This window comes from Lepeophtheirus salmonis, chromosome 1 (genome assembly GCF_016086655.4).
Source record: "Lepeophtheirus salmonis chromosome 1, UVic_Lsal_1.4, whole genome shotgun sequence".
Taxonomy (NCBI): domain Eukaryota; kingdom Metazoa; phylum Arthropoda; class Copepoda; order Siphonostomatoida; family Caligidae; genus Lepeophtheirus; species Lepeophtheirus salmonis.
In genome coordinates, this window is record NC_052131.2 from 1601356 (window position 1) to 1889713 (window position 288358).

The window sequence follows — 288358 nt, forward strand, 5'->3', positions numbered from 1 at the left end:
GGAGTTCACATTGAACAAACATTGACTACTTTAGTGTATATCTTTTAGAAGTTCTCATTGTCAGCTGATTTGTCCTTGTGCGGGATCCTATTCGAAAATAATAAATGTTTAATAAATAATTAAATGAAAACACGACTTTTTTCGTTGAAAATTACATGTTTTTTTTTATTTTTTTTTCACTTTATGGAGCAGTGGCCTCATAACCCTTTTCAAACCTTTGCTTAGCTTGAACGGTATTTTTACCATCAAGAAACACTACCAAAATACAGCACAAAATTATTTTGGATTAATAGTTTTGGAAGTAACAAAAGTATCGTCACACTTAGTAAAATAACTCACAAACTAAGCAGCTGATTGTCATGAAATTTTGAGAGCTATCTTTTGAAAGATGGTACTAACTGAAAATTAGGGAAACTACAAACTTTTTCGCCCTCTATGAGTGAAGCCTGATACTTTTTAGTCTATGTATTATATTCTGAATTATCATTATCACTCATTTTTTACTACCCAGGCACAGGGCCTGCTTTTTGAAATTTTGTAGCCCGATCCAACCTGCAATAAAAATAATTAAATATGAAGTGATGAAGAAAGAGTATTCTGGTAAATTATATATATATAAATATTAGGGCAGGCCGAAAACCAAAAATATAATAAATCGAATATATCTAGTTTAATTTCAATTGTATGTATAAAGACAAGCATACATACCAAATTTCAGAAGGGTAGGAAAAGGTTTTTAGCTGACAAAAAGGGATTGAAATATCAATACCTCAAATTATTTTATAATATCTCTTTTTTTTTTAGCATACATTGTATTGTAATTCAAAAAATTCAAGTTTAATAGTAAATAAAGTATTATATCATTCATTGGTATGTGACTTGAAATAATTTCAAAAGTATAAAACAATGGCTCTCAAACTTTTTTAATTGACTTATCCCCTTCGAAATAGATTTTCAGCCACACATTCTCTACCCAGCGCAAACTTTTTGATGTAGTAAATATATATATTTTTTTTTTTTCGTAAATCTCACCAGCATACTAGAGATTCTCTAGTATTACCGTTTGATAATCTTTGGACTATAGAATCTTAAAATGTGTTCTTCATATTAGTATAGCATCAACAATAAATAAAGAAAAAATCGTATTGTGAAAATGAGATAATTCTGACTTCACTTTTTTATTATTGATTATTTTGTTTAAAAAAATATTTGATATAGAAATATCGTCTATCTATATACCTCTTCAAGTATACCCAGGTTAAGACAAATATGTGTGAAGATATTATTAAAGTGTCAGAAGAAAGTACAAAATGTTATATAAAAAATAACTTAACAATTTTATATTATTTAAATTCCATCGCATATTCAACAAATCCTTATAATAAACTTATCAAACCAGTTTTTATCCTTTGTAAAAAGAGATTATGATTTGAACAATGAACATGCTATTAATTATCAATATTATGCATTATATCTTCTGAATAAAGGGTGAAACAATACAATTATGCATTTTAATAATCAATTACTTTTTTTTTTAATGACTATCAAGGAATAATTTTTTTAAAGATTTGTATTGGAATAAAATGGCTTTAACAACTCGTGCAAAATGCAATTTTTCTTCTTTTTGAAAGTGTTTGTGACTTTAACGAAACTCAAAACTGCTAAGATATGATCAAGGTCGTTCTATGGTATAAGGTGGAATCTAAATCCTTAACTTAAAAATAAACCTACTGTGAAAGGAATAAGTAAAATTTCAGCTATGAAATTCATAGATAGTATCTACAAAACACCTTCAATCACTAATGTCTCTGCAAAAAAATGTGACAAAACAGATTGTATTATGTCATGAAAAATATAGAAATTTGATAAAATATTTTACCAAGAGGTTACCAAGAAAATATTGGTTCCTTTATGGATGATTCACATTCTTTATTTGATATTTCATCTTGTAAATGTTTAATTTTTTCATCATGTCAACGTCAATTAAAAACTTCCAGTCTGATTGAAAATTTTTAGAAAAATGCCTCTTGGTGTCGTGAACAAGAAAGCAACAGTTGCCATAAAAGTAAAAAAAAAGTAGAACAATTAATTTCCCAAGCATTCCAAAAAATGCCTAGAACTTATAAACCAAATCCAGATTATCTATTTTGTATCATAAGTATTAGCAGTGACGATGACTTTTTAACCCAAAACGACTTATTAGCTTTTTAAGCTAATAATTCTAACTCTAATTGTGATTCTTTATTATGGCAAAAAGGTAGGGGAAAAAAAGTTAACTTTGATTGATTCTTATGAAAATAGGCTCCTATATTTTACGTAAAAGCGCGAGGCCTAGGGCAAGTACCACCTTAAAACAAGAACTTGCTGATGTAATTGTTGTTTTAAAAAAACAATAAAATAATGCTTGTCAGGACAAATATACGGGTATTAGTATATAAAGTCCCAAAAATATTGGTTTTTGGATAAATTAGGGCTTTAAGCCTTTATTTTTACCGATTCCATTTTTTACTCAAATAAATGTTATTTAGTAATAATCTACTTATGAATATAATTAGCAATAACCCATAAAAATAATACTAATCTTTTTATATTAAATATTTATTGATATAATAAAAGTCAGCATTTTAGCAAAATTAAAACGTAGTAAATTTCAATCGAGTGTCGGCAGCTATTTTTTTTTTTTTTTTTTTTTTTTTTTTTTTTTTTAGAGCTGAAATTTCATATATTGTTTTTGAACAGTATGTATCAACTTTCTATCACCAGCATTTAATATATATACCAAGTCGTCTATTAAAATCTGAACACTTTTAATTTTAAACTTCAACTAGATATAATTGATTTATCAACAATAGCATTTCAACAAAATTAATACTATAAATATATATATTTATCTAAGCAGTCATAATTATTAATGTAGAGGCAATGATGGCTTCCAAGTGGTAGTGGAAGGCTTTTCACTTGTTGCCGATGTAGTCCTCTGTCATGGTGCCCCAGTGCTGACTGACATCCAAACATTGAGGCCCTCAAAGTAACTGACAGACAAAGCAGGCCTTCGCCTCAACATAAAAGTTTTGTCAGAGGGGGGGCCGACATCATGGCTGTAGGGGGTCTAATTGTCAAAATTAGTTCAAAATAAATAAAAAGACTCATTCAAAAGAGTCTTGAAATAGGTGTTCTTAATTAGTGGTGTCAAAAGTGGCTTTTCCACTTCATAAGGCTCTGTTCACCCACTTTTTTGATAGTTCTCTGAATAGCTTGGTGTGAAACCCCTAGATCTCTTGGACGGCCCCTCATGGACTAGAGAGGATTGCCCTGTTTTTTTCTTTAACTCATTCATATCAAGTTTGGCCTTTTTGACAGATCCCTTCTCCCACTTTTCATACTTGCTGACGCCGTATACGGTGGTCCAGCGGACACCCCTCTCCTTGGAGTGCGCGAATGTAAATTTGTCAATCCTGTTCATGTGTCATTTTTATCGACTTGTACATATGTTCAAGAGATCAGGTTTCTTTTGTTTTGTGATTTATTATTTAAGCTTTAATATATCAAAATATGAATTAACGTCAATCACTCAACCTTCATTAATCATTGAATTAGTAATTGTTCAGATTTTAATGTACCACCCGGTACGTGGATTAAACTTATATCGTGTATAATTCACTACAGTATTTACCGGTAATTTTCTGTACTTGTAAAATCCCAAAAATCCCTGGGAAAGGGGTTCTTGGGAGAGAAACCATTGTCTTGGTTATATTAGTATCTTCTTTTTAAAAACGTATTTTATGTTTACGAGTATTTGACATTATTTATTAATGTTTCAAAAATTTAAAAGTATGAATGAAGAGAAAACAAAGAAGTTGTATGATGGAATGAACGTTATAAACATGATATTCTCCTTAAAAATAATTTATTCATTCATGAATAGCAGGAAACAATAATTAATTATTTTTTTAAATGTGCAAGAGTAATAACAAACTAAAGTAATATTCACAAGATAGCGCAGAGAGTCTGAATTACGAGTATAATAAACAAACTACGATCACAACTCGCTTTCTGAAATAAATAAATATCTTTTGCATAAGGTGACTGTTGTATTATTTGGAACGGAGGACACGTCGTTACCTTTATTGTATCACGCAACCTTGCCTTCAAAAGAAAGGCGGGAAAATGCTCGAAATCATCTGGTATTTAGCCAAATAAATAAGTCAACCCATATCTCTTAAGTACTCCAAGACTTTCATTGTTATATTATTTCTCGACAATCCGATACTATAAAATAATATTCAATCGTAATTTTTTTTTAAGCGTAGCTACATATTTGTATTTACATATGATAGCCAAAATGTCTTCACATAAATAATAAAATGGCCAAATATTTATAAATATACAACGACTACGAGGGATGAAAAGCAATTGTATTCTTACTAATTCGTTTATTTATAAAAAGAATAAATTATGAAATAGCCATGACGTATCAAGTGAGACGAGATAATGGACAGTTGACCACAAAAAACATTCCGGTTTTTTTGTTAATGAGGTATAGACGTGATGACTCGACGTATTATGAACTCAAAAAGGGTTTATGATTTTTATTAATATATATTTATTTAACGAAAATCCAGTACTTTTGTTTTGTAAAGATCAATCTAAGGTATATAATAATTAATAACTTCCCATATACAGAAGGCTACAACATGTTTTTTTTTTCCAAATGTTTTCTTTCACTTTTTGTAGAGTTTTAAGTTCTAAGCATTTTTGGTTTATAACAAAAAACAACACAAAAATCAAGATGATAACTTTGACAAAATCAAGAAACATCTTGGTACTTATGAACCAAGATGTTTCTTTAACCACGTGGTTCTTATTTCAGCAGCATGTCTAGATAAAATGAGTATTTGTAATCTATGAAGGAGAGCAGATTAGCTGTCATTATCTCGTTGTATCTCCATCAAACGAATTAGATAATTAAGTGAAAAGAAGGAAAAAGATATCAATATCATTAATCAAACATTGATTAATGAACATTATAGCCATCCCTGTTCTTCTTTGATTTTGAATTGTTTACATTGAGTCCATCCATAATTTTTTGGGATTACAAATATTATCCCAAAGTTGAAGAGTTGCTTAAAATAATAAGTGGTGTTGATCTACAGGTTGCTTGATTGGAGCGTGTGCTCCTCCTGATAGTATTAGAACTCATTTACGATTCATTTATTATTATTATTTAAATATTATTACGTCATTATTTCTCTTTTTCAACCAACTATATCATTCATTTGAGCGAGATAAGACAGTAAAGTTGGAACCGATAATTTAAAATATCAAAAGAAGGCGAATATGTCAAGCGGCAAAATCTCCTTGAGCCAAAATTACTGGCGGTGAAAATGTTTGAGGCAATAATACCGATCACAGTCAGAATTTGAAACACTAAGCACGTTTGCCATAGACAGGAACAGGTGGTAGTCACTTGGTCAGACTGTAGGGTGGATGCATAAGAAGTTCCCATCCGAGCTATTGGAGTTTCTGGCGCGTCATTAAAGATGTGTGTGGCATGTTTTTTTCTTGATGATGTCGTCTCCTATTCATGCATCCTGCCCCCTCTGTTCGATTATCAGCTTCAAACGGTCGATTTGTTCACAGTAGAGGACAGAGTTGAGCAAAAAATAATCCTTCGAACCATTGTTGTGCGACACGTAAATCGCAAATTTACTTGGTTACTTTCGATGCGTTTTTCCCATTCAGGTTGTAAAAATGTAAAATAAGGAGAATTTCCTCCTTTAATATCTCCATCCTCGACGCACAATAATTCACAGCTAAACCAACTATGCACAATATTATCTGGAAAGCGTTTGTAGTTTACACTCACACTTTTACAACTCCTTATCATATGATCTAATGTGACAATAATGAACAATATATACTTAGTTTAAAAAAATGGTGTGGGAAATACAGAATTACTTTTTCCCCACCTAATATATCATATAGTTATTTTTCAAAATATATCATAGTGATTTTGTCTTTAGTATAAAACTTAGAAAATAATATGAAGGAAAAGAGACAATCCTCGCTATATGCTGTAATACAATATTTTTTCCCTAGGAAATAGAGAGATTGATTTTTCATGCAATTTCTTTAGCCTATTAGTACCATTTTGACATCTTAATACACGACAGTAGTTCAACATTTTGACAGAATGTACGTCGTTTTATTTAAAAGACAAAGTTCGAAAAATAACCTTTTTTTTTTTTAGCTAGAACAAAATTTGACAAGTACCTTTTTTTTGAAAAGTTTTGTGAACAGCAGTAGATTTTTGAATTTTTTTCTAGAAAGTTTAATTTCACTAGTTTTTTTCCATACAATTTTAATTTTTGGATTTTTTTTTAAATGCAAAAACCAACCCAATCAAGGTTATAATTTAAATAAACAAGTATATTATGTAAATATATTTTGTAGTAAAAATCTATCAATAACAACTAAGCTAAAGAACTTTTAAATAACTTTTGAATCTCAGAGCGAAGGAGTTTTCCCATTGCATTTCGTGGTAAAGGTTCCTTTGTTAATAGTAGTTGTCCTTCGATTCTTTTATATTCATCGACTTTCTTATTTAATTCTTTTCGAATGGTCTCGACATTGATTTTCTTATCATTTTTTACAACGATTATTGCTCCCAATACGGTTTGTTTCTTCTCAACAACTGGAACAACGCCAACTTCAATAATATCATCATGCATTGCTTTTAATAGACCTGAAATCATGGAAATAATATCTTTATTAAATGTTACGTTGTGCTTAATATATTTGGAACTCTTTACAAGTCTCAGAAATATTTTTCATTTAAGATTTCATGCAACTTGCGAAATGAACTAACATCTAAATAAAAGGGCGTCCACAGGGTTATATTTGGAGGGGGGGGGGCTGTTATAATAAAAAAATAAAAAATTAGAAAAATTATATTCCTTCTTAAAAATTAAATTTTTTCTAAAAAATTTCAAAAATTAATTTCAAATTGAAATTATTTTGAAATTTTTTTTTCCAAAATCACACCAATTTACAAAAAATTATTTTTTTCGAAAAATATTTCACAAATTATTTTTTTGAAAAAAGATATCAAAAATTCACAGTTGTTCAGAAAAATCAAATTTGTTCGAAAAATACTTCAAAATTCATAGTTATTCTCAAAAATTATCGAAAATTCTTATTTTTAACAAAAAATTATTCAAACTTTTCAACGAAATAACTAGTGCTCTGTTAAATCAAACAATTATTATCTTGGTTGGACATGAGTTAATGACTTTTCGACTCAACTTAAGTTGATACAACACTAGATAATACAAAATTTTTTACCACATCTTTAAAAATTTAATTTCAAATATAACAATTTCAAAAAAAAATAATTTTTTTACAAAAATAATTTAAGATATTAAATTTTTCATGGAAAGAATTAAAAATATTACTTTTTTGGAAATAAATTTCAAAAATCTATTGTATTCTCAAAAACTTAATTTTTTGGGAAAAAAAATCAAAAATTCAAGATTCACCAGAATAATATTTTTCATATATAAATTTCAAATATAAAATTTATCAAAGAAAAATCGATTTTAAAAATTATATTGAATCTAATATTTGAAAAAATTTCAATTATTAAATTTTTGAAAAAAATCAAATATTAATTTTTTTAGTAAAAAGCAAAAGATCCTTTACTTAGAGGGAGCTAAAACTCCTCTAGCTCGTCCCCACGCGGACGCCCCTGATAATTAACCCTGGATTGATAAAATCCAGAATAAACTGTATTACGCTATATTTTGTTAATATCCACCTTAAAATATTCCGTGGATCATTCAATGTCATTTTGACATAACTCCTAAAAAATCTAAACATTAGTTCTGTCAAAATGACTTAACCGTACATTCTAGATGAAAAGGAAACTGTAATTTATAACCCTGTGTACTTTCTATATAGTAAAATTTCAAGTAATTGAGTAAATAAGAAAAGTCCTAAAATTACAACTCAATGTTAAATGCATTTATGATATTACTGTGAGATTTAAAAACCATTCTGAATATTAGTTGTAATAACTTATTATTAGACTAAATCTTCTAAACTTTGAAGGGTTATATTTTATATTGTTAAAATTAGGTTTAAGATCGATTTTTTTTCTTTATTTAGATCGGATACTTTTGTTACAACCCAAATTATAATATTCTCAATACGATCAAAGACTTCCAGATCGAACCCAAAACTATTTATTTTGTTTCTATCCCATCTTAAAAAAACTATACTTCCCAAAAAGAAACATAAAATGTTCTAAGCCCAAAAGCTATGACTCCTTACCTTCGAGTTCAATGGGGTATACGTGACTTCCTTGACACTTGATCATCTCATTGATTCTACTATGAAAAAAGAATTCCCCTTGCTCAGTATAATGAAAAAAATCCCCTGTATGAGTCCATCCATCTTTTTCAAACATTTTTTCGTTTTCTTCTGGCCTATTGAGATATCCTGTGGATGTTGCATTTGCTTTTCGAAACATGAGTTCACCTATTTTATTGGGGCCCAGATGTTGCCCCGTAGTCAAATCACGAATATATGTTTCCGTTCTAGCAACCACACCTCCATTGCTATGCTGGTTTGTTGAAACGAGAAAGCCACCTCCAGACTCTGTTGAACCATAAAAGTTCGGCACACACTAAGTAAGTAGAATATTATTTATCGAGAGATATACAATTGTGTAAATTTTTTTTTATCCTTACTATTAAATTTTTGAATAAAATACCAAGGTCCTCTTCAATACCAGCATATGTATGTGCTCCAACTGGTGAAAAGAAATAAACTTTGTCAAAATTTGGAGAGGATTCTATTTCACCGTTTTTTATCATTTTGGCCATATCAACCAAAAAGTTAGCGGAAATCAGTGCTGAGTACATCGGTACCTAAATTGATATTTTACAATCTTAGAAACAAACATATGTAATTGTATTCGTATATAATTATGATATATAAATGGGATTTTCCACGCAGAACTGCGTTATTATACTTGGATGTATGTCTATAATCGAGATTGAGATTCAGCGGACAATGTGTACCGATCATGCTTTACAGGGGCATCTGCAGGAGGTGGGCTAGAGGGGCTGTACCCCCCCCCAAAAAAAATGGAGGAATTTTTGCCCTTTTACAAGAAATTATATTGTCATTCGGGTAAATTATACAACAACGGAAAAAAAAAATATTAGAAATTTAATTTTTGGAATTTATTTGCAAAAAATTGAATTTTTTGTCAATAGCTGTGAATTTTGTTTACGTTTACTGTTAAGGTCTGAGCGGGGGGGAAAAATTCTTCGAAAGACATATATATAGTAGATCCTTTCCTTGCTCATTTTTATTGATCTCCAAAGTGGCGAAACAATATCACATGATTAATTTTTATTGAAATTGAATTACCTACAAGAACTACAATTACTTTATAACTAACTACACAACCTTTACGAATTATACGCCAATGAATTCAAAGGGTAAATTTTCTTAAGGCAAGAAAAAAAAATCATTTGTGCATGATAAAGTGACGTCATCTGTAAATAATTTAAAAAGGGACATCTTGCTAGAAAAAAAGTTTTTCCTTAGTCAACCAAATATATACAAAAATTGATCAGTATGTTTACGAGGTTTGTTTAAAAAGGTCACGGAGATAAATTTTCAATGAGCGACTCAATGAAAAAATTTAAAAAAAGAACGGATGAACGGAAAAATTCTGAATGTTTATAATAATTCGAACAAACGAAAAATTATCAAGTTGATACGTCGTTTATCCCAGGATAGATTGTAACATAGTTATTTTCCCATACATATTTGATATCGTAATATTATCAGGGGCGTCTCCAGATGGTGGGTTGGAGGGGTTGTAGCCTCCCTACCCCCCCCAAAAAAAAAAAAAAAAATTTGGACTAGAAAAAAATATCGGGCTGAAGGAAAAAATATAATGAGAAAAGAGAGGTTACATTTTTTATATGAATAAGGAGGACCCAAAAAAAGATTAATTCATTATTTACTTTTTTTTACCTTTTTTAGAACTTCAAATAGTTTGACAACGCCAAAATGTTTCACATCATCTGAAGAAATGTAATAAAACGTAGAGGTACTAAAATGGAACGTCCAAAATAAAGAAGATATAAATCCAGATATATGTCCAAAATTTGCAGACAAAAGCATGTTTCCCTTTACTTTTGGGGTGGCGAACATGGAATCGACGAAGGATACAACTGTCATTTGCACACCTTTTGGTTGACCTGTGGTTCCGGAAGACCATAAGATGACAAAAACATCTTTTAGACTAAAAACATCTTGTTTTGGAACAATTACTTTCGATGTGCATCCATTTGCAATCATTTCTTCAATATCTGTATCCATGTTAATGATTGTACAACCACAATTTTTTACTTTTTTGAAGGTTTTGTTGGTGCAGAAAACAATTTCAGCCTGTGTATCATTCAACTCAGTCATAAGTGTGTCATGACTGATTGAATCAACAGATATACTAATAACTCCTTGACATAGAATTGTTGCAAATACGGGAAGGTAGATATCAGCACGATTGCCAATAATTAAATGGACTACATCAGATTTTCTTAGTCCTTTTTCGTATAATGACTTTGCTAACGCGGGTACCTAAGAATAATTCAACAATTAAGCACAGGTGTAATTCATCCAATTTGTAAAAAAATTATCAACAACTAATCAATGATATCATACGTAGGTACGATTAATTTATAACTACATAGTTCTGACAAAGACTTTCAAAATAGTTCATTATATAGAGATTAATAGAAGCCTACTATCAAGTTTATAAATTTATGACCTTATTTTTGTTCAGGAAATTTACCTCTGAGCACTTTTGTTTTCAAATACTGCGAGCAAGGTACATTTGGTGTGCTCAATTTTTGTATGTTAGTACACTCGCCACTAACATTTATTTAATATTTCAGGTAAATCATTTTTTTAATTTTTTTGTGAGAGGCATAACGATTAGAAGTATTTTGGGTGTTCGGCGTTTAATTGTTATCTCCCTTGGGACGACTGGGCTTTGGATTCGATATCATAACCATATACCCATGATTCGTCGTCACAAGTTATGACCAGTATGAGTAAATCAGGATCATCATTAACGTGTGTCAAAATTAAGCAGTTTCAGAACAAACTTCATCACATACCCAAAACATTCGAAAAAAAATTATGCCACGAGCCAATCAATATGTCAATATCCTCATCAACGTCTCTGATGGTAATTTTCTTCACTGGTTTAAAGTTTTCATCTGTTGTTGACGTGATTAGGGGATCAAAGCGAGGATTGTCATTGGCATCTTCCTAGTCATCTTGGAAGAGTTTATACTAACGTTATTATTTTATTTTTTTTACTCAGTAGATCATTTTCTCAATAGTCTTAATTCAGTAATACCATATGTCACGCTCTTGTCTTCTCCTTTCACTCTTAAAACAATCCCATTTCTAAATATACAACATACCTATAGAGATGTCCTGATCCGATATTGATAACAGTCTAATATCTATCGAACAAGAAATTATCGGGTTTTATCTTGAACGAGTGGACAATATATTATTGAAATGAACAATAATTACACAGTTATTTCTCGAAATGGTTGCCCTCTTCTGCATAATGGCCTGAAGGCTGTGCACAACATGACGACAGGGCTGTCGATGAAAGTCTTTAGCGCATAGACGCTGCGATGGAAGACAGCACAAGATCTACTTTCGAAATAGCCATTGTCATGAGGGGTTCATGTCGGGCGAGGAGGGAGGCTACAAATCGTGTTTCCAGAAATCGGAAAAATTCTTCTGGAGCCATTACTGTGTACTCCTGGATTTTTGCCCGGGGCAGAGTCCTGCTCAAACACATAATTTACTCTGGGTAGTTGGACTTTACCTAGAGCGAGACCACCTCCTTGAGGATATCCTGTTCATATTTTTAGGCTTTTGGGGAACCAATATGGGAGCCTCCTCTTCTCTCTGATGGCACGATTCCCAGCACCATCGAGGAGGCTCGGAACTTGGTCTGGTTAAACAGTGGAACCTCATCGCGAGGAAATGTACCGGTCGTTCCTTGAGTTTATCGACTAGTCCATGGTCCAGTTTTTCTTGTTTTGTTACTGTCCCAGATAGTGAATCAAATTGCTGTACTTCGCCTTTTGGCCTCCATCTCGACAATGAGTGAACCGATTTTAGTCAGTAGTACCTCCTTTGAACACTAATAGTCACTAAATTATTGCGTTAAAAAATCTTGAAATCTCATACTCAAATAAGGACTCCCTGAAACTATCATAGTGGAAGTCCCGATTTGCTGTCTTAAAGTGTATACGGCACTACCTTATGATTGGAACACTGAACGTTGAACGAGAAAAAAAATAACTGAACGGAACAGAACACCGAAATAAGGGAACTGTAAATTATATTATATGCTCCTCCAAGACATCCCTAATATATTTTCAATATTTTAAGTTTTTGTCTTTAAATAGATAATAACATTTTAAAAATAATTGGTTTTATTACTTTATGTAGAAAATCCTTCAGAGTATGTGCAACAGGTCCATCTGAAACAGTTTCATCAGGGAAAAATCTTTTCCCACAATTTACAAGTAGTTCTTTGTCCTCATTAACCTCAAGATACTTAGTTATTTTATCAAGAAAACACTCCGCAAGGTTTTGATTATATTCGGCCTGTAGGGTACGATTATCATCACTCTTAGTCGTGAGAACATAATCCTCACTGATTTTTGAATGTTGTATGTTTCCCATGTCAAAAATTAACTGATAATATAATAATATTGATCTCGAATTAAGACTTTTATTAATGGCTTATCTATTAGTTGCGTACACAAACATTATTTAAATTAAATACGTGTTCTAAGTTATTTGATCATTTCATTGCTAATCTTCGAGTATTATTTGTTCATCAAATAGTCCTCTACCTATCCCTTATATTTATCAAAGCCTTGGAAAAGGAAAGAACTCCCATTTATCAGAAAAAGAAATTTAACATTTTTTGTTTCAAAATGGATTTCAAATGGGAGCAAATTTATTTAATCATAATCTCGAAATTCAAATGAAATAATGATTATCAGAATGTATTGTTAGTAGATTATTGAATACAACAAAGTTTAATGGTTTGATTAAAATCGGAATCCATGTACATTGTACAGTACATCTAATCAAGGATTTCTCTACATCATCTTATTATTTTAAAATGAAAGGTTTTGTTGAAAAAAATGGAAGAAACTTCCGGAAAAATGAATTAGTCATCTTTGTAGGCTAAATAGATATTAAACTTGAATATTATTGATCATTTCTCAAAAAGACAGAATAATATAAACTTTGAGTAAATAGATTTCTAGTTATTTAGTGTATAGCCATTACAGTTAATTGATTTTTTATTAAACATATCATCTATGTATTGATATTATCTGTATTGTATATTAAATAATGTAATATAATAGTAGTTTGGGCATCAATTTCAGAAATCCACAATATTCGATGACGTATTGTTTTGATGACGTCATATAATTTAAGTACTTCTTCATTTTTGTTTTGTGGCTATTTCTTTATTATTGAGTGAATTTCTTTATTTTTAGTCAATATTTTATATTACCTATATAATATTAGGAATTAGGTACATGAATTCTTTGTAAGTTCATTGTTTCTATATAGTCTTCATTTTAATAATAATAGCCAGGAATTCGTGAGTTTGTATTTGAATACGTACTAGTATTCCGTGTTTAATGAAATATAGTTACCTTTCAATCCTTTGATTATCTATTTACAGTAAACATAATAGTATATTTGTATCAAATAAGCATTAAATAAATAATACATAATGATAACAGTAATAACATGCCCTTATTAATGAAATCTGTTCCATTAAAGAAGGAGAGAGGAAAAAATTAGGTGTACTTCCTTAGATTAGATCATAATTCATAATTAATGCACAGTTTTCTTATGCTCAACTAGACGAGTATTTATTGTAAAATGAAAATGAAGGATGTTGTTTTATAATTAGATTACACTGACATCATTTACTCCTACACATTAGATTCGTTACTTTAGGAGACAATCTGAATGCTAAAAATAGATTTTATTGTGCGTATGATTTCATAACGTTTCATGATGGATATATTATGTACTGGAACGGACTCAACAAGACATTTTACGAACCGAGAGTTTTTTTATATCAAAATATGATAAACTTGAATGTTTAATTTGTAATCATTTTCTAATGATCTATTTCCGCTAACGGAGGTACCTACTATGTATGTATATGCGGAAGTTCACTTATCTCATACTAATAAGTTATTGCCTATTATGTTTGTATCATTAATCTACGTATTAAAAAGCAAACAAAAACTCATAAATAGTATTTGTCTACGGATAAGTATAATAATATGAGCATTAAGCACGTTTGACTTTCCTCCCTCTCAACTCCCTCAATCAGTGTTACATTTGGGCTAAGTTCATGATGACATAACGTCATCGTTTTTCCAATATTATGATGCATTTGTACAAAGTGTCCATTTTACATATGTACACATTCTTTTTATTCCTCTCATATCTATATATGTGCTCGTTAACACAAAAACAAGCTAGAATGATTTTTCATAAAATTTGTATTCTTTGTCGAATTATCATCGATTTCTATCAACAAATTATTCTTACTTACCCTTTAGGTATGTTGCAAATTCCACTTATAGTGCTCAAATTTATGATTACAATAAAAGCATGTCAAATTAGTATATTTTATATGGAAAGCCATATCGGAGCCTACATAAGTCTTCTAAATCAAATAAAAGTTCTAAACTGTAGCTAAGGGGATATTAACTCATCTCACAAATTTGAATACACATTTACTTAAATGGAATATTGGCTGTATGAATACATGAAGTAAAAAAATACAATAGGGGGGTTTCCTCCTTTTCTTGATGACTTTAAATGCTGCCGCCCCACATATATGTGCGTGTAGCGTGTGGAAATCCCAAATTGGGAGTCTACCTGGGTTTTTTTTTATATAATACAAGTTATCATGAAATTACCTTACAATTTCCTTGTTAAAGCAACAACAGCAAAAATGTGCTGCTGCGGTTGTTTTATGGAATTAATCAGTGCTCATTCTAACCTTGAAATTAGTAGTGGACATTCCTTCCCATACTAAGATTATGCCCCCCTCTTCTTAAATTTTATGGGGATGCCCCAAATTATTTAAGAAAGGAATAAGCAGCAAAGAAATCTACATAGAACTACATAAAAGAAGAAAATATGCGGCTCGTAAACGAACGGCTATGAAAGTTTTCTGACAAGAAGCTCCCTTCATAATAGTGTCTCACCTCAGTTTATAAGGATATGAAGTTTTTAAAGTGACGAGTGTTTTTTTTGTAGCAACACAGCATCATGAATTTTGAAAATCAAACGGATCACAAATTACGGATACGATCACTCTATGTGATCCACGTTTCCATGCTTGTTTTTTCGTTGGGATTTTCGATTAATCTAACAGGTGTATTTCCCTACATGAAACAAGTAATTAAAAAATAATACTCGTGTGATAACTTTAATTTTCCTAATATTTCATTTATTTCCAGTTGTTACCAAATATTTCTTCCGATGTCATATTGAATAGGTATGGATGGGTCATAGCTATGAATCCCTTGGGCCAAATGATTGCCTCTCCCCTCTTGGGTTATATATTTAATAAAACAAACAATTTAAGAATGATAAGTATAGCTATGTCGCTATGCTACGTATTGGGAAATGTTTTATATGCTATATTGACTATGATTCCAACTGAAAATGGTAGACTAGTCGGACTTCTAGCGTCAAGATTCATTTCAGGCTTCGCTTTTGGTATTGCAGCACCAATGCGGGCATATATTTCATCATCTACTTATATTGAAGAAAAAACGAAGCATCTATCGTTGGCATCCCTCTTTCAAACAATGGGATTCATAATTGGCCCTGGTATTCAAGCAACTCTAACGCCATTACAATGTGGTAATCCTCCTGGAAATGGAGCTTATTTTGCTTTGGATATGTATACTGTTGCAGGATGGCTCAGTGCCTTTATGGGGATTTTACTACTCATATTATTTCTCCCCATTTTTTTTCGTCCATTCGATGTTACTTTAAATGAAAAAACTGCATATGCTGCCCATAACCGATTAAATCCAAGGGATATGATTTTACAAAAACCAGATTATTTGGCTGCATTCATATGCTTGTTTGACTTTTTTGTTTTTCAAGCTACCTTTGTTCTTCTTGAAACGTAATTATGACTTTTTATTACAAATTATATTTTTCTTTAATTTCTTGATATCAATCTTACATAAGACTTTGTATTCATTTTTCAAATTATTGAAGTGCATTATGTACACATATAATTATTGACTCACACTTATTTAATATTACTTTTCTAGACTAGCAACACCACTATGTATGGATCAATTTGCGTGGTCAGAAGAGAAAACTGTGTTATATTTAGGAATCATTATGTCTGTCGGAGGAATAATTTCCCTAATATGTTTCTTTACAATAGCACCCTTATCCAAAAGGTAATGAATTATAGTAGTTGGAAAAATTATTTAACCTTATCAAACTTATTTTCTTTATTAGAATCGATGAAAGATATTTGTATCATGTTTTGGGTATTGTGATGATGAATGTAGGAAGATTTTTTCTATTCTCTTTTGGATCAGACCTACCACCACGCCCTGTTTCACCTCTTTCTGGCACCTTCAATTCTTCTACTCTTAGTAAGTGTACATTTTACATACCCATGTGTTTAATCGATTTATCATATATTTAATCTAATAAATTCTCATTGTTTACTTATCTCAGATACATTCTATTTTAATGATACAGTCGCACACAATGTTTCGTCCATTTCTTTCGTGGAAAATCAGGACTGCAGTAGAAGTAACGCGTTAATTCCTGGATGCTCATATGACTGGTGTGATTACGTTCCAGCTCTTAAGCTGTGGCAAGTTCTCCTGAGTTATGCGATTTGCTCTATATCTTTTCCTTATTGTATAACTCTTTGCGCTGTGATATTTTCCAAAATAATTGGCCCTCGACCGCAAGTATGTTGATATGTGATAACCAGATTAATGCTATGATACTTAACGTTTACTTAATATTTCTAGGGACTATGGATGGGAGCTTTAGCCTCTTCTGGTTCGTTAGCTCGAGTGAGTGGGCCTATTCTTGTCAGCTACGCTTATAAATTGTTTGGAATTAATGTAACCTCAGCTCTTATTACTATATTAACTTTAATTTCACTTATTATAACTTTGATTGGACATAATAGAATGGTTCCTTTGATGGATTCGAATTTGAAAAATTCTGATCAGGATTCAGAAGAAGCTGAGCCCTGTCGATTGTGATAAATTGTTTGATATTAAATACACAAATAGAAAGTTTTATGTTTTTCGAAACAAGTTTTATACCAATGAATAATTTGTTTTATGATCTATTTTTCTAAAGATATATCCCAAATCAATAAAGCTTAATGTTATTTCACTATAGTATTCACACTGATAATAATTTGTAACTCATTTAGGCGCTATTTCACCTTTTATTTACATATTATTATACAAAAATATAAAATCATGCATTCAATTATTAATGTGCTTTTAAAACTACCTTAATTTTAAAATATAAAGTGTTTGAAATATAACGTTGGCAAATAATATAAATGAATAATATACATACACATATATATGAGAGTCATTATATTTTATCTAAGAGTTCGATATGTATATACAAATAAACGTTTCAGATAAACGAAATATAAGAGTAATTATTAATATTTATAGATAGCACACCCATTTGACAAATTAAACAGATCAGTGAGGACATTCAAAAATGAACGAAAATCCGGAGCAACGGAAAAGGCGCTTAAGATCAATATATGTGGTACATACTTCCATGTTTGTATTCTCCTTGGGATTCTCAATCAATTTGACGGGAGTCTTTCCATACATGAAACAGGTTTGTTAAAGGTGTTTAAATTCACGATTAATCATTCTGATTTATTAATTATTTGGTGTTTAAATGAAATCAATGGTTCATGCAAAGTTTCAATATCCCTGTGGATCATCATTGTTTTGAAACCACTTAAGAAGTAAAATAATTATTCCACTTTCAATGTTTTCATCCAAAAATTTAGCTCCTTACCAATAATTCATCAGATGACATTTTGAACCGGTATGGCTGGGTTGTAGCTATGAACCCTCTTGGGCAAATGATAGCGTCTCCTTTACTCGGATACATATTCAATAAAACAAATGATCTAAGAAGCATTTCGATGGCGATGGCTGTGGTGTATATTTTAGGCAATTCTTTATATTCAATTCTCTCTCTATTTCCTGAAGGAGAGAGTAGGTACATTGGTCTTCTATCATCGAGATTTATAGTCGGCTTTGCATCAGGAATATCAGCCCCCTTGAGGGCCTATATCTCTTCATCAACTTTTTTCAATGAAAAAACAAAGCATTTGTCTATAGTTGCACTCTTTCAAACTCTAGGATTTATCGTTGGTCCAGGGATTCAAGCTTCCTTAACCCCTCTTAAATGTGGTCAACCACCTATTTCTGGACCTTATTTTACTTTGGATATGTACACAGTTGCTGGATGGTTGAGTGTTTTTATGGGTGTATGTATGATGATTTTATTCTCCCCATACTTTTTCCAACCATTTGATGTGACAGTCCAAGAGAGATCCCTACATAATAGAAACAAAACTGAAGCAGACACAAAGTCTATATCTCTAGAAAAGCCAGACTATCTTGCGGCTCTGATTTCCCTTCTGAATTTTTTTGTCTTTCAAGCCGTTTTTGTTCTTCTTGAAACGTAAATTAAAAAAATATCCAAATACAATTTCAATGTAGAGACTAACTAAATAATATGTAGTTTAGGAACTCCATTGTGCATGGACAACTTTGCATGGTCTGAAGAAACTACAGTTTTTTATTTGGGAATTATAATGTCCTCAGGTGGTGTAATGTCCTTTATTTGCTTTTTAACAATACCTCCTTTGTCAAAAAAGTAGGTGACGTTACCAATATTTTAAGAATTAAATTAATCATTGATTCCATTTTTTACTGTGATAGATTTGATGAAAGATATTTGTATTATATTTTGGGTATAATTCCCTTGAATATTGCGAGAATTTTTTTATTTTCCTTTGGAGATGAGCTACCTCCTACCCCTACTAACATCAATGAAGGTGAGAAAGATTAAGGAAATCATATATTTTATAAATGCTACTAATTGATTTTTTAATCATCAGGCAATGTATCCTCTATAATTGGACTCAGAAATTCTATACCCTTTGTAAATAACGACGATTGTTCTTTATCTAGCTCAACTGGTACTGGATGTGATTATGATTGGTGTAACTATGTCCCTGTATTACAACTGTGGCAAATGCTTGTCTCTTATGCCGTAGGAAGTACTTCTATCCCCTTTTGTGTAACTATATGTTCCATCATTTTCACAAAATTGCTTGGACCCAGACCACAAGTAGGTCCTTCTTTCTTTTCATCTTGAAGATACGTATAGTATCTTATTAGTTATGATCACTTATGACCTTTATTTTTAAAGGGAGTTTGGATGGGAGCACTAGCATCCTCGGGATCATTTGCTAGAGTGATTGGGCCGATCATTGTGAGTTATATTTATAGGATATATGGTACAAACGTTACATCAGGTCTCATGCTGGTACTGACACTTTTTTCACTCTTTGTATCCATCATTTTTCACAAACGAATGGTACCTCTACATGAGAAAATGAAATCAGATGACATAGAAATCACAAAACTATGATTGAACAACAACACATTGATTAAGAAATGCTAATAGTGGAAATAAGCTGATATATTATTAGATGAACTTCAAATTTGAGTAATTCAGTTTACTTAGTGCATATTTATGGACGTTATGTCAGTTTGATAATGGGATCATTTTATCTTTATTTTATTACGAATAAAAGATAAAAAATACATCAATTTATTGAATTTTGTACCATCATAACTTTTCCATAAATTTACTCAATAACTGTGCATGAAATTGCTATGTATACAGAAAATACTTTGGTTGCTATACTGCATATATGATTTAGATTGGTAGGTACTATTCCCCATTTAGCATGAATTTACTTTTTTAAATCATTTTAATTTATTAGCACTATTTTTGTAAGTGTTGTATTCAATTAATTATTATTATTTACTTTTTTCATTTTATATAAAAGTTGGGAACTGTTTATATTTTATTTTGAATGCACACGAAAGATACTGTAAGATAAAACTTTTTATGTAGAATACGTACAATACTTAAGAAGAATACTCGAGACAAATTTAATGAATTAATAAACATTCTGATAAATCATAAAAAATTTGCATTCATAATGCACTTATTGTTAAAAGCGATTTCGAAGTTGTTCAGGAGTCACCTTTTTGATTTGTGCCACTGTAATCACATCAGCCACTCTAAGAATTCTTGGGTCGTTTTTTTCAATTTGTTTTTTTGAAAGCTTTGTAAAATGAATCGGTATTTCTTCATCAATTTCATGAGTATCGATAAAGTTTTTGTACGCATCATTTCCAACTTCCTTTCGATCCACTATTTCACTAACCATAGTCGTTCTTATTTTTGTTTCAATTCTTGGAGGAATAGTTTCTTTTTTTTTGAAAAATATACTAAGGTTAGTCAGAGGATTTGGAAAAACCTTTTCAAACCCAGTAAAATATTTTGAACTTTCACATTCGGTGATTGGATTTTCAACGGTTCTATAGCGTTTTATTACAGCATTTGGCTTACAAAATTTATTTGGAGAAACTTCAGGAACATAAGTTAATTGTTTTTCAACATTTAGAATACGGTAAATTTTTCCTTCGTCACCAGGTCTACGAAATTCACTTGATCTTGCTGGTGTCATTCCAGCATCATTTTTCTTATTAAGTACATCTCCTTCTTCATATCCATATCTGGAATCCATCGAATAATGATTATAATTTGGTTCCATCCCTTTTGAATAAGGATTGTATGTATACAGAGATTTTCCTTTTGGAGCTGAATAAAATTAATGTTAATGTATTAATACAAGTGAATACATCTACATAATATTATAATCATTGAAATCAGATTGACGCATATATTTTTACTCTTAAAAAACGCAAAAAATTAGAGAATACCTCTGTCTTTTGAGAAACATTCCGACTGTTCATTCTTTGAAATACTTATAGGACCGTATGACAAGTCTTTGTCACAACTACAAGTAGATGATAATTTTGAATCAATAATACTCATCGGGAGACTTCGATTCAATCGGTATTGGGCTTTTTGTTTTTTTCTAACACTCGGAGTATTTCGGTATAACAATGACAAACGGCTACCAGAACTTGAATTTTGGATAAAGCTCCTGCAATGGGTCGTTTCTACGTCGGAATCTAAGTTTTCATTATCCTTATGTCTCTTGTGTACTAAAACATTATCGATCGAAACTTCTGAATTGGGACTGTATACTGGAGTTGTAGGATAAGATGTTTTTGAATCTTCTAGATAGTTGGATTCTGTGCATTTTCCAAGCGATTGTTGATAGTCTTCACACTTTTCGCTTTCCAATTTAAGTTGAATTCCCTTTTTAGCCTCTTCAGGGTTAACTAATGCACTCCATGATCTAGTAACTCTAAATGATGGATGGCATGCATGATAATCCTCATCTTCCTGGTTTTTTTTGTATCGAACTTGTGTTTTCGTCGAAACTGTTGTGACTCGAACTTTGCCAACCACATCCTTTGGCAACGGTACATTTAAATTAATTACTGGTCGATCGTCTTGTTTTGCAAGGGTTTTACTACTATAACTCGAATACGACATTTTACACTTAAAATGATTAGAAAATACTTCTTAGACAAAAACGCAATATAATTGACAATTTGAAAACATTTTAACAAAATTATTTTTCAATTAGTAATTCATATAAAGAATAGTTGTTTATTTATTTGGCAAAATATTTTATTCTAAATTTTATTAAATGGGAGCGGATAACTTATTCTGTGCGCTAGTTACTATTGCCTTAAACCACTTCGCCTCAATGCCATTTTGCCTGAAAGATATTTCGATTTAATATATAAATAAATGAAAAACATTAACTGGTTGTTTTTCATTGGAATAATGATAGGATTATGCCCCAAAATTACCATTCATACTATCAAAATTCCACTGTGTATTGTGTTTAAGGCAGAAATAAATTATGTGGAATATAATTAATAATAATAAGAAAAATAAACAAAGACAACTGTTCGAATGAAAGTAGTGTTAGTCACTACTCCGTTATTAATTATCATTAGACAATTTGGATTATTCATAATGGGAAAGACTCATACTCATCTAATGATAATTGATAATGGAGTAGTGACAAGAACTTCTTCAGTTGTCATCTTACTTTGTTTATTTTTCTTATTATATTACTTTATTTTGTTTCCGGTTCGAATTCATTAAATTGGGATATTTTTAGAGTAATAAACATTACATATTTAATATTTTGATTAAAAAATTAAGATCAAAGAAATTGAACATCAGTTTCAACTAAAAATAAACAATAACGACGTATGAACCTCATTTATTTATATAATAAGGTAAAATCGCTTTTATGTGAAATGTCCTACGGCGAAGTGGTTTAAGGCAAAATGTATTTATACAAAATAGTTAAGGCAAAAGTACCGGTCACGCTAAATTCAATATCGAAGTTCTTATATAATTTAGAGTCAAAAAATACAATTTCGAATGACTGAATTTAGTAAAAATGACTAAGATATGCTTAAATTACATATCTTATTTTAATTCATTGCTGATGTGGATAGTATCATAATTCATAACTTTGATAATATACATATATTTTATGAACATCGTAAATTTTGAATGTTTATGTATTTTTGTGGAGTGAAGACTTTCATGGTGCATAATTAAATATGAAATGTGAAGTTAGTAATTAGCATATTTGTAAAAGTGAATATTTGGAATCCCAAAATTATAAGTGACTCAATGATTACTGATAAGTAGTGTACAGTGTTATTTGAGGTCTTTAAAACGAGGTTTTTATTCCTCATAGGATTTCTACTATCGGTAATCCTTTTGACATATTGTCTAGTAAAGATCGTCGCCATCTTTTTATGCATCTACTCTTCATTTCTCTTCGCTCATCACGGCGTTATCTCGCTAACACAAAAATACCCTATGTATTTTGTTGTCAGCTATCGATTCCCTCTTTTCCCTTGATACGTCATGGCTATTTCTCATAGTTTATTCTTTTTCATAAATACACTAAATAATATTTAATAACTAATAAGTTAAGTTATTCTATACATATACTCTGTTTCTAAAAGAATAGGAACATAATTTCTTGTTGGTCCCTTGTCGTTTATTATGATATATATATTGGCCATTTTATTATTTCTATAAATAATTTTGGCCATTTCTACTAAAGAAATAATATAATAAGTTATCATAACTACTCTTAATCAAATATTACTAAGTAATCTTATAATACAGTATCAAATAAAATAATAAGTAGATTTTAATAAAATGTAATTTTTATCCCTTAGCTAGGGATGTATTAGGCCTTAATTTAATGGAGGTAAGATCTGTCACATGTGAGACACCGCATAGAACTACAATAATTTTGAAGAAGCCTCAACAACTAAATTCACAGGGGGAAAGAATCAAATTTCCTTTGGTTATTGATCTGAAGGATAAGAAAAATAATTCTTTCAAAGCAAGAGTTACATGTCGGGAATTCTCGGACAGTTTGAGTAGAGATAGAACATTCAATATACGACTAAAAAATGCGTGGGTGTCAGTGACCTATGATGGGGTGGCTGACCATCTATCCCAATTCATAAGAGTAGAAGGCATTAAAGTGGCGCAACCGAAGCCCATGGATTCCCAGGACATGAAAAAATCCTTGTTATTTCAACAATTTCCCCATCTTTTAAAGCAGCGCAGTTCTTCCTTAAAAATTCTGTCAAGAGGAACCCCCAAAAATATCAACTAGAGTTTGATAGGGCGACCAAGCAATGTTCTATATGCTTTGAATTTAGAAATGGCAGGATTAAATGCAAGTAATTGACTAAGGGACTAAAGACGTATTCGCAGTGGATCAAAAGTAGGGTCCACTTCCAGCCAAACGGACATATAATCATCTTCACGGAAAACGTCAATTCCAAAATCTCTCCCAAGTCTTCACGAATAAGATAATGTTAATGAAACACCTGAGGAATCTACACAAGGAGATTGAAACTAAAAGGGAAGTTACGAGCCAACGAGTTAAAATAAATAAATCTATAAACGACTTAGAAACACTCAATATTTTATGAACATTGTAAATTTTTTGATAACGTCAACAAACTTATAGTATATTCATTAAATAAACATTTAAATGGTGTGGATACGAATAATTTTTATTAAAGTATTTACAAAAATACATAAAATTTTATGAGATATTATAGGGGTAAAGTAACATTTAATACTAATCTATTCAGTTGTTTGCTCTTTAAATAAGTCTTCAGGATCAACTTTTTTTCATTTGAGCTACCGTAATAACATCAGCAATTCTACGAATATTAGGATCATCCCTTCCTACCTGATCATCTGCCAACTTAATAAAACAATCGGAAATGTCTTCATCGATATTGTGTCTTCCGATAAATGATTTAATGTCGTTAGGAAAATTATCACAATCAGAATCCCTTTCAATAATAATTGTTGTCCTTAGCCTTGTTTCAATTCGACAAAGATTATATCTTTCAACACCAAATATTGCAATATCTTTCAAAGTATCTTGAGCGACTCTACCTATTCCAGTGAAGTAGCAATGATGTCTACAAGCAGGATCAAGACATTCAAAGGTTTTAAATTTTCGTGTTAAAATTTTAGGAGAAATGATATTATCAGGTTCATTAGCCATAATATACTGTAATTTCTTCTCAGCTATAACAGTACGGCAAATTTTATCACACGTGTCTGGTACTTGAAATTTTTCAAGAGATGTACCAGTACTTGTAGGTCCACAAGGAAAGCTTTTGGAATATGAACTTTTAACATAAGTTTTGTAAGCATGATGACTTTTGGCAGTAGATATATTTAAAGAAGAATACATCAGAGGTGAGGGACAACCATTTGGAGGAGTCACACAACTACGTCCAGTTCTTTTTGTTACATCTACATTTTGAGAAGTATTATTCAATATTTTCCCTTTGTAAGGAGTAACAGAGTGTTTCATTATCATTTGCTCATCTATTTCACTATCCTTTTCAGACGAAGAATCTTTACTTGACAAAGAATCGTAAGAATCGAAAGAGGGCGTTGATTTAGTTCGAGGAAATTTCACTGATGAATTACCATCAATGTCTGAAACAAGCACCTACAATTAATTACAAAATTTGACGTAAAATAAATCAACTTACAATCATCTTCCTCCTCATTTGAGTCACAAGACGAAGAAAATAATGCATTTTCATATAAACTTATTGAAGAGTATGAACTTAACGACAAACGAGACAATTTTTTTTTCAAAACTCATTTTGCATTTTTCCGAATCCATATCCTTAGATTTTTCATAGCTCTCATATTGAATACTATTTGATTTATTGGGTGATGAGGTATCTTCTAAAGGATATGTTTTACTGACTGTTGCATTCCATAGCCTTGTAATTTTGTATTGAGGTTCGCATACCTTGTATTCTTCAGGATCTCCTTTGGATCTATACCGAACTTGAGTTTTGGTGGAAATGGTTTTAACCTTTACTTTACCAACAACATCTTTTGGAAATGGAACGTTTAGACTAACTAGTGGACGATCTTGTTCTAATGATTCAATTTCTTTACTGTCTTTATTCTGAGTTTCTTTTGAAGTATCCATGTTGTATTCGAGCTAAACCAATCTTAATAATGTCCATCAAATTTTTACGAATTATAAAATGAAATACGAATTTAAGTCGGCTTGAGAAATTATATTTACATTTTTTTTAAATAGAAAATATAACCATAATTATCATTAATCATATTTAGTAAAAACACAATTATAATTCAGTTAATTTGTTATATTGATATCTAATTCTAACTAATTAAGAATTATCTTACAAATTGTAAGATTAATCTTAATCTTAAGAAACAAATAGTAACTTAACCAATCTTCAGCCTTAAGTCCTTAGAAGAAAGTTGTTGAGACTTTATTTAGTGGACTGTAATTTTCCTATCCTTCGAATGCGATTTTTTCATACACATTTATTGAAAAATATACTATTAAACATACAAAAAACCTTATAAATTTTCTAGAATTTTTGTTGTTGCCCATTTGCACTCCTTTATTCATGATAAATTGATCAATTTTAAATACATTCTGAGATTAACTTTATTCATAGTAGAGATCGATGAAGCAAAAATAATTAAACAATTTTCATCTTTAAATAAAAATTTAAAACTCTTTATTCTTCAAAAATGACTATAGTAGGTTTGCCAGCGTTCCCTGGGACATTAACAAATTAAAATTAATTAAGAACTCTACTGTTTAATATAAAACAACAAATAAAGACCGTAAAATTTTAAGAATTATTTTCGTGTTGATTTTATAAGTATGACTTATGTGTGTATTAAATATAAAGGGAATATATATATATATATCTTCTTTCACGTAATGATGAAGTAATTGCTTTATTCTGGGTCAGACCCCAAAGTTACGCATAAATTAAATTGATCTGGTGTCCCTGCCCTGAGAACCAAGAAACCACCAAATGTCCCTATATACACCCAGCTCTCAGGTTTTACAGGTGAAGTAATATTCTAAAATACAACCTTGCCCACGGCTTGTGTATTTGAGCTGCCGATGGAGGCAGGTTAAACTATTCTACCACCGTTTCCCTGGCGATCAAGAAACTCTCCTAATATCTCCAATACACCCTAGCTTTCAGGCTGTACAGGTGAAGTACTGGGCCAAAATACAGTTTAAACTCTACCGGCGACGTAGGCAAAAAAGAACCGTTCTAATATTCTATAATACACCCAGTTTACGGATTATACAGGTGAATTGCTGGGCTTGAGGCATCAAGGAACCTTCCTAATATCCTAAAATACACCCCGGTGCTCATGTTGTACATGTGAAGTACTAGATCTCATGGCAGTTTAAACTACACCGATGATGCATTTCTAAGCACCAAGAATATATTATAATATGCTAGAATACACCCCGATCCAAAGGCTTGTGTATATGAGATGCTGGTCCCTGATGCAGGTTAAATTCCTTCACCACCGCTTTCCTGAGCCTCAAAGAACCCTTCTAGTATTCAAAATACCCCCCCCTCAGGGTTGTGAAGGAGAAGTGCTAAAAGATGCTATTTAAAGCCTCCATGGGCTTGTAGGCCAAAAAGTTGTTATTAGAACCGTTTCTTGAGCCATAAGAAGCTACATAAAAAAATTGAGGAAAATCTATTCATTGGTTTGGACATGATTGAACGACAAACATACACACAGAGACATTCCCATTTAACATATAGATACTTATTTAAAAAAAAAATTACTACCTCAAAAAAATTTCAAATGCGAAGGATTATCCTATCTAATTAATATATAAAACTTAAATTTTTGCAACAACCAGCTCCGACAAGATGGGTTCAAGTAGGCGTTATTCAGAAGGATTTATTTTCCCTTGCATTTATTTAGATTATTCTGCAGCCCACACATTTTAAAATATTTTAAGGAGTGCTATACATTAGTTGTCATAAAATTCACTTGTTCTTTTCTATAGAGCTGAATAATAATAATATACTTAGTCATTGAATTATTGAGAATATAATTAAAATGAGTGTCAAAAATTTCTTGCCTTAATCCATAGAAAATATGTTTTTTTATCTCTCTATGATTTACTCCGACGTCAGTTGTTGTTGGGGGAATTATGCTATAGAACGTTTCGACTGACGTCATAAATTAGATCATAATTAAAGGAGACGCCATCTTTGCTCAATGTAACTAGAACAAGGTTAGCTCTATGGACTATGATGTATGAGTTGTGCAAAAATGATTGTTACGCTAAATTTAACTACAAACACACTTGATCTTATCTTGTTGGTACACATCTCCTTTTTTTCTATAGTAAAATTTAAACTACAGGTTTTGTGAGGACATTTATTTAACATAATCATCTGGAAATATTCCTCAGTAAAACTTTTATTCAATGTGTGAGTCCTCAGCTCTAATAACTGCCTCAAACCGAGGCCCAAATCCCTTGAAATCCATGAACATGTCTCGCTGAAGCTGAGACATGTTCTGGATGTTCGGTTGAGATGTTGCAGCTATTCTGCTTATTCATATTGGCATCAATGCTGAAAAAATTTCCTCAGAAAATAGCAAAACTTTGCACGAATTTTTGTTGGCCTTGAGAAAATTTATAATCTTCTTGCTCTTTCCAGGAGTCTCAGCTTGCTCAGTTCTAAGAAAAGATGTCTTGTTGTCCTCATCCGTGATTTTGCACAAATGTCATTCCGGGATTAAAATATATACCATTAGATAGGATCAAACCTGTATTACGTTATTAAGGGCCTCAGACCGATTAAGTATTTTCAGTGCGAACCCCAAGACTGGTATGTAGTAATTGATATTTTTATTAACTTTCCGATATAAAAGGAATGACAACAATAAAATTGCAAATTGAATAGGACGATAGATTTTTCTAATACATATTTTACAGAGAGACAGAGAAAGATATATTACTACAAATTATAAGAAATTATTTGAATATATTTGGAGTACGTACATATATTTTTTCCTTATTTTTCACCAACTGAAAAAAAATAATAACAATAAAAGTTAGTTTATAGTAATAGAAAGGACATTAAGAAGAATACAAGCAAAACCGGTGCTAGGATTTTTTTTTTTTTTTTTTTTTTTGAGTAGCGAGAATTTTATTTTTTTGCAAATTTTTTTTGACTGACATTCCATTTGATAGGACTCTAGTATTTTTCAGTAAGAAAAAATGTGTGCCCTTTCTTTTTGGTAGAAAAAAAATAATATTTTAAAATATCAAACCTTCTATTGCCTTTTATTAATAAATTATATTTTTCATTTATTGAATTTTTTTAAAAGTAATGTTTCTTTCTATTTCTAAATTGGCCTTAAAAAAAAAAAATAATAATGTTATTTTTGAAAGACCTATTCATTTATTTCCCGACTCTAATAATCCCTTTGGGCAACGGCATTGCTCAATATAAAATTTAGGATGTCTCACTATTAAAGCAAATGGTAGATGGATCATTTTCTTGCTTTGGAATATTTCCAGTACAAAATTCTTTTTGTTTGATGTCTCCAATACAACGTTTTCCTCCATGTTTTGGTCTGGGATTGTTGCAGAACCTTCGTCTTACTCTATCTCCCCTATCTCCCAAACACTTGGCAGTGCATGGAGACCAAATTGTCCATTCAGAGAGACCGCCATCTTTAATGGAACAACAGGTACAAAGTTATTATTTTGGGTTGAAAGTTGAGAGGGTGCAAGTAAATTTAGGAGTTTAAATATTTTAAAATAAATCAGAGGATAATAATAGTGCTTCAGATTCTGTGCACCAATTTTTGAAAGTGAGATAGTGAAAGTGTGATAGTGAATGTTTTAGAATTGCATTTGCTTTTGTGGTAAATTTGAAAACCCACAAACAGAGTTTAAAAATATGTATTGTTTCTTTCTTTGCTCCTTACAAGTCCTATTGGAAATAATCTAATATTTTTTTAGAATCATACTCTAACCGTAAAAATTGACCTTACATCAATTGCATTCAAAAGAATATAGAAAGGTAGTTGCAATCCTTTTAAAACTAATTAATGGATGTTCTAACTAGAATTATTATCCAAAGTGAATAACTTTTGTTAAATGACGTGCAATTTTCCTATAATTGTATAAATACATATCTGCTATATTACCAATTGCACAGTATGATTGTAAGCAAGTGTGAGTTTCAACATCTCGTCCTTGACACGAAGATCCGCCTCCAGAAGGTTGAGGATTGTTGCAGTCCCTTCAATTAACATGATATATGATACTACTTATAGATATAGCAAAAATGTAATAACCCTAACCTGCTCCTTGTTTGTGTCCCATTGCCACATGTTCTGGAACAACTACTCCACGTTCCCCAGAAACCCCAACTACCATTAACAACTAAAAAAGGAAGAATAATTGATAGCATTTCGATTATAAATGAAACCATTTACGTACCAATCGAGCAAGGCTCTTTTTCACATACTCCATTCTCCCAATGAGCTCCATTACAATGATTTCCACCATGCTGAGGAGCTGGAGAATCACATTTTCTTTAAAAATAAAAACAAGATTCTTTAACATTTTGACTTTATTGAAAAACATTATTCGTTACCTTTCTCGCATACGGGCACCGATTCCACACGTTACACTGCACAATCCCCATGTGTTCCAATGTCCCCACTGTCCATCTAATTGAAAATATAACTTTAGTCCTTAACAGAGAGGTAAATAAACTTTCTGAACTTACCTACACCACATGGTCTATCATTACAATTATTCGTCTCAAATAATTCACCATCACACGCTTGACCAAAGGCTAATGAATCACAAGATCTAAAAAAAATTAAATTTATTACTTGAACCATGTCATCAGGGCCGGTTTTGTGCGTGAGCTGGGCTTAGGAATAAGATAAATATGCAGGAGCCTTTCCTTTTTAGACAAATATTTTGACAATTTTAGAAAATAAAATGCAAGGCCGACCTATTATTGAAAAAAAACAAAAAAAACAATTTCTTTCTATTTTTAAAGTAGCATTTTTCAATAAAAATATCTATAGTTTTATATGGTCTTTTATAAAAAAAAATTCTTAGTGAGTAAATTTTAGCTATAAAAAAAACTATCCATCGTATAGTCCCCAATCAAGAGCGGGGCTTGGGTTAAGTGTTTCCCTAAAACCGGATCTGTCAGTCCTATGAAGGTACCTTTGACGATTCCTGATTCCGTCACCGCAGGATGAGGAACAGCTGGACCAAAAGCTCCATTCCGACCAAAGTCCACCGACTAAGTCAATTGATAAAATACATACATAGATTTGCTCCATTAATGTGACTATTCAAAAAGAAACTCACCAGGAAAGCAATCTCCGTCATTACAATGAGACTCTTCAGTTGCCAGACCCCCGTCACATTGATTGGTACTGCATGATCTGCGATGAAATAATTAAGTGGAATAATTTAGTACTCAAGACGAATATGCCGCAAACCTATGTCTTGATCTTGATCCATCACCACATGTGACTGAGCATGAACTCCAGTAGAACCATTGAGACCACTCTCCGACTTGAAGAAAAGATAATCCCCGAATTAAAAAAAAACAAGTATATATAATATGAACTTACAACTAAAACATGGTTGTTGATTGCAGCTATGACTTTCTAGAGATTGACCTGAACAGAATATACCACCGAATCGAGGTGTTTTACAAATTCTTTCACGATGTTGTGTTCCTCCACCACAGGTAACTGAGCAAGAACTCCAATACCCCCATTGTGCCCATTGACCATCTACTCAACAAAGTTTAAAATCAATTTCAATTTAAAATTATAGATACTTACCAATTGGACATTGCACGTCGACATTACAAGGATGGGTTTCCTCATTATTTCCTTCACAGGGTAATCCATTGAAATGAACTATATCACAAGCTCTTGATCGTGTTCTGACTCCCCCATTGCAAGACACTGAGCATAGTGACCAGTAACTCCATTGACTCCATCTACTAGCTAAATAAAAACGTCATTTCTAACCATAGTTAACCAGCTCTGTAACTTACGACCATGACAACTAATGTGTTGATTACATGAGTTTGTCTCTGATTTAACGCCTACACATGGTCTATCTCCTGGTGAACGAAGATGACACTCTCTGTCTCTTGTATGAAATCCACCACTACATGTTACACTACATGTAGACCACTCTCTCCAATTGGACCATTCAGCATCTACAAGATAACATTACACGATATCAATGATATATAATATTTCTGCTATGTTTGTGTATTTGCTTACTAGAAGGACAAGGAATATTAATATTGCAAGCCTGACTTTCTTCTCGATTTCCATGACATGGAAATCCGCCATTTTGAGGATGATCGCATTCTCTTTGCCTTGTTTGACTTCCTCCTGTACATGATGAGCTACAAGATGACCAGAATCCCCATTGAGTCCATTTTCCATCTATGAAAGAAAAATTAATACTCATATTCAATAACTATTTTTGAACAAAATGTACATACAATACAAAGAATGAGTGTAGTCTATGTTAGACTTTCTTACGTAAGTGTTTTACTGAACATACGGGGGTGTGTTTAAAAAGTATGATGACTTTTTAAACTTCGCGGGCAACGTACATTTGGTATGCTCCACTTTTTTTATAATGTTAGTACACTTGCCACGAACATATATGTTTTTTTTCGGCTATTTAAAATGTTTAGTTTGTTTGTGAGAGGCATCACTGTTGGAAGTATTTTGTGTGATCTAAGATTTTTTGATATCTCTATTGGGACGATTGGGCATTAAACTAAACTCTTTTCAATGCAAAGGGGTATATCACAAAGTGCCTTACTGATAAGGAACACATATCTACAGGATACATATAAGGTATGAAGTGTTTGACATCAAAATCCGGAGATCGATTGTTATGGATTTTGTGCGCTACAAGTCAAACAGATTCATTTAGTTTCTAAAAACTCTGAAGCATATTGACAAAGTATTCAATACAAACGGAATTAATTAGCAAAAATATTGAAATTTTTGATTATTTTATGTTTTTGTCTTGGCTAGGAAGTCTGACTTTTAACTCAAATGTGTATTTATGTTATTATAACGCCATTTCCTCTAGCTATTCAACATATTTTAATTTGAGTTTTTGTATTTTCCCACATAATATACAATATGAATAAAGATAGTTAAATGATAATTCCTACTAGAATACACTCTAAAATTTGAAATGTTTTTCAAGGGATGATAATAGGAGTGGGATTGGAAAATACAGGACCGATTTTAAGTCTTATATTAAGGACAGATACAACCCTAGTTATAGGTAATTAAAAATATATGTGAACAATAAAGATGGATACCTACCAACAGTACAAGGAATGTGAATATTACACGCCTGACTTTCTGCTCGATTTCCATGACAGGGATGTCCACCATTTTGAGGATGATCACATTCTCTATGCCTTGTTTGATTTCCTCCAGTACACGATGAGCTACATGATGACCAGAATCCCCATTGAGCCCAGCTTCCATCTATGGAAGGAAAATGTATAGTCATATAAGCACTTAATTTAAGTATTAAGTAACTAATCCCTTTCAGAGACTTGAAAAAATTAGTTTAATTCTATTACTTTAAATGGGGTATTTAGGCTGTGCTAACAATATAACTTATATTCTAAACATATATTATAAATGTATAGCAAAATTTTATGGAAACTCCATATAAATCAAATTTATATTTTTTTTATAAATATAAATTAAAGACCATTCGAAAAATTAATTCATAAAAATGGGAATTAAAGTGTGCATGAAATAATTAGTGTAAGTATAATAAATATTAAGAAATAAACGGATTATGTTCATGCCTCATAAAAAAGGACACTCCTTTAATAGTTATTTGTTTTTATATTGTATTTAAAATATATATTCTTGGTATTTTTTTGGAGAATAGTTTGATCGTGTAATGTGTTTATTTATATTTTAGTGTGCTTTCGTTAATGTTTTACAAATTTCGGAAGAAGAGAGAAATCAGTTATGTATTCTTTAATTGAAAAAAAGAAGAAAATAAAAAAATAAATGTTAATATTATACAGTTTAACACTTAAAATTTTTATGATCCGACAAAATCCTATGTTTGTATTAATCTTGAAAAAAGTTAAGAGACTCTGTCAATTCGCAAAGTATAATTGTGGTTTAGTTTTAAAAACTTCTTGACAAAAATTTAAATAAGAGTGGAACATTGAACTTCTGGCTGGACAAATAATTAGTCTCAAATTAATATATCATAAAAAACTATTGGTGAGCAAATATCCTAGGAAACTGTAACTTAAAATTGAATTGATTTCACTACATACAATTACAGCAAATGCAATTGAATCGAAACAAAAGGATATTATTAAGAAAGTTCCATTTTAGTTAATGATGTATTTGATTACCTTTAAAGACTTTCACTGAAAAAAAAATGTAGGTAAGAGATCACAAAAAAGGATCAAGAAGGACTAATTTTCACCCACTTTGATGGAATTACATATGAGTAGATATTTATATACTCATGGTTTTAATTAAATCAACGCCTTGACAACCAAAACCCTGCTATCTATTAGAATAAATATATATATTTGCTTAGGTAGCCAAAATAAATAGTGGGAAGAATATATAATTAAATTGAGTTGTTGTGATAAATGTAAGTAGAGATTGTAAAGATATAAACCTACCAACAGAACAGGAAACAAAAGTATTGCACGCTTGGATTTCCTCCCGATTTCCATGACAAGGAAGTCCCCCATTTTCAGGATGATCACAGTTTCTCTGTCTTGATTGAGTTCCACCTGTACATGATGAACTACAGGATGACCAGAATCCCCATTGAGCCCATGCTCCATCTATGAAAGAAAAATTAATGATTATATTGAATAATTATTTTTGAACAAAATTCAGGTCTTGCAGCCACATATGATATTGTTATTTAGGCTGTAGAACACGAAAATGAACATTAAACCTTCAACCGACTTCGATCCAGAGCCATGTTTTGACATGAAAAATATATATGTATATATATCTGGGTGATTCCATGATAAAAATTCCACGAGGAAACACACTTTACTAAAATTTAGTATGTCGGTTGAATATTAGTAATGGTTATTTTCGTATGCTACTATTTAAATAGCAATAATAAATATTGCTGTTAGCCGGCAGGCGACAATCATGTTGTATTGTGATATTTATGAACAAAGCGTACCAACAGAACAGGAAACGAAAGTATTGCACGCTTGGATTTCCTCCCGATTTCCATTACAAGGAAGTCCGCCATTTTCAGGATGATCACAGTCTCTCTGTCTTGATTGAGTTCCACCTGTACATGATGAGCTACAAGATGACCAAAATCCCCATTGAGCCCAGTTACCATCTATGAAAGGAAATTGATTAGGGCTATAAGCACTGAATATAAGTATTGTTTCTGATTGACAATTAATTTTTTGTGTGGAATATTTAATGAATAAGCAATGCAAGGCTGCGTGAGAAAATTTCCGAAATTAATGCGATTATTTGACTAATTCTAATAATTATTTATATTTTAGAGGTAAAGAAATTAACCTTACCTTAAATATATTTCATATCAAATGTATTTGATTAGTATTCATAACCTAATTAGTCCTCTAATCAAATTAATTATATTTAATTAAGGAACTTTCTACCTTACGATCTAGCACCGTTTATTTATTCAATATTCCTTTAGAAAATTAAAAATTAAACTCGAAACATCAATCAAAATCGACATTTTTTTTGACGGCAAAATTTTTTAAGTTGTAATATAAGACTTATTCCTTAATTTCAGCTAATATATAAAGCATTTCAAAAAAACTTTATAAAAATATTAACTTCTAAATAAGATTTTTGATTTGTGTATGATTAAATTCATATTTCAGGAATTATAAAGAAGATAGCATAATAAATCACTATTTTATTCAATGGTTTGTGTCTTGGTTGTTTATAAAGAAAAAATATATTTTATGCTTATGTACTTCAAAGATAATTTTCTAGGTCAGATGGATTAATTGTAATACTATAATATTTACTAATACTTAATCACTGTAACTATATCTGACCAATTAAAGGAACAATAACAGCAAAAAAAAAAAACTTTAACGTGCTGCTATGTTTTAATCACTTAATTAAATTTTTTATTTAAGTCTATATTGTTGTTTTACGTCGAATTATGTCTCTAATTTGAAATTTTACTCTAAAAGCATGATTATTATGAAAGGCTCAAAGAGTAAAAAAAAAGTCAGTTGGTTATTTTCGTGTTATTGTTAAAAAACAATGAAAAATGTGGATTTTAGCTGAAATTCAAAAATAATGTTGAATAGTGGAATTTATGAACAAACGTACCAACAGCACAGGAAACGAACGTATTGCAAGGCTGGCTTTCCTCCCGATTTCCATTACAAGGAAGTCCCCCATTTTCAGGATGATCACAGTTTCTTTGCCTTGTTTGACTTCCTCCTGTACATGATGAGCTACAGGATGACCAGAATCCCCATTGAGCCCATGCTCCATCTATGAAAGAAAAATAAATGGTGATATTGAATAATTATTTATGAACAAAACATACCAACAGCACAAGGAATGAATGCATTACACGCCTGACTTTCTTCCCGGTTTCCTCGACAAGGAAAACCTCCATTTAATGGACTCTCACATTCTCTTTGTCTTGAGTGAGTTCCTCCTGTACATGATGAGCTACAAGATGACCATAGCCCCCATTGAGCCCATCTTCCATCTATGATAGAAAAATCATAGATTTCAACGTAACTGAGTTTTTTTTTTTTTTTTTATAGTTTAAAATATATTTTGCGACATACCCACTGCACAAGAAATATTGGAATTGCATATTTTAATATCTTCATTTTGTCCACTACAAGGGATACCTCCGTTCTGTGGTTGAATACAATCTCTTTTTCTTGAATGGCTTCCTCCAATGCAAGACGATGTACAAGATGACCATATTCCCCATTCGGCCCATTTTCCATCTGAAATTATTTAAAATTTAAAATTAATTTTATCGATTGAAATTTTAGAAAAAGTTACTGATTGCGCATGGAACATTGCCATTGCATGCACGATCTTCTTCATTGAGCCCGTTACAAGGAAGTCCACCATGTTGTGGATCGATGCAAGGCCTCCTTCTCTTTTCTGTCCCACCTTGGCATGTAGAAGAACAGGATGACCAGAATCCCCATTGTCCCCATTCACCATCTGTTGGAAAATGAAGAAAGTTCCTCTATAACTTTGAACAGTAAAAATAAATCAATATAAATACTTACGAATTGGACATTTTATGTCATTATTACAGTGCTCTGATTGATCATTTGATCCAAGGCAAGGTGCTCCATTAAATTGTGGTTGGTTGCACTTTCTTTTACGATTTCTAAATCCACCATTACATGTAGAGGAGCATGAAGACCAGAATCCCCATTGAGCCCAAAATCCCTCTTTAATTATATATTAAAGTATCAATATGAATGAAAATAATAAGAATTTAATTACCAATCGGACAATTGATGTCTTCGTTACATGACTTGGCGTCCACTGATGGCCCATCACATGGATTTCCACCAAATTTGGGCTGAATACATTTACGATCTCTTGATTGAACTCCTCCGCCGCATGAAGCCGAGCATTGACTCCATTGGCCCCATAAATTCCATTTACCATCTACAATGTATGTTCAGTTATGTTTTATCAAATCATGTAAAATGATTGTTTTTTGGTTATTACCTACTGCGCAACTTATTTGTATATTGCAACCTTGGGTTTCAGTGGCTGTACCATTGCAGGGCCTACCACCAAATTGAGGTTTATCACATGCTCTTTCTCGTTTTTGTGTACCACCTCTACAAGATTTTGTACAGGATGACCACTGTCTCCAGGCATTCCACTTACCATCTAAAAAAAATATTTAATAAATTAATTATCTAAGAGTATAATTCATGCCATGTTAATACCTATTGCACAAGATCTTTCATTGCAAGATTTATTATCAACTCCATTTCCTGTACATGGCTGACCACCAAATTTAGGATCGGTGCAAACTCTTTTTCGAGATTGATTTCCTCCATTGCATGATGCAGAACATTTACTCCATTGTCCCCATAGTTCCCATTTTCCATCTTTCAAAAAATAATTGTTATAACAAAAATCTCATAATCATTTCAAAACAATACTCACCAAGTGGGCACCTATGCTGATTACAATTTCGATTGTCTATTGACAGACCAGTGCATGCCTTTCCACCAAATCTAGGATTATTACATACTCGTTCTCTTTTCTGCGAGCCCGAACCACATGTTTTTGAACATTGAGACCATTGTCGCCACTGAGACCATCTCCCATCTAAAAATATAAATAAAGTACATAGTACATAATTTTTATTGTTAATATGAGTCTAATAAGAGTACATTTCTAAACCCTCGCACCCTGACTCTTCACATAAAGTTTATAGACTCATGATGATGGTCACAATTACTACTTTTTAAAGAAAAATAACGTACCGATGGGACAAGAATCAGTCTCACAGTTTTGTGTATCAAATTCACTTCCTAAGCATCGTTGGCCTCCAAATTTAGGGGCAGGATTATCGCAATTCCTTCTTCTTTGTCTTGTTCCACCACCACAAGTGACTGTACAACTTGACCACTCAAGCCAATTAGACCATTTACCATCTTTAAAATGAAAAAAAGAGAAGAAGGCAATTTTATGGTATGAATCGAGAAAATTAATGTCGTTCCAAAAGTGATATTACCTACAGTACAAACTTGTCGTACCCAACAGTCGATTACATCCTTCTCAATGGTTATATTTCCAGGACAGCTTTGTCCACCAAATAAGGGCTCACCACAATGGCGCATTCTTGATTTTTGACCTCTGTCGCAGGACTTGCTACAAGCAGTCCAACGGCTCCACAGAGACCATTCGGCATCTAGTTCAAAGTAGACAAGTATAAATGTATATACAAGACTTAAACTAATTTGGTATTATATAAAATATATAATAAGGAACTCGCTCTACATTTCGAATTGTGTTTTTGTAGACTCATCTCCAGTCAAATCAAATCATAGCTCAAGGCTTAGTAAATTAAAGAACCCCGACATAAAATCTAAATTTCTCACCTACAGGACATTCTTTTATGAAGAGAGTATTTGTTTGACTAGATTCTCCAATACAAGAAGCTCCTCTGTGTGCAGGAGCTGGCGAATCGCATCTCCTTTGTCTCTGTCTTGTTCCCTCTCCACATGAAACGCTTAATTGTCCCCATTGCTGCCACGAAGACCAACGTCCAGCTATATGCAGCAATCTTTAGATTTGATGTTCTATTTTAACCTTTTAAACAAAATTACCTATGGGACAGAAAGTTGAAAAACATTTAACAGTTTCTGTTGGACTTCCAGAACACTTATTTCCTCCATATCTAGGAATGGGATCAGAGCAAGCTCTTGACCGACTTCTAAATCCAGTTCCACATGAAGTACTACATGGTGACCACCTAGTCCATCTTGCCCACTCCCCATCTTTTATAGTAATATGGTTAATACGAATATTATATAATGAAAATGCATATACTATATATAAAAGAACGTACCAATTTTACAATTTGCTATAACACAACTTTGCCCTTGAGAACTTTGTCCGACACAGTTCTGTTGTGATCGTTCGCCATTTCCACAAGTTCTAAGGTACATAAAAATGATATGAACAATAGATATTTTTATATGAAGTATTTTGCAGTAAATACCTATCACGCCTTTGTTCTCCGTCTCCACATGACTTACTGCATGAGCTCCATGTAGACCATAAACTCCACTGACCTGCAGATATTAAAATTCAAGTCAATATGTGTTATTTATTGGAACCAAATATGTATTTATAACCTGGCTTAGCTTCATTATCTGTTCCTAAATCTGTGCAAGTCCATGGTACATTGTTAACACAGGTTCCATTACAATCAGGATATGGGACACACTCTGTACAATCTCTTCCACTCCAGCCGTGTTTGCATATACATTCGCCAGGGCGTTGACAATATCCATTCTCTGGATGGCATGTATCTCGACATATAGGTTCGGCACATCCATTTCCCTTCCATCCTGGATTACAAACACATTCGAATGGTTTTTTAAAACACTTTCCATTGATACAATTAGAAAGAGTCTCACACTCAGTACAGTTTATTCCTTGCCATCCTGGATCACATCTATAAATATTTAAATTTTCTATGTATCTTAATTTATATTAATTGAAAGGGAGTGCCTACATGCATTTATTTGGTTCATGACAGCAACCATTTACACAGTCATTACACTTTGGCTTTTCACATTGTCCCCCTGTCCACCCAGGCTCACAATTACACTCCAAAGCTCCTTTACAGGACCCATGTTGACAACCAGCTAATGGAATGCACTCAGCACAACTTGGACCATCCCATCCAATTTCGCAGGAACACACATTTGGAAAGATACACTCTCCATTCACACAGGATCTTCCTTCAATGCTACACACCGGGGTTTCACATAAGTGCTCTGGTTGTGACCACCCCGGCAAACATATCACGTTTCCAATCGAGTCGCATGTATATTTATTACTTAACTAAAATGGTGAACGTAATAATTACCTTATAGCTTAGGAATGTTCCTCTATAATTTGCTCATCTTAATTAATTGTGTTTATTTAACTTTAAAGGACTGGGAATTGGTCATATGATTGATCTTAAGAGCCACATGGGTAGTAGCTTTAAAAACTAAAACTTAAATAAAACATACAAATTATTTATTGTACTCTGAGAAGACAAGGCATTCTTCAACTTAATTTGCAGCACCGGCATAATTTTTATAAGGATCGGACTTTACCAAATATGTTCCTTGAATTGTAAAGTGCGAGAAAAATAATTTAATTGATTTATAAACTGTGACGGAAAGGGAAAGAAGAAACTGCAAAGAAATTTAATCCTGGGACAGCTCCAACCCTAATATTTAGTACATATATTTGATCAATTCTCCGTTAGCTCCTTTTAAATCATAGAAGTTGGAGTAGTTAAATATTAAGAACACACAAACAAATATATATATTTGAAACTTCAATAATTAATCGCAGGATGTGTTAAACTAATGAAATCTTTTCTGAGTAAAATTGGATTGGAAAATAAATGACCAATTAAAAATTTATAATGAATGGGGACAAAAAATATGATTCCCACATTCAGTCTCTGGGTTTGATAAATAACCTAGGGAAGTAACAGAGGGTTAAAATGAAATGAAGGTCTTACTCGAAGATTTTCTGCAATACAGGCAGAACCATTATGGTGAACTTTGGCTGTTAACGGTGTAATTCTTCCTGTGGCCGAACACTCATGGAGTATGAAAGTCAGAAAGACTAAAACACTCCGACCAAATATTTTAATCCTCGTTGTCATTATACCTCCGTCAACAAGTAAATTTCACTTGATTTTTGCATTGAGCTTATATAACTTTAAAACATTGGAAATAATAAATAATTTTTTTTAAATTTGTACATACATAAACGACGAAGGTTATTAATCAAGAAATAGAAAAAAAAATTCGAAATTATATAACTCGTAAATAACCCTCTTTAAAATTTTTGACTACTCTTTGTTTGTATTTCACATGGAGGAAAAATATCCTGAGTCAACATTAATTAAGTTTAAATAATTTGCATAAATCATAATGGATTTAACTATGGTAACAATAAATTTGGACTTTGACTTTGTTGATTTTGCATTTTCTGGGACTTAATTAAGGTAAAGTAGGGTAAATTTATTAGTAATAACAACAAAAAATAGGAAATCCTAATAATTGTTGGTTATTTATGGACTTGCTATTCGAGAATCAGTTTAATCCATGATTGTTTAATTAATATAAATATGTGTAAGTCTTTCAAATTCCTCACAGTCTTCAATTTAATGTACGCAATCAAATTAGATAACGTTTTCTTGGTGTATGTTGCTACTTCAAACTCTGGATATCAAAATGGATATCCCGAGTTCCAAAATATTTTATAAATAAGCGTTTAACAAAAATGGGGCTATGGTTATTAGTCTAAACACTAAAAGCTACCTAGATAGTATATAAACTGAATAGTAGCACCCCTAAATATCATTATTGAATAGTTACATCAGTTAATCGATTCATTTAGTAGCTATAATTTATATAATTAAAAAATAAACTAAATATATAACATATCGTTCACAAAAATTTAATTACATCTGTGGAAAAGTTGTAGCAAAGCATACTATAATAACAATTACCGAGTGTTTCATTGAAATCTAAGCACTAACTAATTCAATGATTAATTAATGTTGAGTGATGGAAATTAATTCATATTTCAGAGTATCAAAGTATAAATAATTAGTTACGAAAAAGAAAAAAAAACTTAACTCTCTATCTACGTATAAGTACAGAAAATAACACCTGAGCGTAATCCACTAATTTCCATTTGGACACTCCAAGCCATTGGCCGTCTCCAGGACCATTGTCTACTCCGTCAACAAGTCAAAAATGTTGGAGAGGAAGAAAGGTTCTATCAAAGGGCCACACTACACCCAGAGGAGTTTAAAAAAAAAACCTCAAGTCAATCCCCTCAAGTCTATGAGGGCCCTTGAAAGAGATATCGGGATTTCACACCAGACTGTGGTTGGAAAGAACCCTGTGAGGGTGGAGAAGCCACTTTACTAGCAATGAAAGAACCCCATCTCCTTTATTACAAGACACTTTTGAATGAGTATTTTGAGCTATTTTGAACTCTTTTTTGACTTAATTGGCTCCCTATAGCCCAGATGCTAACACCCTCGACTACAATTTTTGGGTGCATGTTGAGAGGAAGGCCTTCAGTGTTCTTCATTCAAACACAAAATAAATACTTATTTAAAAAAATCTTAACATCATGAGCTTGGTTTTTGAACAAAATTTAATTTGTTTTTCTAATGGCAAAAACATTTAAGTTTTTTTTTATAAAGAATTTTATGAATTTTGTAGGTAGCTTGTTACATCTCAGTCCTCATATTGAAAAAACGAAGAATCCCAGGAATCAAGAGAAAAAATAAAGGAACGCCATGTGTGTAGGTTCAGTAAATTCAATTAACTAAACCTCGATTAAAATTGATAAATAAACGAATAAGTCATAAACAAATGAATATCAGGATAAATAAAGAACTACCTATAACCTGACTTAAATGTTACAGAAGCATACTCAAAAGTTGCGATAAAATGTAAATTTAAAAGAATTAGAAGCTTTTTATTAGTTAACAGGGTTTATGACATGTTCAGTAATACAGGATTTAAAAAAGATACAGTTTTTAGTAATACTAATTCTTGCATATTAAGAAAAAAAGAATAAAATTAATAATATAATTCCTTTAAAACGTTTTAAAATAAAATTTGCCTTTAAAAAAATCATATTGCATGCAATATTTTAATTACACATAACTCAAATATCCATGATTCGGTCCTTCAATACTATTAGTCATTTAAAAATAAAAAAATATAATATAATTAAGATAGTCCTACAGGTAGGAATTAGTTGAATAAATATGTCAAGAGCATGGAGAAAAATATGTGTGGTCAAGAGGATCAATGATTTTCTAAACGTAAAAAGGAAATTACCTCACTACAATGTGACCAAAGGTCAATTATAGCAAGAGTTGAGTAGGTTTTAATGAAAAAAAACTACCTTTAAAAATTAGAAAAGGAAAAACGAGTTTTGCTTGTGTTTTTTTTTTTTCTGTTTTCTTCATTATTACAACTTCTACTTTGAAGTAACCATTATTGCTTCTTTTAAATTGTTTTAAAATTGTATCATCAAATAAATATTTGACAGATGGGCCAGGAGCAGTTTTGGATAGATTGGGGGGGGGGGTCCTAAGGAGCCTCACTATATGTTTTGGTATAGGCTCAAACACACTCACCTTAGAGCAAGCTCAAGTTATACGACATGTATTCACATACAAGGGCACGTGTTGGTACACATTATATATGAAATATATACCTGAAATCATGAAAAGTGATTTATGTTTGTTACATTGAACATGTACCCAATAGAAGTGGGGTTAGGAATTGTTGAATATATCACATTATCCATACTTTAACAAAATACCAATAATATAGTTTTATAACATAATTATCATGATTAAAATTGCTTTCTAAAACATCAATTTCTGAAACGATTGAAAAAAACACAAACACTTTTTAGGCTTTCGATCTACACTAGAAGACTGAAGAACATTTAAACTTTATTCATGAGAGCAAATGCGTTTCTTACCTTTGTGTCGACGCGTGGAATGAACTCATTTACCAAATTTTAATTGTCAATCAAGTCTACCCTATCCTTGCACATAATGAGAATGAACAGTGAGTTCAACCTAGACTGTGAAACTGTCCCTTTCAGGGAGAAATTGAGGCTTCTGAGTGCACTGAAAGTGTGTTCTGCCGTCGGTGTTGTAGCCTGATGCACAATATAGAGTCTAGAGTGTTTAACAATCTCAGAGGTCATGCTCGTCATGTTGGTCTCTGAGAACGAATCAATTATGTGCTTCACTGTTATTTTTTAGCCCGGAGTATGTATACCGGTGATATCCATAATATTCTGAAGAACTCGTAGCTGACTTTCAAGCCGAGATTCATTCAGATCGAGTCCAAAGTGGTAGACTACACGCTCGAGTGACTTAGATAGGACCTCATTCATTGACCATGCGGGTAGCAAAGGATCTTCTATTTTACTATTTATTATCTCTGCAGAGACTCGATCAAAATAACCCAAAATCACGTTGTCTACTGCATCAAACCAAACTGAATTTTACTTATCCTTGGAGGTCTTTAAAACGTGAGGTTCACTTTTCTGAAAGCACTGTAGTGTCCTAGGCTCTTTCGGTTGTTTGGTTCTTCTTGACCTTGTTTTTGTGTGTAGTTCAATGATTGTTACCAAACATCATCCAAAAATTCATACCTACACATGTTCTCCAGTTGTCTAAGAGCTACTTGGGTAGATTTAACTCCTTGCCCAGCTGATACGTCTGTTGACTGAAGTGATTTTCTGTGCCTGTCACTTACTTCGAAAACGGTAATACTCATGAAAAGACAGATGGTGAATTCAATGATGGTAGAAACTACTAAAATCGACTTGCTCTAGATTGTGCGTCTCTGTCTATAACGATGTCTTCTTTCACAGACGGCAGCTGATCTTTGATGTTGCTCAGAGACTTCTATTTCATAGGGAAACGTGTGGGCCAGAGAGGCCTTAATATGAGTCTACAGACAGCCAAGAGCTTCTGCCACAGTCTTAACTATGGAAACTCTCTTTGGGGAATCTCTAGAGAAGTTTTTCTTTCCGTCATTGTTGTGACGAAGTTTCTAAGGTTGGGAACATACTTGATCATGTCTTGCACAACAAGATTGACTCCATGCATGTGGGAGTGCATTGGTGTGATTCTTGGTTCATCTTCCTGCTTTCTAGTTGCAACACCAGTGTACTTGATTGTAACGAAGCAGCTCCGTCAAAACATGCTGCGCGACAAAGTCTCAGTGAAATATTGTACCTCGTCAAGGTATCCTTTAGTTTCTTGAAAATAGATTTCGTATTGCATTCGTCCAGGGAGTATAGTCCTAGTAAGTTTTCCTCAATTACCAAGTTTTCCGATGCGGTCAGAACACCGATGAAGAGCTGCTCTATTCTTGAGACATTACCAGTTTAATCTGCCAGTGTAGTGGATGGGTTGGCATATATTTCTCCAGCTAGCTGACGTATTACTATTAAATATATTTTGTTAATAATTTCTTCTTCTATTTGATTTGATTTGATCTCTTAGAGGTCTTCATTTTGAACCATCTATCCTAGATTGGGACGCCTGCACAGCGAACTTAAAGTAATGACCTGAAATTACTCTTCTGTATCGGTGTCCACTGATAGGTTGTCCTTTCTTCGCCAAGTACTTCAATGTAATTATTATTGTTAGTAGATACAAGGTGTTTTTTTTACATTCTTCTTGCCCATTGGTGTCTTGTCTTCTTGCAAAATTTTTATCCTGCTAGAGTTTGATCATCTTGTAGCTCAAGAGTTGATGGCCTTCACTCTTTTCGTGTTTAAGGAATTTATTGGTAGCTTTTTTCCAGCTTCTGAAAAAAAAATTGCTGAAGCTTTTATACATTTGGCACATTCGAAACATTTAAACAAAGTATACCAGAATAAAGTGCAATTTCCGTTATTAGTATCTCAGTCCTATTCGAGCCATGGGAAGGTATTATATTATTCTTTTCGAAATTGGCACCAGTTTTAATTTTTTTTAATTCACAAGTTGGTTGATTATATTTTCATGTATTTAACTCATTATATAAATTTCGCTTGTTCCATGTATTTAGTGTTAAATCAACACCTTTAATTATGTTTGTTTTGTATTATCTAATATTTGGTTTGAATAAATAAAATAAATTGAATTGTCATAGAACGTAATTGTGTTGACAAAACACAACCTTGTGGCTTATCATGTCTGTACTGATAGGCCATAAAATCTAAAAAAGTAATCACTTTAACATTTCGAATGTTGGTACCATAGAGAAATAAATACATACATAGAGGTAACAAATTGCGCAAAAGAGTGGTTAATATACTCCAGCTGACAGTGAGGGTACGTTCGAAGAAATGACGCCACATATGTTTTTTAATAGTATATATAGCTTAGTATTATATAGCAGGGCTGCCGAGTCGTAGTCGGAGTCAGGAGTCGGAAAATTTGTACTGACTCCGGCTACAAAAATTAGTATTATTTTATGTAAATAAAAACCACCAGTCATGTTACTTCATTACTTAGCCTTGTGAATAATCAATGTCATCAGAGAAAAGTTCAACCCTACAGTGAGATGTTGTGCGTATTGTTGTTCCTTGGTTACGAGTACATAAATTATTTTTAGAAACTTATTAATGTATTAGCAATCGATAGATTTTGATTTATTTTATCTGTTAATTGTTGTTCATCTTGTAAAATATTATATATTCCAAATATTTTTTATTATACCTGACGCAATTATTTATTACTAATAAGTTATTAGTAATATCTACCTTTAAGTATAAATTAAATTTATATTTATAGTCTATGGACTCAAATGACTCAATAGTAATTATATAGGGTATAAAATATATTTATATTATTATATTATCATTATATCAAAAGTTTTGTCGTGTGTTTCCAAAAATTTTGCTGTCACTAGAACGTCCACAATTTCGAATCCCGATATTAAATTATCATGAGCTCACTTTAATGACCTGGCAACTGAATATGACATTAACTGGACGGCGAGTTTTACGTGCATATTGCGGTTGTGAAAATAAATATGAGATCTAGTCAATTTATTCCCTAGTCTGAGGTCATGTCTGGTTTGGAGAAGATGAAGATTATACAGGTATGGCCATCTTATAATTCATTTAGTGGGCCAAACAATATTTTTGTATATAGCAAACAAATTCCTTACATTTTTAGGTGGAATTTGTGCAAATATTGTTGTCATGTCTTTAATATTCTAAAAATATCATAAAAATTTCGATAAACATTTGCGGGTTAAATTTTTAAACAATTTACCTTTGGTTGAAGATTGTAGCCAAGTGTGTTGAATGCTGATTTATTATTTCTAGCACCATCCATGCAGACAAACCTTATCATAACACCTGATTAAAAGATAAAGATTATTGCTTCACTTATAATACCCACAAGAATTTCTGATTGGATTCCCTTCATAAGGAAGTATGCAACAGGTATTTTCCAAAAGCTTTTTAAACCGACAAGCATGACCACTAAGCATTTCTTCCACACAATTTACTGCTTTGTCCTCCATAATCAACGTAACCGAAAACCTTCCCTAGTTTGCCGTCGAATTCAATCATTTCCTTTATGGACATCCTGTCCAAACATATACTAGCTTCTACCAGACATACGTCCGTACAAATTGCTTATTTTTTAACAAAACTTTGCCCTCATTTCGTCACTCCTATCCTTCGCGTAACTCCGAGAGCTATCCACAGAAGATTTCACCCCATAAGGTACAGAAGCTTTGACTCCCTGACATTACTTATGTCACCTAGAACATTCAATTTTTTTTAGTCAGCCTGACTGCCCTTGCTATGTCTGGCCTCCAGACCCCCCCTGAAAAAAGCCTCTGGGCGGGTTTTCTTAACCATAAGGCTCATTGCCAAAACTTGCATCAATGTATAGAACTAGGTCAGGACATCATAAAAAACCCAGACTGACATAAAAATTACATCGGAAAAGTGGGGTAAGACCCTCCCTCCCAAAGTCGCCCCCAAAGTACTAGAGATTGACATCGTTCCTTTGAGAAGGAGTGAAGGATGGAATATAATGTGAGACTTATAGTTACATAACTAATTGACTGTGAAGGGGTTTGTTCGGTATGTTAAATTTAATCAAGTAAATCATATATAAAGAAGGTACAGTACTTGAAGTTAACAAATAAATCCAACAGTAAGATGTAGAAGTTGAGTAAAAACAAGTGAGGCATTACTCTTTTATAAATGATTCCAATAGACTACAGAAAACTTAAATTATCAAAGTTGAATTCCAATGAACAAGAAATTATTGTTATAATTTACAAAAGCATTTAAAGGATTTATATAAATTGTAGGGAGAGAATGTTTTAATATATATTGTCATGTTGTCGTAGCTTATGTAATATATTATGAAGAATTAAGAAAATTTCCAAAAGAATCTTCATAACTCATCAATGAAACCAATATTGGATCTTGACTATTAATTGAGCTATGTTTATAGCTTTTTTCGTTGTTTCGAGCTGTTTTCAATTATTGGACTGTCATGCAAGGACCTCATGCCACTTTTATTCATTTCCTACAGGCTGAAACAATCTAAAAATAAGAGAGATAAAACAGATACGTAATTTCAAAGTGAACACACTTCCTGGTATTATGAACATATACATGTTACGAACGAATCCAAGGAGGGGGGATTCCTAAGGGGTAACCTCCTTGTTGAGTGGAGATTGTGATGATTCTTTATTCCACCAAGTTTAATAGAATGACTGAATGTTTAGATTATTTGAATTCTTGATTCAAAGTTGTTATTACTTATTTCAATGTAACCTTCTAATGACAGGATTTTTATTAGATTAAGTTCGAATTACTCTTCACATAATACCAGAACAATATCAAGAAAATACAAAAAGTAAAAGTAGGGCGAAACTTTCAGAAGAAGTAGAGCTCGCGCCTTCACATATTCTAATGAAGTATACTTCATTTCTTTCTATTATCTTTCACTTCATTTTACTGCATAGAAGTTGAAAGGTTGCGTTAAATACAGATAAAAATCGGTCAAAGATAAACTGTACATAACCAAAAGAGTTCGGTTTGAGTCTTAGAATTTATTTGGCCATTCTAAGGATAACATCATTAGAATTAAAAGTAAAGCTAAGCCATGACAGGAGTAACTAAGTTTGACATTGATCTACGGAAAAAAATGTTTAGAAAAGGTTGGAGACTTGGACATGAGAATATAAATTGAAGATGTACGATTCGTATTGATAACACAAACAAATACTCGAGACGTGACTTGGACTCCGAAACTAAGACTCACAAACCGACTTGAACTATAAATTAATTGAAACTTTTTCACTTGACTATTTATAATATAATTTATTCTCAGATAACTTCAACTGGACAGATGAAAATATTGAATGATTTAACCTGTGGGAAAGACATAAAATTCGACTTGGACTCGTAGTATAAGGAATTATATCCAGTTTTGAGTTCTACAGTAGAAAGAATTTATACCGAAATTGGATGAAGGGTTTTTTTTTTTTTTTGAAATTGGAAATTTAAGGCGATGATCATTTCAAAATAAAATAAAGTATTATTTCATTAATCACTATATTGAATATATTTAATTTGATTTTAAGATAACATCCAAAGATTTGATGGGCAAACCAATCTTTCTGAGGTGAATGATACTCTTGCAAAATATGTAACAACTATCACATATGTACAAGTTTACATGAGTTATGTAAAAATTTGTATTTGCATGGTAGATGTCGTCTCAATTTAGTAATATACAAATAAAAATAATAAAATTAACTATTCTACTTCACATATTTATTATTATGAAGCATTGATTTCTTAACTAAACGCTGAATAATGAATAACTAACTTTGATTAGAATGTTATTATTCCCATAGATTTGTATGTTAGCTAATGAGTATAATAATGGGTATAATTAACATTTAACTACATTTCCATTGCATTAATTACTCATTCTAGGCAACTGAATTTACATATAAGACTTACTTGGACTCTAAAGATTTGAAAAGACAAGCATGTAACAAAATGGGGAAAATAATTAAAATTAAAAGTAGGACAGTTCTAAGGTTTTTTCTTTGAGGAGTGGGGCGTTGAAAATTGGAGTTCAAGTTATTTTAATATATCAATAACCTCCTTCCCCCTCCCTTGGATTGAAAATTTGTATTTTAAACTTTGACTAGATGATACAGAGTTAGAAATAAATTCAATAGCGATATTGTTATCCGTTCAAGACATATAACTTATAAAACTTTTGTTATAGGGAATTTTGTACTTTAAATGTGTACTGATTAATGAAGCTGTTACACATTTTTGTAGAAGTTATTATCAATCAAACTTACATAGATGGAACAATCAATATAATAAACCAAAAATTAAGGTGTATTTTGGATAATATATTCGTATCTAACTGTATTCATAATTCATTAATTATTCTGCAACTTAACTATAGATCCTCTTTATTTTCCATATATAATTAAAAGAGTCAAATCCAAGTGCTCCAGGCTCATGGAAAAATAAATAATGAACGGACTTTAGTCAGTATTCACTTTTGCCTTTACAGAATTAAACTATCATGGAATATTCTGAAGATCAATGTAATAATTAGTAATAACTTTTATTCGTTAATAATATTTTCAATACTAATGATGTTATCATTATTGGTGCCAAATGAACTACTAGATCCGAACCAAACCAATTGAAGCTTAATCGTTAAACTAATTTCTTATTAAGCACCATACTGAACAAACCACTTTGAAGTCAATTAGTTAAATTAGGGTGAGGAAAAAGTAATTTCGTATTTCCTGCGAAATTTTTTTAAACTTAGTATATCTATTTCATTATTGATCATATCAGATCCTACGATAAGACGTTGTAAAGGCATGAGTATATACTACAAACACTTTTTTGACTCTTGGCTGGTACAGTTGTGAATTATCGTTAGTCGAGTATGTAGATCTCAAAGGACGAAATTCGCCATTTTTTACATTTTTACCACCTGAAAAAAAGGGTTGAAAACGACCAAGAAATTTTTTGATGTATACGGGCCGATATTCTTTCGATTTGTGTTGCACAACAGTGGTTCGAGCGATTTTTTTTTCCTGCTCAATTCTGATCTCTACTGTAAATAACTCGATGGTTTGAACCTAGTGATAGAATAAAAGTGGCCAGCATTGGTGAATAGGACACAACAAGACATAATCGAGACTAGTCAGGCCACAAACATCTTTACGCTCTGATCCTCCCTACATCACCAGTTCCTGTTTAAGGCCAAGCGCTTGAGGTGTACAAATTTGGCCTCAATAGTCAGATGTGAAAATGGGTTGGCCGAAAAGGTAGAAGGGCTTCTACAAACAGGGCATTATCAAGTTAGATTCTCGTTTCCAACAGGTTATTTAACAGAACGGGGCTTACTAAGATTAAATTGGATGATTATAACACTTCTTATAAAGCATTGAGATATAGAAATCATTATTAAGTTACTTTTCCCCCAACCAATCTACGAGTCTCTCCTTCTATTCCATAATTAACTCCTTCATCAGAGAAAAGATGACGAGTTCTAGGCAAAAGGGTAGTTATGAATGATCAAATCAACCATCTTTTGTCTTGATGTGTTTGCATCGACATTTTTACACTTATTGGACCATCATTTGAAAGCTGAGGGCTTTAGAAATGCAGTGATAACAGTAACTTTAAGAAATTCCCATAATTAAGGGTTTAATTTACACTTAAAAAAGCGACAATAAATATGGTCCCCCACTGTATACTTAATTTTCAATAGGTGTCAAAAATGACACCTACGTTGCAATTGCAATTATGAAGATTGTGTTTACTAGGGTTTCTTAACGAATAGCTCGAATGTAAAGTTTCTACAATAAATCTTCATAAAATCTTTATTGTCGTGGTGTTCATTTCTACCTATCTTTAGTGTAAATTGTTTTAAAATGCAATATAAATTAAGTATATATGAATTTAAATATAATTACAATATTTCCCCTGCCCTAATGCTATTTTATATGTAGAAGGTTATTCTCTTTAGGAATAATCATTTTTCTCCTGCAAAATTGTATTACAGGCAGCTGATATTAACAAGGCTGCTAGGTCAGTAGTTCCATATGTCTCACTCCCGCCTTCTCCTCGTGCTCTTTTTGCCTTATAAAAATGTCAAATCTAGGTATATGTAGTGGGACCACTAGTAAGAACAGAGAAGTATCTTTGATCCATTTAGTTACATGAGCCATATTATCTAAGATGAAAATCCAGTTAGGAATGGGTATGTTTAAAAAAAGAAACCAAAAATCAATATGGTAGTCCTTACAATTTAAAGAATGTTTTGGATGAGGGAAAGAATCATGCTCATGACGTATCATTAGATGAGCTACCTCAACTGGGACCAGAGATCAAGGAAAAAAGGATATAATCAAGGGCATTTGCTAGAATTACTCCGAATTCAATCCCCCAATTCTACTCTAAGTACAACAAGAACTTACAATTATAACTCCACAAAAAATCCTCATGGGTAAGCTCCATCTTTTATGAGCACACATGAACGTTCAAACCGGTTTTGAAAATAATTGATTATATTTAGGAAAGGGTTTGCACTACTCAGGAATTAAATAATAATGACAACTGCTAAGGAAAATAAAATTCCTTCTTTAGACTACCAATTACAAATTAACGGGCCAGCAAAAAACATACATGATTTATATAATGGATATTGTTATGTATTTTATTTAAAGTATTAAGTAGACTTACTTTACCAGTTTATCCGTCACAGTATTTTATATCTTAAACAGAACTCTGTATTTTAGAAGCGTATGTGCCTCTCTTTTAACTAGACGTATAATTAATTAATAGAAAATCCCAACAGGTCTGGCATATTAATTAGAGTTACTCATAGGTAGTTATACACAACATCTTGGCAGACAGGATAGTTCGATTACTCCCACGCCTGAGCTTAGCCGATCTCAAATCCGAATGAGAGCTTGTCGAGGGTTAGAAGAAGGCAGATCTGGAACTAACAATTCTCGTTGAGACCTACGTCGGGGTGATGTACAATTTTCGAAGAACCCTGTAATTTTTGTGGGCACTCACATGTGCACCGCCGTGCAAGTTGTCCTGCAATTGGCAAGAAGTGCTGCAAGTGCAAGGGCATTGATCACTTTGCTTCCTGCTGCAAGTCCGAGGTGAGCAACAATGTTACAGGGTGGACATACCACATCTCCCTTTCAGAACCCTCCAAAAGCCTATGTCGACCAGATCATGAATGGAGATTTAGTTACCCTTTTGATCGATTTGGGTACCAATGTGAGCATTCTCCTGACGAGTAGAGCCCCTACGTCCTCAAGCTCTAAAGTCACTTGTCATACCACGACATATGGAGGGAATAAAATTTATGGCCGTATTGCCTTTCCGAATGTGATGAATGGGTCTGATCAAGGACCATTTGAATTCCTTATTACGGATGTGCACCCACCAATTTTGGGCTCTCAAGCTTGAAGTTATTCTCCTTACACTCACCTAGTTTCATGCGTCATCCTGTTGAGGATTGTAATGGAAAAATGGAATCATTTAACTACGATTTTGAAGAAATTTTCATGGACTCCCCTGGTCATATTGCTATACACTCAAAGGCTGTAGTTCACATTGAAAATGATGATAAGGCAAGGTATATACAAGCACGTCCAGTACCCCTGGCTCTCTGCAGTCAAGTAATTGATGAATTGCAAGCAATGATCAAGCGTCGAACTTTTACAATGGTTGAGACATGATAATGGGCATCTCCAATTGTAACCGTGCTCAACCCGGATGGAAAGGTCAGTGTCTGTAGGGATTTCACACAGACCCTCTCAACTATTATTAATACGCAAATCTACCCTTTACCTCACCCTGAACAACTATTTGCCTGTTTGGCTGGAGCCCGTTTTTTCTCTAAGTTGGATTTTCCAAATTGTTATGAATAATACGAGTTGTATGAACGCTCCAAAGAACTCCTGACAGACAAAACCCCTATTGGGTTGTTGATGTACAATGGACTGCCTTAGGGTTTACCTTCAGCTCCAGCTATAGTACAAGCAGCCCAAGAAAAACTGATGGCATACCTTATGTGAAAGTTTATATCGATGATCCTCTTGTTTATTCAAAGACCCAATCCGAGCATTTATCGACACTATGTAAAGTGTATGAAAGTATTCGTGTAGCTGGTGCACGGCTTAATAAGAACAAATGTGTGTTTGCAGGGCCTGAATTAACATACCTTGAATTCAAAGTCATGGAACAAGGCTGCTCACTCGAACCTGAGCTCGTTCGTCCACTTATTGATCTTCCTACCACAAACTCTGCTGTAGAAGTGAGATCGTTTTTGTGGTCGAATTTAATTTTATAGCTACTTCTTGAATTAATGTGGTTGAGGAGAGTTTTATTTCCATCAAGAAAGCTGTGAGAAGCCAGGGGTCTTATGCATTACGACCCGTCTCGTGAGCTAATTTTAACAAAAGTTACATCACCTCTTGGACTTGGTGTGGTACTGTCCCAATTAGACCAAAATAAAGTATATCCTGTCGCACTTGGATCTCTTAAGCTGTCTCAGGCTAAGGAAAATTAGTCTCAGATCGATCAAAAAGCAACAGCCATGATTTTTGGTATTTCAGAGTTCGAGAGATATCTACTAGACTGACCACAAGCCCTGAGAATACATCGCGTGTCCGAAGAGAGAACTTAACTGCAAGACTAGCTCATTTTGCTGTCAAGTTATCTATGTTCAACTTCAAAATCAAACAGCTCAAAGGATCGGAGATCTCTCACACTGATGTGTTCTCTCATGGTTCATTTGATGAGCCTCCATCCATTGAGGACAGAGTTGTCATGGTGATGTATAACATCTTAACAGCCTCAGGCTCTTGTGAAGAGGGCATTTTGAAGGCGTAAGATGACGACGACAAAATACATCAAGCCACCAATACTGCAAAGTTTGGGGATTGGTCCTAAGTATACTCAAAAGCTTACCTCAGGAAGAGGAATTGTTTCTCTATCAAGAATGAGTTGTTGTGGTGGGGTATTCGGCTCGTAGTCCCCAAGTCTCTCAGAAATAAGTTTTTGGAGGAACTGCTTCTGACACCCCGTGGTATTATGAAAATCAAGGCCATAGTGCGGCAGAAATTGTGGTGGCCCAGTATCAATGAATACATCAGCGACTACGTCGCAGCCTACAAAACTAAACGGCAAAGATGTTCTGGTCCTGATGGACTTGGGATCCAAATAGATTGAGGCCACGACTATGCCAAGTACTTCCACAGAAGTGACACTGAAGCAATTATTCTCGTGGTTCACACGGTTTGGATTTCCTCGAATTGTCCACTCAAATAAAGGAACTCAGTTGAGTGCTTCATTCTTCAAATCAAAGTTCAGCGAATGGGAAGCAAAGCACAGCTCTTGCCTCCATATCACCCTGAATAGAATGGTCAGGCAGAAAGAGCAGTTAGAATTGGGAAGGGAATGGTAAAAAAGAAACCCAAACTCACTAGATGAACTGCTTTTCTCATATCACTCTACACCGCTTAATGGTGGACGAACTCCGGCTGAACTTCTATTAACTCATCCAATACGAACCCGCCTCGATGGTTTCATTGCATCCCATGCACCACCTCTACTGAAACCTGCATCAAGTTCTCCTATTGTAAAGGATAGAGGCTACAGTAAAGGAATGAATGTCTGGCGTAAAAGTTACCGTAAACGCGATGACAAATGGGTCCCGGGGATCCTAGTGAGCAAGATTGTTGAACCAATCTCAACTATGAGAATCTGGGACCAGATCAAGACAAGGCACATTAATCAACTTCGTCACCGGCTCAATTGATGGGGTGGGGGATGATGTTATGTATTTTATTTATAGTGTTAAGTAGACTTACTTTATCCTCTATATCTTCACAGTATTATATATCTTAAAAAGAACTATGTATTTTAGTAGCGTGTGTGCCTCTCTTTTAACTAGACGTATAATTAATAAATAAAAAATGGCGACATGTCTGAGATATTAATTATTGTTTTACTCGTAGTGTTTTACTCATAGCCCATAGGTAATTATACACAACACATATTATTGTATATGAAGCATAAGTACGCTCCAGAAATTCTGAGCACGCTCTCGCTCAATTAAAAATGAGAGGAGCTCATTTTTTTTTTATAGGAGTTATGATAATTCTTCATTATTCCAATTAAACCCCTGAAATTTATATATATTATTTGTTACAATGAATGTAAAGAAATAAGTTATAATAATAAATCAAACTTAAAGATCTAAAATTATATTTAAAATAAATAAAAAATCCATAAAATGATTTATCCAACGTTTTAAGTATTAAATATTTGATTCTTTGACTAGAGATTTTTTTTTCTTCAAAGTTTATAACTATGACATCTATGCTTAAATAATTCACCTCCCTTGAAAAATAATCTCTCAGCGGTAGCAGAGGAAAGCAGCGTATAAATCAGAAGGTAACATTTGTGTTTGATAAGATTTAAATGCAAGTTTGCCAAATATTCCCATTACTCTTAATAACAATGATTAAATTAATATAATTCACATTACTTATGCAAATCAGATAATATTAAGTGCTAATGGGTAGTGGTTTTTTAGGCAACTTCAATAGTTCCGTACGGTTTGTCATCACCATACATCATTTGCAATAACTTATAAGTATCCAAATAATTCGTTTAATTAAAATAAGTATGTCAAGAAATTTGTCTTTTGGTTGCCTGGTGCACAAAAAGCTTGGACACCACAGTCTTAGGGGATTTTTAATTACAAAGTTGCGTGCACCATCATTCACTTAGACCTCATAATGAGGTTTGAATTTATGTTTGCTTGAGATTTTGAAGTCTTATGCCAATTTACTCCATAAAAATATAAGATAATCGAATTTCAGTCGGAAAAATATCCTTTACAAAAAAGAAAGATTTAACTTCCAACGTCATTTCCACACAAGAAAAAGATGGCAGTGTCTTTGAGGGAACTGATGTCTCAGAGCTCTTAGAGTGACTAGCTACATGAGAGGCAAATTCATCAACCGAAGACAGAAGAGAGCCACAGATACAGTACAGAAAAAAAAATCCTAGCATAACGTGAGACATAACTTCAACTGTCTTTTCTTGCAATCTTTAAAATTATGCTTTAACTCTCTAATTTTTTGGTTTTATCTCATAAAAGGTAGAAACAGAAAAAGTAATGGAAATTTAAATATATGAGGGAAAATTCGAATGATTTTATAGCTCTTCTAAAATGGCGAACGCCTTCCTCCTAGTTATTCAAACGATAATTGCACAATAATTTTGAGCGCTGCTAACTAACCCATGTAAAACCTGTAAGCGAAGGCTCAAGTACGCCCTCTACAAATGGAGTACAACAATTGAAAAATGACAATAATGACATAACATAAGTTCAAAAAGGTATTTATTAGATTTAAATAGTCAAACATATACCTATTTAAAAAAAAATAATGCCCATTAAATTCATAAATCACAGTTTTTGTGAAATTACTTAAATTTAATATCAAGCCTATAAGAGGCCTCATTTTTTAAGTACAGGTGTACTTACTACTATTTCAATCTAATCAATGTGTGTTTTTTTCATAAAAATATGACAAATGGTTGACAAATTACTTTATAAATTTATATTATATGTCATTGTAGTAATTTTTTAGTTCTTGTACCCTATTTTCAAACTTAGATATTGAACGGAAAAACGAACGCTTTTTGTTCATTTTTTGAGGGAATGAACGACGAACGAAAAAAAGATAAACGATGAAGAGGGGGAATATTATTGGCCTTCATTTTGACGAGTTAATTCATGAAAATGAGCAAATGGAATTTTACCCCAACTTTTTGGATGCCAGAGCATCTTTTAAGCACTCTGGGAAAAAAATATTTTTACCAGTATATTGGAGCCTTGTACATTTTAGGACCCCTGGGATTGCCTGTTTTGCTTTTAGCAAGCTGAACACTTGAGGCTCATTTTTATGTATTGAGAAACAAAAAGGGCTTTATATTTTAATGAGTATTTTGTAGGTTGGTCTTTTATAGTAGATAAATATTAAATGAATTAATCAATAATCAACTATTGAACGGGGAAAAATGAATAAATGAACGGCGAACGGAATTTTTTTTACAAAATGAAAGATTGGATGGTTAAAGGGTGAACGGATACAAGCTTGCCCATTTATAACGGGCGCGCTTGAGCCTTCGCTTACAGGTTTCTAGTGTTATAGGCATGAGCAGTGATGAAAAAAAAGATAAAAGAAGAGTTTGTGGTTACAAAATAAGAAAGTTTTTTTTATTTTCGAAAGGTGTTATTATGACGATTTTCTTCTTGGAAACAATAAGTATAATGAAGTCACTAGTACGTGAAAGACAAAGAGTTAGACTAAGGATTTGTTGTTGAATTATAAGTGTAAATCCTTTCTGGACTCAAAATAGAATTGAGGATCGGACATTAGAGTAATTGCTAGATACAGGGAGAAGTTTTGTGTTTCTTTCCTTCATCTCATAGCTGATCGGCTGAAACGTCATGACAACTAAGCTGATCTTATCCCATTCATTCTTCAAATTATCAAGGTGACCACGCTAAATTTTACGTTCCTTTATTGTTTAAACCCTACCGTCAGATCATATTATTTTTTATATACTGTTTTATTAGAGACAGATATCTTGACTATTGAAACCATGGGAACCATTTTTGGAGTATTTACAACGGATTTGAACTATATACATGATCAAATAAATGAGTTGAAACAATGAATTATTAAACTAGATATTATTGCTTTGATATTACTAGTTGAAGTGATTTCCCTAAATCGTAGGATTGCTCTACTGATGGAGCAATGAAGTCATTCACTTTCAAATGTAGACTGCAGACTCCTGAAATCACTGTTGGTATCTAATTCGTTATATCTTTTCGTATGGGCATTGGCCAATTTACCACCTTATTAAGATATTTCATTGGAAACATGTGACAACTCTATTCATTTTCATTGCATGGCAGCACCCAGGGGTAGCACTGCATACTGTAGTAGTCCAAGAAGACTACCTAATATGTATTACATAAAGCAAAAGACCGGGGGAAGAGCTTTTAAATGATACTATTATATTGGGGATACAATCATACACTGAATAATATAATTATCAGGGATTAACTTTACATAATAATAAAATAGAAGAGTAATAATTTATTTAAATGTAGGATAAGCTTACCTAAGCCCTCACTGGTACATTGGAAAAATATTTACTACAACATAAATAACCTATTTGTCATTTACCTTCTCCCAAGGTTAATAGAAATACAAGGTACGACCATCATGTAATCGGGCTTACTATAATTTTCAATCTGATGTCAATCGTAGGATTGATCTACCGGCAAGACGAACATTTTCATTGATTGTACCGGCAAGACGAACATATTTTGGCAAAACAGGCAACCACTTATAGTCTATGACATCACTATTGCTATAATTTTAGATTTAACGTATGGTACCGAATGCTAGGCAAGAAAAACAGATTTTGACACTACACTCAACCACTCATTTACTATGACATCAATATTAAAAGTGTGTTGGAAGTCAAACATTGTATTTCTATTAACCTTGCCTTCTCCTGCATTATTATAATGAATTTGAAATCTCATTAGAAAAATAAGTAGAAAGGTTGTGTGATCCATTTATGAACTAAAAGTTACGTTATTTGAAAGAATTTTTTCAAGTGTTTCACCATTCATTTGATTTATTGATTTACCTTGCTAACACCAAAAAAGTATTCCTTATTCAGGGAAGTTAACAAGGGGTGGGTTGTAGGGGCTGCAGCCTCTCCAAATATATTTTTATTGTCAAAATTATAAAAAATTATTTCTGTTCAGAAAACATTTTTCATGTAAAAAGGTATGCGAAAGTTTGTAAAAAAAAGTTTTTTGTCTCTTCTAAAAAAAAGTCCACCCCAAAATAAAATCCTGCGGATGCTTCTGTTATTTCATTGTCTCGGTTGCCGATGCCGATGTTTCTCCTAAGCAGTGTTACAAACATTTATTGGTTGAATTAGAATTTTCTCTTTTTAACAATATTCAACTACAGAAGAGTAGTATAGATATATATTGCCAACTAACAATGCAATGAATTAATATTTCTTTCAATTTGAAAAATTCTTAAAAATCTATATAAAAAAAAAACAATTCCCAAGTATGCCAATCAAAAATGATCTTTAAAAAGACATTTATTTATTTGGTTTTTACTGAATGATATTGACTAGATCAATTATACCAGTTATAAATAGTATTTCACTGGACTCCTAATTTCCAGAAATAATATTTTTGATGCATCATAAACAAATAATAGATATATATGAATATGACACTTGGCATAAGTAATTATGTTTAATACTCGAGATTAACCCTTCGCCCTGCCTCACTCTCCTTCTCAGTTGGATGATGACAAATAAATTAAATAACTTTCTGTAAGTGATTATTCCGATGATAATGATATTATTTTTTTATTTATAATTTCGTGACTAAGAAGAACTTATTTGAAATAGGGATGTAACGATCCCCTTAAATTGCGATACCGGTGTAGTATGGAACATAAAAAGTACTTACCCGTACAAATCTCATATGGGATAACTACTCCCACAGTACTTATCCCATATGGGAATTGTACTCCCCCTACGAAATAAGTACTCCCTTTTTAATGAAATAACTACATCCATTTTCCTTTATTTAACCAGTAAACATCCTGGAATAAATGGCTACTCCCTTGCAAATTATGGTTTATATTATATACATATCAGTTATCTTAAATTGTATATTTTTATTCTTCAGATTATCAATAGTTTTCAATGACAGCTTAATGATATACAAAACTCCTTTGACATAATCGAAATGGTTGCTGTTGGTATGTCGTAGATATATAGCAACTTTTTCATAAGTATTTGAATCACTTGGACCAATTGAACGATTCAGGATGTGTTTCCCAAACAAGGCCCAATCATCTGATTGCAACCACAGTATTGTTAAGAAAAGAAGCGGCTGCAAAAAGCTTAACATCTGTTGACCATTCATTGGGTAATGCCATTCTACCCTAGATGTTCTTCAACGTTCTCTACATGGTTCCTTAATTGTTCTGTTTTTGTCATGGTATGGCTAACAATAGCCTGTCTAATTTCTATATGCGATGACTCCTCCCTAGTTATAGCGAAAGGTATGCTGCTGTAAAAAATAAAGAAATGTTTTTTTAGGTTTCATTCACTACACAAGTTCAGCTTTCATTGCCCCATCTGTCCCTGAATGAGCTTGTGTAAAATACGTACCGAAAGAAACAATTGGCATCACCATTCTTATCTTTCAAGGGCTCTCCTTCAGTCTTTTTTATAAAGTAATCAATGGCCAGTATAAAGTAACGATCTCCGACACATTCAGAAAATGATGTTAAATTTACTCCAATCTTTTCCATTACTGCTTTTGGATCAGGAACATTCTGTAATGGAGGTTTCTCTTACCTCCACTTATTATTAACTTTCTGACATATGAACTTGGAATATTCTTTAATGTCAGAGTCCATTGTGCGCCAATGAAAGTTTTTGTTTAAAATATTTGTCATAGCCGTTACTCTCGATGCCCACTCGTACTTTGACTTTCAATGCTATTCCCCAGACCTTCGCGAATAAAACGAATTACTCTTTTCTGTTCAGCTTTTGTAAAGAGAACTCGTAACAAAACTTAGGGTGATGTGGGGTTGATTAAGAAACGGTGTTATGATGAAAAAATTTCGTTTAACTTACTTCAACTTTCTTTCCAGTTTCGTCATAATTATCTTTCTTTTAGAAAAGTTCTTGGTCGATAAGAACAAGATATTGATCAATAAATTCAAATGACAAATGCGGCATTATCAACACTTATGGATTGTGACTGAATTTGTAAATATAATTTCAATCATATACATATAGAAGAGAGTACTTATTGCACAGGGGGAGTATTTTTCCCATATGGGGTTTGTACAGGGTAGTACTTTTCCCATATGGGATTTATACGGGGGAATACTTATCCAATATGGGATTTGTACGGAGGAGCACTTATTTTTAGGAAGTCATTATCCCATATGACACCGGGTTCTATGCGGTTATTTGCTCTAACGGCTCCCAGTTCTTAACCGATCATCATCTAAATTTTAACATTTCTGATCTGGTTCCAACCTGGTTCCTCAAGTAGGCTAGAAATCCAGTTTTTGTAAGTATATTTTGTACAAAAAACAGTACTTATGCAGTATTCAGAGTCAGTGCACCATTTTTCAACGTAAAGGCGCTAATGGGCCAATAAGTGAATTTAATTAGATAATTTTTTTTTTCTGATATGATCATTATAAATTCCATCAATGTGGTGGGGAGGACGGTAGCACTGAATCATTATTATTTAATAAAGGAACAAAAACAAAGCAGTACAGAAACCCGCCCAATTTTTAAAAAAAATATATAAGAAAAATTAGAAAAAAAAATTAGAAAAAAAGAAAGATAAATATCGACAACTGACCTTTTAATTTTTGATATAGCTGGATAACACCTTGGTCCTTACAAACATTTATAACTCAATAACACATTTTTTTCACATAAAGATGGAGTTTTTGTCCTTGCGAAGTTAATACTTATTTTTTAAATTTTTAATATGAATATTGTGGTTTATTTTAGAGCCCATGAAAGCTTCAATTTGAATACATCAGTTCTTGCTTTTAGAATTCCTGGTTTTATCAATACAACTTTAATGATGAGATAAAATTTAGATGATTGTGGTATCAAAATGGATTTAATTGACTTGCATAAATTAAAATGAAGTTATTAAATTTAAATGCAATTTAAGTTTTATGTGTCATTTGAAAACTCATTGTTATATGATTATAAAAAGGATAATAGTAATAATAAAAAGGAAAAAGAAATGCGTGCTAAATTGTGCGTAAGCACTTCAATGAACTCACTGTATATCTTTTGATTAGTAGTAGTACTTGGTTGGAGCTAAATATGTATACAATATACTTTATTGTTGATACTTTTATAATAAATTAAGTTTAATTATTTTTCACTGAGCCCATGGGCCCTTTATTATCCTTTCTCCACCCAGTTTTTGGATTGTTCATTGATCAAGTTAATTCAGTGGTGATAACTTCATCTAGGTGGGCCAATAAAATAAAGAAATAACCTTGCTCTATGTTCTCAAGTAGGTCAGAAAATACTATTTAAGACTCAAGTTCCAAACAAGGATATTTTAATTATCCATGGATATATACATTATTTTTCTGTTTTAGTACAATCTAAATATAGAATATTTATACTATACAACAAATGTCATGCTGTGAACCTCTGTCAGCTCTACATGGCATGTCTTAGAAAACATAAAACTTTTTTGAAATAAAAAGATTTTTGTAAAAAATCAATTATTCAGTTTATATACAAAATTTGCCTATTACTACAACTGGAATTTGTTTAGGATTATGATTAACATTTGCAGCTGCAAAAAAAAAAAATAATAATGGCTCCGTTTTCGTTTTTGAGTTTCGTCAATGTCATAGTATAATCTTTATCATACATCGTCATTGTTTCTTCGTAGTGATCTTTTATTTGGTCTTCGTCGGAGTTTCGTCTTTGACATGATTTTTGTCGGATTTTAGTCTTCGTCTCATCTTCGTCATGAAAAAAGGTTTCCTTAACGAAATGATTTCGTCCTGTCAGGCTTGACGAAGTTAACACTCCTGCGGACGCTACTACAATTGATTCATTTTTTTGTTATTAGAGGTACATATGATATATTATTATTTACAAAGTATATTATTGAAGCCCATAGTTTGGAATCGTAAATACATAATATGTACTTGGAATATATTTTCTACGAGTAATACATTCTTTTCAATGGATATAAAGTACTCTTGAAAGTATTTTTTTAAGTTAAGATTGATTATATAATCAAAAAAACTTATTTCCCATTTAAAACATTTCAAAGCTTCTAATCCAATGTATTATTGTCGTTATCATAAATGTTTAAGGTATTGTTTCTATATAACTAATTAGATAATAAAAAAATCGGTCAAATAATGTTTGTACTTTGCCATAAATTAGTACAAAGAATACAAGAGCTAAATAATTGGCTTTGTTCATATTTCAGTAGGACATGATCAAACTAACAAAACATTCATATCTGTAAAATGGCGTAGAGATACTGAACGTCATAGTAAACAAACTAAACACTAAGTAAACAACATTTATACTGCTTTATTTGATTTGAAGGCTATATTAAGGGTTCAATGGTGTCTTAGGGATCAATCCTTTGTAATAAATACAGTTCATTTGGCTATTTTTTTAGGGTATTAAGGACAAAATAAATTATAGTTAATAGGTTAGTTTTTTTCAATGATGAATTTGGTTTAAAATAAAATAGTTCTACTCTGTTGGTCTATATATTACAGGATATGAATAATTATAGTTGAGGTATTTACCCTATTTTGTCAAAAATGAGGACATTTTTCTGACACATAAATACACACAAATATTGAATTATGTGGACTCAAATATAAAATAGAATTATTATACAAAACTTAATTAGAACCAATCATAGTTCAACAAATCAACGTTCAGACCACTGATAAGGGGAAAGAAATCAAAAAAATCTCTAGTTCACAACAAATAAAGAAAATTATCATCTTAGTAAGATGACTCCTATGAAAATTGGTGGATAATCTTGAATAATACCTTCTATGGTATAAAATATCCTTGATTTTAATAAATAGTTTTTGGATTAAACAGTTGTGTCATGATTCGATCTAACATTTATCAAGTGCACACAACGTTTGTATATGTATTATTTTCTACAAATTACTTTTTGAAACTTTTACAAGATAAAAAAAGCATAAAAGTAGATAGATATACACTGGCAAGAAAAAGTTTGGGGAAAAAAATGAATTTCACTTATTTTTTTGACTACATATAACTTTATCATCAGATAACACAGTAATTAGGCTATTAAAATGAAGAGAAGTTTAGGTTGAATATGGGTTCAATACTAACATTTATTAGAAAAAAAATTTAATTATTTTTGTTTAAATTTTAGCTTCATCAAAAAATCCTTCCTTTGCAACTATAACTGCTTTAAAGTCTGTTAGCTTTCTAGCGGTTAGTTTTTCAATATAAGCATGTGTCATAGGATTTCATGCATTCTTCAAAATGTTCCACAACTTGTTTTTCAACAAAACATTCATCCAAGCTCTGCAAAAACTTCATGTAAAAGAAAGAAGCCTCTCATATATTATCTATGAAACAATGGCCAGCTCAATCTCCTGATTTGAACTCAATAGAACTATTTTGGGAACACCTACACAGAAAAGTGCCCCACAAATAAGAACGAGTGATGTTTAAAAATAAGTGAAATTCCAAACTTATTCTTGTGTATAATGAATATATTAAAAGTGAAGCCAATCAACTACAAAGCATTAAAAAAATTCATTCCAAAGTATGTATTATCATAATTACAAATAATAACTGACTGTATTTTTTGTGTTTCCTTGATTAAATTTGCAACTGATAAAAGTACTTTCAAATTAGTTACCTCCACAAAACTAACACATCAAATATTACTCTTGAAAAATACAAAGAAAGGGGGGAGAGAGCAATGAGTGACATATATGGCATTGCCCTAAATTCGCAATAAATAAGATAAGCAAAAATACTTCTTCTTTTCTACTCATCTAAAATTAGCATTTGAGGCATAATAAATATGATTTATTTTAAGTGTATAAATTTATAATCCATATTTGAATAAACGTCACATCATAAAAGAAGTATATTGCATTCAATTCACAGCCAATTTTGAAAACTAGGAAAAAATTTTCAACTTCGGTCATTTATTGTCATCTATTTTTTTTTTTTTTTTACAATATTACATAATTTTGCTGCTAGATTATAAAGTGAATCCTCTAACAACTATACACAAATGTGATACTTAAGGACTCTCGAGTCATTAATAGATAGGCAACAGTGGAACAATATCAAATTTGAGTTATAAATATTAAAATAATTAGACAAATTTGGAAAAACTATATTTTTGACGAATGAACAATTAGATTTTTCATGAGTGATGTATTAAATTTCAATGTATTTTAGTGGATTAAGATATAATCAGATTTATATTATTGATCAGAGAAATTACTCGTAACGCTATAAAAAGTTTTCAGGATCCGTCCCGGCTAAAAACATAATTGATATAAAGTCTACTTTTGTAAGAAAATGATGAAGAATAACCAATGTAAAGAAAATTGCAGAACGTTTTGCAAATTTATATAGAGCGGTAGAATATCTTAATTTTCTCCTCCCTGAGTGAGTTTTGAAGTTTGATAAAATTATTTCAACCAGTAGCAAAATAATAATTAGTTCAAGTGAAAAACCGGAAAAATTCCTCCTACTAAAAATTAGTTTATCTTTCAAAATAAGTTTTTATCCGATATATCAAAGAAAATTTGACAAAAAATATTGGCGTTTCCCCCACAATCATTTGCATTATATTATATAATTATAATTTAAATGTTATGGCGATTATTTTTTTTTTATAACTTGATATCCGTGAAAAGGGGCTGTTGCAACTGTCCTCAGTCTCCTTTACTATGACAAGACCTCTTTCTCACTAAGATAAAACAAGGAAGTAAGGACTATATGGATTTATATATAGAGAAATATATTTTAAATTTTGTATTTTTGTAAATAAATAGAGGATTGAGGATATTTTTTGATCGTTTTGAAGGAGGAACCGCCATGTTGTAGTAAGAGTTCAAGAGTGTCCGCAAGATTATATTTGGGGGGAGGGAGGCTTGGTTTATAGATTTTTTTTGAAGAAAATAAATACAAACTTTTCAATTTTTTGAAAAAAAATAATAAAATCCGGATATTCACAAGAAATTTCATAAGTTGAAACAATTAGAAAAAAAATGAAATTTCAAATTACTTTATTCCAGAAATTAAATTTTTTGGAAAAAATTTCAAACATTAAATTTTCTCAAAAAAAAATTCAAAAATCTACAGCTATTCCCAAAAAATTTCAAAGATTAAACATCAGATATGAAGTTTTTTTGCTCTAATGCATAATTTGCCCAAATGAACTTTTTTTAAGGAAATAAATCTTTAAAAAAATTTCCCCCCATTTTCGCGTAAATTTTTTTCATACTTTTTCACATTTTATAAATTTTTAGAGTCATCAACTTTTCGCAATATAGTTTGTAATTAAAAGCAAGGACCAAGCGTTTTTTAAGACGCCAAGGGATTTCCAACTTTTAGGTATTATAATAAGCATATATAAAAATGGTTGTGATTTGTAGTAGTAGTAATAAGAAGTATGTCACAAAACAACCAATGAACAAAGCAGTCGTGTATGTAGGAAACAACATAAAAACAAACTTGACGAAGATCAAGTCATGATACGACAAAAAATTCAAAAAACAAACTATTTAGACTAATATATATATTTATGTAATAGTTATTTATATATTTTTTCGTTCGTTTTGACAAATTTAAAAAAAATTAAAAAAAATTAAATAATCAAAACTCAAATGGAATAAAATAAAGATGACTTCTTTAACATACAAAAAAATACAAAGTAAAATAATGGAATAGTCGATTGGTTTTTTCAAAAAAAAAAAGAAATATGTTTCATTTGTGGATTTGGTTGTTGGTTTTTAGAAAAATAAAAAAAAAGGCTTCTTGAGAAGGAATGAATCAATGTGAAATGAATAATAATAATTAATTAATTAGCAACAATTTCAGATTATTACAATTATTATTTATACTTATATATACAAAAGCCCATTAAATGAAATGTAATTACATTGCTGGCTTGATTGAGAGACACTTGGAGTGTGTATGTATTTAAAATAACAAAAAAATTATTCAATAAACGAGAGAGAGAGATAAAAATTAGATGCAACCGTTATTAATTATATATAAAAAATAAGAATTTGTTAATGAAATGATTATTATTTAATTTACATTATAAATTTACTTTAAAAAAGATTTGGAACTTAACATCAAGTTGTATTTTTTTTTTTTTTTTATGTTTCGTAGTGGTTTTTTTTTGTTTTGTTTAAATATAAAAATATATATATAAATGTACCATATTGGTTTTTTCCCTATCTTTCTTTCTGTAACGAGATAAAGCTATTAATAAATATTATATTATTTATACCTTAAAACACAATTAAGAAGTAGGTAAAAAGGATAAAATAATAATCATACTCATTTAATATATATAATAATAAAAAATACACCTTTAAAAAGTATTAAATGATGGTGGAACCAACGTGTATTGTTAATTTACTTATAATAGCGGGTGGTAGCATCAATTCATTATCATAATAATATTAATAATCTTATAAATACAATGATCATAATTATAGTTATAATACGTATTAAAACTAAACAAAAAGCTAAAAAGGAGACAACATAGTAGGTATTTTTGCTATTGTTGATGTTATTGACGAGTTCGACGATCTTGCAGTTAAGGTGGATTTGCTACAAATCCACCCCAATTCTACTTCTTCCCTACTCCAATCCCTCCTCCCCCACCACTCTCAAACGCCAAAGATTCTCCTGCCCCCGTCTTGGGGGATTTGACTCCAGGCTTCTTAGATGATCTACTTGTATTCCTCATTCCATGAGTTGCAACGATAGGAGTGGAATATTGATAGCGTCTCCCCACAGCCGTGCTTGACTTTGAATCGAACAGCCGAATTGTCTCTTTAACTCGGGACTTTCTAGAACTCCTCGCTGGGGATTTCTTGGTGGTGGTATTGTGTTGTGTATCGTCCCTCATGGGAGATGAGGGGGACATGGGAGCTGATTTGTTGCCCATGGTTTTCTTTAATTGCTGCTCTTGTTGTTTTAATTGTTGATTACCCAATTTAGCCTCAAGACGTTTAGGAAGGGATATGGGTCTTGGAATACGAGATTTGGATGACTTTGTGGAAGAACCAGCACTTGAGTTTCGTCCTCCAGAGTACTCTCCATTAGATCTTCTTCTTCTACAGCATAGGTGAGCCTTGTCACAGCTCCGTTTACCTGAACTATTACTCTCTCCAAGTCGGGAACTGTGGGATGAAGACGAAGGGGTCTGAATATGACTTAGATCAAATCGAAATGGAATAGCGTATAAACGTTGTAAGCAGAAGTTAAGTTCGTCGAATAACAATTTAGTCTCCTTATGCAGAGCGCAGATATAAGCGTGCCTCTCGTAAAATCTTAAAAGGATATCCATACTCCATTTTAGTTTTGAGAACCAGATGTGTAATATGGACATACTGCAAGACAATTAATTGATAAATTATCCTAAGATAATATATGGGCACTTACTTGAGTAGTCCCATGATAAAACCAGCAAATTTCTTATCATCGGCACCATTTGCTTCATATTTAGTATTTAAAAGCATGACTAAATCGCAGGTGGCCGTTGCAGCTGAGGGACCTTGACGCGTTACAGCCTCAACGACTCTCCAAACCGTGGAGCTCATTCGACCAAAGGGAGTTATCACTTCAGGTTTGAGTCCGTCCTTCATAATGAAATGAAGAGCAGGACAAAATTCGTGAAGGAGAATACATCGTGTTTCCGCCTCACTTGAATCTGATGACATAAGAAGTCGCTCCACGGAGGAATATAGAGTCACGAAGAGTTCTATAATAATAATAAATAAAGAAAAATATTAACAATGACAATAGATATTTAATATCAAATCCATTCAAGAAATTACCGCTCTTCATATTGATGAAAATCGGGGGGAAAAAAAGAGTACTGCTTATATGCACCATGAACAAATTTATCTACAAATAACTTTTTTCGTCCCTAATTATATACACTCTCTCTCTCCCTTCTCTTTCATCACATAAGGAGAACAAAGTCCAGACTGAATTTTCATTTAATGTCACACAAAGCGCAAAAATTTGACGCACTAGTAAATTAAATAATTATTATAAAACTTTGTTTACACTCGCATCAGCCCGATTTATCATTTCATGTCTAATAACATGTACAATTATATATGAATATACATAGAGTCAATGGATACAGTGTTAAGAAGTGAAATGCAAATCTATTTATTTAAAGATGAGTAAGTACAAGATAAAATAGGAGAGAGAGGTAGGTGTTTAGTGAGTCATGCCCTGGTTAAGTAACCAGGGCATGTAACGTCAGAAACAAGTATGAAGCAATGAGGTATATGAATATAAATATAGTCAGAAAAAATGGCAATCCCTTCATTCATGATTCGTTAGTAAAAATGACTTTAAACATATATTATTTTGTGTCAAATTCTGAAAATAATATATACTAAAGTAATATAATCATAGTGAATGTTTCACGTGATTCTAAAAGAACAAAGCGTCATAAATAAATTTCTTTGTCTTGGGGGAATCAGTAATAATTACTTATATATGTACATTGAATGTTTTTGTACCATTCTCGTAACATTTCAACATAGTATTTTTTAATTTAAGGCTCTAATATGATTTATTATATGAACAGAGGGTTCTTTTAATTTTGACACACTTTTTTAAAAAAAAGAAAAGAGGATTGATCAATCAATCCAAAAGTTCAAGAAATATTTAATAATCATTTAGTCGGTATTGTTCTGCATTTACTAAAAAAAAAGTTTTCACATCTCTAAACGCATTTTTGAGAGGCTAAACGATATCTGCAATCATATCTCAGGTTAATGGCAAAATCCTATAAATTTCTAAGGAATTGAACATCAACTCACAGTACATAAAATACAACGACTTCCTATGGGAGATGAGTGTCTGGTCCTCTGTCCATACTGCCCAAATCACTCATAAAATTTTGGATGAAAATGTTTCTTACTGTCCAAAGCTCTTGTGACATCCATCCTCATCCTTGAAACAAAAATTTCAAGGCTGTTTGTACAAAATATCCCTTACTGTAAGCCCCTTGATTATAACATATGGGTATTGAGGTAAGGATCTGTGATAAACCTGGACCGAATTGGACAAAAATTGAGCCAGGCTGTATTATGAAGGTCTACTTGTCACTTCTAGACCTGTTGAAGTGCGGTATTGAGGCCAAAGGGACTCATACTAAATCAAATAATACGTGTTTTATTTTCTTTGTTGGATATGCCAAAGCCAAAAATTTAAATTGTCTAGTCTATATAAATAAAGGAAATTTTGTTAGCATCTATTGGCGTAAACAATTATAAACTTATAGCAACAAAAATTGGTATAAATATATATCCAGGAATGGTTTTTTCTTTTTTTAATTTTTAAGTCCCTAGGTGCCCAAAATGGTTCCAAAAGTTTCATAACTTAAGAAAAATATATCTATTTTTTTTTGTTTTTAAATAAAATATAAGTTACCAGAAATTATCACGGGTTACTACAACTATAATTGACCTTTGGGTTCGTTATACGATGCAATTAGTAATTTCCATTTTTATGGTTATATTTAGGGATATAAAAGTTGTTTAAATCCTTGGGAATCCATTACAGAAATAAAAGTATAAGGTTGAAGAACAGGTAATTTCGTATTTCCCACCCTTTGTTTAAACTAAGTATATCTTGAAATACAAGAAACGCTTTTTGCACTTGGCCGTTTCAGTCGTTTCAATCAAAAAAATTCAGTAGTGCAGTCGAAGAGAATGATATACCACTCACTGACAGTTCTGTCGTCTAAAATGTCGATAAAATCATGAAAAATATCGAGATAAGTCGCGATATTAACAGTCGATCATAAGAAGTTTTAAACCAATTGCATAAGGCTGGATACAATGAAGCAAAAAAATCTCATTTACCGAATTTCGATCTGCCAATCGCTACTGAATCGAAACAAAATCGATCCATTTCGGAAGTGCATTGGGATTGACGATAAAAAATGGATCACTTACATCAACATCAAGCCGCCCAGACCATGGTCAAGTCAGGATTGACTCCCATGAGGGTGTTGCTGTGTGTTTGGTGGGATTGGGAGGGAATAATCTACTATGAGCTGCTCCCCTATAGCCTAAGGCTCAATTCTACCCTCTACTGTGAACATTTTGAGCGAGTGAAGCTGGCGATCGAAGAGAAGTGTCCAGCATTGGTGAATAGGATACAACAAGACACCATCAAGACAACGCCAGGCCCGACACATCTTTGATGACGCGCTAGAAGCTTCGGGAGCTTTGATAGGAAGTTCTTATGCATCCACAATACGGTTCGGACATGATACAAAGTGACTACCACTAGTTTCTGTCTATGGCCAACGCGCTTGGGGGTACAAATTTGGCAACAATAGATACCTGTGAAAATTGGATGTCCAAGTTTTTGACAATAAGGGCAAGGGCTTCAAACGAAAAGGGTATAATGAAGTTGGATTCTCGTTTGGCAACAATTTATTAAACAGAACGTGGCCATACTCTACTTAAATCGGACGATTGTCACTTTTCTTATTATTTTTTCGTCAAGCTATTACAAGTTGGCAACTTTTATAGACGACATATTGTTGGTTTAAATCCAAATGGTGCTAAATCATATTTGAAAAAGTTGAGATAAGAATAGTTTTATTCTTAACCCTAATTATCAAATCAGGTTTAGCTCTTGATTAGATGAAAATAGCAATTTATAGGAGGATCTCTAAGTATTTTTTGGCATTTTAGTGATATTTTTATATTAAATAATTTTTTTAGACGTCTTCTAAAAATTTATAAATCTTATTATCTCCTTTTAAAAAAAGTATAGATGGCAACATAAAGTGAGAAAAATTCTTAAAATTTTAGGGTTTATATTTTTTGTTTTATATGAAGTAGTCGTTTCTAAGTCAAATTATTGGTTCTAAAAAAATGCTATTTTAATGCCACCATGCCCTAGAAGGCCAAAAAAATTGTTATCAAAACCATTTATTGAGCTTTAAATTTTTTGAAAAATTTCAGCATAATCCATTTATTAGTTTGCTGCCCACGATTCTCGGACAAACGCCCACAGAGACATTAGCATTTAATAATAGGTTGGGGAAAAAGTAATTTCGTATTGATTGCTTTATTTCAATGATTTATAAGATGTGTTACAATCATCCAACTTAAGACAAGTATGTCTCGTTCTGTTTGATAACTTGTTGCCAACGAGAATCCAACTTTATAATGCCCTTTTCGTAGAAGCCCTTATCCCTAGTATCAAACCTTGGACAACCAATTTTTACAGGCCTCTATTGCGGCCTATTTTGTATCCCATGCATAAGAACTTCCCATCCAAGCTTCCGACGCGTCTTCAAAGATGTGTACGGCCTGACATTGTCTTGATGATGTCTTGTTGTCTCCTATTCACCAATGCTTGCAGCTTCTATTCGATCGCCAGCTTCAAAGTTGTTCACAATAGAGGGTAGAATTGAGCGAGGGGAAAAATCGCTCGAACCATTGTTTTGCAACCCAAACTGAAAGAATATCTACCCCATATAAATCAAAAAAATTTCTTGGTCACTTTCGTCGGGGTTTTCCCTTTCATATTGTATAAATGTAAAATATGGATTATTTTTTCCTTCGATACCTCCATACGTGCAAGAGCAACCCAGGTGTAATACGGTCTGAAAAGCATTTGTAGTATAAACTCACACCTTTACAATGTGTTTTTGTATGATCCAATTTGACTAATAATGAACAAGATATACTTATTTAAAAAAAAGGAACGGGAAATACGAAATTACTTTTTTCCCAACCTAAAATGTAGATATCTTTTTTGTTAATTTTAAAATCCCGGACAACGCCGGATATCTTCAATCTTAAATAAATATATCTTTATGAGATAAGAAAAAGAAAAAAATAGTTTCATTCCCTTAAAGTGAGTCCGAATTAAATTAACACCCGGTGTATACATTTAAGACTAAAGAACATTTCCAGCCTACACGCTTTGTTTCAATATGCATTTAAGCAAACATGCATAGGGTGGTGATCCAATGATAAAAGTGTACTTACCTCTCTTATAGGTGAGATCAAAATTGAAGCCCTGTTGGTGTGTAAACATGTTATTTTGAAATGGATATTCTGCGCTGCTTCCATTACGAATGGATCCTGTTCGTCGAAATAAACCTCCAAGGCTAGAAGGTGTTGTTACTTGTGGAGGAGAATCAGAAGAGTTTTCTTCATCTGCCCAGGAATCGCAAAGATCATTTTGACTACCGGACTAATCATTATAATAAAGAGAAAAGATGGAAGTTAATATGGGACGCATCTCTGACATAAGATTTTAATATATTATGTAAAGCCAAAGAAATGTATTATACATATTAGTGTTGATAATTTTTTTCCAGTTCAGTTTTAAGTGATTTTTTATAGACCGATCTGGATCGATATTTCGGTACGGACCCTGGACCGAAATTTCTTTTTCCTACGGAAGCGTAGTTTATTTTTTCAAATTTATTTTCCAAAAAAAACATTCTGCTTTACTTTTCTAGGGCCGAATCAAGGCAGTTTTTTCCCCATGAGACCGGTTTATACCGAATGAACTAAAAATATGTCAATCTCAGACAGTTCTTGTATTTCCAGACCGAAACCAACACTAATAAATATGATTTCAAAAAGAAAGGTTTTTGCGTCAAGCAATCACCGTGTAACTCAACGGGTTGTCAACATTCTTTTAATGGATGATTAAATTAGTTATTTGGAGAAGAACAAAAAACAATTTAACTGCTTCATTCAAAATAAAAAATTAATGAAAGATCAACCCATTTAAGTATGTATAAACTAGTATTGAGACTCGATTTGAGACCGAATTTCCCTCTAGTTGAGATATAAGTGATTTTTCTATACCAATCTGGACCAATATTTTGGCCAAGATCCGAAATTCAAACCTTAGACCGTAATCCCCTTGTCTAAATAAAATTCGGTAGGACCAGATCATGACCAGTTTGTTTTTATCTTATTAAACTGAATTTTACTTCGAGACCGGTTTAGACTGATTCAGTTAAAGGGTCATTGGCCCCCACTTTTATAGAATAAGTGATTTAGTTATATAATACAATTCTAAAGTTGCGTTACTATAACCACGACATTAGATAATTTGACACACCCTCTTGCAAATACACTACGGTGCCACTGGTTATGACTACGAATTTTATTTGCATCTATCTGAAAGTGATTTAATTTAAATAAATATTTCCGTGCAGACCGCAGTTTTACCCCGTGGACCAAAATTTACCTATCGTAAAAAAAATGTCCAACATATTTTTCTTTTTATAAATAGGGATGTCTTTTTTTTGTAGGCCGATCCAGGCCGATGTTGACTGAATGAGTTAAAATTATAACGGTATCAGAATGGTCTACGATTTTCAGACAAAAAACCCAACACTAGTTGATACAAACGACAAATCTGTAAATTACATTATCGTATTTTAAAAATAAAAATGTTTATATATATATTGCGTGACCATAGACAGAAACAAAAGAAAATATGTAGGTACATACCAGGTGGAAACTTGAAACTTACATTCTTGTAGTATATTTATTTGAGAGGTTCTTTGTGGGGAAATTAGAACTGTGATAATTGTATAAGTAGCCATGTATCTCAAGTACCTGCATAAGTAGCCATGTATCTCAACTACCTGCTGCCTTTTGATTTTTTAATTAGATGATAAGTGTCATCACAGCGAAATTCAAGACTTAGGTCATCAACTCTTCTTTGTCCGGGCTATACTCCAAAAGAGGTTGACTAGAATGGCTCGTAAGACGATTTACCATGTTAAGAAGAGCCCAGGCCACAACGAGATCATAGAAAGGACGGATGGCTCTAAAAAAACCATTGTTGCCTCCAGCAGTATTGTGACGCCCTGATCTGGTTCCCGGAAGGTTGCATGCTCACAGCAGCCATGTACATCTGCGTTTTCAAAGCTAACCCACTCCCCTGGGTCTAGGCAAATTTACTTGATGCTAACCTCGTTTTTCAGCAGGATATCCCACTTGCCATCTGTGAGGCCAATGGTGGCCGAACATAATAAATCAATGTAAAATTGGCTATCTATCAGAAAATGATTAATAAAGATTTTTATTAAACGTATGATTAAAAAATGTCAGGCTGTTTTCTTTTTCTTTCCAAGTGTGTAAGTTTCAAGTTTCAACGCCGTATATTATGAATATTTAAATATATAATTATTTATAGATATTAATTTTATCAGAATAAAAAATTGGCATTAAAATACTCGAATCATAGGACATTTCATTTCTCAAGTAATTAGTTAGTTAGTTGACGCATTTTATCTACAAATATCACGCTATAACTTTATTGTATCTCGCAACCTTTCATTCTTAAGAAAGAAGAAAGAAAAAAAAGGCCCACAGTCAGTTGGTAACAGTAAGGCAATTATTTCCAACTATATAGTTATTGTAAGAAATTGTTCTAATCCCCCTAACAACAGCTAATTATAATTCAACCAATCATCAACTTTCAGAGCGCTGATTATGAGAAAAGAAGCTGAAATATCGCCAGCTGACATCAAAAGACACTTTATAATTCTCCATTAGTGAGATAACGCCGTCATAAATAGCATTGTAGAAAATATGACATGTCAGTATGCTAAAAAAACAAACGAAAAGTGACCCAGTAATAAGAATGTATATTCCAATATTGTTATATTATTTCAATTCTTGTAGATATAACATCTAAAATCATCTGTGTATGTACTAGTACATGTACTCATAAAAAACAGACAGTAAGACTGAAACTTTGTTAAGCAGTGATAATTATATGTGCCTGTTGGACTCAGAGTAGAATTGAAAATTGACATCAGAAAAACTCCTGCAAATGATACGGAGTGGGATTCTAGCTGTTTGCAGCTAATTTAAAGAAACATCATGATAGCTAAGATGCTTTCTACATCTAGCTTTTTTGTCCACTCGCAACCTCGATGGACAAAAGGGAAACGAAACATTTGAAAAGAACTAAAAACAAATGGTAATTCAGGGGCGTCAGCAGGATTTTATTTTGGGAGGGGCTTGGTTTTTTAAATACTTTTTCCCAAAAAAAAAAAAAAAAAAAAAAAAAAATTTAAATTCACAGCTGCTTACAAAAAATTAAATTACAAATATTATATTTTTTGGTTTTTTTTTTTACAAAAATCTATAGCTATTCACAAAGAATTAGATTTTTTGGAAAATATTTCAAAAATCCAAAGCTATTCTCAAAGAATTATTTTTTTTTTTTCGAAAAAAAAATTAAAAATCCACAGCTCTTCACAAAAATTAATTTTTTTGAAATAAAAAATTGAATTTCAAATTTTATATTTTTTTTTGTAGAAATTTTTAAAAATCCATAGCTATTCACAGAAAATAATTTTTTTGGAAAAAAATTGAAAATTAAAATTTTAAGATTTTTTTTCGGAAAAATTAACATAAATTTCAAATATTATATGTTGTAGTAAAAAGCATAAATTACTTTTGGGGGTGGGGATCTCTTACCCCCTCAGTTAACCCCCAGCGTACGTTCTTGTAGTTAGCCTTCTGTATTTATCTTGTTTCCAACTGATTATTATTATTTAAATAATAGTCATTTTATTATTATACACTTATAAAATAATCTGCATCTTTGTTTCTATCAAAAAGCTAGTCAAACATTCCTTCAAATTTTCAGGATTGCCAGTTATTTTTTATGTTTTTGTTTTTTTTAGCATACCGGCAGATCATACTTTCTACAAATCTAATGATACATTACATTTTCTACAAAGATATTTATTTTTGATGAGTGATTGTGAGTGAAATGTCCAGTCGCTAAATAAAGATAAAAATTTGGGAAGAAAAATGGGGGAAAAAAAATAATACATATGATTAATTCTTTGTTCTTAAAAGTACACTTGATGAGTAGAATTTTGTTCTAAAAGAACTAACAAAACATATTTTGTACAAAATATATTTTTAAATAATAAATTATCTACTTAGTTAGATTTACAAATGAGAAAACCTGCTTTTGACTTGTTTAAATTTTCAGAATTGTGGAGTGAAGAGATTGTGGTTGTGACTAGTGTTGTGAGGGTCCTTATTCGGGAATAAGAACTGCATCTTGTCCAGTCCCACAATAATTCCTTAAAGAAGGTAAAATCGATCCCTTGTAAAGGCATTTGGGAAGTTTTCCCCCTTTTTAATTATTCATTTAAATATAATAACAATTATATGACTAAGTAAAAATATATGCTAGAATTATATTCCATTTTAATGAAAATATGAATATTTCTTGCAATATATGTTATTTGTCTCGATAAACCATCGACATATTAAGAACTATCAAAGACTGATCCAGACTAGACTGAATAAAGTAGGACCGACACAACCCTAGTCGTGACTTGGATTTTTCTTTGAGGGAAAAGGTTTGATTTAACTGACTTATTTTACGATCGAGATGCAGTTACATCTACTTTCTAGATGATAAAATGTAACATAATGCATGGTCGTCGTTAACTATTACTCGGACCTATACGACACAGATTGTACAGGATCCAAATCCATATCTGGTTAGGGGTAAAGATAGTAACAGAGACCAGGGCCAGTCTTAGCGTGATAGGTGCCTGGGGTAAAGAAAAATGAGCGGAGCTCTGTTCTTTCTTTAATTTTCTAGAAAAATTGAACTTAATTTTCTAGAATATAAAATGCAGGGCCCTTTGGAGCTTCATTATTTTGTAAGTAAATACATTTATCATTTTTCCCTCAAATCCCCTTCTTTTAAAGGAAACCTCCTTTTTTTTTCAATCAACCGCAGGGTTTTGTGGCCGCATAGTGTGCAATTTCATGCGGCCGGCTCTGTTATTACGCCATGTATTTCGAAATAAAATACATATTGGATGAAAAGTCCAGTGCTTCAAACATATATGACTTTTCTTTTTAAATTCACCTAAATTTCAGTTAATACCAACCAAAATTTCATGACAATCTGTCTTTTAGCTTGTTAGTTATTGTGCTAAGTTTGACACAACTTTTGTTATTTCTAAAATAATTTATCAAAAACAATTTTGTGTTTTAATTTTACACTGCTTTTTGATGGGGATAAAATAGCTTTGTTATGTATTTGGAATAAAAAGTGTTATGAGGACTCCGCTCTATAAAACAAACAAATAATAATAATTTAAAAACACCCATTTTGTACGCCCCCCACGTATTTAGCTGAACTGCTAGATCTTACAGATTTTGACAACATAATATCCCTTTTTATTACAAATTTATTATAAACTTACATAAAATATTTTGAAATTTGACTACAACTTTTTATTTATGGATCTGGAAGAGATAGATTACACGCCAACCAATAAAAGTTAATTCAAAATCAAGGAAAGGTGATTATAAATTGATAATAGCTATTACAATGAGACTATTAATATTATAGGCTAGGTATTTTAAGATTCGATTAAAATCTTTTAATCTAGTGCAAGGTTTCTTTTATCAACTCTTAAGCCTCTCTAACTAAATTTAATTGACCTCTATGCATGTATCATAGGGGTTGAGTCATCCCATTAAAATTGTGTCAAGTTAATAACTGGATTTGAATGGAAATGATATGCAGTAATAAAGTCAAAAATTAATCTACTAAGTTAGTTAGGCTATGATTAATTCAAAATTTATAAAAAATGATATACTTTAATTCTATAGTTAATTGCAAATATTAAGTAATAGTTTCCTATTCGACGATTATTTATTTAAATATAAGGAAGAAAAGCTTTCATTAGATAAATTTAAAGAAATAATTATATGAATTGATATCCAATGAAATCGATGCTCAATGGCTGGACAAAAAAACAACCATGAGTTCAATCAAATCCAAGAATTTTATTATTGATTAGGCGTTACATTTATTAGTAAAATTCAAGGATTGAATTGAGGTGAGGTGTGTACCATCTAAGATAGACAAAGTTATTTGATGTGAATTTTTTAGGAACTTAGCTCAAACATTCAAATGCTGTATATTATATGAATAATTAATTATGTATATTGCAAGGAAAACCAAACAAGACAAAAAAATTGACACTCACATTACTACTTATGGAATCATTATGAACTCGCTGAAAAAGAAAGAGATATAATTGTGTTTGAGAGTTATTTTATGTTGTGTGATGATATTGTATTATTTTAAAATAGTGTAGCTAACTCTGATCTTCTACTAATATGAATATGGAATGAATTGTATATCTCTCGGGGTTATCTCATAATTTAATTAAAGTTGAAAAGAGGAAGGAGAAAAAATAGTCAAACAATAACAGTTTCTGCCTACCTTTGGAAATCCGTCTGGATGAGGCCTTCTCTTTGCAGATGATGATCTCCGTGGTCGATCCATTAGAACCTTGGATAAAAAGTCTGTGGGAACATAGCTTCTTCTCTTGCAAGAACTGTCCTCTGAATTGTTATTATTATTAATTAAATTGAGATTTTGCGTCTTTCTGGATCGCATAACAACGTCCTCCGGCACGGGTGCCCATGCTTCCTTGATTTTAACAACTTTGACTGGATCTGAGGAGGTTGCAACTGAGATTTTATCATCTTCCTCTTCATCCAAGGTGCCGTTATTATCCCTTCTCTTTCTAATAGATCTTTCTGCAGTCGATAAACGAGACAAGGAGCGACACACTTCTTGGACTGGATGATGATTATTCTTTGAGTCCTCTTCCCTAACAGTTTTCAATAAGCAATGTTTTTGGGCCGCAGGAGGAAGGAGAAGTCTTAAAGATGCTGCATCCACGACTGGGGCCTTTTTGTTACCCCATCGCTTCTTGAAAATGTCTTCATAAACAGGAGAGTTGAGACATGGACTGTTTTTGGAATCATCTACAGATTTGAGTATTGAGGGAAATTTGGATGAATTCCGACCTCTTAAAAAAAAGGCATCCCAGAGATTGACATCATTTTCTAGGAATCCTAGATCTGGGAGAGTTCTCCTTCCAGAAGAACTTGTATTATACACACTGCTAGGAGTCGTTGTTTCACCCGCGCTATTTAAACGTATATCCCCCCCTGGCGGCTCTTGCGACTCTTCCTTGATGTTGACTCTGTTATTCTGACTATTAGAACCACTGCTGACCTCAGGATTGTTATTGGAACTGCTATTGTTGTTATTGTTGCTATTCCGTACAAAAAAACGATTAATGAGCTTTGCAGAGGAGGAGGAGGCCGCACTACTGTCGGGATCCACAAGTCCTCTTTCAGACTCGACAGTCGGATCGCCTTCTTCTGTGTGCCCTCCTCCAATAGAGGTGTTCCTTGTTGTAGTTTCTCGATTGTTGTTTTCCTCGTTTATAATGTACTTAGTGACTAAATTACCCCCACTACTTCCATTGGACTCCACACTCTTTTTACAGACATTCGACCAAGTTGTGAACTTTGAGGGTGTGGATTCACTATTGTGTGTCCTTGTTGTTACATCCGCTAAAAGTAAGAAATGAAATTTTCTTATCAATATAATGACTTATATAGTTCTAATGAAAAACTTCACAATATACACTATGCATATATGTCAATCAGTCTCACAAATACTAAAAATACAACTGCGGCAAAAGAAATGAGTCTTAAGTTAATGAAAATAATGTTTTAATGTCTCTTTTACACGACAAAAAGTTAATATTGATGATACTGATCCACAAAAAGAAAAAAACAAATTTTCTGTAATGGAAGTTAAGAATAGTTAATTAACTAATTCAAATCTGATCTTATATTTTATCTATCACATCAAGTGAACAAAGATTTGTTTCATCCATTTTTGGAAGCTCAATAAATGTTGGTATTAGTATTTCTTCAGTATGGGCAATAGGTCGAAAAAATTAAGAAATGTCTTTGAAATGATGTATCAGTTTCAATAACTTGCCTCTGATACGCTACAGAATAAACACATAGGTGGAAAGCGACGATTTATGTCACTATACTTATCGTTCTTTTGGAAACATAGATGCGGAATTATCATAAAAAAATATATAAATTTGTTGATAGAAATTTTTTATATCTAAATTTGTTACTTCTCCCAAAAAAAAAGTTGTAATGTGTACTAAGAAGATGAAATAAAAAAACACATTTTTTTTTTCTAAAAAAAGTGAAAAATTCAAAACTTTAGGGCCGTTGAACTACCTCTAAATATATATATTTTATTTTTTAAATTGCAAAGTTAACAAATTGTATCTATAGACTAAAAGGAACCTTTTGCTACAATAAGGACCTCATATTTCGAACATTTGAAAAATTAGCTCCACCTTAACGTACAATGATCCTAATTGGTTGCATTTTTTGGTGAACGGTAATTTTACTTTAAACTATTTTGCCTCAGGAAATTTTGCTTTAAATACATTTTGCCTCAAGGATATTTGGACTTAATATATAAATAAATGAGGTTTATACGTCGTTATTGTTTATTTTTGGTTGGAATTGATGTTCTTTTTGAATTTTTAAAATCAAAATATGTAATATTTATTACTATCAAATGCATTAAATGCTTGTTTTCCGTTGGAATAATAATGTAATGAAGTTCTTGTCTCATATTATGTATGTATGCCAATCCATGGATTTTTTTTTTTAGTATGAATAGTCTATTATGTTTAATGATAACTACTAACGGAGAATGGATTATCAATTCTTTTGTTGAAATCATTGCCGTGTTTATTCATTTTTTTTAAAATTATTATACTAATTGTATTATCTACTTTGTCTCTGGTTCGAATTCATTACATAGCATGATTCTGTTGGTGTATGCATAGAAATTTTGGGGCATGATGCCATCATCTTTCCAACTGAAAACAACCATTTATTTCGTTTTATAATAATACACATATCATATTTTGATTAAAAAATTCCAAAGGAACACCAATTTTAACAAAAAATTATATATAAATTTCATTTATTTTAATATTAGGGAAATAGTCTTGAGGCAAAATAGTTTAAGACAAAGTTACATAGCACGAAATATTTTTTTCTTGAAGAGTGAATTTTCTTTTCCTAAGCAGCTATCATTATTTTTTTATTTCAAGGATTGAACTTCCTTTTCTATTACATACAAGCTATCATTGATATATAAGAAACCGGATTGGAAATTTACGTGTACTCTTAAAGTTAGCCAGCATCTCTCAAGATTTTTTGTGGATGTATGATTTTTAGTCCGTTTTGGACGCAGTCGAAATTTTAGCTAATCTCCAAGACAGGATAATCGGAAAAGAAAACGAATATTTTCCAGAGGGAGACTAGTTTAAAAAAAAGTACTCCAAATAAAACATATAATCCGGCCACTTTGCTACAATACTAAATAAAGGATGCATCTTTCTTGAAATTCATGAACTTGATCTGATAGAGAAAATAAAGATCTTTTTTTTTTTAAATAGAAAAATGACTACAGTTTTTACCTCCTCTATGGTTACCTCTAGGGACTTCATTCCCCCCTCCAACAAACATCATTTTGGGAGTTGCTGAGACAATCATGGACCCATCCACACGAGAATATGTAAGGGTATAATGATTCTTATTCGCTTTGAGTTGTTCAGAGTAATTAAATTCCGCATCCGTAAGAGAGTCTTGAATAAGACAAGAGTCGGATTGACCCTCAACGAGTGTTGCAAGATAATTGGGTTGATTTGTAGAAGAGAATAACACTTCGGAACGACATATGGACATGTCTGTGCTCGAACTTCCAGATTCTTCCTCCTATTAGAATATTAAAAAAATATTTAGTTAAATTATATCAAATAAAATGGATACATATATATATATATATATAGTATAATTATTTGATGCGGTTAAAAAAGATTCACTTTCTAAGTTTGTGTTTAAATGTGTATGTAAATTATGGAAGTTATAAAAATTCTTAATATATTTCTAACAATATCTAGCTAACAACAAAGATAGGCCTATGAGAACAGAAATTATCTCTCTTTTTTCATAAGAGTCAAAATTAATATTACAACCCTACTCATTGGTGGAACACTCAAATAAGTAGAGTTGCCATTTTTGTGAGGAAAAAATAAGTTTAGAAATGGAAAAACGGTTGCTGCGTAGGATTTTTATTTTGTTCATTATTTAATAGGTGGTCCTCGTGTTGTAAACTGTTGGCTCTAAAATAAGCATTCTCGCCTATCCATGGTGTATTTTTTTTAATGCATAATAAATTAAATATTTGAATATCATAACAATATTTTCTCTGTACTATGCTATTTTAAATGTAGAAAGTTATAGCAGTAATTCATTTTCTGCCACATAACAGGCAGCTGATATTAACAAAGATCTTATTTCAGTAGTACCATATGTTTTACCCCACGTTCTCCTCTGGCTTTTTTTTCATACAAAAATGTCAACCCAACAAATAAGTTACGAATACAATCAATATTGTACAATCTAATTAGTTTTCTAAGCATTGTACAATCCTCTAATATATTTGGACTCGATTTATATGCAATGTAATATGTCCAAACATCCTTAAATGACATTGTGTACATACATGATCGTCATATTTTGATGTATTACAATTTGAAAATTCAAATTTATATCATCTAACAGATGTCAAACTCAACACACTTGTAAATACCTTTGAGTTTATATGTATTGTATATTTTGTACAAGTAGTCCCAACCAAAAAATGAGATATATAATATTAACTTTATAACGCTATACAGATATCATATTTGATTTATGAGTTTTGGAATCCTCGATTTGAGTAGTTTGATAATGATTTTTTCCTCAATCACTTTATGGATACAATGGCATATATAACATAAATGGATCATTAAACAGAAGGCCATGCAAATTTCTTGAATTTGACCTTGCAAAGTTATGAAAGTAGTGCCTTGTAGCGAAAAATTCCTAAAACTGGGTGTTTAAAAAAAATAATCTTAGAAATGTTTTATGAATAAAATAATTCATTTTATTATTAACATCAGAAAGAACAGTCGGTTATTTTGAATATTAAAAAAAAATATATAAGCTCTAAAATCCTAATTATATGAAAAATCAACGATCCTACAAAATTGAAATTCACTAAAAAAATACATTAGAATTTACAAAAACGGAAACATATGACAAAGCATGAACCTAGTGGGCGTTCTAGGACCAGGGCTGTAGACTCGACTCGTGAACTCGTACGTTTGCAATGTTTTCTCAGGACTCTTACTAGGACAAGTACTCATCTAAATTTAGTACGTGTCTCGAGTCTTTTTTCTGTTTTGTATTGTTCATAAAGGTAGGTTTACTAGGGCCCCTAATTCTGAATGCAATCGTTTTCATAAGAGGAAACTGGGAGATGTAAATACGTATTGCTGTTTTTTCGCATATACAGGGTCGTTCAGATAAATCTAGACCACAATTAACTGCATTCTGATCAATAAAGGTCTGAAATTTTATTAACAATTTCTAATAATACAAAAGAAAAAATCATTCAATGTGTCCACCCCCTTCGCCAATCATTCGCTCGATACGAGGTCTAAAGGATTTACAGGCCTTTAACACGTCCGCCTGAGATACTTTGTTCCAGTACTTGTTCATGGAGGCCTTAAAAGAGTTGATGCTGTTGTGTTAATTGGCAGAGACCTTCATTTCTAACTACCCCTAAAAGAAATAACCTATAGGATTCACGTTGGGGGAGTTAAGAGGTCCAGGTCTGGGGGTCCTAAAATTGCACCTTCTCTTCTTACCATGGGACTTCAAATCGTTCAGCAATTGTCTTAACGAAGGGTAGCCCGCGTGGCCTTCATTTTATTGGTTAGGATATGTCCTCTGTAGAGGCGTATAACTTCATCCCAGGTTATGGTTTATGGGCCTGGAGACTGTTGCACGACTTAATTGGGGCTTTTTGGCAAGAACGTTAATCGGAGTCCCAGGATATCCCCTTACGGACCCTTTCAGGGCTACAACGAATCTGGAAGTGTTTTTTTATGACTCTGGGACTTGTGGAGTTTTCTATTATATGCTAATTCTCCTTCCAGTGAGTGTAGACGTTGAAGACTGTACTCTTTGGATACCCGAACATCTTCCTGATGTACGCTTGTCTGTGTCTCACGCGTGCCAATTAGATGATGGTGTTTCTCCGGGTCTTCTCCATCGTAAATACTTATTTTAAATTAAAAATAGCGTAACTAACTTAAAGCTAAGGCTCAACCTCACATTTTAAAATGGAAATAACAGAATTGAATGATTTCTTTATTGTTCAGGATGTCCGGATTTACATAAACGACCCTGTATTATTTGTAAATATACATAATCGAACCGAAAATGTTTAGTTTTGAAGATAATACTTAACTTATCTTTTTACGAAAATAAAAGCTATATTACTTAAGTTTCTACTGCTCATATACTTTAGTATGGGAGCTACTTTGCAGGGTATGAACGAGTGTTTTTACATTCATTTTTTGTCGTAGTGTTCATAAAGATTGATAAACAGATTACGATATACGTATACATACATTCTATCCAAGCGTCTGAATTGAAATTCTAGTTACACTCGGGACTGGATTTTGAAGTTCAAGTCGGACTCAGGAATTGGACTCGCCTTGAAATTTCAGCGCGTCCACAGCCCTGTCTAGGACTAAATTTACAATAATTATGATCAGGATAATACAATATCCGAATATTCTTTAGATGATGAATAAATTGATGCTGTAATTTTGTACTATTTCGATTAAAAATACAAACTCATTGATAAGTATTATTATGAAACAAATTATAAAATTCAAAAGCCCACACAGTTATATAACTCGTAAATACATACATACATAATAACTGAGTAATTTCAATCAATCAAAATCAAAAGATAGCTTCAATTATTAGTTGAAAATAATTAAAATAACCAATTTTATAATTGAATTGAATTCTGTTTTTACAAGTGGCAACTTGTATATTAGGGTAATCACTTTTCGACTTTAAAAAAAACAGATTTCCTGTAGTGCTTATAGATGACCAAAACCCCCTTTATTTGATTTTTTTGTTTTAGAAGTATCATAGGTTGGTCATAGAGAGTTGATCAAAGAAGTAAATATAATATCCCTGTGGTGAATATTTGAAGGTGTTGAATCAATACAAGATTTATTCGGATCTTGTAAAACATCCTCAGAGTTACTCTTTGTTTTTTGTGAGCACAATCACACGTAATCAATTATGTCAATTCATATGACGTGTTTTCGCCTCAAGAATGAAAGAATAATTGAAAGAGTTTGAGGGGGAAAAAAGAAGCTGAAAGGTTAATGTACACTTTAAAAAAAAGTTCATTTACAGTGTTGTGTTTGGTGAAGGCAGTTGTGTATTAGAGCATTCCAAAATGGAAGTAAAACAAGAGAAAATTCGAAACATTCTTCAGCATCACTACAACCAAGGTGAAAAAGTGGAGGGGGCGGCAAAATATTTTTGTGCTGTTTATGGACGCAATACAGAATCGAATATAACCGCACAGTGGTGGTTCCAACAATTCCGCTCTAGTAATATGGACGTCGAAGATGTCAAAAAATAATGGAAATCGTCAAGTTGTATGGGCATGTGAGCACTTATTCAATTGCCAAGGAACTGAAAATTAGCCAGAAATCCTAATTATGTTAATTTTATCGTCAAAATAAAGTAAAAAACGCTCGTAACTTTTGACTCTGCCTATTATAATGGCATGACTGATGAGTACTTTAGTCTCTAGAGTGCTCACTAACACAAACAAACAAATACATTTTTACAAAATAACGTTTATATTTGATTCAAATCCAAACATATACTGTAAATATATCTATACATAAAAGAGAAAAAACAAACAAGCACAGTCCTACATATTCGAAGCACAGACTTGCAATATTTCATTAATTAGGTTTTCATTCATTGTTATTTCTTAGATCAGCATTTGAAATATATCAGGGATCACTATATACAATGAACCATGTATACCCGCTTGATGGTATATGCACAATCCTCCAATGTTTCATTCATAAGACTACATTATTATTTCTTATATCAAAATATATATGATATACATCCGAGTGTACTATGTATAATGCACTCAGTATACACAATGAATTATACATGCATGCTAAGCAGCTGTGAGCTTAAATTGATTACATTATTATTTCTTAAATAGATACTTTCATTTAATTAAAAGATTCGTACATACTGGAGGAAGTGAAGCCCCTAAATTAAAGAATTTTTGCTTTTTACCAGAATTTTTTTTTTTGTCAACCCGGCAAATTATGCACCAGAGCAAACAATTTTAAACTTTAATTTTTTTTTCCCCAAAAAATTAATTTTTTGGGAATAGCTATGGATTTTTTATATCAAATATTTTCAAAAAAATTAAATTGTTTTGAGTAGCTGTAAATATTTGAATTTTTTTTATAGAAAATTTCAAAAATAATTAAAAAATTTCAATTATTTTTTCTGTACATATCTATGGATTTTTAAAATTTCCATTTCAAAAAATCTAATTTTGCAAATCTCCTAAAAAAAACTAATTATTGTTAACTTTTAACAAAAAATTTAATATTTTAATTCCTTTTCAAAAAAAAAATGTATATTCTCTTAATAACTATGATTTTTAGAATTTTTTTCAAAAAAAAATAATTTTTCAATCTTTTTTTTTTAATAATAACTTCTTGTAAAATTATGTTGACTTATTAAATATTTTCCAAATAATTTAATTTTTGGATTTTTTCCAAAAAATTCCATAAACCAAAGCCACACTCCCAAATAAAAATATTTCTCTAATCCTGTTATTCATTATTTTTACTCGCTAGATGGCTTATAAGTTTACTCAAGGTTTCTTTTTAAAGTCCTTATTACTGTTTTACATAGAGACATACTTTGCTTTATTTGCTAATAACATACATTTGAAATTATTTTATGCGAGACGCTTTTTACCCTAATCACTAAAAAAAATCCAATATTATTTTAATCTACATATGTATGTACAACATTGAAATGTATTCACTGTCTTGTAACAACACGTAAATTATGATGCTTCAAAAAATATTTTAGAATATTTAACGCAGTTTGTTTTATTAATTCTAAAACATATATACATTATATATATTTATGACAGATCATCGTACACAATTCGAAATTTCCATCCCTGTTACACCACCATTCATATTATATACATTCAGTCACCTACAATATGTATGTATATTATATATTATTCCACAGCAGACACTCATGTCATGTACTGTATCATTTGATTTACGAAATTCATTTCACAATTATTTATTAGATCCTATTACAAATGTTTGAAATACGACTCCAGTCACTTGTTCTTACTTTTCATTTATATTTTGTAAGAAATATAATTATTTTATATGAGCGAGTACATATATATTAAAATAAAGAATGATTGAACAAATACGATTCATTGTTTCATGCCTACATAACTAAGCATGTACCTTGGAGCGCATTGTTGTGGGTTGAGGTTCTTTAAGCTTTAATGAGTTAGAAAAAGAAGATTAACTGACCATGTGGGAATCAAAAACAGTTAAAATGTAATTAAGAAATCTAAATTATAATTTATTTATAACTTTAGAAAGAACCGTGAATCCAAATTATCATGATCTAAAATATGTTCTTTTTTTTTCTTTTATTATTGTGGGACCGTATCAAGACCAAAAATTACAACGGGACTATTTCAAACCCAACTTAGACTGAATTAGTTACATTTATAAAGGTCTCAGAATTTCCATACCAAAACCCTACACTAGGCTTTACATATTATTTTCAAATTGAGCTCTTCTCTGATTAGCTGATCTGCAAAGCTCTACAACATGTAGGTGAAACGTGCCTGTTAGCCCGAGTATATTCTTTGTTTGATCTTTTTTCACGGGAAAAATGTCATTTTTTTGCATAACACAATCATCACTCAAGACGTATGCAATTTTTCATTCCTTTCACTGAATACATCTTATTAATTCAGATAAAAGGGTGAATTCATAAAGATTGAATAGTTACCACGAGCTTAATATTCCAATATATTTGGAAAAATATTTATCACATGGACTTCATTCTGACACATGGTTTGTAGCTTTGTGTAGGAATATTGGTATGATATATAAATATATATCTATATATATATATATACTATTATTATTAATTTATTTTATTTTTTGGAGGGCGAGGCTTGCTTTTTGGATTTCAAAAATCCACACCGGGTTACAAAAATATAATTTGTTCGAAATTTTTTAATTTAAGTTTAATTATAAATATCAAATTTTTTGAAAAAAAAGTCAAACAACTATTCATAGAAAATTAATTTTTTGGTAAAAAATTTGAATATATTTTTTTTTTTTTTTGAAATTTGGAAATGGGGGGCACCCCTTGCGGACAACCGTACATACATTTTCAAAATATCAAATGAATGCAGAGAAAACAAAGAGTCAACTCAAAGTGCCTTTTATATCCCGACATGGTCAATTACTTAAATACTTACATATGTACAAATATTTGCCTTAAAATATACTTCGATAAATAAAATAATAAAAAAAAAATAATGTGTCTATGCGGTTATTGCACAAGGAAGGATTGTTATTATGAAGGTAATAAATTAGCATTGGAAGACACAGGTAAGATATTACGAATTTGTATGTATGAAATGAGAGATGTGAATTTTTACTTTTTATGTTTTTTTGCAAAAAAAAACTAAATCTTGGAGCTAGGTGACATGAGTATTATTGATGTCAGCCATCTTGGGGGCCCTCCTAACCAATCAAATTTGATAAGAATAAAAACTAGTGTTTCATTAATAAGATTTAAAAAATGATGTTGAACTATTGCCTAGTATTTATTTGAATGTTAAAATACGACCATCAAATAAAAGCTTTACTGTTTATCAAAAATATATATCTATGAGCATGATCATACGTAGTTACTGAACCCTCAGATGTTCTTTCCTCCAGAACCAAATAATAATAAGAACGGTAAGAGAAAATTTAAAAAAAAAAACTGGTTTTTTTTTTTTGGAAAACAATTTTAAAAATCTATAGCTATTCACAAAAAAAAAAAAAAATTTTTTTTTTGTAAAATTTCAGAAATCCACAGCCGTTTACAAAAATAAAAACATTTTAGAAAAAAAATTGAAATATTAAAGTTTTGTAAAATTTGTAAATATAATATTTTTGGAGCATAATTTTCTTTCACGAATAACACTTTTTTTTTTTTTAATAAGATAAGAAATCTTTCAAAAAAATTAACCCCTATTTCCGTGTTTGGACTTTTTGATATTGACCAAGAAAAATTAGCTATAGCCCTCCCCTGTGGACGCCTTAGGTAGAGTAAGCAGATACACGTACATAATCACCTGATATTACTATCTGTAAATCCAATCAGATTTAACTTAATCTTATAATAAATGCAACATAATATGAATATGTATGTACAACACAGAGGGGAAAGAACAAAGGAGCAATATATGAAGAAGTAATATGAGAAAAAATGGCAAAAAAGATTTGTATTCCATCCCAGGAGGACAAATTTAATTTATAAATACATTAGGGATTAAATAAAGGAGCGTTTCTTTGCACTACTTATGTAGGTGACTCTAAGGAATGACATGATACTGTCAAATGTTGCACCTATATGTATAAGGAAGAATTCAATTATAGATAAACGCACAACGTTATCCAATTAGGTCTAAATACCATAAGCAACGGTTAATTAACACTTGGCACCAATTATAGACATTTTAACATAAAGCCTTTGATCTTAAAAATTTGGAAAATGAATCAACTTTAGGATTTAATCCATGATCGTCTATTAAAACAAAGCTTCAAATCTACAGCATTCAGTAGGACGTTACCTATATTGTATCACGCAGCCTTTCTTCTAATAAGAAACATAAAAATCCCCGAAATCATTTGATAGTTGGTCAATAATGTCAACTGTTATTAGTATCCTAAGTACTCCCAGACTATCACTGTCATATAATTTATCCACAATTTAAAAAAAAAAATGAAATATACATAGCTTTGTGTTACCATAACGCTTTTCCTACAAATGTTTGACTTCCACCGCGCTTTTTAATAGCGACGTCAAAGAGTATAACTGTTACCAAGAGTAGCTATATATCCCCTTCCTTGACTGTTACTGCATGACTACCTCTGTTATACTCTATGACATCATATCTGTCTGTCTTGCTGAGGAGTCGATATGGGACATCATATTGAAAATTCTAGCAAGCCCGATTACATGATAGCATAACTTTGATATATTTCATAAAATTAAAATCCTACATAGTATTTTATTCGATACTCTATTATAATAATGTCTTATTAAAGGCGTAGCTATACATTAGTATTTGTGTATGAGAGCCAAAATTTAATAATAGAAGTAATTGAATGACCAATATACATATTTTGTGTTGTACATGTTGCGATGTCTGTACAATTTAAGACTTCTATAAGAAAGTTGTACAAGTTGCAATTTATTCGCCTTAAAATGCAGTATTTAATTATAACAGTGTTCATTCTAATTACCAACTATTCATTTTGATTTATTAAAACTACATGGATACTATGGATTTATAAGTAATACAACTCTGAGCATTTGAAATTTATTATGTACCACAGAATATTTACATTTTAGTCATTCTTATTAAATGATATATAAATATATTGATCATCCATGGAACATTCAATTATTGTATTATCCTTATCTCAAGTACTGTAAATCCTTTCTTTAAAATTATTACTCCAACTTTTTGGCTGCTACTTATAAAATAGCAGAAAGATAGACATGTCACATCAAAATACTTGTATATTTTTTTTGTTAGTGAGTGAGGTAATGCCATGTTGAATGAACCTGATAAAAGGGCTATGCTCAAGAGATGACGTCATATTTTTTATATAACACAATTGTAGTTATTTCAATTTGAAAGTAATTGATTACATGGATATATCGTAATGTTTAAATCCAAACTCTTCAAGAGCGAGTTAAGATGATTCTGACTCCCATATTTTACTTTCTTGAACAAATTTTATTATCTTCAATTTTTAATAATAAATTATCCTGATTATTTCCTTCAAGGCGCCACAAATTGCATTTAAAAGGCTGCAAAAAGTTCCTGATCGCAAGTTATAAAATAATATGATATTTGAAAGGTCATGTCGGAGTCAAATAAAATATAAATCAAATGAAGGTTATAATGTATCTATCACAAAATCTGCTATATTGATTATGAGGTGTTGTATAAATACATGATGCTACAAAAATTAATTTGGATTTTCTCATTTCAAGATTACCTTAGTGTTGACCCATCACATATCTTCCACAACTCTTAAAAATATACATCACGTACAAGACACGTTTCTACCTTCTTTCATCGTCGGTTTGTACTTTTTTTTCTAACTTTATAAATTTTAATATCAGTTCCATACAATTATGTCCTCAAAAAGGTCACAAACAATAGCAACATCATGCTTAAATAGGTGGAAACGAGCCTTAGCATGAGTAATGAAACTCCAAAAAAACTCTAGTTATTCATACATATACACAGTATCGGAGTAGCAGGGATTCGTATGACCTTCCTGATAGAAATATTCTATGGGGCGTCAAATGGTATTAAAAAAAAAACTAAGCACAAGAAAGATTCAAAATTTATTGTCTAATAAAATTCAAGAATTAAAGTAATAACAAATAATAAAAATTTAAAATTAGTTTCGTCAAAATATATTCTGAAATGGGTGTCATAATATAGAAAGGCCCTCATCCAAAGATCTTAAATCTATTTTCTAAAAAAGATACAAGATCCGAAATTCATTTTGATATTTTTTTCCTTATAATATACTTTTGTAAATATGGAGCGTAGGATTGCTAAAATTTAGCCTTGACCTCCAGATTGAAAGTACCCCCCCCTCTGCCACACCATACATAGGTAAGTATACCCAAGCCCAAAGATAACTCAAGCTGCGTTTGCCAAATGGATTAATGACATATTGTACATGTATACAGAGTGGTCCATTAAAATCTGAACACTTTGAATTTTAAACTTCAACAAGATATATTTTATTGATTAACAATAAAATTAATACTATAAATAGATGTGTGCAATCATTAATATAGGAACCCTTAGGGGCAATCATGGCTTCCAGGAGGCGGTGGAAGGTATGGCAGCCGCTGTGGATGTTGTCCTCTGCCATGGCATCCGAGTACTTAGTTCTCATTGAGGCTTTGGATGATGGACACTGCAGGCCTCCCTCAACATTCACATGAAAAGTCTAACCGGGGGAGGGGCATCAGGGCTCAAAAAAGAGTTCACAAGGACTCAGAAGACTCATTTGAAAGAGTCTTGCAAAGGAAAAGATGGCTTTTTACCCTCACAAGACTCTTTCCATCCATTTTTTTAAAAGCTCTCTGGATAGTCTGGTGTGAAATCCCGAGATCTCTTGCATGGGCCCTCATAGACTTGAGGGGATTAGCCTCGTCTGTTTTCTTCAATACCTAAAGGGTTCAAGTTTGGTCTTTTTGAAAGAACCAGTCTTCATTTTCAACCTTCAGGACTTGCAGATGGGGTACACGGTGGTCCTGGAGACACCCAAATGCTTGGAGTACGGGAATAGAAATTCGCCGATCATATCCAAGTGTAATTTTCTCGACTTATATGTACGCCAGAGAACTCAGATTTGTTTTGTTTAGTAACTATTTTTTTTATAATTTAATATATCGAAATATGAGTTAATTTAAATTACTCAACTTTCATGAATTATTGAATTAGTAAGCTTTCAGATTTCAATGGACAAACATTTAAGTGGTAATTTTTATAATTTTTACCTGCCCCCTCTCTTATACCACAAGACCACTTGGATTAAAGTGCTTTATTTTTTTGAGGTTCATAATGATTAATTAAAGTAGCTACTGACCTCATCACTAACATGATTTATATAATTTTAAAGCATTGTTCTTTAAAATGGCCTTAATAAAACACACTACTATAATGACTTTAATGTGATAAAAAAATGCACCAATGTGTGTACTCATTTTGTTTCACATTAAATATATATACATATACATGTTGGTGTTTCACATTTCCCGGAAAATATTTTTTTTTTTTCAAATTACGAAATCAAATAAATCTTAAAATATATATATGTTAAATTTTCTAGCAAAAAGCAAAGATTCATTCTTCTTTTTATAGAGAGGGGCTACAGCCAAGCCCTGCGGACGCCCTACGCTTATAGTCAACGTACTCTCAGATAAAAAAAATTAATATATATAATACTTTGCATAGAAGAAACATGAAGTAAAAAATAGTCGCCTTTTTCTTTACTTATTTAACTTTAACTTCATAGGAATTCATGAGTCTGGTGGAAAAAATAGGAACTAAGAATCCCGAAGAGGATTTTTCCTTTTTGAATGGGTACAAGTTTGATTCTCAATTTTTCTTTCAATCATTTGAATTCTGAAATATCTAGAATTATAGTTATTTAGGATTCCTAATCGTTAAGAGTCATTTTTTACCCTTAAAGCAATCTCCAAATCTAAAAGTAGAATTAATAAAACTTATGTATAAGTGTTTTTTATGACCAAAAGGTGTTGTTATTGATTCTGTGCCTCTTGTTCTTAACTCGATATATTTCCATTTTTAGGCTGAAAAATGATGAAACACGACGCTCTTCTTTAGACCCTTATAACTTATTCATAGTACATAGTGATGCGAAATATCATAGCTTATTTAATAGAAAAATATTCAATACAAACTCTTAAAAAAAAGGATCTATAAAAAAATATGCATCTCCAAGGATTTTTGTTCCATTTTGTATTTTTTAAGTGATATCATTCTGAAATAAGAAAATTATCTACTTATCGTGAAGGGGTGCTTTATTTTTTCGATCCTGGTATCTCATTCCCAAGGAAAGGAGTCACCTCTACGCCATTATGAGGTCTGATAGTTTCGTGCAGGGCGGATTAGTTATATTAGGACCCACGGGTCCCACTTTGTTGGACACCCACTTATAAAAAATTGATATGAGTGATGTTATTTTTGATTTAATATATATTGAACGTTTAACGCAATTGAGTATTTATAATTTAATGAAGCTTTTATTAGAAAATATTTAAATAAATTGACTTCCTGGGAAAATGAGATCCCGCAAGAAAACCCCAAATGTATATATTATTTGCACATGCCTCACTCCTTCGAGGCGACATGTTAATAACCAATAATGGGGAATAAATAATTTTATATTATATAAAAAGTTTCCGTGGGATTTTAAAAAGAAGATTAAACAAACTAAAAACAAATCATAATAAAAACTTTTGCAGCAATTAATCATCGATAAACAAAGGCAAAAAAAAAAAATCCTATTAGTTAGATTGAACATGTACAGTTTTTTGAAGTGAATGCATTTCGTCAGTGTTTCCTTTTCCGCTCTTTTTACCTTCTTAATTTGCTATAACCCGAATAATTATACGTACATAATGTAACTCTGGGTTTTTTAGTAGGTATACAACATATATTCATTACTAATCTTTTTTAAAGATATTTTCTCCGGTCGACTCTTGTGAAAATAAAAATATCAGGAATGATGTCAAGGGAGAAAGTGAACATAATATTGAAATGGAGAATAATAAAAACATTATTAATACATAATGGTAGTATATAGTTATAGAAGACATCCAAAAACCACATGTGAATGACTCATTCGAAAAATATTTATTTATCTTCGTTGTATTTTATGTTTCCATTTGGATAGTTCCTAGAAGACAATATCATACCACTATATATTAGTGTTGGGTTTCTATCTGGAAGCCTTATACCGGTATGAGACTCAAAATAATTATGTCCCACTACAATCCTTGTGCAACACCGATTTTTTTACTGTTCCGTTCTGAAATATTTTTTACTTGATCACAAACGGCCTTGCATCACTAAAATATAAATTTACATTGAATATTATTGTGAGCTGTTGATTTTTATGCTTCTTTTCCACTATCCAATGTTTTAAATGTTGATTGGTTAAACTAGAATCAGCTCTTCATAAACTGGGAACAATTGGCTAACTATCAACTGATTTTGTACTTTTTATGTTTTTTAATGAAAATGATTACGTGATAAAATAAAGGTAACAACAAGCAAAAAAGGACATAAATATTTGCTTCTTGAAATAAAGTAGCACGTACAAAATTATGTCATTTTTCCCACATAAATTTATTTTTTAAGAAAATAACGTGGGACCGAATCATGACCGAATTTTACTACGAAACCGGTTTAGACCGAAGTTGGATCAAATCAGTCCAAAATAGACTTTTTTGTCTGTGTGTAGACCCTATTTTAGAACAAGGTCCGGACCGAACTTGGATCATAGGCGTCTACAGGAGGTGGGCTGTAGCCCCCCCCCCCACGAACTTATGTTTTTTACGAAATAAATTAAACATTTGAAATTTAATTTAATATTTTTTAATTTAAAAAAAAATTATTTCATCTTTGAAAATTTCTAAAAAAATAAACTTTTTGGAGAATAGCAATAGATTTTTTTTTCCAAAAAATTTAGATATTTGGGCATGCCAATGGATTTCTAAAAAAATTATTTAAATTAAAATATTTGAAATTTTTTCTAAATAATTTAATTTTTCGATTCTTTTTCTAATTTTTTTTTCTTTATCTTTTTAATAATAAAATCAAAGACCAAAAAAAAAAAAAAAAGTATATATATATAATTCTACGGACGCTCCTGTGGATCAAGTTAGTTCGGTATTACAAAAATTATACTGGTACCAAACTGGTATAGGATTTCCAGGCTAAACCCCAAAACTGCAGTCTACAAAAAATGACGTTTTACAAAAGAATAAATTTGCAAAGCAAGGACAAACTAATTTGAATTCAACCAATCAATGTTAAGAGCACACATTAGGGGGAAATAGACAGCTGACAAGAAAATGCTGTTTACATTTTTGTGTTAGTGAGGTACACAAATAACAGTTTAGTAAAACCATTTCAGACTGAACTGAAAGAATCATTCGGTTTTGGACCAAGTCACATCACCACAGTATTTAATTATATTTTTAATATTGAATAAATTAAAAACTTCTTGCAAATATTTATGAAGAGGGCCCTTTTAAGGAATGAGGGTGATTCATGTGTCATCGGCAGGAAGAATATTTCAAGAAGGTATTCATAGAAATGTGACTTATTCTATACTTTGTTTCTTGCCATAATAATAAATAGATTAATCAATCTTTCTTTCTTAAGCACACACGAACACAAACAAAGAAAGAACAAAACATAAATGCTATCTATCTATTCAACTTGACGAAACTTGTAATCAGATAAAAATACAATAAATATAATCATAACCCTTTATCTACATATGTATATCATAAATATAAATTGATTTTGCCCTCCTCAATAGTTGTTTTTTTGGAAGCTTCATGGGCACTTTAATGTTCGCTTCAAAGAAGGCATAAAACTTGTTTGTATAGGCTCTTATCATAATTTATTTATATCCATCCAAATTTCTATGCAATTATGAGCAGGACCGAAGAAAAATCCTAGTTGTATTCTGGAGTTGCTAAAAATATGACCTCGAAACTGTTTGTATTTGCAACCTGAACAGTGTATTATTTTTATTTTCCACAGCTGTCATCATTAATCTTTCATTCATTTTTCTAAGTATAAGGTGGATGTGCTCATACTCTCAGGCTCATCTGGTAGAGAATAACACTGAGAGTTTATTGGGGGGGTTATAACTTGTTGGGCTCGGAGTAGAACTGAGGATTTACTTTAAGAGTCATTCCTGTCCATATATATTTAGTAGATAATGAGTGGGATTTATATTTTTTCTTCCTTCCCGTATCATAGCTGCTCGCAGCTAATCTAATGAAATGTTTTAAAAGCTAAGCTGCTCTTCTGGACGGATACAACGTTAATTTTTGGGTTTTGTTTTAACATAATGACAGGTCATAATTTTTTCAACTCTATTCCATGTTTCTACATGAACGAACCAACTTGCAGCGTAAAATAATGCCCTTTTTTATTATAAATAACTTATTGGCACATCTAAGTATATAATACTTTGGGGAAAAAGTAATTTCGTATTTTTCGCTTTATTTCAATGCTTTATAAAAAGCGTTACAATCATCTGATTTAAGCCAAATATGCACCGTTCCGTTTGATAACTTATTTCCAACAGGAATCCAACTTCTCGTAGAACCCCTTAACAACCAACTTTTACAGGTCTTTACTGAGGTCAAATCTATAACCCCAAGCGCGTTGGTCATAGAGAGGAACAGGTAATAGTTACTTGGTTCCAGGTCTGGACTGTAGAGTGGATGCATAAGAAATTCCGATCTGATCTGGAGCTTCTGGTGTGTCATCAAAGATATGTGCAGCCTGGCGGCGTCTTTTTTGAAACACACTTCCTCTCCCATTCGCAAACGTGGACCCCTGCCGTTTGATTGCCATCTTCAAACGGTCGATTTGTACACAGTAGAGGGGAAAATTGAGCATCTTGTAGAAGATTATTCTTCGCCCATGACACCAAACACACCTATATGTCAGTCAATCCTAGCTTGGCCAAGGTCTGGGCCGCTTTGTTGGCTTTCGACTACAATTTATGTTTCTTGACATTGAATTAAGTGATCCATTATTCATCACCGGTTACAATCCGCTAGAGAAACAAGGCATTTTCCCCTTTCAGATGGTAAAAATGTAAAATATGGTGAATTTCTTCCTTTGAGACCTCCATACGCAACGCACAGTAATTAACGGCTGAACCGGCCAAGCACAATACTCTCCAAAAAGGGTTTGTAGTATAGACTCACACATTTACAACACCTTATCGTATGATCCGATGTAACCAATAATGAACAAGATATACTTAGCTAAAAAAAGGGCCCAAAAAATGAATACAAAATTACTTTTTCCCTCAACCTAATGTATGCACAATAAATAATGTCCGTCAACACAAAATCAAGTTAGCTTGATTTTTCTAAAAAGTTGGTATTCTCAATGAAATGATCCTACATTTTTATTTATAATTTATTTTGATGAATCCTTGAGAAGCCCCACAAATTGCACTTCTTTTTAAGGTCATAAAAATTCCCTTAACAGTTATAGAAAAAGAATATGACAGAATATATTTGAAAGGTCATATAGGAGCTAAACAAAGTCTTTTGTATAGTAAATGAAGGCTCTAAAATATAACTAACATCGATTGAAGTCTCAATTAAACCCAGGAATTAGAATATGAATCCATATGTGACTGCAATAAGTAAACTAAATGTGTTAATATTTAAGTTGTAGAACAGTAGATTCGTAATTTCTCACTTTTTTGATTTCTTTTAATATTACTTTTGTATAGACACCGCACAAATGTACATATTTTTGATGTCCTTACATGTAAGAAACAAACATACAAAATTCTTTACAAAATTCCACCTCAAATATTTCCTTTCTGTTTTGCACATTCTTCCATTAACCTTTTCTAGACTCAACCGATTGTGGTTATCATTTATCATGAAAATATCCCAATATTTACAAATTGAAAAATTGATTAATCCTCACATTTAAAGGCAAATTGCACAACTTGGCAATGCATTAAAATACTAAGTAAGAGATTCAAAATATAGTATAAACTTTTATTTATTATTATCCTAGGGCTTTTTATGAAATTCTATCCTGTTCTGTTTTTTCATCAAGTAATTTTTTATACTTTTGTTCTTCCCGGGATGTGTGTCCCGTCAGCACAAAAGAAAGCCAGAATAATTTTTTCCCTAAATTGAGTATGGATTAAATTTCGTGGGGGTTTCGTCCAAATTGCTATAACTCATATATTTAATTTATAAAATTAAGCTTGGAAACTCCATTATTTCATTATGAATAATGGAGTTTTCCTATTTTTATAATAAAATTGATATGAGAAAGTCTGAATTTCTTTGTTTTTGACTATTAATATTAAATGAAGGCTATATTTGTCTCTAAAAGGCTCCTCTGACCAAGGGCAGTATATTTTCTGGGTACCATAAAACAATCTAAAAGTAATCCTTCAGCAAGAAGGATCAGTCATAACTTCAATATCACTGATAACCATTTACTTTTACACCTAAATCAAAATTTGTTATTTCGTCATATACAGGGTACAGACTTCTAATGTTCGCCTGACGGAAACGCTCATAACTCAAATACAACATTCGATATCAGCCTTGCCAATATACTAATAGAAAGATCTGGAAATCATCTGCTCGTTAGTATCATACAATTAACATGGAAGGAACATACGAGAATCTGTGTCACATTGAATTCAATGAACAGGAAAAGAAGTGTACAGGCATCATGGCATTGGTGCACAACAGTGGTAAAGCAAGAAATCGTGAGATTGCCGATATTCTCAGAGTCAATATAAAAACTATACAGATCTTGAAAAGAGGCTAGAGGAGAAGAAGGATCCCAGAGCCATCATTCAGAGGCCCCAAGGCCTTGGAGGACAGGAGAAAGTCCTTTTTTTGTCAAGCTGGAGCAGATGATCAAAGAGGATCCTGGCATGTCAATGAGGGTGAATACTTTGTCAATATATAGGTTTCAACCAGAACCTGTGGTTTGCAAAATAACAAAAAAATCGAACATAGATCCTAGGCAAAAATAATAATAACATACCTAGATAAATAGCATGACTATATCATAAAATATTTCTTACCCCACATGAAAAGGCATAGACAAGATCCTCATTTCGAAAATCCTCAAAATCAATTTCCGCTAAGTTGGTATCAGTGATGATGGGATCATGCCGTGGTTCGAGCCAAGCGTACTCCATTTTGCCTCCCCCGCAGGATGAGCTATTCAGAGAATTTGCCGCTTCGGTGAATGATTTTGTCAATTCCCGATGAGGGCGTTCATCGGGGGATAAATCTGTAATAAAAAGAGTAAATTAATGTTAATGACCTCACGTTAAAATAATTTGTAAATAATTATACTATCTGCTGCAAAGGGAAATGAATATCGTTGATCGTAAGTCACCCACATCATTTCAATATGTGACGAATCAACTCTGTATTTCTAATATTATGTGTAACACAATCTTCAGAAAAATTATAAATGTGTCAACTGTTCTTATTTCAATAAGAGCAAAAAGATAAAACATCTAAAACTTTGTGACTCATTTGTTATTTATTTATTTGAAAAAAAACAACAACCCTTAATTGCTTTCTCTATACATTTATTATACCAAATTACCCCCTCATTTCTGATATAGAGTTCGTGACAAAACCCTGTATATATTTTCTAGTGTTGTGTCGACTCAAACAATTATTTTTCAACTCGACTTGCGATTACATTTTCAAAGTCAGAAAAGCCCAGAGTCAACTTCATATTGTATTATTAAGTAGCCTTAGTGATTTATATCACTAAACCTCTTTAAATATTTCGAGTTTTGTTACGGTGCTGTCGTTCCTAAGTGATTTTCTAATCAATATACCGGGTACACCGTTATTATTTACTCATCTCCAGTATGCAAATTTTATGAGGTTAAGAGTCATTTTTTTACAATTTTCCTATGAGAAATAGTGTATAACACATGATTATTAGCTGTCAATTGCTAAGAAAAACATTGTCATAGTCGCCACTATGAGCACACAGTACGAGAAGAGGATTAAGATGGCAGCGAGCATGCATGGAAGATATTGTAAATCATCTTCTTCGAGGCCCCAGTATGCTTTCTGATGGCCTTCAGGGGCTATCCCACACGGATGAGCGCTGCTATCGCAATACTCTTCTTGTACTGTGTGCTCATGATGGCAGTCAGGATAATGTCTTTCTTAAGCAATCAACAGCTAATTATGTGATGCACATCATTGTTCATAGGAAAATTATAAAAATATGAATTTTAACCTCACAAAATTTGCATACTAGAGATGAGTAAATAAAAAGGGTTGGCCCGCTATATAAAGGAACCTTATTTGTGAACTTTACCTCAATTGGCGTCAATGACGGCATCCAAGAGGGGCCGGATATCCACGTACGCATGTGAGATGTAGCTGAAGCTCATCATATTCCAATCCTTATTCACGGAAGATATAAGGTCAGCAATGATCATGTGACGAACTCGGCAGGCGTTGGAATAAACTTGCCACCAGATACTTTAGTCTACCAGATTCAGCCTTTGAGGTGGGCAAGATTTCATACTTTCATACATCTAGGTCAGCAGATTTTTTTTTTAAATTCCAAAAACCAACCTGCGGACGCCCCTTGACATCTTTGGGGGTTAGCTAAGCAGCTAATATCTTACCCATTACACCAAATAATTTATTTCATTTTTATAGAAAATGAAACCATTCAACTTCAATAATATCGACTATATACATATAATATACATAACTGAACAAATTCTTAATAATGAAACATACACTATGTATAATAAACACTATTACACAATATGTATCCAAGTCAATTTCTGGAAATGAGCGAGAGCAAATCAATTTCTTATCAAACTAACATGGTTTTAAACAATGTAATGCAGTAATAGCCACCTACACAACACTTTTTTTAAATCAAATTGCATCAAAATTCTTCAATATCTAAGCTAAAAATTGGTTATGGAAGCAAATAACCATTTTGATGCAAATAAAGAGAAGAAAAAGTGTTTCAAAAAATTCCTCACATTATATTTTCCCCCAAAAAAAATTTGATTTTGATTGTTAGTTAGCTCCATTTTATCTGCAGTCTTAATGTGTATTTCCAATGATGAAAATCGGGCATATTTAAAAAAAGGAAACCGAAAATCAATATGGTAACCCTGACAATTCGAAGAATGCTTTGGATGAGAGAAAGAATAATGCTCCTGATGTTCCATTAGATCAGCTACAATCAGTTGTGATAAGAGATGTAGGGAAAAAGGGTATTATAATCAAGGACATTTGCTAGAATTACTCCGAGTTCGATCCCCAATTCTACACTGAGTCCAACAAGGACTTACAATTATAACTCCGCAACATGTCCTCATGATAATGCTCCGGCTTTTATTACACACACAAATTTTCAATCAAGTTATGAATATAATTGAATCTATTTAGGAAAGGATATTCACTACTCAGGAATTAAATAATAATGAATGAGGAAAAACAAATTCATTCTTCAGACTACCAATTAAAAACTAACGGGCCAGCTAAAAAAACACACCGGATTTACATCATTGTGTATTTTGTAAATAATATAAGCCATTTATTATAAAATTGGGTTAAATTAAAAATACAGCAATGGTGGAACATGGCATTGCTCCGAGTTATTAAGGGTAGGAAAACAGACAACTAAGCTTTAATAATAATATAGATTTTCTTTATTATTGAAGCAAATCCTCAGTGTTACTTAGTTATGCCTCACAAGCAGAACTCATAAATTGGTCCTCGAGTTTGATGAAGGTAACAAAACACAAATCCGGTCGTTTGTCTGAAATGCAAGTATTTACTCGTGACTCCTACTCGTCAAAAATTATGTTCCTCACCTTTTTCTATTTTGAGGATATTCATCAAGCATGTAAATCCTCAATAATTAAAAAATATTCGGATTAACGTCCACAAGAGGAAGAAACGCAGCTACATCCGAGCTGATTAATTCATGTGAATCTTATTATAACTAACTAAAAGAACGGAATAACAATTTTTAAAGGACAAATTTCCAACAATCCTATATAAAATATAATTTTTTGACTAAAAAATTTGTTACCACTCAAAGATTGTTAGGAAGTGTCAGGGGCATCTGCAGGGGGGTCAACTGGAGGGGCTGCAGTCCCCCCTAAATCAATGAATTTGTACCTTTATCAACACAAAATTATCAGTTAGGCAAAAATTGTAAGTTTCATACCCATCAGAGTAACGAGTATTCAAATAAGTATCCCCAGATAATCAAACTAACTTTGCTTTTTTAATAAAGAGAAGTACAAACCGATTGGTCCATTAAAATCTGAACACTTTGAATTTTAAACTTCAACAAGATATAATTTACAATAGAATTTCAACAAATTTTATTCTATAAATATACGTGTGCCTGAGCTCTCTTAATCATTAATGTAACCGCCCTTTGCGGCAATGATAGCTTACATGCAGTGGTGGAAGGCCTAGCTCCCACTGTGGAGGAATTCATCTACCATAGCGTCCAAGTGCTGGATGACAGTAGCTTTGAGACCCTCAGTGTTTGGATGATGGACACTGCAGGCATTCTCCTCGACATGCACCCAAAAGGTGTAATCAAGGGGTTGGTATTAGGGCTGTCAGGGGCCACAAGTGTAAAAAAAGAGTTCAAAGAACTCAAAAAGCTTATTCAAAAGAGTCTTGCAATGGAGTAAATGGGTTTCTTGTCAATGCCGGTGTCAAAAGTGGTATCTCCACCGTCACAAGGCTTTTTCCACCTACTTTGTTTTATAGCTCTATGGATAGTATGTTGTGAAAACTCGAAAATCTCTTGCATGGGCCCTAATGGAATTGAGGGGCTTGGTCATGGTTTTGTTTACTCTTTCAGGTCCAGTTTGGCCTTTTTTGACAGAGCCCGGTGGTCCTACAGTGCACGAATGGAAATTCTTCCATGACGTTCAAGTGTCATTTTCTCGACTTTTACGTAAGCTGAATAGCTCAGGTATGTTATCTTTTGTAACTTATTGTTCATGCTATAATATATTGATTCAGCCTTCATTGATTATTGAATTAGTAAGTATTCAGATTTCAATAGAACACCTAATATTCTATATAATTGAAAGGATAAATGTTTTATTATTACATTTTCTACTATTATTTTTTTAAATGGGTAAAATATGAGCTGTTTTAATTACTGCATTTACTTTGTTAATCAGAGAAAATTATTTTGCAAATAAGATATCTTTCCATATTCATTTCGAGAGTTGTATAAAATATGACGGTGAATTTTTTTTTAATTGGCAATCTGAAGAGTGTTTTTAGGTAATTCCCTAAACTGTAAGCATTATTTTTGTAATTCTTGTAGAGAGAACATCAATGTAATCACTAAAGCCTTTACTCATTAAAGACAAATTCATTTGTGTTGGAAGTTTAGCCCCTTTGCATAGGACCCAACTTAGTCCCAAATGGTGGTACTGTGAGCTTATCTCGGAGCCTGCTCATACCCACCAGTGTTGGGCAAGTTACTTCTAAAATGTAATCTATTTCATATTACTAGTTACTTGCATTTGAAATTAATACGGTTTTTTTACAATATTACCTTCTGTGTAGATTAATAAGTAATAAGTCACTTATCACAAGGCTTCCCACCACCTCATTAAGTGCACCTTACTGTGAGGTTTTTGTCTAATTCTCTGATAAATTGAAAATAATGTGCGTATAACCACTTAGAAAATGTTAAATTATCCTTCGTTTGAAGAAACGTATTGACAGCTAAACTGCTCTTATCCCAAACATTCTCCAAATTGTCAGGGTGACCATGTCATTTTCCGTTTTCTCATATTTTTACATACTGGCAAGTTATAATTTTTTATTAAACTCAAATTCATTTCAGTGTTCCCTGTATAATAATGTCATTTTTCTGATATACTGAAAGAAGCAGGATTCATAAACTTCATAATAATTGAGGAAGTTGACAGTAATAAAGTCTTTTCAAGTTGCAAAAAAACAAAACAAAACTACTCATGATAATCCCTGTTACACTCCTCTAGGTATTAGTGACTATTGTGTGCCTCTATGACATGACAAAACATTGCAGAATAATGCAGAAAAAACAAACTAATAAAAGCAAATAATTAAATTTTAAAAGATATTCCTTGTTTTTTTTGTTTTTACAAAAGTCAATATTGAATTGTGCAAAAAAAAACTCAAATCAAATGTTTAAAAAAAAGTGTAAACACGGTTAAGTAATATTTTATAATTTATAATATGTAGACTGCGTACAACTTTGTAGAGCATGAAAAGATATATCTATTTGTAACATGGAGTGAGTCCATGCGTAAGGTTGATGTCCCATCAACACAAGAGCATACTGGAATAATCTTTCTCAAAAATAAGTCAGGATTATTATTTTATTCTTAACCGAATTATCGTACTTTAATATCAACAAGGATTATTCTGATAAATCCTTTGGAGGCAACGCAAATTACACTTAAGTACCAAAGGTTAATTGCCATAATGAAAGAATTGGGAATTGCCAAATTAAGTATGTTACCTCAAATTTAAAAAAAATATATCATTTTAAAACTTTTCATCTGATTTCCTTTCGAAATCAGTCCGGCGTGAGTTTTTTCCCTACTACGTGACGTCAACCGTGTTATGACGTCATGAAATCGTGCTATCAAGTTTTCAGATAAGTACCATATAGTAAATGAAGAACAATGCATGCAAAACAAAATAATAATATGTATTGACTTCAAATTAAACAGATCTTATGGCTCTTTTTAATGTATTTAAGGCAGGAAGGTAAAACTTTGTGGTTCTTTATCAGAAATCATAAAATGTTTTGATTGATTATGCGTGAGAAATATCTGAAAAACGTAAGATAAATTAGAAATAAAAGGCCCCTTTACTTTATGGTTGGAATGCGTACGATTTGCATAAAATAAAAGTACAAGTTACAACTTGCACACAACAAATCCTACATAATATCTACGAGGTTGATCTTGAAAGAGTCCTACTTATAAAAGATGAAAGACATTTTTTTTTTTTCAGCATAGTCTCCCTGTAATTCGACACACTTCTCCCAGTGATGCTCCCATCTTTACGTTGAGGTCGGAAACCTTTCAGATCCCCCTTGTACATGGCAATAATAATATAGTATATGTAATAAATCGTTTAGTCTTTGTATACGTTATTCCATTCCCTTAAATATCTATTAATATATAATCACAATCAATTTGCATGCATGAGCTATTTTTCTTCACTCAGTCTTCGTGTAAACTGAATACATACTACAAGCGCAAAAAAAGGAAATTATGTAATCCTTTCAATCAAGATATATATACATAGAGTAGGAAACCCTACATAGTAAGGAGCATTCCTCCTTGAACAAGAAAGTGCTCCTCTTCAAAATGCTAAATAAGTTTGGTCAAATACTATATATGTATTATGAAGATATGCATAGACATACTTAATAGACCTTTTCAACCTTGCATATCATCTTATATACATATATGTAGTGTTGTGTGAGTCCTTATTTATTCGATCCAGTCCAATCCAGTCTTAGGACCGGTCCTATCTAGAGCTATAATTAATTTTGTAGCTCATGGGTTCACTTAGTCTCTCTAATATTCTTAGTAGCAGGGATTATGTACTCTTTTTTCAGGAACTCGACACAATATTTTGAATAAAGGCATAGTCAGTTTTGGGGACAGGTCCTTAAGACCGTCGGCCCTTGGGATCGGTCCTTAACTGTCGGTCCTTGGAATTTTTCATACAACTATCGATGGTATATTAAGCCAAATTATTGCATATATCTTACAAAAAATATTATTTTCTCATTATAATACGAACATATTATATTGTTACTCAGTTATTTAACTTATTCTATTATATAACATAATAATTAAATGAAGGGGAAAAGCCATCATTGACGTCACGAGGGATCGATTTTACCTTCTTTAAGGAACGACAAGTGGGACTGGATTGGACCGGACTGCGTTCCTAAAAAAGCACCCAAACAACACTGCATATATGTATATAGTATTGGGTTTCGTTCTGAAAATCCTAGATCAGTCTGAGACAGTAACAGTTTTGTTGGACCAAACTAATTTGGTCGTTTAATGAAGTTCGGTCTGGATCAGTCACATAAAAATATTTCGGACTAGATTAGTCATATAAAGGAATTCGATCTAGATCGGGGAATATTGTCATGTAGATTGGTAGTTACAAACTCCATATTGAAAAAAGTAGGTCCGTCTAGGCCCTATAACATAAAATATAATTTAAGTTATTGATGGAAGATGACGTCATTTAGCATAGATAGTTTTATGGAACGGCTTTTGCTTTAAGAACCCCTAAATCCTTTGTATATAATAGTTTGGGGAAAAGTAATTTCGTATTTTTCGCTTTATTCCAATGCTTTATAAGAAGTGTTACATCCGATTTAAGCCAAGTATGCCCAGTTCCCTTTGATGACAACAAAAATTTAACTTCATAATGCCCTTCTCATAGAAACCCTTATCCCTATTGTCAAAAACTCGGCATTTTATTTTTCATATGCCTCTTTTGAACCCAAATTTGTACCCACAATCGCGTTGGCCACAGACTAGAAAGGTAGTACTGACTTTGTGCCAGGTCCAAGCTATATGGTGGATGCATAAGAACTTCCCATACGAGCTCCAGAGCTTCTGGCGCGTCAGCAAGGATGTGTGCAGTTTGGCATTGTCTTGATCAAGTCTTGTTGTCTCCTATTCACCAATCCTGGCCGTTTCTGTTCAATCACCATCTTCAAACATTCGAGCTGTTCACAGTAGAAGGCAAAATTGAGCGAGGGAAAAATTGCTGGAACCTATTAAGTATCAGCCCCACATACATCTCAAATTTTCTTGGTCGCTTTCCACGCGTTTTTCTCTTCCAGGTAGTTAAAATGTAAAATATGGCAAATCTTTTTTTGAGACTTCCATACTCGACACAGGGTAATTCACGACTGAACCGACCAAGTTCAAAACTGTCCAATCCGATGTGACCAATAAAGAATAAGATTTACTTAGTTTAAAAAAGGGGCGGGAAATACGAAATTACGTTTCCCAGACGGATCTTTTTCCAGTTCAGTTGATTTTCTTGGTCTAAATGGACTGATTTCTTTCAGTCTGACTCTATGATGCGATTTTTTCCCCTGCCTTGATTTAGAAGTTGTAAACATTTGAAACACTTAATATGACATCATTCGTATATTATATGAGACCGATTTTTCCTTAGGACTGGTCTAGACCCAAATTCTTTAAAAAAAAAAAATCAAAATGATCTCGGACCGGTTTAGGACTTTTTAGATCAAAACCCAACACTAATGATTATTTTGATTCCTGCATGAAAAATGCTTGTTTACGTTCTTACAAACGAGTATATTGTGTACAAGTATCACTAGCTCATTACCGTATGGATAGATCAATATTTTCATTTATTCTTATATCAATGTAATAATGATAAAGAAAATGTACAATATACAAAGCTAACGTATTATATTTCTCAATCGACCAAATGTGTATTTATGTGTATATATATGGGAAGAAAAACAACGTAGGATATTTATACATTAATAACAATACATTTGATCCTTCAAGGATATGTTAATAATAAAGTATTACTTTAAAATATCACATAAAGATCTAATTTATTTTCTATTATTGAAACTTTATCAAACTTCAATTTTAGCTAAATCAGAAGTTACTATAATATAATAAAATATGAACCCTGGAGTGATCACTATTTTTAAAAGGAAATAGTTTGAAGGCACCCATTTAAAGTATGAATATGGCATATGCCAAAAGATTACAAAAATAGTGGAGTGAAGCCTTTGCAATACAAATCAGGGCAATTTTAAAGATTTGGTACGGATTTTAGTAGAAGGTTGCGATACAATATACTTTTAGATATGTTGCGAACATATTATCTTTGCAAAACAATAATAATCAGTCAACACAACAAATAAAGATAAAATACAGTGATGATGTGGAAAAAAAAAATAGTTGACCAAACATTGGAATTGTGATAGTTAGGTATGTTAAAAACATAAAGGGCACTTTGAATATTTCTATATTTTTTTATATAGTGTGTATGGTAATATAATAGATTAATACCTAATTATATCAATTTAGAGATGTCAATAGGTTAATAGAGTATTTTTAAATAGATCATTTTATGAAGTATATTAATATTCATTCCAATTTTTAAATTTAAATAGAATTATATTTCGTCTTTCAAAATATGAATGAGGGATTTGAGAGATTATTTTAACAATAATTCAATAGTTATTGATTCCTAAATTGAATAAGATTTGTGATTATTCTACAAACTCTGTTCCCTTTCAATCATCGCACTTTCACGTTTTCCCAAATGATATACTTTTATGTTTACATAACATTTTGCAATATATTTAATTAGTGTGAATATATGGTTTGATTCAGATGAATCAAGTTATTTGAGAGATTGAAAGACCTATCTAATTCTTCTTAGAACCGATATTTTTTTTCAAACGACTATACTGAATTGTTGGAGCTTATAGTCGGAAATACTATGTTTTCGATTCTTTTGGTCAACTATATTTTATTTCTAGTCAACTGCCGGGACTGTCGGGAAGAATTTCCCTTGCTATTGATCAGTATCATAACTTTATGTATTTTATCTCTATGCAAATAGTAGACATAAACTAAGTTTACTGAACTGTCATATTTAATTAAAAGCGTTGAAATGCATAGCTACGCTATGACATAAAATCGATAACTTATACATTATCAAAAATTCAACCATAAACTTTGTAAATATCTCAAGAAAAAAATCCCTTTCGCGTGGTTCAAATCAAGTTGAAACAAGATTATTGAGCTGCCAAAACTTTCAGATATCGTTAGTTTTTTGGTGACTATTTCACTTCTCACTAGGTGTTGTGTCACTCTTTATTTATCTGATTCAGTCCAGCCTTTGGAACTGTCCTTAAGAAGACGAAAAAATAATGTTGAGTGACATCATCAAGAACGGAACCTTATAAGTTTTCCAACTGATATTCCGTACGGAACTGGACCGGAACGAGACTTAACTTATTTCGAACTGCAGTTTTTAGTGATAAATAAGTACGCCTTTTCATATTAACGATTTGTTTTGTTGGCTATTTGTTATTGTTCTGCAAAGGGAATTTGTTCGGACCATATCTAGAGTCACTATGTTCTTGCAATCAGTCTTATGAACACAAAGATAAATAAATAAATAGATGAACTGTTGAAATCTTACGAAAAATATATCTAAACAACAATTTGTCTTCCAATACATAATATATATGTATAATGAGACATATATAGAAGGGAGTAAAACATCTGTATTTCCACAAGGAAGTAATGAATAACGTTTTCTCGCAACAAATGTTATATTATGGAATCGTTTATAACATTCAACAAAACATGTTTTCACAATAATATAGGTAGAAGGAGTGTTTGGAACATACCCCCATCCATTCATGACCTCTTGAGGATTAATATTGTTTACATTTTTGATCAGTTATAATTATTCAAAAATTGTACTTCATAGTATTTTGTTTATCTACAGAAAATTTGTTCACCTTGTTTTTAATAATAATTGAAGGCGTCTTAGAATGATTTGAGGTTTCCCTATTTTATCACAGATAAGGAGAGAAGTAATTGAGGAAAATTTAACTCTCGTTGAATTGATAGCTATAGAACAAAATTGAGGATAAAACGCGGAAGCCATAAGTTATTTAGCACATATTTTACCCCTTGAATGAAGAAAAACAAGGAGCAGGATATCATTTTGACTGATGAATTAATACAAAAAGTACAATTTTTGACTCATAGCTTTATATTTGGGATGGTTCAAGTGTCAATTCCAACTCGAAAATCCTTTTATTCTTCAAACTAAAATGTCTTTTGAGGCCTCAAATTTTGACAAAGTCATTTTTAGATTATTTCTAGCAGAAAAGGCCTAGTTGTGATTATTAATAAGTTCATATTGGAAGAACTTCTTCCATATATTTTTTAAATAATCGTTTTATTCAAGGATAATGTCTATTATAAATAAATATTTTTGGTAGTACATGTGATGATGATATTACATCAGAAGTGTCTTTCGTAATAAACATAACTACATATATTTGAACGTATCTATATACTTTTACAGATGGACTGTGTGAAAATAAAAGTTATATATGTACTAACGAGGTCCAAATACACAATAATATTAATCATGATCCTTATTTGAAGAAATGTGCACATGTTTGAGGAACAATCATGAACGGAATTATGAAGAAATAAGGAAAAATATAGACAAATTGATTTTAATACCTTTTTTATTTATGTTTTATCTTCATAAAAAAACAAATCAGAAATATAATTTCATAAAAACCCCTTGGCTAATAATGATCAAAATTTATATTACTTTTGGAATTCCAAACTGAATATTTTATTACACTGTATCTATAGTCGTACCTTTAAATGTGAGGAGATGAATCAATTTATCAACTCCTAATTATTGAGTTATTTAAAAAAAAAAAAAAAAAATCAATGATTAATGTCCCTCACTGATGTAAGGATTCTAAGAATAGATTATAATGTGCCGCTTGTTATAAAAAAAGGGACATTATTTTACAATGAACATAGGTCAGTTCCGGGATAAATTAACTATGCAAAAAAATGGATTTGTTTATATTTTTAATGACCCATTACAGCTCAATGAGGCATGTCTGGATTATTACGGATATTTGTTGGATTTGATGATAATTTGTAGTAGCTAATAAATAACTGATTCCTTCTACTTTTTGGGGGATATAAAACCCGCTTCCTTTTTCATTAGTATAAATAAATAGGCACCTAGATAGAACTTTAGATAGGAGAGTGAATTAATGAGTGATGTATTGATCACAGCAACAATGACGTCATAGAATAATTGAAAGGCAAAATAACAAAACAAAAAAAAGAGGAAAAGGTCAACCAATTACTAAATACTTTGGAAATAACAAATAGCAACGAGAAGAAGGATTATTCTAATAACTATTACCATGCATTTTGAAGGATGTTGCTTCCAAATCTACTAATAACAGTCTGGGTTAAGTACTATTATTATCATAGATAATAATTAATAGAGAAGCTGTGTGTAGTAGTTGACTTAAAGTTGAACAAATCACTTGATTTTATTATGTTTTATATTTTAGTAATATACAACAATGGAGTCACACTTCATGATGTTTTTCTTTATCAAGTAATAACACACTTATTTCATGAAGAAACACATATTAAAACTGACAATCACATACGCAACCCTCAAAATCAGCTGCTCTACTGACTTAGTATAAAATAAATAATGTCTTGTATGTCGTGTGTTTGCAGAGGGAAGAGAAGAATAGCGGGCAAGTCTGAGAGAGAATTGGCAGATTGGCCAGGCTGTATATATCACTCCTACTATTCTCTTTTTTCCCTCCTGTCTCTCTTTCTATCTCTCAACTTTACTTAAATCAGAGCGCTCCTTTTTTCCCTTCCCAACTCCTCTCGCTCATCAAGAGGAGAAGGAAGAAACGAATTATAAGCTAAGAAAAATGTCGCCCCTTGAAAATGAATTTAAAAACACACTCAATGAGGAATTTGCCCCTAACGAATTCATTTAAAATGAGGGGGGATTGTACTACTATGTTGAAAACACATATATTCGGCCGGATTAATAGTAGTAGTAAAGTAATGAATGACTCATCCCCGGAGAGTTCCCATTTTTTTCCCTTCTCCCTAGTAGTAGTCAACACTGTATATTGGTAATAGATTTACTACTTATATAGTTGTTTTTGTACTTTATGCCCATCATTTTAAAGTCCAATAGAATATCAACCATTTAAAGGGAGAGGTCAAAACAATATTTTGAGAGAACGTTTTGTTATCTTTTTGTCAAGAGGTGAGAGTTCAGCCACAGAGTATGTACATTGTACATTATGAAATTATAATAACTAAGAGAGCTAGCTTCTTCATTCAATGCGTAACTGTATAATAAATACTATACAGACAATCATACTTGATAGGCTGTGCCTATCAAGATTAAATCATAATTTTTATAGTATAAACTATCATCTTGGCGCCTGCTTTTTCGATTAATTTAGTTGTTGTAAATATACACTGTATGTCCATGTGTAATATGGTCTATATTTTGTATGCTTTTAAATCCATTCCTATCAACAATACATTGAGTACTGATCGTAATAGTCAGGAGATGTTGTTCTTAAAGCAAGTTGTATATTTATATCTTTTGTCAGTATAATATTAATAAATAATATATAATCCCTAAGTTAGTAGCAAGACCTTGAACATATTATATATATTTTTGCATCTTCCCAAGAATGAAAACATACTTTTGTTTTTTATACATAGTTATTCACTAAAGAAGCCCCAAGTTGGTGTTTTTATTTTATTAATATTGAGTATAAAATTAATTTCAATCAATTACTATTCTATAATCATCCTGTACTAGATCAAACTACGTGTTTCACATAATATACGATATTAATTTGATAAATCCATAATCTATATACACTTTCAGGGACGTCCGCGCGTGGAGGGGGACTGGAGGAGCTTTTGCCCCCCATCCCAATCAAGGAATTAAACAAAATCTTTTTATGGATTTTTTTGTAAAAAACGAGTCATTCGATCAAAATAAACTTTGCAGTAGAGAAAAAATTTTAATTCGCATTTTTTTTTTTTTAATTCCAAAGAGTAACCCCCCCCCCCTGTGAAAAAAAAATTATATAATCCTACAGACGCCCCTGCCTTTTTATTTTTATGTTTCGTGTACATGTTGTAACTTGTATAAGGGTATTGTAACCTAAAAATGAATTGAGTTATTCACAGTAGACTTTTGATGTGTCTAATGCAATTATTGACTATTACATGGATGGCCCAGATTAATTTTGGACTATTTTGATGAAAATTACTAATTACAGGAGCGTCCACAGGTTATATATATATCTTTTTTTTTTTTTTTTTTTTTGGGGATTTGGTTATTTGATTTTTTAGAAAAAAATTTCAAAGGTTAAATTTTTTGAAAAATAAATCCAAAATCTCAAAGCTATTTTCAAAAAATTAAATATTTTGAATTTTTTTTTTCAAAAATTGACATCTGTTTACCAAAAATTAAACTTTTTGAAAAATTAAATTTTCTAGTAATAAGAACAAAATCCTTAATTTTTATTTTTTGTTGGGGGAGAGGGGCTAGAGCCTTTTCAGCCTCCCTTGCGGTCACCCCTAAATTGATAATAAAAAAATATTCTGTGGCACATTGTAAAGTTCAAATGCACACAGTTATATTACACGCAAATGCATAATAAATACGTAATTTTATTAGATCAAAATGAAGGTATATAATTAGCTAACAGTGACTAGTGTTGCAATTAAATAAAGATGTACAACTTTTAACATCTCTTTATACATGTTACAACTTGTACACAACATGTGTATTTATAGGTGCATAGGTGATGCAAATACCTCCATGTAATATCAATTTTTGAAGAAAAACAAAATCCCAAAAAATATATATTTACCCTTATCTCTTGTGATCATGAAAGCTCGTAGTTCAGGGACAGTATTTAAAAATAGAATTTGTATTCAGTTCATCGTCTCTTTTTAAAAAAAAATCACATAAATATAGACTCGTATAGGATATACTCATATTTATAAATATTATAATACCTAAATACGATGATGGTCAATGGTCAGTTTCTTATTTCTTTTTTCAATGCAAGAGAGGAGTTAACTCTCACCTCTTTTAACCATATTATACCATTAATGGAACAAATCTCAGGTAGTGTTTGTATATACATGTATAGTATAAATGTACACGAATGAAATATCCATGTCAAACTTGTGAAAAGTAATTTACCTTCAGCTCGTCTCTTCCCCTCAAAAATATATTTATCTGATCTGTGATGTTTCTTTATATGTATTTCATATTATATTGTTAAGTTATTTAAGTGTGTACATCAATAAATAGAAACCCGTTTTTATGAGGGAGGAATTATTTAGTATAATGTTATGCATGTAAATATTTGTAGGCTTCCTCAATTCCATCTAAAAAAATTAAATCATTTACCAAATAATGACTCATACTTGTTCTTTAGTTTTGAATCTAAAGGGGATCGCCAGTCACTCTATACAGAAATATATCGAGGCGGCAAGTTGAGAAATATCTTGATCTAAATTTCAACTGTTACCTGGGATGACCAAAATAAATATATAATCAAAGAACTAACTCGAAAAGTCTCTTAAGTCTACTGAATGAAAAGTTTTAAATTGTAAAGTGTTGAAATTTATGTATTCAACTTCTTTTATTTCGTTATAATTTAAGCGATGCCATTTTCTGTTGCTGTGTTTACAAACTAATATAATTACACAACGTTCATGCCCCACTATTGTCGTTTAAAATTATATTGCGTTAGGGAATGTTGAACATCCGGCACGACTTGCATGCAGATGCACGGCAAAAATCAATAGAATTTAAATAATAATTATGAGTGACTGAAAGCATAATGAAATGCAAAATTTTTGAGATGCATCCTGGAAGGTTCATGTGAAAGATTGATTTTGAAATTAATAAAACATATGGATGATGTATTATGATAAATTTAAAAAATACTTATATCAATTAATTTGTTTCTTTATAAAATTTCTTTAGTCTATATTGAAAGATTGGTAACTACAGAAGTACTGAAAGAATTATGGTGAAGTAAATATTTCCAATTTCTTTAATACAATCCGAACATACTGTTAATCAAATAAGAAATAAATTGTTGGTAGTAGACATAAAGATGTGTAGTTTTTGCACTAAAAACTAATACTTAATTAGATTTATGTGTGTTAAGGATTTATCTTTGTAATATTTTAATGATTACTTTTAATGTAAGGTTTTTAAATCTCAAAGAAAACTTCTTGAATATTGAATAGATGGTTAGTTGCAATCAGTCTTTCTATTTTGTTGAAGATTTGAGATCATAACCTGGTCAAATTATGGCAGATAATCTATTGATAATTACTTAAATTTATACTAGGTACACGTTTGTTAACAATTCCTCAAATAGAGATTTAAAGTCAATAATAAATTTTTTTATCTAACTTTTTCTCTTGATTTCAGATATGCTAATATTTTTTATATTTATTACCAGTGACGGAGTAACTTGAATTTATCGACTTCCTCTCCGTACTTAAAATGTCTATATTTATTCCCAGTGACGGAGTAATTTGAATTTATCGACTTTCTCATAGTACTTAAAATTTGAGGTCCTATGAAGAACTTCAAAATTTTTGCATAGAGGGCACCTTAATTGCCATTTTTGTGCAGGATACAACCCTTACCATCCCAAATTATTTTGTAATGAATTTTATGTGCTAGCGTCCCCTCCAAAATTATTTTGTAATCAATTTTATGGGCCCGCCTCCCCTCCAAATTTGCAATTTTATAAAAGAATATCTGAGCTAGACCCCATCCCACTCCACTCTTTAAAAAGTCCAGCAGACACCCCTGAGGTATACATGTTCTGTTATTGCAAAGAGGATCTTTGTAATACCTCCTCTTCAGTCTTCAATCTGTCCAGTGTATCTCACAGAATTCTTATTTATTATTACTTTGGCTCTAATTTTCCTTTTAAATACTAAATGTATTTATTTTATATCCGAATCCTTAAAAAAGTATTAATAAAGCGTATTAGTTGGAACTGAAATTTTTGATAAAACTAGTTATTAGTGAGGTCATTTTAAAATCGCCATACTTTATATATATATTGTATTTTGTAGATAAAAGAAGTATTGTAACCGTTAATTGTTAGTCACATTCGGTGTCATTTAATTATTATTAATCTATGTAGATTGATAATAGTGAAATAAACTTGTATTTTACTTGGTCTAAATATATATTTAGATAAAAAACCCTCATAATTTTTCTAAGAGGCATTTAATAAGCAATTTTCTTTTTTATAAAGCCAAAGTAAATGTTTTTTTTTAATATTTTTAAGTCAAAACAAGTATATATATATTATAAATAATCTTATTCTTATAAAAGTAAGTTGATATTAAGAAGCAATCTAATTACAAGAGGTTACGTCTTGTTCGAACTGGACTTGGTTAATATATTCAAGGACTGGACGACAATATTCAAAGACTTATACTTTTTCCCACCTCTGCTAGTTACACTAGCTGAATAACCATTTTTAAATAGCAAAAGGTACGCTGTAAACTTATGCCATTAAACGCCCAAAAAGCTATTACATCCATTCATTCTACACAAATTAAATTGACGTAACTATTGAAATACAAAATTGTATAAAAGTTATTTTTTTTTGCCAAATTAAACATTTTAAAGTTTACTCTGTATGGTTGTTGCTACTAAAAATACAGTTATTTTGCTTTGAAAATCATTCTAACCACATAATCAAAATTATTTATATTAGCTTCAACCATACATATGACTCTTAGAATAATATGCAAATACATAACTATTTGGCATGCCTGTCTTTTTTGATTATTTATTATATTGAGGACCTTGAAATGGAAGATGAGTAGTTAAGTCCTGCATATATATTTAAACAAATTGACAGTGAATTCACTTAATAAGAAATTTAACTAACGGAATAGTCTAATATTAGCATTATTCAAGACTCGTGTAAATAAGATATTATTTATGCAAATTTAGTTATGACTCAGTTTCTATTTAAATAACATTTTATATTTAGCAGTCTTAGACACTATGTTTTCCCGTAGAACATTTAAATTTTCACAAAAGTTGTTAGGATATTAGTGATTTATGTACACGTATATATATGTAGGGACCTACATTTTAGGGTGCTTTTGACTATAAAACGTGGATATATTTCTATGAATAACAAAACATTTAAAATTAAAACATGTATAAAAATATCAAATCGATTTAACTATATAAGTAGTATGCTTAATATGAAATTATATTTCAAATAAATCTTTAAAATTATACTTTTCAGTGCAGAATAATTGAAGTGTTTTTGAAGAACTTTATGTTGAGTAAAAGTTGAACATCAGCGACAATTAAAATCAAATAGTTTTACGAATACACCATATCACTCAAACATATGTTTCTTTATTTAAGATAGAGTGTCCGTGCGATTGAATCATTCATAACTATGAAACTAAACACGACTTCTGATTAGAAGTGGTGGATGACGTCGTCTGGCGTGGTGCATTATCCTCCCTGGAAAGGGCTAGTGCCAATAAGTGATCCTGTTCAATCTGCGCTTGGGTTTGGGAGCGTGGAGCTTTACTCCCCGAATTAGTAGTACTATTAGCTGAGCCACATATGTGATCCTGGGGATGTCTGTGGGTAAGACACACGGTCTGGCGGCATGACTCACATCTGAATGGAATGGGCTCTTTGTTTTTACACTTTCGGACGGAACAGGCACCAGGATGCGTTTTTTTCTTTTTGGCTCCACAACTATCAGACTCCATATGAGCTAACACTTGAGAGTCGGGAGAGGATCCTCGAGGAGTAGGTACTGGATTGTTGCATAGAGGACAGACGGGGACTTGAACGTCCTTTGTATATAACTGAGGACAGGTATGAGACTCGTAGAAAAGATGATCAGAGCAAAACAGTTTGGAGCAGGCGTCACATTTCATGGGTAAAAAATCCAATTGACGGCAACTTTTCTCGCCACAATGTGCACCTAACTCTGAAAACTCCATATTTTGATCACACGTTAAGCTAAGCTTCAAATGAAGAATGGAACAAGGATCCCAGAGTTATTAAATATAAAATGAGTGAACCAAGGAAGAGTATACAATATATACAAAGCACTCTTTTCCAGTAGATTCTGGAGAGATGACGTCACATATTTCCTTATGACGCAATAAAAGTAATGACAAGGAAATTTTTGTTCACTTTTTTTTTTAAAAAGCTTCTCTCCTCCAACTCTATAAAGATACGAAGCGTAGCATGTAGCCTGTAGTGACTGAACGTACGCGTTACGCCTTAAGGAACAAAGGAAGGAGAGGTTATAACTTGTATGTAAATAATAGTAAATACTAATATTTAAAACCATGGGATCTTCCGTCTTCGTATTCCGCCACAAATTTGATGGAATCCTTGAATTGGATGTAGTGGTTGACTTCTGCGTATATTTACAATTGTAAAATGTTGCCCACCTAGTTGTGGAACTCTTCTTTGTTACTGTAATTCCCCATTATATGGCTTTCTCCTATATATATAATAGAGCCTTTCTACTTCAACCGAAAAACATTCATATGTACATAACAATATGTGTGGATATAAGACATAAAGAAAGAAATGAAAGTCAGACTGCTTCCAATGCCTTCACACAGAGAAAAGAAGAGGGGGTATAATATTGAGCTTTTCACAATCATATTATTAAATATTCAAGAGGGATTTTTCATTTATTTTATTGGGCATATCATTATTATTCTATGGAATCCTGTTAAAAAACGGTTATTGCATAAACGAATAGTAATAAAAATGGACGTTTTTATTTTTACCTAGAATTTAGCTAGTAAACAAGAAAATACATTAGATGAGTAAAGTATATGAAGAATTTGAAAAACAAGCTCATATATTATTCAATAGATGTAGAGATCAAAAGTTACTCATAAGAAATTATGAGCCATGTTTCTCAGAAAAGAAAAGAAAATGAAACATATCCCATAGCAATACTACCCTAACTAGAAATTCAATTTTGGTCATGACATTATTGAAGTAAAGGCAAGATATAAGGCTTATTTCGCTATAATGGGGATTCCATGATAATAATGATTAATTTTCTATAAATTTTTCAAGCATCATATAGGTTCTGTCAATCCCAATCAATTAATAGTTAATAATATAATAATTAGGACTAGAGTGATGACAACAGTCATTCAACATGATCCATGAAAGATTATATGTAATTAGTACACTCGACACTAATTATGAATGAGCAAAGGTATAGTTAAACAAGTTTAAAAATATACGTAGGTCCGGAAATTATGGGAATTAAAACAAATAATCAATAAGGTTTTAACAAATAAAAATCCATTTGTTGGATCGGTCCTAGGATTAATTGCCTAGTCATTCTTATTTTTTTATCAGTCCGATCTTTGTTGGAATTCAATGGTCCTTCAGTCATACTGTGCTAGATTTTTTTTTATTTTCTTCAATCATAGCTGGGATTGAAGAATCTAAGAAAATGATAAATGATAGCTAGAACGTATGGTAATAGGTTCTAGCCACAGACCTCCTACTTTAAACTTCAACTTTCTTTTCTCTTGAAAGTGGTTATGTTGAACAGGTGAAAGAACATAGTTAGTAACTACGTCATTTTAGGTGCTTTAGAAAAAATCGATGATGACCGGTCCTAGGAGTTGGGACTAACCAAAGTTAATAAAAATACAAGGTTAGACCTTCATATAATCCACCTTGCTAAAATTTTCAATTCGATGTATCGTACCGACTGCTAGTCAAGACATACAGATTTTGACGTCATAGAGTATAACAACGGTACTCTAACAGTAATAGTCACAGAAGATGATATATAGCTACTCTTGGTAACAGTTATACTCTATGACGTCACTATTACAAAGTGTGGTGGAAATCAAAAATCAATTTCGGAAAAGCGTTCACGTATAAACTTGTAATTCTATTAATCTTGGGACTGACAAATTTGATTATGACTGGGCTTATAGTACTATCGTCTTTTTAGCTTTTTTCAAGACCTATCCAACACTACAACAAGGTTATGTGACATTCTGTAGATTGTTGTTAACTAATTGTGTTTAAGAAATGGCGCACGCTGATGATATTTTTAACTGGGCCCTCTGAGTAACATACAATTGTATTTTTTTATTAAATAATATTATTATTCTGGGAGTTGCATTATTTTGCCACACTTTGCCGTTTTGTTTTCAAACTCATATTAGTAAACAACACTTATGTCCCATTTGATGACGTTTCTTCACCTTCTCAGGCTTGGTTTTAAAATCTAAATACAACTTGTCAGTTGGGTACTGAGAAGTCATAAATCACAAACCAAAAAATCTCCTTTTATAGTTTATTTTATATGTAAATTCTAAAAAAGTGGGGTCATGGCTCCGATTGTGGTACCCCTGAGGACTATAAATCTTCTTTTCATGTTCCATAAATAAACTATTTCCATGCTATAGAAACGATTAGTGTTAACTGTTCAGGTATCAAACTTGAGACTATTGCAAAAATACATAGAAATGTCTTTTTTTGTGAGTACAATTCATTTGACCGCGTTACTTTTATTGTATACTGCAAGTTCTTCTAGTTAGGCAATTCCTCCCAACTATACAACTAATTAATTGTTGGAAATATCTCACAACTTAACAAGAACTAGTTCGAATTCAACCCATCAAACAACTGACAACAAAAGATTGTGTAAATTTTTATGTCATTTTTGTTAGATAAATATGTGTTTTGTCTCTCTTGGGCTATCGTCTCGAAGAATTATGTCACATTTGGAAATTAATTTGTAGACAATGATACACTTATCCTAGGCTATATCTCAAAAAGTTTAATTATCTTCTATGTACTTTGAGTCAAAAATCAAACAGATCGCGTCACATAGATGATGAATTCTCTTGATTTATGACTCTCAAATGGTATAATTATAATCCGTGTACAATCTACATACATACAATATATGTATATTCAAATACCCTACGATGCATACATAAAATATCTACTTTTGTATGATGATAGAATTTATAATAATCAAAGGATGATATGACAATGCTTTACGCCTGATGAATTAATATTATTATCTGAAAGTCTCTCTTTTCTATTTATCGTAATCCTTGGGCTTTGATCCTAGGTTTGTAACTTTCTGATACATCTTTATATGCATATATGAGGCTTGGATATTGAGTGGGATTTTCATTAATGCTTAAGGTTCATTTGTGAACGCCTGAACAGAAAGAAATTGAAATGAAAGGGAAAAATATTTTAATGGCGTTCATTTACCTCAGTAATTTCCAGATGGGCTACTGTTTAGAGCTCCGTTAGGTTATGATGGGAATCGATAAACAGTGGTGAAAATCCAGAGTATTTTTTAGCTGCCCTGTTTGATTGGAATTGGTAATCTGAAGAATACATTTTCTTTTCCTTAGCAGTTGTCATTATTATTTAATTCCCGAGTAGTGAACATCTTTTCCTAAATAGATTAAACTATTTCCAAGCTTGATGGAAAATTTGTTTGTACTCATAAAATACCCTTAGGGTTTGTTGCTAAGTTATAATTGTAAGTCCTTTTTGGAGTCAGAGAAGAATGGGGATCGACATCGGCGTAATTCAAGCAAATGTCCTAATTTATATCCTTTTCTCCTTCCTCTATGTCACATCTGATTGTACCTGATCCAATGAAACGTCATGAGCATTATTATTTCTCTCCTCTAAAACATTCTTCAAATTGTCAGTGTTACCATGTTGATTTTCGGATTCTTTTTTTTAACATGTCCATTCTACATTGGATTTCATTATTATCGATGAATCCCTCTTGTAATTATAAGTAGCTCATAAAAAAGTTTGAAATACAAAAATGATAGTCACAAATATTCGGAACAATATTATGCTCGCTCCATCACAAAAAAAATGTATAGGGCTGCACAGTATTGAAAAGTTTGGGGAATTACTGAATCAACCATTCATTTATCCGCTCCTTTTTGATTGTTCTTCTAGGATGTATTTTACATCAAGAATAAATTAAATAAACGAAACGGTGATCACGTGATCAAATTTTGCTGCATGCTTGGGCACTGAGTGTAGCGTATACGAACCATGCCATCTCCTTGAATTTACCATAGATCAATTCTGCTCAAAGATGAAAAAAATACGTACGTCAAATGATTCAGTAACATCATTTTTGGTACTTTAAAATGGACATCACACGAGGAAAAAGTTTTTTGTTACTAAATAAATTTGGACAAGATGGAACGATGTAGCTCAATGGAGAATGCACTCGGATAAATTATTTTCTTGAACTCAATGTGCTCCCGGTCGTTCCTAGAGAATAATTTATAATACAATATGATCAAGGAAGATTCCTAGGTGAGATGGAGTAAATGCAATACTATAATGTTTACTTATACGCTAATTAGCGCAACTCCATTTGATCAATGAAAGCAGGGGTTTCCAAAAAAAATTCAGTCTGGCACCCCCCACCATAAATACATATAAGTTTTTCTTCCAAAAAGAAAATAATGGGATGGATGTATTTGGTGTAGGGATAGTAATATTAGTTCCTCCATATCAGGTTTAAACTTACTAGAAAGAAGACGTAGATCCTCGTGTTTGGTAATTCTAAGCTTGTTAATTTGAGGTGGAGATAATATATCTAACTTAGAAATGATTGGTATAATTTGCTTGTAAATTAATTTCAATGAATTTTGTGAATATATCGGACAATTAGCAATGTCATCCTTGATGTTTCTTGGATCATCGCAAAGCCCAGATTTGGATTCGAAAAAATAATAATTAAGTTTCTGGAAGTTTCCCTTTGGTAGCCATGTAACTTTTGTGTGTAGTAATAAACGTTAAAACTCTTCATGATTATCAATGCCAAGCTATCGAAACACTCTGGAATTGAGGGAATGCGCTTGGATCCTATTTACTGTTGTGATACCAATCTTAATTGATTTGTGAAGTCGCCTCTAAGATTTTTATGCTACTAGATGCTGTCTGTGGATTGTACAAAGCACTGCAAGTACACCAGGTACGGCTTTTCAAGAAACTTATGAAGCAAACATGACGTCCTATCATGGATGGTACACCATGTATTACACTGCAAGAATATTAACAATTGGGTTGTTTTTCTCTTGAAAAAAAAAAGAAAAAAATGATATCCAATTCCGACTTTCCTTTAGTATTTATTATAAGATTTCTTACAAATAACATTTCTTGAACCAACTTTTATCTTAAAAAAAAAACATAAGCGAGAAGCACATATTCATTTCCTAGTAAAATGGACTCATGTGACCGCAAAGATGCTGCATAATTTATCTTTAATGTTTTCAGCCGTTAAATCTATTCTTTCCAGCTCTGAGTTATTAGTCAGAGTTATAAACTTCATAATTTGGCCTGGTGACTTATGTATAACTGTGTGCATAATCTTTGTTATTGCCCAATTGTTTAAGCCTTAACAGATCTATCAATCAGCAAAGAAATGTTGTAGAAAGCACGCAAACTGGTAGTTGATAGTTGTAAACTGATTAAAACCATTTCCAATAGTTCTTCCACCCTTGAACTTTTCTCGAAGTAACAGACAAATAGGCTTCATGTCTCTTAGGGACTTAGGGTTTAAATAGTTAAAGAAATACGATATTAATGATGCAAAAAATATCTTAATACAGTTTCATAATTACTGGACGTCCTTTAAGTACTCTCTTGATGTTTTAGTGTACAAAATTTGCGTTTTAGTTTATAGATCTTACTTTTTTGTAATCCCATGTTTTTAACTAAAGTATAAGTATTTATTCTAAGTAGTCTGCTTGAATTTGAGAGTAATAGTAAACTAAGTATAGAGTAAAATATAAAGGCATCAATAATGAAGTGCAATAATACGATCTAGATATTACGTCCTTATATCCTATTGACCAGAAAATATTCGACATACTCATTGCTGCTACCGTGTAATCACATTTTTTTAATTTTGTAGATCAATTTGTTTGTTTTATGTAATCACAACTTTTTTGATCTACCGCCTCCAATCGCCCCTTTTTGCATTACCGCCCAGTTCGAGAAACGCTGAATTAAAGGAACATAAAAAAGGACAACAATAGATCACAAGGTTAGCGTTTCGTAATAAATAAATGAACGAATGATTGGAAATCAATTAACGAATGAGCACCTGCACGGTCTATTTACAAGAAATGAAAATATGAATGGGTCCTGGTATAGTATATATGTAACATAAAAAAATTATGTGATTTTTCAAACTGTTAATTATTGTGCTTCTTCCTTAGGTTCAAATGTTGCAAAAAAAAACAAGAAAAAAAAACCTAACAAAAAAAAAGAAAAACAGATTCACACAAATGCTATTTAACTGATTAATGTAGGGCGTATATATAAAAATGTATGTGTGTTTATCAAATAATAACGATGAGTCACAAACATATTTTTAATCATTCAACATATAGGTAGTAATATATATATATATGAACTGATGTCGTCTCCATGTTCCAGTCTATGAACTCACTATATGTGCAGATGAAACTGATGTCATACATTTAATTCTTTCACATGAGAAGGTAGGTGTGTAACTACTAGTGTTGAAACTCAGTTCGGGACCGATTCGGTTCGATCTAGGGTGTTTTTTTTAACTGTTTTGGACAGATATATCGATTGAGACCGTGGACCGTAATTTAATCCTTTTCAAATATTGGAATCATTTTTTTGGTCCTCACTCTATGTATAGAAAGGGGCGTCAGCAAGATTATATTTTTTTTTGCGAGGGGCTTGGTTTTTGAATTTTGTAAAAAATAAATTCCATAAAAAATTTTTTTTACAAAAAAATTGAAAAATTTTTTTTTTTGATATATTAAACTTCAAGTATTAAGTTTAAGAATTTTTTTTTCGAAAATTTACACTTATTCACAAAAAATTTAAAATTTAAATTAAATTTCAAATGTTAAGTTGTTATTTAAAATTTCAAATATTAAATTTTCTAGTAAAAAAACAAAAATCTTAATTGGAGGGGGTGGGTGGGGGTCTACAGCCTACAGCCCACGCCCTACAGACGCCCCTGATAGATCAAATTTATTTCCATCTACATTATACGAGTTTTGCAGATGTGAAATTGTTTTAAGACTTTGATTTTCATATGATGCCATGGAATCAATGGTCACAAATTTGGAAACACCCATTGCAACATTTAATCAAGTTCTTTTATAACATAAATTATTATGATTTAAAAAAATACAAAAGATAGTAGAACATTTTTTTTTTTTTTTTTTTTTTAAATGTTCATTTAATTAGTCAGATGGAGTTGGACTGACTTAGCATAAGTAAATAGAATATAAATTCATTTTCTCTATCTGACCATTTAATACTGGAAACATAGTTTCAAGTATTATATGAAATAACTTAGGAATCTTCTTTGAAGCCTATATACATATTTTATTCCTTCTCTAGGAAAAACCGAGGTGCGAACCTACTCACATTGAGTTCAAGATAATTTTTTTCCCCGATTGCATTGTTTATTGAGCTACGTTGTACCATCATCTTCTTTTTACATAGATGCCGTTTTATACAAAACCTCAATCCCCCTTCATAACATTCTCAGTTCAGAACCGAATATTATATTCGGTTAAGTAAAAAGTTCTGAAAGTTTTTTGTCTTTAGTGACTTATATCTCACGATTAATACATTGCATTAAAAAAAACTTAAATTAGGATTAAATGTTAAGCGTACAATTTAAAAAAAATCATATATAGATTTGTGTTTGGTGATGCCAAATGGGTGTTACAGCGTTCCAAAATGGAAGTAAAAGAACAGTAAATTCGATATTTTCTTGATTATTACTTCCTCTAAGGCGAAAAGGAGGAGCAAGTGGGCAAAAAATTTGTGCTGTTTATGGATCCAATACAGTATCAAATGCTACAGCAAAGCGTTGGTTACAAAAGATTCTGTTGTGGTAATATGGACGTCAAAAATGTTGATAAAATAATGGAAATCATCGAGTTGGACCAGTATTTGAGCTCTTATTCAATTTCCCAGGAACTGAGCATCAGCCAGAAAACCGTTTGGAACCATTTAACTATGTTAATTTTATTGTCAAAATAGAGCGAAAAAAGGCTCAGAACATTTTTCTTCACCTATTATGAGTAGGCTGTAAATATTTATATCATTAAGTGGATCCAATCTACAGTGATTTTTTTTTTTCAAGATTAATCTAGATTGAATTTTCTATGTGACAGATTCGGACCAAGCTTCTTTAAAGGGTGGATTATTTTTATATTTGTCTAGTATTTCTAGACCCCAACCCAACTCTTGTAGGTACATACTTAATCCTGGTGAAAAAAACAATCTCCTTACTTAAAATAGATTAAATATGTCCATTTAGCAGGTACATAGATATAATTGGTTTAAAAACGTTTACTCGTGGTGACATAGAAAATATTTTTGAGAATATATCTATGTTTGTAAAATTATTGTATTGTTGTTTGTTGGAAAATGTGGACTCCATTTCTTAATTTGCTTCTTCTCAGATGAGTTATGTATTTACTAAGATCAAACGTCAAGTTTTCTCTGTTTAGAAAAGAAATTCGTCTGTGCATTGGTATTGGCACTTACTCTATCTCATGAGTTTTACATAAACCTCTTAGATAACGATTTATTAATAATAAATCCTCATTAAATTCATAGATTATTTTAGATATAAACTGAGCCATTAATGTGTACTATTATTGATCACTTGAAGTTTCAACTATTTCTTAATATTTGTAAAGATATTCACATTGCTGGTGTATATTTCAGGACCTTAATATTTAGAGCCATTATTTTTAAAGAAGTTAAAAATTATGCTGTTTTTATGACTTACTATATCATCATGGGAATTTGCAGGGATTTAAAAATTGTGTTCTTTGTAAAAGATCTAAATCCTATTATAAATATCTATAATTAATTTGTATGTGCGAATAGAATTGAGAAGATCAACTTTTAAAATACTTTTTATGTATATAAAACTCTTCATGATGTAGGGCTTGTTATAACCATATTCCGATTTATATAGAGTCACTAAATATTAACTCATTTAATTTGTATTTTTAATGTCAGTATAAAACAGAAAAAGAGTATCCTCATAACATCAACAACTCTTATGTATTTTGTTAATCAGCTGTCCATATTTCTGCCCGCCACTTATGCACCTTATTACTGTTGTTAACGTTGATTGGTTGAACTCAAATTTTAATATTCCAAAAATCTTATAAATTCCATAAACACATATTTGAATCAACATCAAATCTATAAAAGGGGTTAAAAAATATTTCAAAACTCGAATCAAAAGCACGCAGAATACTTCTAACTTTTATGCCTCTCATAAATAAAGTAAATATATTATATAGCTGAAACAGTATATATATGTTCCTGGTGAGTGTACAAATATAAAAAAATTGAGGATATCAAATGTTCCTTGCTCCCGAAATTTGAAAAGTCATCTTACTTTTTGAATACACCTTCTACACACTACTCTGACAACAAAGAAACCGTTATTTTCTAATTTTGAATTCAATTCTCAATTTTTTAATTATTTTGTTGGAACACATGTCCGAAACGTATTTTGACAATGTCAGTTTTACAGAGCTAGTCTGTTTTTGTCGGATAAAAAAGTCAAACGTGTTTTAGGGTGCTCACCAATTTTCTATTATTGAAAAAAAAATGGAAAGAAAAAATCGATATAGGGGGAAATTCTTTAAAAACTATGGATAATTGTTTATTCTTTTAATATAGTTATTTTATTCAAAAAAGCTAAATTTTTAAAAATAAACAATCTTTAAAAAGTTTTTAAAGAATTTATCCTTTAATTGATTTTTCTTTCCTTTTTTTCAATAGTAGAAAATAGAAGAGCACAACGAAAGATGTCCAACCTTTCGACCTGTCAAAAATAAACTAAAATAGACATGTGTGCCAACACAGTAACATAATAAATTTATGAATCAAATGAGCATTGAATTCGAAATGAGAAAAATAGCAGTTTCTTTATTATCGGATTTCGTATAACCTTATTTAACAAATGATTTTTTAAAATATTTATTCACGTGATAAATACTAATATTTTACACATCTCTTAACATTTGGTTCTATGAACCTTTTTTACTAGAGTTTGTCAAGAAAACGTCATGGTTTTCTTTCAGTTTAATGTGGCTGTATGTATGTTAAAAAAAGGGTGTTTTTATTTATTTAGCATTTATAGCTAGGATCATCCATTATTTTGTATATATATGAGTTAAAGAATTGTTGCAAAACTTTATCTAGAGATACATAATAATATGTTGGTTGTATTTTTATAATGATTAATGAAACAAAGAAATTCTTTAAAACAATATAATACATAATATCTAGAAAAACGTGTTTGTGGATGGAAAAAACACAGGATTCCAATTTGTACGTACTTTACAGTCTGTATGGACATTTTTATGGTTTTTATGGATTTACCTATATATATATATAAACATGAACCTTGAAAACATAGCATACATCTTTTATCTTTCATCTCTGAGGCATTAATTAATTAGTCACTTTATTCTATAAAATAAAAACAGTAGAAGACAAATTACAATAAAGAAACATTATTCCATTAGTAAATTAGATTATCCATTAAGTAGTCCAAGGAACTAACAGTTAACCATTTTAATTAAGAATATTGCTACTAAATATTGACGGAGTTATTGTATTAAGTATTTATAAAATGGTCAAGTTTCAACCCTGTTCAGTCTGTGTGGTTTTCAAGGCCTCAAACCTTCATTATTAAGCTTGGACACGCTCACAATTTTTTGACTCAGTTGTATATTTCTAAAACATTTCCGTTCAAGCGTTCATTCATTGAGTGCTTTCCATGCATTTTTTTTTAACAAAACGACGATTTATCTAAATTTAGTTAGATACACACATCCCATGGTTGTCTTTTCGATGAAACTACGGATCGCCAATAAATCAGTAATCAGCCAAATGGACCACTTAGTGAATTAATTAGTCGGCAAATGATGCCGAGTAATAGTTTTTGCGGTTTACTTAGTATTGGCCCAGGAACTTTGCTTCAACACCTATTATGTATTAAGATAATTAAAAATATTGTGAATAATTTTTCTTGAATTCAAATGTAGGTTAAGCAACAGAGCGATTCAACATACATTTATTTTTTTATTTCCTTCAAATATCAAAAAATCCCCTATCTTCTACTACACAATATAGCTATAGATCAACTTTTAGATTGAGTATCATTGATATCCCAATAGCTCCTTTTTTTCAATTACTTATAATTCTAGTGATTAATACTCAAATAGGTATATAAAAACATGAGTAAGCGTTAATTTATAAGAGAGTGAAAAACAACATTAATCATAGATGTTTTCAAAGGAATAGAACAAGTGACATTTACCCTCCTCTTCCAACAGCTAGAAAATTACAAAGTGAGAGACTGTTCAGGTTGTGGCAGTCAGCTGCCAGTGAGATTTTACAATGTTATCAGTATTACTACAATTTACTGGGTTTTCCACCACTGTATTTAGTATTTATTAGAAAATGAGTAAATTAATCGGTAATCGGCCGAATAACTTATCGGAGCATCTCTAGATGAATAACATTTATATTCAGAATTCACTCCGTGAATTCATGAAATTTGCTAGGTTAATTATAGAGTAATTCAAGATAGCCTTAGGACCCTACAAAATGGGTACTTGGAGTAGCATTTAGTTATGATTTTATCCCCGTTATTTTTAAGTTAAGAGGGTTTAAGAAGGCAACTAAACGACTGCTGAAACACAAATTCTGAAGTGTTTTTTTTATCTCCTGTCTCTATGTTTAAAAAGTTGGTGTAACAAAAAAAAAAAAGTCACGCGTATGTGATCCTCTCCATACCGGTGTTAGTTCCAAGGAGGCTTCAGAGAACTTCAGCATCCACGTAGGGACTGTGTACAACATCAAGAACAGCCGAAGAAAACTTCTGCAGCAACAATTTGACTGACTTTTGGCCTGTCTTCATGAGGGCCTAATCTAACTTGACATCACCTTTTGAACTTTGCAGTTTGTGGTGCCTTGGGAAAAAAAATCTATGGTATTCAAATTTAAATTCGATCTGATGTACCATCGTGAAGGTGTGGTACACTATGGACACTACCTTCTTCGCCAAGGGCTACCAAACTGTTCGTTGGTGTGTCTATGGTATAATTGCTTGTGAAGGAGGACATTTTGAATACAAATTGATAGCTAAATATAATATTTAAACCAGGGGTGTCCGCAAGGGATGGGCTGGAGGGGCTGTAGCTCCCCCCCCCCCAATTAAAGGAATTTTTGCTTTTTTCCAAAAAATATAATTTTCTGTGAATAGCAGTAAATTTTTTCGAAATTTTTCTCCAAAAACTGTAGTCTTTGAAATTTTTTTCCAAAAAATTAATTATTTTGTAAACAGCATTGAATTATTGAAATTTATTGTGGAAAAAATTGAATTTTTTGAGAAAAGCTGGGATTATTTGAGTTTTTATACACAAAATTTAATATTCGATTTTTTTTGCAAAAAAATTAATTTTTAAATTTTTTTTCTAAAAGATTACAAAAACCAAGACCCCTTCTCCCCCAAATATAATCCTACAGACGACCTTGTAAACATATCACAATCTGGTTTTGAGTTGTCTTTTCATAATTCCATAAAAATCACTTTTTTTGTAATTTATTCATGTTACTGAAAGTTCTATTGTAAAATAAGTCTTTGGAGAACAAAATTTTTTTCGGCAAATCGTCAACTTTTTCCCCATTCAGGTACTCCAGCACTCAAAAATGAACATAAATCCTATTTAGCGCTCAATATTAAAGCCGATTATTAAAGAACAATGTTTTCAAGGTAGATCAACTCCATGTTTCATAAAATTATAATTCAGTTACTTGCAGGGATTTTAATCCTACAGTAAATTGTAATAATGTTCATATCTACTGTCTTGCAGAATCCAATGCATCGTTCAATTTAATGTACATATTTTATACAATAACTGACAGAGGCAATAACAATCTCTGTCACTTGAGTAAATACCTACTCTACTACGTTAAATAGTCTTATAAGAAACTTTAAATCAGTAAAAGTATTGCACTTTGAGGAATAGGAATTCAAATATTTTTTGTTTGTTTAAAAAAAAAATAGTTTTTCAAACATGATATTTATTTATGTAGTGATTTTTGGTAGTTCAACTTTCTTTTATTACAAAATTACTTTGAAAAAAAAAGAAGATTATTAGCTTTTTTTTTCCAAATACTAAAAAAGTCAGCGTCCTTTTATGTATAGAAAGGGGGGGGGGGTAGAAGGTCATTTGTTAACTTAATGAATAATGTACATACAACGAGAATTGAATAACAACATGTTATTATTTGTATAGAAATGCATTGGCTTCCTTATCTAGATACGTATTGTCTTTTAATGATCTTTACCCATAATATATTCCTAAATTCAAAAAAGATCATTGGACATTTTCTTGATTTTACTTTTTTTTTCTTTGCATAATTTAATTAAATTCATATTTCTGTGGCGTACCATTTCAGATTTAACAGATTGTTATACAAGGATATGATACAAGTTACAACCAAATAATTGGATAAAATATTTTAAATTAAGTATTAAATTTACTTATTATTGTTAAAGACAAGTTCGGTTTTATCGTAAGCGAGGCCTGGGTGAAGATGCAGGGCGCTTCTATTTGATTAATTATAAAAAAAAAATAGTTTTTCTCTATTTTAAAAATTCAATTGAGGGGCCTTTTCTGTTCTTTTTTCAAATTACCTTTATTTTGAAAGAAAAAAACCTATTTTTAAGGGGTCTTTTTTAATGAAAAAAAAATATTATTTTGACTTTTTTTTTTAAGTAAAGTTTTATTATAAAATGACGAATAGTAAAAAAAAAAATCATTTATTTTTATGGTCATTTTGTGTAAATGAAATGTCTTCTTTGGGGGGCATGTCCAAAGTATGTAAGGAAGTTATTGGAACCCTCCTATTCTTGGATTTGATTCACTAAATGTGCGTACTTTGTTATACATAGGTTATGCTCGCAATTTCAAAACCCCTCCCCTACCTGCCTAAATAATTTACACATAGCCCCTAAGTACACAGGGTAGGGCAAAAAAATGTGAACACGAGAGAGGGATTTAGAAATATATCAATAACTTTATATTTGCAATAATAGGCAAAAAAAAACAATGTTCATAATACATGTAGACAAGGTTTTTGCAAAACTTTTTTCACTCAATATGGCCACCTTCATTATCCATCACAGCCTTTACATGTCGCCTAAAGGCTATGCTGGAGTTAATGACAAACTTCTCTGACAAGCAGCCCATGCAGCCATTATGGAGGACTTCAGTAAGTCCACATTTGGGTATGAGATCCTGTTGTTTCCCTCTCTAAAGTACCCCATATAGAAAAGTCCGGTGGGTTCAAATCTGGTGAAGAAGGGGGGCCATATCTCATTGAACCAGAATCGAAGCCATGTTATATGCGCAGAACTTTTGCACTTGGTGGACCAGTGAGAGCAGGCGCCGTCTTGAGTCCACACTTAGTTAACCTCCGGATAGTTGGTCTTCAGCCATGGCAAGATGATATACCTAAGCAACTTATAGTAGCCTTCTTGGCCGATTTTCTATCCAGCCTTGAAAAATAACGGAGGCATCTTCTCTCCATCAGAGGCCACAACGCCGAGGACCATTGTTTGGGCCTAATATTTGGGATGGTAAATCCCTTAGACCACTTCTTTTGTTTCTGCAGTCATTCGGTGGTCGTGGAATTGATCAACTGTGAACCACCTTATTGTCATGATTGCAAATCCCTTGACCTTGCCAAAGAAGACTGCTTTCCCAAGAGTTCCGTTACTGTCGTTCCAAGAGTAAGCAGGAGTCACCTTATTATAGCTGCAGAGGCTACATTGGATGATATATCACAATAAAGCATATCTCTAATAGGGCTTTTAACAGGCTTAAGACTAATATCTCTGCAAAAGGAAGCCATACGGAGTAAATTCCAAACATTTTGAATGCGTATATTTTATAGGGATATATCTATTTTAATACAATTTTTTATATAATTCATGTTCCAGAAAATGCATGAGCCAATTCTGATGGGACGGAATTTTATAACAACCCTGTATAATCAATAATATTCAGAAAATGTCAAATCAACTGCCTCATCATAACCTTTTGTAGTGTTTCTTATCTACCAACATCAATTAGTTACAACTTATAAAGTGAACATCTGTTTATATCTTTTTCCAAATAGATTAATAAAAAAAACAACAATTTTCTCCAAACTGGAATTGGAAAATTAATGATACTTTTAATAATTAAAAATCACCCAGTAGAAAGTCAATCTCCTTCATGATGATTCATTGAGGTCCTGTAGTTTGGAGGCAGGATACTATGTAATTATACATATATAGCTTTAAGAGTAGATTTGTGAAGGGTGTTACCGGGGAGATTAAAGCCTTTAATTAAAAACCCAGATGTAGCAAGTCCATATTTGTATGCACGTATGATTGTGTGTGAAATAACAAGCAACTTATTCTTTACACAATAAGTACTTCTCTTTCTTCCATCCCATCGAATGATGTATTCTTGAAAGAAAAAAAATGACCTTCACATCCTACTACATAGAAGGATAGGTAGACTGATCCGTTTTCATGTTATGATTTAATAATCTAATTAGATGAAAAAGTACTATAGTATACCTTGTTTTGAATCATTTAAGATGTGCTCAATGATTTGCAGTTTTCCTCTTTTATAAAACATAGGATAGGAATATTTAAGTGAAGTTGAGGTGTGATATCAGTTGAACAAAAAGGAGCAACCTTATCATTGATATAACAGGGAATCCCCAAATAATTGAGCACATTTCTAATATCTCTTAAATTATTTTATAAAATAAGGTGCCTGTTATTTTTTTTTTTTTACGATTAAAGGAAATACACAAAATATATATAGCACAATTTTGTTGAAATAGGTGGTGTTGTGTTGGTCCTTAATTATTCAGTTTAGTAAGTCCGGTCTTTTCAGTCCTTGGGACCGTTTCTTAAGACCATCGGGTTGTAGGACTATCGGTACTAGAACGGATTAAAAAAAAAAGAAAAAAGTTAAGTTACTTTATCAATGATTGATCTTTATTAGTTTCTAGGACTGATATGCATCACTGAACTGGACCGGACCGATACTGAACTAGACGGGAATGTAGTCTTCAGTTCTAAAAAAACCCTGATACAACACTACTCATACCATCATATTTGGGATGGTAGAAGATGGCTAAACATTTTCAGCCAAAAGTCCAATTTACAAAAGATAGTCTGTATTACGCCAATAATTATATCTCAGTGGCCTAAACATCAGTTTTGTTTAATTATAGCTAGTCTAATGCATATATAGTATGCTTTAGTACATATTATTTGATTATTATAGCTTTAGCATTTTAGTTATGACGAATATACACATGTAACACCCTTAAAATAAGTTTAATAAATTGTGCCTTGACACGACTACAACAGTATATTTAGAGAGAAGAGTCAATATTGACTTATTGAAATAAAATAAGATTCCATGTGAGGTCCATTATTTATAGAATATTTAAAAAAACAAAAACAAAACAGATGTCATTTTTTAATCCATTAGAATAAAAATATTGGAAAAGATTTGACCTTTTTTGTTTGTTTTTTCAACTACGAAGAAAAAAAATACACATCATTAATAGGGTGAGGAAAAGTCATCAAAGACACATATTCTGGGATAGGACTCAAAAATTTGAAACTTTTAAAAGTCGTTTTCACTTCAACATATTTTTATTTTGTGCCATTTTTATGGAAAACACTTTGGAACCAAAAGTTGATTATTCAACAATTTTCTACACTTTTTATTCACTATGTCCCCTCCATTTTGAATGGATGTGTGTGCCGGGGTGACATCTTGGGTAAATACATAGTTGTCAATGGGGAACGTGCTCTTAGACATGGCAAGAAATGGTAATTGAGGACATTGTAGTAACCGTCAGTGTGGACTTTCTTTTTGGCCTTGAAGAAGTAGGTAGGCATCTTGCTGCCGTCGGACGCCACGACACCGTGGTCCATGAACTGATCTGGATGTTTGGTCCTGAAGGTACCCTCGCCATGAGCTCTTGATTCAACCAAGAAGTCATCATTTCTCCTGTACATTTTTGATCGCACAAAAACAAATCAAACATAAAATTGTAGTTTTTTGTCAGCTCTTTTGAATGGCGCCAAGTATGTGCCTTGACTTTTGTGGAATAACCACCTATTACACTATGCAACACAATTTATGTCTTGGAATCCTCAGCGGCTAAATCCCCCTTTTTTATTGATATTTAGGCCGTAAAACACAGAAATGACCATTAAATCCATCAACTACAATAGATTTGGTTTTAAAATTTCTTGTTTAAAAAAATATATATATTCATAACAACTTCAAAAGATTTTAAGTCAAGAGAGGTCGATTTTGATTGATTTTTTCAGTTAATCTTTTAATTTTCTAAGCCAATATTTAATAAATAAGCAGTACAATAGCCTTCATGAAAAGTCTCGAAATTATATATAAATATGTCAATTAGATGATTTAATCTGTAATAAATACAAAGAAAGTACATACGATATGAAACATTTGTTAATTGGAATTGATTTTCCTGTTTAATTATTTCTTACAATTCATCAAATAATTAGCTTAATCATATTTAATTTCGAAACATTTTCAAGCAATCGTACATAAATATTTTATTAGAAAACTAAAAGTTAAATTAAAAAGGATCGTTTAAAATCGAACATTTTGTAGGAACTTAACTTTAGATGATACAAAATAATTTATCTTTAGAATGCAGGAGTTTGTTTCATCAATTATTACATTTAGTTTTCATATATATATAGTTATTTCACTTCAAAGTATTACTCTAAATCGAAATTAAACTCTAAAAATATGATTTAAATCATTGTTTAAATGTCATCATTGTTTAATTCCTGATTTCTAAATAGATTAAATAATATTCAAAACCTGATTGAACATTCGTGTTTGCTCATAAAAGACGGAGACTTACTCAGAGGATTTGTTGCAAAGTTATAATTTAAAGTCCTTGTTGGACTCAAAGTAGAATTGGAGATCGATATCGAAGTAATTCGTGCCAATGTCTTTATTTATTTCCTTCTTCCCTTCCTCCCTTATCACAGCTGATCTTAGAATTCCTCAAATTGAACGGGTTACCATGTTGACTACCATGTACATAGGATTTTCATCACTGGTGATGAGTTTTGATCAATCCCAAATTATTAAATTTTGCTTGAATGATTTAAGAGTTGAATTGAACAATTTTGTTGATATTTATTGAGATAATATAATTACTTAAGGGTAAGTTAGCCCACGTTAGTTGGGAGCCCCAAATAAGGGCAACAACAAAACAAAGAAAAAAGAGAGAAAAACCTAAAAGCCTCCAAAGAAAATTAAAATATTTCCGTAATCTTAAATACAAATTTTTGATATCATATTAATTATGTTAATAAAGTGTATATTCAATTTAGTATTAATTTTAATAGAGATATTTTTTACTTAAAAATTATCATATATTTACAAAATAAGGGTTTTCCCCCATTTCTTCCTATGTATGTATACCTGAGTGGCGCAATTGTCTGTTCAAAGTTTCCTGAATCGAACAGTTATTGCTTAATCGTTTGTATAACTTTTTTTATTCCAGAAAAAAATGTATTTTTGCCGAGTATCAAAGACATGAACTCCTATTGATGGTTCATAATGATTAATTATTATCATTATTAATCCATGAGTTGAAGAAACTAAAATACATAGTATTCTATATTGTACATACATTACAAACTTGAAAATGCTCGTTAAACCCTTCAAGATACCACATTTCTTCAATCAGAGAATATTAATCTCAACCAAGTCTCAAAGTTTGTAATTCTATGTGAATTTACCAGATCCCAGGCCAACCTTTATTATTAACCCAAATCTATTAGACAAATTTTGAGAGGTTAAGAGTGATTTTTCTACATTTTCTTATGAGCAATGTTGTAGAATACATAATTAGGTGTTGATTGCTAAGAAAAACGTTGTTGTCATGGGGATTGAGGAATCAGCACTCCTCCGTGTGGAATTGTTCCTCGAAGAAGACGATTTACAATGTATTCTATGCCTGGAGACAATGTAAATCGTCTTCCTCAAGGTCCCAATATGCTCCCCGACGGCCTTCTGGAACATATCTGCGCAGAGGAGCGCTGCTATCTCAATCCTCTTCTCGTACTGTGTACTCATGGTGGTGACTACGATAATTTTTTTCTTAGAAATCGACAGCTAATTATGCGTTACAAAATATTGATCAAAGGAAAATTGTAGAAAAGTGACTCTTAACCATTTTGCATAATTGCGATGAATGAATAATAACGGTTGACGGGGTAGGTTGTCAGCATAAAGAGACTGTAAGGAAAGAGGCAAAGAGTATATACATGCGGAAAAATCAATCACTTTTAGTCCTATTATGTTTAAAATAGTTTATTCCGCCATGTTCAGCTTTTGTCTTACGTCATTACATTTTTAATCTCTTCAGCAAAAGTCCAATTCATATTAATTGTTATTATTTTTGTATCGAGGTTTGATGAATGAGTAAACATAATTTAGATACCTTTAATTTTTTTGTTTCATTATTATTCCAACTGTTAAAATCAGATCTTTCCTTAGAGTACTTTTAGTTGAAGCTGTTTCTTACAGATTGTATTTAATTTTACCCCAATTTTTAGGTAATAGTTATCTTTTCCCCGGACATCTTTAAACACCCTGTGTTTTATATAACAAATATCCCGTTTAATGAAGGCAGCAACATATAAATTAGCATAAATAGAAAATGAATTTCAATTAAGAAAGACAAAAATCTGAAATATCTATGTAAAAAAGTAAGATACAAAATTATCGTGACCGGAAGTTACGCCCTGTACAGTTTTGCCCGGGGAAGTTTTGCACTCATACATAAATTATGACATAAATGTATCTACCACATATAATTTAAGGTCTTCCTTTAGTTAAACTTGAAGTCCTTTGTAGTTAATTATGAAATTATGGCATTTGAGTAATTAATAAGAAATAATTGTTGTTTCTTATTCCAATGTATTCGAACCTTTTTATATGTTCTATTTTAAAATATATTAAAATTGAATTAAATGCACTCATTTTACAATACTGAATGCAAAAATGTATTACAAATGACTTTTAATTAGGATATACGTATGAGGATGAAACTTCTGCAGGGCAGAACTTCCGAGGGCGAAACTGCCTGGGGGTAACATCCCAGAACGAAAGTATATAAGTGTTGAAATATCTATACTAATTTTGATAGTGGAGCAAGTATCAAAATATTGGTATCCTGACAACACTAATCGCATTGAAGTATAGTATTCAAAGTAGGTATGTAAAGCATTTTCTCTTTGAATCACTTTTAAGAAACGATACTTTTTTTTTAAATCTTCTTTTTTCTGGATGCAGAAAAAGTCTTATTTTATATTTTACATATGTGTATATTGTTATAAAGAGAGACTCTTTTAAATATGTATATTATATATATAGAGAGTCCATATAAACATTAACCTGGATTTAATGATTACAAACTAGACGGATGGAAAATATTAATCATATAGTGAGTGTAGATAAATATATATAAATATACAGAAACTGGTTTAAAACGACGATATATGTTGAGTATTCCTTTCTTGTACCACTTCTTATGTAGGTATATGTATGTACTAGAGTTGGGACTCGGTCCAAGACACATTCATTTATCCCAGTTCGGTCTTAAGGTATTTTTTCTTGAGCAATCTGAACCAAAAAGGTGATTTCATGTTTAATAACCTCATTTTTATATTGTGGAACCGGACAAGGCCGGTTTATTTTTTGTATGGACCGAACTTGAATTTCTTTTCAACTACTGTACTTACCAGTGCTGAGTTGTGGTGATCTATAAGTCTTAGATTCGTCTGAGACCATTCTAAGTTTTGTTGAACCAAACTAGAGGGTTGATCTTAATTTGTGGTATACGTAATTTAAAATTTCATTAATCAGAAATTTATTCGTCGATTGTTTTCAAACTCCCTTAAAGATAGGTTTTGTGACTCAAGATTCATTATGCTAAGTTTCTACTCAAACAAAAACAAACGAGAACGAGTAAAATGGAGCAAAAATGGAGTTAAATTGTGAAGCTTCTCTCAGGCGGTATGTCCCCACGTGGTCATATCCAAGGAGCTCAAATAGAGCCATACCACTATTTATCTTGCCAGGGACTTATTCATCGTGACCATAATATTGAGTGTTGTGACCATCACAGGCGAAGTCTGTCCTCTTAGTTTTGTGGAGACGAGAGAATGGCTCAATTCAGATGCTTAGATCGAACTTTTGGGAAAGAAAGTGCTACCTTAGGTCAGAGAAAAGTTTGGAGACAACTTTGTTTCCACTCAAGAAAAAGTTCCTTATCATCACGCGCTAAGACCCAAGTCTTCCCCATACTTTTTGGGACCTCATCATGTGGCCTCCCTCCTTTCTAGACGCAAACCCCTTAGACTACTCCATCTTGGCGCATCTGGAGGACAGGATGTTTTATACTCCTCACAGGAGTGCCCAGTCTCTAGAGGCTTCCATCAAGAAGGAGTTGACCAAACTCGAGTCTGACTACATAGCCAATGCCAGCAAGGGATTTAGGCCTCATATTGGGGTAACTATTAGAGGTGAGGAATCATATATTGAATAAAAATTGTGCCGAGCACTATTTTCAAATGATTTTGTTACATAAATACCCTCACAAAGCCTCTTTTTGAAATTTTTATCTTGAAAAATTGAAAATAATAAAAGGTGTAACGCTAGATAAGATCAGTCCTGTACAACAGAAAACTTTTATTTAGATGGGTGCCACAAAATTAATTGGTTTCAGTCTGAAAATCCTAGACTCTGAAACAGTTATAACTTTTGTAAGATCGGACCAGACTGGATTGCTTGTGCAGTGAAATTGGTCTAGAGAGAAAAATCAGTCTCGTTACGACGAAAATGAATTTAATATTTCGTAGTTTAAGTTTCAGGTCAATGTTAACATGATAAACATTAGTTAAGACAAAATCAATTAAGACCAAAATGAAAAAAAGAACGGGTTCGGACCGAGTCACAACACAAATACTTATCCATAAATGTAAGACACCTGCTTATATAAGAGAGTTAAGCCCTTTTTTTTGTCATTTTCTTTTTATAACACATATTTATACGTAAAAAACATCAAAGAATAAAATTTAATATCATAGTAAATTTGTAAAATTAATAATTTAATAAAGAAAAGAAAAAGATTTCTCATGTTGTATGTACAACATTTTTGCTATTTACAATAAATATGTCTGCCTAAGATGGATTCGAAATCCTTAAAGTTATGCATAAGTAAAGATATATTTATGTTGTCTACAAGTTTCGATTTCGTACAAATTGTACTACCGCATTGTACATGTTGCAATTTTTTCGTCTTAAAATCCCGTATTAATAATTATACACTAACCATTTTAATAATTAAAAGTATGAATTGATGCTCTCATTTCAATTTGATCTATTAAAATTACTTGTTCATTTTGTATTAACGAGTAATATAAAAGTTTGACATTTGAACTTTATAATATGCCAACGAATATAAACGTATCAATTAGCAGATGCGTCCACAGGATTTTTTTTGTTTCCAAAATCTGCAACTTTCACAAAAAAGTCAATTTTTTTGATTTTTTTTTTTCCAAAAATCCATCTTATTAACCAAAAATTTCAAAAATCCATTGTTGTTCGCAAAAAATTACAAAAATTAAATTTTTTTAAATAAATTTTTCGGAAAAATAATTCAAAAATCCAATCCATTTCACAAAACATTTCAAATATTAAATGTCTTAGAATTTTTTTTTTTTTGTAAATATTACATTGTTGGGAAAAAAAATTCAAAAATCCAAAGCAATTAACAAAAAATTATTTTTTTTGGAAAAAAATTTCAAATATAAAATTTCACTCTTAATTTTCCCAAAAAAAATTTCATCCGGACCAAATTTTTATTTATTAAAAAGCTAAAAATCCTTAATTTGGGGGAAAGGCTACAGCCTTGCAGACGCACTTGATTTGTAATTTTTGTCAAAATAGTAAGAAATTGTATAATTAAAATATTGACGCTCCATAGAATATTCACTTTTTGCATTATCCTGATCACAAGTCCTACTATAAATTCTTCTTTTCATTTTTAGGTTCTAACTTGTACGCGACATAAATTATGTGTGTATGTACAAAGAACAAAACAAGGAAGAGTTCTTTTATAAATTTTATTTAGCAAACGACAAATTTTTGATTGATCGACATACGAGTGGAAGACTGAGAGATAGATTCAAATATTTCTGCAAAGAATCTATTAGCTCCACTCTCTTTCCAATCTACATAGTGTGTCTGGACTCTCATAATAATATGAACATTGAAGGGAAATCAATACATTTCCCAAGGCCTATCATTCAAGCTACAGCAATATATGTATGTACGCATGTATTCATAAATAAGGTTTCGTCCACTCTCCCTTACTCCTTACTTTTATGTATTTATGTAGCTAGGTATAGAAAATATTCATTATATAACACATGAATACTCACCTAACACAAATCAATAGAAAGGCCTCTCATTTCATTACTGTATAATACAATAGAATAAAGGCTTATGTAAAGCAATGTTTGTTGTTAGACATATTGATCCATGTTCTCACGTATTCAGTAACTACGTAAATATACAGTCTATATTCAACTCATTAATCTTTTTCTGATTACCCTCTTACAAAGGCTATAAATTGCTGCCCGTGTATACAGGGTGAGAACTCAAAAATTAGAATCCTCTTCGAGGCCGTCTGGCCTCAGTTCTAAAAGTTTGACAATTTTGGCACTATTCAAAAGAATGACAAAAAGCTACAATTTAATGTTTTTTTTGTTTTTGTGCGATCAAAGTGGACTGAGGAACAAGCAAAACGGCAGAGGGCATGCGATATACTCTGCGTAAAAATTGAGAAGTGGACACTGTTCTCAAGATCTGAAATCAAGACCTCAGTTCGAGGGAAGTTTCAGGACCAAACATCCAGCTCAGGTAATGGTCCTCGGACGTCCGCCGGCAGCAAAAGGCCTCCCTATTTCTTCAAGGCCAACGAAAAAGTCAACACGGACGTCTAATACAGGAACCTCAGATACCATGTCTTCCCATGGTTAAAGACCACGTTCCCTAGGGACAACTATATTTTTATCCAATATGGTGCACCGGCACACATGTCCAAGAAGGCGCAGCATTTCTGTTAGGAGAACATGGCTGCCTTCTGGCCGGCAAACTTCTGGCTTTCGTCCTCGCTCGACGTGAACCTCCTGGACTTTTGGGTCTGGGAGGCGAGACGAACAAGAATTCTCACTCGAATGTCAATGCCCTGAAGTCCATGATCACGGAGGAGATGTCAACTTGTCCTCAGATTCATCAAGGAGAGCTGTGCTTCTGTTCGTCTCCGTATTGAAGCCACATTTCCCAAATTTTGCTTCAAAAGTTTTTCCATAAAAATGGCACAAAATAAAATTATGGAGTAGGGAAAATGGCTTTTAAAATTTTCTAATCTTTGTGTCCTAACCCTGTAAAATAACCCATCTGGTTTAATTTTAAAAATTGAGTACTATGAACTCTTATATTGACTCTTCTCTTCTTATACCTGATCATGTTTAGCTTATTTTTCAACTGTTTGAAAAAGATTATTTTCAATACTCTATTTTTTGGCGTTTTTATAAATGTAATCCTGATCTTTTTGGGTTATTCATGTCAATTTAACCGAAAAAATAAAATGTAACCCGACCTTCTCAGATTTGGATGATTTTTGGTAGACAGCTGAGATCAGGGGCGTCAACAAGGGGTGGGCTGGAGGGCTGGTGTCCCTCGAAATAAAGGATTTTTTCCTTTTTACTATAAAAATTAATATTTGAAAATTTAAATTAAATTTTCAAATATTTTTTCATAATAATTTAATTTTCTCTGAATAGCTGCGGATTTTTAAAATTTTTCTACAATAAAATTAATATTTAACCTTGTTTTTTTTTTCAAAAACTTATATTTTAAATTTAAGTTTCGAAGTGTTTTCCTAAAAATTTAATTTTTTAAATATTTATCCCAAAAAAAATTATTTTTTTGAATTTTTATTCAGAAAAATTCCAAAAACAAAGCAACACCTCAAAAAAACAAAAACAAAAAACGACCCTGAAGATTCATAAGTAAATAAAGTGTGTCAAATTTCACGACATACATTCTAGTCGTACATGAGATTGTAATCCTTTTTTGGCCCAAAGTTATATTACTTTTGATTTAAGACAGCTTACCTTTTGAAATGTGATACTTGACTAGTTTAGAGTGTAACTATTCCAAAAAGGTAGTCAAAAGTAGAATATTTAAATGTCTTAACACCTCAATTTAGGTTTAAAAATAATATTCATCCTGAAATAAACTTGCAAGAGTTTTATGAAAATATGAAACTTTAGCAACGTGTTTTACATATGTAGAGGTATCACTGAGCCAAAGAACTAGTTGGCTTTTTAATCATATCTCTCAGGGTGGGATCTCAAAGTTAAGTTTCTTTCTCAGGAATCTTTGAAAATTTTACGTATATGTTTATATCTGAGACTTATCTAATGACTGAAAGACATACAAAAGAAAACGGCACAACAGTCATTCATAATATTGATTAGAGGTTGACAAATTAAAAAAATAATATGAGTAGGCTAAAGTCAATCCCTTGTTTATAAAGCTTAACATAATTTAGAAATAGTTTGTTCTTCATTTTTAAGACTTGGTACCATCACTGTTGTTGGTACTGTTATCAGACAAATATCAGGGGTATTGCGAACCCAATAAACATCATATCTAGGAGGCCAATGATAAGAAGGAGATAGAAAAGGAGGATGGAGAAACTTGATATGTACATCTTTATTTTCGTTGTTTTCATCGGTAACCACACCAATTCATACCCTGTCCAAATTTGAAAGATCAGGTTACATGCTCTGGTTGGTTTGATATGGAATTATCTTTTTAGAAAAATAATCATTTACTAGTTATATCATACATTTTAAAAAGAATAACATTTAATTTTAGTACAGATAGTATACTTTTATGCTAAGGCAGCATAATGTAGGCAAAGAAAAAAGTATGCATGTTAAAATCAACGAATTAAATGTCGTGGGTGTAGGTACAAAGGTCCTTTGAAAGGATGGAAACCCATTAATTATATATTTTGAGCCTTCTAAGGAAAAAAATCCCAAAAATGAGTCATTTCATTTTTATTTAACCTAAAATACCACTCCAGGGTCGGGTTTAAACAATGGCTGAGTGTATGGCAATAATAAATATCTAGGGGGTTTTCCTTGTCCTTTTTTAAAGATAAAAATTTCAAATATTGTTTTCTTAAAGAAAATAATTCCATTGAAGGTCCACATTTTTTACGTTTAAGTGAGAACTGATGGGCGTAAAACAAGTGCCCCTAATGTCCCCGCTTAAAATTCTTCACTTTGACCAGAATTGTAACTATAGAACGAAATTTGAGGGTCATTGTACTTATTTTAAAATTTGTGACTATTAAAATTAATGTTGAACATAATTTCAAAATATTTAGTCGAATCATTTGTGAAAAAGACAAAGTATATAAAAGTTTTTTTTTTTTTTGCACATCAATAAAACAATAGGGAATGAACGTTGGTTACTCATGTTTGTTTATAAACAAAGCAACAGAGAGTGGTGCCGCTCTGCGACAAAATAATACAACTCTTTGAATGATAATATAATTAAAATAATAAAATTTAAGTTCAAATTAAACCAATCAAAACACTGATAAGAGGCATAAAAATGGATATCCAGCAAAATTTAGTGAGCTAACCCCGTGGAATATGTAATAGACAAAATAACACCCTGTTTTGGAGAAACAATAGTAGTCTATAGTATTATTGGATAATTGGTACATAAATAAATTCCTACATTTTGTACAAAATAAAACAACAAAAAGTTTATGACGTCAAATAAATCTACCGATAATTTACATAGAAATATGATATTAAGTCTATTTTCGACTCTTATTTTCCATATAGAATATACAACCATATATTTAACAAAATTAGAATTCTATGGATCCCTTTGAATATACACATATTTCAAATATATAGGTACACATTAAAATATTTGTTACATAAAAACACTTGGCTGGGAAGAAGCAGTTCATAGTAACTATGTAAATAGGCAATATACATGGCAGTAGGGCCTTGAGGAGTCTTCCTGTATACTTTTTTAAGTTCATTATTATTTAATTAAGAAATTGATAATACATATATGGAAGACAAGAACTTGCGGAGTTGCAAAATGATATAACATTATAAATTGCAAGAAGAAGATATATTAATGTATGTATAGTGGTAGAGTATAAAGTAACAATTTTATATCATTAGCTCTGTAAAAAAACAAAAGCAATTCACAAAGGGCACTCAAAAAGACCTACAAACAATTTCTCTTCTTTATTTTCTCCGTTTCTTAAAGTACTCTTGAGAGGATTTCAAGGGGGGGATTATAATGCAAAGAAGGTGTTACATTATACATAATATATAAAGTAAATAATATGACGAAAAAGTTGGCCTGAGACTAAGGTTCTTACGATCCTAGATATATATAGTAATTTGACGATAGTTGTTTTAATTTCTTGCCTATCTATGTAGAGTTATTGAATACATAATATGGTAGTCATACTTTTTAGTGAAATGACGGTATTAACTCTTTGATGTAACCCAGATATAAAAAATAATTAAATGATATTAATTTCCTCTTGTAAATACAAATGTGTTCAGAAAGTAAGATGACTTTTCAAAGTTCGCGTGCAACGTTTTTCAGGTTAATACACTTGCCAAAAACATACTATATTTTCTACTGTTTCAGCTATATAATATATTTAGTTTGTTTGTCGGAGGCATAACAATTGAAAGTATTTTGCGTGTTCAGCATTTTTTTTCCTATCGAAAAATATTGATAAAATTTTTTTATCAGATTTGTGTAAAAAATGAAATTAAGTGTTCCAAAACACTTAAAATATTGACAATGACATACGGTGAAGCTGTTCTGAGTAACAAAGCAAGTTTACAATCGGTATAAACTCTTCCAAGATGGATGGGAAAATGCCAACGACGAGCCTCGCTCTGGACACCCAAGCACATCAACAACAGATGAACACGTTGAACCATAGAAGAAAATTACTATCAGAGAAGTTGCTGAGGATATTGACATATATGTAGGTTGGCTCCTCCTATAAATTATTTTTTTTCGAACGTTTTGGGCATGAGACGAGTGCCAACGAAGTTTGTTCTGAAACTGCTTAATTTTGACACCCGTCAATGATTATCCTGATTTTGTCAAAATGGTCCTAACTGGTGACGACGAATCATGGGTATAGGCTAACGATATCGAAACCAAATCCCAATCACCCCAATGAAAGATCCTAATGGAGATAGCAAAAAATCGGCAAACATGCAAAATACTTCTAACTGTTATGATTTTCACAAACAAACTAAACACATTATATGTATAGGTGAAAACAGGTACAGTGGCGAGTGTACAATCTTAAAAAAATCAAAAAATCCAGTATACCAAATGTAATTTTTATTTAGGACTTCGAATTAATGTTTTTGTAAGGAAAAAAATAGTTTAAGGAGAAGGCAGGACATAACAAACCACTGTATGTATTACAGAATGAAAGCCCTTGTTAATATTTACTACCTCTTATAGGATTTTTGTGAGTGAAAAAATGAATTACTGTTATAAAGAGGAGACCCATAACACATTTTTTTAAACTTTACTATGCATTTTACAAACAATTTACACCAAAGAAAGGCAATAATGCTTACTTCAAAGGGAGAAGAAACCACCACGACGAGTTATTAAATAATGAAAAAAAAAAGCAAACGACACAATTGCTTATCCTTTTTTAATTTTTAAAAGTAGTTTTTTATCAAAAACATATATTTATGACAAACTAGCTAAATATATTATCTGAGATCCTCCCATTCTATCACAAAGTAATAAGAAAATTAAATAAAAATAGGAGTAAAGTTCTTTATTTTTTAAAGGGTCGCATTCAGAAAATCACATTTTTTAAAGTTTTATTAATTTATAGATTTAATATGCCATAAATCAAAAATAAAATATTTATAAGAAAAAAACTATTGCCTTTTCATAATGGTCTTATTTCCAAGTTATAAACAAATCGAACGTTTGGTTTTCCAACTGTCACTTTTCTCTCTTGTCTGTATTTTGAATATTGATGGATTAAACTTGAAGTAGCTATTCTGAAGCTGCTATGAACAGTTCCTTTTTAATAATTGAAGAATATTCTCACAATTGAGGATGATTGGATAAGATATAATATAATTTACAATGTCCTTTATTAGTTTACATTCAAAGTATTTAAATACGGAAACTTCATCTAAATCACATATGAAGCTTTTTGGTGATCTACAAAAAAGTATTTGATGGTGCACATGAATATCTGGATGGTGTGTATATTACAGTTAAACTGCAAGTCGATTATATCGGTCGATTTTAGATAGTTATAAAATTGATAATCAGCCAAACGAGTCGATTATTACAGATATTTTATGTGTTTAAATAACAAAATCTATTTTTTTTAAAATTATTTAACTAATGAAAACCTTAGTGTAGCCAATTTGGAAAATTATTTGGCGTGTAGTTAATCTTTTTGCCTCTTTTATAATCGTTGTAATTTTTGACTGTTGACGAAATAGCCTTGTTTTGGTTTTTCTGATTTAATTTTTATAGGGATTTCAAAAGTTAAATACATAAAATAAATATTCGATCGATTAATTGCTACTCATATTTTTTATATATAAAGCAATATTCGTCAAAAGAAATGTATAGCGGTCGAACTCTATTAAATTTACGTAGAACTGTAAAATATATGATGTGGATCCTGTGCAAGATTTTTAGTAGTTGACAAAAAATGAAGGTTATATTTTCCTAAGCTTTTATCACTATAATTTAATTTTTGAGTAGATAAATATAATGATTATAGCTGTAAATTTTAACCCTGTCAGTGTATAAAAAAAAACAAGAAATTAAAAATTAACCCTGACCATGTTAATAGTGTTTGGGAGGAGAACAGTTAAAATGTCATTACTTTTTTAAGACTAGCTGCAAATAACAATGAGTGGAAGGAAATAAATATTAATCCTACTCGGCAAAGAACAAATGCACGGAGTAATTACTCCAATATCGATTCCCAACTCTACTCCGAGTACAACAAGGTTTGATATTTATGTTAATTTCATTCTTCCTTCCCTCAATCATAGATGTTTGTAGTTAATGTAGTCAATGACAAATATGTAAAAATTGTCGAAATACTGCGTGAGCATATATTTACTAAAAAAGTTTATGTTAAAATCTGCAAGATATTAGTACTCTTATTAATGACTCTTCTCTATCTTGAAAATGCAAAATCAAATCTTTAAATCAAAGTGGCGAAACACACATGTTGGTTTGAGTAAATTCCTTATCTTATTAGTATCCTGTTATTCTAACAAGAAGTGTCCCTCACTTAGTAAAGATTACGTCCATTTACGTTTTTTAATCCTTTCCTTTATGACGCATGTAATTTTTTCTTACTTTCGCAGAATTTACCTATTTAATGAAGTAAAAAGTGAATCTACTGAGGTTATATAGTTAGTTATGGAATAATCAAGTATACTCGACGCCCCTAGCGAAAAAACAACAACAAAAAGCTATTGCAATGTCAACATACTTGCACAAATATTGATCAAGGGGTTTTCGTTTCTCCACTTGGTTTCTAGATTTGATGCAAATGTATTAGCAAGCAAGGAGTACTATTAAATATAATTTTTTATTATAAATTATATCATGAGGTTTTCGACAATTTTTCATCTCTAGTCTTGAAAGCTATGCTACTCTTCATCCAAAAACTATTCAAATGGTCAGGGGTTAACAAGTCAGTTTTCTTACATCTCGATATATACGCTGGATTTCACTTTCTTAATTAGATGCATACTTTCCAAATCTGACACCCATATACATAGATTAAAAATGAGCATTGCATAGATTCCTCTTTGTTAATTGGACTTACCTATGATAAAAGAAAATAAATAAATTATGAGCCAAGCATTAAGTGAGATATTATGAGACAAACTTAATTAAAAGCCACCATAATGATTCATGTGGGTAGATGAATGTGTATATACCGATAGTTGCATAAATACGCAGACTAATTTTTAAACGCTTATATCTCGAGGTTCCGTGGCCAGAAATAAAAAATTCCAGCACAAGTAACTCGGTCAATCTTTTGGCTTTGTTTTTGTTTTTCTTACTCGCATCAAACAAAGTCGTTTATGATGAATGACGAGGCCAAACGTCATTCATCACTCTCCTCCGCCCCGGTAGGTCTGTCAAGGAGATAATCAAGGACACTGGACTATCCAGGACTACTGTGTTCAAGGCTCAGAAGCTTGCCAAGGAGGGGAAAGATCTGAAGGAGGATGTTCAGACCGGCGGACCACGGAAAATCAATGTGGATAAGGTGAAGGAGGCCTTCACAAAAACATTTGGCCACCTCAATCACCTGAGTTGAATCCCCTTGACTACATTGTGTGGTGGCAAATTGAGAAGAAGGCCTGTTCTATCCGCCACCCGTTGAAGGCCAGCGTCAATGAGCAATGGGCAGCCATGGAAGACCATTACATCATCAATGTGTGCAAGGCCGTCTGCGGGCGCTTGGAGGGTGCCATAGCAGCTGATGGCGGTTATATTCAGTAATTATATTAAATTTTATACCAGAATAAATTCTCTATTACATAATTCTCAAAAAAAATACGTCATACGAATTTTATTAAACATTTAATTATTTGCCACAAATAGTCCGCGTATTTATGCAGCTACCGGTATACCTATATATATTAAAAAGAAAAGGCAGTATGAAATGACTTTTGCTTATACAGGCATTGTTTAAGAGAGAGAGATAGAGGCCTTAATACATAATTAAAATAAGTGCATAAATTGATGGATAAGAGAAAACCATTGCAAGATAGGGATATTTTTTAATCCAATATATTGCAAGCACAAAGTTTTGTGGCTTTATATATTTATGAATGGTCAAGCCTATCGAGAGTACAATGGGATTTGGATTGGCAGTTCGGCATAGTTAATCTTCAGTTTTGTTAAAGCTGATGTAAACAGAGATACGTCAATTCTTTATTCATGCAACGATTGTCCCAACATAAGAGTTTAAACTGAGATACAAATAGATCCATAGTTTCTCTTCGGATAAATTGCTTTGACTTGAAAACTCCGGCCCAGGAACGAATCAAACTTGTATCTGAAGGTATTGCTGGTACTGTATATGATTTGACCCCTGTGCATAAATGTAATAGATAAGTATAGAAGGCGCTAGTGACGTTTAAGATCACGTCTAATGTAGTATACATATCTATCAAATACTTATAATTATATATCCCATCTTATTTATTTTCTTTCTGTCAATCATTTGCACATCTTGTCACCTCTATGGTGGGGTCCCAAATAGGCTAATGACGTGTTTACATATTTACATACGCTTGTGTGTACTTACTTTCTATGCCTTATGACATCACGAATAGTAACTCTTTTATTATTTCCATTTATGGTGAAAATAACTTTTTTTTTGTCGCATTGAAAGAGGCCTTTTATATACATATGTATGTCTATATAATTAAATTTATAAGAACAATAACATGAAAAAAGGCTACACTTTTATGAACAAAGGATGTAGTCAATCGCTTTACAAAGAATAATGGATTGTAACATATGAATGTGTAACACCACTTGAGTAGTTATATTATTTAATGGAGATAAAAATAAAAAATAAGAACTCACTTTTACTGGATTAAAAAAAAATGTAATTTCCCAAGAAATAGGGGGGGAAATTATCATAAGAAAAGATTCATTCGTCTAAAAATTCAATAAATATATTCGGTGTACCAACAATTATGCACAAATTCTATTAATAAGGATTGTAATTTAAATTAATATAAAATATATTATTCGTGACATTATTTCGTCAAGCTAAGAAACGATTTGTCTTAGCCTGACAAAAAATTCAAATAAATTGTCTTGTTTCATCTTTGTTTCCTAATTGTCTTGCAAACAACATTCCTTTCCAAATATATTTACAAGGGCATCCACAGGATTATACATATATATTTATATTGGTTTTTGGAAGTTTTTTGAAATTCGCTCAAAATAATTTTTTTTGGAAAAGCATTTCAAAAATTCAAAGTTGTTCACAAAAAATAAACATTTTTAGAAAGAAATTTCAAAAATTAAATTTTTTGGAGAAAAATTTCAAAAATCTGTTGCTGTTCAAAAAAAATCCACTGCTATTCAAAGAAAATTATTTTTTTGGGAATATTAAAATTTCTGGTAAAAAGCACCAGCCCTCCAGCCACCCCCTGCGGACGCCACTGATTTAGTGCAGTGATAGACGACAAAATTAATACTGAATAAGTTGTAATATATAGCTAAATATTGCAACTGTTCCAGGTCTCCCTACACCAATATTTTTGATATGAATAAAATAATCTACAATTGCTATTAATTGCAGTTTGAGCAGAATTCCCTTTTTCAAAATTGTTGGCACAGCGAATGGAGTTTGGTTTGTATTATGTATGTAGTATCCCATTTCATCACTATTTCAAAACCATGCGTTGTTATTATTCAAAATTTCACAAAGGAGAAACATCCTAATTATCCTCATCAACTACCCACACACAAACTTCCCCATTATATGGGGACTTATAATCATGGACATGACATGGTAAAGTAGACGCCAAAAGGTTAATTATCATTTTTTATATTTCTAATATAAATGCAAATGCTGTAGAATGATGTATTATTAAATTATTTTTCATGTTATCAATTTCATGTATTCTACCGTGAAAACATATAGGATATTTGTACATACATTGATACCTTAGATTACGAGCAATTTCCATGTAAGGGTGCAAGGTAATTTCATTCTATGTAAAATTCATCCCCAGATATTTCATACCATCAATGAAATGGGATATTTAGTGAGATCATGATGTTTATGTTTCCTCTTTTCTCTTTCCTTCTTCTTTTCATATTTCAAATCTAGTTAAACCATATGCAAATTACTCGAGCCCTTCTCCAGGATCCCTTAATCTCCCCTGCTTTAAGTTAAGCTCTGAATCTTCAAAGCGGGAATGAAAAGTACTGACATTAACTTTACAGGGAATGAAATTACTGGTCACATCATAGAAGAAAAGTGCTCGCAATCCAAATTTGATAATCATTGAAGGAATACTAAATAGTTCTCGTTATTTGTAATGAGCGTTGGATCGTTACTTATATAGGAATGAAGACTACATTCCCATCCAGCTCAGTCTCCGTTCGGTATTGTTCAGTACTGCATATCTGTCTTAAAAACTTTTAAAGTTCAGTCCTTGATAACCTCACTCAACTTTATTTCTTTAAAAAAAGATCACTGTTAGGGATAGACGGTCGTAAGGATCGGTCCTAAGACTGGACTAGATCGAATATTTAAGGACTGACAAAGTACTAGTGCTCACTGAATGCCCTTGTCTAAGGTGTAATAGGCTACCCATAGTTTACATTTGGAGGACTGAAAAAGGAAAAAAAAAAAACTTTCCCTCCAATTCCTTGTGGTGGCTTCAGAATAGGACACTGTATTCAAGTGTCTGGGATACGCAATCTTAGGGGTTATTAGAACATATGCTTATATAAAATCTTATTTTTTCATAAGATCAAGGGGGCATGAGCTAAACTGAAATTGATGCCATTAAAATTAGCTTTGGCAATAAACAAATGTCTTATCTGCAAAATGACGTCACTGTTCTAGGCTATGAAAACAAACTCCTATTAAGTAACAATTCTTCCATTGAGTCTTTTCAAAAAATACTTGTTATTACAATTGGCTTAAGCATTGTTTACTTGGCTCAATATCTCTGCCCCATTTTTCAGCTATAAATGTTTAGTTGACTAATTCATTGTCTATATGGGTGTGAGTGTTATTTGTTTACTAGACTCAAGATATCTGCACCATCTCGCAGCAAGAATGTTTAGTTAGTTTGTTTCGTCCAAATCTGCCTAAATTATGAGTGTGTGAACAATATTAAACCTACTAGAATAGTTTTTCATTCAGAATATTAAAAGCTCTTAATTGAATTGAATCAAGTTCTTTCTTTTACTTTACATCTCACTTTATTTTAAAACCAGTTTCACCAAGCATGACGTCATTAATGGTTATCCAAATTGAAAACGGGCATATTTATAACCTAAAACACTAATCACTTCTTATTGTAAAATAAAAAATCATTGTTAGTTTGTGAGGTTTCATTAATAAGAGATTAAATCCATTTCGAAGTTATTTTCAGCGAATTCGTTAAAAATGTATTTTGCTTTTACCTTTTTTATTAGTCAAAAACAAGCAAATCTTTAAATTGTATGTACGTACATGTTTTGCGTTTTTCCTTCAATCAGAAAATTACATTATGTCAATCAAGCTCACTTTATTTTTCAATGTATGCATATGTTTCTCTAAAGATATAAAAATAGTTTTTTATAACAACATTTTGTATATATCTATTTATATATAATATATATGTATGGATGGTGAATGAGGATCAATCATTGGTAAAAATACTGAAAATGAGGATTATAGCTATACAAACAGAAGAGCTATACGTGACTTAACGATTACCCGTCTTTATTTATTAAAGAAGAAATGACCATTATAACCATTCATCACTCAGTCAAGAAGATATGTTTTTCATCGTATATATAAAATCGTTTATTTCTAAATAATGTGTATATTTGATAATTAATTAATGTATGTATTAAAACAACCTTTGATCCATGAATTGCTGATTGATTTTAATATATGTAAATGTTTTTGTTAATAGAATAAATATGATAATTTATTGATAAATTTACAAATTAGATTATTTAAGGATAAATAAAATACTGTATTTAACTGTATTTGGTGTACTACGAGTTTTTGTATTCGTTCTATAATAGTAATTATCCCATTTCGCTTTTAATATGTTGTAATCAAATTCATATATGTAGAGTTTTAAAAAATATCACTTAAAATGAGGGCAAGTCTTTTTTTGCTTGCAACCAGTGTTTTTTTTTATTTTCTAAAGCTGTTATCCTAATTTTTTTTTGTGGAGAATGCAACATCTAAGTATATAGTGCCCATGAATGATGAAGAGTTACACTGAGGATTGGTCGGGGTTTTATAATTGTAAGTCAGATCATATTTTTACAAATCTACTAATAGGTATGGTATTTAATATATGAGTTTTCAAATCCTCAATTTGAAACTTTTTGCCTCAAAAACTTCATGGATAGATTTGCAAAAAAAAAAAAAATAATCAATGAGTCACGAAACAAAACAAAAAATGAATAAAACTGCTAAAAACAAGTGTTTTTTGGATAATTACATATTTTAGAGAGGTTATACGGAGAAAATCATTCCCTTTTCTTCATCAACATCATCATAATTACTTTGACAAAAAAAAATCTTATTTCAATTTCAATTTAATTCATATAAAAAAAATAATCCTGGGCATACATTAACAAAGTTGGCGTTAATTACTATTACTGTAATCAACGGATTAGTTACTTATTCTACAAAAAAATGTCTTTTACTTCTATTTTGGATGTAATGAGAGTAGATGCTTTAAGTCAGGGAAATAAACATAATGCCACAAGTTTGGGGTAAATTAATTTAACGCCAAGTTATTTTGGGGTAATCCTAAAAAAAGTTACTCGACTCTTTTTCTAGATTAATAACGAACAAAGACGTGATTAAGCCACAAAGAAAGAATTCCATTTTACTCTTATATAATGGTATACCTACTGAAGATTTGAATTTATCAAAAATAAATAAGCAATACCTCAATTCTTTGAATTGACTGAGTTACTGAATCGGTCTCAACAAAAATGGCGGTGTCTGTGGGGAAACCTTGACAACATTTTATCTCTAAAACAGTTGCCATGCTTTTTAAATCTTCAAAAATGATATTAGCAATGCCGTTTAAAAGAAGAACTCTAATTGGACTTTACTTATACATTTTTTGGAAGCAATCGAGTAACAACTTTCAAAATACAAGCCTAATAGACAGTTCAAAACACATCGAGAATTTCATTAAAATAATCGCAATTCATGCTCATATGAAACCCTTACAAAATTTATTTTTTGCCCTTATCATATATTTTCCTCGGAATTGAGTGATTACATATTTTATTAACTTTTTTTTGTATAAAAGTATATTTTCATGAGCGTTTTCCTGTATGTTTTTCTTCCTCAACAATTGCCTCAAATTTATGAAAAGAATAAAACATAACGAAAATATTCCAATCGGAAAGGCTCAAAAACTGGATTTCATACGAAAAAAATACGAAAATTGCAAATTTTGCAAGAATTGCAAGTACTATTAAATAAGAACCCTAAAACCCCTTTAAATTAGTAACATTTATTTATATATATATATAAAATTAATATATGTAGTAAGATGCAGAAGACAATCTTGGACAAAAATCAATAAAAAGATAAATGTTCAATTATTATTTTTTTTCATTTATATATAATTGATATACTCCATATTTCATTGACATATTTCCGTCCATTATAGTCTACCTATTCAAATTTATGGAGTGAATTGAGATATTTAAGAATATACTTATGAGACTTGTCTGACAAAAACTGATAAAGATCCATCCTTGATGACGTCACCCAAATTTATTTCATCTTTTTTAATCAGTTCTATTACTGACAACCCGATGGACTGGTCTCAAATACCTGTCCCAAGGACAGATAAGACCGCAAAGGCGGCCGCAGGATTATATATATATATATTTTTTTTTTTTTTTAGGGGGATCTTGATTTTTGAATTGTTTTTGAAAAAATTGAAAATTACATTTTTTGGAAAAAAAATGTAAAGATTAAATTTAAGTTATTTTCTTAGATTTTTTTTCCGAAAAACCACAATTTTTCTGAAAAATTAAATGTTTTGAAAAAACAATTTGAAAAATTATAATATATTTCAGATATTAAATTTTTGAAAAAATAAGCAAATATTAAATTATACCGGATTAAACTGAAGAAATAAGAAGTAGCATAAAAGTACTCATATGTCTTTTATATAAACCATATAAGTTTTTAACTTTTGAACTGTTAAGATGCTTTTTGTTACTTTAAGTTTAATGTGACGCCCTTCCAATAGATTAATGAGATAAAAATCGATAATAATTACTCTTCGAAGAATACAAATGTCATTTGACTCAATTATGAAAAATGTTTTTTCAGCTTGTTTTTGTGTTGACGGGCTATAAATGTACGATAAAAAAATTTAGTAGTTATACAAAATCAAGCAAAGTTTGCATCATAATGTTGGTTTTTGTTTACTTTTAATAATAAAGTAAGTGCTTGAGGGATTAAGTCTTGGGATCTGGAAGTGAGTTCTTTTTATGATATAATATGTTAAATTGTAATTTCCGCATTAGATTCATGTCTCCTTTCTTATATGCACGTAAGATGCAAATATTTGTTAAAGGGGCATAACCAAGCCTCAATAGCAAATGCACGCGTATACCTATTCTACTTCAAACATTTCCCTATCATTGAATGAATATCTTTTCATCTTATGATTTCCTTCCGATTCATTCTTTATAGTATACATATACATACAATACTGGATCCTTTGTGAACATCACAGAGGGCGTAACAAATATTTATTTAGAGAGAAGAATCAAGTTTTGTCTATACATTTCAATATTGAAATATTACCGGGTGCTCCATCGAAATCTGAACTAATTCAATAATTAATGCAGTTTATCTGATTCAAATTAATTTATATTTCGATATATTAAAGCATACCCAATTAGTTACAGAACCAATAAACTTGAGCTCTCTAACTTACGTACAAGTCTAGAAACGGACAGTAGTACATGATTGACAAATTTCCATTTGCGCACTCCAAGTAGTTTGGCGTCTCCTGGACCGTCGTCTACGCGGTCAGCAAGCCCGAAATACTGGAGAGGAAGAATGGCTCTGTCAAAAAGGAGAAACTAGATCTGGAGGAGTTAAGGAAAATAGTCCATGCCAATCCCGTCAAGTCAATGAGGGCTCATACAATAGATCTCGGTGTTTCACGCCAGACTGTCTAAAAAACTTTAAAAAAATTGGGTAAGAAGAGCCTTGTGAAGGCGGAAAGGCCAATTTTTGGCACCAGTAATGAAAGAAATCCATCCTTCCGTTGCAAAACTCTTTTGCATGAGTTTTTTGAATTCTTTTTTGTCCCTTTTGCCCTTCTTAAAGCCCTGATGCCGACCCCCTCGACCAAATCTTTTAGGCGCATGTTGATGGGAAGGCCCCCAGTGTCTGTTATTCAAAACACCGAGGCCTAAAAGCTACAGTCAGCCATGACTGGGACGTTATTACTGAGGGCTAAATCTGCAGGAGGTGGTTGTCCATCCAACTCCGCATGGAAGCCATAATTGCCGCTTAGGGGCTATATTAATGATTAAGAAAGCTCAGACCCACATCTATTTATAGAATTAATTTTGTTGAATTTATATTGTTCATTAATAAATTATATCTTGTTGAAGTTTAAAATTCAAAGTGTTCAGATTTTAATGGACCACTCGGTAATGTGTATAAGTATCTATCACTTTTCCTACCGTCAACGAAGTTGAACGAAATTTATGTTTTTGCCTCTGTTTGTTTGTCTGTTACAAAAGTTAGATTTCGATTTTTATCTAACTCTGTTGGAAGATAGAGATATGGTCACAGTAAATTTTGAGAGGTCAATGTCAAAGTAGTATAAAACGTTAAAAGTGCATTCGGCCATAACTTTGGAACATATTGAGGCATATTCACCAAATTGGTGTGTTTATGTAGATATAATAAAAATGCGTCATATAGCAAAAATCCAATATGGTAAAAATGAACATTGACGGAGTTTTGTGCTCTACCAACCGCAAAATTTTGAGCTTGAAGTATTTTATTTCGCAAAAGTTATCCATTTATTAACATTTCATCACAAATCAACCATTTATGTGGTATTGTATTCCAACAAATCCTACTATATAATCAAAGAAACGGGGAAAATACGTTGGAATTTTTATTCAAAAATTCAAATTACTCTGTCGTTGTTCGATTAATTTAGGTAATATTGATATTACTGAAATCAAAAGAAAAAACAAGATGATATATATATTTTTTTTGCCCATGGGGGTTTGGTTTTTTATTTTAGAAAAATATCTAAAATTAATTTTTTTGTAAAAAAAAAATCAAAAATTAAATTTTTCGAAAATTTCTTTCAAAAATCTATTGTTATTCACAATAAATTAAATATTTTTGGAATTGCTTAAGCCATAACAATATACAAAAAATGTCAAAAATTCACTGCTGCTTAGATAAAATTTTATATTTTGGAAAAAAATCAAAAATCCACAGTTGTTGAAGAAAAATTTAAGTTCTTGGAAAAAAATTTCAAATAATTAAATTTTTTGAAAAAAAAAAAAAATCAAAAAATCTAAAGTTATTTACATATAATTTTTTTTTGGGAATTTTTTTTTCATAAATGAAATTTAAAATATTAAATTTTATCAAAAAAAAAATCAGCTATTCACAAAAAGTTAAATGTTTTTGGAAATTTATTTTTTCCAAAAATCAAATCCAAAGCTGTTGTTAAAAATTTTAATTTTAATAATTAGCTTTTAATTTGGATTTAGGGGGGGGGTTACATACCCTCCAGCCACTCCCTGCGGACACCCCTGAAAAGTTACATCAAATGTTTTAAATTACTCCTTTCAAATTTAACATGTCTAGTTTTCACATGTTTGTATATAAATACAGATATCTCATTCTGCTCAATCAATTAATTATTTGTACTACGTCCATAGACGAGGTTCTGCTTTATGATACTTGGAAGATACAATATCATAAATAGATTTATTTTCAGTATATGAATGTATAAAAAGAAGAAGTACAACTTACATAGTACGTATATAAACAAATACCTAAGGAGCTTACCGTCTATGTATGTAAAGGATAAGGAGGATGACTCATTTTACCTTGAAAAGTTTTTTATACATATATTTTTGGGCGAGCAATCATTTGTGTAGTTATAATAATATGTTTCTTTAGATCTATCTGACTTCCCTCTCCTCAATTTTGTAGGATACAAATACATGACAAGATATTGTACTCGTAAATAGGTATCTCTTAGCACATTATAATATTATGTGGTATGTGATATTATAAACCATGGTTTAAACATCATGCGTAATAATATCTACTCCCAACAAACAATCTTTGGAATTAGTTCTCAAATGAATACTTAATTATCGTTATTCATTTATGGTATGGGCTGATGATTGATGAATGGACTTATAGTCTAAAAATGAGTCTGGACATTGCAACCAGCAGGCTCTTAATCATACAAAGAACCTGTGGGAAATCTTTCAGGAGTTGAATAATGTATATTTTATGAAAAAAAAAAAAACATTTGATATTTTTAATAGACAAATTCAACAGTTTATTCATTTCTACTTAAAAAATTATTTGCAGATTTTACTGAGCATAGTCCGGTAACTAACGGATAGCGGATACTTTAGTTTTGGGAGTAGTAGAGGTGAGGACTTGAGTACATATTATGAAAGCTTGCGACTCGACTTGATCTCATAATCAAAGACTCGTTCGTAACTTGACATTGAATCAATAACAAAGACTCACGACTTGGCTTGGAGAGGAAAGCTATCCATACTGAAAGAAAAACCAAAGTACTGTGGGTCTTATATTATAATCAAGGATTTGAAATCAAGAAATTGGAGGACTTGGAGTGTACTGGATGAAAATATTCAAGGACTTGTGAGCTAAGACTTGGGATTTGTAGAATAAGAACTCTGATAGTTACAAATATGGATATTAGAATATCGGTATAATATCTATATTGAATTAAGAATCTCAGTAGTAGATGAAAATTTTTAGACGGGTAACTCTATTATAAAAAACTGAAGAATGGCCGAATATAACAAATTAATTTCCCTCATATTATTAGGTATATTTGCAGCTGTAACATTGTAAGGAGGGCGATTGCAATTTCTGTAACGCACTTTTGATCAATAAAATATACAACCTTTATCCCCCCCCCCATTTTCACAATTATTGAAGTACATGAGATATTTGAATGGCAAAATTTATCTTTTACGGATAATGCATACATTATGAGTATCCATAAAAAGAATCTTGAGCAAAAATCATTAAAAGTAATAATTTCTATTTTTTTTTAACATTAATGAATTATAATAAAATACTTTTTTCATTTTAGTTGATGACTACTTTATAATCAACGCCAATAATCCTTTCTCTTTTAATAATTGATCTTAACAAATTGCCGTATTGGATTCAAAAATCCTTTCAGTTTGTTATTTATTTGACAAAGAGTATTTTTCTTAAATGTTCAGACGAATCTTTCAACTTCCCCTGTAATATTTCTCTCTGCCAAAAAAAAACACACAACTCTCGGAAGACTATGTATGTGAGTCGGAAGGGATTTTAACCAGCGTTCCACTTATTAAATTATACATATTACAGGTAATTTGATAATTAATTATTCGTAATAATGGATAATCAATCAAAGTTACAGATTATTGCCGATATCCCCCTACGTAAAAGACATTTTATCAATAAAAAAACAGAGTCAAAATTTAATTCACGAAAAAAAAAAAAATTTTTTTTTTTAAAGTCTTTAAAATAATGTAACCATTGACAGGAGGAAAAAGATGATTTAATTGCATTTCTTTTTTCACTTCATCAATCTCTTTGTTCCTGATGATTATAAACCCCATTTATGACAGTGTTGCGACCCAAAGCTCATAGATGTGTAAAAATATTAATAACGGCCGATACAAATGAAAGACTATCACAACCTTAATGAAAGAGAATACATACTGAAGACATTATGATTTCAAATCATAATAATTAAGCAAACCCTGTTAGTAAATGAAATTTGATACCTATAGCCGTAAAGATGATGAAGAGTTCACTTCCCCTTCCTGATAAAATAATTTTTGTCAAATCTATAGATATCAAAATATCAAAAAGACAAAGTTCTTTGTGAACTTGTTCAACTTCATTAATAAATTTGTCTTTCAATATAAACAAGATTAGATCAGTAGACAACTGCATATTTAAGACACAGAAAAAACAACATTTTTATATTATTTATTGGTATTTAATTCTTCTGAGATTAAAAATTTCCATAAAATTGCAGGGATAGCATACAACCCGTCATCGATAAAATAAAATCCCTACATATGAAATAATGAATCCACAGGGAAAAAATTATTTGTACAAAAAATATTCTAACCATGGCAGGGACGAATCACCAAGGAGGGGGGGGGGTTTCATGTTAACCCAATAATTCAATAATTTATTCAGCAATCAGGTTAGATCATCATGTAGTCGGACATGCTAGAATTTTCAATCTGATGTATTGTACCGACTGCTGGGCAAGACAGGCGGATTTTGACAAAACACGCAACCACTCATCTACTATGACGTCAATATTAAAAGCGTGGTGGAAGTCAAACATCAGTTGTATACGCGTTATGGTATAACCTTGTATTTCTATTAAGCTTGGGCAATGCAAAAATTCCTTGATCCTTCAGACTCCCTTGGACCCCCAAATAATAAAACAGTGATTATGGCATGGTACGCTAACGAATAAAATTATACAATGCCATGCTCTAACTTTTGTAGAATAATATTGTTAGATGTATGTTATCAGCGGTCGATATTTTGTTTTTTATCTCTTAATTTTATCAGTGTTATGAACGTTGTTGATTGATTGATTAGCTGTACACAATTATCTAAAATGATCGTATAATTATTATATAGTTGTGAAGAGTTGGCTTGCTACCAACGGATTTTTGAGTTTTTCTGTTTATTTTTGGGGAAGAGGTTGCGAGATACTACGAATATAATGGATTGAATTCTTATTTTTTTGGGTGACATGTCGATTAGCTACTTTTCTTACTCTTTATTTGTGTTTTAAACACGTTAATTATTTTGTCCTGAATCAGCTGTTATGAAGCAATGAATAATTTGTTGCAATTAAATGTACAATAACTCCATAGTTGGGGCGTAATAGACTAACTAACAGTTAGCCATTTCAGACTGTTCTACTTTCTCTGATCTGGTACTAGAACCTTAGGGGCCACTGGTCCCCACTTCTTTAGACAAAGTTTAATATTTCTATAATAAAATTTTAAGATTGTGCGACTATGAACGTCATCATTTATATGGTTTGCCTCCCCCCACTTCAAAATTCATTCTGGCTTAACTGTTTCTCTTTTTTATATATTTATTACTAAAGTATGATTTATTGAATATTTTTATAAATAATAAAAGAAAATCTGTGTTACTTAAAGTAGCCAACACCATTATATTTTAATTATCCTTTTAAGACTTCATAAACAATTATAGGTTAATACTACCAACTAATTTTTAAAATCCCACAAAGTTTTAAAAGTTCATCAACTTTAAAATAAACACAGAAAAAATAAAGCAATTCATAGATCAATGATAGCATATATATATATATTTATTCTTCTTTTGGTATTTTCGGTATTGATTAAGTACAACATTAGTATTCTTCACATGTCTTATAAACATAATCTTGACCCATAAAGCTGTACGATATCAATTACGATAAATCAAAAAGAAATGATAGAGTCAGGAATTTTCAAAGCTTTAGAGAGTGTCTCGCAGCGTCAGAGACAATACAACTTCAACAATCATCTGTTAGAACGAATTTCTCCTTAGTCAGTTTCAGAAGCAGAAAGGACTTTAGTCCACCCATCGCAGTTCTCAGGGCACTCATAATTTTTCTGAGGAAAAGTCGCAAGATACAACAATGATTAGGAATTGTGCAGGGTTAATTTGAAGAAGACAAAAATGGGGTGATTACACTATTCAACAGCATTTTCGCCCACTGGCTAAAACTCACATTTATTACTGTTATTTAAGCTATAGAATACAAAAACGACCATACAAAATTTCAATTGCTGTAGGTTTGGCCTTTAAATCCTTATTTTTCCAAAATGTAATTTCGATTCAGAGCCATATTTTGAAAGGAAAAAAATATATAAATGAAAATTTAAGATAACAATTGATAAAAAACTTTCCTGCATTCAAAAAATAAAATTATCTCGAATATCAAAAATCCAGTAAAATTAAGGACCATATAAGGAAGTACCTTATCTGGAGATCGACAAGCCCCTACATCTACTGATGCGACTGTGGACCGGGGCGACCTGCTTTCAGTACGAATTTCCTACAACAGCGTTGTATTACTCAAAGGAGGGATAGCAACGTGGAAAGAAACGGCTTTTGATCCACTGTGAGATTCAAGAAAAGTTTTTCCCCCGTGTTAGATTACAAATATTTAGCTGCGTAGTAAAAATGTGTCACACAAAACACATGCAGTCTATTCGTGTTATTTGTGACGTTCCGTTCCGTTTGTTAATCGTTGGCTGAAGTTGATCAGGCCAAATTGCAAAGATTTAATATCTGTGCCTCAGGGAACTTGGTGCGCACAGTGGTAAAACTTGTGGCTCTGTTGCAAAACGATATCAGAATGAAGCCACGCTATTCTGAACTTGTGTCTGAAAGGCAACAGCAAAAGACAGATTGATTGTTCACTTGTGCATGGTTTATTTTGTGCATGAAGAAATCATTATAATTTTCCTTTTCGATGGAAGCTCTAATGAAGCTTGGAGGGTTCAGTACCTCCAATAAGGTTAAGAACCACTGATTTATATAGTTATTTCATTTCAAAATGATGTTTTGAATCGAAATTATACACTAAAAATGGGATTTATGAAAAAAAGGGTTAAAATGCCAAACCTACAGGAATTGAAAATCTTATAGATTATTTTTGCATAATTTAGCTTAACTGGTAATACTAAATGTGAGTTTTAACCGGCAGGCGTTCCTATATCGGAATTTTGTTGGATGGTGTAAAAGGTCACTTCCCTCCTCTAAATTACCATCAGTATCATAGTTTTAATTTAACCCATTTCTAAATATATAATTTTTCTCAAATACATAGTTGTTAGAAGGTCCTATAATAATATATGGCATTTTTACAACTGCTTTGCTAGAACAAACCATTTAAAAGGTTTGTAATATATGTACAAGCAAACATTTTCATTTCCTTATTTTGTGTCTACAATGCACACATCAAAATGAAAAAAATAATATTAATGCAGTCAACCCTACTTTACCAACAATGCAATATACAAACATAATATATTTACCTACTACATTAGAGTTCGTGTAACTTTTTTTAGTGGTACACCAAAGAATTTGCACTAAAAGTAATTTATCCCAAACTAGTTTGCAGGATTATATATCTGATTTTTTTAATCCACAGCTAGGTACAAAATATTAGATTTAAAAAAAAAATTATAACAATTAACTTTCATATTTTAAATTTTTTCGAAAAAAATTTCAAAAATCCACCGTTGTTTACAAAAAATATATTTTTTAGAAGAAAAATCATTAAATAAATATTATGTATATTTTTTTTTAATCATAAAATAAATCCAAAATATAAAATTTTTTTGAAAAAAAAATCATAAAATAAATATTAAACCTAAAATTTTTTTTAAAAAAAATCATAAAATAAATATGAAATCTAAAATTTTTTGGAATTTTTTTTCGGAAATCTATAAGCTCTATCCGCTAAAACTCAAGTTGTTTTGGGAAAGAATTTCAAAATATCCATAACTGTTTAAAATAAAACTTAATTTTTTGGAAAAAATTTTAAGAAAAAAATTTTAAATATAAACTTTTTTCAAGAAAATTTCAAATATTAAATTTTTCGGAGAAAAATTTCAGGAATCTATTGTTATTCATAGAAAAAAATTGGAAAATTACATTAAATTTCCAAATATTGTATTTTTTTGCAAATAGCAACAATTTCTTAATTGGGAGGGGGGCTACACTCCCTCCAGCCTACCCTTTATGTCACATATTTGATATTGTCCTAAATTGCATCTAGTTTTTGGATACACTATTTTCTATTTAATGTAAAAATATTTGAGTACCCTATATATTATAGCAAATTTCTTTTCCAATTTTCAAAGCCTTGACTACGCATTGAAACAAGAAGAGACGCTAGAACGATTATTGTTGATTATATCGTTGTTGCATATTTCCAATTCATATTTATTCTTTAAAAAGATATACCTATACTTGATTATAATTTACAAGCACAGTTTTATCTCCTCGGCCAGATGTGATATGTACGCCTAGCCATTTAAAGTGCCTAAATGTCACGAATGTAACACCACATCCAAAACCATAGACATAAATATTTGGTAATTGTTTTTAAGGTAATAGATGACTATGAATAAGATCCTTTCGATGTCTTTATTATTTCCAACATATAGTTAAAGGGATTAGATAGTTTAAAAAATAGAAAATAAACAAACTGGATAAACCATGGGTTTTTAAAATTAAAACGCCTTGAAATTTTTTGCATCCCCCACGATATTACGTAGTTAAGAGGAAAATCCAAATGATTTTATAGATTTTTATGTCTTATATTTGTTAACCAATTATTGAAATTTCAAATTGTTTTACTCTTATTGCCTTACTATTTATTTAAATTAGCTTAAATAAACCTAAAATGATGTCATATATTAAAAATAAATTTTGCTTTTCTTCCGACTTTTTAAATAAATACATACATTTACAATACACTCACTCCTATGCAGTAAAATCATGACTTGTTTACGAACAAGACAGAAATTCAATGGCTAAAAGTGGACACTACAATGTATAATAAATGTTACTTTTTATAGACAAAGAATAAAACAAATATTATTATGTAAAACCCTTCAAGCAACTCTTTGCGGGGTTGTTCCCATTAATTGTTAATATTATGTATATATATTATTTAAGGGAGATCGGGGAAAGTTGGAACAAGTTTTTTTCTCGAACAAGCAAAGCCGTATCCACAAAATTTAGATTGCAATTCTATAATATGATGTAAATTTTTGAGGAAAAAAAAATCGGCAATTGGATAAAAAATCATTTTGTAATATACTAGTAATTTCTAATGGAAATATATTTTTATAATAATGTAATCAGTTTTTCATTGTTTTTCGTGTAACTCAAACCATTTGATTTTTTTCTCTCGATCATCTGATTTTATAAAAATTAAAAGTTAAATCACTGAGTAGAAAGTTGAGGTATGGTAATGCTCAGTACAAAAGTGCCAGTTGCTACCATTGTTTATTATTTTTCAGTACTTGATGTTTTCATGAACACAAAACGTATATTTGTTCGCCAGTGCGACATTCTTTAGAGGATTGTGAGTCCTAATTAGAATAATGATCAATGAACAGGAATATTAATCTATTTATAGCTCCATCTGCTTTTGCTAATTGAAAGTAAATCATTTATTATCAATAATAATTTAGTTATGCATTCATCAAAAAATATTATTTATGTCCAATTTTTTTAATTTCTAAGTCAAATTCGATTTTTAAATTGTTGTAATTATCCCGTCAACAATTAACGGGTCGTATTTAAAGGAAATTTAGAGAAACACTAATTTTTATGTAATATGTTAAAATAAACTATAAACAAAAACGATCAATAATTGATATATCTCAGGGCCGTTTGCAAGGGATGGCAAGAGGGGCTTTAGCCCTCCCAAAAAATTAAGGAAATGTTTCCTTTTTACTAGATAGTTTAATATTTGATTTTTTTTTTCCCAAAAAAAAAAAAATTTAATTTTTCAAATCTTTGGAAAAAAAATTGATTTATTTTGAATAGCTGTAGGTTTTTAAAATCTAATTTTTGAAATTTTTGTTAAACAGCAAAAGATTTTTGAAACTTTTTGAGAATAACTTTGGATTTTAAAATTGTTTCCACAAAAATTTAAAATTAGAAATATTATTTTTGGATGTTTTTTCTAAAAAAAAATCATTTTTTGATTTTTTTTTCAAAAGAGTTCCAAAAACCAAGCCCTCCCCCCCCTCAAAAATTAAATATACTCCCGCGTACACCCCTGTATTTGTTATGTTTTGTCAAACTTTAGCGGGTCTGAGTTAAATGAATACTGAGTAATTGAGCCAAAATGAATTTGTTTTGCAACCATCTCCGGTCTCCCCTACGAATTCATTATCTTTCGAAAGACTCACATAAGTGAATGTTAATACATATGTAATCAATAACAATATATATATTTTTAAATAGTCCCTTTTAATGTATTCTAAAAATAATACATAAATACACACACGTGGTAATTTATTAAGTTGTTCCTTGAAGTATTTTTTTTCTCCGAGTCATGATCCTCAAGCGTATTTAAAAAAATACACTCACTATTTTACTTGATTACCTTTCCATATTTGTTTTAATAGATAAATAACACACATCAAAAGGCACAGAGTCAAAAACAATTTCATAAGTCCATCAATACATGATTGAAAAGGGATTCCATAAAACCAAAGTTATGCAGCCTTGATGTTTCAATTATAATTTGTACAATGTGCATAAATGACTGTATTTAAATCATTCATTACCATTGATTATTTTTGAGAAAGAACGAGATTTCTTTGCATCATCATTTTGCACGACAACTTGAAATGAGGAGTCAATAATGATCTTAATCGGGTATTAATATTATTTCATAAAATAATAGAAGTAATTAATTTGTAGTTTTGTAAGTATTAGATATGTACTTATAAGGAGTAATTTCCCACAAAAAACAATCTTGAACAAAGTTCAAGAAAAATAATCATGTCCAAATATTTTTTATATCATAAGTATACCGGCTAATATATTGAAATCTGAACACTTACTAAATCAATAATTAATGAAGTTGGTGGGATTGAAATTAATTCATATTTCAATATATTCAGTATAAATAATTAGTTACAAAATAATAAAAAAGTACTGAAAAATAATAAACAATGGTAGCAACTGGTACTTTTGTTCTGAGCATTACAATATATTAGCCGGTATGCTTATGATATAAAAAATATTGAGCTCTCTACCTTACGTAGAAACCGAGAAAAGGACACTTGAACAGGATCGACGCACTTCCATTCCCGCTCAGCAAGCAGTTGGGTGTCTCCAGGACACCTGTCTACGACGTCAGTAAATCCAAAACGTTGCAGAGAAAGAAGGACTCTATCAAAAAAGGCCCAAACCGGATCTGGAGGAGTTAGAGAAAAAAGCCGAGGTCAATTCCCTCAAGTCCATTTGGGTCCAGGCAAGATATCTTAGGATTTCATACCAGATTGTCCAAAAGGGTATTAAAAAAGTGGATGGAAAGAGGCGTGTGAGGGTGAAGAGCCAATTTTTGACACCAATAATGAAAGAAACCAATATCCTTGTTGCACAACTCTTTTAAATGAGTCTTTTAAACTTTTTTTTTTGACACTTTTGGCCCCCTATATCACTGATACCAACTCCCTCAATTACACCTATTGACTGCATTTCGAGGGGAAGGCAAAGGGAGGCGACATTAATGATTAAGAAAGTTCAGACACACATCTATTTTTAATATTAAATTTGTTGAAATTCTATTATTAATTATCTTGCTGCAAAGTGTTCAAATTTTAATGGATCACTTGGTATACATACAGTCCAATATTTCATGGACATTATTTGCTCAATTATATGCATTCTATTCAAATTTCAAGGATGAGTTGATTACCTAAGAATGTTAACTATAGTTTCATACCTTCATGTGATTTATGTGACATAATTTGGCCTTTTAAGTCTACAGAATCCATCCATTCTAATTCTTTCATTAATCTAAGGATTAAGCAGAATAATTTGTTGATTGAAATTGACGATAGTTTGTTGAAGAATATATGTAAATGTATGTAATCCATACTCAATTATGAGAAAAATCAGTATAATTTACGTTTGTGTTGCTGGGCTGCACGTGATAGAAGTATACAAATTTTATCAGCAGGGTAACGGAGCTGTTGGACAAGAAATTCAATTTTATACTGTGATATTGAGGTATGATTATTTTTTTTCTCAATTTAAAAATCTATGCAACATTTGGAAGAATTTTCATACGATAGTTAATGATATTTTAACTGTAATATGAAGTATGACGGTGGAATTTGAGATAGTGTAGAGAACGTTGATGCAGTAGCGATGCCAAATATTTGTTTCGTGATCTTCTTATTAATCAGATTATTTTTTACATTTAAGATGGAGATGCTGTTCTCTACAAACAAGAAATTTCTTTTTTTCTGTCTCAAGTTGTACCACCTAGTGTTGTGTCGGTCGTTATTTAGGACTAAGGACCATGATCCAGTCCAGTCCGGTCCCATCCAGTTCAGTCCCACTTGTCGGTCCTTAAAGAAGGTAAAATCGATCCCTCGTGACGTTTATGAGGGTTTTTTTTCTCTTTTAAATGATTTCGTATTATAATGAAGAAAACAATATTTTTTTGCAAAATCTTACATATATATTATTTGGCGTAATAAACCATCGATATTTCATCGAAAAATTCCAAGGACCGAGAGATTTAAGGAGCGATATGAGCTGTTTTAAGACTGGAATACACCGAATAAATAAGGAAAAACACAATAGTAGTCCCACCTCGTATGTTCTAAAGCTTAAAACCAAATCACGCTACCGTTAGCTTCAGGGGATACTGTGGTCATTTTTTTCATATTTTTCCCCGCAAGATGTCGCTATTCCATCACGTTATTTATGTTACGTCTTCAACATTTTGAACAGTACATTGTTTTTAATAAGAACATGACCATAGGCCATAAAGTGTCGAAACACCGATACTATTCCAAACGTATTTCTCTGAGTTTAATCGGAACCTGATCATAGCTATGGCATGGAAGCAGAGGCCAAGAGATGCTTGAGAGGAGCATGGGATGTTCTTGAATCAAAGAGAAAGATGCAGTGCATGATTAGGAACAGCCACACCAGAAAAGCAGGCGAGGAGCCCTGACCGAAAAACTAGATAATGACTGTAAGGCTGCTCTCATCTCCTAAAGATAATCTTTGGATGTAAGTGGGAAGTTACTTGATTCCCCACAAACATATTAGGCTATGAATGGCTTCCTAAAGAATTAGTCAAAACAAAGAAAAAGAGAGAAAGGGTTTAAGCCAAACCCTCCCTGAGGCCAGGAAGCCACATTCCTACCCTTATGAGCCATCAATCAGATTGTCATCTCAGAGTCTGAGTGACTTAAGAATGTTGTGAAATTTAAGTTTAATGTTTTAGTGTGTGTCAACTTGTTCCTCCTCTCAGATATTCTTTAACTTTAAAATACTAATATTCACATAAAGCTTAACCAATAAACATTAATAGCTATTTTTCCAAAAAATAAAAAGTGTTGAAATTCAGAAGAAAATTAATAAACTTAAATACAATAACTCCGAGGATTTGAATTCAAAAAATGTGTCACAGATCATAATTGTGCGTCTTAACATTCTCAAAGAGTGTCTAATGCAGCCCTTGGTTATTTAATGGTTATTCTGAGAAAGTACTCAAACACAGGTCCTATAAAATTGCTAAAAAAATTAAAGTGTTTCTACTTACTAGCCACATTGTCATTTTACCCCTCTACTTATTTTACTACTCCTCCCCTTTATAAAAATTAGTTTTAAAATACCTTGAGAGGAAAGGTTTAGTAGTATAGTTTTTTAAAATGTTCCATATTTTATCATATATGTCATATCCAATATATGTACGTATTAAGCACCATTTGTGAAAAAAAGCCAATGTTTGAATCCCTATTTATCTCCGCATCCAATAAAAATTTTTATCAGTCCATATGCTACCAATTAAAATTTAAAATGGAACAACCATATATAAAGATGGCTGAAAGAGCTATAATGGATACATGAACAAATGTAGTTTTGTAAGGCAAATATTAAATTATACAAAATATATTTTATGTATGTATATATTACTAAAATAAGATCATAAAAATTAGAAACTGATAAACTTATATATAATACTTCAAAGCAAAAAAAACTTTTTATAGACATTTTCAATTAATTAAATCTTTATGTTGATTCAAAAATGTTCGAAAAACTGATAATTATAAATTTATTTATTTATAAATATTTTGGATGAATTGCAAGGAGAGCAGTCGCCGCCTCGGGGAGGTATGCCCCTAGGGAGAAGGGGAACCCCCATTGATTATTGGAGTAAAAAAAAAATGTGATGTCAATAGGACATTTCTTATTATTATATAAAAATTAAACTGTTTGACCAAAAATTGTCATTGCATATTTAAGTATTAAATACAATAGATAACAGTCACATTAAAAAATAAAAGAAAGATTACTTTTCAAGTAAAGTCATTAAATGAAATATGGACACAATTTATTAAAAAAGGCTTGACGGTTATCTAAAAAAAACTCAATTGGATAAATGTTACTAAGTGATCAATTAAAGAAGGAAGCTTTAAACATTTATATTTGTAAAAAAAGGGACCCTCATTTTAAGTCGAGTAATACTGGTGGTGATAAGTTGGAATATTATAAAAAAATTAAACCAAAAAACAAACTGGAAAACATTCAATACCCTTTCAAACAAAAGTCTTAGTAATCGTGCTAATTAGAGGTGTTTAAATTTATATACAACCACTTCGTAAGAGAAGAATAAAAGACTCTCTATTCATTGATTAATATGTTTTTAAAATATTTAGAAATTGCAAATTGGAGCAGTTAAATAATAATATCATATAAAAACATCTCATCTATACCAAGGTTAATAAAAATACAAGGTTATACCATAACGTGTGTAAACTGATGTTTGACTTCCACCACGCTTTTAATATTGACGTCATAGTAAATGAGGTGTTGCGTGTTTTGTCAAAATCTATTTTTCCTGCCCAGCAGTTGGTACGATACATTAAATTGAGAATTCTAGCAATGGTTACGTCATAGACTATAAGCGAATGCATGACTTGTCAAAATCTCCCTGTCTTGCCCAAGAGTCGGTACAATACATCCGATTGAAAATTCACACAAGCTCGATTACATGTTGGTCTAACCTTGTACTTCCATTAACCTTGATCTATACAAGATTATACCATAGCGCGTGTACGAACTGATGTTTAACTTCCTCCACGCTTTTTCATAGTGATGTCATAGACTTTGATTGGTTGTGTGTTTTGTCAAAATCTGTTTCTGTTGCCGAGCAGTCGGTAGGATACATCAAATTGAAAATTATAGCAAACCCGACTGCATGATTGTCAAACCTTGTATTTCTATTAACTTTGATATATATTAATAAAGCAAAGTTTTTCTGTTCGTTTGGATGTTTGAAAATGCATCATTTTTTAGTGTTCTACTTAATCTAAAAAGTAACTATGTATCAACGAGGGTGTTCAGCTTCATTTAAAAAAAAGAAAAAGAAGGAGTACATATATTTCAGCACGTCATATCAAAAAAGAAAAAGGTTTACTTATATTTAGGGTTGTAAATTCTATTTATTTTTTGTGAGGGAGTTTTAATGTTGTTGGCAACCTGAACAATGGTTTTTTTTCTTCACGTAGTCTGTTGTAAATATTCATTCGTTCTGGAAGAGATAACATCTAAGTATTGAGTAACTACGCAAAAATGTGATCATGGATAACGTAGAGTAACACTGACAATTGGTTGGGAAGTCAAGGGCGTCCGCAGGATTAATTATATATATATATATTGGGGCTTGGTTTTTTGGAAAAAAAATCTAAAAGTTAAATTTTTTTAGAAAACAAATAGGAAAAATAATTTTTTTTTCAAACAAAATTTCGATTAATACACAGCTATTTACAGAAATGTAATTTTTATGAAACAAATTGCAAAAATTAAATATTAATTATTTAATGTTTCAGAATTATTTTCAAAAATACACAGCTATTATACAAAAAAAAAATAGTACGTTTATATATTTTTTTAATTTCATAAATTCACAGCTGCTCTAATAAAATTAAATTTTTGAAATAAAGTTCCAAAAATTAAATTTCAATTATTTAATTCTTGAAATATTTTTTGAAATGTTTAATTATTTGGAGAAAATTTAAAAATTCACATTTATATACAAAAAATTAAATTTTTGGGAAAAATTTTCAAATATTTAAATTTTTTTTAAATTTCAAAAAATCCAACGCCGTTCACAAAAAATTAATTTTTTTGAAAATAAATCGAAAAATTAAATTTTCTACTAAAAAGCAAATTTTTTTTAATTTATGAGGGGACTACAGCCCTGTGGACACCCCTCGAAGTTATCTTCTATATTAATGAATCAAAGTTTGTAGTTTGTCGACCCCTAATAACTCCAGGAAATGTCTTGTACTGACGTTAGTTTATAATATTTTGACATGAGAGTGGAAATGGATTTCCATAAACTGATAATAGCACAAAAAGTGAATGTTATTTTCAATACTGCCGTCTAAATTCATAAGTATAAAAATTAGGGCGGTTTGTATTTCAATTTTTCTCGAATTTCGATTACTGCAAGTGTGGAGAAATTATCACATGGAAAGAACATAACAACACTGCAAAATTTCATTATTACACAGCCCCATTTTTAAGTGGATCATCTCGATTAAAGTTTTGAAAAAAAAATAAAATTATTTATTTAGTCTTTCATGAATAAAATAAAGATCTATTCTCTATTTCCTATATAATTATTACAATAGATTATTTTCTAATCTATAAATAATATATGCATAATAATAAAGCAAAAAAAAAAAGTATTAACAAATTGGGATTACTGAACATATATTTTGATTTTTCCATTCTGAGAATGTAAAAAAAAAGAAAAAGAAAGATGCACAATATACGTGCATCATTAAAGTTATTTTTGCTCCTTAAAATGACTTTAGAAAATAACTTTTTTAATATTCTTATTTATGGTATCGTAGAACAATGGAATTTTACTCGATTTATTTCTTTCGATTAATATGACAACATGTCCACAATAGTCATAATCAAAATTTGAAAAAAGTTGACCAACAGGCTGCCCTAATATATGTACATACATAATGTAAAAGCAATTCATTTCCGAGGAAAATGATTATTATTGCCTGATTTTATGGAGTTGTTGCAAATAATAATGAAATAATATCATTATGTTGAAAAGGGTAATAAAGAAAAAAATAAATTTTTTATCTTACTATAAGAAAGAAAATGATAATAGAATGTAAAGACATTAAATATATTTCTACGGCGTTAATACAATATTTTTATCAAAAGTTGGAACTAATTAAAAAAAAATAATTTAAAAGAGCTTCATTAAGACAAACATTGTGTATCTATGTTTATACTTTATTTTCCACAGGGCCAGCCTGATAGATTAAAATTTCTTTCAAATTTTCAAAATGGATAAAAATAAAGAGTCCACTAATTTATCTTTGCTTATACCCTGTTGACGCTACAACTGACCCTGCCCTGAAATATTATCCTTATTCCAATCAAGAGGAAGATTTGGGCCTCGTGGTATCTGTTTTGCAATAGTAAAAGCCAGCTCTGATTTTTAACGATCAATGCTTGATAGTATTAAAAGTACGAGTACATACTCTTTGGCTTTTAATTGATCAAGGAAGCGATATGAGTTGTGTTCTAAAAAACACAAAGAAAGAGAAAATTCAGGACTTATATTAACTTATTAACAAAAGAACTCAAAAGTCTCATTCAAAAGAGTCGTTCAACGAAGATATTAGTTTCTTTCATTGTTGGTATAAAAAGTGTGCTTTTTACCCTCACAAGACTCTTTCTATACACTTTTTTGATAGTCTTTTGGACAGTCTGGTGTAAAACCTCAAGATCTCTTGCATGGGCCCAAATAGACTTGAGGGAATTGACCCGGGATGTTTTCTTTTACTTCTCCGGTTCCAGTTACGTCCTTTTTTGATAGAATCCTTCTTTCTGTCCAACCCATACAAAGTAAGTTAATTTTGATGTGACACAATTTAGTTATTGTATAATCATTAGATTCTGCTTTATTTTAACAAATTTACATCGAAAGTTCTTATTTCCTCCGTATAATTCAACATCATAATTCAATTAATAAAATCAGTTTATTACATAATGATAGTTCTGATAATAGCATTTTATGGATTATAACTCCCTCTGAAGCAACTATTTACATCGAATTTTTCAAACTGAAGGATAGATAAAATAATTACAGATACAAATCAGAAAAGAAAATGGAAAGCCCTGACAATTGAAACCTTTCCATTTGAAGAATGTTTATGGGTCGCTTTTTGTGATCAACGAAAATTATATTTATTTACTCTTCAACTGTTTTTGTTGGGTGGAAAGAGGCTTGTGAGGATGGAGAGGCCACTTTTGATACCAGAAATGAAAGAGACCCATCTCTTCCGTTGCAAAACTCTTAGAATGAGTATTTTGATTTAGAATGAAAATCGGAAAAAAATTGAGAGCTCCTCAAAGTGTTATATTTCATGATTAAAAGACTAACTTCTACAGTTGTCTCTTTTCTTATTAAGGTAGCTGACTCAACGGGTTAATGGATTTCACTACTAATTTAGTGTTAAAAAAATACGGATCCCCTTTTATTTCGAATCCAAGAGTGTTCATTGAAATAGTTTTGGAAGTTTGAAATATTTATTGCAATCAAAGAATAATAATAACTCTATAATACTTTAATATTATAATAAAAATTAATAACGATAATTTATAGTAAATAAAATCCAGAAAATTGACTCATCAAAGGCTTTATTAAGATTGTGTAAAACAGTGATTACGGGCATTTGAATATCTGTTTCCTTATTATTAAAAAAAATGAAAACCTCAAGTTCTCTTGCATGGGCTCTCATGGACTTGAGGGGAGTAGCCTCGGCTACTTTCATTAACTCCTACGGGTCCAGTGTGTCCTTTTTGAAAGATCCCTTCTTCCTTTCCAACGTTTTGGACTTGCTGACAGGGTAAACGGTGGTCCTGAAGACGTCCAACTCAGATTTGTTTTGTTTTTTGTAACTAATTGTTGTTTATGAATTAGTATATCGAAATATGAATTAATTTCAACACTCAACTTTAATTAATTATTGAATTAGTAAGTGTTCAGATTTCAATGGATTACCACATAGTAAGATGTAGATAACTCTCAATTTTGCAACTATAACCGTATCCAATCTGATTTATGTTTCTATTTTCTAAAAAAAAAAAAAAATAGAGAATAATCTATGTATTTACACTATTGTATCTCTAATATTTTGAGTTGCACCTCTTTTCTCTCAAACAACATATTGGTATCTTAGGAGGAGCTTTCAATATTTGGCATTTTTATAAATAATTTTTGATTATGTTTATTGACGAGATACCACTGTCTAAAATTACAGATTTTAGTGTAGGGGTGAAAAACGACTCCCTTGGTAGTAATAAAGATTTAAGGACATTCTAGTACATAACTGATAGACGAAGAATAAAAATAGGAAACTGGATAAAAAATTATACTTCTATATCATTCAACAGCTGAACAATCAACTTTCAAAGATAGCACTCCGTGACTTCTGTTAAAGGCATAACGCGAGTAACTCCCTTAAGATTTGATTTGATCCACTCCCACAAATAAAAAAAAACATATTTTAGCAATATAAAAGTTCATTAGTCATTTGTAGTTGTTACATATAATGTTACTAAATTAAGCATTAGTTAACAAATTGAAAACTTCTTTGATATATTATTCTGTAAATTTATAATCTAAAATAGAAGTTGGAAAAAATAATAATACATTTTGTAGACTGAAGAGAATAAACATGTTTTATACAATATGATTAATCTTTTATTCCCCTCCAATCATTTTTTTTAATTAATCGTTGAGGTAGACGAGTAATAAGAACGCATTAAAACATTCTTTGAAACATTGATTCTTAATTTCTTGAATTTGTGAATACCTCAGAAACTAATGAGGTACCAATGGTATATAGGAAGCATATGGTACACTCAGAAGGTGAAAAAAAATATGATTTATACACGAAGTTAAAAATATATTTCAGTGTCAGGGGTTGGATAAAAGCCCAAGCGAAATATCAGAGGGTTAAATAAGGAATAAAAATATCACACCTTGGTAGTTTTAGTGTTAAAGGAATTGTTGAATTTTTTTTTGGCAAAAAAAGGAAATTAATACATTGTTCAAATATTTAATCATCCATTCCCGGCGATGGTTCCCGCTACCCTATGAGAAATAACCCATAATTTCAGATGTACTGCCATTTAGAAATCATGCTTATAATAATAATATCTTTCAATAATACTATTTTATGAAATAATAAATTTTGGGTCAGTAATGAACACAATAATATAAGAAAAAACAAGTATAAGATCAGTCAATAATGTTTATATAAATAAATTTTGAAAAAGATAATTTGTTTAAAATACTACTCATTATCAATATAAATGTGAGAATATATTCAAAAGAGGTACCGAGTGGCTCATTAAGATCTGAACACTTTGAATTTTAAACATGAAACAAGATATAATTAATCAATTAACATTAAAGTTTCAACAAAATGAATACTATTAATATATGTGTGTCTAAACTCTCTTAATCATTAATGTAGCTGCCCATAGCGGCATTGATAGCTTCCAGGTGGCAGCGATGGCGGATGGCCCAGCACCATCTGCAGGGGTATTCCTCGGTCACGGCTTTGAGGGCCTCGGTGTTTGGATTGCAAACACTGAAGGCCTTCGCCTCGACATGCTCCGAAGAGGTGCAGTCGAGGGAGGTTGGTATCTGGGCTGTATAGGGACCATAAGTGTCAAAGAAGAGCTCAAAAGAACTCAAAGGAGTCTTGCAACGGAGGAGATGGGATTATATCCTTGCTGGTGTCAAAAGTGCCCTCTCCACTATTACAAGTCTCTTTCCATCGCATTTTTTTAGCTCTCTGTTAAATCTAGGTGTGAACCCCCCTAGATTTCTCGAGTGAGTCCTTATGTACTTCAGGGGATTGGCATTTTTTTAACTCCTCCCCGTCCAGTTTGGCCTTTTTGATAGAACCCTTCTTCCTCTATAACGTTTCGAACTTACTAACGGCGTAAACGTTGGTTCTAGGGACACCCAACTGCTGGGAGTGCGTGAATCGAAATTCGTCGATCACGTTCAAGTGGCATTTTCTCGACGTGTACGTAAGCTAGAGAGATCAAGTTTTTTTCTTTGGAACTAACTGTTTAGCTCAAAATATGAATGAATTTCAATCACTTAATCTTAATTAATTATTAAATTAGAAAGTTTTCAGGCGTTGGACTCAAATTGGCACTAAATGCTTTAGTCAGCAGTTTGAAGTATGGGTTCTAAAGTGACCAGACGTTAATTAAAATACTCCTACAACGCCCCATAAGGAATTGTTGATGGTATTGAATCAAGAAGGGGCACTTCTTCTCAAAGTACTTATTAACCAGCGTCGGTGGCGAACAAACTTTACTTTAATAAGATAGAATATAACTTCCCACTCTCACATGTAGTTACTTAATACTTAGATGTTCTCACCTTAAAAATGATAGAATAACGATACTATGCTGTATAATTTTTTTTTAATATAGTACAAAATTAACTAAATCACAACTATGACCCATCTACACAAAAACAAACTAAAATGATTTTTCTAAAAAAAAAAAAAAGTCTGTAATACATTTATATTTTTCAAAGAATTATAATTGTCAGTATCTATCAACAAGCTATTCTGTTTAATACTTTGGAAGCGTCATGAGTCTTAAACATAGTTTATGTTATTATTCTTGTAAGGCATGCTTTTATGTTAACTCGGCACAACACTTTTCGGAAAACACAAAATTATTTAAATTATATATATATATATGCTAGATTAAATTTACGATGAAAAAAAAAATATAATTAGATTTATTAAAAATGAATGTACATAGGTATAGATTAAATATAGTTCAGTACATCCCAGAAACAAATAAATATCTATGTAATTATCTTAATGCTCTCTACGTGTGTATGTAGATATGGAAAGCTCGGCTTTTTCTTCCTCATCATCCCATGGATCAACCTCTCACAATTCCATTTCCCTTCTTACTGTTATTTTTTTGTCATTAATTCTACAAAAAATAACCACATGAGCGTGATAGAGGAACAATAGAAATACTTAGCTTAAAACTTCAATTACGAATGTTGATATTTATGACCAGGAAACATGAAGAAGAAATAGAGTGTTTCAGATTATCAATTGGGTCAATAATGAGTTTGAGTCCATAATAAATTGGTAAGTATTTTCTTTCCAAAAGAAAAAGAGAGGAATATACAGAGGGATGGCCCTGGAGGTTGGATCTTTGCACTTCTCAAAAAATGTAATATCTACTGGGTGGTCCATTGAAATCCGAACACTTACAAATTAAATAATCTGTGAAGGTTAAGTGATTGAAAAAGGTTAAGCGAAATTAACTCATATTTCAATATATTAATGCATAAAAAATGAGTTACAAAACAAAAAAACCCTGAGCTTTTTAACTTACGAAAGCACCTCAAAGTGTTACGAAAATTTCCATTCGTACACTCTAAGCAATTGGGGTCTCTAGGACCACCATCTACCGCCGTCAGTAAGTCCAAAACGTAGGAGAGAAAGAAGGGCTGAGTTAAAAAGGCAAAATTGTACCTGAAGGTGTGAAAGAAAACAGCCAAGTCAATCCCCTCAAGTCCATGAGGGCCCATGCTAAGAAATTTCGGAGTTTCACACTGGGTTATTGAGAGAGCTATCAAAAATAGTAGGTGTAAAGAACCTTGTGAGGATGGAGAGTTTCACTTTTGGCACTAATAATGAGATCTCCTCCGTTACAAAGCTCTTTTGATTGAATCTTTTGAACTATATTTTCACACTTTTGGCCCCTAAAGGACTGATGCCAACCCTTTCGACTACACGTTTTGGTTGCATGTTGATAGGATAGCCTGCAGTGACCGTTATCCAAACACCAATGCCCTCAAAGTCACTGTCAAAAAGCTCTGGGACGCCATTGTTATATCCACAGCAGGTGATAGGCCTTGATCTGCCGCCTGGAAGCGATCATTGCCACTAAAGGTGGCTACTTTAATGATTAAGAGAGCTCAGACCCACAATTATTTATAGTATTAATTTTGTTGAAATTCTATTTTCATTTAATAAATTATATCTGGTTGGAGTTTAAAATTCAAAGTGTTCATATTTGAATGGACCACTCAATACACTGTATTAACCTATCCAGCAGATCTATTTTCCCGTCTCGAATGGTTTGACAAGTATTAATATAAAGCAGTGAATGTTTTCTTTCTTTGTCTTTTTTTATAATACTAAGTATATCACTTCCTCGACCTATTAAAAGCCCAACAGTATGTACTTTTAATACTGTCAAGCATTGATTGTTAAAATTCAGAGCCGGCTTTAACAATTGTAAAACAGATACAACGAGGCCCAAATCTTCATCTAAATAGTCTTGATGGTCTCTTTTTTTTCTATCCATCTTGAAAATTTGAAGGAAATTTCAATTTATCAGGCTTGACCCGTGGAAAATAAAGTATAAACATGGGTACATAATATTTTTCTTAATGAATCTCTTTTTAATTATTTCAAAGTGTTCATATTCTTATGCACCATTTGGTTAGCTATTCTTCATCTTATAATTTTTTCGTATCAAAATATGACCTCTATTCAAATCTAGTATCATCTACACCGATATAATTCCAAACCATACTCAAGGGTAAAAGAAATACAGACAAATATTTTATTTGCATTTATATCAATCAAAATTTTTTGAGACAAGCTGAGATACCACAGAATGTTAATTATACTTCAAAACCTTCATTTGATTTATGAGAATTAATTTGGTAAATGAAATCCATCAATTTTTAATTATGACAATGCATTTTTACTGCTTGAATTGAAATTTGCGACACTCTCCAAATGATTCATCCGTATAATTAATTATTATAATGTGTGTCTTTGTAAAGTTTCATTTAAATAAAGGCTGAACTTTACCACGATATCATATAAACTTTTTTAAATGCTAATTAATTAAAGTTCTTTTAGTTCTTCCAAAAGAACAATGCTACAAGCTATCAAAATGATTGATGATCATTTTAATTAATTTCGTCTCAAAGTATGGACTTTTGATATGCATCCCAAGGAGTAGTTCCATTGTACTTAATTTGCTACATGCATGGTGTAGGCACATTGCGTAGGCGTCAACTAAAAATCAAACAATGTAGAAGGAAAAAAGGCAGAGGGGGGGAGGGGGGTAATAACATCTCGAAGCCCATAGACAGGAAAATGAAGTAACCCATAAATGATATAGAACCTGTTAAGAACAATATATATAATGTCTTTTTTAGGGACAATTTTGTTCATTATTACCCCTCATTCGGCTTTCTAAAGGATTTTTCTCATAACAATACGGGTTCTTCTTGTTGTAGCAGGATATTTCTTTTATTTTAAACAATTTTGTAAAGAAATAAATAAGAAAGGGAAGAGGAAGACCATGGCCTTATTCTAGGGCTCATATGATCAAATACATATTTGACAGACACGGGAACAAATTTATATCCCTACAAATTAAGGATAAATAAAAAGATAAAAAAATTACGAAAACTAGTTTTAAAATAAGAGCAAAAATCGTTTTTCTTACCCGAAATATTGTACGCTGCAATCGTGTCGATGTATCCGGGGACTTATTTATATATATTTAATAATGAAAGTTAAAGATAAGAAAATTAACTCAAACTGAAGAACAATTAACAATTTTTTTGTAGATATTTTTTAATATTATTTTTTTATCAAAATTTTCTGTTGTATTATTTTATTTATTTAATAGTAGTAAGCTTATTGTTGTTAATATAAGGAAAGAAAGAAAAACTGAAGCTGGCACGCCTTTTGGTTTGAAATGTAGATGAATAGGGAATTTACACACACAACGTGCACGAGATCCATGCGCGCGCATTCTATTCCTTTCTAGAAAGCATATATGTACTTTAAAGGAACAAGAGGCTTGAAGAAAGGGGACTACTTTATCATTAAAAAAAGAAAAAAAGGAGGAAGGAAATAGAAAAAGAACAGAAAAGAAAAAAAAAGGGGAGAAGAATGAGTTCCTTCTGGCCTGAATGGCTTTCGCGTTTTCTTAAGATAGCTCTTTTTCTGTGTCGGTAAATGGAAGTGGTGGGAAAGTGTATATATATATATAATAAATTATGTGTATGTTACGAAGTTCCTTCCTTTTTATTTCGAAAATGACTTGTTACAAAATAGTTTCGTAGATAAGAGTACATTTGAATTATATATTTTTCCCTTTTTTTAAATAAGGAACATGATTATGAGGTTGCGTGTTATTTAATAAATATTAATTGGTAAATTTAAATAATATTTATGGAATTGGGAAAACAGATCTTAATATTAACGTTATTTTGTGTTTTATTAAATTAACCTATTGGTCAAAATAGATATATTACAATTATTAAGGGTTGTCTATACTTTGTTCTATTATAAAATTAAAGAAAAAAAAATATTTTGGTTAAGTTAACAGACCAACAATCTTGAACAAAATCAAAAAGCAAATAAATGTCTAATTTATAGCCCTATATTACGAAAACTCAATTGTAGGGATTGGATTCAAATTTCTGGGATAAGTGGGGATACCCAAAACAATGTAAAATATAGTTGGGCCTTGATATAAATCAATCGCTAATTATATAATTGTGACGAGCGGGGAATTTTCGTTATTTTAAGTACCATATGCGGCTTCCACAAAGGATTACACAAAAAAAATTGTCATTATAAAACGAAAATAATCAATTGAAGAATACGAATGAAATTCAGACTCTTTTATCTTATTTTTGTGTTGACATATGCACAATTATATGAAAAATATTTTTATAACATCGTTGTTTATATTATGATTATTGTATTCATTGATAAGAATCATAGGAAATCGGTTCAAAGACCTCATTTATCCTCAAAAATAGAAACACTGAGGAATAAATGACTTTTTCCACCCTACTACGAGGGGGAAAAGTATCCAAGGATATTTATAATAGTATTCTACTCTCATAACGGTGATATAGATTCACCTAAATATTCCTTCAAAATCAGTAGAGAAGATGAAAATAATAGCCATTTAGAAAAATAAAATTCAATCATTTTATCTAGATATGTAGTTATATTTTTTGAAAGTCAAAAACGTCTTTTCTATTGCTTCTAAGTTGTAAGGTTGCGTGAGAAAATATATATTACCTGAAATCTTATAGATCATATTTCATATGAGTTACATTTTAAAGAGTATACCATATGTTTATATATATATACACGAGGTGGGCCTTAAATAATGTAAAATGAATAATTGCTTAAAAGCTTACTGAATAACAAATTAATAGATGACAAAAAAAAATCAAAATGGTTCCTTTTTGCAAAAATTATTGTTATGAGTCTGTTAGACAAGGTATTATAGCAGACAAGCAACACTTCTATGGAACTACCGTCCCATTTCCTAATAAGGAATTATTTCAGTGCATACACATTTTGATCTGGCTTCTCCCTCTAAAATAGACCAAATTCAAAATCTGGACTGGAGGGAGGCTAAAAATTACCCTTCCTGACACTGCTTTTTGATTCCAGTAGATCTTAAGGGGAAATGATATCATTTTTTCCCTAGAACTTGATCATTTTGTGAGTTGAATTGGGCCTCAACAGAAGAATCTTTATCATTACTAAAAACAATGTTGAAAAAATTACCAGAGATAAAAAAACTGGATAGTTTCTTGCTTCCGTTGACTCTTTTTTCTCTTGCAAATGAAGAATTCCCAAACAGTGTTTTTGTAAATTTTGTTAAAAATTGATCCATAATTTATCAAAAAAATTTTACAATTATATATATAAATCTCAATGAGTTGTATAAATTCAACATTTTTACAGTATTTAGAGTCCACCTAATAGTTATAAAAATTTATTAAAATAACTAGTTATTTGGTGTATTTTTAATGATATAAATAAACGTGAAGGTTGCTTTGATTATATTGTTATTACTAGAGATAGACCGAAGGTCAAAGTTCAGACTTACCCTTGGCTGAAGCCGAAGGTTACATAATATAAATCACCTATGATACTGAATCAACTTCGATATCACTCTCAGCCTATCAATGGATATCAATGTCTAGGGTGATAAACGTCTTGGCTATTTTCAAAGAAGCCACTCTTTTAATTAGCGATTCGAAGTCTATGATATATGAGGTTTTTCCGCCCATCAAAGCCCTCAAGAAATATATTCAGTAGTTATGCGAAACCGATGATACAGGAGTCTGGACTCTTAAGCAAAACTTAATCAGCTATATCAACAAACGATTTGACGAACACTTTGTAAATGAGAAACTCTTCCTTTCTACTGCAGATTCAAGGTAAGGAGTGAAATACTGAATGTAGGGTTTTATGATTGTTCAATATTAGTACAACTAAATCTGCCACTTACATATGTTGATGGTTTAGATCAAAGCCCTAGAAGAAGAGTCACTTCAAAAGGCTGAAGAGAAAGAGTTTTATAAGTCACAGGCTCAAAGCTCATGGTTTCCCTGATAATTCAAGTCGGGAGAAGGCTAAGGATCTTCTTCGTTATCATGGCATCAAAAACTTTATGGAAGAGAGGGCCTTCCAGCTTCCCAACCCAAAGCTGATTCAAAGCACGTAGTAACAGATAGAGAAGAAAATCCGATAAATAAGAGGAAGAAACTTTGGGATACACTTTCTGATTTTTTTGTCTTTTGTGGAATCATAGCCAAGAATTCACTTTTATGCTTCGACTTGAGATAATCCCTTAATGGGGGTATTGGAGAAATTGGATCGATTTTTTTCCCCATATGAATTTTTTTTCCGGCAGATCTAACATTCTGCGAAACATTCGTATACATAGTAGATATCAAAGTGCTCCCAAACTAGACTCTGAACCATAATTAGACTTCAAATGTACTAGCCAACCCCTTTTCTTTCACAGAAATAAAGAAATACGAAAGAAAGAAAGAGGTATCATTAAAGAAGTGCAATATTTTTCCTCTCAACTTTGATTTGCTTGCGATCATGAAAACAGAACAAATGAGTAACTAGATTATTCTAGTTTTGACTAAGTACCACAGACTTGAATAATAACTGTACACACAACTTATATAGTAAAAAGTGAAATAAGAGCCTCGATATTTTCAATATTTGTTATTGATATAAATAGAAACTAAGTGATATTTTTTAAAATGATATACTCGTACATATTTCATAATCGACTTAGGCTAGTCGACTTCGGCACACCGGAGGAGGCGCCAAAAAAAACTTCGGATTCGAAGAGCCTCATTTTTCCCAAGCCGAATCCGAAGCTTCGTCTATCTCTAGTTATTACATCAAAATTTAATGTTTCATTTCATACTCTCAAAATTAAATATACATGTATTAATCGATGCATATTTAAAAAAATTAAAATGCATTTAATTTTACTAAATGATTATATTTCTAAAAACATTTCTTTAATCTTTTTGTAAATATTTGATAAGCTAAGCTTAACTATTTATATGTTGTTTATAATATTTTAAGTATAAAAAATGACGCAAAAACTAAAAATTGTACGAAAAAATCAATATTTCTATAGTTATAATGAAAATCTACATGAACATATTATGATTTACATGTTTTTATGGTTTAAAAAAAACAAACACAATATGAAGAATGATGTTTATTGTTGATTCAAGTTGGAATTTTATTTACATCACTCAGAGAAGGGGCAGTAAGGGGATTCAGGGTCCTTTACAGAATATTTTTAAGAATGTCACAATCCAGAGAGGGGATAAATTCCAGATAAATGCATGTCCAAGTTGAGTCTCAAGTCTTTGCTAACAAGCCCAAGTCAAGTCCATGTCCTTGAATATTTTTAACGAGTCCAATTCAAGTACTCAGAAAATAAACAAATATTTTAAATAGTACTAACGGGGTGGCCCATCTAGCGGTTGCATTTTGAACTACCACTTTTTTGACATCTGACAGCTGTAGTAACATACTCATTGTGTCTAATATTTTGTAAAAGGTCTCGGGTTTACGAAATGGTTAAGTTTACGCTCGAAGAAGATTGTGAAATACTGTAGACTTACTTCCAAAATGGAGAGTCTTCAAACGAAACTGCAAAAAATTTACGTCGGTCGAAATTAAGCGCCTTCCAGCCAGTTTGTGGATAAATTTGTGAAGCGTGTGCACGAAACTGGTTCGTGAATGGATAAAACAACGCGTTCTCGTGTTCTTCCAGTGTGCACTCAATCGAAAACATTGCTGCTGTTGCCGAAAGCGAAAAAACGAGAAAACGAGAAAGGAGCTGCCATTACGGTCAATGTTGAGCGCTATCGGGCCATGTTTGAAGATTTTTTGTTTCCCCAAATGGAAAAGGAAGACATCGACGACATTTGGTTCGAAAAGGATGGCGCTACGTGCCCCACAGCCAACGTTACAGCGGATCTTTTGCGCACTGTCTTCGACAATCGCATGATAAGCCGAAACGGCAACGTCAACTGCCCACCTCGTAGCTACGATTTGACTCCGTTGGACTATTTTTTTGTGGGGAACCGTTAAGGATAAATGCTACACTAACCATCCAGAGACGATTGACGATTTGAAACACGAAATTGGAGTCGCCATTGCAGCTATTGAAGCTCACACAATCGAAAATGTATTGAAAAATTGGGTCGACAAAATGGGCTACTGTAAGGCCAGCGACGGCGGCCATATGAATAAAGTGGTGTTTCATTATTAACCGGAATGTTGAGGCTTTCAAATAAAAAAATTATTGAAAAATATTCATCAGTTTTTTTATAGCAATATCCAAAAGAAAAAGTTTCGTGGGCCGCTCTTTAGATTCGAAATTACCTTTAAAAAAAGATATTTCTTTTATATAGAAATATGAGGTTCCAACTTGTGTAAATCTGTACCATTGGGTGGGTAAATTTACACATGCCCTCCCTTGTGAAAGTAAATGTACTCAACCGCTACAATTAGTGATGCCCAGTCTCAACTTTTACATTGGTGACATGTGTAAATATTACAGGCCTTGGCTACGTAATTACTAAGTGACATCCTAGGATTATTTTATTTCTTATTAAACAAAATTTGGATAGTTTTTATACTTAGCTTAACCTTTTTAAATATATATATTTAACTGATTATTTTATTAAATTAACAAGAAAGGCGTTTTTGAAGGTACTGTTTTTTTTGTCTTTAAACAAAAGTACAAGGTTTAATTAATAATTTAATTTTCATATTATTCTGGTTTGAAGTAGACATATTGTAACCATTAAAGCCGATAATCTAAATGTTCTTGCATTTTGTTACTCATGTTGGAGAGTAATATTAAAAAAAATGAATATTATTTGGGCTATACTGTACTGGTTGTAGAAAAAGTACTGAGACCTGCCTCTAAGTAGTCATTAAAATACTCATAATTGATCAGGATGATGCCGTACATAGAAAATTTCATTTTATAATATTTTTTACTATAACAAGGCAAATTAATTATGAATCTGGTGACCATCAGCCTCAATGACAGCTACCAACCGCCTCCTAAATCCCTTGACCACATTGGCAACGTAGTCCTTTTTATGATCCTCCACTGCTGGTTAACGGAAGTCTTCATGGCATCAATATTTGGGTGGCGGACATTGTAGGCCTCCTTCTCAATTTGCCACGAAATGGAGTAATTCAGTGGATTCAGATCTGGACTATGAGGGGTCAAAGGTTCTTGGACCAGAAGTTCATGTGGATACCCATCCACTCTTGCACAATTTAGCTGTAAGGGCCGGAGGCCCATCTTGCTGAAATACATACGTGGCTTTGTTGGACTTCTTTATTGTCTTGGTGATCTAGGGGAACACATTTTCCTTCAACACCATGAAGTTGTCGTCCGTGGGTAACAGATATCCATCAGAATACCAAATTGGAGACATTTATTCTCCAGTTTATACCATAGCCCCCAACATCCTCACAGAGACCGACTGTTTGGTCTTGATGATTGTTCTGTTGCTGTTGTCAGCCTTGCCAAAGGATAATACCCGATCATTTTGCTTGTTGTAGACGGGATTAATGGTAAAGGTCTTTTCATCAGAGAAAAAGATTACCCGGTTGCTGTTGCGCTTCAGATAATTCAAGAGTTTTTAACATTGCTGAAGACAGAGTTCTTTTTGACGTTGAGACAAAAGAGGCCTTTCAATTCTTCTAAGTAACCTTCCTCCAGCCTTTTGGATGTACTTGCCCACAGAAGAAAAATGTAACTTCTTGACATACTCTGACATGCTCATCGTTGGGTTTACCTTAAAGGCCTCCATGATGTCTTTAGGCCTCACTTTGGTGGGTCTTCCACTCTTGAGTTTGTTCTTAAGGTTGTCTCCATCAGCCAAACGATTTCCGACCCGACAGACTTTGGTGCTGTTAACGTTTAATGCCTTCATGATGTCCGAGGTTGTCCTTTGGTCGCGAATTTAATCGCGCATGATGGTTCTTCTTGTTTTCCATCGCGACATATACATAATTTTTGTTACAACATGTACATCAATGAAAGGCTTAGAATCTAATCTAAAAATAATAATCGGAACTTTAAAATTAAGCAACAACACCGATTCAAAACTGTATTTTTAGAAGGTTTCATTACTTTTTCTATACACGGTAAATTCACTTATGGTTGTTGGTTTATAATATCGAATATTAGAAAAGTAATTAATGAGGTTTGTTTTTGTATAAGTTCTACATTATTTTAAGGCCACTTTGGTTATTCACTATTCATAACTGACAACAATCACTTCTCTTATGGTTGATCATAATGAAAAATCATTTTATCATAGTAAAGATGTCAGTTTGATAAGATATAGGAATTTTGATTCAACTTTCCCTACCTTACTTATACCTACTTAATTTCTTTGAAGAGAAAGCTGATTCAAGGACAATGGAAGATTGCTAAGTTGAAATAACTTACAACTAATTTGATTTTTTCTTCAACAGCTTTTTTCCTTAGACATGTTAAATTATCGGAGAAAATGAAATAGTTGAATTTGTAAGTTTTGTCAAACGATAATCAAATAACTTTCGAATAATTCTGTCTACTTCAATTAATTTTATAAAGCAGGTCAATTTTGCCTTAAATTCAAACAATTATGATCAAATTGAAGACTTCTTCCTATCATTGTCTTGAAGAAAATAGTACCAAACATAAGATTTCATACCTTCTTATAATTCCTCCCTTTGATTCATCTCTTAATAAAATCTAAAACTATTTAATGGGAAATATGAATGACTATAATGCAAATGAAGGATTAAACTGCATGGAAGCTGAACATAAGTTAATAAATAAGCATCATAGTGGTGGTATTTCGACACACAAATGAATCACAAGTATTGGTGGAGTAGAAATACTATCACAAGGGACACGTGTGCAAATTTTAGGCTCTATACGCTACAGATTTACAATAACCTGTTTAAAAAAAAATAGTTCTTCGGTTGGATAATATTAAATTTTAGATTTTGTTTAATAAAATAAATTTTAGAAACGACTTATTTAAAAAAATAAATCTTATCTTATCTTGTTTATTTTATAGAAAATAAATTTTAATTCTTAATTTTTAAAATGTTTCCACTAATTTGGCGCTCTATAAAACATTCATTCCCTGGAGGGATATGAACCCCATGCCACTCCCCTGAAACTCCATCACAAAAATCACAAGCAAAATAAGAATTTAAATAAAACAGATAAGGAAATATTTATATTTTAACTTAAAATAACTTTTCCCATTTCCTGCAGCCTTTTAATCAAAAGTATTCGAAATATTAAATTCCATATTTGTGGATCGAACAATTAGATAAATCAGTATTCGAGTATTCTTTATTCATTTAATATATCCATTTGTAATTAATATATTAATTAATTATTATACTATACATTTAATATTTCTTATTATTGTTAATTATTTTATTTTTCAAATACGGAATACCAATATTATGTAACATAAACGTTAAGTAATAAGTATTACCGAAAATGTTTTTCGCTAGACCGCTTTGAGTAGATTTATGAGATTTAAATACCATGCAGATTCCTCTTTTGGTAAACGCTTGGACTTTGGAAAAGATACTTACTGGCGAAAAGGAAGGTCTTGATAGTACTTCCCACTAATATGGTCGACGACGGAACTGTTTTTCGATTGCTACTCGAGGTCTCCTCAAAGGAATGGAATGGAATGACACCTAGTCAGGAAGTCTTCGTACAAAAAGTTTTAAAGAACTATGTGACTCCAAGATTGAGGGAGCATCTAGAGAGTTAAATGACAATGCCTGGAATATGTGAGAAACTCTCTCCAGATTGAGTATTGGGCTTAATCATAAAGTTATTGCGAATATTGCCGTCCATGAGCCTTGATTATTCCGATCCATTGTTGATCTTTGTTCCCACAAGGAGTCACAACCCAAATCTATAGGAGGAATGGATATGACTCGTTCCGCAGGATTTCAAGCCAACGTTGTGGATCCCAATTCGAAGCTATAACAATTATGTACATTACATGCGATAAATATTTTATGGATTATAAAATAAAAAAATGAATATAATATGTCAACGTATTTCAAGAAAAAATAATTTTAAAATTCTTTTTGAACATATTTTTTGCACAGTCTATCTGCAAAATGTAAAAAAATATCTCTTGAATATTTAAAATTGCTCTAATATAACATTTATAAATACCCAAATATATATATCTGTAAGTATCTTGTATATAGAAATACTAGCAAATGGTTACCCGGGGCTCAGGAGGGAGTGGGAAATCACTTAATATTTCTTCTGAATGCTTAGAAAACTTTGGTGCGGGCCAGTATTAACGTATTTTTACAGGCATGATATAATATCAGGACTGTATATTATATGAAATATATTATTTAGAAGATGAGAAGTCCATCTTTTATTTTTGTCAAAAAATAGCCAAATCGAAATTCGCGGAGAAAATCGCTAAAAACTGATTTGTAGTAATTTTGCCAAAAAATTGTAACATCACTTATTGGTATTGTAAAGAGGAACAGCAAACTGCAAAAAAAATAATTGTACTTGTAAAAACAAAAAAGCTATGGATAATAACGTTATTAAAAAAAATAACACTTGATAACTGATTCATTTTTGAAAGCATTCCAAAAGTTATGTAATAAAATGTTCTACAAATTCAAAAAACATTTTTTGAATTTAAAGTTCAATAATTATATGTCCAAAATGTATTTTTTGTTGTTTTTTCTCTCTTAAAATTGGCGTTAGATGGATAAAGACAAAAAAATTGTAAAATTATTCAGGAAATCACAGATGTTATAGTTTAATCTCAATTTTTGTATGTCAAATTTATATTCGTATGAATTTTTCCAGACAAATTTCTACAAACTTCATATTTTCTACGAATTTAATATTTGATTGGAAATCCAATTTTTTACTCCTGATAAAAATAACCCTACAATTTTCACCAATTTCTATTTGGAACCATAATTTTTTTGATTTTGAATAAATTTAGAAAATTTTGTTATTGTATAATTGTATTTGAGACACCAATAACTTGATTATCTTTAACTCAGCCCCTTATCTTGTCTCCTTGACTTCCAAATGTTAACTTTTGTGTTTTGGGTGTAGAATAAGCCTCCCGATAATCTGCACCCCATCTCAGCCTTACCAGGTTCAATAGAGGGACCCAAGCAATGTTTCAGCCTCATATGTCCAACAGTGTAGGTACCCATAAGGACACACACACATATAAACTGTATTATATATGAGATGTGTTCAAAAAGTAAGGTGACTTTGTATTTTAGGAAAATATTTTTTTATTCCTCAATATTTATGTTTTTCTATTTAAGTGTTCCTCTCAGATACAATACACTTGTGACTACGTTTTTTTCAATATCCGAAACACTTCTAAAGCGGCAATCACATATAGCCAATTTTGCCTTAAGTGGGCGTTGCAACACAAATAAAATAAAAATGGGGGGTTGTTGCAAAGGTTGTGCAATTTTCGTACGATAGTCGTACGATTTTACACACGATTTTTGGAGATCACAAGGTCTTACGATTTTTTCGAACTGTTCGAAAAATTTAAAGCTTATTAAATTTCAAATAAGATGATATGTAAATGAATCCTGTAGTCCTTTCTTATCAGTAAATATGGCTACCTAAAGCCATAGATTTATCAAAATGTTTGAATTTTCGATTCTGTTTGTCACTTTAAACATATTTTTAAACAGCCATTGCGCAAAAGTTATGGAAGAAACAACTGAACAAATATTTTTATTTTAAAGTCCTGCCCACTATCTAATAATTTGAACATAAATTAAGATTTTTTAATGTACATTGTAGATTCTATAGGTCTACAAAATTAGGATTTCAAAATTTTTGTCCCACAAAAACTGTCATTTTTTGGAGAAATTGGTCACAAAATACAATTGAGAGAATGTTACAAATAAATTTGCAACATGGGGAGGAAAATATATCTCTAGAGATGACTATAAACTATAGTTATCCTTGCATGCTAATACGTTTGAATTTTCAAAATAGGACTGAATAATTGATTAGAGTACTAACATAATGTACTAATGTAGGTTACCAACATATCTTTCTTTTTAAATTAACAAGAATTTTAGTCCTATTCGGATTTCTAAATGTCAGCTACAGGGAACCAACAGTTTTATATTAAATTAAGTTTCAGTCAGAAACATACATAATTTTATACATTCAGGTGCTTCTTGTGTGAAAGACCCCTAAAAGCTATTGCGTAAGCAGAGGTAACATGTTGAATGTCTGATGTTGAGCAACTAAAGATTTATAGTTAATCTCATTTTTTTACATGGTTTTTAGTACCAAGTAAATAATGGTGAACGAACTTAATTTTTAACTGTTTCTTACATTGTTTGACTGATAGGTCATTATTCAATCAATACTATTATGCACTATTGTCCGAGATACGAAAAATCTAGTGAGGTCCTTCTCTCCCTCTTCTGGGTAAGAGATCACAGTAATGTCACTGGAAATGAGGTGGGTGATATGCTAACTAAGGTGGAGCTCTGGATCAACTTCCTACCCGAATTCTTGGAATCCCGCGGTCATCTCTTAGGGGGAAGGACTCTTTCCATTACAGAGAGAAATGACATACACTTTAGTCGAACCTTGACTATTGCCGCCAAAGCCGTGCAATGCTCTCAAGAGTTAGACTTGGGAGGTAGAAGCATCTCTTAGATTATTCGAATGGATAGTTTTTTAATGAATTCTGATAGCTGGCTGAACAATTCACCATCCCTAGAACTCGTTCAGGACGGACTACAGTAGGATACTTAATCTGGCAAACTATACAGACAGTATCCAACTTTTGCAAAAGATTAATTTATTAGTTTCAAAGTGACTAACTAATTCTAAAATTAATTATCGAGTTTAAAAGAATACATTTTATGGTTTCATATTATTTATTTACCTCAAATGATAAATATGTAAGAGGCGTGGGAGATGACGTCATATTCTATATAAAACATGTCTTTTTTTGATAATAGTTTATTAATTTAAAAGATATTACCACTCTCCAGACTACAAAATTTAATTTTCCATTCTCCAACTACTATTTAAAATTATGAATTCACAAGCATAATATATAATTGTTGATTGCTGCTCGTAAAATTTATGTATATTACAGCTACAGAAGTTGAATAGAGTTTTATATTAATAAAATATCAATTGCTAAAACAAATAAGATAAGTACTCGTGTCAGGATTTGAAGGGAAGTAACGACGATGTAACTACAAAAATAGTTTAATAAGAAAATAAAGAGTTATATCTACTCTTAATTCGACCAATTCAACCAACATAACTTATTTTCCAATAATTTTTTTTTTAACTTCAAAGAAATTCATTCCAAAAATAGATATGTAAATGTGTGCATAAATGCAAATAAGCAACTATTTTGCCATAATATGTTTATTAATACATCTATGTATATATACGAAGTATGTTAAAAAAGTAAGGTGGCTTTTCAATTTTTTTATTTTCTTAGGTTAGTACACTCGCAACATACATATTTTTAACTGTATAGCTTTATAATGCCAATGATAAATGTAGTTTTGATCACTTTTTTTAAACTACCGCGGTATAGTGCATCAGGAGTTCTTACCATATGGTTGCACGGTCCAATTACAGACTGTTAAAATAAAAATGCCACAACTAATAAATTCTTATATTCTTATAACACAAAACATTGTTGAAACTTATAAAAGAGTAAAAAGATTCAAAAAATATAACTTGATAATCCTCGTAAACTATATTTCATATAGAAAAACCTAAATAACTACCAGGGCACTATTCTTATCCAAATAAAACGCCTAAAAATATATGAATTTTACATTTATAATAATTTTTTCCTTAAATAAACGTTTATTTGAATCAATAAAAAGATGCAAAAATACGCAATATTTAAAAAAAAAAACACTCATCGAACCTCAACAGACTATAAAAATTATATTTCCATTTTTAAAATAATGATTTTTTAAGGTTATTTTAAATGATATTTTATTCTTTAGCTTACTACAAATCATAATTTTTGCCATTTTAATCAAAACTAATAAAGTTTTTTCTTTAAAAGGGTTCACGTTTCATTATTTTACACACTTGCAATACTTTGACAAGATATCTCAAATTCAAATAAAGATAGAAAAGCAAATAATAAAAAACATATTCTAGACTAAAATGATAATTCTACAAGAAATCGTTTACCAACAACTCAGAATTAGATAAAATTTAGTACACATAGTTGTAAGATTTATAAACCAAGTGATGAAAAAAACAAACAAAAAAACCCACATTGTTTATGAATTATTCCTAACTATATATATGGAGGGATAACAGTAATTTCTGCAAAATATTAAATGTAAATTTAATGTTTATCTAAGTCTTAAGTACTTACGGCATAAAGGAATTATGTTCGCTCATTTTACAAAAATACACTGTATCGACTGTAATATACATACATTGCTAAAAAAATTGAATTAAAAAAGTTAGAGAAAAAAGTATAACAATCCAACAAAGACTTTAGAAAAAAAAATCCATAGGAGTCCTTCATTTAATTGATATGGTTTAACCATAAATTTAATATATATATCCATTAAATTTGACTTAGTTGTTATTATAGATCAAACAATTATTAGATGGGTTACCTCTCGTTGTGTTGGAGGGAATTACATATTTACTATAAATCTCAAAAATAAAGTTGAAATATTTCATAAATAGCCTAGTCTTACAATTAATTACTATATCTTTAATAAAAAAAATATATATTGATATAAGGATAAGTTGAGTCAGTCCTTTAACCAGGAGAAAGTCATTCTTATTCGAGAAGGGGCAGGGCAATGACTTAGATTTTTTGTTCTGGGTTGATTAACTTAAAATGCCATTTATAACGTCATTTATAATATACTTATTTAAACAAAAATTGAGTTAACTTTTTTTTTTAAATTCGACGATTTGAATTTTTAGAAAAGGCAAATTATTTGACTATATGTAATTAATAAAAATTATTAATCTGAATAAAATTAGAATGGGATCAAAATTCTGTAGTCTTAATAGGATACAGTTTAAATCATGTATAAAAATTTATATTTCAATTAGGGACACCTTTTTACAGTCACCATTTTTTTTTTAAAACTATAGAACTATTCACAAAAAAAAAAAAAAAAAAAAAAAAAAAAAAAAAAAAAAAGTTAAACATTATATTTTTTGTGGGAAAAGAATTTAAAAATCTATAGCTATGGACAAAAAAATTAATTTTTGGAAATAAATTTCAAAAATTAATAGCTATTTACAAAAAATTTCAATAAATTAAATTTTGTGGAGTTTTAACGAAATAATCTACGCCTATACGTTGGACATTGGCTACCTCATAATTGCCACTGGAAGGCTCAAACGGTCTGTTAGGACGAATTCTACTGTGTGACGAGACACATGTAGCAACAACATTAAGCCTTCCAATGTCTTAATATCTGTTAAAAAGGAGGGTGGGATATGCCACTTTTGAACCCAACCATTAAAATACCCATTTCTGACTTTGCCTAAGACTATGATAGTTTTTGTTTCTCAAGCCATCATCTGGACAAGTTGTTATCTTCACTTATATAAAGGACTAGACAGGCGACTCAGTTAGGAACAGAAGGACTAATAGGTACTTGATGATGAATGGGGATATTGATGAGTCAGACTGAAGTTTGACCCCTCACAACCATAAATCATGGGTTAATCAGATTGTCCAAGATGGAAACTACGTCCTGCAACAAGAAGAACCCCACCCAAAAGTCCAAATCTCTCCAATGTTGAGAATGCACCTTTATGGGCAATCCAGTTTTGTTATTATGTTTTTTTCCATAAATCCTGTAAACGACGTCACAAGAATATCAATGAATCTGGCTTTTAACTGGTAATGGCGAGCCATGAGTAGCAATTACATTGTTAGCAGGTGAAGTTCCTTCAGAGACCAATTAAAGGTAGTCATTGACACAGAAGGAGGATACGTTAAATGAAAAAGTTAGTTTACTATGTCTAATATAAAAAATAATATAATAAAAGAAAAAAAAGATCCCAAATGAAAGGTATTTTATGTAATCAGGGGCGTCCGTCGGAGAAGGGGCTGGAGGGGTTTATGTCCCTCTCAAATGAAACAATTTTGTATTGATCTAGCAAAAATTATTGATTTGGAAGAAAATTTTTAATGGGAAAACAGTTTTTAAAGGAACTTGTTATTTAAAAACAAGGTTATTCGATTAATTCTTGGGGGGGAGCAAAAATATTTAATCTTTTTAATCCACCCCCCGCCCGACACACCCCAAATATATATTATCTTGTGGACGCCCCTGATAATATTTTATTTTTTCTTCTAAAAAAAGATACAACTACTTTTAAAAGGATGAAAAATCGAAGTTTAATTTAATCTCAAGCAAAAATTATAAGGGATGCACTTCTGCGAAAATTTCACTCCATTCTGATACCATCTTTATGAACAATTCCGATTCTTTATTAATATTATCTACAAAGAAAATACATTAACAAATATTTATCATTTCCTCTTTTTAATGTATATTTTTTTTAAATTAAGAGTATAATTATGAAATGACATAAACATATCAATCATAATTATGATTATAGTTAGTTGTAAATAATTTTTCTTGTACATTGCTCTAATCAATTCTATACTTTCCTTTTGGTCTTCATCACGACAATGAATGAACCGATTTAGTCATTTGGAGCTAACATTTGATTATTTTGTTAAAAAAACTTGCGTTATCAAATTAGGCAACCCTCGCACGATTATAGTGGAAGTCGTGATTTCCTGTTGTACAATGTATATGATTATAGCGCAGAGCGGAAATAATGGCTGGACGGTGAACATTGAGTGAAACAAATGAACGGAACGCCAAAATCGGGAACCCTTTAAAACCTGTTCTTGATAATGTATATGATTAAGTAATCACAGGTATTGGAGGAATCGGTATTATTGAGCCAATTCCGATAACTGATTCTGATACTTAAAAAAAGGCCGATTCTTGCCGATTCTGATACATCGGTACACCCCTAAAAATTATACGTCTAGTCTAATGAGAAAAAAAAATGTAAAAACAATCTAGGAAGTGCTTCAAGAAATTTATTTCCTTAGCTTTGGTTTTAAAATTGTATTTACCCTTAAATATGAGAAACACCTTTTATTTTCTCAAAGTAAGATTCTTGCATTCTGTCTGGTTTTCAATTTTTCATGAGTTGATAGGTTCAGCCATTAGAATAGGTGTGTTAAATCTTTTGTAAAGGAATTAAGGAACTTATAGTTTTTGTTATTCAATCCCTTTATTATCATCACAATCAATTTTTTCTCAAGGTTGATTGTTGTGTTTGAATTAAAATCTGAAAAACAGTAATACGTACATTCCTAACAAAATACATGCATAACTAACGAGGACAATTAATGGATAAATTTTAATAAATGCAACTTCAGAATTTAAATGATTAATGCACTATCAATGGCAATAACGATGACGAAACATTCTATCAATATTATTAATTATTCAACATTTATGTTATGAAACACACACAAAATCTATCCTATTAATTCCAATTCACAACTTTTTCTTCTTTGAAAAACAAAGTATGGGTAGACTTAAAAACGCATTAAAGTTGTTTAATATTTAACTATATTTAATCGAAAAAACAATACTTTTACTGTTGTAGAGGTTGCGGGAGAACTATATTTTGATATATTCCGTAGATATAAATTCATTATGAATTTATTTATTCATTATTTCAAATGAAATATAGAGAATATTAATATTTTTAGGGGGTTGGGTGGAGGGGGGGGGGGTTAGAAATATACAAGTGGTTCTTGGGAGTGGTGAAGAAAAGAGCAAAAAGTTTCGATACCTTAGTTGTGCATTTATTAATAATCTCTTATAGAAAATGATCATGCTGTACAAAATCTACTAATATTATTTTATAGAATTTAAATTAGGGATGTCCAACCTTTAATATAGTTGGCCGGATTACCACTAAAAATTATTTTAATGGGGCACATTAAACTAAATTTCATAAAAAATGACTTCATTAAACAAAACTATTAAATACTTACATATTTATTTGAAATTTAGGACCAAATCTATCTATTTTTGAAGGGCATTGTGGGGGGAAGGGTTAGGGGGGGAGGTTTGGTATTTTGGCTCCAGTACCTAAATTGATCGAATTACCTATTTTTAGAAAAATAAATCCTAAATAAAAAAAATCCTTTATGTGGGAATTATTTTCCAATGTTTGTACGTATTGTGTAAATTCTATGCCATTTTGATGATATTGGGACAATTTTGGTACTTGAAGTGATAATGAGTAGTGTGCCCCACTTAGACATTAAACAGGACGCAATGCAGCCCGCGGGTTGGACATCCTTGGCTTAAATAATTATATACAATGGCTTACAGTAGGATCAAGTACCTGATTTGATACAAATATATTAGGTTGTGAATATTTTAAATTAATATTTTTGTAAATTTGTGTAATGGCAAAGAGTTCTATAAACATCTAAAGTGGTATTATAACTGTTATAATAACAGTGCAACATTATCGGCAGATAAAATAACATTTTAAGAATTAAATAATGCGGAAATTTTTTAATCGATATTTGGGACTATATTAAGTCCTTTAAATAGTTCCAGTCGATATATACAATTGATTTTGTTCGTCAATACATTGTTCTATAGTTATTTGTCAGGAGGAATTATTTTTATCCTCACAAAAGCATCAACATTTTAATACTAAACTACTTACATTTTTTTTCAATTAAAATACTTGAACGGATTGCTTCCATCCATGCATGGTATATCATCTTCAATAAAGATTTCTACATTATTTCCTTGGCAAAAAATTTGGGAAACCATGAGTTTTTTGGTAGGTTATTTATATACGATATGATGTTATAATAAATATCTTTAAAAGGATTTCTATATAACTATACGGGGAAATGGAGCCATAAATATCAAAAATAAATACTTAAAAAGGTGAATGATGTCTAATTATATATGTATTATTTGAACCTTTAAAATGAAACAAAAAGATCCCAAATTATTTGAAAGAAAAATCAACAGCATATTTGTAATCGAAAGTTTTAAAATACTGACTTAAATGCATATAATTCATAGTTGAAAAGATATCGAGATATATTAAAACTTCAGATTATGAGTATTAGAAGATACGAATAACGTAAAAAATCCAAGTTTCTACAGACTATAATTATAATTTCTGAAGGTCCAGAGTTTCTTTCTTCCATGAGAGTCTACCCAATACTTAATAATTAAAATATAAATAATACCAAATACATAACAATGACCAAATTTGTATTCCTTTTTGACATTATTAGAATTCGATTCGAAGGTTACACAAACTTGAAAAATACTTAACATATGTCAAAACGATTTTTTTTTGTAAATTAATCGAATTGGTACAAAATATCTTTTGAAAAATTCGACATAGTTTAAACTCGAACCACAAGAACTCAAAATATTTCTATGGGTCTCGAGTAATCAAGTATCTAGTTATTATTTTCGATATCAAAGTATATCTAATTATTTCTATGGAAGACCAATTTATAAATAACTATTAAAATTCACAAATATTTTAAAAGTAATTATCCATAACAAATCATAGCAATTACACAAGTTATAACTAGCTCTAAGGCCTGCTACAATCTTACAATTTATAAATGATAGTTTAAACAGCACAGGCTAAGGACCATGAAATATTTTTATGTTATGAACGTTACGTTTTATTTAAGACCATAATCAATATTTGTGGCCCTTGGAGATATTTCATGAGAGCAAACTTGAATCCAATTTTAGAAACTCGAATTAAAATATGAGGATCATCGCCTTACTCGAGTTTGACTCTACTTCAATCATTGAAATCTCAAGTTCAAATTTTTTGAATCCAATCCAATTCTAGATATTATATTTTTTAGTCTTCCACCATATATAACGTTTCTGCTGAAGATGCAGGGAGGCCACTTACCTGTATTATAAATATATTTTAAGGAATTCAGGATTAGAGGTTTCTTGGTATTTGAAGAATAAATCTACTACACCCTAACTTTTTGATGGTATTTATCTATTTCTCTCTCCCTGAGATTCGATGGGAACTTATATGAACATAATATATTCTTCCTTTTTCATAACCCGAATAACCTGTTTTACATTCCGGGGTATTATCGCAAAATTTTAAGTTGAATAATTTTAAGAAAGAAACAGCTATTAAAAATAATAAAATTACTTATCCATTCATAGTAAATTCAAGAAGAAATGTATGAAGACTAATGTATAGCACACCGTCCCTACCCATCTCTTGTGTAATTCAAAAATTTTCAATTACGCACTATAAATTGTTTATTAGGTATCATATTTTCAAACACTATATATCTGCACAACATCTTTGTTTTTACAACCTTTCTATAAGATTTGGATAAGCAAATGAAAAATTTAAAATATATTTTTTTCATCTATTGTGTAAAGAATAAAATAATATAAATATTTGCCCATAAAAAACAAATTTGTCAAAAAAGTATTCTTTGGATAGCATAAAAAAGATTCAAATCAAGTGGATAAATAATTATGATGTTGAGTAATTAAAATGTTATAAATAATTTGTTGCTAATTTGCACACCAAATTTACATAGTAAGATTTTTTTTTAAATGTTTGAGTAAGACCTGTTTGAATGATTAGACAAGAATTCAAATGCTAATTAGTGGCACTAGTATTGCTAATCGTTTTAATTATACTGGCTATTTGGCAACCGAATAACCTAATGCATCAAATTGCAAAAAGAATGAAAACCTCATTTAAAAAATAAAAAATATTGATTACCAGCCTCATTTATTGCAAAATAGGTACATATATTAAGCCTACATTTTCATCCTAAGACTCTTTATAAATAAAAATAACCTATACAGCTTATCTGGTTGAAATGTGGCATTAATCACTTCAAAAAGATTAAGTAATATTGAAATAACTGCTACATAAAAGATACAACTTTTTGAGCTAGAAAAAATAGTTCATTATAATTCCCAAATTTTAAGTAGTATTTAACGGCTTTATTTCACGAGCACTTTTATATCATATCTAATTTTCAGTTTTCACCCCCCCCCCCCTTTTTCTATGCTTTGAACGTTGATTGGTTGAATTTGAATGAGCTCCTGTTCAGCTGTGAATAATTCTGAACAATTAACTTTATTAATAAAACTATGTTGCACTCTTGCGTATTTATAATAACATGAGCATTCATTGACTTGGTATAATTTGACTAAATTGAGGAAATTAAGTTTACTTTTGCAAAAAAAAATTCTGATTGTTGTGAAAAAGTCTGTAAAAAGTCACTGATTCAACTTAACAATGATCTAGGGAGTAAAATAAAAATTTATGAATGTATGAAAAGATGACACCGGGTGTACTTTATAAAGTGCTCCCTGATTCATATACCAATGCGGTATAATGTAAAGAAAGTGACTATTATATTCAATAGAGTATCGTTATTTTGTAAAATTAACCAAATCCAAAAGTATCATGTATCACGAGATGTGTTTGGGTCTTGGTAATGTCCTCCTAAAATATTTTTTATGTGCTATCAAAAACCCTCCGTCCACTTAAAGTTCCGGTCTACCTGAAGTACTTCAAAATGATGTCAAATTAAAAACAGAAAAAAAATCTTATGACAATTATGGACTATAAAAAGAAAAATATACTTTTTGATTTTGTTTGTAATTTTTGTCACTTTATTATGTAGTCGGTGTAGTAAGTTGAAAATAATGAAGTAAAGTAATTACTCAAGGCAAATAAATAAAGATTAATAATTATAGATTTTCTATTTATTTAACAAATTATATTAGTTTATTTTTTTCAAGAATAAAACTACTTTCTTATCAGAAATTTTATATATATTTACAAAAAAACAAAACAAACAAATAAGATATAATATGTTTTTCTTTCCACAGTCATAGTTCTTATAAGATTTTTTCTTCTTTTTTTAATTTGACATCATTTTGAAGTATTCATAATTCATTATTACTTAATTTCACAAAAACCAGCACTTAACCTTGAGCAATTTCTGACACAAAAAAAGTTAATATCAAATCGATATTTACAGATTCATGATTGATGCATCTAGTACCAGGTGGTCCATTGAAATCCGAATACTTACTAATTCAATAATTAATGAAGTTTGAGTGATTGATCTTAATTCATATTCGGATATATTAAAGCACAAACAATTAGTTACAAAACTAAACAAACCTGAGGTCTCTAGCAAGTTGAGGAAATGACACTTGAATTTGATCTACGAATTTCCATTCGCACAATCCAAGCAGTTGGGTGTCTTCAGGACCATCTTCTACGCCATCAGTAAGTTCGAAACGTTGGAAAGGAAGAAGGGATCTGTTAAAAAGGCATACATGGGCTCAGAGAAGGTAAAGAAAACAGCCTAGGCCAATCTCTGAAGTCCATGACGGCCCATGCAAGAGATCTCTTCATTTTACTCCAGACTATCTAGAGAGCAATAAAAAAAATTGGATGGAAAGAACCTTGTGAGGGTGGAGAGGCTACTTTTGACACCAGCAATGAAAGAACCCCAGTTCCTCCAATACAAGGATCTTTTGAATGTGTTTTTGACACTTTTGGCCCCTCTACTGCGCTGATGCCACCCTCTGACTACGATTTTTGGGTGCATGTTGAGAGGAAGGTCCGTTATCTTTTTATCAAGGCTCTCAAAGCCACTTTCAAGAAAGCACTGGGACACCAAGACAGATAACTATTTTTGTAGTGATTCCCAAGCCTTCCACTACCTCCTGGAAGCCATCGTTGGCTTCCAGGGACGACGGCTACATTAATTATTAAGAAAGCTCAGACGCGCATCCATTGAAAGTATTAGTTTTTTGCAATTCTATTGTTAATAAATAAATTATATTTTCTTGAAGTTTAAAATGCAAAGTGTTCAGGTATTAATGGGCCACACGGTATTTGTGAAATTAGATGTGGGATGTTTGTTGTAATTTTCTATTATAGTATTAACTATCAACATAATTGATTATATAATATCTTAGAATATTTAATACAAAGATGGACTCAAGAAACTTTTTATGACTCATGTTAAACTAAACTTAATTTTTATTAAGACTTGACTGGGACTTAAAATTTTATTATGTACTCGTTAATGACTTGAGACTGAAAAATCTTCAACATCCTATAATTTGATTCAGATAAACCGATTTGAATCTCTTGAAATGTCCTAGATTATAATACTTGCGACTTAGTCCACGTATCTGATCCAATTTTATAAATACAATTACAACCAAATAATAGCACTTTTTGCTCATAAATTAAATTTTAGGTTTATAATTGTTGATTAAACAAGGAAGATTCGTATATTTTTGAGTAGGTATATTAAAACTAATTATTGTAACTAATTCTATTTTTAGAACAACAAATATTTTATATTAACGTAATGCACCAACATGAATACTCATTAGCCTTAAAAATCAAAAAATCATTAGTACTAGTTTAACGGGTGAAAGGTCATATTGGAATTTTGAATTAACGATTTTTTTATTTTTCTTCAAGGATTTGCATTCAATAATAATTAATAGTATAAATAGTACTAATTATCAAAATGGTATAAATATGTAATTAGTTTGCCATTTATCCATAGGTGGCATTTAATATCATTTGTATTTTTAATGATTCAAAAGAATCCATAATTATTATTTAAAAAAAAAAGAATTTTAAATTAATGCATTTTGACAATTTATTGATTGGATAAAATTTACATAATAACTGCATTAATAACTATAAAATTCCATTTTACTACTTCACTTAAGATTGATGAATGAATTTGTTAATCTATTAAAATGGTCATTACTCAAACATATTCAATTAAAGTAGGTTCATAAAATCAATACAAGAAATAGAATATATTTTTGTACTTTTAAACCAAACAAACTTGAAATAATCTAAAAGAATATTATTAGTTATTAAACAAGTATTGAAAAATGGGATATTTTACAGTTATATCTCAAGAATTAAAAGAAATTAATCATTATTTTCTGCAAAAAAAAACAAAAAAAAAATCGATTAAATATGAATAGCATTTAATATATTTTCAAAATCAAGGCCCAAAGGAACGGTAATTTCAAATGAGTAAGAAAAATTCGTTATGCTAAATATTCCTATTCTTCTGTTTCCAGTTTTTAAGTTGACAATTTTGTATCATTTCTAACATTAATCTACGTTTACATATTGTATATAATACAATTACCTATGAAATTAATACAATATCTTTAATCAATGGTTTCCATTAAGAAGTATGAAGGCGTCCAATAAATCACACAGATAAACTATGAATACTAAATTCCTCCATTTATAAAGGCATAATCATACAAACATCCAACAGGGATAGTTGTGGTTTTGATTAAATGAATATTATATGTTCTCTATTCAAACTAACAAAACCAAAGTTGAATAACAATTGAATAACAATCAAGAAGTTGAGTATGCCAGATGGTAACTCACTTACATCACACAAAATAATGATCATAGAGCACTTGTAATTATAAATTTTTTGTTCTAGTTTTGATCTCGACTTTCCAAAAAATATAAAGTACGGGTCTAGAGTTAAAAAATGACTTTATATGTATGAGTTCGAGATTTTTGATAGTCGGCAATTTGAGTAGTGCTTTTATATTTTCCAAGGATATTATCACTAGTATTTAATTTTTGAGGAGATAACATCAAAGTATAAAGTAACAACCAGTGTATGTACTCATGAATGACAGAGAGTAACACTGAAGATTGGATGAAGAGTTACAAACGTAAGTCCTCGTTATCTTCAGAAAATAATTGAGGAATGACATCGGATTAATTCCTACTTATTTCCTTTCTAGATACAAAATGGATTTCCGTTTATGTTCTTCTTGTTTTACCGGGTGGTCCATATAAACCTAAACACTTACTAGTTCAAAAATGAAATTAGGTCGAGTGATTGAAATTAATTCATATTTCAATATATTAAATCATAAATCATTATTTACAAAATAAAATAAATTTGAGCTCTCCAGCTTATGTACAAGTCGAGAAAATGATACTTGAACGTTTTTGACGAATTTCCATTCACGCGCTCCAAGCAGTTGGGCGTCTCCAGGACTCCTGTCTACGCCGCCATCAAGTCCAAAATGTTGGAGAAGAACAAGGGCTCCGTCAAAAAAGATCAAACTGGACCTGGAGGAGTAAAAGAAAGGGGCCCAGGACAATCCCCCCAAGTCCATGAGGGCCCATTGGTAGATATCTCTGGGTTTCACACCAGATTGTCCAGAGAGCTATCAAAAAAGTGTGTGGAAAGAACTGGCAAGGGTGGAGAAGCCACTTTTTACACCCAAATTGAAAGAAACCCATCTTCTTCGTTACAAGGCTCGCTTGAATAACACTTTTGGCCTCCATATAGCCCTGATGCCAATCAGTGTCCGCCATCCAAACACCGGGGCCCTCTTAGCCACTGACAGTCAGCACTGGTACGCCATGCCAGAGGGTTTCATCCACAGTGGGTGCTCAGCCTTCCTCCGCCACCTGGAAGGTATCACTTAAGGGTGGCTACATAAGTGAATAAGAGAGCTCGGACACACATCCATTTATAGAATTAATTTTGTTGAAATTCTATTCTTAATTAATAAATAATATCTAGTTGAAGTTTAAAATGGAAAGTGTTCAGATTTTAATGGACATCTCGGTGCTATTTTTGTCGGGGTTTTGTCTTAATCTCAGTGTTGATTCTTATTTAGAACTTAAGTCCAGCGCAATCCCACTTTTCAGTTCTTCAAAAAAAAGTGAAATCTATTCAATAAGACAGTTTTTTTCCTTTTTATTTATTTATTATTTGAAAATTGGATAGAATAAATAATTAAAAAAAATAACAATAAAATTTGTATATTAAATACAGGAATATTTTTAGGAAAAATTCAAGTATAAATATTTTTAATAACCAGAAGGACCGTATCTAAAAATGCACCAAAAACTTTGAAACCGACAAAAAAGTACAGGCTTTCTTATTTTAGTCACGCCACAAGGTCAATCTATTTCGTTTCAAAACGATTAAAGATCAGAGTGAAATGGGATAAACTCTGCTTGCGATTAGTCATTCTAATGCTTGTCATAACACTGGTAAATTATATTTGTAAGGAATTTTTCTTTATCAGTTTGATGGTAACTATTTTGTAGCTTTATCTTGTAATTCCATTTAAATATTAAATATTTAAATATTATTCAAGACATTAAAAGGGTTATGTTTATGATAACGTTTTAATTCCTTGATACAAATGAAACAGATATATTAGTCTTAAATACATTTCAGCGTTATTTAATTGCTAATCAAAGAAGGTAATTTAAAATCCTTGAAAGTGATGTATGAGAGATTTTTGTAAAAGGTTAATTAATTATCATTTTTGTAGGTATCTATGTACATATGTGACAGAGTACGCTTAGTAGGGTAGGATGTATTCTTAGCATTTCATGGCAAATTTCCGCATTGCTAAATTTATATTTGTATTCATCAAAATAATATAATATGTATTTACAAAATAGAAAAGTGCACGTTGCAAAAGTATTATTATTATTTATAATTAATTCCCTTTTATGCATAAATAAAGGAAATGTGCACAAAGTAAAATTTTGCAATTTCATTGCAAACTATATGTGAAAATGAGTAGTACCGCATAGATCCTTAAAAAAAACTTAACGACGAATAAAAAAACTATGAAAACTATTATTACCTTATCGTGTTTAGGTGTCATAGCTAGCAACTATGACGGGCTGCAGAGTATCTTCCTTCTCATGGGTACATTATAATTAGTGTTGAGGCTCGGTCCAGCATCGAGTTTTTTTTTTTTTGGTTCGGTCTTAAGTGCTTTTATCTAAAACAATTTGGACCGTTAAATTGGTCCAGAGCGCGGTCTTAGACCCTTGACCTTTTTTTTCGGTCTCATATACTATGAAAGAAGATTTTTCTTTTTTTTTCGAGATCAACCGTCATTGATTTTTCAAAAGTACATGATATGTTTTAGAACAAACGCTGTATAAGTATAAGAGACGACGCAATTAAAATTCATCCTAGCTATCTCTGTATAAACTTCTTATGACGTAATTGTACTTGAAAATACATATGATATCACGTTACAAACAATTTATCTGTAAAATTGGTATAGACCATTTTTTTTTGGAACCAAATTAGACAAAAAAATTTCATTGGACCAATCTAGACCGAATTTTTTCTTTGGATCGATCGAGACCGAATGTTTCTATGAGACCGGTTCTGACCGAGCTTGTTTTTTACACCGAACTAATTCGGTCCAACAAAAAATATAAAGGTCCCAGACCGAAACCCAAAAATAATTGTAATGTTGTTTGGTATACGGGTGTTTTAGTGGTATCGGGGGTACTATATTTTTAAAGAGTTCTATACTTTATAAGTATTGGTAAACGGTACTTTCCGAGTCATTTCGTCATAAAAGTATAAGAGAGCCAAAAATGTAACCCCTAAATTTCAATGCTAGACTTCCTAAATTGACTTTTACTTTAAAAAAAAAAGAAGATAATTAAAATGGTCTTTAATATTAAAAAAATAAGATATTCAAAATTTTACAACTACTGGAAATCCTCATTCAAATATTTTTAATATGATTTTTATTTGAAAAAAGTATAAAATTCACCAATATAAGCTTGTTCATGACATAGGAAAACTTTTTTTTAAAGATTTTCCCACAGGATAAAAAAAAATATCTTGCAGCTCCAGTATCGTCGATATTGATAACAAGAAAGAACTCAAGATTATATAGCCCCTAAAACTAGCTTAAAATTTATTATTTTTATACAATTTCACACTATTTACTAACGTAATCCCGATATTTCACAAAATTCCTCTTCAAGACATTTTGTAAGGAAATTAAAAACTCTAAACACTGGTTCATTCAGTGTTCTAATCTAATTTATAAAAATGGTGTTTCCTATTTCATCCATTTTCCATAATATAGGTAAACATAAATATTCTTTCAAGGCTTCAAAGGGCCTCAACCACCAATAAAACTCCTTTTTTGGCAATTCCTCAAGACAAACATTTAAAAGTAATGGCTTTAGAGCAACTAATACATACTTAAGGCCACACAAGAGTAATTTGCTCTTGTATATTATTTAAGAAGTTAATATTTAGCTATTTAAATATAAATGTATGTATACATAACATAATATGTAAGTAAAGGTATCACTGATCTATAGAGTAATCATAATATTTATGCGAGGATATAGTTGATTTGATTTAATTCTTATAAATTTGCATTTCATGAATGTATCAGTCTTTATTTTTGTATTCCTATGCATTTTCGAGGAATCATTAAGAAGTTCAAATTTATTCCCCAATCAGGATACTAATAATAAATAGGCCATTAAAACCGGCCTTCATTATTGTTACAGAGTCTTCAAAGGGCACAAAATTACCTGTTTTTGTTTACTAGATGAGGTGAAAATCACTACAAGGACACCTTTTTGAACTTCCCAAATTCTAAGATACTCTCATGAATCCAAAAGGTGTTTTCTGGAACCTTAATCTAGGAAAGAGCTCCCACCTACACTGCCAAAATTGTCTTGGTGTGATGTGTGTCCAATTTTGAAATTTTTTTGCTTCCTTACACTCCTGATTTCAACCTACAGGACTTTGCAAAGTAGAAAATATTATAATGGAAGGGCAATGCTTTACAAAAGTCTGCAAGGATCCTATTATGGTAGCTTCAGTGACGGTTTAGCCAGATAATTCACAATAAACAGTTCACTAGTGCTTTTTTGAGGCTTAAGGCTAAAGTTTGTACCAAAAAAGTACACATTGTGTAATTTCTTTATATGGATTCTATAAAAATATATTTAATTTTATTAAAACTCTTATTTCAGAGTATGTATGCACCAATTTTAATGATCATAATTTATAAGCACCCATATGTGTCCACCTTTGAAAGTTTATCTATAAATATCTCTTTGTACACACCTTGAATGTATACTCTACATATTAATTTTCAAAGTATATTAGGCAAATCACTTATACATGCAGGGTGGTCCAGATAAACTCTGAAAATATTTAAAGGCTTATGATTAACAAACTAAGAAATCCTGCACTTTTTTGGCCTTATAGGACGCAGTAATGTTTTGTTGGTTGGTGTAATTTCTTCCTGGGGATGCTCCATCCATACAGGGAATGTTAATTAAAAGTGCAAAACTAGAACCAGTACAATGCCAAAGCTGGGAATTTCGAATTCTCTATTTTAGAAGTTTTGATAACTTTTTTTTCTGAAAAACTTCATGCGTTATCTGCAAACCCATATACAGGCTCAATCTTATCTAGTGGTCCACATTACGACTCTAAATTTTCTCACGGCCAACAAAAATTTGTTCCAAGTTTTGCTCTTTTCTGATAACGAAAAATTCACCGTTGATACCACTGTGAATAAGTAGAACAGCTTCTCCTTCACAACCGAACATCCAGACAATGTAATACCTGTCTTCAGAACAAATAATCCAGCAGGAACCTTGGTCTTGGGTATCATGGAGTATGTCATCCCATTTTTGTGGGTAGGAAGGAGTGAGTCATTGCAGATGCTTACATCGAACTTCTGGATAAGAAAGGGCTACCTTGGCCCAGAGTAAAGTTCGGGGATAACTTTGTTTACACTGAAGACGGAGCTCCTTGTCATCCCACTGCTAAAACATAGGCCTTCCTGAGAGACAACTTTCCAGACATTGTGGACTTCAACATTTTGCCACCCTCCTCTTCAGCCGCGAGTTACTTATACTAATTTATCTAGATGCTCCTTGCGTGGAGAAAATGTGTACTACTCTTCACATAATTGTCCAGTCTCTAGCGGTTCCCATCAAGAAGGAGTGGACCAAGCTCAAGTCTGATTACATAGTCAACGTCTGCAAGGTATGTAGGCTTAAAATTGAGACACTTACCTATTGGAGCTGTGGGCTCACATAATGAATAAAAGTTGTGCCAAACACTATTTATAGATAATTTTGTTAAATAAATGTCATTACTAAATCTCTTGATTAAATTATACTCTTGGAAAATTGCAAATAATAAAATTTGTACCACAAGATAAGATCAACCCTGTATAATCAATGTGTTATGAAAAACAGTAAAAATCCAATATTTTTTGTTGCTATGAGTTTCTAGTGTTGCAAACAAGTTTTTTGAAAAATTAACAATCCAATTTCATAGGGTTTTTATGGATAAAATCAGTCATTTTTAATTAAAATAAACAAAATAGTCAGCCCATTATTTTGAATTAAAAAAATAATCAATTCTTAACAAAAGACTAAAAAATATTAGATTTGAGCGATTAAAAAAATAAAAGAGTTTGGTTCGGAGGAATAGAAAAGGATTTTAATTTTAAAAATAAAAAAATCTGACCCTGTTTCTACCTAGAATGCATTATTTGAGTAATCTTACTTAGAAAAGACAAGGTACAAGTTTCTCGAACATCAAAAAAGCTATAGTCACAAACAGACAAAGAATAATTTTTTCAACATTTATTTGATATTTTGAATAAAAAACTGATTTCCAATAGGTGAATAATTATCAATTTTTCTACAGAAAATACTTTACAATATGAATTTAAATGAATTATTTTTTGATAGAGGACCTATTATTTACAGTTATCATAAATGGCTATTTGTACATAATTTAAAAAATAAATGTATATTTGAGCATAAAAATTAGTGTCAGTTTGACAAATGATGAATGTTGTCATCATTAAATGATCACTGACATTCATGATACAAGAGCCACAACTTTTATGTTTTTATTGCAAATAAATATTTAAAGTGGTAAATTAATAAAACTTTATCATAATATTATGTTAATTAATATATTTTTTATAAAGGAAGATATTTTTGAAATATAACGGTAGTATTTTATTATGATAGTTATTTGAACGAGTTGTTAGGATCTTATCTTGGTCATTAAATACATTTTTATTGACTCATTTAGATTATTTTTAAAAAGTGTTTTAACAATTTATCAAATATAATGTAGAAAATTATTTTTTCTTAAGTTAACTTTTAACGTATACACTACAAAATTTCCAACTATTTTTTTTTTTTTTGCAAAACAAATTTACATAAATTAAAAATTCATTAATGATTTTAACAACTTTTTTTCTTTTCTCAAAATTGTATGCTCACCAAATTTTTATAATTAGTTCTAAGTATTTGTAAGCTTTTGAATCTTTTGTATGAGATTATAATTTATTTAAACAGGCTACAATAAAATCAATTGCATATACAGGTGGGGATTTTACATCCGGAACAAGTTTAGACCTCAATATCTTGGCAACAGATCTGGTAAAATGCTAGAATTTAACTCGTTGTGGTTTGTCCATATTGCGTAATTTAAGCTATATTTATTCCGGGAAAACCAACATTTTTCAGATCTATCTGAAATGGGTATTTGAAATGCGGCCTCCTAACTCGCTGGATCTACTATTTTTGGGGCGTTGAGGAGAGAGAGTTAAAAAAACAATTGAATCGTTGTTGGCTTCTATTGTTGAGGCAGTGGCCAACATTGACAAGGAGTTTCTCTTCAAGGCTTCTACCAGGTACAGGGTCAGGCTTGAGGCTGTGGTATGCGTATAAAGTTCTCCATTAATAATAGATATAGTGTATAAAATCTATTTTCATGTTAAAAGAACCGGTTTTTCGATTCCATATCCAAAAGTTGTAAAAACCGTACTTATGTTATAAAATTCAGTTATTTTTATCTTTCAAACTATTAATTTTATTAAATTTTAATATATTATATGTGCTAATTGAATTGATATGTTGATAAAAATTTGTCTAATGTCTAAATTTTTAAAGTATTACATTGCAAGTTGTGAGTTCAAGTTTGTGTACAGGTATTCTAATGAATTTTTTCTTATTTCACTTCCACCATGTTCCATAGGAGACAGTGGTTGTGGCCGTCAGTAGGATTTTTCTTTGTGTTTTTTTTTCTTATAATTCTTCACCTGATATCAATTTTTTCAGATTATGACTTTTTTTAGAAAGAAAATGCAAGCTTTTTTTTTAGCCTTTCTACATAAATGTAAAAAAATTCTTTAATGAATATTTTATAATATGCCTTTTATTTTTAATCACCATTTTGTAAGAGAAGGCCAAGTGGTGTAATGGCATTTTTTAAGTAAATTGTGTCCATATTTAATGTAACGACGTTTTTAGAACTTATTATGTGTTTATTTTTTAAACAGCCTTTGTAAAAGCTAAGGGTCAGTTTTATATTTCAACTTTTATATAAAAATAATATTCAATTTTCTGACACAAGTCTGACCCAAATTTCCTCAGTAATACTTAGTTTGATCAAATTGCTGTTTTTACTCAAAATGTATTGATATAATTATTTTAAAAATAAATATGGTTATGACACGAATACAATTCAAATTTAATATAAAAACTAAACGATTAAATTTATCCCCAATATTTCATAGAGGAGGAATATTCATTATATTAGTAATTAATTAAAAAAAAAACTCTTAAGCATTTCATTATCCTATGACTGGAACTTGTCATGAGGCTGTCTATCAAAAAATATACATAATATTAAATAGTATGTATAGGTTTATATTTATCAATTTCTAAAGAAAAAAACCCCTCTCATATTAATAAATATAACTATTTATTGTCAGACGAGGATCTCATCTCTTTGTGCCTATCTATTATTATGACTCGCTATACATATATCTCACCAAGGGGTCCACAAGTTATGACATTAAAATAATATCTAACTTTTAATGTATATAAATATATCTATGAATATCTTATTTAACTCAAGACTTCAAACATTTTAGGTAATCTTTTTTGGATTTTAATATTATTAACATTATGATCAATCTAGAGGGTTGTTTTACATTATCATCATATCAAAGTGGGCTCATACCGGAATCTGGAATAAGATTTATGATAGAGTGTGCTAAATAATATTTATTGTCCACCAGATACACACGAAATACTACGAATTTATTCAAAATGTCCTTTTAAGTGTTGTAGAATATAATATAAAACAACCTCAACCGCTACGGTAATTGAATCCTTGCTTACTCTTGTAACTCTCCTCACATTAGTTTCTCCGTTATACCAGTGCTAAAGTAGTACTGAAGTACATTCACATTTAAAACAAAAGTTAGCCCACCAATAGCTCTGTAAAGGTGGGTTATCACATTTATCGGGCGTGAAGACGTATTTTCGCTTTATTTCAATGCTTTATAAGAAATACAACCATCCGATTTCAGCCAAGTATGCCCCCATAACATGTTGCCAACGAGAATCAAACTTCATAATGTCCTTCTCGTAGAAGTCCTTGTCCGTTTAGTCAGATGGACAACTAATTTTTAGAGGCCTCTATTGAGGTCAAATTTGTACCCTCAAGTGCGTTGGCCATAGAAAGGTAAAGGTGGTAGTCCTTTGGTGCTGGGTCCAGTCTGTAGGGTGGATGCAAAAAAAAAATCCCATCCAAGATCCCGGAGCTTCTCATGCGTCATCAAAGATGTGTGTGGCATTGTCTTGATGATGTCCTGGTGTCTCCTATTCACCAATACTGGGCGCTTCCTTTCGATCGCCAGGCTCAAAGGGTTAAAAAAACCGTTTGCAGTTTACACTCACATCTTTACAACGCTTTATCCTATAATCTATAGTGACCAATAATTAACAATATACACTTATTTAAAAAAGGGGCAAGGAAATACGAAATTACTCTTTTCCCAACCTAATTTATGATATCAGAAAAAGAGCTACAACCAAGGAAACATCCTTTTATCTATTGACAAGAGTTAATTAACCCTCGCTTTAAATAAACAAAAATGGAGTGTATTTTTCTTTCAGCTGTTTTCATTAACTTTCTTAAGTTGACTCCTTCATTATATAAAACACCTAAGTAAACGTATTAGAAATTCAGAAAAGGTACAACGTAGGATTTGAATGTTGATATTAATTAATACGTTATAAGTCAAGTGCCTTCGCATATAATTCGTTTCATTTTATACTCAGTCGATTAGTAAGAGTATCAATTTAATGTTTATAATAGATATTAATTCATATCTAAATAATAATCAACAGTTGCTACAATTAAAATAGAGAAGGCAAGCTACCATAATTTTTTCTTCAAAAGTTTCATTTTCCTTTTTTTCAGTAGAGGTTGAGAGTGGATAAAAAAGCTAGTCAAAACAGGGTTGATCTTATATAGTGGTACACATTTTATTAATTTCAATCTAGAATTAAAAATTGGGAAAAATCACGGAGGAGGATAATAATAAGACATCTTATCTCTGAACAGAGTTAGCCGAGCTCAGTTAGTTTGAAAGAATAAAGAAGATTCTAATTTTTCTTAAGGGCAACAAAAATTCTGGCAATGTTTTGCTCTTTTCTATTGTAAAAATTTTCAGCATTGATGCCACTGTGAATAAGCAAAACATCCACCACGTCACAACCTAACATTGACAATGTCTCAGCTTCAGTCAGACATGTGTTCAGAAAAGACGGAACTATGGTCTTGGGTCTTGTGGAGCATGCCCTCCCATTTTTGTGGAGAGGAAGGAGCATCTCAATGCAGATGTTCATATCAAAATTCAATTACTAACTTGAAGGGGAACATATTTGAGCTTCTAATTGCGCCCTCGAACAAGCCTAAGAATAGAAATAAAAGGCCAATATATTAATAGGACTGTAATTTTCATATGTTCGAATAAATATATACTAACATACATATGTACTTATACACAACTCAATTAAAAGCATTCTACATATAAACTATATAATTTTAATATATTAAAAAGAACAAAAAAAAACAACAACAACAACATACGAGTATAGTATATCCCATTAAATATTTCTAAGTAAGTTAAACATACATAAATAAATTTGTTTAATTGACTTCCTATCATTTTTATGGAAACATACTACATTGAAATTATAATAGTAGGTATGTTAACAAATACATAAATTATAATTCCTATAAAATTAATCAATTTACTTTACTTCTGTGGGTACAATAAACAATTTATTAAAGAATAAGAAAAACGATTATTCATTAGAGTTGTGATGTAAATCCCTTTATTCAATCAAGCACCACAACTATATATGTGCCTATGTTCATATCTACCTACTTACATATGTAACTAAGATCAAGTATATGTATTATACTGTGTGAATAATAGACTTGAGTCATTATACATTTTTTGTATATATAGATGTGATTACACATTTTATGATCAAACGGGCGGGGAGAGAATCAAACAGACAAATCTATGTAGATATCTTGTAATTATTGTTTCGTTTATCGTTTTCGTTATTCGGGGGAAGTAAAATCTATGTTGATTTTTTACATATGTTAATACATTAGGTACTAGAGGGTCGTGTCTTTAGTGTAATTTTTTCCCTCACAATAAGATATGATTTTATCTGTTTGAGAGCATCCAAAATTTATACATGCAAAACCATTTCTGCTCCATCATTGCATTCATTAATTTTCAAAAGCAATTATAGATTGCTTGTATTTTAGAAATTTAAGAGCATATATAAGCGGTAAAAAATTGCCTTTTTGTGCCCAAATTGGCCATTTTCATCCATCATCATCAATTCAAAGTTTTGGGCTAAATATTTTGGATTGATGTTTTTATATTCTTTAACCTACCAAAAATAACCTTATAATATACTTTTAAAGTGACTGAGGAAAAGTAAATAGTTTCTCTTTTTATTGACTTAAGTAAAATAAGCCCCCCTAATTCGATTAAACATAATTAAGATAAAAAGATAGTTGAAAATATTTAATTTAGTGTCATTTCAATTAGTAAATTATATTAAACTTTTCAGATCACTTGGATTTAGAAGTCAAAATGTGTTGTAGTATTTTTTTATTGATTAAGAAAAAAAATAGACTTATTTGGTTTTTTGCTTTAAATAGGGATTGGTAATAATGTCAAATCATGACGAAAACGGCATGATGGTCACGAAATTTTGAAAGTAATGTTTTACTAATACTTAATAATAGAACTAGACAAAATGTTGTTTAAAAATATCGGAACTTCCTCTCGCTCAAAAAAAAAGACACCTTCTAGAATGATCATATTTTATGACTTTAGATCGTCTGGATGATTAATTCCTTAAAAAGAAAATTGATATTGATTTTAAATTTAAAGAAATAAAAGAGAACTAGAATTTAAAAGTAAAATAATACAACACATCACAAAAATGGGGCATTTTCCAAGAGAATGAGTCAATTTTTTGTATTTGAAATGCAAATATCACGTCAATTAGAGCATGATGGAACTGGAATATATTTTCTAATAAAAACAACTTACAAGGAAACTCTACATTTTATATATTAGGGTCTAGTCCATGTGGGATCTATAAAGAACCATTTGATGCTAACTTTTTCAAGAGAAAAGCGCACTATTAGATTAATCGGCCAATGTTTTTTTCCCTTCAAATTAACCCTTGAAAGTCTGGAAGTAATAATCCCAAAAAAGTCTAAGCATAAACACTACGGCCAAAGTTTAACTTTTCGGATAAAATCCATAGTATAATAATTTATTTGCCAATATTTTTAGAAATTTATATATTATATATTATTTTTATAATAGCTTTGGAGTTATTTTCAAATGTGTTATATTTTATAGAATTTTTTAACTTTAGAGAATGAATTATCAAATTATTACGTTTTAGAGTGATTACACATTTATGAATTACATCTAATATTAGATTCAAAGCGATTAATTAACGAAAAATAACATTAAAAACGTGCAACTTCTACCAAGGATGGGATTTCATTTAAAGACTTTTGATTTTGTTTGGAAATATAATTTTGAATTATAGGAAAAAATATTAGAAATACTCGGCAATTCTACTCAATTACAGATTACTTTCAAATTACCAATTCAAAAAGTTTTTGTCCTTGGTTCAATTACTGGAACCTGATTTAGTTTGGTTGTAACAATTTAAAAAAAATAAGTTTTAGGTAAAAATTAAGAATAATAGCCTAAATAATATTAATAAAACAAAAAACTAGACCTTTTCAAGTGTTGTATTTATAACTTTCAAATGTATTAACAATTAACAAGATTTATAAATTGACTCTCAGATCCTTTTTCAGGGCCTGACCGAATTAAAAATTATTCTATGGAGTAATGGAAAGGCTATACCTTTCAAATTTAAGTAAAAAAGTTAAAAAGAATAAACAATACGAAGAAAAACGCTCTACTTTTTGCAACTAACCCTTCCACAATAATTTGCAATATATTATACAATTGTAATTTAAACTTTGTGGTCGTTGCTTTTTTGATGCTCTAAGAAAATGTAGTGTTACAAAACTACAGGGTCATATTGTACATATTAAGTTATTGTAAAAATGTTTCAATACTGAGCTACAAATAAGAACATTTATTTTCAATTAATCTTAAATATTTAACATGAAACACACACCTAAAAAAAATCCCAAAAACTGAGTAACAATGGATACACGAGAGGAAACTTTTTAACCCCTTCCATCTGTATAATCTCTACATTAATTGAAAGAGTCTCATGGCATGTGGAGATCCATCCGGACAAAAATTAAGGTAAACAATGGATTTATATATAGATAAAACATTGGAGGGACACGAAAAAATAATTAAACTATAATTACAGGGGTTGACCATTGAATTATCATTATTATTACTCACATACATATATAAGCCTTTTCAATGTCGTATATAAAGCCTTATTTTTCTTTGAAAAAAATAACAAACAAAACTAAAACGTAGAAGATAATTTTAATTAAATTTACTTATATGTAGAGAAAGAGATTTGATATGTAAGGAAATAGTCTGGATCTCTCAGTTATTGCCCATTAAATTATAATTATGTTTTGCCAGCCCGACATTAAAATGGATATTTTAGCAATATAAAAAATTATTTACGCTTGGTAACCCTTACAGAATATAATATTAAATTTTGTCGACTTCATAGGATAAAATATAAGGTAGATCTTATCTAACACATTTGATTAATTTCAAACCTAAATGACATTGGTTCAAAAGAACAGAGGATTCAGATCCAGCTGAGACAGTCGGGAAGAGTAAAGAAGATTCTAAATTTTCTCAAGGCCAACAAAAAATCAAACTTAGTTTTTCTCTTTTTTCTGAATTTCACCTTTTGAAGAAGAGCTGCACCATCACAACTGAACATTCAGATAATGTATCAGCTTCAGGTGTACCTATCTTGAGGACAAAACATACAGCTAGAGCCTTGGTCTTGGCCGTTGTAAAGTTTGACCTCCCATTTTTCTGGAGAGGAAGGAGTGGCTCAATGGAAATGCTTACATCGAACTTCTGGATAATAAAGTGGTAACTTGGGGCAGAGAAATGTTTGGGCATAGCTTTGTTTCCCCTCAAGACGGAGCTCCGTGTCATCGCGCCGCAAAGACCAAGGCCTTTCTGAGAGACAACTTTCAGGAATTTTGGGAACCCTCCTCCCGAGACGCGAACTCCTTGGACTACTCTATATAGGCGTGTCTGGAGGATAGAGCGTGGCTACTACTTACAGGATTGTCCAGTTTCTAGAGGCTTCCATCAAGAAGGAGTGGACCAAGCTCGAGTCAAGGTCTGCAAGGGATTTGGGTCTTGCATTGAGGAATTTTTTTAGAGCATATATCATAGAGGTTGTGCCAAGCACTGTTTTCAAATGATTTATGAAAATAAATGTCCTCACAAAACCTCACTTTATAATTTTACAATATATACCACTAGATAGGATCAACCAAATAAATATGTAATTATTAGAGATGTGAAAATGCATGATTTTTCAAGTGTGTGGGGATAGGATTAGCTTGTCCAAAGGATTATTTCCCAGTTGCAACTGTACAACTTGTATAATTGTATCCTCGCATGTTGAAAAATGCCCGCATTTCACTTCTCTCTTTATTATCAAACACAACATATTCTTTATATACATGGTGACGTCAGTCCTTATTTATCCGGTCCAGTCCAGTCTCTGGATCGGTCCTTCGAACTTTCATTGCTAGACTGATTAAAATAAGAAAAAATAAAGTTGAGATGGTATCTCTCTTTTTCAAAATTAATCCCTGGTGTCGATAAATAATAATGACATATAAAAAATATTCTTTCAAACCTCGAAAAGGAATTCAATTTTTGTAATAACTCAGAATCCATCCCCCAAAAATTGGACACAGGAAATTTATGATCAATTAAAAATTGACTAAAAATGTATGATACATAAGATATATCCGTCTGTTGTGTAGATTACTTTTCAAGAAAATAAGGGAGAGTTTTTAAAATTCAATGAAAATGGCTATTTGAGTGAATAATGATGGATCACATTTCATAGTGCTCTTTTGCAATATCAAGAAAATAATGTGTAATGGCATATGAACTGAACATAACTGCATGTTATGCTTGTCCCTCCCTCTTCTTCTAGTCCTTTTTGTTTACATACACATCAATTTATTATCGATGCCCTTCAAGTAGTGTTGTGTCGACTCGATTTGAGTCCAGGATTATTTTTACTCAATTCTAATTCGAAAAAAAACCCTGTACCGACTGTGTAATTTTTATCATTCAACCTCATAAATATTTGAATATTGTGGCACTGCCTCAAAGTGATCGTCTAATCTAGTGATTCTCAACCGCTGCTCCACAAGATCATAAAGAAATACCTTCATTTTTTCTTTCCTTTTTTATAACCATTAATAAATTTATTTTCTTAAAAAAACTAATTCAAAAATAGTTAAAAAAATCCTGGACCCAATTGCACTATGGTTTTCTTACGAATTGTACGATCTCACAGTCAAAATACACTAAAAGTGTTGAATATATATTGATAAATGAGCAGTGGGCAACAGTGTTCTTACTTTATTTTATATTTTATTTGTCCTTTTCTAATATATCGACTTGAGTCGAACCCTAACCACTTAGTTCGCTTTGGCTCATCTAAAGTCGACACAACACTACTTTCAAGACATTTTAAATACAATCATTATTATGTATCCAAAGAACAAACGAAAAAATGCATTATTTTTTGATTGATTCTTCCTCTAAGCCATTATCTTACTTGCATCTCTGATCGTTGTACAATGTATCTCGGTGGTGCAATATAGGTTCATTTGATGTATAAAAAGAATAACGTTTTGTGATTAATGCGCGGAAAAAAGGAAAATGGGTTTAATGCAATATAATCAATCTTACACAATTTTTTGATTGAAAGGTTAAAGTTCTACTTAACATCAACTAGTGAAGGTTTTCTTGGAAAATGTTTTTGCCTGGCTCGACTTCTGCATGTATGAATATTAGAGAGCGTTTTCACTGATGTTACTGATTGCATCATTAATAAAGAGTGATATCATGTTGGGGCCTAGAATTGACATATATATACTAAATAAAATGGACAGTCTTTAAAAAAAAAAAAAAAAAAAACCCTCTGTTGAATATAACGTTTTGGCAAAAAAGATTCACAGTAATATTTAAATATAATCAAATATTGGGTTATGAAAAACACTATGAAATTGCTATAAAATATTTTTTTTTGTGGATCGTTAATGGTTGAGAAAAGTAGGATAATTGTAGAAAAATATGTGATCCTTGCAAATGTAATAGTTAATTTACTCTTTATTTAAATTAGAATGTTTGATGATGTTTTTCATATTTTTATTATATATTAGGATCTGATATATAGGAAAAATAGATCTTAAAAAGATATATTTTTGCCATCCAAACACACTTTCCATAAAAAAAAGGCTGTTATTTTTATAAAATTTGGTTGTTTAGGCACCCAAGTTAGGCAGCATCAACGAAGCTTATGTCACGCTCCTATTACCCTCCCTGGACTAGATACTTGCAAATTACCTTCCCTTTCACAATTTACTTTATTTTTAAAGCACATAACTTCTTCAACTCTTTGAAAATATTAAACAAAATGGTACTTGTAAGGCCACTACCCCTTATGAGTATACATTGCTTTTAAAATAAGTCATTTGGAAGTTCAAGATAATTATGAATCGGTCAAGTCTTCGTTAATTACCTTGTTGCAGTAGGCCTACAAAAATATTTTCCATAAAACCTTTTTCCTTAAATAAAAATGGACAAAAACGTCTATTGCCTATTATAAAATAATAAAATTCTTTAATTATAAGTTAATTTGACGATTAACTAATGAGTGAACTCCCTATAAAGGTTAATTGTCAGTTAAATCATTTCAATATTATTATCCAAAATAGGCTTGTTAATGTCTAAAATACTTTACTAATCATTTTAAGGATTTATTGTGTTTAAAAGTTAAGCTGGTTTTTTTTTTTTCTTAGACTTTTTTTTGTGATTTATTAGCTTCCTGGTTGCCATGGATTCAGAATCCTATTTTAGACAGACATAAGTATCTAATCCACATAGGCACATACCTTACATATTATGTAAGAATGTTTTATTTTTGATAAATATAAACCGAAACACTTACATTACCTTTTAACTCATAATGTCGTTGTATTTTTATAAAATCCACCCTTGGACGTGTCTCTATATTAAGTCATGTATTTAACACATGGGCACTATTTTACCACAAATGGTATAATGCTTAAAGTAGGGAAGAACAAAAAGTGTTGAAGTCTAGATTATTATTTTGTAGAATGAGACAAAAAATAAAAACATTTAGACCTGACACTTTAATCCATTATAAAAACTTATTTTACCGAAAGATAATTTTTTATTTTTGTTACATAATATATACATATAAAAGTACTATGTAGTATCAACAGAATCCACGAAAAGTGGTTGGAAAGAGATATGACCATCTACATACAAATCCAGATCTTTATTCAGTGGGTTATTCAGTATAGGAATAAATATCTTTTATATGAAACCAAGAGATGCACGCCCACATACAACTAAGGTTTCTCTGATAAACTCTATCCAGAAGAAGATGACCAATAGGAACACGAGTCCTGTGAATAAGGCTTGTGCTTCCTTCAGAAGTATGATTGAATATATTATTGAAATTCAAGCAAGCTACTTGAATTTAGTAGATGCAGTTATTTTATTTTATTTTATTAAATGAGAAAGTTTTTTTAGAGCCGATTTTGTCACCAGGTACCGTTCGTATCCCACTAGCACAAAAATTAACATTGTAATATACAATCAACTGCTTCTGTTCCTCTAATTCGTATTAGCTGTTGTTAATAAACAACATGTTGTTGAGTCATTCCTAACAATGATTGAATAATACAGGGTGCGGACTTTAAATATTTGCCTGACCAAGCCGCTCATAACTCAAAGACAACATTCAATTTTTCCAATATACCAATAGGAAGATATAGAGCACAGCTGTTCGTTAGTATTAAGCAAGCCACAATGTGAGCAACATTAGATGATCTGTGCTCATTGAATTCCATTAATAGGAAAAGATATGCGCTAGGACCAGGTTTTTGACAGACAAAACAACAGGTGCCTAGTTATGGGATCCGTGGGTGTTCCAAAGATCATGAAAATCAAAATATCATTAGCATGTATGGTATTTGAGGTCATTTCCAGCGAGGGCGACGTAATTCAGTCCTACTACATCTTTGACACTGGCCAAAGGGAAAATACAGCCATTTACATGTATGTTCGGAACATTGTGGCGTTCCCCTGAATCCAACAGGTATCTGAAACGCGTCCGTAGGTGTAGCATGAGGATATTATCCCTTGATATGCCCCTGGTAGGTCCATGGAATGGTTGAAGGATCATGTCCACGGCTTTGTTGACAAATGACACCTGATCGTTAACTCAATAGACTTGACTCCCCTGTGGCGTGTTGCAGGGAAAGATCAACCGACGTGACCACACTACAGAGACCTCCCTGGTCTCCTCCATCAAGGAATATGCGCCCAGCATGGAGAAGGACCGTGCAAGAGGGCCTGTAGCTGGCTCAGAAGCAGGGTGGAGTAATCCATGGAGGCAGAGGGCTCCTACATTGAATAAATGGTTTCCTAACATGAAAATTTAATATCTTTTCTTCAATAAAATCCGTTAAAAATTGAAGAAGTTATGGATATTTGTTTTAAAAATTAGTATCGTGAATATTTGAAGTCTGCACTTTGTAATTTGTAAGAAGCAACTGATTTTGGGCCTCTCTTTTTTTGTTTCTTTTTGAAAGAAATTTGCAAGATACAATTAAAGTGAAGGCGTGGTCCATCTCTATGGTATGCTAAGGACTTGAAAATTTGACGAGTTTCATTTGGATCGAGAATATTCAATTATTATAAATAAGTTGTCCTCTCACCAGTTTTGTTGATTGTGATGGTGTTATTTTTTTAATTGCCTTAAGAAGTTTTTTGTTAGTTAAATTAATGGATATCTAGATAAATTATGGTCATGCTCTTATTTTTCAATTCTCGATACGTGTATTTTACCAAATATATCCCATTTTTATACAATAGATATATGTATATAATCAAAGTATAATAATTGAGTTAATTTTCAAAGGTTGTTTTTTTAATCAGAGAAACAAATGGACATGAACAAAATTCGTTTATCAAATAATGATAAAAGACGTAGTATTTCCTGTCAACCATTGAACCTGTCTTTCAAAAGAAAAAGATAGAGTTTAAATCATTTTCAACTACCAATCAGGGGCGTCCACAGAATTAAATATATGTATATATACATATTTGGTTTTTGAACTTTTTTTGAGATAAATTTCAGTTATCAAATTTGTTCTAACAAAATTTCAAAAGTCCACTGCTATTTACAAGAAATTAACTTTTTTGGAGACAAATTTCACAAATGAAATTTAGGAAAAAATTATCATTAGAATGAAATAATTAAAAATTGCTATATTTTATTTAAAAAAATTCCGAAGGTTACATTCTTGGATATTCTCAATTTGCTTCAGCAATTTGAAAACAAAGCTTATAAAAGAACGAAATATGGTGATGCCACTTTAGGTTGCTTGTAGAATATATGATTATTAAAAAAATTGGGTATTTTTCTCCTTTTTTAAATTTTTTTCTAGATTGTTTTTGTATTAATTCACCACATATCTATAAAAATTGTCAATACCCCACATATATATAACGTTTGACAGTGGTTGGAAAAGAGGACTATAGAAAACTTTTGGGGGTAATGGGAGTACTAATTACTAGTGTTAAATGAAATCACCCAAATGCGACTACTGAGGCATCCGCAAGGGGTGGGCTGGAGGGGCTGTTGACCCTCCAAAATTTTAGGAATTTTGCTCATACTATATTTTTTTTGGGATAGGATGAAAAAATGTTTAAACGAAAAAAGGTGAAAAATTTAATTTTTTGTGCTTAAGTATAAATTTTCAAATTTTTTTTGAAAAAATTTAATATTTCAAATTAAATTTTTATATTCTTTTTCCAAAAAAAAATATATGTTTCAATTTTTATTTCCACGTTTAAATTTGAAATTTTTTCCAAAAATTGTAACAAATGAAATTTTTAGTATAAATAGCAGTGGAGTTTTAATTTTTTTTGTGAATAGCTATGCATTTTTGAATTTTGGATTTTTTATCAAAAAATTTATATATCCCATCAAAAAAAAAAAAATATATATATATCCTACCAACATCCCTGCAGTAGTTTGGGTTACATTAATTTTACTACTAGTTCTCATGGTATGAAAACTATACAACTTTTATTTTATAATGAAATTATGTAATTACACTATCCCAATTCCTATGGAACATAAAACACAAAAAAAAAAAAAAAAATCATGAAAAATATGTAAATATCAAGAGAGCTAAAACAAAGACGTAATGGTTATAATCACTTTCTGAAATGAAAAATACACATACAACCGGGAAAAGTCGGACACCACTAAAAAACTAGATTTAAAGAACACTTCCAATAATACTAACAAAAGACGTTTCGCATTATCATTCATTACTTTTCCACAATCTATATATTCAGATTTAAAAAAAATCCAGATTCACTAGGAAATCTGTTAATTCAGTTTTGCTTCCACTTTATGCTATACTCATGACGTTTCAGAATTTTTTTTTGTTTTAATTTTGCCTTGGCGACTCGGTGCAGATAATCAGTAGCCAATGGTGTTTGAAACTGTCGAATATACAAAATTTATTTTTCGATATAATCATCGATCATAATTCGGAGTGTGTTTCTATTCAATAGTAGTTTACATCACACCATCTGGTATGATGACTTATCAAGATCTAGAGACCTTAAATTTACAAGATAGACTCATCAAAGGACTAGTTATTATCTATTGCTATATAATCAATAATTTTATACAAAATTTTTCACAATAGTAAAAGTAGAACAAATTCTGAATTTATAGATGTCCCATAGACACCCTTGTGTTTGGGGCTGGAAAAAAGTATTCTATGTTCAGTGTAGTGACATATGACTAAAATCAAGTGAATGAGTCCAGTTTTTTGGAGTCTATATGCACATAAAAGACATAAGTTTACAAATATATATAAGACAGTAAAAAAAAAAACTAAACTAAACTAAACATACAAAATGAAATGCTTCAAAATTAGATTATGAAACCCAATTTAGACAATTACTCATCACTTTACTCCCATGTAAGTAAGTACATGCTATGTTAGTACGAATTCAAATGCTCAATCTTTTTTTTAGAAATGGTTATTAATGACAACCTTGTATGATTTGGCATGAAATATCTCTGCATATCTTGTAATGCAAATTACACACTAAGTATGCAAACATAATAATATATGGCATAATTGGTGGTTTATTCTATGTGTTTATCGCAAGTTTAAAAATTGTGATGACAGAAATAAAAATCGTACCTAAAAGTAAAGGAAGGAAACATAAATGATAGCATCGGGTTTAATGAGATTTTTTTAAAACTTGTATACACAAGGGTCGTTTGAAAAGTCCAGGCAAAGTCCAAGAGATTTCACTAGTGGTACATATTGAGGTTATTTTTAGTTAGTATCATCTCTTGGAAGAACACACACCAACTTTCAGACAGATTAGTCTATTTTTTTCTGGGTTTCATTCGTTTGAATCGAGGAATTGGCCGAAAAGATTATTACAACTGTCTTTTGGATTCGCAAGAAATAATCCTCATCCACTATCTAAAAGAAGTTTAAAACTATTACAGATGTATATTAGTTATAGTTATTGAACTGTTTGAAAACCGACCTGTAAGAAAAATGCCCACGATTAGCCGAGAAAAAAGTTATTTTCCATCACAACAATGCACCAGCTCACACCTAAGTAGTTGTGGTCACAAAATTAATGGAAATAGAGTTCCAACTCGAGATGCCCACAGTACTAGCAATCTCATGCAACTTCACTTTTCTGTCATTCATCCCCATATCAATGATTTCTGGAGTAGTAAACTCAGCAGGGCATCCAGAACATTCGGCGTCAATTGTGCCCATGTGGCCACTCTGAAAATTTTGTAAGCACTTATAAACGGTCCTAATCGTAGGTGCAGAGTCCCCATAATGTTTATCAAGCTTCTTAATAGTGTCTTGAGGCCTTTTGCCTCAGATAAAGTTATGTTTAATCAACACACGAAATTCTTTATGGTACATTTTTGAAACTCACTCCACTTCCTCGATTTAAACTTCCCAAACTTTTTCAACTTATACTTGGATTCCATATAAACTTGTAGTGCCCCCTACATAAATACATATAAGCTTTCCTTCCAAAATTAAAACAACAAATTTATGAATTAAACACAAAATATATTTTTGGAAAAATAAATTAACTTTAGGTTTTCACAATTCCTGCTAATGGAATGGGTGTACTTAGTGTAGGGATATTAGTTTATCCATATCAGGTTGAAATTAACTAAAAAGAAAACGTAAATCCCCACGTTTGGTAATTCTAAGTTTGTTCCTTTGCTTGGGAATAAGTATAGTAACTAGAGTGAAGGCCTGTTGTACTAGATATGATGTTGGAAAAACAATCAAATATATTTTGATCTTGTTCCATAATACTGGATAGAGGTCAACTTTGTATTTAGCTTAATGTCATTTTTTTATTGAAACTAATTCTTCTTCTACCTTGATTGTTTCCTAACTACTGACTTCTAGAAATTGATTGATAACCCAGTCTGGTATTTTCAGCCATAATAGATCCTGATACCTTTTAGTCATATCTCTTTGCAACTCTCCCAGGTGAGCACAATACACTTGAAAAAATGAAAAAATCGTACTATAGCAAAACCTAGACTAAAAGGTGTATTGTTGTACTTGTCAAAATAATGCATGAAGCGAGAAACATCCGGACTTCAAACATATTCTGAGACTTACGTATGTATAAATATTATAGATACTTTAAAACTATGACCCATGAATACATTTTTGTGACTAATGGTTATGAAGGCCATGTCAAAACATTTTCTCTAATGCAAAAGATTATGATTAGAAAAATAAACATAATTAGTATTTCGTGTTTTATTTCATTTTTTGAAGAGCTGTAGGCGGACATGAAAGTGTTATGACATTTAATCACCACTATAAGCTAAATAAACCACCAGAATACAAAATACAACAAGTCTACAAAAAAAATTCTCTGATTTATACATTTTACAAAAATTAAGGATAAAAAAAGTTTGTTTATAAAAAAGTGTATAAAGGTTAAAAATGTTAAACGATTATGAGTAAACTTCCTGAAAGTTATTCAAATCAAGTCAAAGTCCCGTAGGCGGTATTTGACTCACAACCACTACATATAATTGATAGGAAATATGGGGGTAATTTACGCAAATTTGATTGTGTTCAATTTATAGCAAGTTTCTCCAAGCTGCGCTCCAGCACTTTCGTTAGATAAGCAAGTACTAGTTATACATTAGCTCATTGAAAGTAGGAGTGCACCCAATTCTGAGGTGTGACACATTTTTTTATCTTACAGGCTCGGAGTAATGTATCCAAGCTCATTAATTTTCTTGTAAAACTGAAGTAATAGCATACATTTTTATTTTATGGATATACGTATTATTTAATGTGTATTAGTCCCGTATACATCGCATATCTTCTTGGTCGCTTTCGTTGTGATTTTCCCTTTCAGATAGTAAAATATGACAAATTTCTTTGTTTGAGACCTCCATACTTGACTCCCAATAATTCACGACTTCTCCAAAAGTGTTTGCAATACACATTCACATCTTTACAACACCTTATCGCATGATTCCATGTGACTGATAATGAAAAATAGTTATCTAGTTTTAAGAAAAGGGAGTGAGGAAATACGAAATTACTTTTTACCCAAACTAATATTACATCTAATCACATCTACAAACTGAGTAATATACCAAAAAGTGAAACATGCACCAACGATCCCCGCTCTCATATACTAAAATAGGTATTTGTAATTGTAAAAGTCTTTTCATTTCTTCACTTATTTTTTGTGTTCTGATTAAAAGGAATGTGTCAACTGATATATGTCTTACTTCAGTAAATCAATTATCGATAACATGCAAAGAGCTTCAAATCTTGAGACTGCAGCAAACAATATAACCTATGGCAAATTGTAGGCATAAAAAACAGTAATACCTTAAGGTACGAGTGTCACAACTTACAAACTTTTATTTAGATCCGAGGTGGTCGATATTTGACGACAAAAATCGAGAACCACTTCAACCTTAATCTTTTTAGTTATTTCTTTTGGTATAAATTGCTTTGACTTTTAAACTCTGATCCAGGAAAGAACTAAACTCGTACTGGGTGGTCCATTGAAATCTAAACACTTTCTTATTCAATAATTAATGAAGGTTGAGTGATTGAAATTAATTCATATTTCGATACACTAAAGCATAAATGAATAGTTACACAACAAAGGAAACCTAATTTCTCTAGCTTATGTACAAGTCGAGGAAATGACACTTGAAAATGATCTACAAATTTCCATTCACGTACTCCAAGCAGATCTGAGTCTCCAGGACCACCGTTTACGCCGTCAGTAAGTCCGAAACGTTGGAGAGGAAGACAGGCTCTCTCAAAAAGGACACACTGTACCTGGAGGAGTTAAAGAACTGCCCAGGCTAATCCTCTAAAATCTATGAAGGCCTATACAAGATATCTCGGGATTTCACACCAGACTGGTCAGAGAACTATCAAAAAAATTGGTGGAAAGAGGCTTGTGAGGAAAGAAAAACCACTTTGGACACTATAAATAAAACCCATCTCCTCGGTTGCAAGACTCTTTTCATTGAGTCTTTTGGAATTTTTTCTGGGTAAACAGCATTTCCACGTGAAGTCCGTATTATTAGTGTCTATCATTTTGGGGGAAAAATACAAACGAGTTAATAAAATAAAAATATTTTTTGATTAAGAGTAAGGAAAATAGTGAACTAGTGGCTATTTATTAAATTTTTAGCCCTCTATTGTCAAGTTTTTATCAAAGTTGACTTTAAAAAGCTTTAAAAAAATGGTACTACATTGTTATACAATCTAATTTCCAATATTTAAATAAAAATTAATTATAACATTAGATAGATAAAAATATATTTATCACTAACTTTTTACTCTTTAGTCCATAATCGATATAAAAATGTCGATATTTAAAATACAAACTTCTTCATTTTAATTTAATATCAGCGTTTGCATCAAGTAATATTTCATGTAGATGTTCAGGTTTTTTTTTTAAATTCTTAAAGCCATTTTGATGGAGTTTAATCAAAATTTATTGGAAATTTGTTCTTTTATGTTGTAAAAATATACATTTTAATCCTAAGATGGTGTCTCCTTCAACTATGATGGCAGTTATAACGTCACTAAAAATGCTCTGAAAAGGTGTACTATAATTTCAACCTGAACTAAAGGAAATAAGTAGATTTGTTAACTTTATATTAGACCATTAGAGTCAATCAGGGTTGAATATAATTTCTCAAATTGGAATTGGTGATTATTAATGCACGAAAAACAAACAAATATGACGTCATGTTATACCCTTTCTATCAGTTGACATCTTAACTCAATTATTCACGCTTTTTGTTGCCTCTATGTATTTATTATTTATAATTGAGACCAAGATATAACATCACTTGAATTTCATGTACAACTATATAACATGTCGATAAGCAGGTGCTATCAATTAGGATAAATTATATAATTTATATTGCTAATAAATAAGACACGCAAAGAAGGTTAAATCAAAATTCATCTGTAATGATTCATTTGAGATCATAACAGGTAAATTCTTTAGAATCTATATTTTATGGATTCCGGCTTTAAAAAAAAGTAGTTTTGTACGGAATCAGATTGAATTGAAAACTTAACACAACAGTAAATGCCCAAAATACTTGCCCCTTATAAAATAAATACATATCATTGTTTTAAAACGAATATTTAAAGCTATAATAAATAATATCAACAAATAGACTTTGACTAATGGTTCAAAATATCAATTACCTTGAAATTAAGCTATTTAGTAATTAAAGTTTAATTGACTTATTAGGGCGAACAAGGGAAATAAACATTTAATAGATAGGGAATGATTTATCAAAATATCATAAAATTTAAGTTAAGTCTTATTTAATTCATTTTGGTTAATAAATAAAATCATAAACTTTCTCTAATAATGGTAGAAGTATTACTGTATTTACGACAAATCATAATACCTCCATCATAAGTCATCATAAAACACACCTTTAACATGTTTTCTATCTTTAAAAATTCTATAAAAGCTACACATAATTTGAAAGTTTGTATATGTACATGTAAAATAACCTTATGTTTTATGTACATCTTAATTACTTAAATACTCTCTGTAAGAAAACAAAAAACGCAGCTTAAACATTACAAACTTTTTAATGGGTACTCAAAGCTCATAAATTCACGAATAAAAAAATACAACTTTAGATATAAACTAGAAACAAAGGAAGATATGTAATAATTAAAATAATATAGAATTAAATGAACACACAGTTTAATCATTAAAATTTTACAACATGAAAAACATAAAACAGCTTAAAAACTATTCTACTTATCATAAATATTCCAGCTGTGTCTAATATTTCTTAAATGATGCTTAAAATTCTTTTGACGGAGGGACACTTTGATTTTTTTGTTTGAATACACATACATACCGGATGGTCCATTGAAATCTAAACACTTTCTAATTCAATAATTAATGAAGGCTGAGTGATTGAAATCAATTTATATTTTGATATATTAAGACATAAACAATTAGTTACAAAACAAGACAAACTTAAACCCTGTTGTGTACGTAAAAGTTGGACGTGAGCAACGAATTTCCATTCGCGCAATCTAAGTAGTTGAGCGTCTTTAGGACCACCGTCTACGCCATCAGCAAGTCTGAAACATTGAAGAGGAAGAAGGGCCTATCAAAAAGGCCAAACTGAATCTGGAGGGGATAAATAAATCAGTCAAGGCTAATCTTCTGAAGTCCATGAGACCTCATGTAATAGCTCTTTGGGTTTCCCGCTAGTTTTTTCAGAGGGCTATCAAAAAATTAGATTGACAGAGCCTTGCGAGGGTGAAGAGGCCACTTTTGACACCAGCAATGAAACAAAACCATCTCTCTATTACAAAACTCTTTTGAATTAGTATTTTGTACTCTTTTTTTGGCACTTTTGGCCCCATTAGCCCGTATGCCAACCCACTCCACTAGACATTTCGTATGCATTACGAGGGTAAGGCCTGTTGTGTCCTTCATCCAAATACCAAGGCCTTCAAAGTCACTTTCAGCCAACATGGGGTCGTCATGATAGAGGGCTACATCCGCAGCAGATGCCATGTTTTCCGTCGTAGCCTGGAAGTCGAGAAAATGAGACTTGAACGTGACTGAAGAATTTCTATTTGCACAATCCAAGCAATTGGGTGTCTCCAGGACCACTGTCTACACCATCAGTAAGTCCAACCCGTTGGCGAGGAAAAATGCCCGGTTGGACCCAGATGAGTTAAAGAAAACAGCCCGGAGCAATCCTCTCAAGATGTCAAGATTTGACATCAAACCGTCCAGAAAACTATAAAAAAATGCTTTGGAAGAGCCTAGTGAGGGCCCCTTGCAAGACTCTTTTGAACTCTTTTTTTGATTATTACTTTAATAAGGTTCTTTTAAAATGAACAATTATAATAAAAGGGAAAATAAATCCAAAATCCAAGTATATAATAAGATTGGAACGAAACAGATAAAAAAATAGTGAGATTATTACCTGAAATTAATTACAAGAATAATATAGTTTAAGGATTAATGAAAAGAGTAAGTTTGATGCTCTGAGCGAAATTTTTAACATTTGGATACAAATTAGTCAGGTTTAATCACAAACATCCACGTTTAATGAATTCATTGACTTCGTTTTTTTTTGTAAGAAGATTGACAACTGCACTAAAGACCCAATGTACAAGGGTATAAAGATGACAAATCTATCAATAAATTTATTGCAATAGCCCATAAATAAAGGATCACCGACATGGATTTCTTTTTAATGTTAAAACTGCTGAACACCTTCTTTCTAAACTAAAGCTTATGTTCTTCATTAGAGCGTATTCCAATCAGTTATTCTCGTATCATGATATATGTTTATTCCATCTCATTGTATGGGCTGATAACACATGGTGGTATTTCCATAATCACAGTATTACCAAACAAGGTTTGAAAATCAGCTTAAATGTACATTTAAATATTATTATAGGGCCTTGACATCTCTATATTGAGCTCCCGGGGGATCACTTTGGAAACCAGTGCATTAAAATGACAGGGGACTTTGAACAAAGTATGTAAGCCAAGTTTTTGGTATTTTTTAACCCCCTTCCAACTCCCATGGTCGTATACGGCTCACTTAGGTACGTACTTTATAATAGCTTTTATTCAAAATTTCAAAACCCCTCTCCTCGGCCCCCCTACCTGCATAAGTTCCATGTACATACATTCTAGATTATATACAATTTGTGACAGGGGTATGCAGATCCTATGTTGCATACAAAGGGACCCAGGGAAACCAACCACTCCATGGTTGTATGTATGTGATGATATATTTTAATAGATGAAGCGTTCAACATAATTCCGTATATCACTCACATAATATATAAGTTCATAATATACACATCACTATCAATGAACATTGTAAAAAGTCAAATAAATAGAGTCTTACCACCACCCACAGGGTCTACGGCAGAGGGTTAGCTGGAAGGCTGTAGTCCCCCGAAGTTACGGAATTTTTTGCTTTTTACTATAACTATTTTCGTCATTCGGGAAAATTATACACAAAACAAAAAAATTAATTTTCTGTGAATGGATTATTATAACTTTTTTCCAGAAAATTATAATTTTTTGTAAATAACTATACATTTTTAAATTTCTTTTCGAGAAATTGAATTTTTCTGAATTGTTTGGATTTTCAAAAATTTTAATTTGTGAATTTTTTTCTAAAAACTAAGAAAAAAAAAAAAAATTCTAAAATAATCCAAGGACGCCCCTGACCCATTTCACCCAATTGTCTTATTGCAATGAACTCTTTGCATGAAGGATATTTAAAACTTATATATGTATATTATTGTTATTCCGAAATAGAAATAACATACATAATAATAATAACATTATTGGAGTCATGCTGAAATCATGTAATCCATAGCTTTTTACACAACACGATTTAATGACTATTACTTTATTTTGTGTAGGCAATTCAATGGGGTTTCTAAAGGGATCTACTTTTTCCAACAATATGTTCCTATGTAAAAATGTTTGTTAATTGCCCAAGGAACGTATATGTACCTACATATACATACAATAGTGGAATGTAAAAGAAAATTTAATTGCTCATAAAAATACCTAGGTATATGACACAGTAGAAGGCCTTGACAACCTTTGAAAATTGAAATAATGGAATACTTTTGGAACATTTTTATAAATGGACAATGTACATGGTACAATATAAACGTGCATATGTGGCTCAACACAAAAACAAGCCAGGATAAAAAAAAAAAAAACAATAATGACAATAAGGTATTTTCCTTTTCCAGATTTTACTTCATTAGAAAGGATCATAGCCATTGGGCACTACTGTGTGGTTAATAAAGACCAGAACACTTTGAATTTTAAAATTCACCAAGATATAATTTGATAGTTAAAAATAAAATTTCAACAAAATTAATACCATAAATAGATGTGTGTCTAAGCTCTCTTAATCATTAATGTAGCCTAGGCTTATAGCTGGCGGTGGAAGGCCCGTCACCCGTTGCAGAATCAGTCGTCTGTCATGGTGTTCCAATGCTGGCTGACAGTGGCTTTGAGGGCATCGATATTTGGATCACAGGCACTGCAGTCTTTTCCTCAACATGCATCTAAAAAGTGTAGTCGAGAGAGTTGGCCTCAGGGCTCTAAGGGTGGCAAAAGTATAAAAAAAGAGTTCAAAAGAGTCTTGCAACGGAGGAGATGGCTTTTTATTTGATTGATGGTGTCAAAATGGGCCTCTTCACCCTCACTTAGCTCTTTCCAAGCTTTTTTAAAAAGCTCTCTCGACAGTTTGGTGTGAAATTTTGAGATCTCTTGCATGGGCTCTCATGTACTTGAGGGGATTGGCAAGAGCTGCTTTCTTTAACTCATCTGGATGCAGCTTGGCCTTTTTTCTCTCCAACGTTTTGGACTTGCTGATGGAGTAGACAATGGTCCTGGAGACACCCAACTGTTTGGAGATGGACAAATGAAAATTTGTCGATCACGTTCAAGTGTCCTTATCTTGACTTGTACGTAAGCTAGAGAGTTTAGGATTGGTTTGCTTTGTAACTAATTTTATATCCTTTAATACATCAAAATATAAATTAATTTCAATCACACAACCTTCATTGCTTATTGGATTAGTAAATGCTCAGATCTCAATGGACCCCCCTGAATACACGCTTATATCCACCAAAAGTTATTTTTATGGATTTGTTTATCGTAGTTAAGATTTTACCTTTTTTGATTTTCTACTAGTCTATAGTTTTATGCCTTATAGGTTTGCCTTTTTTAAAAGCCAAAGTCTATCTATTTCTATAGTAACCATTGTACATATGCTACCTGTCAACATAAAATTAAGCTATATTGATTTTTTTTCTCAAAATTGAGCCATGATTCAATTTGTAATTACTTAAAGAAATATTGCCATCCATTTCTATCAATAAGAGTTTTTATAATGAATCATTTGGCAATAACGCAAACTGCACAAAATTGAATTAATTGAGTATTTGTTGTCACCCACCGTCCGAATTCATCTGGTTCTCCTCCTTATATGGTAGATTCAATGTTACTCAATATGGCAGTCTGGTTTTGAAATCACTTTCTCTAGACAAATCCCAAGGCCTGTTAGACATTCATCATGTACTCTGTGAAAATTAATGCCTATTGATGGGAAACCTCAAGAGCTAAAAAATACAAATGATACTTTAGCTTAACTTTTGTTTAAGATATGTCCACAAACTATATATAGTACATGGGACTCAAATCAGGGAAGCTTTCTTAGCCCAAAATTCCTTCTTCCTTCATATGATGCATGAAATTGTCTTCCAAGCATCCCACTGAATTGATAGAAATGACAAATATGTGTGCCCCACACATATTTGGTATAATTTCTTCACCTAATTCTTAATCTTCAAAATTTCAATGTATCCATTAATAAAGATCAGAGATTATCAACGTTTTGATTGGGTCTTTTGTGCAAAATCATCTGGCTGACTCTTGAAGTATGAGTTATTACGTTTGTTTGTCATTTGACCGCATTTTTTTTTTCGTTTGAGAACAGGGTTACTGTTGGTTTGTCTTTGAGTTTATTTTCTGTACCTTTTTCTCTTGCCTGATTTAAAGTCAAATGCTCTACAATTATAAGGTTAAAGATATGGGACCTTTATTCATAGTTCCCTTATACTATGTAGCAAATATGAAAATTAATCATAATTTGCTGTTAAAAAAAAGAATAGGAAAAAGATAATTCATTACTCGATCAAATAATCTTTTTGTGATTTATTAGCAGGGGAGTATCCATAAATCTATTTATAAAACAATATAGACACACATGATTACTTATTCTTCCTCTGATTATTTTATTGCATATATATACATCTAATAGAAAGTCAATACGTGTGCAATAACTTCTAAAATAATGATTTATAATTATTACATGTTTTTAATGAGACTCTTATATATGTAGTAATTGGTATTTTGACATTTCACTGTATATATTATCCAGTCATTCCAATGAAGGGGGAAAAACTACCATGGGGCCGTTTTCTTCCATAGGAATTAATGAACTATATTGATGCAAAATAAATGTAATTTTATTTATGTGCGTATTTACTTTTAGACTTTAACAAGATTTATTTGAAATTGTTTCACGTACAAAAAAACAAAACATTCAAAGACGATTTTACGTATTTTGGAGTTACCTCAACTCATTTGAAACTTTATATTTTCAATTTCAGGAATACTTGATTTACATTATGAAACTCATGAAAAACTTGGATGCGTCTATATTATGAATTAATTAGAATTAAGTTCTTTTCAATTTCTTCTCTTAAAGTTGTAAATATGATATGTTATACGATGATAAACCAAAAATTAATTATTAATACCCTACCCGTAGCAGTAGATTACTTTTAAATAGATCTATTTAAATATTAAGCAACATATATTTGTGATGGTAATTTGAATAAGTATGAATAAATAAAATAAAAACTTATTAAAAATATCAATTTAAAATTTTAATAGATGTTATATGCAGAAAATAAGAACAATTATACATGACAAATGATACAATATGGAAGTTATTCATATTAAATATAACAAATAAATTCACCAAATTATTTGTGAAAATGTAAATTATACATATACTACATTATATGAGACATTTTCGTACAGATATAAATATATTAATTACAAAATAGGATATGTTTTGCAGACAAAAATATCTATAAAAGAGAAGCACATTATCTTTAAAAGTCTAAAATAATCTTTAACTTGCATTCCAATCATAAAAGAGACTCACAAGAAAAAGTGGTGAGATTGAAGTGTTCAATTTATATACAAGTCATCCATATAAACAGTACATCACAAACTCTACTGTAAAAATGGAGTTGATATTCAATGTGATTGAGAAAAGGGATGTCTGCGTTATATACATCAATGACACTGGAGACCCCTTATTAATAATATAGTTTTCTTATAGCAGGAAACAAAACATAATTGATTTAAGGAGGAATAGACTCAAGAATTTCAATGAAGTAGTTGTGGATGGAGGATGATAACTCTCTCTGTTCTTCACTAGGCCTTTTAGTCGAATGTTCTGTCTTTTTGTGGAACTCCTTAGTTTCTTATAGAAGTAAACAATGATTCTGTAGAAGATCTGGATAAATTTATATATTTTAGACCATAGACAGATGCAATGATTAGTTAGAACCCTCGATTAAAGGAGATAAGTTTCACCGATTGAGACACAAAGAAGGGGGATCCCTTGAACACATCATGAGGTTGAAGAGAAGATCAGAAGACGGGTTGGCTATGATATGCAAATGAAAAAATGGTTAGATGCAGATCTCATTAATTGCAATCCCGGTGCTTGGGAAATTTTTAAAGCCATTCACAATGATCTTAATTATATTCAATATTAAACTAGGGTAGGCGACACATTATGGGTTCTTTGTCAGAGGAAGACACAACAATGATTTGACAAATAAATAATAAAAAGAAAAAAGAGCAGACACAGAACCGTTTTTCCCTTTCTAATATCAAAACAATTATTAATAGAAACTATTTGCTAGCCATACAAATAAATAGTTAATCCTCATATAAAAAAATAGGATGATCTTGTCTTCACGATACAGTGAATGCAATTATAGACACCTATTATGCGACTATCTTTGAGTCATGTACATTGTTAGCTTGATAACATTTTTCTTAATGAACTCCTTCGAAATTTTGATTAATGGACAAGAATGGCTGGTCTCACATCATCTATAAAGTTTTTTGTTCATCCTTTCATTCTTATACTTACTGATTTAGAGAGATTGATTTTTTGTAGTCGTAACTTTTTTTTGAAGTTTTGTTTATAAAAATTAATTTTTGGATCTTTTTTTCATACAAGTTCTAAAAACCAAGCCCTTCCCCTAAATATAATTTTGCGGACATCCCTGATATAGAACCACTTGAATTTATATAAAAAATGAGCATAGATAGTTAGTGAAAGTATTATTCTAAAATATACAATTGTAGGCTCATTATTATTACATTTATCAAACGGAAATTACAAAGGGCACACCAAAATGTTGATGAATGCGTATTACTCCAGAATGAACCATTTATCCCTTGTATGCATCACATACAATGATAATGCGTATGTATATATTGTGCCATTAATGTAAGAGTGCAAAAAATAGGCCTTATATATTTATGTATATATACTTATGCATACATATACTATTATTTATTAGAGGAAATGACCTTAAACCATTTGATGTTTGATTTATGCTTATGTCCTTTGGGTAGACATGAAATAAGTTTTTGGTGATAAGTAATTTGATTCAAGTACTGTTTGTATTGAGCTTGTTGTAAAATTTGGCCCAGGTGAAAAATTGGACTTTATTTTTTTTTTTAAATATACGACTTATTTTATACCGGGTGGTTCATTAAAATTTGTACACTTTGAATTTTAAACTTTAACTTATAATTAACAATATAATTTAAACAAATGATACTATGACTAGATGTGTGTTTGAGCTCTCTGAATCATTAATATAGCCTCCCTTAGCGGGAATGAGGGCTTACAAGCGGTGGCGGGAGGCCTGGTATCTACTGAAGATGTAGTCCTCTGTCATGGCACCACAGTGCAGGTGACAGTGGCTTTGAAGGCCTCGGTGTTTGGATAACGGACACTGTAGGCCTTCCTCTTTTGGGTGCATGTCAAGGGAGTTAGCATCAGGGCTGTAGGTGGCCTAAAGTGTGAAAAAATAGTTCAAAAGAGCTATGGGCTTATTTCATTGCTGGTGTCAAAAGTTGCCTCCCCACCCAATTTTTGTATAGTTTTCTGGACAGTCTGGTGCAAACCCCAAAATCTCTTCCATGGACCCTCATAGAATTGGGGCAATTGAGCTGGGCTGTTTTCTATAACTCCTCCCAGTCCAGTATGGCCTTTTCGACAGATCATTTCTTCCTCTCCAACGTTTCGGACTTTCTAAATACGTAGACTGTAGCTCTAGAGACACCCAACTACTTGGAGTGCACAAATGGAAATTCGTTGTCATTTTCTCGACTGGTACTAGGCTAGAGAGTTTAAGTTTGTTTTGTTTTGTAACAAATTTTATATTCTTTAATATATCGAAATTTGAATTAATTTCAATGACTTAACCTTCATTAAACATTGAATTAGTAAATGTTCAGATTTCAATGGATCACCGGCTATATATATGGGAAAGAAACGATTTTAATTTCTCTCCATGGTTTTAAATTTCGCTCTCAAAATTTTTTATCAAAGTATTTCATAAAAAGCCAAAAATTTGATCTCAAACCGAGTCTAAACAATACTATCTACGAATTTGTGCTTACAGAAGACTCCATTACCATGATTATTTTTTGGTAGTTGTAATTTGAGCAATAATAGGAGTGGATATTTTTCTTGGAGAAAATATCGATGATTACTGATAAAAAACTAATAATTTCCTTTAATCCTTCGATTTCCACTCTGAATTTTTCCAATTTGAATTTTCTTTTCAAAAAATGTAATATTGCAAATCTAATTTTTTTCTAAAAAAATTATTTTCTGTGAATAACTATGGATTTTTTAAGTTTTATTCCTAAAAATTTAATATTTGAAATTTAATTTGTCAATTTTCTTTCCAAATTTTTATATTTTGTGTGGACAGTTCTGGATTAGTGAAGTTATTTTCAAATAGTTTATTTTTTTGAGAATAGCTCTGGATATTTAATTTTTTCCCCATAAATAAAGTATTAGAAAATTTAACCTTCGAATTTTGTTTTTGAACAATTGTCAATTTTTGAGACTTTTTTTTAAATAAGTTAATATTTCAAATTTAATTTTCAATTTTTTTTCCAAAAAATACTACATTTTGAATTTTTTTTTCAAAAATTCCAAAAACCAAGCCTCTTCCAAAATATAATTTTGCAGACGGCCTTGATTACAGGTCACTTGTCAAGGAATGGTCCCATCCACCCCCATTTAATTTAAAACTTTTAATTTTAATATTTTTACGGAAAAATTGAATCTTTGGATATTATGAGAAATAAAGTATCTGTAATCTAATATACTAATCATATAACTTTATAAAATTATTTATTATAACTTTCTTAAAATTGCCAACTTACCTCAAACTGCCTAAAATCGGCTGTCTAGCTTTAGTCGTAAAATCATCATGCATAACATATAAGAGTTTCTGTGACCTTTTTTTATAAAAAGAAAAAGTCTAACTGACTTCATCCTTCATAAATATAATATTTGAACAATCTAGTCATTTATATTTAACAACCACAGAGGACTCATAAGGAATGATTTGTATTTTTTTTTTGTTAATCATAGATACATTGTGTTCCATGGATGAAGGGTTTACAAATTTTTATATTGATATCACTGGAAATATATCCACAGTGGGTTTAAACAAAATAACAATGAAATGACACGTCTATTCAAGTAAAAGGAAGACACAATAAAATCTTGATTAAATATAAAAAATTGTCAACTGATGAGGAGGGCAATAAGTTATATCAAAGTAAGTATTTATCTACATTATCCAATTATTCTTATACATACATATATGTAATAAGAGCTAATTATTCAGCTACTCTCTCAAATAAATGTATATACATACATTCTACATATTTATCAAGGTAGGGAAGACAAGGTTTTTTTCCGTCATCGACAACAGTTCCTTTTTAACAAACATCAGAAAAACCTACACTCACATTTTTTGTGTTTGCATTAGGAACATTTTACTCCCAAAACTTTAAAAAATTTCAAATTACTTTAGAGGTCCATTTCTATGAAACTAATGAAATAATTGATCTTAAATTTTCAGTATTTTCAAACATAATTAGTATATACATCACTTAAAAAAGCCCAACACTTTTTGAAATACATTGTTAACTCCTGTAATTGTTTAGATATAGAATGGGTCCATTGAAATTGTATAATCAATAACTTTTATCAACTTTTCTTCGAGATCTTGGATATCTCAGACAGTGTAGAAGTAATTTCTGGAAGGATGAATATTTTTCTAATAACACTTTTAGTTATTTAATTATTGTGTTTGCTATCAGTTGATATAATTTTATCTAAATTTAAAACTGAATCAATTAGAAGAAATTTGCGACATTTTAATACTCAGTACTAAGGTGACCATTGTAATTTTTTTTGTACTGTCTATTCAATTTTTTATTTTATATGTTTAAGCTTCTCATCAAGCATACTTATTAGTCAGAGTAGGGCCTTGAACATCGTCATTATAGTGAAGTTCTTATTATATATCTTAATCTGCTAAATCATTATTCCTCTAAAAATATTCTTTAGTCTAATTTTCTATCTCAAACTTAATTTGTTTTACTGTTGCAATCGTTTCAGACTCCAAAGTTATTTTTATTATTTGAGGGGTGCATTCAAATGTCTGCAAAGACCGGTGTTAGACTACTGGAACCACTGTCATCTCAGTGGGCCCCGTGCTTGATTGAAAAAAAAAATATAATTTTTTTTTCTTCAAAAGAAATTAAAAAATAGATCATTGCGAAAAATAATTCAAATTTTCAAAAGGGAAAGAAAGAAAATTAGATTTCCATTCCCCGCGCAATTAGTTTCGCATAGGATCCTCTATTGCTAATAGCTAATATGTTAATTTGCTAAAACTTCAGTTAATTAAGCTAAAAACTAAAAAAAATTGCAATTGTCACCGATCTACCCTACAAATACTAACATACATATATGTATATTTAGAATGCAACTCAAATTAAATCATCTTTATTTGGAGGAAAGATCAACTCAAGGATCTCTTATTTTGGAACATTAATTTTAAGACTATTATTATTGTTGTTTTAACAAGACATAATTGAACGCCCACATTTGAACTTAATATACTTGCAGCATAAGAACAATTTAAATTCCATCGAATGAGCATCAATTCTCTTTCTGTAAGAAAAAAATAATAATAAAGACGAAACAATCCAAGAAACATGGAAATAACAAAAAAAAAAAAAATCATTAAAAAAATACCGATTCTCATTAAAATGAACAATTCAATTATTTAATAGTCTACTCAAAGTGGGTTTGTCTGTTCCGCCATTGCATGGGATTATCTTTTATAATAATATTTTCAGTTATATAATACCTTGATGTAATTGATTGATTTTGATTCAAGTAAACGTAATTTGTATAAAACTTACAATATTTTTGTAACTCGAATCGCGGGTCGTGTTAGAATGTGTGGGGCAAAGATAAATGTAGAGGGTTTTATCCCCTCTTATTTTTGTGTCGTAATTTAAAAAAAATCACTGTATATATTTAAATTTAAAAATGAATAAAAAATAACCAGCACAGGGACGGGGGTAAGTACCTCCCCTCCCCCTAAAAACTGGCCCTTAATCACATGATTTTAAATGTCAAACAATTTATCATAAAAAAAATAATAGATAATAAATAAAAATATATTGTCCAAAAATTATACCCCTTAATTCCTCACGAAGGAGGCGTAGAACGTGGTGAAAATCATGTGAGATTTTGGGGGATTAAGTTATACCTACGTTGTGCATACTTATTCGTGACTTTCATCTCAATTATTATTTTTTCCCTTTCCGTCCATATTTTTAACGATAGTCAAAAATCAATAATCCATGAAGATTATGAAATAGGATGGGTTATAATTTTTGTACAAAAAATATTTTCGTAAATACATATTATGTGCAGATAATTATGACATTACAATTTAATTCTTTATAAGCTAAAAATAACTTATAAGAAGACAATACAAAAATGTCCTCCCGTTTTTGTAAAAAGAATGGTCAAAATCCATTCATACATTGACTAGTATTAGTAGACTTGATGCAAACCTATCAAACAAAATAGAATGGGCAACACGCTTGTTAGATTGAAAATATTTCCTTGGTAAATGACCCCCCCCCCCATGTCATTTTGAGATACCGCAGATGACGTTACTAGCTTTATAGTTAATTGGAGAAAATGTTAATTATATTTACATTTATGAAACTTTCAAAATAAAGTGAATTAAACATAGAGTGAGAAATATTCAATCAGTTCAAGTTTGACTTTAGTGTGGTGTTTAATTGCATGGCCCTATTTATGAAATACATCAAAAAATAGCTACATACTTATAATTATAATTTGAGTGATTAGAAGGCCTCATAAAAAAATTACTTGTACCATATGTGGGAGATTTTGATTGCCCTACATTTTTTTTATTGCGATCTTTAGCAAGTCATAAAAGTTTTAACAATAACCTTTTTTTAAATTTATAATACAATATCTGATTTAATTAACCATATATCTATATATGGTGATCTGTTAAATGTACAGTTCCTTGCTTAAAAATTCTTGATAAATATTTAAGTGTATATACCACCCAAAAAATTCCTCATGCTTGTCTTATTGAAGAGGATTACTCAAATTTTCGGATTCACTCGTAGATTTAGGACCACATTAATTGAACTGATTTTCGTCAGAAAATACAACAGATCCCTATTCATTGTTAGTCCATATGATTTTGTTTTACATTCGAGTTAAAGTAGGGGTAGTTTTTCTTTTTTGATATTAGATATTGTTTATAATTTTACAAAATCTCCTAGAACCGAAAAGTAAATTGAGATATTTTTGCAGGTATTAAGTAATAATAATATTTCTCTTGAAATCAAGAAAATTGAAATTAGATCAATTTAAAAGATATCTATAGGTGATATATATCTCAATACTGAGTTTTGAGAATTTAAACAAATGAATACCTCCTGTCTTATATTTATTTCCACCCTCAAAAGCATATTTTTGGAAATAAAAATGTTCATTGATGAAAAATTCTTTAAAAAACAAATATGGATTCAACTAATTTATATACTACAAACAAATTTTCAGATAAATTGGTGCAGTTTAACAGGAAGGATTTTCAAGTTAGAGGCGTGTCTTAAGAGGTTGTCAATCTTTTTATGTATATTATTAAATTCTGAATTTCGATCCATAGTTTGGGTATAACTACACTTCTTTTCTTAATTCCTTTATGCAATTATCTCTTAATCATCAAAATCTTCAAGTTCCTCTCTCTATTCGTAAGATGGTAAAAAGATCTAGAAATAGAAGGTGAACTAAATACGGAAAAATATACTTTGATTATATATAATTTAACCATTTGATACCTTCCCACTCAAGTTGTATATGTATAAATGGAAACGGCTCAAGACATCATAATTGTGATAAACTACATAGGTACATTAAAAAATATAAAGATTTGATATTTTATTCCTTCTTATGATATAATAATATTAGGAGTCTTAAATTTTACACTATGTTTTACAGTCTGATAAGGGATATTTAACTTTAACCATGTATTATTTGACATACTTCAAATGTAATTATTTTCATTATGATACTTTGAAAACATTAATGTTTGTTATATACAGTATATAGAAATCCTTAAAGCCTGGAAAAGATCCACTCATATGAAGTTCCTCATGCTGCATTTCACCATATTTATTTCAAAACATGGCCAAAATAATTCGCAACATTGGGTAATCTTCTCTTTCAAAAGGCAGGTATTTTTTAAAGAATGTAATATTAGTTGGAATGAAGTTTTGCCAAGGTGAAGGAACAAAGCTTAAACACACACTTCAAGGCATTCGGTTTGCTTGAGGATAGTAAAACTCAAAAGGAAGTTGCCAATGATATTAAAGTACCGATTATCACTGTGAAAAGATGGTGGATCAAACACAAGGTTGGTGATGAACTCTAAAGAAACCCTGATGGAAGGGAGAAGAATAAAATTTTAAATCAAGTGAAATCACCATTACAAAATCCTTGACCAAAATAAGTCCATCTACAAGGAAGTTGGCTACAAAACTACTCAAAATGAATGACCATCAAGTGTTCCATGAAACTGTGAGAAAACACTTGAGGGAATATCTAAAATGTCTTCCACAAAAGCTTAAGCTAAAATTAACCAAAATTCAAAAGGAAGAACCCCTTAAATTCTCCAAGGAGAGAAGTCATTGGGGCATTTAGGAGTGGATGAAGGTTTTATTTTGTGATGAGTCCCCATTTAAATTAATTAATGAATTTTATAATGTACATACTACATAGTAATACATATTAATTAGTAAACTTCATCAAAATTGTCAAATGTTATACCAATAATTCAATAAATTCAAATATTACCCTATCTTAATTTCTTCCTTGAAAACTGTATGTCTTTTTCATTGTAATTGTTCAATATTTTAGTACAAGTTAAAACATATGCAAGGCATATATTTGTTTACATATGTTGAGTATAATTTGGGATTTTATACAAACTATTAATTTGTATGAGCAGATTGTACGTCCCATAGTGTCTAATTTAAATAAAACATCAGGCGTTCTAATTACTAACTATTAATTTGGAGGATAACATTTCTGTTATTATTTCAAAATGAATATTTGTGCTACGTATTTACGAAGTTTGAGTAGTGGAGTCGGTGCAATTTTTGGCAGAGTCGAAAAATTTGTAATTTGTCTCTATTGGAACCCTCTTCAGAAATAATAGTACAACAATCATCTTAAATTTTCAAACTTTAACACAAAAATAAAAACATACAAATTTAAAACTTTGAATATTTAAAATAATATATCACTGATATATATGAGTATACTAACATATTAATAATAAAATATCGAAATATATTCTGTTTACATTCTGTAAAAAAATGATTTAGGGGTTGGATTGTAAATGGTCAATGATGAGATGGTTTGATCCAAATTGTTTATGCGAACCATGACGGTTTCGCAGTATCAAAGTTTTTGACAATGGGGTTGGAGTTAGATGTTTTCTCTTCTGCAATCACAAACTCTGATTGCAGAGTTGGGATGGGATCTTCATGAAGATGCTCGGCGTCGAAGTAAGGAGGTCGGAAACTTTAGGAAAGACGGACTTGACTTATTTATAATCTAAGGTTTATATGTAGAATTCGTAAAGTTATTTTCTAAATGGTTATTAATTATAGGTATTAATTACTATTAATTTATGAAACTTATTACGTTAACTAATTTATAAGTTTACTTCACAAATTTCCAACGTACTTTATATTCCATAGAATCACAATTCCCAAACACTTCAAAAGTCTAAATTGTTACGTTGGGTAGAACATAGCACAAGCTGTGTTAGTTCATTAATTAGACTTGTAAATTGTCAATGTCATCAGAGAAAGGTGCAACATCGTAGTGAGTATAGCTGTTCCTAGGTTACGAGTACATAAATTATTTTCCGAAACTTATGAATGTATTAGCAATAGATTGATTTTGATCCATTTCATATCTTTTTTATATAGTTAAATATCTTATATTCCATATATTTTCTTTATATTTCAAATGACTCAATAGTACTTATACTGCCTACAAAACATATTATTAAAAAAATATAATGTGTGTTGGTGTCTTGGACTCGGATTCGGAGATATGATTTACCAACTCCGCAGCCATGTTTACGAGTTGTATAACTTTAGGCTTTTGAACTTTACAAAGTGTCACATAGTACTAAGGTATTAATAATTAATTTTAAAGGTTAAAAATTAGGACATATAACGAATATTCAATTTATTGCAATATCCTCCTTGAATACACACTAACTTCTTCATTTAAAATTCATTTTTTGAAATGGATTTTAACTTGTACAGTCTGTTTGTAATAGATAAAAATATTAAACACCATATATTTATACGTGAGTGTACTATTGGTCGAAAACATTTTTGCCTCAGGACAGTTTGTCAAACGTTCCTTTCTCCCAAGGACAATTTGCCGAACAGACATTGCCCAAAAAAATAATATTTAATATATTGAGATTATGAGATTTTATTTTATTATATAAATTTATTCGACACTTTATGTAAATATCTCATTTGGTAACTGGTCTTACTTGATATTATGCTTATTTGTCAATCCATGCGTATTTTCTTATCTAAATAGCATTTCTTCCATTGGAATTGCTGTCGTTTATGTCTATAATTTAATTTATTTAAAGCACTACAATGGTAGAAATTCAAATTACATTTGAAGTAGATACACTTTAATATAATGATCATTAATGAATAAAATTAATAATAAAAATCTTCTAAATAACACTAATCAATTTACAAATATGAACAATACTTATTTATAATACTATCATTTTAAATTGTAATAAAATATACTATACCATATATCAATATATAAAATATCGTTATCCGGATAAATGTCTTAAATTGTTCTTTGGCATATTTTTTTTTTTTTGCGGATTTTCTAGAACTATATTTGTATATAACTTTTATTAGTTTTATTGTGTCTTAACTAAATATTTACGCAGGTATGTATGTGTTAGCTATACTATATATATATTCATTAGGAATTCAAAAACCAAACATCACATTGCAAATCTGTTCTATATCATTGTGTGCACATTCATAACCAACTTTGCACAGACATTCTAATGAAGGCGTCAAGATAGGATATGTGAAGGTGTTAAATATGTAGCTTTCCTGGTGTTTGTGTGCTGTGTTCCCAGTAATAGTAATGTGTATGGAAAAGTGCATAGAATAGGGTCTGATATCATAAAGTTCCTTTTTATGATTCCTTTAAAAGGAGTCAGAGCGTTTGAACCATTTAAATTATTATTTATGCAGCATAATATACTTCTTATAGATATATATATATAGTACGATGTTGTTAGCTTTAAAGTTACCCAAAAAATTATTACGGACTTAAAGGGAGCAAAAAAGAGCTACTTCTTTAGCAGTTGTAAAAGGTTGTTAGCTAACCTTTGTGAACTTTAATCTGTACCTACATATCAATTCTTATTTAAGACTAGTGCCTGTGTTCCACTCCAGTTTTAGTTCTATCCAGTCTCACTTTCAAGTCCTTAAAGATGGTAAAATTGATTCCACATGACGTCATTAAGAAGTCTTCTCCTTGTTTAATTATTATGTTTCAAAATATAATAAATTATATAATTAAGTAAAAAAATAATTGTTCGTTTTATACACCATTATAATGAAAATATGAATATTTTTTGGAAGATATGTGCAATGATCGTAATACATATCTCATATATTTTATTTAGTTTAATAAACCATCGACATTTTTAAGATAAATTCAAGGAACCGACAGTTAAAGACTAACCTAATCAAATCATGCATGTATGATCAGGTCAAAATCTCTTGAGAGGGATGATGCATTGGATTATATAATCACTAGTTGAGTAAATTTAGTCAAAAATGAACACCGACTCTTCAAGTTATTTTAATTTTTTTATGCCTGGATCAAAGATAATTATTATCCGTTTAGAAGATATTTTTCAGTAGAATGTTGCCTCATCCCACAGGAAAAAGGAATACCAAGAATTTTCTTTTGATAACTTTAAAAAATTCCAGGCCAAAAAAGTAAGCACGTACTAAGTCTCATACCTCAATTTTCTCAAATATTATTTTGGAGTGTAATCCAGAGGAAGGCTTTTCAAGTTCTTTATACTAGTGTGCCATTTTTTCAATCGTTTCAAATCTTTTGGTCAAGGATAGAAACTTGCATCATCGCCAGTGGCTCAACATTGGAATAACTAAATTCAAGGACTTCCACAGGATTATATATATGATATACAACATATATTTGTACAAGGCGTTGCATCACCCTGTATGTAATATACATGCATAGGGTTCTCCAAATTCCAGACTCCTATAACTGTGTTTTACTCTATGAATGAGCTTTGTTAATAAAATTAAAGAAAAAAACATATAAATTTACGTAATATAAGAATCACGACGAAGAATACTGTTTATAGGTATCTATAAATGTCGACAATCTCTGAGGTCACAGAGCTTTGTCTTAGGAAGAAAAAAAAAATGGTATTTCAAAATCCGGATAAGCAACAGAGTACATTTAGATTTTGTAGATTTGATTATATCATTTTTTCCCTATATACATTATACATATATCCTTTCTTTTGGTAATCATTTATTTTATATCAAACTAATAGAGTTAGGTATACTTTTTTAACGATCTCATATATTAAATTTAAAATTAATCAAATATGAAGTAGCCGATTGACAAAATATAATTATCAATTTTTAAATTTTAAGTGTGAAAAATCGGATGTACACAGGTTATTTGAAATAACTACTTTTGGTTTTGATGACTTTCACAAACCGCTTTGCGAGTGACTCGCACAGTTTCTTCACAGCTTCAAAGCTACAAATAAAACAAATTTTGTTTACTTTGATAGAAAAACCTCTATTATTATGTCAATTGAAGTGTCAATCCGTATGATATTTGTAATAAAAATAGTTCACCATTTAAAAAATGCAACTTGTGTGCACACACATTCAGTGGGTCCTAAAAAAAGACAATATATTATACATTTATATATTTTGATGTCTATGAATTGAAGAAAAAAAAAGTTTTTCTTCATTTTTTTCTACCCAAAATGCATTTAAATATAGGTATACACATATACCTATATTTCTAAAATTTATTAGGGTTAATATATTTGCTCTGGTAAATATTATTTGTACATTGTATATAAAAAAAATAACTTGATAATTTATGCTAAGTTATTTAAAAGAAATAAATGTTTTAATCTTCGATAAATATAAAAAAAAGTTTTCATTGGATACTGAGGAAAAAAAAAATACATACTCATTTAATACTCTATTAATTATTTTGTAGAAATAAAAGGTTAATGTGAAGAAAAATATGCATTTTGTAGAATCGATGTTTGAAGTACACAAGTAAACAAACAAAATATTTTAAGTTCATTGTATTAATTATTTACATATTTATCATTTGTATTTATTTGTAACAACTCTGCTTTGAGAACTTTGTGAGTATATTGAACCCTTTTGGAGGTAACTTCTGATTAAGAATCATATCAGTATCGTAGATGAAAATATACTTATTCGCGCAAATATAAATTTATATATCATTTTGGATCATCCAATCTTAAGAAAACATAATTTAATACTCTAAAAACCAACTATTTTTAAGGATTTTGTTAGATAATGGAAAAAACCTTGGGGTTTGATTAGTTTTACAATCAAAGCAGTTTATTTAAAGTGTAAATAATTAGTATTTTATTTACAATTGAATAATTGCTTTTAAACAGTTTTGTTCAGAAGCTATATGAATCTAATTTTATTCTGCTTCATAAAGAAATTGCTTGGGGTTAAGTGTTGAAATTTTCCATGAAAATGAATTATAGGTATTGTAGTAATAAAGAAAATTTATACATGTATGTAGGTAAACAATGGAGCTTTTATCTATTATTTTATATATATAGCACAGGCTGTTTCTGGATAAAATAAATTTCAAATATTTTATACTTGAAATTAACATATAATTTAGCATATTAGTATTTTATTTCCATGTGGATTTATAGATTTTTTCTTACACAAAAGTTTGCTCAAACTTAAAAAAAAAAATAGAAAATACTAAAAATTCAAATTTAAAATTGTCAAAAACTTGATTTGCTACAAAAAAACTAATTAGAGATTACCGAGGAACAATTTTTTGGTATGTATTTAATACACATTTAGAAAATTTTGCATTTTGCACCTATCGATGAATTACATATTAAAGTATCCGACTTTCTTATGCCTCAAAAAACCCAACAGCTTCATTTAACGAGCACACTAGTGTATGTGTGTATACTGTTCACCTTGGTGATACCTTATGATTGGAACGCTAAGCGGAATGCGAAACAGTACGAAAATAATGGCTGAATAATGAAAGCTAAGTGGAAAAAAAAGAAAGAACGGAAATCCAAAATAGCAGAACATTACACTTAATTTATCCGTCATATTAACCCGATTTCAATCTATTTTTGAGGAAAGCAGCTAGCAAAAGCTTGAAAGGTGACAATGACCTCTTCCTTGTTAAATCTACTCCTCGGTTAATACATTGCAACGGTCCAATGAGTAAGGAAAAGGCAAAATTTTGGTATTTCAGTATTTGGCAACATCCACATTGCTTCTATAATAATCGCAAATAATGCTATTCATTATTATATTTTTTCATGAAATTCTGTTTTTGTAAATATAAAATGAACCTATCTGAATATGTTCATCTAATTTTTCAAGATTTAATTCAATAATTTAATAACAAATATGTTTCCTTATCATATACATATTCTTATATATAAATACTACTGATACTGGCGATAAGCTAATTAATTAACCGCCTTCTATTGGGATGCCAAGGATCTTTTAAGATTTTTTTATAAATACAATTATATTATTTGACTTATATATAAGCTGTATCTTAGAATTGTTTCTAACTGTCCCAAATAATTATGGCCTGTATTAGGTTAAAGTATCAAAAGTTAATCGTCACATTTGAAAAGATAAAATTTAATAGATTTTATTGATTTGAAACCGGTAAAATCATGTCTCATGAATTAAATGAAGACTTTATAATTAAGATTCTTCTTGAACATTCTATCTCATTTCATAAATTTGAGTACAAAGTTTATAACTAACTGAAATATGTCTATGAAATATTGTGCTTTATGGTTTTACTTGAGAAGTAAAAATTTTTTTTTTTTGGATATTTCTCCTTTTCTTGATTTTGTTCCAAATAGTTTTTGTGATAGCTCACGACATACACCTATGTTCCTATACCTCCAGAGTTTGCTCTGTATGAAGCCTCACACTGCGTGTAATGATACGTATGTAGCTATACATCTATGAGATCATATCTAGTCCCTATCTACTGGATGAGGACTCAAAAATTATAAAATTTTAAAAGCTGTTTTCACTTCTCAATATTTTTTTTTTGTACCATTTTGATGTCAAACTTTTAAAACAAAAGTTGGTAATTCAACAATTTCTACACTTTTTATTTTACATGCCCCTCCATTCCAAATTAAGGCTTCAATACGTGGGCGAACAGAAGCACAGCTGCCCTTTATTTAGTCCGAGGACAAGTTGTTACAGTTCTCCGTGATCACATCCTTCAGGATATAGAAATTCGGGTGATAAGTATTGTTTGTATTGCCTTCCAAGATGCAAAACACAGCAAAGTCACGGGAGTTCATGTCGAGTAAGGATGAAGGCCAGAAGTCTGCCGGCCAGAGGGCAGCCATGTTCGCCCTACAGGAATGCTGCACCTTCTTGTACGTTTGTGCCAGGACGTCGTCTTGGGTAAACACATAGTTGTCCCTGTGAACGTGCTCTTCAACCCTGGCAAGCCATGAGGACCCTGTAGTGGACGTCCGTGTTGACTTTCTCGTTCCCCTGGAAGAAGTAGGGAGGGATGTTACTACCGTTGGACGCCACAACGACGAAGAACCATGCCCAGAGCTGGATGTTTGGTCCTGAAGGTTACCTCTACCTGAGCACTTGATTCAGTGAAGAAACGAGCATATTTCCAGTTCAGAAGAGATCCTTACAATCCACTTGTACTCGGAGGAGATCGTACGCCTTCTGCTGTTTTGCTTGTTGGTTGGAGATTTTGGATTTCGGCACAAAAACAAAACAAACATCAAATAATAGCTTTTTGTCATCTCTTTCGAATTGCCTCAAGTACAAAATCGTCAGACTTTTAGAACTGATATTAGACGGCCTCAGGGAGGATTCTAACTTTTGAGTCCTTACCCTGTACTATGTTTTGAATAGGGAGGTACACCTCCCTATTACACAAATACTTTTCCTTCTATTTCTTGTTATTGTTATGAATGTAGGGATTTAATTTAATTTATCTCATTAACAACACCTACATACATAAAACTCGAATCTTATTCTTTTTTTCGATATGTTTGTGTGTGGTAGTTTTTTTTCCAACATATATCATCGTTCTCATGCAACTGAGTTATTATAAAGGGTTTTTCATTACCAGCGTTCACATTATTTCTTTTTTAAATAAAACGAAAACGGTTTGAGATATCGACGATTTCTTTATTTGCCGTTAAAATACATTCAAGTTAATTTATGAATGAAATTCGATGTCGTTTGAATGACCACCACGTGCACGTTTTACAAAGTCCAATCGTTGAGCCCAATTTTCGACTACTTTTCCGCATAAATTGGCTGAAACTGCAGTAATTTCGCGTTCAATATTTGTTCTGAGCTCTTTTAATGTCGACGAATTATTGGTGTAGACCAGGGCTTTCACGTGACCCCAAAGAAAATAGTCTGGAGGCGTTAAATTGCACGAGCGAGGTGGCCAATTGACTGGTCCATTTCTGGAGATAAGACGCTCACCAAACTTACTCTTCAATAAATCGATTGTAACATTTGCTGTGTGTGAAGTCTTGTTGAAACTACATATCGTCCAAGTCCATATCTTCCAATTCAGGGGGGGGGGGAAATCGGTTATCGTGGCGCGGTAACAATTTCCATTCACAATAACGTGGCGATTGTCATCGTCTACGAAAAAGTACGGCCCAATGACACCGCCAGCATGCAATCCACACCAAACAGTTACTTTTTGGGGATGTAATGGCGCCTCATGAATCACGTGTGGGGTTTTCCGACCCAATAGGGCATATTTTGCTTGTTAACAAAGGCATTGACCCAAAAATGTGCCTTATCGCTAAAGATGATTTTTTTCAATGAGTGAAGTATACATAATAATATATTATTTTACAAGAAGGTGAAAAAACAAAAAAAAAAAACATCATTTAATTTTATTTTACAAAACATACAAAAAATACTAAAAAAACTGGAGCAATGGAGTAAATATTTATGTTACTGGATTGATTAGATAAATCCAGACAGTTTTAAACCTTCAATAGCTTAATCCATGGATTTTTTTTTTTTAGTGTGAGATTAGATTTTTGAAAACATATTTGTTCTCTCATATCAAAATATACATTCCGTCTAAAGTTAAAAAAATGAATAAAAAGATACATTGATTAAATTAGCTCACACGGGTACCGTACTGCGCAATTGAAGAACTTCCTTGGTTAATCCAAGGGGACATCAAATTATGTATATAATAGCTGGAAAGGATGACAAGGATATTAGGAACACTCACAAGATAAAATGTGATCAAAAAAGAACCCTAATATTTGTTGCTCACCTAAAAAGATCCATCATATTAAATCCTGGAAAGCAATTGAACAGTCCTAAAGCCAATAGTTTGGACTGATAGATGAAGCACTACAAACACCACATATTTACAAATAAATATACATATATGTGATCAGTATCACAATGGGTATAACCTTGTTAAGAAAAGGAAGTTCAATGGAGAAAAAAATAATTTTATTTTGCGATAAGATGAACTGAATCGTGAAAAGATGTTCAGAATGATTGCTAAGTAGCTGAAGTTGTGGGAAGGTTTCTTCCTTGTTTAAAAAAAATAATAATAATCCTTCCTCCGGACCCTGGATTTCCTTGCGAAAAATTGTAGTGACATTATACTATAATTGTGGTAAATCCCTACATGCCTTTTTGACTTCGTATCGAGTGAATAATTGCTTGCAGAAGGTGATTACATTAAATAAATGTATAACTTTAGGTATTTATATTTCCTTAATAATAATATTTTTTCGTTATTTTGTATACATGTGGCTTAAAACACGTGTTCGAAAATGTCAGGGCTTATCTAATCAACCCTGTAGTTTTACAAATATTGCTTTGGTCAAAAAACAAAAAGCAAAAGAATATAAACAAATACATTTTTTAGTAACTTTGCTTCAAATCTTTATATGACTTAACGATGTTAATAAAAGGTATTTGACATTTTCTGCTACCATATTTCAAAAAGTACCGTTTATTATTATGAAAACTCTCCATTTTGTATTGGGTCGTAACCCAAAAGTGTCTGCTTGGACTTAATTTTTTGGAATTAAAGATAACATTGTTACTCTCCATACAATTTAATAAACTAATTGAAATACTATTATAAATAAGGCGTGTCAGGGTTAAAAAATTATCTTATTAGCTCCATTAAGGATTTGTGGATATAAAATGGAATCACAGGATTTAGAAAAATAAAGTGACCTATTTTAAACTTATTTATTAGTAAGCAGTTAAAAGTAATAACTAGATTTAAAATAAATGACTTTATCTTTCCAAAGCCTGGGATTCCATTTAAAAGTGACTAAGAATTCAGAACGAAATGTTAACATCACGAGAATCTTTTAAGATATGAAGAAAAAAGAGGACATGCGCAAACTGTTTTTCCTTTTCTAATCATAAAACTGTTATTTTCTAGACGTTTAGCCCGCCTTTATTATTTTTATATTCCTTAATAAGGAGGTAACAAAAACCCCATTCCTTTTTATAGTTGAAAAACATACTAAAATTATAGATACTTAAAGGGTCAATAACTTTTTAGAAGTTGTTTTTATGAACCTAGTACATACATATAATTATGCTTTATAATGTAGTTATTATTGTCAATATATGGATATAGCTATTATAAGTAAGTACATACCTACCTTAGGATTATGATATTTTTCTTATTCTTGCAGAAAACAATAGTCATATAAAAACTTTTAATGCTCTTTCTATTGTATGGACCATGTATTGTGTAAGGGCAATAATCGTGAGCACTCATCCCTGTTTTATTTTTTCATCAATACAAAAATTACTTATTTTTTCAATGTATTTCTTTTCAAATACCTACATAACATAATATGGTAATAATATGCCTTTTGTAAAAAAAGGCAAAAATCTATTCTTTAGATCTGTATTTTCTTACATATACTAATACAAGTTGAACATGTGCAATATTGTGCCTCTCAACTTGTGTATGCATTTATATGGGACCATGGTGTAAAATGAACTGGAAATGTACATTTCTGATCCACGACATGTTGGAGCGCTGCTCTTATTGCTATATAAAACAGTTATATAATATATGTGAACAAGACAGGCTTGGATTCAATGTTTATCATTGAGGTGTAAATTGAAAGCACTTTCGACACATAAAAAAAGTAACCAAAAATTAACATGTGGTACCCCTGTGATTTGCAAAAAGTTTGGGAGAAGAGTAGCTTAGCTCTGATGACGTTTCATTAGATTAGATGCAAGCGCCTATGAGAGCATAAAAATAAGCATAAATCCTTTAAATTGTGTAAGGGCATATTATGTAAGCAAGAAGCACTCGATATTTATCTTCAATTCTACTCTCTGTCCAATAACACTTATAACTCCCTAAGATATCGTCAGTGTTAGGGACAGTTCTTTCATTATTTGTTAATTAGTTACCCGACTATTAATAGGTAAATTAGCAATCCTGCTATTACATAGGGGATTGCCCCTACCTGGCTTTCTGTTGCCTTCGCATATGCTTAGAGGTTCTCTTATCAAAAAGAAATAATATTGGAAAAATAAAAAAAGACCAATTGATGCTGTCAACTACAAAAACATCGTAAATCATTGCTTCTATACTTAAAAAAAACCATAAACTCCTCCAAATCTTCTACGGGATAATCGTATACTGCTATAAGAACTAATATGTTTCATAAAAAGACAAAATAATCCACTGAAAGCCTAAGTGAGGAACAGAAGGAGTTCTCATCGTCCATCTACTGCTCCTTCATTGAAATTCTGAAGTTCTTTTGCTATTAAGTCAACTCTGCATCGTCTCTTATTCTAAGAAAAATATTTCATTTATAAGAGTCCTTCAGTTTCCTTGATGTATATGTATAACGCAGAAATAGCTTATCTCAATCACAATTCCATTTATAAGGTGGAGTTTGTGATGTATATTCTATATGTTTTGGACTCTTGATTTCTTTATTGGATGTGTGCCTCTTTTGTCATTGGAAAACAAGTAGAAGATAATTGTAGACTCTTAAAGATAATGTGCCTCTCTTTTCTCGATAGCTTTGTCTACATTGCCAATGTATCTTATTAGGCTAAAAAGTAAATTTCTTTCTTTATAAAAAATGTGTCTTTTCATTTTTGTATATGTAAAGTGTCAATTTGTTTAATTTTACATTAATAACATAATATCATTTGTACTTTTAAATTTGTCTCACTCTCTACTTATGACTTATAGTTATAAATAATATAATTGTTTTTTTAATTGTATTTTTTTTAAATTTACCCATACTTATTTAACTTACTATTATTATAAGTACGTTATAATACGTTAATAAATTATCTTAATAATGTTCACTATTTCACTGTTGCGATAAAGACGTCATCATACTTCGTAAGAATTAATATTTCTATATAATATCGTGCTTCGTACAAATTCAAATAAAGTAAATAATAGTTATATTTGAAATATTGAAATTCCCTACTCATCGTGAATAGATCTCTTCAATGTTGCAATTTTTTAATATCCTTTGCCATGAAGGAGTCGAATCTGCTCTCTTGAGATAGATGATTACGTTAGAAGTATTTTTCTTCGATTTCCGGTATCTGGCTTTGGTACTATCATCTCTTGGAGAACATATTTGTAGAGTTTTCTTATGTTCGTCTCATCTAAATTACAAGCCCTGTTTCCAGCCAAAATTTCGATGTTGTTAGATAAGTTGTATTTGGATTTAAGAACAACGAAGCTTGAAATAGTGTGTAAGGTATTTGTCTTACATCCGTGTCTTCCGGTAAACACTTGGGTAGGTTCCATGGATTCGAACATGTAGATGTGGAATTTATTTAAGATAAATTAAGTCTTTTTAGTCTTAATTTCTAATTATTATTTTGTTTGTAAAATTTAATCATTATTTCAGTCGTTTTTGATTTTACCCATACTTTTTTAACTTAATATCTCAAATATACATTATAATACATTAACTTATCAATTTACTAATAATCTACTGCAACAGATAAAGTGTTGTTATCCACTGCTTGCTAGAAATAGGCTATTTTGTGTTTTATTTTTCAATTGGCCTCTTTGATAGAAAGTTTTAAAAGCTCTTATAGAAACCAATAACTTTAAACTATACTGTTTATTTATGTATATTTATTTACGTAATTGTTTTTCAAATATGAAAGGAACGGCGAATAAAAAAAGTGTTAGCAGTTAATTTTTGATCAGTCATTGTATATTATCGACTTTAAGGGAAGAAGTTTGAGATTTCTCAATGTTAATAGATCTATAATATAAAAATATGAATGTTCTTTTTATGAGTTTTACGAAGTCAATAAAGTATCCTTGAATTTGAAAATGTTGACTATTTTTATTTTAACTATTATAATATAATTTGAAATATAGAAGATTCTCATTTCCATAGTAGAATCACGTGATATTTTATCCTCCAAAATCGTAACTTTCATCAATAGTACCCTATGTCTCGCTCCCAGTTTTTCACGCACTCGCTCGATGCCCATTCCTACAGATAAGTAACATAAAACAAAATGTGTCTTAATTAAAAAAATATGAAAAATTCGTAAAAAAATAATTTAGAGTACCTAAATTTATGACTTGAGATTTGACTTTCTAAATAGTTATGTAACTTTAGACTCAATTTGGCCTTGAGTTCTTTGACTCTATGGGACTTGAACATTAATGCCTAGAGGCTAAAGTCGGACTGAGTTTCAAAGTCTTGAAAGTCGATTCAGCCATGGACCCAATATCTTGAAACTTGATTTCAACTGGCAAATTAGTGACACTCCTCTAGCTTTTATTCGTTACACAATACCTCAAATTCACGTAGAATAAGATAAATATTGATTTATTGATATTGATGAACTTATTGATTATTTTTGAAAGACATAACTTTTAATCAAAAACTTTCTACAAGAAACGTGTGCAAACAATAAGAATCAGGCCATCATATTAGACTGCCTTTTCAGGGTTATACTTTTTTTTTCTGCATATATTGAATTTCAATAACGTTGCTACATGTTTAGATTGACACAGCTGTTCCTTTGCATAAATTTAGGTATAAATGATATGCAAAAACGTCCTCAGAATATGCCCAAACATGATTACAAGGTGAACATAAAAGAATACAAGGAACGAAACAATTATAATCATTTAATTTATACGGATTCAAAATTAATTATTATGCTAATTAAATCACACTCCACCCATTGTGCACAACCAGGTAGATTATAAAAAGGCAGCAGACAGTCTCTTGAAGAAGGAAAAAAAAGAATAGTAATTAGTGCTCTTGTTTTTTTGTGAGTGCTTCAAAATTTCTTGCTTCATTCTTACACATTTCTGTGATGAATTTAAATGTTATACTTTACTTAGAAATATATTAATTACATTCTTAGGGTTGAAATAGTCATAAAATCTTACACGTCGTTAAACATAGCAGGAAAAGTGAATAAGAAATTAAGTCAACTTCTTGACTCTCTCAAATAAGTAAGCAAAAAACTTTGCATTTTGAACTCAAAAACAAAATCATTTAGTAAAAATAGGAAAATTACTATGAATTCTTTACTCTTGTAGTAAGCAAAAGTTACTTTAAGTCCCCCCCCCCCAATATAATCCTGATCACGCCTACTACTGTGGATTTTTAAAGCAAAAGTTTTTTTTTGTTTGGTTTCACAGATAATTTACAATGAAAAGTCAAAAACTGTGTTTCTAGATTTATTTAAAGTGATTAGAGAACAATTTCGTACTTGTATTAAAACATTTGTTTCCAGGTCCATTTTAAAAACTTTTTTGTCGATATAGAATAATGGAATATTGAATCTATTGCTAAAATTAATTGTATATTAATCATTTTATTCTTTAAAAAAAAATCAGACTCTTTACATTAAAAACATGTACAAAAGTACGAAAATATAACAACAAAAAATGTTACTTTCCGTATGGAAACCTCAACGCTGTCCATAATATCGAAATAGAAAGATACACAATGGACAAGATTGTGAATTTTATGCTGATTTTTCCTCCATTCAAGTGTACATATGTAAATACTATACACCTTTTTTGGCATTATATTACTTCTAAGAACCTTATAAACCTTGCCTTCAAAGTTTATAATTATTTAAAAAATGTTTGTACTATAAATTGCTTCAAAAATGTTTTATATAAATGGTATTAATTTCCCACTATAACCTCCTATGATATGCTTAATACCCCCGTAAAATATTGCAGTTATTTAATAGCTGTTCAATTAAATATAAAAAAAAATAGACCGATCAGGGGCATTAAATTAATATAATTAATTATTTTATTTTCCTTGGGTTAAAAACAACCTTTTTTCATCGTGAAGCTATTATGTTTATACTTGTAACTACATATTATCTACCAATGTATATATATATATATAACATTGCGTTGATATTAATTTGGCATCTGTATAAATTAAATACATATATGTACATATTATGACTAACACTGCCAAATAATACAACGTAATAATCAAGTATATATTCACCTTGATCAATAGTTTCAATATCAATTAATTAGTGCTTTGTTTTCCCTTCTCTGAATTTATAAGTATTTTTGGTTGGTTATTAAATGCATTAAACCTCCATTGCTATGAAAAATGAATGGCTCCATGTAAGTAATAATGATTGTTGTAGAAATTGATCACCATTTCCACAACTAAGAGAACAACAATTGCTAGAAAATAAAAAATTGCAATCTAACAAAATTAATTGATTTATTATTACAAGGAAAAACGATCATTCATATATCAATATTAAGTACCTTAAAAATGAGTCTTTTATTTTCCTACGCATATAATAAGATTATTATTTTTAAAATTGATTGGTAGTTCTTGGAGAATCCCAATGTTCATAGTGGTAATTATATCCGTAAAACTTCAGAATAAAAGTAGAACATAGTTTTTGTTTTTAAATACGGCAAATCTTATTTTTCAAAAGATTGTCTCCACTTTTTTATGGGTATAGAACGTTTTCACATTAAGTCATCATTTTGGAAAAAGGCCATCTTGGAGTGATAAAAAAGCAAGTTTTATACGATTATAAATAATTGTACTTAAACAATACACTATAATTTTATAATACTTTTTTAAACAATTTTATAAAGTGGCTTATAACGCACAAAGCATCATCATATTTGATGGATTAATTTTCGAATCCTCAAATTGAGGAACTTGACAATTTTGTGGCTTAAAAATTGGATGGTTGCAGTTTTGAAATATATAATCAATGTACTATTAAAGTAGAAAAATACAAATTTATCATATATGATTTATTGCTCCATCGAAGAAGAGCTAAAGTCACGTGTTTTTTGAAAAAAATACTTACCTAATTTCAGATATGTTGCTTAGAGGTTTTTTTTTACAATCTGCACAAAAAGACCGTCCATTGCTTTAAATTCAAAAAAATATCTCAATTTTTAACCAAGTGTACGAGTCTAAAAGGGTCGAAACAGAGTTTAAAAGAACTCAAAAGACTCATTCAAAAGAGTCTAGCAACGGAAAAGATGGGGTTCCTTCATTGCTGGTGGACATAGTGGCCTCTCCACCGTCACAAGGGTCTTTTTACCCACTTTTTTATAGCTCTTTTGTCAGTTTGGTGTTTTTTTTAAATCATATCAAGTTTTGTATTTTCAAAAGATCCTTTCTTTCTCTCCAACGTTTCTGACTTGCTGACAGCGTAAACCTTGGTCATAAAGACGCCCAATTGCTCGGATTGTGCCAATAGAAATTTGTAGATCTTGTTCAAGTTTCATTTACTCGACTTTTACGTAAGCTAGAGAGATCAGGTTTGTTTTGTTTTGTAACTAATGATTATGCTTTAATATATCGAAAAATGAATTAATTTAAATCACTCAACCTTAATTAATAATTGAATTAGTAATTGTTTATGCTTTAATATATCGAAATATAAAATAATTTTAATTATTGCAGTTTTATTAATTATTTGTAAGTAATTCGTATTCTAACCGCTACATGCGGAAGAAAGGGACAATTCAAGTGTCCACTCAAGACGATTTTAATTTATTTCAAACAAAATATGCAACTAAATATATTTGCTTACATTTTCATATTAGTTGCAAATATATATCTATAAGCTAGGTATGCAATAAATTAAGTAGTACAATCTTACATACTTTGCATATGTACAATAGGTTGTCAATGGAGCTCTCTTTTTTTTGAAAAAGTAAAAAATTGACAGTTCAAATGCACTCCTTTAGATTTAAAAAAATATATTTTTTCTATCACAGTTAGCTTAACGGTCCTAATGAAGTCTATAGAGTATTTGTCTATTCGTGAATGTAACACAGCCAAATAATTATACAGATATATGCAATAATTTACATACACGTTTATATTTAACTTGGATTAACAAAAAAAGTGCAAATTTTGATGACTTAACTCTTGATGATCTATATACCCAAATTTGATAAAATAAAGCAAAATTGTCAAAAAAAAAAAAATTGCAATACAAATTTGGAAGTTGATAATTTTATAAAAATGGCCTTTTGAAGCCTAGGACAGGGACGGGCTTAACATTAAAAGGTAGATTTTTATTACTATTAAGTAATATGTCAATATTGCCTTAGATGGAAGGATTTAGTTACCCATCAAAAGTATTTATTTCTAATTTATAACGTTTATTTTTCAACTCATAGTTAATTTGTATTTCAAAAAATATAATAATTTTTTTCCTATTACAAAATATTAAACGCATATTTAAAAATAAATAATGTATTTTTTTTAAAATCATCTTCTTAGAGTTAGAAAAAAAGTCGTGGATTATCTTCAACTGATGGTCAAAGAAATTACATCTGTGATTGATCATTCGTTGTTGAGACACTTTATTATTGTATAATATAATCTTAGCTCCTCTTTTGGCAAGATCATTAAAACATTGAGAGGCCCAATACGTATAGCTTTAGGGTTATTTCTCCATCACTATCCTGATCAAAAGAAGATAATCCTTAAATGATCTCGCGTTACAATATTTGAAATATTGATACATCTTGTTAATCGTATTTTTAAAATCAAAAGACGTATTTGAACTACCAAATTTCATTAACACCCTAATTCAATAATAGATGCTGTATATTTATCGGTTAGTCCATCGAAATTTGAACACTTACTAATTCAATAATGAATGAAGGTTGAGTTTAATTAATTCATATTTCGATATATTAAAAAGCATAAACAATTAGTTTAAAAAAACAACCTGTGGTCATGTCGAAAAAATGACACTTGAACGGGCCAATCCCCTCAAGTTCATGCGGGTCCATACTAGAGATCTCCTAGTTTCACACCAGACTGCCCAAAGAACAATTAAAAAATTGGACGGAAAGAGCTTCGTGAAGGATGAGAGGCCCTATTGACACCCGTAATGAAAAGAACTCATCTTCTCTGTTACAAGACTATTTTAAATAATTATTTTGAGCTCTTTAGAATTCTTTTTGACACTATTGACCCCTCTAGAGCCCTAATGCTATCCCTTGTGTTTCTTTCATTTTAGAGCTACTTAAAGTTATTCTAATAAAACGTCATGATAGGTACTTGGTGCTCTTTAAATCAAACATTTTTCAGATTGTCAGAATTATCATGTTAATTTTAGGTTTCCTTTTTTTTTACATACCTGTATATATTTTATACAGCTCTAACATAGTAATTATAAATAAATATTCCATCAATCTACCTTTTTTCGATTTCTAGGCATTTTTGAGGTTTCATTAGGATGTTTAAATCCCCTCCCCGATCAAGTAAGTAATTAAAAACACACTCAGAAACCAGACTCTAGTTTATTATATAGTGCAGTGGACTCAAGTGGCAAAAAATCACATGTTTTCTGTATTCTTGAAGAATTTGAAATTAACAAAACACGCCTACTTGGACTTCCTAAAAGAAACAGTATTGTCATGGATCAAGAAGAAGTTTTCAATAGAATAGAGCTACATTGCCAATATAGTCTTCGTGTGACATACGCCAAATTTTGAGAATTTTTGGTCAAAATATTTTTAAACTAACTTCTTCTCCTGATTTAAACGCCCTGTAATGTCTACACATTTGGATACAAAACCAACGACAATTTACCCATAAAAAAGGTATTTACACACAACATTGTTTGGATGAATATCCTTCATATATAGTGTCGTTCAGGTAAAGCCGGACCACCTTTTAACTGTATCCTGATCTGTAAGGAATGCCAGTAGAGTTTTAAAATTTTATTTAACAGGTTTAATAATAAAAAAAGGAAAAAAACAAACAAGTGTTCGGCATCTTCACACATCACTTGGTCTATATGAGGCCTAAATGATTTACAGGCCATGTCCACGTCAGCGGGGGAGACTTTGCTCCAGTACTTGATGATAGAGGCCTTCAAGGGAGTCGATGCTGGTGTGTGAATTATGCAGAGACATTCCTCTCTAACTCCCTCTAAAAGGATTAATAAAAGGATTCATATAGAAGTAGCTAGAGGCCCAGGGGTGGGGGGTGGGGTGAAAATGACACTTTCTCTTCTTTAAACAAGTTTTCGTTCTTGAGGGCATTTTGAGAGGGGGTGAGTCATGTTGAAACAGAAACTCGACACCATTGGTCTAAGGATTTCATAGTAGTACAAGTCGGTACACACCCTCTCTTTTGGTAAAAAGAAGATTGGGGGGCGTGCCACTGGTGTTGCTCCGGATGACCCCAATGTTCTTGATTCTTGCCTACCTGAAAGTTGGTTTTAAAATCATGTGGGACATTATCTATCTGTGATTAACCATCTGTCGTTCTGGATGTTGTAAGATCAGTCGGCAGTCTATTGTTTCTCATCCAAATAAAAGATGATTCGGTTACCATGGAACTTCAAATCGTTCAGCAATTCTGGGTGGCCTTCATCTTGCTTTTAACGATATTTCTTCAGTAAGGTAGTATAACTTCATCCTCAGGTCTATGTTTATTGCTCTGGAGATCGTTGCATGGGTAAATTGGCGCTTTTTGGCGAGAACGTTAATTGGATTCCCAAGAGATATCTTTACAGACTGTTTCAGGCCTGATAGGAACCTAAGAGTGCGTTTTTTATCACTCAAGAATTTGTGGGCTTTTCACTTATATGTCCCCTCCTCTTTCTAGTGGTTTTATACCACGTAGACTGTGCTCTTTGCATATCTGAGCATCTTCTTGATCTACGCTGGGCTGTGCCCAGCACAAACTAATTCGATGACGGCGTTCCTTTGGGTCTCCTCCATCGTAAACACTTGTCTTGAATTAAAATTTGTGCAAGTAACGTAAGCTAACGATCAACTTCTCACTTTAAAATTAAAATAACAGAGTTGAAGGATTTCTTTATTGTTCAGAAGGTGATTAAACAAGGGCCGGTGGGTGTACCTGAACAACCCTGTATAAAATCTTTTTTTATCTTTGATTGTCCAATGTGCTATTTTGCATTTTTTTTTTCATTTTCAAAAATGGTGGGAGTTAAACAAAGATATAATTCATTCAGTTATTTTAGGTTATGATATAACCCATTTAAATACATGTATATGTATGTATACTAACAATGATCAACGAGACTGAAACATACGTTGATTGTTAGGTATAAAGTATATGTCCTGTATTTTAAAATGTACTGGTATTAGCGTTTATTCAAAAAATCACTTTTGGGAAACATCTTCAGTATTCGAAAATTGTATAGATATCAATATAGATACAAGTTCAACTCTATTGATTTAATTCAAAAACCAATATTGATGATTTCCATTTTCATCTATTAAAACTGTTAAATCATTTAATGAGCTGTGCCACAGATATCTAATTATGTGGCTTAGAATACTGCGGTAATCATATTCAGCTTCTTTTTTTAAATATAGAATTAATATTTTTTTCACCAATATTGTAAATAATATCACAAGGTTTGAAACTTCATTACAATATGAGAGATCAAAATGAGATTTTGAAGAAAGAGGTTCGGTTTGGTTGTTTCGTATGATAAAAGTGCCTTTTATTTTTATATGTTGAGAAAAAGTGTATTTTGTACCAAGAATAATTTAACATATAACCAGTGGAAATGAAGCGAAGAGCAGATGAAAATATCGATGAATATAAGACTACAAAAGTAGGCTAAAAAAAATAATTAGCCATCTATTTCTAAAGTACTCTCAAGTTGATGTGAGAAGGCAATTTAACTACTATCAAATGGTCACTTGAAAAATCAATGATATCTGAAAGTCTTGGTCACTAATCGCGAATCATGCAAAAGCTTTATTTCTTGAGATTTTATAAAAGTTAATTTTTGTATATTTTAATAATGTGTCAAGTAAACATAATACATTTGTTTTCTTAATTGTTTGTTAGTGTTATGCAAAGAGGATTGTCTATGGGACATATCTAAAATCCATTTATTCTTGCAGCCTGATACTAAAATTCAACAAAATCTTTCCAATGACCCTGGCTAGTTTTGGAAAGACTTAAAACGAAGCCAAAACTATTTTTTTATCCTTGGATTTGCCACATTCAAACTTTTAATGCCCACCTTCAATATTTTAATTTTTTTTAAATGAGCACGCTACAATAGATACCACTACGAGTATATATTTCAAATGCACTTCAAATCATATTAGCCATTCAGCATTATGGCTAATATATATGTGTATATATTTATACACAATTTGAAAAAATATCCACCGAAGAAAGAGTAGAGCAGTTCCTTAGAGTTATTCAACGTTTCTACATACTAATAACAGATGCTCTCCAGGATTTGGTTGCCTTTTTAGACTCAAGTCTGAGACTTCTTTCTTCTTCACGTTGTTTTGAGCTAAGGTTCAAATAACCTCCGTTATTTACTGAATCCAATTTCCACATAATTAATGTACATATCAATGCTATTACAAGACATATGTTGAAGAAAGTCTCAGACCAAATATATCCCAGACTATCCAAAATTAATCCTACTCCCATACCTATGAGGGCAAGTCCTAAATTTTGAACGGACTGTATGAGACCTATATAGTTACGTAAAGATAATATATAGTTAGTGGAAGATTCAGTATACATGTGACGGTTTCAGAATTACGGGCACATTGAAACTTTAAATTGAGGACAGCAGGATAAAATATAAGTTTAATGGATATTTTTCAGAAGTCTACGCAGGATGATATATATATACTTTTTTTTTGGTGATTGGGGGGGCAGGGCTTGGTTTTTGATTTTTTTTTAAAATTCAGAGCTGTTTACGAAAACATTTAAAAATCAAATATTAATTTTTTTTCACAAATCCACTAATGTTCACAAAAAAAAAATCAAAACTTCAAAGCTGTTTACTAAAAATTAAGTTTTGGGGCAAAATATTCTAAATAAAATTTAAAATATTAAACTTTTGAGAAAATATTTGAAAATCATAGATTTGTATATATGATTTTTTGGAGAAAATATTTAAAAAATTCATGGTTGTTTCCAAAAAAAAAATCAAAAATTAAATTTCTAATACTAAATTTTTCAAAAATACACAAATGTTTACAGAAAATTGAGTTTTGGGAAAAAAATTCAAATTCTATAATTTTATAGTCCTTGCAGCCCAACCCCTGGTGTGCACCTGTTTTCGGTGTAGAAGGTTTTTATTTTTCAATTTTGTCATAAATATCAATGATTCAGTTTGAGTTAAATCATTTACTCTTTTTAATAATTCATCAGTAAACAAATTAATGAAATATAAATGGTTCAAAAAGGAGATGAAATGCCATTTTTATTTATCACAATACCCAATCTTAATCCTCAGCGTACTATGTCATTACCAACATCTCATAAATATTATTTATCCACATTATCTTAGACTGATCCAAACAATGAGACAACACTGTCCTCCTTTTAAAACTCCTTTGCAAATATATTGTAAAATAGTCGAGTATACATATTACATACCAAAGGCCGTTCCCAATTGATGCGATGGAATAAGTAAGGCACATATTGGCCATAAGGAACTGGCTAACGTACTATATGCAATCCCAATTAGGATAATTCCCACTAAAGGATGAATAATGTGAACGTAGCCAAATAGGATATGTGAAGTGAGAGTCATCACAATGGAGAGGCTAACAAAGGATAGGTTTCGTCCTACTCTATCCACAATAAAGCCAACAATTGGAGATCCAAAGGATGAAATTAAGTAAGGTAATCCTAATATGAAGGTAATTAGTCGATACTAAAAAATAATTTGTATACATTTGAAATATTGAGAGGTTGCACATCGCTATTGAAGTTTCCAAAATTTCAACAAAAATATCATTTTTATTGAAAAAAACAAACAAACAATATTTGTCTAAATAGAATATTTTTTTAGATATTTGTAAAAACAATATGTCGTATTGAGCCAATTTAAGATAATGACCCATCAACCAAAATTGTGCTAACTGTGAAATAATTAAACAATCAATCTCGAATCAAAAAAATGTTTACTGAAAACTTTTCATAAAAAATAATCCTTTTCGATATTAAAACGTTCAAAAGATTGTGTATTCATTCAAGTAGTTTTTCAATGTAAAATACTCTACGTTGAATCATATTTAAAATTTTCATGTAAAAATGAAACTTTTTAAAAATAGTAATACATTTTTTAAACTTTTAGTGCCATGCACAACCTCAAATATGGAAGAATATGTCTCAAACTAAATATTTCTTCATTGTATATCAAACCGTATATTAAGAAAGAAACAAATATTTTTTAGGACCAATATATTAATCGTTCTGTATTGTACCAATAAAAGTGTTGGCTGTATCTTTATCCAAACCATAAGACTCCACAAGAAATTCTTGCCCGAAAGAAATGAATGGGAAAATGGTTACATAGTATAAGACACACACGGTACAAAGTAACCAAAAGGACAGTGGAAATTGAAAGATATCCCTCAATTGGACCTTAAATAAAGTAGAAATAGTATTATTCAATAAAGATTCAAATATTTGTACATAAAAATAGCAATTTATAGAGATGTAAATTCGAAACAAGTTTTGAATCTAAAAAAGAAACTGAAATTGATAAAATAACACCCACAAATTAAAAAGTGCTTTGAGGAAGGGGAGCTTAGTTCTCATAAAAATTCTATTAAATTACCTTCAAGCAGTTATAAGTAAGGGGCCGTATGCAGGATTATATTATTTCGGGATAATGATAACAGCTTTGGAAAATTGAAATCCCATTTGAGATTGTCAAGTACAAAATAAATAGTATGCCAAAAACTACTTAAAATTTACAACTCTAGTTTTATATATCATATGTATTATATTATTATTTACTTTTTCTTGAGAAATTTCATCACGTTCTAATATTTTACTTGCTCTACGATCTAAAACTCCAAGGACCTGAAATTTTGTATTAAACAAAATAAAATTGTACACAAAAAAAAACAAAAAAAAACAACTCACAACAGCTGCAATGAAAGACGCTAAACATAATATTGAAGCAGCACACAAAGTCCACCCTATTGCGGAGTTCACATCCTCATATATTTCATAAAAATAATCATAAATAACACCAACAGTCCAAAAATTAACTGTTGATCCCAATCTTGCAGTACTTAACTATATTTAAGAGAATTTGATTATACTACAATGGAGACCTCCTTTTATTTTACTCACAGTTAGGCCAAAAACAAGGTTTAAAGAATTTCCAACAAACCATAGTGATGCATATGTATTTTGCCCTACTGCCAAAGATTCACCTCCAACACCAAATACAAACCGGCCAACAAGCATCAACCAATACAATTCTAAATATCCTCCAGCAGCAAAAATAAGTTGACCTTAAAATATTTTCAATTATACAAAAGTTTTACAAATATGAAACATATTATATTTATAATTTGGGGAATTGAAATATAGGCCCATAATATAACATGTTTTAAATGGAAGAACAAAATAATTTTCTATACCCTTCTAATGGTGTTTGAAATATATACTATACATCCAGATTATACGTACCTATTCATAATTAGTCATTAAACATCATCCGAATTATAAATTATCATAATTGGAAAAATAGAGATCTTTGATCATAATTGTTAATATACATTTATCTAATGAAATTGAATTTTTGATCTAATTATTTTATGTTATCAACCAAAATATGATAAACATTTGAATGCAGTCGTTCTAATAATTTCATTTTCTATCATAAGTTTAAGAAACGTGTCCAAATCGACTACAAAAAACCCGTCCATTAATACAATCTTTGCTAAAAGACGCCATCAGAAGTATCTGCCACTAACGTCATCATCAATAAATCTTCACTATTTTTATTGAAATGATATACAATTTAGGTTGGCTTATTTTTTTTAGATGAAAGATACTTACATTCTACATAACTAATTTCATTTATAAACTGGGGACCTTAACAATAATTATATTGAAAATGATGAGTTCTTCGAGAATAGTTTTACACTCTGACTTCATTATGAGCAACAAGGCGTAAAAATATGTATATTATAATATTTCCCCCTCAATATAGCCTCTAAGGGTAATACGAACACTGTATATTAATAATTTAGGGTAATTTCTACAGGCTTTCTTATTCTTTTGTTTGCAAGAAAGCTTAATCCAGAGAGTTCAAAATTAGATCCTTGCTGAAGGAGGTTAATATCAACCTCTTTCAATTTGTATTTGCTCGAAAAATGTACATTGTCCTTCAAGAACTTCTTAGTCACTTTTAAGATTGAAGCTAAGGACTACATACTCTTCAGTGAGCCGACCTTGAAAGCCCTCTTAACAAAATTGGGATCTAATTTAGGCTTTCTGCAGGAGACAGTATGTATATCCCTGACATTCATCTTTTTTACATTATAAAGGTCGACTTGGTTGTTCCTATCCGCCTTGCAATTTCTGAATGAGTAGTTTCCCCATAGAGAAATGTTTAAATACGGTTTATTTAGTCGCATATTTCCAATATCTTTAAGCCAGCGTTTTTTATATATAACAAAATATCTGCTTATATATAGGTATCGTCTTAAATAAGTTATAAAGAACCTTGTAATAAAAAAGTCCTATAAACTTGCAAAAATTATTTTTAAGAGGGTTATCTTTTTTTCGTTAATCCCTGTAAAGTTCACTCTAAAATTTGGAACACTTTTCCAGCACTAACACTAAGGGATGGGATAGGACTGAACAAAAAGTAGTATTTGAGCGATTTGAAGTCCCATATTAATGACTTATAAAACAATATGTTGATCATAACTACTAATATAGAATTCTTATTTGAAAATGATAAACATTAGTCAGTAACCAATAGTTAGGCAAAATAGACATAGAAATAAGTTGAATCTTGTGGATTAATTGGATCAAATAATTATTATTAAACACACAAACAAATAAAGCTTCAATACAAAAATGTAGCAGCCACTATTAGAAAACACATTAAGAAAATCGTAGATATTTGGGACATACCTAGTAAAACAAACCCTGCAAAGAGTACAGACCCAACTCTAAGGCCAACAACGGCATCAATTAAGTATCCTCCAACAATTGGGAGTATCACATTTGGCCAGGAATAAACAGAATATAGATTCCCAAATTCAAACTGTGATAGACCAACTTTTTTTCGGAGAACATCCTGGGAAAAAAGAAGAAGAAATTATTAAATTTTTTTGAACTTTGTAAAGAGGATTAGTAGTGAAAGTCCTAAGGACAGATAGTCTTAAGACACTATTCTAAGTATGAGCAGATCTAGACCAAATAAATAAGGACCAACACAACAGTACTTATACATTCATGATTTTCTTATCTAAGCTTGTTGCATTTGAAGGAACTATAATTACATTTTTTTTCTTTATGAGATACACACATAATATTATTTAAAATGACAATATGTAATAAAAAATACTTGACTATTCTATACTAAGAAGTTCATTCAATTTTAACTTTTAAAATGTGAGTATACTATAAGAAAAATAATGGACCATATTCAAATTTCATTCAAAAGTAAATTGAAGGATATTTCTTTTAGTAGACCTCTACTAAAAGAAACCAAACGTTATTTGCCTCTTTTTGAATTTTTCAAACACATCAACTGCAAATTGTATACTTCTGAAACTAACTAATCGAATTTTTATAAATTGTACCATACGACGTGAAATTTTTAGTACATGATAAGCAAAGATTTTAAGCAATTATTCAAATAGTTGATACAGGATTTCTGATTACTTGAAGTGGTCCAGGATTGTCATAGCAATAATATGATCCAAAAACTAGGAAACTAATGAAGAATAATACAATGGCTTTATGAGATATATGATCAGGTCTGCATATGAAAATCATTTTAAAAACTGAACACTTCCTTTGTACAAATATCTTATCACTAGAGACCATATCATTTTTCTCTATTTTAAAAGTAAATATCTTTAATAAATCAGTTTACTTTGAGCATACTTTGACTTAAAATAATATCTCCTTGAGAAGTTTGATAGCAAGACAATCTACTATTTACATTACTTAAAAATGAATAAATAGCTGTTGAAATCTGTTATTTTCCTGCTTTATGCCCATGTATTGAAACTTCAGAATCAGATTTTCCATATTTAGAATAATTTACATAACACGTAACATTTCATATATGTAAAATTAAAATCTTCTAGACAAGGAATACAATTTTTTTCACTACATCTTTATAAAAACCTAAAAAAATTAATAGTTAGAATCAATTTATAATGTATTTCATATACATATTTGTAGTTTTAAGTTATTCAGTATGGTCTTTGTGAGGAATAATGAGATCAAAGGGACTAAAAAAATTATGATTATATCCATAGATTTAATGAAGGAAAACTTTTTGGGTGGGAAATTTTAATTTTGTCATATTGTTAATAATTTATTACAAATTTGGGATTAAATATTTTTTTTAATTAAAACTTTTTAATATAATGATTATTTGCAAGACACATTCTTTTATTAAATTTATTTTTCATTTGAATATATGGACTTCCTTTCTGCCATTTTTTATAATAATAAAAACAAAGTTATTGCTCGTATATTATATGATTCCTGAAAATTGAAGGCCTATCCCATCTCCGACGTTTTTTCTATATCTCTATATGGTTATTCGTTTGAATTCACGTTCCCTCCTGGAGAAGACTATACACAATATGTATATAGACTTAAAATACAATTCCTTGGTCAAATCGAGTAAATTTAGTATTATAAAGTTTACTTAAACTTAATCAATGCAATTCCATCAGACCAATTTAAGGAACATTTAAAAGAAGTTCCAAGCTGTTTTCTATCTTAAAAACAAGAAAGATGTCGACTTAACATATTTTGATTTCTTTAAGCAAACACACAAGTACGTAGAAATAAAGGCTTTAACTGGATTTATTGTTAAATCGAAATAATGAACATCCTATCTTTCTTGCTTCAATGATTGGATTCACTGATTTTGTATGATAATTATTGGTTTTTCGGGGTAGGTAGGAACAATAGATTTAATAGTAATAGGAGAAACTTTAGACCAAAGCTAACTTGATTGTAGGGCGTTGATAAACTTTTCTATTTGAAAGCTTCACTTCGGCAGTGCGAATCAAACCACCAGAACAAGGGTAGGCATTAATAATACGGCCGAGAGACCATTCATAACTTCCCTGAATTTTATCGACTATAACTACCAAGTCGTCGACCTTCAAATTTTTCCGAGTGTGTTTCCATTTTTGAAGCCGTTGGAGATCGAGTATAAACTCAGACATCCATTTTTTACGAAATCTTTGTAAAATAACGTTTAGTTTCCTCCATCTTGAACTAGGAGAATAATGGCTGTCAACGAAGCGATCTGGAAGGCTTGTGATGTTGAAACCAGTGATGAGCATTGATGGAGTAATCACATTTTCAGAAACATCTGGAGACAAAGGAACCAAAGGGCAGCTATTCAGTACAGCGTCATTCTCTATTAATGCAGTATTTAGTTGTTTGACGGTCATCTGTGCATTTCCAAATTGCGACAAAGAATATTTTTGTTAATTTTACCATTGTTTCCCATGCACGATCCACGATGACGTTTCTCTAGATTGGATAAATTTCTATGCAATCCTTTAGAAAATGACCATTTTACAAAAACTTCTTTTTCTTTCTTAAAAACTTTGCTAGAATATTAGAAAATTGCGTCCATGATCGCTCCAAATGACGCTGGGTATTCCTTTTCGTCCCACAAAACAATGAAGAGCGTTGACGAAATCTTCAGTACACAATGATTTTACAGGTTCGAGATGCACAGCATTTTTTATGATTTGTTTTTATTTTTGAAGTATAAATATTGATCTGCATAGTCAATTCCAGTTTGTGCCAATGGAGGACCCACATCTACCCTTGCGACAGGTAAATCACCCATTCTCTGAGGAGACGGCTTTGCTAAAAAACGTTGATATCTAACACATTTACGTATTATTGAATTGACTAATTGTCTCCCTCGAGCAATCCAATAACGAGAACAGAGTCATGCTAAAGTTGTAGCAGGACCAGAGTCAAGTAATCTTGCACGTTCATGTTCAATAAGAAGAACAGCAAAACGTGATAGATTTGAAACTAACATCGGACGTCGGGTATAGGATGGTAATATTTCAATGTTATTAAGCCGACCTCCAATCCTTATTAATTGATCATGAGTATCCCAGACAATATCTAAAATTGTAAGACTATCCTTCTTTAATAACAAATTAATAACTTAAACTCTTGCGTTGATTGTCAAAATAGATTTCTTGCTCATTTCCAGCTCTTCAAGAGAAAGTGCACGATCTGGTTTGTGGACAATTCCCTTTAACAATATAAGTAGTCGTTTTAATCCTGCTATAGATCTTTGAATCTTGATCAAAGACGAAAATATATTTAGAATTTGAGATAAAGGAGTGGGAATATCTTGAACAATAAGTTTATTAATATTTTTTTTTTTTTCACAGTCTATTTCATTATTTTCTTCACCAGTAATGACGTAGTTCTATGGCAAATCCTCTTCTTTTAAACTAAGCTAGTGAGGTCCATAGAGCCATAAATCGGTTTTTACAAAATTGAGCGGCCGATAATCCACGGCATCCATGGTCGGCAGGATTATGTACTCCAGAAACATGACTCCAAAATGATGGACCTAAAATATCTTGAATGATCTGTGCCCAATTGGCAACGTAGATTTTCCAATTCGATGCCTCACTTTGAATCCAATGAAAAACAACAGCAGAATCTGTCCATGCACGAACTCTGGAAATTTTAATTGGAGTTATTGGGTAAAAATGTTCAATAAGGAGAGCACATAAAAGTGTAGTCTCTAATTCCATGCGTGGAATTGTGTTTTCTTTGAGTGGTCTGACTCTAGTACGTGATGTGAGAAAAACAAATATGATAGACTCATCATTAAGAACACACCTGACATAAAGCACTGCACTCTATCCCTTGGATCTCCAAAAACACACAACTCATCATTTTTATAATTAAAATTGGGTCTCATGACACATCTAGGAACTGAAAAGGATTTAAGAAGTCGTAATTCACGTTTCCATTGTAACCATCTCTGAGCCAGATCTCTTGGCAACAAGTCATCCCATTTTATCTTCCCATCCCATTTTTCTTGAAAGATGAGTTTATCTATGAAAAAAACAGGTGCAAATCTACCTTGAGGATCAAATTTCTCGAAGATTCAGATAACACACCCCATTTCGTTAGTGATTTTGAATCCTCGTTAAAATCCATAAACAGGTAAATACTATCTTCCTTTGGATTCCAAGAATAACTGAAAGCCTTAGTTTAATCAAGTAACAGAGTTATATCTTCGTTATTGAGTAATTAATTAGGAAGATGTAAAATCACTTCCTTGGACACAGGAAGAAATTGAGTTTTTTTGAAGCCGTACTCTGGAGTGCAGATCTCAAAAAAGTAAACTTCGCTATAGTATTGATATTATAATCATCAACATTTCCTTAAAAGTCTCCATCCATGATGCTAAATTCGTCAGTTCCCCGTCAGCCTTCGGTAATTCTAATTGGAGTACGCGTAACATGGGGAGGGGTTCATTAGTTTTTATTTTAGTCTCTTCAACGGGTGAAGAAAAACCCCTTTTAATATCTAGAAGCTCTTTCTGATATTTTATTTCTGTTTTCAAGTTATTGATCTTCAATTCTCATGCAAAATTTCAAGAAGCCTTGACAGTCTTTCCTTGCCGTTTTTGCAACTCCTGTATTTCTCGGAGTTGTTTACTATAAAGATCTAGATCGGTGTCGAAGTCGGCGTAGAATTTCATTAATTGCTCCATTTCTGAAGAAACACGTTCATCCAACTCTTCGATTCTCTTTAAGTCAGGGGATACAACATCCTTTACTTCATCAGTCAGTCCTTGAAAAGACTCTTCAAAATACTCCCTATGCTCTCCACGCAGTGCAATACTTATTTGAAATGGAGCCATCTTATATTTAAAACACGTATATTAAATATTAATATATCTACGACCACGTGTGGTTACACTAACGATCTCAGCTGATATTGCCCTATGCTATTGGCAATCACAAATCTATCCAAATCCTTAAGATCCGGCTCGAAGGACCATGAATAGAACCTCTTGCGAGCGTTTTCTTTCCTTTTAGAGGCAAGGACGGGCCTAATTCACAACACAAATTAATTAGTGGACTGTAGTTCTAATTTTATTCAAGGCGACCACATGCCACCTTCAAACACACACAAACGACGAGTAATATATATATATATAAGAGCGCAACTCGCTCGTGTACGATAAGTAAAAACGACAATAATATCAAAAGGAGGCATATTAAAAAAATGAATTTAAATGATACAGGGAAACACCAATAGAACGAATTAACTTCGCTATCCAATATGTATAGGTCATAATGGATGTATTATGGAAAAAAGCAAATACTTCTCGTTATTTTTATCTTTCTTTGCAATTATAAATTTTAATGGAATTGTAAATAGGGTTAACAAACAGTCCCTTCTTTATTTACTTTATGATTGACAAATACAAAAAGGAGCTGATAAGAGGAAGTAGTGAAGAAAAGTTTTTAAAACAAATGGGTCGCCTTATTTTTAATCTGCAAATTGCTTCTTTCTTTGAATGTATCTCATTTTTTAAATAAAAGTATGCAAAATGATTATTTTAATATTTGTATGGTCTTTGAACAAGGCATGCCCTTCTTTTAATTGTATCAGCCAACCTTAAAGCAGGAACGAACTGGGGGAAGAAAAGGCTTAAATTTAGTTTTTAATGGTCATTCTTAACTGGCAAATATGGTTAGAAACTGTTCACAGCTGAATAAGATGTCCTCCAAATTGAACCAAATCAACATCTGGAAAACTTTTTTTTAAGGAAAGAAGCAAAAATATCGATAGATGGCAAGACAACACAGTTTACATTTTCATTGTAAAAAATCAAACATATTTCGTAGAAATGATTGTAGAAAAAAATGGAAATTTACATAAATATGAATTAAATAATATTATCTATTGAATTATAATTATATCTCGGTATTGTATTATTATTTCTACAGAACGATTCCCTTTACCTATTTAAATCAGTTTAGACTACTGCAATTGAACAATCAAATATTGATTTTTAATAAGAATTCCCTTGGATAAAAGATAGATATTATCTTTTTTAATTGACTGATTTTTTATATACAGGATAGAGCAGCAAATCGTGGACTCCAGAGATTGATTGAGAAATACATCAATAATTTTATATTTTCAATAATAGGGAAAAAAATAAAATTGGCAGAACATAAAGACAAGGTTTGTACAAAACTTTTTATACTCCATTGCCCACCTTTATTATGAATCAAAGCCTTTACACGTGCAGTAGTTGATTAAATAACTAAATGATTAGTATAGTTTGTTTATGTAAAAAGGACGGGAGAAATAGAATATAAAAAAATTATCACTAAACCTTTTCATAGTAATGAGAAAATAAATATTAATAAATAGTCACGTTTAACTGCCATACCCTATTACTTTATTTTTTGTAATGGGAGGTTTAAAGTGTTTCTTATGATAAAAAAATGTAATATACAAATTTTGAATAATATATGTGAATATTTCATAGTTGTTTAATTGCCTTAAAGTTTTGAAATTTTACATATAAAAACGAAACCAATTGATTTGGATTTAATATCATCCGTTCAATACATATTACAGCTTTTCAGTTGTAATAAAAAATTTAGTTTAAAAAAAAAAACCTCCTAGGACAATGACGATTTATAAACAAATAGATATTTATATATTTAATGCTATACAAAAAGTGAAATAATTGAGACCCAAATATTAGGCATGGGACGAATAATCAGAATCGGGAAAATTATGTTTCATTTGAAATTTTTATTTTATTACTGGTATTTAACTATTTATTATATTTCTAAGTTATGAAAAGAAAAAAAAAAAAAAAAGCTCCCTTCCAAATTAAACGATTTTAGCTATATGCTAGGTAATTCAATATTTGAAATTGAACTTAATTAAAGGTCAGTTTTCCATGAATAAGTTTGTATTTTACAAATTTTCTCCAAAAGTTTAGTATTTCATTCTTTTTTTATAAAAATTTTATATTAAACATTTAATTTTTGGAATTTATTTGCAAAAAAAATAATTCTTTTGAGAACAATCAGAGATTTTTGGAATTTTTATCAAAAAATATTAATTTTTTGAGAATAATTGTGGATTTTGAATAAAAATTTTTATGTAAAATTTAATATTTAATTTTTTTCCCTACTTTTTTGAGAACAATCTGACATTTTTTTAATTTTTTAACAAAAAATTTTTATATTTGAAACAGCTGTGGATTTTTAAAATTTTTTTCAAAAAACTTTAATTTGATACGAATAGGATTTATGAAAAAAAAATTAAATATCGAATTCTATATTTGAAATTTTTTTCAAAACATTTTAATTTTTGGATTTTTGTCAAAAAAAAACACAACAACAATACTAATTACCCTATCCTGTGGACCCCCTTGATAGCAAAAATGTTATTATTGACTGTTATTTTAAATATTAACAAATTTACATTGGAATGGGTATCGTGAATTTTCACTAGAATCGCATCAAAATCGGGAATGGGATTTTTTTTTTGGAATCATCCCATTGCTAATTAATATATGGCAGTTGGGATTTAAATCAAATAATTATATATAATCATTATTACATTTAACACTTAAAATACAAACTATGTCAATTCCACCCATTTCTTATATTTGATTGTTTTTCCTACTTCCCCAATTGATCCCAGCCAACCATAATTTTAATTTCTAGTAACACTATACTATGTTGGAGCGCCCGTAGGCTGAAATACACATTTTTGTAAAACCGATGTCCGTTTAAAGTTTTAATAGTCATAGTGGTGTTCTATGGTTTAAATAACAATATTAAATGTGGGATTTAACCTGCAGCAAAAATGCTGTTGTATGGTGTAATTAATTAGATACTAAAAATAAAAAATGAATATTATTCTAAAACGCAATTTCTTTGTTATTTTGTTATTCTATGTACCTGTAATCAATTTTATGATGAACTAGAGTAGGTTGACCCAGTGTTTCCCGGGACATTCACAAATTAAAATGAATTAAAAATTATTTTGCTTAATATATATCAAAAAATAAAGATTGCAAAGTTTTAAGAATTATTCTAGCTGGATGTTGATGTTTGTATGTATTTTTGTATACTTTTTTATAAGGTTTAGATTTGCCCGGCGTTGCCTGGGGCATTAAAAAATTAAGAAATAATTCTGAAATCTTGCTTTTTTGTTACGGAGATTATTTTTTTGAAACGAAAAAGTATTCAAGTTGAGCTCATCGCTCTTCCCTCATCTTTCATATTATTGTCAATAATCCTATGAATTATTGAATGATATTTATTCTCTCCACTTTTTTTTCTCTCTAAATATTATGATTTTATTTAAAAAAGTGAGCAATGATATATACCAACATGCAGAAAGTATTATCCTTAAAATTTTACAGTTTTTATTTTTTGTTGTATATGAAATGTTCGTTTGTTCGTCAAAAAATTCGTTCTAAGAAATATACTTATTTTAGGCAACAATGGCCTTTGAAGGCCAAAAAAATGTTAGAAAAACCATCTTTTAATCTAAACACAAAAACTTTCAAGAAAGTCCATCCATTTTGTTAAGTCGTGATTCCCGGACTCAAACACACACATACATTTCATTTAATATATAGATTATGATTTGCTAACCTGAAGACAAATTAAAATAACTTCCGTTTTTGCAATGAAACAACAACAACAAAAAAAAGAATGCAAAAAGTCAATATGGACGCAATAGTGTTGTATTATATGTATGTGTAGTATATTGTCTATAGAGATCGACAGGGAAATATTCTGTGATCAAGAAACAAAACTGAAACCTTAATAACATTTTAAAAGAAAACATTAATAAAAAATGTTATTGAAAAAATTTTTGACAATCAATCTTGGCAAGAATAACTCAATATGGCTGCTTCCAGTCTCAATCACATCCTCCACACAAGGTCGGAAGTTGGCTCAGGTTGACACAATAAAATCGGCAGACATGATTGCCCAATGTTTATTGATGCTGGAATTGAGCTCCTGCATATTTCTGTCGGATGGCTGTTGCACTCTGTAGTATTTAAAGGGATTGACTATTTTAAAACTAATTTCAATACTGATTTATTTCTAAAAGCTGTCTAAAATATAGAAATATAATGTGTTGAGAAAGTAAATATTGCATTACATAAACTACATATTTCTACGTATATTAATTGGTAAAATACGGCTATTAATATATAGCAGTGGACGTGAACTTCCCTGAAAGATGTTAAAAAAAATATGGTTATCCAAAATATTTGACTTTAATACTATTTTATTTTCCGTCAAAAAATTTCAATCTTTAAAATTGATCTTGGTACTTTGATATCCTTATATTTTATCGCTGGTGCACAATTTAAAAAGTTTGAGAATCACTTATATATTTCACGTAAGGTCAACATTATGATATTTGGGCAACTGGAACACATAAACAATCAAATGGTGTATTTGTGCCATGTACAAGTTACAACTTGTATAATCAAATTGTACAAGTAACAATTTCTTCGTCTTTAAATGTATTATTTAACTACAGCATTTGTCATTCTAATTATCACTTAGTAATTGAGGCTATAATTTCATATTGATCTATTAAAACTACATGATTATTATGTATTTATGAGTAACACGTATAACTGTTTCCATTTGAAGTTTACACTATGGTGGAAGATCCATGGTTAGTCTACGCCCAGTATATGAAGATCGGAGTCCGCCATTGCTTTTCATGAATTTGTCATTTGCTTCCAGTAAGCACAAACCGTAATTGATGACTTGAACAGCACAACAGGACCAATGAAAATTCTATCGTTGAATGGAAATCCCGTATTCCTTTTAAAATTGTCTGTCAATCATTTTAACAAGAAATCCCAACAGCTTACAAGTCTAATCAGACATATAAAGTTTACAGCTTTCCACACAGTTTGTATATTTTTTAAACCTATGCCCCCACGATGAAATTGGAGCATACTGGCGACTCTTAGAAAGTTAATGTCACATTGAACCAATAGACATTTTTCCTGGATGATCTGTATTTTGTTTTAATTTTCTCTGAATAAGAAAATTTGGTTATTTTTTCATTTTTCCACTGAGTATTATGAGTTATTACAAGAGAATAAATATTTTCTTAAACATCTAATATTATACTTTCACGTAGTAAATACTCTATACTTACTCAAGATTAAGTTTTTGATAATGTTTAAATCAGGGTTTTTTAACCATTTTTTCTTCAGTTCCCCACTTTTTAGTATGCCAAATAGCAATTTCCTAGCAAAGTATCAGATTCAATTATAATGAATGCAGTGTTGATTATCTTTATGCCATTTTAAGGCCTTTAATTTTTGTTTGCATCATTATATTTTTTACAAAACATTATTACATTGCTTTTATTCAAAACCTACAAAAAAACCAATACCAGACGCGTACAGTTTAATGCAATTTTTGCATTTGTTTTGGTATGTTACCTATAGCTCATATATTGATTTTTTTCTTTTTGTTATTAAAGCAATCTGTGAATGGTTGGGATTTAAAATTTGATTGTAAATTTGGAAAAATGGTTAATATTGAAATCGGTGAAATTTTAAATCATTAAGTCATTCTTCTGTTGGATTGGTCATTCTCCTTTTGGCAACTCTGCCATTCCCACAACCGGAAAATTCCCCACAGATTAAGAACCACTGGTTTAAATAATCCGAATGTATCTAATGGATATGTTGGCGTTATGAGTTCGTAATATTTGAGGTACAATAAACAAGTATACGTAAACTTTTTGTAAATACATATGTGAGAAATGAAATATGGCAAAGTCCTTCCTTAGTATTTTACCGCTGGAAACATGAACATGAAACATGGCACATGTTCATACCTTTTGCTTCATTAGATTGTTAATTAGATATTAGAAATACCTTTTTATTATTTTTGATTCCAAAATCCTTTGTTGAAAAAACTTTTAGACACTTATAGTTGTTGATATTATCTATATAATTTATTTAGTTAATGATTTAAAAATGCAGACAGATTGAAAAACAGAAAAAGAATCATAGATGATAGCCTTACAAAAACCGTTTAATTGTTTTTATTTGTATGGCTTTTGCGGAATTTTTTTATTTTGTATTTCGGCATGAGAATGTAAATTATAGCCTTTTAAATTTGAATAAATTCATAATTGTATACAGTATCTACTGTAATGTAAAAGGTCAAATTTCAAATAATCAAATTTCTTTTTTTGATGGCTGTATTTCTTTTTAGAGTATCTTAGGTACGGCATTTTGAAGGTTATCTCTGATAGGCCCTTGTAACTTATCTGATATAAACATACTTTTGTAGTTGGACCAAGAAATATATGTAAATCAAATCAAGGCATGGCATTAGATCCTTTTCTTATAAAAGGCTGAACCGAATAAATGTTTTTGTACTTTTACAACACCCCATAAACGCATATCTCTTCATATATGTACCTTATACATTCGTATTTTGAAAGTGTTAGTATGTCTAATCAATTCCACTAAATTTTATTGCAAATTCTCCCCTATTAAAAGATCGGCAAGATAAGCCCTCTTATTTGTTGATAAAAAAACTGCAATATGGTTTCCTAGTCAACCTATTCTCCATTAATTGATATGAATATCTTTAAAGGTCATCGTTTGAATAAAAAATAAATTTAATACTCGCATGTTTGATTATTTTTATAGTTTTTATATTGCTATTTACATGGTTGAAAACATCAAAGATTTTTGCGTAGAATGTATTACGGTGTTGGGATTCAAGACATGAGTCATTTTTTAAATTAGAGTGATTAATCAAAGAGCTTTTGTTTAGTTTTATCTATTCTTTCTTACTTTTTTTGGATTGAAACAACTTTTGAGAATAGACAACAGGTTATATATGTTGTGTACAAGTTGTAATTTGTATAATTCAATTCTACAAGTTGTAACCACAAAGTAATATTAAATATTTAATATGAAGAATTTACTCTACTACGTGTACTGAGGATAATGTAATATTTGATGAATCGTTTATGGTTTTCAAACTGTGGCACACAAGTTCCCTTTCGTGCTACGTGGAAGCAAACCAGTAAGAAGAAGAAGAGGGTTAACTATCCTCCCTTCTACTTTTTCGGGTCAAACTTGTAAATTTTGCATAAAACATAGCTGTTAAAATATGAATCAATTTAGTCAAAATTTTAAATATTTCATACAAGATTTTATTTTTAGAATTACATTTTTAAAATGATGAATTTAATCAAATTAATATTATGAAATAAATAGAAGTGAATAAGTTACCCATCTCTAATGAAAATTCTAAACACGGCAGTACGTGGAGGAATACCAAGTTAAATCTGCGCTATTGTATATTCAGTTTAATTATAATGGTGATATGACGAGATCTCAGTGGTACTCACTTAAAAAGTTTGAGAACCACTGCCTGAAATGATCGATGTATTGATGGTGTAACTTTTTAATTTTTTAAAAGTATTTTTTCATAAGTATTCCGTGGCGCACGATAAAGTTGAAAAGCCCACAGTTGTATTGCATGTAAAAACATAATAAATAAACAATTCAATAGATCATAATGGAATGATATTATCAATTAATGGATAGTAATTAGAATGACTTATATCATAATTTAATTCAATAAGGCTTTCCAGACGTACACATTGTAACTTGTAGAGAATACGACTCCTTTTTTTAGGTTAATATATTTTCCCCCTGTGCAAAGACTTTTCCCTGTTAAAGACGATACAAAAAATAACTTTGGGAGAGTTTGAGGGATATCAAGTCATTGTAATTAAAAAAAAAAATATATGTAAAAAGACACAAAATATTCTTAGTATTTGATCTATCAGTAAAATATATTTTATTCCTTGTTTTTAATCATTTAAGCAAATTAAAATGGCACGTACCACCCCAAAAATAGGATGAGAGGCTTCAAATTTTGACAAAGTCTGTATTTTTATTGTATCTTGTCGAAAGAATTTTTGTGTTGAAAAAAAAAAGTATTAACTCAAATGCGCACAATATACAAGTTGCAATGTCATCCTCTTAAAATGCATTATTTAATTACAACATTGGTTATTCTAAATATCAACCATTTCCTTTAGATTTATTAAAATTTCATTGCATTTATGACTCAAATACCAGTGGATATTTGAACTCGATTATGTGACACAAAATACTTATATTTTAGTTTTTTTAAATAAAAGAGTCAAAAGTTACACCATTAACTTATCGAGCATAAATTAATTTTTTCAATTGCCGCTTGAAAAAAAATAAAAAATGTTGCATGATCCTTATGTCAAGTACTGTAAGCCCTTCATTTAAGATTGTTCATCTCATTTTATGAATGTAAATTCTATAGTTTGCTTATACAAGTTGTAACTTGTTTACAACATATGTACAGTATATAGACAAAAAAAGAGTTTGCAGGAGTCCAATCGTCACGCTTTCCAAATAATTGTTGGGGGTCTTTTGTTCTTCATTAAGAGAAAACGCAAAATTTCTCTATGATTACCATACGTACATATATTTATATTTTCTCCTATGAGCCCACATACGTACATGGTCATATAAGTATTCAACCCAGGCAGGATGACGTTGGTAGCA

At 31.0% G+C, this 288358-nt stretch overlaps 7 protein-coding genes, 2 long non-coding RNA genes and 1 pseudogene across 14 annotated transcripts; 3 read left to right on the forward strand and 7 right to left on the reverse strand.

The window, feature by feature from the left end:
* Window positions 1-6414: 6414 nt before the first annotated feature.
* LOC121113690 (uncharacterized) lies at window positions 6415-12889 on the reverse strand. The gene is made up of 5 exons (XM_040707539.2): window positions 12556-12889; window positions 10054-10659; window positions 8751-8930; window positions 8332-8686; window positions 6415-6745 (listed from the first exon to the last, which is right to left on the reverse strand). Exons 1-5 carry the CDS (start codon window positions 12799-12801, stop codon window positions 6474-6476), a joined length of 1659 nt encoding a protein of 552 aa, XP_040563473.1. The 5' UTR covers window positions 12802-12889; the 3' UTR covers window positions 6415-6473.
* A 698-nt stretch (window positions 12890-13587) lies between these two features.
* Cln7 (CLN7/MFS domain-containing 8) lies at window positions 13588-20352 on the forward strand. Its single transcript, XM_071894092.1, has 13 exons — window positions 13588-15570; window positions 15633-16312; window positions 16464-16598; window positions 16660-16799; window positions 16885-17126; window positions 17190-17426; window positions 17709-17727; window positions 17900-18036; window positions 18215-18897; window positions 18958-19092; window positions 19158-19273; window positions 19337-19569; window positions 19651-20352. The coding sequence occupies exons 1-13, from the start codon at window positions 15442-15444 to the stop codon at window positions 19870-19872; spliced, it is 3108 nt and encodes a 1035-aa protein (XP_071750193.1). The 5' UTR covers window positions 13588-15441; the 3' UTR covers window positions 19873-20352.
* LOC121113699 (uncharacterized) lies at window positions 20302-21995 on the reverse strand. The gene is made up of 2 exons (XM_040707551.2): window positions 21240-21995; window positions 20302-21117 (listed from the first exon to the last, which is right to left on the reverse strand). The coding sequence occupies exons 1-2, from the start codon at window positions 21922-21924 to the stop codon at window positions 20465-20467; spliced, it is 1338 nt and encodes a 445-aa protein (XP_040563485.1). The 5' UTR covers window positions 21925-21995; the 3' UTR covers window positions 20302-20464.
* Window positions 21996-23347: 1352 nt separating this feature from the next.
* LOC121113718 (uncharacterized) lies at window positions 23348-24490 on the forward strand. Its single transcript, XR_005863103.2, has 2 exons — window positions 23348-23581; window positions 23652-24490. It is a non-coding gene; the product is annotated as an uncharacterized lncRNA (long non-coding RNA).
* Window positions 24489-28509, reverse strand: LOC121113710 (uncharacterized). Its single transcript, XR_011779179.1, has 2 exons — window positions 25512-28509; window positions 24489-25455 (listed from the first exon to the last, which is right to left on the reverse strand). It is a non-coding gene; the product is annotated as an uncharacterized lncRNA (long non-coding RNA).
* Window positions 28510-28684: 175 nt separating this feature from the next.
* On the reverse strand, window positions 28685-41342 carry LOC121113725 (SCO-spondin). Of its 3 annotated transcripts, XM_040707580.2 has the most exons (35): window positions 41165-41341; window positions 40157-40488; window positions 39774-40096; window positions 39638-39710; window positions 39485-39573; window positions 39243-39413; window positions 39015-39185; window positions 38648-38824; window positions 38397-38567; window positions 38074-38238; window positions 37851-38015; window positions 37624-37791; window positions 37393-37560; window positions 37170-37337; window positions 36934-37101; window positions 36708-36875; window positions 36458-36625; window positions 36235-36402; window positions 35084-35251; window positions 34560-34727; window positions 33211-33378; window positions 32137-32304; window positions 31902-32069; window positions 31684-31851; window positions 31468-31632; window positions 31333-31408; window positions 31199-31275; window positions 31052-31130; window positions 30597-30682; window positions 30462-30537; window positions 30305-30399; window positions 30166-30247; window positions 30010-30104; window positions 29324-29530; window positions 28685-28879 (listed from the first exon to the last, which is right to left on the reverse strand). In XM_040707580.2, exons 1-35 carry the CDS (start codon window positions 41309-41311, stop codon window positions 28866-28868), a joined length of 5220 nt encoding a protein of 1739 aa, XP_040563514.1. In that variant the 5' UTR covers window positions 41312-41341; the 3' UTR covers window positions 28685-28865. The 3 variants fall into 3 exon arrangements, with proteins under 3 accessions (XP_040563514.1, XP_040563528.1, XP_040563563.1); XM_040707594.2 differs by lacking the exon at window positions 34560-34727 and having other exon boundaries at window positions 41165-41342; XM_040707629.2 differs by lacking the exons at window positions 35084-35251; window positions 36235-36402.
* Window positions 41343-67717: 26375 nt separating this feature from the next.
* On the reverse strand, window positions 67718-184564 carry LOC121113783 (uncharacterized). 4 transcript variants are annotated; one of them, XM_040707648.2, is made up of 8 exons: window positions 184302-184539; window positions 101801-102012; window positions 83585-83882; window positions 80482-81629; window positions 80243-80272; window positions 74214-74421; window positions 69616-69934; window positions 67718-69563 (listed from the first exon to the last, which is right to left on the reverse strand). In XM_040707648.2, exons 2-8 carry the CDS (start codon window positions 101915-101917, stop codon window positions 68798-68800), a joined length of 2886 nt encoding a protein of 961 aa, XP_040563582.1. In that variant the 5' UTR covers window positions 101918-102012; window positions 184302-184539; the 3' UTR covers window positions 67718-68797. The 4 variants fall into 4 exon arrangements, with proteins under 4 accessions (XP_040563582.1, XP_071743114.1, XP_071743118.1 ...); XM_071887013.1 differs by lacking the exon at window positions 184302-184539 and adding an exon at window positions 113784-114099; XM_071887017.1 differs by lacking the exon at window positions 80243-80272 and having other exon boundaries at window positions 184302-184564.
* LOC121113794 (AN1-type zinc finger protein 2A) lies at window positions 119408-127675 on the reverse strand. The gene has a single exon (XM_071887018.1). It carries the CDS (start codon window positions 120464-120466, stop codon window positions 119903-119905), a length of 564 nt encoding a protein of 187 aa, XP_071743119.1. The 5' UTR covers window positions 120467-127675; the 3' UTR covers window positions 119408-119902.
* Window positions 184565-192698: 8134 nt separating the features above from the next.
* On the forward strand, window positions 192699-193209 carry LOC121131743 (large ribosomal subunit protein bL20m-like; annotated as a pseudogene).
* Window positions 193210-269768: 76559 nt separating this feature from the next.
* Window positions 269769-275539, reverse strand: LOC121113805 (lysosomal dipeptide transporter MFSD1). Its single transcript, XM_040707673.2, has 8 exons — window positions 275380-275539; window positions 274624-274789; window positions 272824-272987; window positions 272611-272766; window positions 272482-272547; window positions 271944-272103; window positions 271111-271365; window positions 269769-270194 (listed from the first exon to the last, which is right to left on the reverse strand). The coding sequence occupies exons 1-8, from the start codon at window positions 275491-275493 to the stop codon at window positions 269920-269922; spliced, it is 1356 nt and encodes a 451-aa protein (XP_040563607.1). The 5' UTR covers window positions 275494-275539; the 3' UTR covers window positions 269769-269919.
* Window positions 275540-288358: the final 12819 nt, after the last annotated feature.

Excerpts from the sequence above, each read along its gene's own strand:
- LOC121113805 (XM_040707673.2), bottom strand. The coding sequence starts at position 275,493 with ATGATTTTCATATGCAGACCTGATCATATATCTCATAAAGCCATTGTA. Across the intron at positions 272,767-272,823 it reads ACCTTGTTTTTGGCCTAACT|TTAAGTACTGCAAGATTGGG; the intron begins GTGAGTAAAATA and ends TCTTAAATATAG. Across the intron at positions 272,104-272,481 it reads ATGAAATTTCTCAAGAAAAA|GTCCAATTGAGGGATATCTT; the intron begins GTAAATAATAAT and ends ACTTTATTTAAG.
- Cln7 (XM_071894092.1), top strand. The coding sequence starts at position 15,442 with ATGAATTTTGAAAATCAAACGGATCACAAATTACGGATACGATCACTC. Across the intron at positions 17,127-17,189 it reads TAATTGGCCCTCGACCGCAA|GGACTATGGATGGGAGCTTT; the intron begins GTATGTTGATAT and ends TAATATTTCTAG. Across the intron at positions 18,037-18,214 it reads TCTTTCCATACATGAAACAG|CTCCTTACCAATAATTCATC; the intron begins GTTTGTTAAAGG and ends CCAAAAATTTAG.
- LOC121113725 (XM_040707580.2), bottom strand. The coding sequence starts at position 41,311 with ATGACAACGAGGATTAAAATATTTGGTCGGAGTGTTTTAGTCTTTCTG. Across the intron at positions 31,276-31,332 it reads GGATCAAGATCAAGACATAG|ATCATGCAGTACCAATCAAT; the intron begins GTTTGCGGCATA and ends ATTTCATCGCAG. Across the intron at positions 30,105-30,165 it reads GGGACACAAACAAGGAGCAG|GGACTGCAACAATCCTCAAC; the intron begins GTTAGGGTTATT and ends TGTTAATTGAAG.
- LOC121113699 (XM_040707551.2), bottom strand. The coding sequence starts at position 21,924 with ATGTCGTATTCGAGTTATAGTAGTAAAACCCTTGCAAAACAAGACGAT. Across the intron at positions 21,118-21,239 it reads ATGTTTCTCAAAAGACAGAG|CTCCAAAAGGAAAATCTCTG; the intron begins GTATTCTCTAAT and ends AATTTTATTCAG.
- LOC121113783 (XM_071887013.1), bottom strand. Across the intron at positions 80,273-80,481 it reads ATCCAGACGGATTTCCAAAG|CGAGTTCATAATGATTCCAT; the intron begins GTAGGCAGAAAC and ends TTTCTTTTTCAG. Across the intron at positions 69,564-69,615 it reads TTTATCATGGGACTACTCAA|TATGTCCATATTACACATCT; the intron begins GTAAGTGCCCAT and ends ATTGTCTTGCAG.
- LOC121113690 (XM_040707539.2), bottom strand. The coding sequence starts at position 12,801 with ATGGGAAACATACAACATTCAAAAATCAGTGAGGATTATGTTCTCACG. Across the intron at positions 10,660-12,555 it reads TGAAGGATTTTCTACATAAA|GTACCCGCGTTAGCAAAGTC; the intron begins GTAATAAAACCA and ends AATTATTCTTAG. Across the intron at positions 6,746-8,331 it reads ATACCCCATTGAACTCGAAG|GTCTATTAAAAGCAATGCAT; the intron begins GTAAGGAGTCAT and ends CCATGATTTCAG.
- LOC121113794 (XM_071887018.1), bottom strand. The coding sequence starts at position 120,466 with ATGGAGTTTTCAGAGTTAGGTGCACATTGTGGCGAGAAAAGTTGCCGT.